At 42.1% G+C, this 288,358-nt stretch overlaps 5 protein-coding genes and 1 pseudogene across 11 annotated transcripts in view; 4 read left to right on the plus strand and 2 right to left on the minus strand.

Moving 5' to 3' along the window:
• Positions 1–485: 485 nt before the first annotated feature.
• Positions 486–11,136, plus strand: Il12b (interleukin 12B). The gene is made up of 6 exons (XM_027424844.2): positions 486–573; positions 4,774–5,049; positions 6,145–6,262; positions 8,012–8,229; positions 9,396–9,544; positions 11,002–11,136. Exons 1-6 carry the CDS (start codon positions 486–488, stop codon positions 11,134–11,136), a joined length of 984 nt encoding a protein of 327 aa, XP_027280645.1.
• Positions 11,137–44,704: 33,568 nt separating this feature from the next.
• Positions 44,705–61,953, minus strand: Ublcp1 (ubiquitin like domain containing CTD phosphatase 1). 4 transcript variants are annotated; one of them, XM_027425261.2, is made up of 11 exons: positions 61,808–61,953; positions 58,875–59,072; positions 58,088–58,179; positions 57,663–57,748; positions 57,469–57,584; positions 55,895–55,993; positions 53,860–53,897; positions 53,276–53,374; positions 50,239–50,355; positions 47,647–47,774; positions 44,705–45,781 (listed from the first exon to the last, which is right to left on the minus strand). In XM_027425261.2, the coding sequence occupies exons 2-11, from the start codon at positions 59,026–59,028 to the stop codon at positions 45,754–45,756; spliced, it is 957 nt and encodes a 318-aa protein (XP_027281062.1). In that variant the 5' UTR covers positions 59,029–59,072; positions 61,808–61,953; the 3' UTR covers positions 44,705–45,753. The 4 variants fall into 4 exon arrangements, with proteins under 4 accessions (XP_027281062.1, XP_027281063.1, XP_027281064.1 ...); XM_027425262.2 differs by having other exon boundaries at positions 58,875–59,055; positions 61,808–61,947; XM_027425263.2 differs by lacking the exon at positions 58,088–58,179.
• An 8,425-nt stretch (positions 61,954–70,378) lies between these two features.
• On the plus strand, positions 70,379–71,880 carry LOC100764258 (annotated as a pseudogene).
• A 23,968-nt stretch (positions 71,881–95,848) lies between these two features.
• On the minus strand, positions 95,849–107,181 carry LOC113836632. The gene is made up of 3 exons (XM_035448099.1): positions 107,121–107,181; positions 104,262–106,959; positions 95,849–95,998 (listed from the first exon to the last, which is right to left on the minus strand). Exons 1-2 carry the CDS (start codon positions 107,179–107,181, stop codon positions 106,316–106,318), a joined length of 705 nt encoding a protein of 234 aa, XP_035303990.1. The 3' UTR covers positions 95,849–95,998; positions 104,262–106,315.
• Positions 106,814–155,667, plus strand: Rnf145 (ring finger protein 145). The gene is made up of 11 exons (XM_027425265.2): positions 106,814–106,945; positions 112,933–113,148; positions 119,528–119,636; positions 131,105–131,196; positions 138,203–138,438; positions 141,729–141,904; positions 144,028–144,168; positions 147,161–147,343; positions 150,111–150,258; positions 151,662–152,018; positions 154,061–155,667. Exons 2-11 carry the CDS (start codon positions 112,965–112,967, stop codon positions 154,424–154,426), a joined length of 1,992 nt encoding a protein of 663 aa, XP_027281066.1. The 5' UTR covers positions 106,814–106,945; positions 112,933–112,964; the 3' UTR covers positions 154,427–155,667.
• A 52,708-nt stretch (positions 155,668–208,375) lies between these two features.
• The window catches only part of Ebf1 (EBF transcription factor 1), a 385,024-nt gene continuing 305,041 nt past the window's right edge, over positions 208,376–288,358 (plus strand). For 2 of the 4 annotated variants that reach the window (XM_027425267.2, XM_027425269.2), the window contains exons 1-6: positions 209,201–209,334; positions 211,406–211,562; positions 212,149–212,212; positions 212,865–212,920; positions 224,206–224,279; positions 233,866–233,934. In XM_027425267.2, coding sequence (XP_027281068.1) covers positions 209,201–209,334; positions 211,406–211,562; positions 212,149–212,212; positions 212,865–212,920; positions 224,206–224,279; positions 233,866–233,934 — 554 coding nt within the window. Of the gene's footprint in view, positions 209,335–210,066; positions 210,266–211,405; positions 211,563–212,148; positions 212,213–212,864; positions 212,921–224,205; positions 224,280–233,865; positions 233,935–288,358 lie in introns of those variants that run through there. The other 2 variants (XM_027425266.2, XM_027425270.2) reach the window with 2 other exon arrangements.

A 288,358-nucleotide genomic window follows, 5' to 3' on the forward strand; every position in this document is an offset into this window, starting at 1 on the left:
AGGGCTAAGATTCTGTCTCAAAAAAGAAGGAAGGGAGAAGGGGATTATCAGTAAGACAAACTCGGGAAGTAAAATGTCTTGGTGCACAAGCATGATGATCTACCTGAGTTGGAGCCCTGAACCCATAGTGCAAGGAAAGAATCAACTCCTAAAAGTTGCCCTCTGACCTCCACACATGCTAATGTGCACATGCACACATACAATAGACATACATGTTTTTAAAAACAAAATAGTATCAGATGGCTGAGCCCTGGGATTCTTTCACTTCCAGGTAGCCTCCTATGGAGGTGTTTTCTCCCAAAGATAGAATGGACCTCTTATAATCCTACTAGCCTGTCAGTGTGGAAAAGAAAGGGGAAAGGCAATATTTAGAAGGCAGCGGAAGCGTGGGTTTGGTTAATTGGACAATGGTTGACATTCTCTGTCTTGTTTTCCCGCCTCTTCCTTCCCTTTCCTCCCTCTCTTCCTCCTGCTTCTCCATACAGATGTGTCACCAGAAGCTGACCATCTCCTGGTTCGCTGTGGTTCTGTTGGCGTCTCCACTCATGGCCATATGGGAGTTGGAGAAAGACGGTAAGCAATCTTGCCTTGTTTTCTAAGGAGCTCCACATTCTAAGCCTAAGCTCAAGGCAGCTGCTAGGAAAGGAAGCTGAAGGGGACAGCCAGGCACGGGGTCTCCTTGGCAAAGTCTTTCCTCAGGGAAGATACAGGGCTCCATTTCTGGGGTCGGTCTCTGCCTTGTTTGGTTTTTGTGTTGGACGACAGGAAAAGAGCTTCGGGTGAACTGTAATGGCATAGGTGATATAACCTTTGCCTATAATACTAGGAAGCGACTCAGTCAAACAACTGAAAATCCCAAGCAGAGAATTTTAAAAGTAGCAAGATTGTCTTCTGCCCTCCCCTGCTCCTCCATACTACATCGTCCTCTCCATGGGCTCTGTGATAGTTTTCCTCTCACTACTTTGGGATTGAAATTCATATTGACTTGGGTTCAAAACATGGTTCTGCCAGGTATTCATTCTGAAACGTTGAGCTGGATAACCTCATGGCCTCTGTTTTTTTAGTTGGGTGTCAATACTGGCATTGACCACATAGGCTATTGAATATATTAATGAATACAGAAGACAACATATGGTAAAATGAATGTAAATATTAGCAAGCCCTATTGTTTAAAACAAAGTCTCTGAACTTTTCATTATCCTAATACCAATAAGATTATGATCAGACTAATAGTGTTGGGATTGCAAGGAGTGCTCTCTGTCCTTGTGCTGTCTCACACTTAGCAAATGTCCATCAACTCAGTCCTATGAAGGTACCTAAAAGAATCTCAAATTTTTCATAAATCCAATGTAATAATGTTGGCAATTTCTGCTTTTATAGCTATACTGTCTTAGTTAGTTTCTATTGATGGGAAGAGACACTATGACCACAGCAACTCTGATAAAGGAAAACATTCAGTTGGGATGGCTTATTTACAGTTCAGAGATTGAGTCCGTTATCATCATGGTAGAACATGGCAGTATGCAGGCAGACATGGTGCTGGAGACGTAGCTGAGAGTCCTACATCTTGGTCCACAGGCAACAGGAAGTAAACTGTCTACCACACTGAGCGTGGCTTAAGTAAAGGAGACCCCAAAGTCCACCCCCACAGCAACACACTTTCTCCAACAAGGCCATGCCTACTCCAACAAAGCCACACCTCCTAATAGTACCACTCCCTTTGGGGGTCATTTTCTTTCAAACCACCTCATGCACTGTAGTAGTATTTAATATTTATTGAACATAGAACTTCATTTAACTTCACAACAACCATATAAAGTAGGAGCTATCAGTATTCCATTTTACAGATTTTGAAAACTGAGGCTCGAGAGATTAACTTGCCCACAAACAGGACTTGAACCCAATTTAGTTTCACTTCAGAGCCTGTGTGTTTAAGTGCTAGAAGATTTTACATGGAGGGTAAGAAGCAACCCTTTCCTGTGCCCGTAAAGAGGAAATGGGCATAAATTAAAAATGAAAAGATTTCTTGACTGATGATTAGAAGTAATATTTTGAGAACCCAGACAGTACAATACCAAAATTGGCACCTAAAAAAAAATTAAGGTTAGTATTTTCATTCTGAAGAGTCGCAGGAGCTAGAAAATGACTTAGCAGGTAAGGGTGCTTGCTGCCAAGTCTGATAACCTGGACTTGATCACTGGGATCTACAAGATAGAAGGAGAGGACCAATTTCTCCAGCTATGGCCCACGCAAGCGCGCATGCGTGCGCACACACACATACACATACACACACACACACACACACACACACACACACACACACACACACACACACGGAATAATTAAATGCTATTTTAAAAATAATAATTTCAAGGAGTCTGGCCACCCACCCCAGTAGAATTTTGAACCCTTTCCTAAGTAAAGCCATTGCCACAGCCAGATCTACAACCTGGGGATTGTTAGAGTGCTTAGGAAGGCACAGAGGCACTGGCAGAGTTAACTCCTTCATATCATCACTTCTGACTGGTAAACCACGGAAGTTTCAGAAAATTAATGTGAGAAACACAGAGAAGGCTTCTGATGGAGTCACTGTGTCAGCCTGCAGCCCAGCAGACGCCTAATCTCTGCTTCCAACATCCCCAGAAAGTTCTTTTCCTGCCCTTAAGCCATGGTCTTCCGAGGTTTCTCCATCCAGGTTCTAGCAGGAAAGTAAGCTGCAGTGCCGCTCAGTTGCCTGGAGAAACTGGAGGGTGCCAAGGTTCCTGTGGTTTGGTGTCAGCTCAGGCTAATGATTTCCAAAGCGTTTGGCCTCAAGTGATTTTTACCTCTTATCTTTGCTTCCCACTCAGGGCCTACAAATCCCACTGATGTGAAGTGAGAGTTTTGCATTTCACAATGCTTAGTGTGTGAATGGCCATCACAAAGCCACCATTCATAGGGCACTTGAGGAACTGTCCTAAGCTTGCATACCAATTAGTTTATACGCCACCTTCTAAAGAAAGCACTAATATTTTTACTTTCATTTAAAAAATAATGACATCAGAGCCAGGTATGGCGGTTCAAGCCTGTAATCCCTGAATTTGGTAGGTCAAGGCAAGAAGGCTGCCCTGAGTTTGAGGCCAGCCTGGGCTACAAAATGAAATACTCTAAAGTAAGATGATGACACTAAGACTAAGCTTAAAGTCCCTTCCCACACCCAAGGCTTTCTTGAGGCCTTTGGCTGATTCTGACAGCTGCACCATTCCAAAGCCCCAGCTCCTCACTATTGTGGCTTCCATATTTAATCAGACATCAAGATAATCTAGGCTTACTAATTGGGCCACTAGGGCTATCCCAACACTTCTGACTCAGCAACCAAGAACTCGCATTATGGATGAGTTTCCTGGTGATGCTGATGATGGAAGTTGGGAGCCCACTAAGCTTTGAGAACTGCTGCATTAAGCTATTCTTTCAATTAGTAATAGATATGTGGGTAACCAGATGAATGAAGATTTGATCTGGCACTCTCCAGAATAACTCATGGAGCTATTCTTGAGGACTCATTTAGAAACTGGCATTAGAAATCCATTGAGTAGCACAGGAAACAAAAAAAAAAAAATCTGAAATATAGCTTTTGTTACACTTCGCACCTGGATGGGACCTTGCTTAGCTTTTTGGCATCAGTATCTTCCTTCAAAAAATGAGGAAACTACCATCTACTTATCCAAACTGCTGTAAATTAGCTCTTAATAAATGGCAATTAATGCCCGGGAGGTAGTAATGCTTGCCTTTAATCCCAGCACTAGGGAGGCAGAGGCAGGTTTGTCTCTGTGAGTTCAAGGCCAGCCTGGTCTACAGAGCGAGTTCCAGGACAGACTCCAAAGCTACACAGAGAAACCCTGTTTCAAAAAAAAAAAAAAAAGGAAGGAAGGAAGGAGGGAGGGTAGAAAGGAAGAAAGGAGAAAGAAAGAAAGAAAGAAAGAAAGAAAGAAAGAAAGAAAGAAAGAAAGAAAGAAAGAAGGCAATTAATGACAATCTCCACTGATGAGGTTCATGCAGAAGGGAATAAAACCTTAATTCTTCCTGGATAACTTTTAAGAGTTTTTCAGTGCATTTGCCTGACTGTTTGGTCAGTGGATGATAATGGTGGTTATGATGATGATGGTGGTGGTGGTGAAGCTAGCACAGAGTGTGTTGTAGTTATTGGGCTGAGGTGCATGCTTTTTTCCATCTATCTTCACAGCCAAATCTACATGCATGCACACTATTTTTCCCATCATCTTGCAAGGATTCCAAGGCTCCTGGTGGTTCAGGATCTTACCCAAAATCCAATTAGAGGAGACAGGCTTCCTAGTGTGTCTTCCTTCCATACCTACGCTTTAAGCCACTGTGTTTCTCTGCTCAGCACTATACCTAGCCATATTCCCTGTGAACTGCAACTGGAAGTTTATTCCCTACCCCACTGCACCTCCACTCCCCAACCTCTAACAACAAATCTTGTGCTGTTTGCAACTTTATGTTACAAGGTTTTCCCTATGTGCCGGCTAACCAGAGATTAATTGTAATAGGCCATCTGCCAGTTAATGACTTGGTGGCAGCTATAAAATTGTTTCTCTGTTCTGTGACCTTGAGTCTAGACAGGGTTCCATGCCCTAAGACCATCTCAGCAAGCATTTGCAAAACTCTTGTGATCAGTGATGTGCCCAGGCAGTGGGGATACCAAGACAGTGAATGGAGCCTAGTTCCAGAGTTCATGAGCTGACCATTCAGGTCTTCACTGCTGGTCCTCTCCAGTTTATGTTGTAGAGGTGGACTGGTCCCCTGGTGCCCCCGGAGAAAGAGTGGTCCTCACCTGTGACACTCCTGAAGAAGATGACATCTTCTGGACCTCAGACAAGAGCAGTGAAGTTGTAGGCTCTGGGAAAACCCTGACCATCCAAGTCAAAGAGTTTTCAGATGCTGGCCAATATACCTGCCACAAAGGAGGCGAGACTCTGAGCCACTCACGACTGCTGCTTCACAAGAAGGAAGGTGGAATTTGGTCCACTGATATTTTAAAGGACCAGAAAGGTAATTCCATTCCCTGGGACAGTATCTTTTCTGCTACCTCTCCTCATTTAAAAAAAAAAATAGTGTGTGTATGTGTGTACAGGTACATATGTGTGTACAGGCCAAAGGACAATATTAGGTATTATTCTCAGAAATGCTTCCCATCTCCTTTAAGACAATAACACTCATTGGCCCATAGCTCACCAATAAGCTGGACTGGCTGGCCAGTGGCACCCAGAGATCTTCCTGTCTCTGCCTCCCCAGCTCTGAAAATACCAATACATGACATCACACCTGGCATTCTTCCCTAACTAGGGACTGAACTTGGGTCCTTGTGCTTACAGAGTGACTTTATCAACTTCACTATCTTCAGAGGCCATTTGTCCCTCCCAAGAAATAGAAACATTAAAAGTTGAAAAGGTAGGACATAGTGCAGTTAACAATTAACCATAAGCCCTATCTCCATTTCCCTTGGCTTTCCTGGAATTCTTGGACTCTTGGCCATTAATATCTTTTACTGAGAGAGTTTAGTTGTCTTTCTGAATGCATGTTCTCAAGTTTTCTTTGAATAACAGTGATATTATTGGATATCCGTTAAAAGTTAGCAGTTGATAACCTAGTACTGAGGTGACAACTTGGAAAAAATGAGTATTTCTGTCAAATGGATGTAAAGTTGTGTGCAGTATATCACATTCTCTGGAAGGGGCACCCTATCCAGATATCACCAGTCTGTGCTGAAATATGAGCCAACAGAGCAGCTTTTTCCAATGAAGTTTATGGAAGAATACCAGGTATGGCACGCAGTGTAGTGGCAGAGTGCTTGCCCAGAGTGTGCAAGGACCTATGTTCAATTCTCAGCACCACAGAAAGAAAAAAAGACTACATGTAGCTGGGCAAGGTGGTTTATACCTATTGTCTGCACTTCAGAGGAGGATATGGAGTTCCAGATCCTTCTATACTGTCAGTCCAAGCTAAATGAGACCTTGTCCTAAAAAACCCCACCCTTGTACCATTTAGTGGCCTGTGATTCATCCACAATAAAAATAAATTAAACCCTGATCTTTCTTTAGTAAAAGAAACCGCCTAAATATTGGGTTTTTTTCTTTTCTAATACAGATCCTAAAAATAAGACCTTCCTGAAATGCGAGGCAGCAAATTACTCTGGACGGTTCACCTGCTGGTGGCTGACAGCAGTCAGCACTGACTTAAAGTTCAACATCAAGAGCAGCAGTAGGTAAGGGAGCTGCTCAGGTTTCTCACACTTTGCTAGACCTACTTCACAAAGAAAATGAGTATAGACTGTCCATGGGTTATCGGTGAATGATACTGGACAGCAAAGTCTATTCTATATTTTTTTCACTTTCCCTCGTTTTGCCTAAGGAAGTAACGTGGAGCTTTAAGCTGGCCCTCTGAGAATAGCTGTAGGGTGAGTTTGAATTCACTCATCCAAATTGCCTGGCAGCGTTTCATTAAGGCTCATGGCACCATGGGGAGAAATTAAAAAGAACTCATAGCTACAAATAACTTGCTAAAATTCTACCTTGTGCCAAAAAAACAGAAACAAGTGCTCTAGGGCCTGGCTCTGAGAAGTCCTGAAGCAGATTCCAGAAACCTCTGATACCTTCTGAGATTTTCCTAGAATCTTTTTAACTTCTCTCTGCCTCTCCAACACCACCACTCTGAAGTTCAGTTTGTCCAGCACTCTTGGGCTTTCTCTAAGAAACCATTCCCCAGGGCTGCAGAGCTGTGTCAGGCTGCTCTGCCACTGACTTCAGTTATCAGCTAACTCCCTGAGCCAAGTGAAGAACAGTGGAATAAACACCCTGGCTCTACTACTATTTAAATAAGTAAATTGGGGACTCACTTCCCCATCTTTAATGAATTTGATATGACTTAAACATAACTAGGGAAAATAATGGTTCAGGGTAACATCGGAGTCCTTGCTGCTCATATGAGAATTTTCTGAGCCAGTAAAGGTGGCCCCTAAGTAGACCCACATACATTGCAGGATGCCTAGCGTATAGTAACATGCCAGATCTCTATGTGTTTAAAAACAAAATAAATAAACAAATACATTTTCTTTCTAGAAAAATTCTTGCACAGGTTCATGAAGACACTGACTGGTATATAGATAAGGGACACTGGGATATTTTGCATAATTAGCAAAAGAATGCTCAAATGAAGCATTAATGTGCATTTATTGAAAAGAATAACCCAACTTACATGTTCTGCCTAGAGAACTCCCCACAATACTTTCAGAGAGGAAAAAGATGGTTACAAAATTATATATATATAATTTTCCTGTTTTTTTTAAAGTCATGCTGAAATATAGATAAAAATACCTCTATGTGCAGATATATGTGTATATGGTTACCATGAATACTCACTGAAAAACTCTAGAAAGATGCAAATAATATCTATATATGGGACTCAGATTTGAGTTAAAATGGGGATGGCAGAAGCCTGTATATTTTCTTTATAAACAATTTTGTCATTTTGTTTTGTTGTTGTTTTGTTTGTTTTTTGAGACAGGATTTCTCTGTGTGGCTTTGGAGCCTGTCCTGGAACTTGTTCTATAGACCAGGCTAGCCTTGAACTCACAGAGATCCACCTGCCTCTGCTTCCCATGTGCTGGGATTAAAGGCATGCGCCCATCTTTGTCATTTTAATTCTTTATAATTAGTGCCTATTGGCCTTATGAATGATATAGAGAAAATTTAAATTTTCAGTAAGGGGGCTTAAGTAGGTTCTCTTGCATTGCAACATTTCCATGTCCATTTAGGCCAGAGATACAAGTTTTAGTCTCTTACAGCTAAACTTCCTCTGCTGGAAAGGGCTAGTTTGGGGCAGGGGTGTTTTGTTTTGTTTTTTACCCCAGAGGATAAATCTAACCAGCTACACAGTCTGTTCTCAGACAGACTATAGTCACCAGGCACTTGCTTTCTGATCTGTAACACAGAACAATTTCTCTCTTGGCCATCAGCTCCTCTGATTCCCGAGCAGTGACATGTGGAGCAGCATCTCTGTCTGCAGAGAAGGTCACGGTGGACAACAGGAACTATAAGAGGTACTCGGTGGCCTGCCAGGAGGACATCACCTGCCCGGCTGCCGAGGAGACTATGCCCATTGAGCTGGTGATGGAGGCACAGCACAAGTATAAATATGAGAACTACAGCACCGGCTTCTTCATCCGGGACATCAGTGAGTTATGTGGGGAGCACGTGCCTGGGAAGCAAAGATGCTGTTTGCCACATAGGGTATAGGATTGACCTGCAGTTTGTTTTGTTTTTTTTTATTCTGCACCTCCTGAAAGACATGATATAATCACTATTGTCTGCATTTTGCAGAGGAGGAAACTGAAAGATTAAGCCTCCTTTCCCTAGATCTCCAGTCTCACTGCTGGCAGCCCAGACCCTGATCTCCCTCATGTAGCAGGCATTTTGTGACATATCTAATCTGCTACCCAGATAGATGAATGGTGGATCCGAGAGTCAGTGGGTTATCTACACTGTGACCAGAACTTCCCTACCAATTGCAGTTTTCAGAACTCATTTTTCTCCAGCACCAACATATAAGTGTATAGCTATAAATTCTAAATGGACAGACATAGAGAGTTTGTCATTTCTCATTTCCTTTACCTCATATTCATGGAATGGTCATCCTGATAGGATGTGATGAGATCAGAGAACTTGATGCAGAATTTACAGAAAGTCTGTAGTTGGTAGGAGTGGGTCTTGTTCACGGGGGATGGCCAGGGAAGTACCCTCTGAGGACATGACATTTGGCAAAGGCCTAAAGCAAAGATGTTGGTTGTATTATTTTTACATTATTATTGTTCATAGTACTAACAAAACTATGAAGAGTATTTGTGAAGCATCTACAAGGAAAATGTAGTCATTGTGTGAAATGGAGCGAGGCTTCCTAAACTGGAGCAGACTCTAAAGATGTCTCTCCATCTAGAAGAAAGTGCCACTTGAAGACCATGATACTCACAGTATCCTCAGACAGACTCCAGTAGTGGCACCTGATAGACTGTTAAGTCTTGAGCCAGCCTCATGCTTAGTGCAAAAGGTATCTCTGCAGAGCCCAGAATGACTTTATTAAGCAGAACGACTCAACTATCAGGGCCTGCCAGTCTGTGCAGTGAAGAAAATGTTCAAAAATGTAGGATGTGGCCAATAACGTGACATCCTCACATTTGGAAGAAGCATCCTCAGCAGAGGTACCTCACAGGTGCTTCCCAGGTGGGCAGAGAAGTGGAGGAGCTATAGAGACTGGAAGGTGGAAGGACCAGTCATCCAAGATCAGAAGGCTAAACCCAGGTTCCAAAGCCCGGCAGGATAATAAAGGATGTTTGTCTTCTGCAGTCAAACCAGACCCGCCCAAGAATCTGCAGCTGAAACCTTTGAAGGGCTCTCAGATGGAATTATCCTGGGAGTATCCTGACTCCTGGAGCACTCCCCATTCCTACTTCTCTCTCAAGTTCCATGTTCAGGTCCGTCGCAAGAAAGAAAAGGTAAGGAGGGAGCACAGGTGCAGTCTACTCAGGCCGGATTTATGCAGCCCATGTTGGGGACAACATGATGATCCTAACAACCAGGCACATGTTACAGGACTAGAACTGTGCTAAGAGGTCTCTGTGTGTATCACACACAACCCACATGAAGATCCAAAGGCAGCAAGTATTACTGTCACCTCTTCTCAGAGGACAGTGAAGCTCAGAGAGGCTATGACTTGTCCAAGTTCAACCAGTTAGAGCAGTGACAGAACCAGGACCCAGCATCAGTCTGCTGGACACAAAGATTGTGACCCCAACCACCCCACTTCCTCCAGGGTAGTTGAGGGTCAATCCTCAACTAAAATTGTCAATAATATAGAGATCTGGGTTCCAGGAGCCTAAAATGATTGTGTCAACTGAGTGACTATAATAAATGCTAGAACACTGGTGGTGTGTCTCACACAGTATGGATACTCCCTATTTGTTTAAAATACAGTGCAATTATTTCACCAAGCAAGGTGCCTGCACTTATACAGGTTAACATGGCTTTCCAGCCCTCTGGCCCTTAACACAGTGATCTCTTACAAGGTTTTTTGGACAGTTTTACAGAGCTGTTTAACAAATCAAAGACTTTTTCCTACATAGCATTTAGAATGTGGTGACAATTCAGCTCAGAGATTCAATCACTCTCTAAAAGCAGGAGAAGAAAATGAGGTGATTTAGAAACAGATTTTAACTGTTTAATGTTGAATGCTTTCTACTTGTTAGAAGCTTTCTAGGCATTTTTACACAAATACCATATTAACCTGCTACAATTCTTAGAGGCAGGCATTATCATGGGCCCCATTCATAAATAAGGAGAGATACAGAGAGCCAAAGACATGTTCCTGAAGCCCCACAGCTGTTTAGTAGGCACTGCCAGGATTTAAAGTCACATTTGTAAGCTGACAGGCACAGGGAACGGTATTTCAAGTCACATTTGTAAGCTGACAGGCACAGGGGACAGTATTTCTGGACAGCCGGAAGACAGCTAAGAAAGGTTGGCCCCACCATTATTAGCCTCATACTAGAGTCATTGTCCGTGGAGCCTTTGGACAAGGATGCTATTTGGAGAGACAGAAGGAGGAGCCAGTCATTTCTGTTGGAGTATACTAAATAGAAAAGTAAGGCCCAGGAAGATGGATGAGTCAGTGAAGTGCTTTCCTAGATTCTAACTCCCAGAAACTATGTAAAAGCTGGTGTAATGCTTACAACCCTGTCATTGGAGCACAGTGGGAGTCACACACACACACACACACACACACACACACACACACACACACACACACACACACCTGTGTTTACAGCTTCTGCCAGCAGGGGGTGCAAGGGTAGCATCCTAAGACAACACTATGTTTAAGGAGGTCATGTTCTGCAGGAACATGCCATCCTGCCTTGTATTGCCTAAAGCCCTTACGTTTTCCACTCCTTTGCAGAAAGATGAGTCCCAGTTTGTAGACAAGACCTCTGCTGAAATCCGATGCAACAAAGGTGCAGAGGTCCGTGTGCGAGCTCAGGATCACTACTACAATTCATTCTGGAGCAAATGGGTATCTGTGCCCTGCAGTTAGGTGAGCAGGTCCATGAATCCCAGCCACACCTGCACATTCAGTGGTCCTGATGGAGGACAACAATGGGGTGGGGGAGCTTTTGAGGGAAGGGGATGGAGTTCCTAGCATAGGGATACCAGAGTCAGAAACACATGTGTTCAATACCAGATATTAACTTAATGTCTATGTTAGTTCTTCAGGCACTGTCCTGGGCCCACGGATATTGCAATAAAGAAAACAGGCATGGGTCCTATCCTTGTATGGGGAAAGACAAGGGAGACCAGATTGGGAGGAAACCAAGAGTCAGGAGTCAAAGTCAGGAGGACTTGGGATTGGACAGAAGGTAGAACCTTCTCCTAGGGGTTCTGGAGACCACTTCAGTGGTTTTACTAAGGAATTGGCCCAATCATATGCCCTTTTAAGAAAAACCTCTCAAGAGAGTCCCTGGCAAGCATGAGACTAGCTGAATTCTTAACCCTGTAAGGAAGGGCTGGGCCTTTGCACATGGAAACCCCAAGACCCAATGACTGAGGAGAATGTGTGCTGAGAAACAAAAGTCTACACTTCTGACTCATGTAGACTTACCCACATTCCTTTGCAGGGTCCAATCCCAGGATGCAACTGTGAAAGAAGAAAAAAATGGAAGACTTTAAGAAAGAAAGTTTAAACTCATGATGGAAGAGGCCCCCAAAGCCATTTTCTACTTGATTAGCTTTTTCCAGTTTTTTAGATTCATAATGATACCTTTGCTATATTTCTACATTTAAATGTTAAATGCCCACTGAGACAATGAGCTAATTTATGTATAGATATTTTAACACTCTACTTGGCCTTATGCTATTTAAATATTTAAGTAATTTATGTATTTATTAATTTATTTCTGTATTTAACATTTGTATACCAAGATGTATTGAATATTTCATGTTCTCATGGGCTGATCCACAGGAACCAGGCCCTATTATGCAAAGTGTGAACTTATCTTTTTCAACAATTTTTCAACCAAGGCTGCACAGGTACATTGACTTTTGTGATAACTAATAAGACCATAATATTCTGACACAAGTAGTGTTGTATATTTGTGACCAGTGAAGACACAGAGGTTATCCATAAAAAGTTATGAAGGGACTCTGAAGAAGTCAATGATGACTACCTAGCAGTGGTACTGATAAGAAACAAAGACCACCTGTGCTTCTATTAGGCTTCTGGTACCTAAATTTAAAAGAATTTTTAAATCCAGGTTTGAAGATATCTCTCAGATGGTGGATTGCTTGCCTAGCATTCATGAAGCCCTGGGTTTGGTCCCCAGCGCTGTATAAACTAAGCATGTGGTGCACACCTTAATCCTAGCACTAGGTAGATAGAGGTAGAAAATTCAGAACTTCAACATCATCCTCATCTGCATATCAAGTCCAAGGCCAGCCTGGACTACCAGATATACTACCTCAATAAGAAGGGAAGGAGAGAGGGGATGGAGAGAGTTAGCTAGTTACCTCTTTGGTAACCACCTCCAGCACACCTAAAAAGAAGAGAAGGAGCTCTGGGAATTTTAGAAGAAGCATATGTGTAGTTGTGTCTAAAGGACATAAAATCCAGAGCCATACAAATGGATGCAAAGAAAGCCATGCAGAATCACTGTCTGATCAGCCTGTTGATGAACCTGAGTGAACCTAAGGTGCAGCTATGACCAGACAGGATCCATCATGCCAGGAATGTACTATCACTATATAATAATGACTATGCTTCTTGTAATGGTTGTCTTTGTTTATTTATTATTTATTTATTTATTTATGCCTTCTGAGACCAAACGAATAAAAACTCTTCTTTGCAGTCATGGTTTTATACTTTCTCAACTGAGTTAGGCATTCCAGTTCCAAGCCTATTTGGGTGCATCCTGCCCCTCACCCCACCCCAGCCCCATCATCTAAGAACTGCTTCTTCTTGAAGTGATTTCATCTCCAATTGTGCTGAGTCGCTCTTTCCGTTTATAGTATTTTGAGCATCGGTGCCTTGCTGAGCTCAGGGAAGATCCCAGCAGGCTTCACAGCAGGGACTCCACTGGGGCACAAGATTGCACTGTGCCCTCTTTAGGGATTTGCCGCTCTGCTCTGTCATCAATCCTGAGATGAGACTCTGATTCCTCCCTTGTCTTAGTTTGCTTAGTGCTGTGACAAACCACCACAACCAAAAGCAATTTGGGGAGGAAAGGGTTTATGGGAGCTTATAGCTCCATTGTGAAGGGGAGTCAAGATAGGAACTGAAGCAGAGGCCATGCAGGAGCACTGATTACTGGCTTACTCTTCCTGGCTTGTTCAGTTTGCTTTCTTATACAAGTCAGGACTATTTGCCCAGGGATAGCATTGTCCATAGTAATTTGTGCTCTTCCACATCAGAAATCAATGAAGAAAATGCCCACAGGCTTGCCCCTAGGCCAAAGTGCCCTAGATATTTTCAGGGGTTTTTTTTTCCTTATTTGTTTGTTTGTTTGCTTGTTTGTTTAATATCCCAGGCATAGTTTCCTTTCCCTTCTTTCCTCCTAGTCTCTATCTCACCCCTCTATTCCCAACCTTTAACCCACTCCTCCATTTCTGCTTAGGAAAAGGCAGGTCTCCTATGAGTATCAACAAAACAGGGCATATCTAGTTGCAGTAAGACTAAGCACCTCACCATCTATTAAAGCTGGTCAAGGTGACCCAGTATGAGGAGTAGGGTCCCAAAAGCCAGTAAGCAGTTGCAGAGAGCCCCTGTTCCCAACTGTTAGGAGCCCCAAAAGAAGACCAAACTACACAACTATAACATATGATCAGGGTGCCTAGGTCAGTCCCATGAAGGCTCCCTGGTTGTTGGTTCAGTCTCTGTGAGCCCCTGTGAGCCCAGGTTAGTTGTTTCTGCAGGTTTTCTTGTGGTGTCCTTGACCCCTCTAGCTCCTACAATCCGTTCCCCGTGTCTTCTGCAAAATTGCCCAAATTCTGCCTAATGTTTGGCTGTGGGTCTGCATCTGTTTCTATCAGTTGCTGGATGAAACCTCTCTGATGACAATTGGGCTAGACACCAATTTGGTCATTAGAGTTGGCCAGTTCAGGCTGTTTATCCATTATTACTAGGAGTCTTAGCTGGGACTAAGATTCCTTGTGCCAGGTTTTTACCTGATCCCCAAATGCCTTTCCACTAGTCTCTTTCAGTACTCTCTTCCCTGCTACCCTTCAACCTAATCACTCATGTTCCCATCCCCACTCACCCTCAGTCCACTCAAGAAATCTTTTCTATTTCCTCTTCCCAGGGAAATGCAGGAGTCCCTCCCACCCCCATGAACCTTCCTTATTATCTAGTCTCTCTGAGTCTATGGATTGTAGCATGTTTATCCTTTATTTTACAGTTACTATCTACCAATAAGTGAATTCATACCACGTTTTTCCTTCTCAGTCTGGTACCTCACTCAGAATGATGTTTTCTAGTTCCATCCACTTGCCTTCAAGTTTCCTGGTGTCCTGAATTTTAACAGCTAGTATTATTCCATTGTATAAATGTATCATGTTTTTTATCTACTCCTCAGTTGAGGGGCTTCTAGGTTGTTTAATGGTTATGGATATTACAATAAAGCTATGAACATAGTTGAGAAAGTATCCTTTTGGTATGATTGTATAGTGGGAAATTACCAATACAGAGCCAAGTAGAAATATAAGGGTATTTAATAGGGAAAAGCCTTACTTACAGAGCGACCTAGCCAGCTGGCATGGCATCAGTCTGTACGCCAAGCCAAAAAGGGGGGTCCAAACTGAAAGCGAAATTCAGCCAACTCAAACTCTTACACTACGTCACCCTGACCACGCCCTCACAGGTGTGGCTACAGGTTCCCCTACAAGATTGAGCATCCTTTGGGTATATGCCCAAGAGTGGTATAGGTGAGTCTTGAGGTAGGTTGATTCCCAGTTTTCTGATGAACCACCACACCAGCTTCCAAAGTGGCTGTACAAGTTTGTACCAGCAATGGCGGAGTGTTCCCCTCACCCACATCCTCTCCAGCATGATCTGTCACTTGTGTTTTTGACCTTGGCCATTCTGACAGATGTAAGATGGAATCTCAGAATCATTTTGATTTGCACTTCCCTGATGGCTAAGGATATTGAAATTTTCCTAAAGTGTTTCTCAGCCAGGGATGTTTTCTTAGCTGAGGTTCCCTCTTCTCAGATGACTCTAGCAAGCTGACAAAAAACTAGCCAACACATCCCCACACCATGAAAGAGAACTCTATCTCTAAATGAGATGGATGAGCCTTGTTCAACTCATTTCGCCATTTCATCCATTTAGCTCCAATATTTACTGAGGATCTGTATCATGTCTGGATGTCCGTTAGCCCTTAGTGTTTGGGGTTTCCAATGAACCTCACGTCATTTTCCCTTCGGAGTGCCCATTTCTGACATTAATTATAAAATAAGACCAAACATGTTTAATCCCACTGAGAGCTGAGATGCTCACTGTATATGCTGTCCCACTGTATATGATCTTGACAAACAGGACAGAAAAGAGAAATCAGCTTTCTTTACAAAATGGGCAGGGCCTATCTAGTTCTCCTAGTGACTCCTATGGAAAGAGTAAGTGGCAAACTCAGAAAGAATGGAGATCAACTGCTATTCTGAAAACCCAGCTGTGCACATCTGGGATTCTTTGCAATGGCAGGTGGATTTGGAGTAGAGTTATTTGCCTAGAGTCCAGGTTATGCTTTCCAGAAGAGTGGGAGGGAGTTTCTGCCTTTCTATTCAAGCCACTGAAGTACAACATCCTGTTATGAGCCCACACTTGACAGCAGGGGACAGCTTCTAACACCTGTTGATCTTCCTACAAAGTCTTTCATCCATTGATACCAAAACATTAAGTAGGAACTAGATGAACAATGATAGGAAAATAATAGTTACATTTTATAAGCACAGAGACCTGAGGATGTTTCACCAAACTTCCAGCAGACTTAGGGAAGGCTTGACTGTTCTGGCCCTCCCCACACAGTTGCTTTTCTGACATGGCCTCTTGTCATTCGATTGATTTCAGTGCATGCAATGAAGAGTTTCTCTATTTTAAATCTATTTTCCAGGAAAAACTTAAAAATTCTGGTCACTGGATGTAGTGATGGCACTGTGTGGCCTGGCAGCCCAGGTGCCAACCACCAGGCCCTGGTGCTGTTTCTACCTACTCAAAGCCCTTAGACCTGCTATGATCATTCTGCTGAGGTCAAGGTGTGGCAAGTGAAGATGCTTCCAGTAGTGGACTCTGAAGGGTTCTTTGTGCTGACAGGGCATTAGCACACCATCACCACCTGACTGTGAGCACTCTGATGTCAGAGTTCATTCTTGAGGTACAGAAAATGCAGAAACCCAGGGCTGTGGTCCTGGTGGAATTCAAGACACAGGAGGACACCCCTGACTACCAGGAGCTGAAGATCAGATATTGGATGGAGAACCAGCAGTTACAGGAGCTCCAAGTAGGTGGGTTACAGCAGGAAGCAAGAGATAAGAGCAATGGCAGGCCCACCTGACCAGGAAGAGCAGACAAATTGGCACAACTGAAGGAAAAAGCACTGTGCCTACAAGAGAGGGTGAAATCCTTCATCCCCAGAGACAACATTGAGTCCCGTATAGAAGCATCAGGCTCCTGGAAGAACCACAATTGGACCATCACTAGAGAGGGGCAGGTGGTCAGGTGTCAATGTAGAAGCTCTTGGGGACCCAGAGTCTTGTGCAGGTAATGATAACTGCACAGAGGTCAAATATGCAGTGACTGTGTCACTTCTGGAATGGAACATCTCACAGCACTCCTCCCCACAGCTCTTATATAATTTCCATTCTTTTTCAGGATGTTTGCTGAGCCTTGGGGAGCTTGATACAGACCTCCCATTTAGAGATAAGCACTCAACAATCATTTATTCTCAGCACTTGGACCAGTTGTGAATCTCTGCATTAACTGCTTCCTACTGCAGAAGCTTCTCTGGCTGGAGATTGAGAACACTTTATCAAAGAGTATCACCATAAATATTTATTTAAAAGGCAGTTTGAAGCATGTCCATTTAGCAAAACAATGGTGGTAGGTAGGTCCATGACTTCCCAAATCATTGCCTTTTGACCAGGTTTATAGTACCAGGCATGAATTCCTCTTATGGAGCAGGCCTCAAATTCAATCAGAAAGTGACTTTTGGTTGCCACCATAATGTTCATGCCACTCTCGAACCAGTGAACACAACTTACAAGGCAAGATGAGGATGGTATTACAGCATTCAGGGTTCTCCACTGGGTAATACCATTGATGAATTTTCTCTCTCAGAGGACTGCATGGTACCTTCCAGAACTGTAAAACCTAGCCAGCAGGAAGTTTTCAGGTCAGTGCCAGCTTCCTTTCTCTATGTCCTGCAATCAGAGTGGTCTGCTTTTATGCATAAAGTTTTATTGGAGCCCTTCCACTACCCAAATCAAGCTACTAAAAAAAAAATCTATTAAAGATCTTAGCAAAAAAAAATCTCAAAACTTAGAATTAGAAGGCCAGGCCCTAAGGCAGGCCTGTTTTGTGACCATGTGACCTTGAGCAGGTCATCAGTCATGACCTGTTGGCTGTCCATCCAATACTCATTCCCAGATTCCTTCTCCTCTGAGAAGGTTCTAAAGATTAGAAAGCTAAGAAAACCCTTTTCTATGCACTGTTCCTGCTCAGCAAAACCAAGGAGGTCAGTTCTGGCTAGCCAGAAGTAAGAAAATTCCTCTGGAGAAATGCTGAGACACCTTGGTTTTCCTGATGAGAGACACAGTCACAAGTATCATTGTTTCTCCCCTTCCTGTCTTGAGAAAATAAAAATTGAGACACTTCTGAGGACATCTAATCCTTGGGATGAAAGTCATCATGTAAGAATTCATTCAGTTGGATTTCAGACCCTAGTGGCAACATCAGGCAGTTAAACGAACTTCTAGTAAAGATATACCCAAGAATCCTTTTTAGCCATGTCTTAATCTGTTTTCTGTTGTTATAACAAAATGCCTCAGACCATATATTTTATGAAAACTATAGATCTATTCAAGCTCATGGATTTGAAAGTCCAAGGGCATGATGCCAGTATCCATTGGAGGCTGTGCTACATAATTTTATGTTGGAGGTCATTAGATGGTAAGATGATGCAAGCTCAGGTCTTTATCGTCTCATAAAACTACTAATGCTACCATGGAGCCCAGCCCTCATAGCTTCATCTAATCCTAATTAGCTCCCAGATGGGAAAGCCTCACCTTCAAATACCATTAACATATGAACTTGGGTATTAAGCTTTTAAGACATAAACTTTATGGGTTTTTTTTTAGTGGGTGGGAGCAGGGTCTCAAGTAACTCAGGATATTCTCAGATTTACTTCCTATGTAGCCAAAGATGTCCTTGGGACTTTTGATCCTTCTGCTTCCACCTTCTAAAGGCTGAAATTGCAGACCTGCCCGGACCATACATTCAGTTTTTTTTATTTATTTATTTACTTCATATCCCAGCTGCAGTTTCCCCTCCCTCCTCTCCTCCCAGTCCTTCCCCCCACCCCCTCTGTCCCCACCCCCAATCCACTCCTCCTCCCTTTCTGTTCAGGAAAAGGCAGGTCCCCCATGAGTATCAACAAAATACAGCATATCAAGTTGCAGTAAGACTAAGCACCGCCGGGTGGCGCACGCCTTTAATCCCAGCACTCAGGAGGCAGAGGCAGGCGGATCTCTGTGAGTTCGAGGCCAGCCTGGTCTCCAGAGCGAGTGCCAGGATATGCTCCAAAGCTACACAGAGAAACCCTGCCTTGAGAAACCAAAAAAAAAAAAAAAAAAAAAAAAAAAAAAAAAAAAAAAGACTAAGCACCTCCCTGTGTATTAAGGCTGGACAAGACAACCCAGTATGAGGAGTAGTGTCCCAAAAGCCAGCAAAAGAGTCAGAGACAACCCTTGTTCCCAACTGTTAGGAGTTCCACAGCAGACCAAGTTATACAACTGTAACATATATGCAGAATGCCTATGTCAGTCCCATGCAGGCTCCCTGGTTGTTGGTTCAGTATCTGTTAGCCCCTATCAGATCAGGTTAGCAATAAGAGATATGTAGCATGAACTGACCATCTCCTGTGATAAGACAAGACTTCAAGTGGAGGGATTGGGACACCAACTAAGCCACATAACCTTCTACATACAGTCTACCTAAGGGATGTGTTAAGATGGCTTAGAGACTGAGGGATTGGCCAACCAATGACAGAGAAAGCCCACTCCTGACACTGCCTGGGGCGCCAGGACCCACAGGCTGGATGAACCCACAGACCTAGGATAGAATCAAGCACAACTGGAGAAAAAAATGTCAATGTAATGATGCATAATGGTATTCTGCTGTACTCATAGATTGATGCCTAGCCCAAATGTCATCAAAAAGGCTTCATCCAGCAATTGATGGAAACAGATGAAGAGACCCACAGCCAAACATTCAGGGGAAATCAGGGAATCCTGAAGAAGGGGAAAAAGGATTGTAGCACCCAGAGGGGTCAAGGACAACACAAGAAAACCCATACATGCAGTTTTATGTGATATTGATCTAACTGAGGGCTCTGTACAGACTGGACAAGCACACTACCAACTGAGCTACACCCCAACCCAACACATGAAATTCAGGGGGAACACATTCAAACCATAGCACATGAGAAATCAAGGTTCATACTTGTTTCTTTTCTATTGTGCTGAAATATAGAAAACTTATCTTTTACCACATTATCCCATTTTAGACATTCAGTTAACTGCCATTAGTACATTTGCAGTGCATACAACTGTGACCACTGTCTGTCTCCAAAGCTGCTTCTCTTCCTACAGTGAAAGTCTGTTCCATTAAAGCAGAAATCCTCTATACTTACCTTTAAAACAGAAAATGAATAAACAAAAAAAATGAAATAATAATGATATCCTCCCATCCAGACATGGTGGTGCATTCCTGCTAGGAAAGTAGGATCAAGAAGATTAGTTCAAGGATAGCCTTGACTAAAAGTAAGTTTGAGGGCAGCTGAAGCTACATGAGGCACTGCCTCAAAAAAATAATACCCTAAATACCTAGAAGCCCATTTATGGGAGGTTACCAACCAAGTCAGATGATGGGTTTAGAACAATTTAGAAAGGAATCTAGAGCTTGCCATCAGGAAGCCTGGCAAAGAACTGGAGCAGTCCATTTCCAACAATGCCTTGTGGGACTCTGTTGGAGACTCCTTGAAAGCTATACTTTTCAGGGTTCTCTAGAGAAAAAGAACAAACAGAGTGACCATATATGACAAAGGGAATGTATTGGTTTTATACACTATGGACTGGACAGGCCACTGTTGGGTATTGTCACACAGAAGAAGCTGAAAACGCAGCATCCGTTCAGATCATGAGGCTGGATGTCTCAGCAATTCCAGCCTGGTGCTGAAGGACTCCTGGTGAGCCATGGGTCTTCAGTCCATGTTGGAAATTGGAAGAAGTTGAATCCCGGTATCAGCAAAGAATAGCAGCAGCAGCAGCAGCAGCAGCAGAGGTGGCAAAAGAATAGATGTACTCAACCATGGAGCAGGGACCAGAGTCAGGCAAGCAAAGGCAACCCTGCTTTCTCCTACAGCCTCATTATAGATGAACCAATGCCAAAACGTGCCACCCACTCTGGGGGAGGGTTCTCCCTCTTCACTTAGTCCTTCCAGGAAATACACCAAGAGGCATGTCCCTTAAGGTTGACACTAGCTCCAGTCAAGCTGACAACAGAGATGAATTATCACAAACATCATCACACAGGCCATCATCTGAGATCCACAAGAACCAAACCATTAGGAGTCTGTTCCTCCCTGCCCACATTTAACAGAAAATGAGGAGCTAAGGGCCCGTTGCATCTCACAGAAGCTGTCTCCTTAGATCCCCCTGATCACCATAAGGAGGAGAATGCCACTCTCCCATTAACTCAAATGAGTAAGAGCCAGGGCCCCTCCCTTTTCCATGGGAGGCTGTCAGCACCGAATGGTGAGGGGTGGAGCAAGAGGGCCCTGGGAAACAACCTCTGCTGCAACTTCACCACAGACTTCCTGAATTACTGCTCTGTCCCTGGAGCCAGGTCAACTTTATAGCTACAGGATGAGCACGCCATACATAACCTCCCGTCGCTCCCAGCCTTCTGAATACCAAAGCTGACACGCTAACATCATAAGTTACTATGAAGTGAGGCCATCAGTTTAACATGATGGGCACAGTGTAAATAGTAGCTATGCACACTGACAGCTTGACCTTGAATACATCGCTTAACATCTCCAAGACCCAGCTCTCTCCTCCTTTAATGGGATCATTGTAATATCTGCTGTCTTGTAGGGCAGTTGTAAGGATTAAAGGGCTAGAGGAGCAGAAAAGTGGATAGAGACCTCCTGTGCCTACATCAGGAGTCATGCCAACTTCTCCACAGCAGAGACAAGTCAACATGAGAAAAATAACAACAACTTTGTTAGAAGTGAACACAGGCTTAAGGCTCCAGAGAAAAACATTTAATGCTTTGGTTTAATGAAAGGAGTGACAGCAGATAGACATATATATGATCAGGTGGGTGTGATCTAATGGTAAGAGACTGGGGACAGGATCCCAGCAAAGCCTGCATGTTCTTTTTCATCTTGGTCACTTTGTGTAGTGTTCCTTGCTCTCAGGGATGGAGCAGGACATCTCTGGTATGAAGGTTTGAAAAAGGGAAGGAAGAAGGGGGGAGACGGTGAGCTAACTCATCAGGCTTTGTAGCTTTTGGCGGGCTGAGAGGCTCTGTAATCTGTCTTGAGAAAAAGCAATTCCGCTTGATGTGAGTTCCTTTGAGGGTAGCAGGACAGGAGATGGGAGGAGAAGAGGTCAGGGGGAGATTTTCCTTTGGAGATCTTTCCAGTGTCCTTTGGATTAAACTACTCTGTGTGCCAAAGCATCACTCTGGACTTCCCTATTCTAAGCCCCAATAGTGCTTAGAAAACTGACTTCCCTGAACATATGTGTAAGCTACTTTTGCATTGATGTAATAAAATATCCAACAGAAACAACATATGGGGAGAAGGATGGATTGACTTCAAATCAAGTTTAAGAAGGATATTGTGAAAGAGAAGGCACCGGGAATGTCTTTATGGCCACAGGAAAATATTGGAATATTTTCACATGACCATGGTTTGGGAAGAAGAAGAATGAAGCCAGAAGCCAGCAGTATGAGTTTCCATCCCTCCCTACTGACCTATTTCCACCAGTCAGCCTCCACCTTCTAAAGGCTCTACAGCCTTCAAAATAGTACTACAAGCCAGGAGGCAAGTGTTCAAAACATAAGCCCATGGGTGTGCTTCAGATTCAAACCACAATAAACTTACAGTGCTTATCACTGGAAATAATCCTGACTCTGGAATCTGTGCTTCAGATGAGATGAGAGTAGAAAAGGCTAGCTGCTATGTCTCTGAGAAATAGATTGGTATTGATCACTCATCAATGTGTGTGTGTGGGGGGGTAAACTGGCATAGAATTTTTTTCTTTTCTTTTTTTTTTTTTTTTTGGTTTCTCTGTATTGCTTTGGAGGCTGTCCTGGCACTCGCTCTGTAGACCAGTCTGGTCTTGAACTTCCAGAGATCTGCCTGCCTCTGCCTCCCAAGTGCTGGGATTAAAGGTGTGCGCCACCACCGCCAGGCTAGAATCTTTTTCTTACAAATAAATTTGCAAACCCTCCTCCCTGTGGAGAAATCAACACACAGTGACCCAGACCCTGACTTCAGGGATCATACAATCTGTTAAGAGAGTATTTAAAACACCACCAAGGTGAGTGTACTAAAATACAACAGATAAAGGTATTTGTACCACAAATGTTTCCTTTACAGAGGTTTCCAACTCCTGGGAGGAGCCCTTTCTTTGTCATCTTCCCGGGATGTAGTAATTTAGCATAAACCTACTGATTGACCTTGCCTATAAATCAGACTCTAACCATGTCCTTCTATTTCAGTACAGCCTTTCTTCAGGGCAGCATTTGTGAGGAAAATGTCTTTGGACAAGACTTTCTCCAGAGGGTCGTATTATACCAAGGAAATTAATTCCCTCTCTCAGACTCATAAAATGCAAAAATAAAATCAGCATTCCTCCTGAAGGCTGAGGGAACCAGGTGTGCATACTGAAAGCGGTTCTTCTAGGGGAAGCATGCTGGAGGGGCTCATTTGCATTTACCTTCTCGCTGGCCTGGGTTCTGCAGAGCCTAGCTCTCTGGTTGCCTGCCTGCCTGCGGCTGCATGGTACAGGGGGTGGAGAGGTGCGGGAGGGGGAGGGGTGCGGGTAGACAGGTGGGAAAGTGGGGAAGGGTGGGGGGATTCCAGGAAATGATGGGCTGCAGAGCTCCACAGCTGCTCGCTAAGCTCCCATATTGCCTCACAAAGAGCACAGACCACCTCCATCTTCACTTTGCCCAGCCCACCTGGCACCTTCCCCGGTTGAAGGCGCTAACCGGAGAATGAGAGAGGAGTGGGTACCAGGAAAGCAAGCGGGATCCAGTGGATTTGAGGGAGCAGAGAGCTCAGACGATGGCCGCTCTGGTTGCTGATCTTCTAAGGTCAGACACAATACAGGCAATCCTAAATCATCTCTTCTTCCATCCTCATGTACACGAGAGTTTGTTTGGACCATGAACTGACCCAAAGCTACGTTCCGTCACCTACCAAGCACATGGCAGTGACCGGCTCCCAAATCACAGCACCCAGAGCAATGACCTGTTTCAAAAACTTATGTATAAGTGTTCTGCAGAACCTTCTAAAACATTCTTCCTTCCTTGGCCATGGCCTATCCCTTTCAACTGAAATCCACCCACGCACCCAGTCAGACCCCACCCACCACCACCCCCTACCCACAAATACACAACATTGCCTATGAGGTTAACAACCAAAAGTTGCCTGGCTGGTTTGAGCTGGGGTCTCTTTGTTCAACTGGCCATCTTAAATGAAGTGCCACCGCACAAAGTGATTTGGCAGGTGTACAAAGGGACATATGCTGCACCTGCAATGCTCTGGTTCTTTACATGAACAATAAATTAATTTGTGTATTTCCTGTGTAATTAAACATCAAACTTTCAGAGTTCTCATACAAGAAGCAGACAAAAACAGAATTGTCCCATTCCTGTTCCCCGACCCTATCACCACAGAGAGCCCAGAAGGACCTCTCAATACTCCCACAGCTTTGAAGGACACGGTTGAAAATTGTCTGCCTTTATAAAAAGAGGAAAACGAAGGCAGTCTGGTACCTTGCCCAAGGACTAGAGCCTGATTAATGTCCATGCTCAAGCTTGAACTTGGATCTCCTGACTCCTATTTTGTCTGTTCCTTGTAATGAGTCATAATCCCCAGAAGATGGGCATTAAAATGACCAGTCTGTCACCAGAGTGAGACAGCACGTTAAAATTTACTATCTCCCCCAAAGTACTCTAGCACGAATTAGCTTCTCAAAATACTTGTCCGTCTCCTTGGATCGTGGTGTTCAGAACTGGGAATGCATCTTCTGTTCCACACCATGAGAGGGTGGAAAAACACCAGCAGCTGTGTGGCTTTGTGTGATGGCTTTTCCTGCTTGTCTTCTTGGAATCGTGTTGGAAACAAACCCCAGAGCAAGCTTCTGGATTGGGCTTACCTAGGTGGGAAGACCCACCCCATGTGGATGACACCGTCTCATGAACTGGATTCCAGACCAAGTAAAAGGATGAAAGGAAGTTGAGTACTAGTGCTTGTCTTTCTCTGCTTCCTGACTGAAGATGCCACATGACCAGCCATCTCAGCCTCCTGACATCATGATTCTCCTTTCATGATGGACTGCACTCTCCAACTGTGAACCAAAATAAACTTTTCTTTGTCCTTCAGTTGCTTTTGTCAGATATTTTGTTGCTGCAACAAGGTGAGTAGCCATTGCAGCTTATCGGCATAGAAAGGCCACGGTATGGGCGTTTCCTGCACTACCTGCTGCAAGTCTTCAGTAACTCTATGCTAATTAGGTCAAAGTCGTGTTTGCTGCAGGCACACAGTCTCATGTCAATTCATGTGGTTGGGTAGTAGAGAGCAGGAGTTAGTGCTGAGAGAAAGTGTAGGAGAAGAAGGAGTTTCATTCATTATTTATTCATTCTTTCATTTAGCGAACAGTTACTCTGTCTGCCACTATACTAGGTGCATACCTGAACAATGTCTACCACCCTTCAAGATCTCCCAGCCTAGACAGGACAGAAGACAAGGTTACCTGTAATCTAAGGACAGTGTTATAAGTGCTTGCATAGGTGAGGAAGGGAGTTATAAACCGGATACTTTGAGTTGCAAGTGAAAGGATCCCTATTAAAACGGTCTTGAGCAATAAGGGTCATGAAGGATGAAAATGCTGGGAATTCTGGCAGATAGCTCTGGCACAATAAATTAATCCAGAAATTCAATGAAGTCATCTCCAACCTCGGGTCTTTTCTACCAGCCTTAATCCTTTGTCCTTCACCCCACAAGGTTGCTGCTAAATCACCAAACATCATGCCTTTCTTTATTTATCATGCACCAAGACTGGAAGAGAACAGTTCTCTTCTAAGAGTTTTTTTTCTTCAACTAGGAAAGACAATTTTTCTCAGAGTCCCCTGGGAAAATATGTCCATATTTTAACTGGAATGGGAGCTTAGAAAATAAGAATCTGGTCTTTTCACCCACTGAAAGCAGGAAGGAGCAGAGAGTGGGAAACTGCAGTATATAACGGTGCCTGTCACCAGTGCACAGAGGAGGAACATGAACCCCAGATTTGAAGGTGGGAACAAGTGGCAGAGAAACATTGGCCCCCCTATAATGCCACCCTACCTCCATTTCTGTTGCCATGATAAAATATTCGGACAAAAAAAAATACCCTCCAACAACTTGGAAGAGAAATGGTTTATTTTAACTTACAAGTCCAAGTTACAGTCTGTTGTGGAGACATTAAGACCTCGAGAACTTTGAACAATTGGATACACGACATCTTCAGACAAGAAGAGTGGGAAGTCAATGCATGCAAGCCTACATGCTCAACACAGGCATGGACTGACAGGATTTGTTAAGGCAACATGAAGGGTGAAGGGGAGTCCTGCTGAGGAGTGGGAGGAGGGATTGTAGGAGCCAGGTGGGTCAGGGACATTGCAGGAAAACCCACAGAAACAGCTAGCCTGACTCATGGGAACTGAACCAACTACCTGAGCCCGCCTGGGACCGGCCTAGGCCCTCTTTATATATGTAACAGTTGTGTAGTTTGATCTATTTGTTGGATTCCTGGCAATGGGAAGAGGGGTTGTCTCTGGCCCTACTCCTCATGTTGGTGACCTACTCCTCATGCTGGATTGCCTTGCTCAGCCTGAATACAGGGGGAGGTTCTAGGTCTTAAGGAAGCTTGATATGCCATGCTTTGCTGATGTCCATGGGAGGCCTGCCCCTTTCTGAGTGAATATGGAGGAGGGGTGGATTGGGGGGAAGGAATGGTGTGGAGGTGCGAGGAGGGAGTGGGTGGAGAGAAGGAAAGGGAGGCTGTGGTTGAGATGTAAAATAAATGAATAAATTAATTAATTAGATTAAAAATAAATGAGTGCTGCTTTGTATTGGATATATTCATGGCTCAATTAGTGGCTGGATCTTTAAGACTGGAATAACGAATCCAGGACTCTATGTGAGATTTGGCCTCAGTATAGGGACTGTGGATCACCATAATATACAAGACAATGACCTTGGCTCCCTCAGGTAGGAATATAGTTCAGTGATCAAGTGCATGCTTAAGCTACAGAAGGCCCCATCCTGACGGAGAGAGCCGCTGGGAACTGGGACAGCCTTCTCCAAGTCATGCTGGCTGAATTGGTGCCAGGAAGGACCAGGAGTGCCCAGTAAAGATAATTAAACGAGGGAATGACTGAAAAAGGCAAATGAATGAAACCCAGTGGACGCGTCTCTTAGACTGTTTGTTACAAAAGAGAGGAAAGCCTTGCTCTCTGTTTTGTTGAAGGCATTCCAAGGCCCCCTCCCTTGTGGTTTAGATGCTGAACTCAGGCTCTAGTTTCCATTTAGATTAGCTGGTGCTTTCAAAGCGGATCCTCTCCTGAATGACTAATGCATTCTCTTGGGAGGACTCACAAGTTTGACTTTCAATGTTTCCCAAAAAAGCAGATATTTCATTTTACAAGGCCGAGGTGGTTGAAGCCGGATGGGCAGTAATGAAACTGGATTTGGTAACCACGCGTGCAGTTCACTGTTTTCCATCCTTGGAAATTATATGTGGTCTGTACTAAGAAATTCTTAGGCAACTGTGGCGATTTGAATAAGAGATATCCCGTAGGTCCATGGTGTAATGGTTAGCACTCTGGATTTTGAATAAAAGATATCTCATATTCACCATAGTCTTGGGAATTTAAATATTTGGTTTACTGGCACTTTTGTGGAGGCTTAGCTCATACAGCCTTACTGGAGGAAATATGTCACTAGGGACTGGGTTTGAGAGCAAAAAGTTTTGCCTACTCATGTTTGCTCTCTCTATTTCATGTTTCTGTTCAACATGTGAGCTCTCAGCTTCTGGCTCCAGCTGCTTTCTGCTGCTGTCTATACTACCATAAATCTAACACTCTGGAACCATAAGCCAAAATAACCTTTTTCTTCTCTATGTTATCTTGCTCATGGTATTTTAGCCCATAACAGAAAAGTAACTAATATGGCAACCATCTCAAATACAGTAAGACGTCTTTGGAGTTAGGACCCAGGAGAAATAATACATTGCACAGTGGTTAGAAACACACTGATGTCAAGTGCAGAAGTTAAAAACCTGCCCTTTCACTTACCAGCTGGGCAACCGCAGGACAGTTAGCTTACCTACTCTATGCATCAATTCTCTCAACTGTAGGGAGCAGTAACAATGCCTACTGTGCGAGCCTGAAGCAAAGAGCTCAGTGTGGAGACTTAATATTAAGTTCTCAATACATGTTACCCAGTGTATTAGTTTCCCAAGGTGCCTGTTACAAGTACCAGGTGGCTTAACAATAGTTTGGCAACTTGTAAGGACTGTGAGAAGTGAATCCGCGCTGTGCCTCTCCCTAGTTTTTGCTGTTTTATTGACAATCTTACTGTCCTTCAACTTTCTTGTGTTTCTATGTCTTCCTCCATCTTCTCAAGGCATCTCCTTGCATCCCTGTCTATGTCCAAATTTTTACTTCTAATGAGGACACCAGGAATACTAGATTAGGAACACACCCTACTGCCATAGGACCTCATCTTAGTAATTACATCTGCAGAAGCCTTTTTCTAGCACATGTGAAAACACCATGCTGCAGCTTCCTACATATGAATTTTATAGAAACATGTTCCTACCTAATAGTTAGGTATTATGGCTTTTAATTTTATTCTCATACTCATGCCAGGTTGTCAAGTTAAGATATATATCTTTCTTTTTAACCTTTCAGTTTTATTTTATTTGGGGATTTAAAATATTTGTTGGCATTATTGCTACCAAATTTTCCCTAATGTTAACATAATTGCACTATAATTATCTAAATATGAATTAATATTTTCACAATATTATTAAATTTACCTTACATCTTAATTCAGATCTGCCCCACTAATGTCCATATGGTGGTGTAGGATTGATTACAGAATCAAACGAATTTAATTTCCTATCATCATCTCAATCTAGGAAAGTTCCTTGGTCTTCCCTACTCATACTTGCCCTGACATGTTTGAAGAGCAGTGGCTAGTTTCCATTAATTATCTCTCAAATTTGTCTGTTGTTTCCTCATGGATAAATCCAGTTCTCTCTCTCTCTCTCTCTCTCTCTCTCTCTCTCTCTCTCTCTCTCTCTGTGTGTGTGTGTGTGTGTGTGTGTGTGTGTGTGTGTGTGTGTGCCCGTGTGTGTGTGTGCCCGTGTGTGTGTGCCCGTGTGTGTGTGTGTGTGTGTGTGTGTGTGTGTGTGTGTGTGTGTTTTGTCTGTCCCTCTCACTCCGATAATCCCACACTGGTAATCTTATTTGTTTATCTATTCGCTTCTATTTTCTGTATTGTGGGGGAGGGAGCTCAGGATGACCCAACAAGATGGAGAGGTCAGAGAACGATTTCCGCAGAGGTCAGTTTGGTTCTTCCTCGGGAGTCCTGGGGATTTAACTCAGGTTGTCAGGCTTAGCTGTAAGCACTTTTACCCCACAGGATCATCTCTCAGGCCTTCACACCAGCCATCTTGTGCCCTTCTCAGCAAATTCTGTCTGGGGGCTGACATTGTCAGGGTTGGTGATGTTAACTTAGGCCAATTGGTTTGGGCATTTCCTTCAGGGATTCTCCACTGTGTAGTCACTCTTTTTCCCTGTGGGATGAATATATCTTCGAGAGATGCACTGTGAGACTGTGTGAGACCCAGCTTACATGATCACACTTACACACAATAGTTTTGTCACATGTGGCTAATACTTGCTTGCAAGAATCATTGTCTAATGATATTTTCTATGTCCAGGTGTTATCAACCTGTATTCCATTGTAATTTATATTTAATATGTAGGAAGAACATATATACTCCTCCCATTATTATTATTTTTGTTTTAACGAAAACCTCTCTGTAACTATATACGCTATCACCCTCTCTCTGGGCTCTCTAGGACTCGATTCTTAAGTCTGCCCACTTCTGAAGTATCCTCCACACACTACACAAAGGGGAATAAAAATCCTTCTTTATTTTGCATTTAAACCTCATGACTTCCCATTAATAGAATCTTTGAAGGCCCAGTGTGCCAAATGCTTCTCGAGGCGAAGAGGCTGTTTAAATTATTCAAGAGAACTGTTTTTATACAACTGGATGTACACATAAAAATTAATGCTAATTACATACAATTTCCAGCTATTCATTAAAACAAACCCCAAGGCATTCCAAAAGTCCTTAGTTAGCCTGATGTTATTCTAGGTGCTTGGAAACAAATCGACCTTTCTTTAAAAATGAAAATCCTGAGCTGTGCTTTACAAAAAAACACATATTGTGCAGGTTCCATAGTGTAGCGGTTATTATGTCTGCTTTATAAAAAGCACATATCTGTACTAGCCGTGAGCACATCCTACTCCCGTTACCTAGATCCCCTTATTTCTTTCTCCTGGGCATCCATTCCATAGCCATGTATTGAAAACCTACTGTGTGCCAGCCAGTTCTCTAAATGCTAGGTTAAAAGCAGTAAGCAAAATAAAGTCCCAAACCTATGACTGCAGCTTCCAATTTTATGGAAAGTGATGCCATCTGTAGTGGCTGCTGGGGGAAAACACATTAAGCACAGAGGCACAGCATGGTGGCACGGGAGAGGGAAGACTGTCATTTGGATAACCTGGAGAAGGAAGACAGCTCAGATGAGGTAGAGAGGTGGGGTGGAACAGAGGCCTGAGAGAAGGGACAGGAAGTGCTGTGGCTTTTCAGAGAGGACAATCAGGAAAAGGGAGAGCCAGTTCAGCCCCCCCCCCCCAAAGAGCAATAATGAGCAGTACTGCATGAAAGGCAGGGTGGGGGCCGGATTGCCTTCTTTTGGCTAAGTTTTTTTTTCTTTTTTTTAATTTATTTTTTACATCCCATTTCCTCTTCCATCCTTTCCTCCCACTCCCTCTACTTCTCCACTCCCTGCCTCCTCTCATCTGCTCCTCAGAGAGGGCAAGGCCTCCCCTAGGAAGTCTACTAAGTCTGTCCCATCATCTCGTTGAGGCAGGACCGAGGCAACTCTCCACCCTCACAACCCTGTGTCTAGGCTGAGCAAGGTTTCTCTCTATATAGAATGGGCTCCATTAAGTCAGTTTGTGCATTAGTGTTAGATCTTGGACCCACTTCCAGTGGCTTCATATATTGTTCCAGTCACATCGTTGTCACCCACATTAAGGGAGTCTAGTTTGGTCTTATTCGGGTTCTCCATTTGTCAGACCTAAATCAATGATCTCTCACTCGCTCAGGTTCTTTTGGCTAAGTTTTAAGCTTTCTTCCTCCACTTGATTTTTCTTAATAGTTTGGAATATATTTCCTTGTCTAGAAAGTCAGTATGATTATAGCTAGAGATAAGTGGATAGTGGTTAATATAATTTATCTATATTTCTTTCATATTATTGTTTAAATAATTATGTTACATTTATTTGTGCATGAACAGAGGTCAAGGGACAACTTTCAAGAGTCAGTTCTCTTTTTCTACCACATGGGGTCCAGGGACCAAATACAGGTCGTTAGGTTTAGCACTAAATTCCCTTCCCTGCTGAGCCATCTCACTGGCCTCTCTCTTATTGTGGTTGCCTGCAGTTCCCACCACCTTCTTACCATTCTGCTTCCACATTCAGAGATGGACAAGCCGATAATAAAGTCAAGAATGCTTTCCTGTAAATGACCTAATCCTAGGGAAAATAACCACACCCACCTATGCTGACCTGCCCAGACAGGCACCAGTGCTTGAACTTGGGTAAGATGGGCTGTACTAGTAAAATACACTTGGTTAGTGTAAAAGAATGTAAAATGCTTCCTTTAATAATATGATTATAATAGAATACATATAATATGTATTAAAGTAGAATTATTATATTAAAATATGTAATATGTAAATATTATAAAATATAATATTTTAAAATCAAGTTAAAGTATTAGTAACCTTTTATTTCACCTTCCTGTTAAATTTAGGTACAAAATAATTTCAAGTTATGTATAATTCATATTTGTTACATATGATTCATATTTGTTGTTCACTTTTTTTTTTTCCAGGACAGAGTTTCTTTATGTAACAGCCCTGGCTGTCCTGGAACTCACTCTGTAGAATAGGCTGGCCTCGAACTCACAGAGATCCACCATTTTTTTAAAAATGTGTAGCCCAGGCTGGCCTCGAACTCAATATACTCCTGCCTCTGCCTCCTTCAGCAAACCCTACTGGCATGCACCACCTTAACTGGCTACTTTTTACTTCTTTAGACAGCTTTGATCTATGCCAAAGTATTGATGGCATTATGTCAGTTGTTTATAATGTCTTCACTGGGCATCTGTAGAGTCTTCAAATATTATCTAAAATTATAAAGATAGGACTGGGGAAATGATTCACTGGTTAAGAGCATTGCTGCTCTTGAGAGGACCTGGGCATACACATGGTGCATGGAGGCAAGCAGTAACCATACATGAATATAAATGAAAAAATACATAATTTTCAAATTATGAAGACACTTCCTGGAGGTGTTCAGATGAGAAGAAACTGTCACCTGTCAAAAAGCTCACAAATTGAAAACATTTTCCAATTAGCTGTGATTCTAAAACTGATGACCACCTCCAAATGACTGCTTAGTTAAATTAAATTTGACTGAGACAATCCTTACATACTGAACTACGACCTATTTTACGAATATTTTAGTTTTTTCAAACAAATAGCTGAGTCTCAGTCAATAGCAGCACCCATGCTTCCAACCATCACACACTCTCAGGCCATCAGACTACACCCAAATAAGGCAAAAGTCCAGCTGTGGGGATCCTAGGGCCTCTGTCCCCACCCCCACCCACTCTGTCTTTAAAGTTTCCCTGTCCTACCTGAAGAATAGTCAGTGAAAGTCTCTAGTACTGAGGGCTTCTGGGCTGGTGAAGTGTTCTTCAGGAGCAACTAATATCTATCAAATGTAATTTGTCTAAAGTTTCAACAGCACCCATATATCCCAAGAGACAGACAGCCTGGGAAAAATAGCACCAGTGGTGACAGAATTTATAAATGCATCAGTAAGCCCTGGCCCCATAGATCTCAGGGCAGATGTCATAAGAGACCCAATGTATGATGGGAAACTCAGTGTGTGATGGGCTTAGACTTTCTTAGGTAACACTGGAGTATACACTGTGGTCTTCTTCAAAGAGGCCTTATGTTTTCTAGACCCTTGTCCATAAAGCAGGGGGACAAGGCCTGTTAGGACAGGCATGTACCAGCCTGCTTTGCAGTGTGATGTTTTGAAACAAATCGGACAGATTCAACCATGCAGAAATGTTACTGTATTGCAGAGGTTAGAATTCAGAACATGCTTGGCTGATTCAGCAATCCTGCTTAATTGCTACTGATTCTGATGAGCAGAAAAGAAGCTACCTCTGATATTTAGGCAGTCAGCAATTTCTGCCAAAAGAATTGATGGTCCGAGAAGGCATAGTATGAGGAGGGAGAAGATCAAGTGGACTTAACTGGGTTATTATGTAAATTCTACCAAGGGGGCTGGAGAAGTAGGGGCTCAGTGGGTCAGGTGCTTGCTGCTCAAGCTTGAGGACCTAAGTTCAGATCCCAGCTGATCTGGCACACACAGTGGAAAGTTTGACCCCACCTCAAACAAGATAGTAGGCAAGGGCTGACTCTCAAGTTGTCTTCCGACTTCCACATGCTCTCTATGATGTGTGCCTGCCAATAAACACACACACAGACACACACCACCACTACTACTACCACCACCACCACCAACAACAACAACAACAACAACAACAACAAAAGTCTTAGCACTTATCAGGAGAAAATGCAATGCTTTAAAATTATTTTTTCCTTTATGCAATTATATCCTGAAATTTAAACCAGAATAATTCTAATTTCACTTGGTAAGAAAATTAACTCCTAACTCCCCATAAACAAATATACACAAAAATCAAATCTGTGACTTTGTATTTAGTCCAAGATTCACAAGAAGAAAACATTTACTTCTAAATAATAGAAAAATTACTCAAAACAAAAAATCCCTACATTTTATTTTACACTTCCAATTAAAAATTGAAACTATCATTAAGTGCTATAATTCAAATTCAAAGCTATACTTTTAAGAATAATTTTGGGGTGTGTGTGAATATACATCATATGGGTGCAATGCTCACACAGGCCAAAAGAGGGCATAAGATCACCTGGAACTGGAGTTCCAGGCAGTCCTTAGCTACCTGAAGTGGGTGAGAAGAATTGAACTCTGGTCCCTTGAGGAACAGTATGTGCTATTAACTGCTGAGCCATCTGTCCAGCACTTAGTAAATATCTTTATAAAAAACATCCAACACATATTAATTAATGTACATACTTGGGAGGTATATGTAGAAAATGAGCAATTCTCAAGAAGAAATCCCTTAGATGTATGTCTTAATCTCTTCCAGGTTGGTGTCATAGAATGCCACAGAGTAGGTAGGTCATAACAAACAGAAATTTGTCTCATCATTGTGAGGATTGCAAAGTCCAAGATCGAAGGCTCCATCCAACAAGGGCTTTCTTGCTGTGTCATAACTCAGAGGAAGGCATCACCTGGATACAAGCAAGAAGGGTCCAAACTGACTTCTATAATAAACCCATTCTCAATAAGAGTACTAGTCAACCCTTGAAGGCAGAGACTGAGAACAACTCCCCTCTCACAGGTTCCAGCTCTCAGCCCTGTAGCATTTGGCCATTAGTTCTTCAAGATGAGTACTTTTTGACAGACATGTTCGAACCGTAGCAACATGGCTTAAGTTTTGTCAGTTGCATGTATCAGGATGTGGGGAAGATTTGATTTTTGACATGATGTCCAGGAAAAGTACCTGAAGCAAGGGTCAAGTTTGTCACAGAAGTCAAGCTGGTGCTTTCTCCATTGATAAACATTTCATGTGATTTATTTTATTTGATTCATTTGGTGGTACAGAAGTTAGAACTAAAGGTCTCTCATACATGAGACAAGTGCTGATTTTATCATTGAGCTACACCAGCTCTTTTAGTCACCCTGCTTTCTGGTACAGAGAGGAAGCCACCTTAAATATTTGTTCCTTATCCACACAGGTAGCTCCTGCTGTGTTTTCAGAATTTCTATATCTGTTGTTAGTCTAGTCAGTTCACACCCAGATGTGGTGACACTTATCTGTAATCACAACATTCTGTAGGTCAAGGCAGAAAGATCAGACGTTCAAGGTTATCCTCATCCACATAGCAAGTTTGAGACCAGTCTGGGCTACCTGAGACCATTTTCCAAAGAAGAAAATGGAAGAAAGCTAAAAGTAGTCTTTATGCCAAAGAGGCATCATTATTAATGGATGGGAAGTAGTGTTTGTGGTGGACAAATAATTTTTGAAATGTCAAACAATTTTTCTCGTGTGTGTGTGTGTGTGTGTGTGTGTGTGTGTGTGTGTGTGTGTGTGTGTGTGTGTTTGCCTTTGCATGTCATGGTCCCCTACATTCTCACCCCTATTCAGTCATTCATTGCCTAAAGGAATGGATTACTCAGAGTAAAGCAGATAACAGAGTAACTGATTTTTGGCTTTTGAGTATCAGAAGGAAGACAGTGGTTTGAGTACACGTTATGATTCAAGCAGAGCTTCCTGTCCATCTTCCACCAATGAAATTACCTAAAGACAGGGACTACTGGAGGAAAAGTAAGCCTGGCAGGGGAACCTGAAAGGATGCTGTTGTCAGTGTTGTGACTTGACTGTAACATGCCCCCCACAGGCTCATGTGTTCCAATACTTGATCTCTAACTGATACTGTTTGGGAAGATTGTGGAACCTTTAGGAGGTGGAGCCTTGTTGGAGAAAGAGGGTCATGGGGGGGTGGGCCTTAAAGCTTTATATCCATGTCCCACTTCCTGTTTAATCTCTGCTTCCTGAGTGTAGATGCAATGTGACCAACCAGCCTCCTGATGCTGCCTCCATCTTTCCATGCCTGCTGCCATGTTTCCCCTGCCATGATGGACTCTGTCCATTTGTAACTGTAAGCCAAATAAAGCCTTTCTTTGTGATGTTTTTATCACATCAACATGTAAGTCTCTAAGATAGTCAGCTTTCTGCTACTGTGACAAATGCCAGAGATAATTACAAGGAGAAAGGTTTATTTCGGCTCCCTAGTTTTTGGAGATTTCTGTCTGTGATTGGTTGGCCTAGTTGCTTTGGATCTGTGGTAAGGCATCTTGGCATGATGGTATTACATTGCAAACTAGACATTTTATGTCCAAGTGTATTTCTCATTATCTCCCTTGGGGGGGTACACTCTAAAAGACCTAAAGTCTCTCACTAGGCCCCAGCCATTACACTTAAAATCTTTGTGTGGTGCTACTTTGGGAGCAATCTTTAGCACTTGGTTTTTTAGGGGATAGCCTGGTTCCAAACCTCAGCAAATCTCTATCATAATATGACAAATGGAGCTGTGAGGTTGCTCACTGGGTAAAGAGCCTGTTGTGTGCAAATATAAAGACCTGAGTTCTCATCTTTGGAAACCATTCAAAAGCCAGGCATAATGTCACATAACCCCAGTGCTGAACAGAGAAAGGCAGTTGCTGAAAGTCATTGGCTAACCTAACCAAATCAATAAGCTGCATATTTGGTGAGAGCTCCTGCCTCAAAATACAATGTGAAGCAGTTGCTGAAGCCAGAGTAGGGATGAGAGCTGCTCTCAGCATCCGTTAGATAAACTTCTTTTTATAGAGAATAATGGTTAATGCAGAGATGTATGGCTACTCAAGGTGCTGAAACTAAATGCACAGCCCTAAACAGGACAACTATAAGCATTCCCTCAAAGAGTCAGCCTGGACTTCAACTAAGTCAGGCTTGGACTTCTAACCTTGAAAACTATGAGGTAATAAACATGGGGTGTTTAAATCATAAGTGCATGGCAGGTTGTTATGTGGTGTGCCAGCTAGTTTTATATCTACTTGACACAAGCCAGAGTCCATCTGAGAGGAGGGAACCTCAATTGAGAAAAGGCCTCCATAAGATCTGACTGTAGGTAGGCAAGCCAGTACAGCATTTTCTTTAGTAGTGATTTTTGAGGGAGGGTCCAGCCCATTTTGGGTGGTGCCATTCCTGGGCTGGTGGTCCTTGGTTCTATGAGAAAGCAGGCTGAGCAAGCCATGAGGAGCAGGCCAGTAAGCAGCACTCTTCTATGGCTTCTGCATCAGCTCCTGCCTCCAGGTTTTTGATCTGTTTGAGTTCCTGTCTTGGTTTCCCTCATTGGACTATGACTTGGGATACGTAAGCCAAATAAACCCTTTCCTCCCTAAGTTGCTTTTGGTCATGGCGTTTTATCACAGCAACAGTAATCCTGACTAAGACATATGGGAATAAAAATGTGTAAGGGTGTTAAGTTATTGACAACTATGTATGGAAATAGCCAGCCCAGTGTCTTCACTCCAAAGCCCACATTTACCAGAGTTATGCCCTACCCTCCTGTTCCCAGATAGTACTTTTGTTTTAGGTCTCAGCTGTACTCTAATACCCAACTCAGCTGACTTCCCCAGATGAGTCATACAGAAGGACCTTCTCTGAGTTGGATCACATAGAAGACCACAGTATCTTTTCACATGTACAGATCTGTCTGGGAAAACAGTAGCCATGTGGGTTCGTCTTAGACACATGTAAAACATGAAATGCCTAAGGGACATGTGATTCATCCTACACTTGCTGCACACAAGTGACCTGGGTGGCAGCAGGACAACTGTGCTTTATTTTCCACTTGCTGTTAGGTGGCATAGTTGTAACACCTCTCATTGTCCTAGGCACCAGAAGGAATAGCCACGTAGTCTCGAGCTCCCAGAACTCTCTGGGAGCATCATTGTAAGAGAAATATTGGGGCATTTAGAATGTGCCTGCCTACTCTTCTTTTATGAAGGCATTTGTAAATTATGTGATTCAATTTACTATAATACTAAAAGCAGGCAGTATTTAGGAACTGGATGAAAATATCTATCATGCATTACAGAGATCTAAAACTGCAATAATACACCCATCCAACACCTTCACTTCAAGACCCAGAATTTGCAAATTTCTTCCTTTATGATAAGCTGTCATGAAAATATTTGTATTTCAGTATCTCTCCCTGGGAAGGTAAATTGAAAAATCAGGGTGCAGGAATGCAACAGGATGGAAATAATACATCTGTTGAATCTGTCGTTGCTCACTTCACAGTTGGAAGCATTTATAGAAGTTAAGTGGTAAAAACAAATTGACATTAAACTAGCATGGCTTGTTTGTCACATAGTCATATGTTGGGTGGGGGTAAATAGCTCAATACTAAAGGCACTTGCTGTGCAAGCCTGGTAAATTCAGTGTGATCCCCAGAACCTACAGAAAAGTGGAAGGCATAAACCAACTTCACAAAATTTTCCTCTGACCTCCACAATTGCATGTGTGTCCAAATACATAAATCATACACACACACTAATAATAATATTAATAACTACTTTTTTAAAAAAAGGCACATGTTAACTCAACTCACATTTGCCAGCACCTACCATGTTCGGAACCTTTCTGTATACTTGGGAAGAATACAAAGAAATAGGTGTATGGTGTCTGGCTTTGGGAAATTAGTCAAGCACGGAGAGTGTGATGGCGAATGCTGTCAACTTGACAGGATCACCAAACTCCTGGGAATGTTTGTGATGGATTATCTGGTTTAGGTTAACTGACACACCCTAAATATGGGCAGCACCATTCCCTTGGCTGGGGTCCTGCACTAAATATGAACAAATCAAACAAGAATATGCCTTGCTTTCTGCTCGATAAGTGTGGGCACAGAGTGACCAGCTGCCTCAAGCTCCTGATGCATACTTTCCCCACCATGATGGAGTATGTCTTCTGGAGCTGTGAGCCAAAATAAATCCCCCTCTCCTGAAGTCAATTTTGTCACAGCAATGAGACAAGCAAGCAATCAGAACTGCTAAGACCCATCTAATCATTCTCTTACTTGCAACTGGAAATTTTATTTAAAAGAAAATAACAGATGAAAAGCCTGCCTCAGTGTTTTGAAGTTAAGTGTTTGTATCTGCGAAAAGAATGGCTACTTTAAATCTCTAAGAAGTTCATTGATCTGACACCAAATCTCATACTTTCTCATTCATTAATTGTGACATATGCGTGTACATAACATAAACATTTGTAATGTCTTAGACCAAACGTACTGTTGCTGATTCCTAAATATTTGTGAGGATTCTGTGTGTTGTATATGTGTTTGTCAATGCTGGCATGTGTGTGCATGTACGTGTGTGTGGTGTATGTTTGTTAATCTGTGTTTGTGTGTGTGTGTATGTGTTTGTTTCTCTCTCTCTCTCTCTCTCTCTCTCTCTCTCTCTCTCTCTCTCTCTCTCTCTCTGCATGTGTGTGTGTGTGTGTGTGTGTGTGTGTGTGTGTGTGTGTACACGAGAGAATGTTAAGACCCAACATTGACATTGGGTGTTTTCACTCAATCACCCTCCACCTTTATTTTTTGAGACAGCATCTATCACTGAATCTATGCACATATATTTGCCTAGGTAGGATGGCCATTGAGTTCCAAGAATCCAACTGTTTCCACTCCATCCCACTCCCAGCCCTGGGATTACAGGTGTTGCTCATTGTCACTTGGGGCCTTTATGTAAAGTCTGGGGATCACAACTCAGATCCTCATGCTATGCAGAAGACATTTTACTGACCAAGCCACCTCCCTTCCTCTAGTAGAACATTGTTTTACCTATGTAGATACCTGCCATTTCATCCCAATACATATAAATCACATGATAGCAAATTAAATAATTGTGATGGTTACACAATTAAGAATCACTGAATCACACTTCAAATAGGGTTTCCTAGTACAAAAATTTATCCCGATAAGACTGTCAACACAAAACAAAAACATTGTCATTCCCACACTTAAACCTTACAATGGACCCCCTTAGTGTTCTCCAGACTACTTACTGTGACCTGCAGGATTGAACCTTTTCTGTGGACTTGCCTACCTCTGCCACACTTCCATCCTCCTATACCCCGAATCTGTTGTTTTTATCCTGCCTGCAGGTTTGTCAGGTCTTTCTACTGTAATCTTCTCCATAAATCTTGAGTAACAGCTCTTGCTCAGCTCTCTGTACAAATGCCATTTCTGTGACTTGAATATGGCTTCATGGATCTCTGGAAGAGGCATGTGGTCGATGCTTGGACCTCAGAATGTTAATGTGGACAAGTTTATAACAGTTAGGACTCAGAGGAAGGGCTCAGGTCAGTTGCTGGTGTGCTCATGGAAGACACTGTAGGAAGCCACTCTCTCTGGCTCTTGCTTTGATAGTGTGGACTCTTCTCACATAGTCTTATCACTGCTGCCCACCATAGTGTGATAGAACCAGGAAGACTTCTCCATGGGCTGCACCATGCTGTTTGGACTTTCAGAAAAGTAAGCTAAGTAAATTCTTAACAAGTAGGCTGTCTCAGGAAGCCTAGTTTTCAACTCTGTTGCTGTGATTAAACATCCTAACAAAAGCAATTTTAAGGAAGAGAGGGTTTATTTGGTCACAATTCCAGGTTACAGCTGATGATTGTGGGGAAATTGGTCTTATCCATAGCCAAGAGCAGAGAGCCAATGAATACACCTATGCCTGCTCATGCTCATCTCTCTCCAACCCACTCACACTTAGCTAGTCCAGGATCAAACTCCAGAGAATGGTGCCACCCATAATGGGTCTTCCCATATCAATCAACAGTAAGCAAGACAACCCACCTCAGGCAAGCCCACGGGCCACCCTGATCAGGACAATCCCTCAATGAGACTTCCCAGGTGACTCTAGAGAGTATCAAGTTGACAAGTAACATTACAGTGATGGAGAGATAGTTCAGAGGCTGAGTCCATACTGCAAGTGCAGAGGACTCAAATTTGATGCCCAGCACCCATGTCAGGGACATCACAAGCACCCATAAATCCAATGCCAAGGTATCCGTTGTCCTCTTGTGGCTTCCTCAGACACCTGCAGTCTGGTGCACACACTTTCACACACACACACACACATACACACGTGCACGTGCTATGTGGGAGAGCATGCAAACAAGAATGCACACTGCAAGCACATACAGAAAAAATTGCATAGGTCATTCTTATAGTCTACATACTTCTGAAAAGTCATCAATTTAATCTTTAGTATCCAAGTTACACACACTGGTTTGGCGGGTGCTTGTGGTAAACATGTAAACACAGGAATCTCTCTGATGCTTAATTACTTTTGGTTTGGACATTTGTAAAGTTTGTAGTTTTATTGTTTATTAAACATGTTAAAAAATTAGATTCCAGCTAACATAGTGGTACATGCCACTATAAAATGAGGATGACTTGCTTCAAGGTCTGGCTGAGCAGTAGGATCTTATTGGAGATCTAAGGAAAGAAAGAGTACAGCCAGAGGCTTCTGGAAGAGTCCAGAGTCAGGAGAGAAAGTAATAAACTGAACATGGCCAGGACACTGTGCTGTGCATGAGAGGGAGAGAGGGAGAAAAGGAAGACAAAATAGTGTATGGCAGAAATGGCAGGGTTGGTTATATGGGAATGAGAATCTCGGGTAAGGGAGCACATGAGCTAGAGAAGTTCACAGTAGGGGGCGGGGTGAGAAGAGCCAGTAGTCACAGATACTGAGTAAGGCTGAAGATCAGCATACATTTTGGTATGCTAACAGGAACCACAGATAAATAGCCATTGTCCCTTCTGACAGTGATGAAGAATGGTTCCCTTGGTAGAGGGAAGCAGGCCCCAGAATTAAGGAGAGGAGAATTTCCTTTGGACCTGACAGTTTCCAGCACTCAAGAGGATGAGGTGGGAAGATCTCAACTTTGGGGCCAGCTACCTAATAGCAGCATTGAGTCTCAAAACAGAAGAGCCTAATTTTAATTCCTTTAAGATGAAAAATGTATCTTTATTGCATTTTTATTTATTTAGAGTGTACACATGCCATGGCATGCATGTAGAAGTCAAAGGATAGCCTCTTGTGAAAGTCAGTTCTCTCCTTCCACCATGTGGGGCCCAGGGACCAAACTCAGGTTGTTAGACTTGGTGGCAAGAGCCTTAACTTGTTTAGTCATTTCACCAGTCCCCAAATCACTATTTTAAATACATTGACAATTTATATCAGGAAACCTCTTTAAACTTAGCATTTAAGAAGTTCTTACTTACTTCCAGAGTCAACAATGACAAGACTCCGAGGGTAAAGCACTGGTCCCAGTAGGTGAGGACCAGAATTTGCATCACCAACCTCCAGGGAATGCCAGGCAGACATGGCGGCCCACTTACAATCCCAATGCTTAAGAAACAGAAAGGAGACCCCAGAACAGGCATACTAACACCACCCTGTCATGCCAAAAAGGACGGGAAGGAGGAGAAGGAAGTGAATGATGAAGAGAAGATACAGGGAGTGAAAAGGGAGGAGGAAGAGGAACCACTACCAGTAGTGAAAGGCTTTTAACTTTTGTGGGTCTTGTTCTTGTTTTGTTGAAGGAGTCTTGCTATTACCATGTTCTACATAGATACTCACTGGCATTTCAAGTGATACACGTCTACTTTCCAGACCTGTCCTTTCTCCTCTAATCTGTCATAAATATTAGATCAACCTGAGATTCCCCAAAGAGATCTCTTTGAAGTTCAAAACACTCAGCACCCATACTAAGACCTACAAAATGCTTCCCCAAAGCTCTTCTAAAAATTAGATTTTTACATAAATAAGCACTTAATCTTCATAGGCACATCTTAAGTTTTGATGTACAAATACTTCAGTAGATACCTATATTTTTTTTGTTGGGGGGAGGGTTGTAGCAGGGTTTCTCTGTGGCTTTGGAGGCTGCCTGGAACCAGCTCTTGCAGACCAGGCTGGTCTCAAACTCAGAGATCTGCCTGCCTCTGCCTCCCAAGTGCTTGGATTAAAGGCGTGCACCACCACCACCCAGCCAGTAGATACTTATATTATAATGATCTGTACCATCAGAGTCCTGTTGATGACTGATGACTTGGTAGGGAAAAATCCCCAATACACTTACTGTTCATGGTTCTGTAAGCCAGTGTTCTATCGCTGTGATAAAATACCCAAGATAAAACAACTTACAAGAAGGAAAAGTTTAATTTAACTGGAGGTTTCAGTTAATGGCTAGTTGGTTGTATTGCTTTTAGAAATTGACAAGAGATGTGGTGAAGCAAGCTGCTTACTGGTTAGGCAGGAGGCAGAGAGCGCTCAATTCTACAGCAAAACCCAGCTTCCTGGGTTTAGCAACCTATAGATCATCTATTTATGAGGTCAGAACCCTTGTGGCCTAATTGCCTTCCCAAGGCCCTACCTGTGAGCACCTGAGTCCAAGTCTTCAACACTTGAATTTTAGGGGAAAGTTTGAGAACCACAATAATATTTTATTAGCATTGACAACTAAATGACACTATCTAAGCACTATTTTTTGCATAGCCCTTTTTAGTCTCTTACCTCTACACAGATCTACCCCACAGAAGACTGGTTTATTTTCCATAATTGAACATGCTTCAGTTGCTTGCTATTCACCTGCTGATACCGAATGCTACTATAGACACAGTAATTCAATATCCCAGTGCTCTGATAATGAAAACCCAAAGGACTCCCGGGTCTCAAACCACTCTTTGAATGTGAGATTCCAAGATGCTATGTAGTTGTAAAACTAAATATGCATCACTAGATATCGATTATTTTAAGGTTGGAATTATGCCTGTGAGAGTGGCAATTTTACCATATACACCACTGTCAGTTGTGTGTCACAGAGATATCTCTGCCATAAATCTCAAGAGTTAAAAAGTATAAAGGTTCACATACCCTGTGAAAGTATTAATCACACAAAGCACAGGATCCCAAACAGCCTTATGGGTTGGTAACAGAGGCTAGTAAACTTTGGTTTGGGTGCCACCTACTGGCAGGAAATGTATGTTAAAAGCCCACCTGGCTAAATGGTATGGTTAAGACTGTTATTTTTTCTCTCCCTGACCTGTGAAAATAACTTATCTTTCATATTCAGCTCACATAAAAAGGTGAATCCATTCCTATTTGGAATAATAAACTCATTGCACAAGGAAAATGAAACAAACCAATGAAAAAATGTTCTAGTCCAGGACTGGTGAGATGGTTCAATGTGCACAGAAATATGAGGACCTGTGTTCATATGCCAGCACCCATGAAAGATCCAGGCAGGGAACTGGAGAGATGGCTCAATGGACAAAGTGCTTGCCATCTGAGTATGAGGACCAGAATTCAGATCTCTGGTACCTACACACAAGACATGGCAAAGACTGTAATCCCAGCACTCAGGAGATAGATAGGGAATCCCCCAGGCAGACTAGCTAGTAGTTTAGGTTTGTTGTGCCTGGTTCAGCAAGAGTACCTGTCTCCAGTAAATAAAGCAGAGAACTTTCAATGGGAATGTCCAATGTCAACCTCTACTAGCCTTCATGCACCCGTGTACCCATGCATAACACATGCACTTCCCCATCAGAAAAAAAGCCAAGCAACACAAGCAAGACAGGTAGATCTAATTAGCGAGATCGTTTTAACAAATAAGGTGGAAAGCAACTGAAGTCATAGGCAAATGAAAACATGAATAAAAACTTTAAAAAATGCCATTGGCCTTAATTTTTTAAAAATTACCAGACATTTGAGAGACATTTTAATAAATTGTTTTCATTAAGCATTCTCATCTAAGTAGCTGCTAAAACCATGTTGAATGGCTAGTGATATACACATACTGACTCCGAAGCTGGCCTCCAACTGATTCTTCCTGCCTCTCTGCCTCTGAATACCAGGCTCACATTTAGTTTTCAGAGGTCCTTGTCTGAACATGGCTAGTGATTTGACAAAACGGGAAAAAAACATCTGAGATATCACTGAACAGACAACCAGTATTTTAAGAAAAGATATTTATTATTTACACCACTGAAATAGTCCTGTAAGAACAATGTACACCATGTTCATTTAAGAGGAGCAATTCCCTTCAAATACAAGAACTGTATAAAGCAATACTGTCAACACAAAACAGTGGTCACATTACATATCTGCAGGCTTAAGCATTGCAAGTAACAGGTATTTTAAATCTTATGGCTAGCTATGTTTGCTGCAATGGTGTTAGTAGTTAGCAATGACACACAGCTGGAGTAGGCAGAAATGCTATCCATGCTTTGGAGAGTAGAGTTGGTGAATGAGCCTTTTCACTACTGCATAAGCTGTGCTTCATTACTATGGTTTTAGGCAGAAGTGCTTCTACTTAGCCACCAAAAAGAAGCATACTCTTGTCCTGTAGTGTTATTCCAGTCTGCTTGCTGCCATGCCACCTAGGGCATAGCCTTCTCATGCAGATGTCCTCCATTCTTAAAGAACACTGACAACTCCGGCTTCGAGATCTTCCTGGTAGATTGCAGAAAAGAACTCTGTGACAAGAAGAAAACTCTAGGGAGTTTTCAGCACAATGAACTTGTTATTATTTCAAAGCTTATTTGGGCTTTTTGGTTTTGCTTTTGGTTTTAAGAGGGAAAGCACGAGCTACTTTCAAGATAGGTTTGGTCTCAGACTTAGGCAGCTGATTATACAAGGAGACAAAAGCATAAGACAAAACTTGTTTCAAAGTCACAGGATGACACTGGTGAATATATTTTTCTCCACCTTTGATTTTGTTTTGTTTTCCATTTTTCAGAGGGTTTGGAAAAACACCTCAATAATCAATGCCAGAGAACATTTTCTTCAAGAGTAAATTAACATGGAGGGAAGAGAACTTTTTGTTTAGCACTTTGTTATTATCTTCAAAAAAATACAAAATTAAATTTACAAAGCATTGGAAGACCACAGCTAGGCAGCCTGGCATCTGCTCCAGTGTCCAGCACAATCATGGTAATGCCTAGCAAAGAAACCAAGGTCCACAGATCTCAAGGATCTTCAACTGTGAGTGTAACTGGTAACTACTGTCCTTGCTTCTTTGATAGATACCTGCAAGAAATGGGATAAACACATCAAAGCTAGATCAGGCAAAGTCATGAAAACAATCTACCTCTCCAGCCAGAGGACTTATTTCAATAATGGGCCTTTAAAGATCAGTACGGTTAGTAGCTACTAAAAATTGCTGAGTGCTCTGTGCCAACTGTTGTTATAATCACATGTGTTGACATGTGCTTACATGTCATAGCAGCTGCAGATGTGGTTTCTGCTACAACTTCTTCCTATTTCTCAGGTTCAAAGGTGAAGCAATTTGCCAAGCCAGGCTGCTCAGATTCACAATTAGCCTCCAGAAGTTGCAAACATTAGTTACCACGTCATACTGCCTTTTCCAATGTTAAATAATATTGTGATTTCTAATTAGACTTCATCTAAAGATCTTATTTTTTCCTGCATAAAAATAGTGGAATAAAAGATACTAAAGGGAGCAGGATGTACATACAGATACACACACATAATATGTTTGTAAAATAGGACTGTACTCAAGAGTGTCAAGGAGAAAGCTCGAGATGTAGCTCAGAGATACAGTGGCTGCATAGCATCTGGCCCCTAGATTCAATGCCCAGCACTACAAAAAGAAAAGACTATAAAGTTGTTTTACCAAGTCATCAACCATTTGCTAGTATTATTTAATAGGATCCACTGCTAAATTAAAATTTCCAATCCTTTCTCACACTTAGAAACTACCATCATTAGCTATATGCCAAAGTAATATAAAAAGCCAAAAGTGGGATTTGAAAAAGGAAAGCACCCATCAGGGATTTTTGATGTTTACACCAGGACCAGATCTTTATAGGTCTGATTTCAAGGCAGCCTTACTTGTAGGACACATACCCCTCCCATCTCTCCAGGTTTCCTGGCTGTTCATCTTGATGTTGAATGCAATTGTATTGGACTTTTCCATGGCTGTGCTTAGAAAAAGAGACTAAAAGACTACAGCAATGCAGTAGTCTTTAGAAAAAAGTCATGTGAAACCATTTTGTTTTCTCTTTCTGCTACTATACACTGAAGTTCCTAGCAATGTTAAACAATGTCATGCTGACATAACTTACAGCATGGTTAATAGTGGTCAACTCCTTGTTAGTCCCATGTGGTTTGTATGCCCAGCTGCTGGAAAGCTGAGGCAGGAGGACCAAGCATTTGAAGTCAGCACAGGCTACACAGAGATTTTGCCTTAAAGAACCATGGTGGGAGGAGCAGGGAATTCAGAGGGTGGCCTGCTTACTATTACAAAGCCACTCAACAGCCTCTCAAGTTCCCACTACTGCAATATTAAAGACCTGAAGGAATGTGGGTTTATGAGTAAGTTAGGGGTTAGAAGAAATACTTTTGAGGAGAAGCCGGTAGGAAAAAAATATTTTTAGAAGTTTCCCACTTTATATAAAACGTTAAGGGGAGCCAGGCATTGATGGCACATGCCTTTAATCCCAGCACTTGGGAGGCAGAGGCAGGTGGATCTCTGTGAGTTCGAGACTAGCCTGGTCTACAAGAGCTAGTTCCAGGACAGCCTCCAAAAGCCACAAAGAAATCCTGTCTCGAAAAACCAGAAAAAAAAAAAAAAAAAAAAACCCAAAAAACAAACAAACAAACAAACAAACAAACAAAAAAAAACGTTAAGGAGCATGGCTGGGCAGTGGTGGTAAAGACTTTAATCTTAGCACTAAGCAGCAGAGGCAGGATCTCTGTGAGTTCGAGACCACCCTGGTCTACAAAGCAAGTTTCAGGACAGCCAGGGAAAAAGAGAAACCCTGTCGTGAATACAAAAATGAAACAAACAAAAAAATTAAGGGCACAGTGTGGCATTTTGCCAACATGTTTTCACTACTGGTGTAAAGAGACAAATGATGGTTAGCACTTACCTTTCCCAGTACTTATGATTCAGCTCCAGGAAGTCATCAAGCTTGGCTATCTCCTTGAGATACTGAGTGAGTTTCACGAGCTCTTTGTCTTTATCTCGATTCAGATGTGCTTTCATGAAAGGCCTTATCTGTCAAAAAACAAACAAACCTCACCTTGTGGCAGCAAAGTTAACAAAAACCTTGGACTCCTCTTATCATTTCAGTCAGGTACTGAGGCTAAAATACCAACACAAATGACTTTCATAACACCTAAGTTTAAGCTCTTCCACCTATTCTTCCTTTAGCCTACACCAGACACCACAGCCTCCTCCAGCACTGGAATCTGCATGGTCACTCCTATTTTGCAGTGTGCTCACATTTTATTTCCTCCTGGCATCTTAATGATTTCCATTAACTGATTTCATTTACACTGTCTACTCTACATGGAGTCAGCCCAAATATGAGCTTGACCTGAGCACAGTGGGGTTATCTCTACTTCAGCACTCCTCTATGAGCTGTTCACACTTGTTGCTTTGTTTGCTGTTTGCCTGTGTGTGCCATGTGCACATGCAGAAGGCAGGAAACACTTTCAGGAGCCAGTTCTTTCCCTCCACATGTGCACTGACATGGTGCAATCCCCATTATGTACTCCAGACAGTTGAGATTATCACACATTAATGCCAGTTTTCTGCCACATTTTGCCATAAACATTTCACTTTGTCATTTATGTATAAAGATCAGTTTCCATAAAAAGTCAGTGAAGTTCTCCCACATGGTAAGGTTGATATATTTTTTAATATTAATACTTCACTTAAAAAGCATTACTTCAAACTATAAAAGTCAGGACAACAGAAGTGAGACTGAATCTTGACTTACGCACTGAGAGAATGAATTATGAGTTATTTTTACAGTATGTTCAACCAATAATTTCTTTACACCTCTGAATTACTTCCCTAACAGCTTTGTCTTTTCTTAAGATCAACTCAGGTATGTTTATACAGCTCAAGATAGCCTTTAACATTTTAAAACTAATTAAAATTGTAAATGAAATACATGTTTAGGATTTGTTTCAGAATATTAAAAGACAGAAGTTGGGTGACAGAGTGAACACACTCACTTCTCTTCCAAGGCAACAGGCTAAATCTGTGCTAAAATCTGGCCTTGTATCACCATTCTGACATTTGCGCTACATTCACTACACACTAAAACCAACTCAACTCAAAACTTTATAAAGCTCCAAGGGCCTACTTTCTACAAGTTCCCATTCCTTGTCTTTATCAAGACCTAGCTGGCTGAGAAGTTCAAGACAGAGAAATAAACCTCTTAGCAACAGGATTTCCACTTCACCTGGAGAATCCTCACTTCTGTCACAGAACACCTCTGTGTTCATACTGCATAGATGTGCTAGCAGCCACAGGGACCAAAAGCATTCAAGCTTCACTGTTCTCTGCTGCCAGGATGAAATGCCTCTGTAGCTGCTACACAGATTTCACATGACTCATGCTAAGATTATCACTGACTCAGTAACTAAGTCACACAGACTCTGTCCAAATTCTGTCAAACACCCATTACATACACAATTTTGAGCAAGTCTTGACTTTTCATCCCAGGATTAAGAAAGCATAGATGACATATGTGGCTCCTTCTATCACATGTGCCTGATAACTCTAAGATCTGCACTTGAATTATAAGAATTGCAAAGCCCTTATTAGCTTCAGTTTAAAAGAAAAAACAAAAAAGAAATAAAGAAAAAGTACTACTACAGCCAGCTGGCCAGAACATCAGCAACTCTTAACAAAACACCAGATTTCTGTTACAATGCAGTGTTAGCAAGTTCAGGTTGCTACCAGAGCCAGCTAAAACTAAATAATCAAGTGGGCTGGCTAACTAAGGTGACAATGCAAAAAGCAACATTCATTTTCACTTGAACTTCCCCAAATACTTGAAACTCCTCTTGCTTGTGACCATAAAAATATAAGCACAGGGGGCTAGACAGATGGCTCAGTAAAGACCACTAGTCATTCTTGCAGAGAACCCATGTTTGGTTTCCAACACCCAAAAGGTTGCTCACAACCATCTGTAACTCCAGTTCAGTGATCTGACACTCTCTTCTGGAATCTGTGGGTACCAGATACACAAGTGACAAACATACATACATCTGGCAAACAGTCATACACACAAAATAAAAACAATTGATAAACTGAGTGTGGGGTGGCGTGTGTGTATGTATACATGTGTATTCAGTCATGCATCACTTAACATTTCCTTTCCTGATATACATGAAATGGATTTCACCATTGTTTGGATATTACAGAATATACTCTTTAACTTACTGTACACCTAAGCCCAACGGTAAAGTCTAGTGTTCCCAGGCCACAAAACCACAGCATGTTACTATACTAAATACCATAGACAATTATAATACTTGATTAAGTATCTATACAAAGACAGGGCACAATAAACATACTAGGCAATAGGAGATTTTCTGTACTGTTAACAGGGCCCATACTAACACTCACTGTTTATCCATCTTTAACTGAAAGATCATCTAAAACTTCATGACACTACACACTAGGTTACATAAGCCTAAGTAAGTAAAATTGTCTGTCTTACCTTCAGTCCATTCTGGGGATTCATTAGAAAATTTCTTCCTATGTCATCAAACATAATGGTGTTTTTTTTGCTGTAGAATTCAGAAAACTTTCCCCAAATGACACCAAGAGGCTTCACCTTAAAATAGAGGTTTATATTTAACTCAGTATGTATTAACAGCTCACCCCATCCTAAAAGCAGAGCAAGCTCCTTCCTGCCTGTAGGGCTGCACTACATGAGACTACAACATTCAATGGCTTGTGCACATCTAACTCACCTAACCCTATTGTAAAACTTTACACAATTTTCACAGGAAGATTCTAGGGCAAAAAAACATAGGTATTTCCTGGGCTAATAGAAAACCCAACTCTTTCAAAACCTTTCAAACTAAGGACATCTTAGTGAGGAAAACTACACTGGGCTCTTTCAATCAATAATTTAGTTAGCTTGTTGGAATGTATACATGGTTTTTTTGGTGTTCCTTTGTTTTTGCTATTTCAGAGCCCCACTTGGCAGCCCAGGCTGTCCTTGAACTCTTTCTTCCAGCCTCAGACTCTTGAGTATTGGAACAGAGGTAGATGTCACTGTGCCCTGCTGATTTTGTCTTTAAATCACTGCACTGGTGATACACAAAGTTCAAAGGCACCAGAATTAATTACTGGTTTTGTTTTGGAATTCCTAATCCAGGACTACAAAGGGACAGAATCCTCCATAGACCTATCTGCTGACACTCACATAGTCTATAAAAGCCTCACAAACCGCAGACTGACAACATTTTCCTGCTGAAGAGTCACGAGTAACCAGCTCTGCATGAGGCGGAGGAATGTCTTCCTAGAGCCTCAGTTCTCATCCTTCCTAATGCTGTGCCCTTTAATACAATATCTCATGCTGTGATGATATCCAACCATAAAATTATTTTCACTGCTACTTCACTACTGTAACTTTGCTACTGTTATGAATCATATAAATGTCTGTGTTCTCTGATGATCTTAGACAACCCCTGTGAAAGTGTCATTTAACCCCCCAAAAGGTTAAGACCCACAGGTTGAGAACCACTGTCCTATGAGGACGTGTTCACCAAGTACGAACATTTTATTTTGGAGAATAAAAATGAACAAATAAAACATTCAGAAAATGCCTTAAGTATGTCAATTTTTAAAAAAGTAGATTCTTCTTAGTGGCAGGATTTCCACTCAGAGATGTGAGAGAAATAGGCAGCAAGGAGAGAAACACTTAAGGAGTGCTTGGGTCCTCCTCAGCTTAACACGAAGACGTTTTCTTCCCAGGAATACTACTTTAACATTTTTTTCACTTAAATTATTTCTACCATTTGTTTATTCCTGAAACAAAACTGCCTAATTCTTTAACCAAGAATATAGGAACTAAGGGAGTAAGCCAGACTCTTGGGGTTTGCAGGGAACATCTCTCAGGAAGTTTGATAGGGATATTGTTCAGATACCAGGACATCTACATCCTATATCTTAAGTCTAGCACAACTTGCTCCCCCAAACACAGACTACTTCTTTAAAATTAGTATACTAATATTTCTGACCACAGAATAATCTGAAACACAGAAAAATCACAAAGGAACCTTTCAAATCATGTGTTAATATGGTAGGGAAAAATTAGACCAACTGATTTATTCACCTCCAGGCTTGGCTTTTGTTTTTGCTTTTAAAATAAAAAGCTGGGCTGGAGAGATGGCTCAGAGGTTAAGAGCGCTGACTGCTCTTCCAGAGGTCCTGAGTTCAATTCCCAGCAACCACATGGTGGCTCACAACCATCTGTTATGAGATCTGGTCCCTTCTTCTGGTGTGCAGATATACATGGAAGCAGAATGTTATATACATAATAAAATCTTTAAAAAAAAACAAAAGAAAGAAACCCTGTCTCAAATAAATTATTTAAAATGTGTGTGTGTGTGTGTGTGTGTGTGTGTATACACATATATATATATATATATCACTCTCAGAAAGTTCACTGCTAAGCTAAGGGGAATCCTAGAGTACACAAAAGCTAAGAACCATTCCCACCGGCCTATAATAGTCATTAAGACTGTCTTTACTTGAAAACCTTAACCATTCTGCTACATCAGAGGAGGAAGTAGATTACGTCACACGCACCAATCCCAGCTCTCCATCACTAACCACCAGCAGTTAGCTGTCCTTTGCTGTCTCACTGTTGCAGGCCTGCTGTGCTTAGCATTTCCTGAACTCCACAATACTTAGACTGTAGAAGGCAAGCTGTAGGTCATAATTATGCTTCTCTCCTGGTGTGTGCAGTAGTTCTTGCACTGAGCAAGTCCTCATATGCTTAGGCCACTGTTTGCACTTCACCACCAGCTCTATTCATTCTATTACATGTTTTCAAAAGGCACAGATGACATTTCCCTAAGATTCCCTTAGTAATCTTTATTATTAACTGTGCCTGCTGTAGGGCCTTATAGAAGCAGTTAATTGGGCAAACCATGTCAAAATTCCTCAGTTTTAAAGCCCGATCCTCTTCCCTCATGTCCTGTTACTATTTTCTAGGATATAACCTGGTCCATAATAACTGATGTATTATATAATACATCAGCTTCTTCTAGAGAAGGGTAAGTATACTTTGGTTTGCTTCCAGCATACTTCTTGGTAGTATTCAGTTTTTCTCTTCTACCTTGTCCAGCAGTACTTCAACACCATCATCACAGCTAGCCCTAACACAGTTCCTTGCTAGATAGCCTTTCAATAGCCTTGCTTACAGTATTATAATTCATTTAAAAAATTTTAAATTAATTCATTTAATTTTTTTGAGACAGGGTTCCATTACATAGCCCTCACTCCTCACTGACCTGAAACTATGTAGACCATGCTTGGACTTAAACTCAGGAAGATCAGCCTGCCCACCCCCCACCCCCCCCCCCCGAGTGTTGCAAATCTTTAAAATACAATGTCTTTGTCAAACTTCAACTGTCACTTTACTATCTGTTCAGATGAAATTCTAAATTCTTTTTTTCTTTTCTGTTAGCTTAAATATAAAATCTACACTCATCTTTAACAAAAGTAATTGGAGTTCTTACATCAATGAGCCCTCTCCTTGGAGTGTGCACGGTTATCATAGCAGCACTGTCCAGCATGAAGGTAATCTTATAATTGGCATTTGTGCTCACCCCCAGTTCCTGTAATACAAATGTTCATAAGGTTAAAATACAAGTGTGGAAAATCCCAGGCTTTCTGAACATTCTACCTGCAATTTCTCAAAATGCCAATGCAATTTCTGCAAATGCCATTTTTCTACAGCAACGGCAGCCACATTTTGTAACAACTGGAAAGCATTTGTTTTGCTGAACTGTGTCAGTGAGTAAATCCGAAGTGGCCATTTTAGAATGAATCACCGCATCAGTATAACACATTAGAGCAAAGGACAAAGCAGACAATATTGGAGTATAAGGAAGGTCAAAAGGGGCTGAGCTTTTCCTTGGAACCAGCTTAGGCACTCAGATCAACCCATCACTAAGCAGGCTTACACACACCTCTACTCCCACTACTGGCATTCTGTAGCTATTAAGACAGCCAGTAAAAATGAAATTGACTAGGTTCTAGAATCTTTGATCTGTCAATTGTGATTTCAAAACATTGTGAAATGCTTGTTTCTAACACTTACTTTCATTTTAGCTTCAATCCACTTCATATTTGTTGCAGCTAAAACATGAGGAATAATACAATACACATGAAAAGTTTGAGTTTCATTAAAAAAAAAAAAAACTTCTTCTGAATAAATAAGCTTTTTAAACAAGACTACAACTTTAAAAACATCATAAATAATGGTCCCTAATAAACTTACTTTAGTGTGTCCTCTAGAAAGAATAATACTTAAGCAACTTTTATGTGTATGACAGAGGTAACCATGATAAACTAAAGCCCAAACTACTTTTAAAACAGTCCTGTCACTGTTCTTTGTTCATTCTAAAGTTTGAGATGTGTGGATCTTCTCTGGCAGGGGATCCAGGCAATGCGCAAGCACATAAGGTGTCAGTATAAACATACTAATGGTTTGTGTCAAAAGTCTGTGTGGAAGATTAGCCAGGCTTTGTTAGGCTTAGCAAATGAAGCTCATTAAACCCAGCATCTTAAAAACAAACCTGAAACAAATGTATGAAGCCCCCTATGCTACATTACATGTCTGCAGCAACAGACATTAGCCGACACAACTACGGACACAAAAGTCATCCTCATCTTCACATGCTCTCCTGGTCTTGACTTACACTTCACGTGCAGAATTGGTCCGTAAAACTAGTTTAGAGTGTTGTATTTGCAATGAAAACAATCGTAAGAAAAAAGTTAACTTAGTACCTGCTCTGAACATGTAATTTCCAGATGAAAAACAAGGAGACACACAGAGTAAGACAATCATTCACTGTTAAGGCATCATTGTACGTTAGTGACAGTGTTAGTTACTATCCTGGTACATCTATTCTTACCTCAACCTAAATACAGGTCAAGTTACTACTTCTAGGAGAAGAAAGGAAGGTTCACAGAGATTAAATGCCCTGCCTGATTTCACAAAGGACACAATATCCTACTGTATTTAGCTCTAAAGGAAGTATCCCTTTTCAACCCACAACCATAAAATAATTTACCAACAATATTTTAAATATGTGACTATAAAGGTTTTCTAAATATTAAGTTCTAACTTAATAACATTCATAGGATTTCTTTTTTTCTCTGATGTCAGAGGTGCTCAACAACAACAACAACAACAAAAAATTGCTTCACTGAGCTCTCTTCTCCCAAGCTGAACAATGAAATTACCACATTTTCACCTTGTTTGTAATCTTAACAGTTGTGAACTCAGTATCAGTAAACAAGGGATATACTCTACAAAGTATACAAAGGAAAGCGTACAGACTGCACCCAACTATCTGGCTTCTCATCAAATACCTAACAATTTCATGGGGAACTTTTATACTTGATGGGATCTTATTCCACTCATGGGAACTCTGATTATGAAATTGCCAAGAAGTAATTAAAAATGTCTACAAGGGGATGTCAATCAATGCACTGCTTCATTTATCAAGAAATGGGAAGATAAATGTCAACTGAACTCAAAGTGTGACCTTAGTAATACATCAAGTTTCTATTCTGCAGCAAACTCATGATCCAACATGGGTCTACATATCCTTGAATGTCCACAGACCTCAACATCAGGAGCACTGCTTCTGTCATGTATTAATTTTTCCTTATGCAATTCACACTGTTCTTTATTTCTGTCCAGTTATATCACTAAGATTTTTTTTTTTTTTTGAAATGCCTATTTCCAAATATTTTGAAACTAGATTAAGGAAAAAAGGGAGAGGTATTAAGGATTAAGGGCTGGGAAAATAGCTCAGTGGCAGAGTGTGTCTCTAGACTACAAAAGATCCCTAGTTCAATTCCCAGCACTGCAAAAACAAATAAATAAGCACTTTTATTTTAACACCATGGCCTATTCTTGTCCTATATTCAACTATCTTCTTACTATTAAGAAAATATACATGTACTTCTTATAATGACATAAGAAAGTCAAGCATCATTTTAGAAATTTACTTAAAAAAAAAATTCACATTTAAACAAGTCTTTTTAAAGTATGCTTTGTAACGTAGAACAGTATAAGAAACATCCTTATTTCCATAGAAATCTAATAAAAAAATTAAGCTTACACCAAATAACAATGTCATAATCTTCATATGCAGATGTTAGAAATTCATGAAGATATGGTCTCATTAACTCTACCCCAGTCTCTGCACAAGACCTATGATCTAAAAGAAAATGGATCATAAAAATAATTATTAGTTTATTATCAGGGACAAGTGCTGGGTAAAATGAAGCTATTATAAAAAAGTAATCTATCATGGGATAGAATATACACAACTGTAAATAGCCTGAGACTAAGGACACTGAGGATGAGCCTATGTTTTACAAGCGCAGAACTTAATGTCCTTGAACGGCAGTTTCAGTGGATCAATTCTGTGAATCACACAAAGAGCATCACTGAAAATTCAGGCTTACAAGGACCACTGTACATTTTTTTTCTCATCTAGTTTGAATATGATTCACAACAACAAACAGTAAGTGAGGCCCCCATACTCACATATACCCATCATCTTAAGAAAATCAATTTCACTATTCAAGTACAATCAGTTGACTAATTCTTGAGCAAAGTGCACATTAAGTTAAAACACATCTAACATTTAGGGTTATAAGCAAGAAAACTTTACCAATCACAAAGTATTTATTGCCAATACTAGAAGATGTCTTTCTTTTTCAATTGACATGACTAATTTTAAATTTAAGAAAGGTACCTGAATATATTTAGATAGAAAACAAGGGTAAAATATAAAACACTATTTTTAAAATAGTCCTCATAAAAGTGTCAATCAGGGTTAAGTTGGTTAAATTATGGCACATCATCATCCTATGTCCCCACAAATAACCTATGTATATATATAAATATTTTTAGGTATATGGCTTAGTCAGGGTTTTGATTGTTGTGATAAACCACTATGACCAAAAAGCTCTTAAACAGCTCTCAGGAGAGAAATCAGAGCAGGAACTCAAGGTAGGAACTGAAGCAGAGCCATGGAAGAATACCACTTACTGTCTTGCTCCCCTGGCTTATTCAGCCTGCACCCAGGACCACCAGTTCAGGGAAGGCACCCATAGTAAACTGGGCCCTTCCACATGGATCATCCATCAGATAATGCACCACAGGGCTGCCTACAGGCCAACTGTATGGAGGCATTTTGTTTTAATTAATTAAGATTCCGTCTCCCTGGCTTAAATCAAGTTGACATTAAAAACTAGCCAGCACAATACATATTTAATTCAAAGCAAACAGCAACCAAAAAAAAAAAAAAAAAAAAAAAGGAGATACACATAAACAAACAAACAAAAATCAAAACATTAAAAGTGATCATCTTTGGTTCTTTTTTTTTTTTTTATTGGTTTTTCGAGGCAGGGTTTCTCTGTGGCTTTGGAGGCTGTCCTGGAACTAGCTCTTGTAGACCAGGCTGGTCTCGAACTCACAGAGATCTGCCTGCCTCTGCCTCCCGAGTGCTGGGACTAAAGGTGTGTGTCACCACTGACCGGCTCATATTTGGTTCTTAAAAGAATAGGTAATGCCTTCATTTGGTTATCTGTATTTCCCAGATTAATGATTTATTTTTTAACAATAAGGGAAGCTTTCAAATACTTCATGTGAACACGGAGTTGCTGGGGGGAAAAACTGACTCACCAAATAATGTATAATCAACATCCAGCACCAGAAGCTTTTTCCCTTCCCTGGGAGGGTTCAGCACTTCCACTTTGTACTCCTTGACTCTGCGAGAGATCTTCAGTAAGTTTTCTTCCCTAACAGGAAAGGTAAGATCAGATGAAAATCCTCTCTCTTCTCACATGACAATATCTTTGAAGGCCAAGAGCACTTACCTATTTTCTACTTCAACTATTTCATCTTCAATGTCAAAATCGTTGATGACATCATCATTGTCAGGGGGAGGACACAAGACATCTTCCTATTAAGAAAGGAAAGTGTGTTTCACTGTAACACATGTTGGCAATCTGAGCTTAAGCACACACCGTGGGAAAATTTCCACTGTTAATTACTTGCTCTGTATGTCCCCTGGGCAGATCTGACATGTTAAATTTTACCACATATGCTACATTATACTTACTATATACTAAAAAAGTCCCCACTACTTAGCTCTGCTGAGTTAATACCATATTCATCGTGCAGTTATTTTTCACTGATCATAAGATGGAAACTTTTACCACAATTAAAACTATGCTATAACAGTACAGTGTATATCATAACACCTTCAAAGGGACATATGGTAACAAAAGTAAACATTTACCAAGCTCTCCTCACGAGTTCCCATCATCATGATTTTAGTATTTGGTTTCAGTTTGAGAGCTCCAAGCTTAACATCATTTTCTGCAGGTTTGCCTACAATACAAGCAAATGACTGTTTTCTCACTAAAGTTCAAACGCTAGTTCCACTATTCCATTACATAAAAGCCAAACATGAACAAGTCCAGTAGATTTGGGTTTCTTTTGTTCCTTTCTTACAGGAAAAAAAAAAATGCTACTACTGAATATGTATCTAGCATAGTAAGTCACAAGTAATACAAGGGTTGTCAACCTGTGTCCCATCTGGCCTGGTAGTGGACTACCTAAGCAAAACCAACTCCTGTTTTATTGCTCAAGAAAAAGATGGCACTGCTCTATAAGTCTTGAAGCCCAAGACTACATTATAGATTCTCTATTACTCCAAATTCACCTGTCAATGACATAAAAGATACTAGGACAGTGTCAATAAACTAAGTATAATATCCACTTCTGACACAAGAGACAATTTGGGAAGAATACAAGGCCCAAGTAATAATGAAAGGTAAATCACAGATGCCAGAAATAAATGACTCTCACCTGGGATTTCTGTGTCAAAGCCTTACCAAGCAAATACTATCAGGGGACCCAAAGTCATTCAAACAGTAGTGTAACTGCTCATTATTCTTATATTTATCACTGAAACAAGTTTAAGAAACTCAAAAAAGTTTCTTTCATATTAAAAAAAAAAAACATAACAGCAAATATGAAAACCCATAACCACCAGTGTAGAAACCTCAAAGTGAGGAGATTACCTTTAACTTTGAGACCCAGTAATTTCTGGCGCTCTGGGAGCACTCCTGTAAGGGTCTTGAGGAACTGCTTGAGATCCAGCACAGTATCATCTTCTGAAAGCGTGGTCACTGAGTACTCCTGCCCACCCCATTTCACAATGATGGGGAGCGCCATTCTCCAAGCATATGAAGTCGTAGCTTTCTGTCAGAACAAAACACCTAAGAGACAGGCACATGCAAATGGAAGACATTAAAACTGATAGATCAAACACAATAAACTCTACTGTACAGGCTGATGATAGAGATGGGTGTGTCTCCTCAGAAAAGTACAATTTTCTTACTCGTTTTTGACTTAGAGTTAGTATTTCCTAACACTCTTTCAGATTCCTCCTGTTCAACTAGAGAACAATAAGCTGCCGACCCATCCTGCTTTCTTTGGTTGGGTTTATGCATGCTGGAGAGGCAAGCCCACACAACAGACATCCATGTTCACTAAATGTTAGAGAGGCATTCATTAGAAACACTGAACCCAGAGCAAACTACCTGGGCTCAGACCCTAGATTTCCCACTTACTAGTTGACTCCTGAAGTTATCTTTCTTAGCATACACCTTTCCTCATCTGTAGAACAGGGAAATACTATTTACATTTGCACACTAGGGTTCTTTTGACAATTAAATCAACTAACATTTCTAACTCACAGAGTACCTGGGAAGCACTATATAAGTCTTAATTAAATAAATTTAAATCCAAAAGTTTATTATGTTTCAGGCCATCCTAGACAATATACATTTATGTATTTTATATTTTACAAATTGACCAGATGTACAAAGATCACCTCATCTGATAAAGCTGTCTGATAAGAATATCCCCCCTTTCCCATTATGGAAATAGTTATACTCTACCCATGAGCACCTAACTGGTGTAGGTTTTCTGACTAAATCTCAACACATTGTTTAGCAAAACTGTTTAACTCAAAGTGGATCTACAAGAGTTAAAGAATAAATTTCAGTTTAAAAAAACAAGCAAACCTGTTCATATAGATCCAACCACAAAAATGTTACATGGCAGCTGTTATTCTCCTTAACAACTAAATGCAGCTTGCTTGTCCCATAAAGCTTTCAACATTTATAAACTCATTTCCTTGATAGGTCAAAGAACTGAGTTTCCTAATCTCAGACTATTGGCATTTTGCAAAGCTTTCATGCACACGATGAAGCATTTGATGGCACTACTCATGCAATCACTACAACCAACTGCTAGAGAAGGCAAATTTTAAGTGACAAATGGCAAAAACCTAACTTGGAAAGTCTGTTATCGTGCTCATAATAAAAGATTAACAAATCCCTATTCACATTGGCTTATGCGTTTCCCTTTAGAGTCACATTTACATTTACTCATGTTAATAATGTTCTACAGAAAATTTGCAGCAAGCCTACTAACTAGGGAAATAAATGCCACTTATGGCAGAATCTGCCCCCAAAAGTGCTATGACCTTGAATAAAAAGGCATGGGGGCCAAAGTGCAATAATTCACACGTTATTTTTCTGTAAGGCACAGAGTTAGGAAGACATCCAGCACTAATTTGTGCTGTGATGGGCAGAGTAGAGCTTGGAGACCCAAGAGAGTGTTCTCAACTAGTGGTTCCCAACCAAGAGCACTGACCTAACTGGAAAGGACTTCTTGGAAGCACATCAGAAGTTAAAGGAAAGGGACCAAATATTGTGCATTTTAACCAGTCTTATTCTACCACCTCTGAAGCATGCTGAAGTCTGAGCATGCCATTCCTCTAGGCTCTTCCATGTTACCAGCTTTAGAAAACACTGCCAATGGCACTCTATGTGATTAACAAAACAGCACTATTTCATAACGAACTTCTGCCACAAATGGTAACTACAAGTTGGTGAATGCCCTAAAAATCCGGGCATAGAAAACACAAAGATTATACAAACTTTTACCACTTAAGTTCCTACAACTTTTTTAAAAAAAATTCTGAATCTTATTTCATCACTACTGAGAATCATGCAGGGCGTAAACACATGAGCATTTTTATATTTTTTTCTTATACAATTCTAATAGTTTATTACATAAATCCCCGAAGGAGGATGGCAATCAAACTCAGAAGTACATTTTTGCGGGATATGTAAAGAATATACATTTAAATCGGAGTTCTGCCTAACATCCTGCATTGGCTTTGCCTAGTCAATTCTTATCTCTGGCCTTCAGCCTGCCAAACCCTAGGATGAGTCAATTCGAATTTACGTGTTTTAATAAACGATGACACCTGAAGACACTCTGTAAGCTGCAAGATGGATGAACCGTGAGAGAAGAGCATGCTAACCATCGTAACTATCTCAACTGATCTTCACAATCCTGAACTAACAACTGCCCTCACTATACAGACTAGAAACCTGCAAAATAAATCACAGCGACGCGCCCAACACCGCATAACTAAAAGCAGCTTAAAGGCGGCAATTTCAAAAGTAGCAGTGTGAACTTGTCATTAAGCCTGGCAAAAGTGAGCGTGTGGTGGTGGTCTCCGGGCCCGGGTACAGGCCAGCAGCAGCCGCGCGGAATGCAACTGGGACGGGCCCGGGAGAGCATCTGAAGGTAGGCAGAGACCCAGAAACAAGCTGCCCGGGATGCCTTCAACAACCACCTTGAGGAAAGGGCGAGGCAGACGCAGCAAGAGGGAGGAATGAGGCCTGAGGGACTCAGAACATTCTAGGGTGTGGGAAGCCTTGGGATCAGGTGAGAAGGCCGGATGCGAAGGCGGCGGCCACGACCCGCAGCGCGCCGGGACAGGGGCCTCTGGGCGCCGGGCGGGACAGTCGCGGTCCCAGCCCGCCCGGCCCGCAGCGAAACAAACCACAAAGCGCATGCAGTTCAGTGGCATCCCCCAGCCGCAGCGTCGCCTTCACAGGCAGGCGTGCCAGCGAATCCCGCGTCCTCTCACCTGGAGCGCGGCGGAACCAGCCACAGCAGACGCAAAAGCCGGCCGCAGCGGAACCTACGGAGACCGGAAGTAAGGGGAGGGGCCGGAACCGGCGAGCGGAAATGTGTGGTTGAAACCGGAAATGTGCTGTAGGGGGACAAAGCAGCATTTTGTTTGGTTTCTCTTCAAATGCTAAGCCCGGGGATCCCCGGCCAAGAATCTCCAAGGAGTGGCAAGAAAGCCGAAGTCTTTTCCAGACTGTGACCTCTGTAAAAGGGACCCCCGGTTCCTGGGTGGCCGCCGGTCATTCTGCGCATGCTCCGAGCCCGGGTGGGCGCTTCGGCCTTGTGACGTGTGTTTTCGCCAAAACCGATCTGTGTGCGTCGTGCGGCAATGTCATGTATCGAATGAAGACGAGCAGGTGACTTTTGAGAACTTAAAACAAGACCTTTCCATAGACCCAAGGAGCCAGTAATAATGTAATTTCGGGGCCTTCGGATTGTACCCATTCGAGAGGAAAACTGTGTCCGGAAAGAGAAAGGGCAGGCCAAAGTGACCCAGACACTCAAGGAACAAAAGTCTGTGTGACGCCTGAGATCCAGAATGGTGTATCGGTTCAGAACCCCACCCACTCATACTGCTAATTTTCTTTACAAGATAGAAATACATGTTACAGAGTTCCAAAACACCGAGAGACCAGATTCGACTTAAATCATAATTAGCCAAATTTTTATCTTTAAGCTGCCGCTGTCCTTAGTTTCCGTGAGCTAAAAGGAGAAGAGGGCTTTTAAAGCAGGTTACAATTACTTCATCCCTGTGTAATTTGCAGCTCTATGAGGAATTGCCTCACTGTCTGTGCATAACGATAAACAGTTTACAGAAACCAGAGCAAGCAGTTAATCATGTCATAGCAGTTTTACACTTCTGGGGAGGGGGCAAAGAGTCACAGTTGCAGGAGCTTGCCTTTTAGGAATTTAAAACGGGTACCTCCTTAAAATAACGTTTTCCTTAGCCTTCACATACAAAGTAGTCTATCTGAGCCCCTTCGGTTGTCTCATGCCTGTAATCCCAGCATTTGGGAGGCTTGGGCAGTAGGATAGTCTGTAAATGTGAAGCCATCCTGGACATAGAGAATTCTAGTTCCAGTCCTGGGGTACAAAATGAAAATGCCTCAGACAGAAAGAAGCCTCAACAGGGCAGAACCCTTCTGGTCCATGCAAGAAATTCCCAGTATCACTTGTTTACAAACAAGAACAACAAAAAGCCTTAAAAAACAAATTGAAGAATGTTAAATCATTAATCCTTAGATAGGTATATATGATACTTTATAAAACTGTGATTTTGAATTCAATCCCAGAGACCCACAAGGTAGAGCCAACTCTTGAAAGTTGTCCTTTGACTTCACGTGCTGTGACACACACAAAGACACAAGCACAAAAATTAATGTACTTTTAAAATTATAAAAACACAAAACTAAAATGTTTTTTAAACTGGTTTCTTTAAAAAAGGGAAGGGGAATGAAAAAAAATAATGTCCATATGTGTGTCTTTTTAATCAACAGATATATATATATATATATATATATATATATCTTGGGCTTGTTAGAAATAAAACAACTAAATTTTGTGTCTTAGCCATTCTTTAAAAGATTTTGTTTATGTGTATGAGTGTTTTGCCTTTGTGTATATATGTTCACCACATCCGTGCCTAGTAAGGAGAGGGTTTCACATCCCCTGGAACTGGAGTTAAGGATAGTTGTGACTCCCCACATGAATGCTGGGAACCAAAGCTGTGTTCTTTGCAAGAATTATGGCTCCAGTCCCATCTCAAGGGCTTTAACCCAACATCTCTTCCTTGCTGTGTGTGTGTGTACCTGCCTCCTTGCCTTTTATTTATTATTATTTTGCCTGCAATTGCCATGCTAAAAAATGACTAGGATCTTCCCTTCAGGACAGATTCCACAGGCTCTCAACTAAGCCTGGCAAATTACATCTTTTCTCTGTTCTGCTTGCTTTCCCAAAAACAACCACTTAAAACTTCCACTCCCCTCAGACTTCAAACCTTCAATTACTCCCTTGTTCTAGGTAGGTGGCATTGTTCCAGAAGTTTGGAGTTCCCCTTCAAGCCTTTTCAAATCTATAATCTAAGCCCTGTGCGCCCCCATCTTCACTTTTTTTATTTCTGAATGAATTGAGACAGTTCCCTTCTACCCGAAGCAGTTAACTTCAGTGGTTATGCCTGAAAATATCTTACATGCTTCATATAATATGTGTATGTATATACAGTTTGTATGTGATTTTTAAAAAAAACAAAAAACAAAGGTTTGTTTTGTTTTAGACAAGATCTCACTATGCATATCAGGCTAGCCTGGAACTTATGAACTCCTTACCCTCACCTCCTAAGTGCTGCAATTACAGGCATGTGCCATCATATTTGTGTACATTTTAAAAACAAACATAATAATAGATTCTCAAGAGTTGCAAAAAAAGGTCAAGTGCATTCCTTACTCTTTTGTCTTAGTAATTACATCTTCTCTCTCTACGTGTAGTTCATTGGTTGTGCATATAGTTTTCTATCCCTTTATCCTATGTAGGTATATAGTCACAACTTGAGTCAAGACCCAGAACTGTCCCATCATCATACATGTCACCTGTGCTAATCTGTTACTCTTGAAACCACCCCTATTCCTCTGAATCCCCAGCCAGATGTTCAGACAATGAAAGCATACAATATAAGCCCTCTAAAATTGTAGCAGGGTCCCAGACCTTAACACAATTGACACCATGATGGAAGTACTATTCAGGCCATAAGTCTAAGCATGTATAGACAGTACCACCTACCGAAACAAAAACAGAGACCTAATCTATCAGAGTCCATTGTTCTGGCAAAGTCTCTAAATGTACTAACTTTGCTTTTTGTCTTTCACAGTTCTGCTTCTGGATAACAGTTCTTGCTAACTAAAGTGTGTCAACACAGGATGTGGTTTTTTTATATATATACTTAAGTGCTCACCCTGAGAAAGGACTATAAACTTCAGTAGGTTCAGACTACTGGCTTCAAACCATGTTCCGGTAGTCTTCTCTGGTGGATAATACACACAAAATGGCCTTTTTATTCCATGTAAGGCCTTGGAACCAGTACTTTCTTTTATGACTGAGTGTAAATCCCTGGTATAGATTTATCACAATGTAACCATTCTTCATTGGAAATTTTGGTTATTTCCAGTTGTGTGGCTTTTCGAAATGAAGTAGAACAATTGGATGTGATTATTGTGTGTTAAAGCTCAATTGCTCACATTCTTTTTTGGCCTCTGTTGTTCCTGTTTTTTCTCTTATCTTTCTGTTGTTTATTTAAATATTGTTTGGAATTTCATTGTGATTTGTGCATGTAGCATTTGAGTCTTGGCATACATTTTCTAGTGTATGTTTTTTTTTGTTTGTTTGTTTTGGGTTTTTTGTTTTTGTTTGGTTGGCTGGTTTTTTGTTTTGTTTTCCAAGACAGGGTTTCTTTGCTGAGCCTTGGCTATCCTAGAATTAGCTCTGTAGACTAGGCTGGCTTTGAACTCACTGAGATCTGCCTGCCTCTGACTCCAAAGTTCTAGGATTAAAGGTGTGTGTCACCACCGCCAAGCTTGTGTACATTTTTGCAGCTGCTACTGTAATGTTTCCTGTACATGACACATCATAGTGACAAGATTACACTGATTCAAATGAAACCTGAGAACCTGAGTTCGCTTTAAGTTTTTTTTACTCTCCCCAGTTTATTTATTTATTATGTATATAGTGTTCTGCCTTCTTGTATGTCTGCAGGCCAGAAGAGGGCACCAGATCTCATTATACATGGTTTGTGAGTCACCATGTGGTTGCTAGGAATTGAACTCAGGACCTCTGGAAGAGCTGCCAGTGCTCTTAACCTCTGAGCCACCTCTCCAGCCCACTCCCCAGTTTATAGCCATTGTAACTGTCTCTTTTATGTGCATCAGTAACCATATGGAACAATGTTGTGATTTTTGCTTCTATCACCAAACAAAATTTAGAAATTTCCGCAGAAGTCATATTGTTTTTACTCGTGTTTTGCTCTTTTCATTGTTTTTCTTCCCTTCCAATGTTCAGGTTTCTCTTTGTCGCCTCTCTTTTTTTTTTTTTTAATCAACATGATTCTTTTATTGTATTATTATTTTATTCTTTGGGGATTTCACATCATGTACCCTAGTCCCACTCATTTCCCAGTCCTTCCATGTCTGCCCTCCACCTGTTGTTGTTCTGTAAAAGTTTAAAAAGTAGAAAAGAAACCGCGAGATGGAACCCGGCGCGATGGAACACGAACCGTGGAGTACATTAACCATAGAGTTTTATTGCCGGGCAGGAGAGTGAGAGCATAAGAGGGAGAGACGGATGGAGGGTAAGAGACAGGAATGTAAGAGAGAGAGAGGCTGTAAGAGAGCACGAGAGTGGGAGAAGAGAATTAGTGGTCGACCACCGGAAACAGAGAGAGAGAGAGAGAGAGAGAGAGAGAGAGAGAGAGAGAGAGAGAGAGGAGAGAGGAGAGATGAAGGGAGAGAGCTAGCAAAGAGAGAGAATGTGGAGGTACACACTTAAAAGGGTAAACTTGCACATGCATACTGAGTCCTTATGCAGCCCAGTAACATGTGACATAGCCATGACGTGGCCACGCAACACAGGGCCCTTTTGAGCTGCCTAAGTATCTGCCTGTATGCCTTATGTGTGTCCCACTCATTGTCAGGGGGCGGGGTCAGCATACCAGGTTCCAACAACACCCTTGTAGCCTCCCCAAAAAAAGAAAATTAAAAAATAATAATAATTTTAAAGAACATACTTCAGGCCCATCTTTTCTGCCTCTCTGTCACATATTCATTTGTTGTAGTGGCAAGCTGCAGTATGTCACACAGTATACCCTCTTGACCAAACAGCTGTACTCACAAATGTTCATTGCAATGAATGGTTGGTTTGATTCAAGGCCTCTGGCTTCTGGTATACCATCAATACTGGGCCCTCACCAAAACATCAAAATCCTTCTGTTGCCTGGGTCCTGGCAGCTATGGTTCCACAGGACCAGTCCCTTCACATGTGCCAGCAGGTCATAGATGGGATAGATGTTGGGGTGGGCTAACTCAAAACCTTGGGTATGGGCTTGGGTCTCTACCAGGACCACCCCCTCAAGTAAGGATCAGGGTCATCTTTCCTGTTGAGGTGAGTGGGGGACAGTTCTTCCAGTGCCATCAACAGTTGGGGCCAGCTCTCCTACACCCATGCCACTGGGGCCAGTTCTCCCAGGAGAGGGGTGGGCTGTTCTCCTGCTAAGGCAGCTGACAAGGGACAGGCCCAGGTCTCCAGTGTCCAGGAAACTGGGGCTAGCTCTTCAATGCCTCCCCCAGTGGTAAAAAGGGCCACAGACATTAATACAGACCCCAGTTGTGGTAGGACCACAGACCCAGTCATGGGCCTTGGCTGCAAATCAGGCCTGGACATCACCATGGCCCTGGGTAGCAGTACAGACCACTCAATCAGTATTGTCCCCATGGCAGCATGGCCCTTGGATGGTCCACCAACATGGCCTCAGGTGGCAGCCCAGATCCCAGGCATCCCCATGACTTTTGGTAGTAACACTGGTCATGGATACCATCACAGACTTTGGCTGCAGTGCCGTCCTGGACCCAGACATGGCAATTGGCTTCAGCTTGGGCCTGGATGTCACCATGACCTGGGATGTCAGCGCAGGCCACTCAAATTAGTATGACCCTGGAGGTAGCAAGGCCTCAGGTGGTGGCCCAGACCCCCATGCATCTGTATAGCCTTCTGTGGTAACACGGTCTCTGACATCAACACAGACCCCTGCTGCAGGAGGGCCAAAGACCCAGACATGGCCCTCAGTGGCAAAACAGGCTTGGACATCACATGGCCGCAGGTGCAGAGTAGGCCACCCATATTGGACTGTTCCTCACCAACATCATGGTTAGTTCCACTTCTCTCCACATTGCATGAACCACTCCAATTCTCTCCCATTTCTCCACCACATATATGTTCACTGTAGCGGTACCCATCTGCCAAAGCCTGTGGCTGTCTTCCACCTGCCTTCTGCCAGCCTGGGCCATGGGGGCACCAGACCTATCCTCTTTCTTGTTAGAGTACTTTGGAAGCCATTTGGTAATTCATCATGGCAGGGTAGGCATTACAATAGAAAATCGTGACAGGAGAAGCAAGGAGTAGGCTGATCACATTTTTCATTCAGACACAGGAAGCAGACAGAGAAAGGATAGAAAGTGGTTCAAAGCTAAAAACCCTCCAAGCCCTCCCCAAATGATGTACTTTCTCCATGAAGGATGCACTTCCTATACAGCCCAGCCCAGTGGGATCAAGTGTCCAAATATCCTATATCAAGTATCCTATATATAGGCTAGCCTTCCTCTGTTAATACATACATACACAGGAACAGGACTTCTATGATGACTGGAGTAGGACTGTGTGCCACAGTTCCAAGAACACTTTCATGTTGAATTGTTCCCTCAGAACTCTCTTAGACTCAGCATACATTCATGTATAATATTTATTCCAGTAAAAAGTTACAAATAGAATCAGTGAAAGTAAAATATTCATGAAATACAAGGTGACCAAGCCCAAGACTCTAAGTTAGTTGTTTTCCTCATCACTGTGACAAAGTACCAGACATAAACAAGCTAAGGGAGGAAGGATTTCTGTGGACCTACAGTTTCATAGGTTTCCACCTGTAGTCTTTAGCCCTGTTGACCTGGGGCCAATGGCAGGGCAAAGCACTGTGGCAGAGAGCATGTAGCAGAAGCTCCTCAGTGAAGAAGCAGATAGACCCGTACAAGTTAGCAGGTATAACCTCAAAAGGCATACATCTCCAGTGCTTTGCTCCAGCCAGGTTTCCTTCCACTTTTAAAAGTTTCCAGAACCCCCCAAAATAAAACTGCCACCTAGGGACTAGACACTTAGCAGAGAGTCTGTGGGGAGCATCTCCTGTTTAGGCCAAGACAATGCCAGTGGAGCCATCCAGGAAGTTCTTGTCTCCTAATTGCAACAGGTACAGGGTGTGTCTACGGGGAAGTTTGTTAGAGACTCCTGCCCAGAGGGCTTGGGGAAGAGTAGGTAATCCTGTGAAGTTTTTTTGTTTGTTTGTTTTTGCCAACTTGATGCAAGTTTGAGTTTTCTAAGAATAGGAACCTCAAATGAGAAAATGCCTCCTCCATCACACTGGCCTGTAAACAAGTTTGTAGGGCATTTTCTTGGTTGATAATTGATATGAGAGGGCCCAGTCCACTGTGTGCAGTGCCACCCCTGAACAGGTGGTTCTGGGGTATATAAAAAAGCAAACTGACCAGGTATTGGTGGCCCCTGCCTTTAATCCCAGTACTCAGGAGGCAGAGGCAGAGGCAGAGGCAGAGGATTTCTGTGAGTTCAAGACCAGCCTGGTCTATAAGAGCTAGTTCCAGGACAGCCTCCAAAGCCACAGAGAAACCCTGTCTCAAAAAACAAAAAAAAAAAAAAAAAAAGGAAGGAAGGAAGGAAGGAAGGAAGGAAGGAAGGAAGGAAGAAAGAAAGAAAGAAAGAAAGAAGAGAAAGAAAGAAAGAAAGAAAGAAAGAAAGAAAGAAAGAAAGAAAGAAAGAAAAGAAAACTGAACAAGCCACGGAGAGCAAGAGCAAGTTAGTAAGCATCATTCCTCGATGCTCTCTGCTTTGGTTCTTGCCTCAAGGGTCTTGCTTGAGTTTCCAGTCCTGTTTTCCCTGAATGATGCACTTCACATGGAAGTATAAAACAAACGACCCCTTCCTACCCAAGTTGCTTTTGGTTATGATGTTTATTGCAACTGAGACATAGGTGATACAAGTCCCACTGACTACCACATGTCCCTAGTCCAAAACTCTCAAAAGGAACATAGGTATGCAGTGTAAGTAGCATTGTTTGCCAAAACTGGCATGGTAAGAACGTCTTACCATTAAGGGAAAGTTCCATATCCACAAAGGAAATTTTCTGGTATCAAGAAAGGATCAACTTTGCAAACAAGATTTCAAAAATGAAAATGAAACATATCTAATTCTAGTATATAAACACATATGCAAATATAGGGTCAAAAGATACCAACAAGAGAGGAAAAACATTTTATTGTACATATTCTAAAGAAATGCATTTTTTCTAGATAACAAGAAAAATACTTAGTCATTATAAAAAGTAGATTCACGTTTCTGGCTGAACATTTCAAGGTGTATGTGTGTATATATAAATGAAATGAAAATTTCAATGTTAAAATGATTGCAGAGTAGAAGATCTAGACTCACTCAATACCACTGTTGTATTTTGTATCAAGAAAAGAAGCAAGCCCGGTGGTAGTGGCGCACACCTTTGATTCCAGCACTCAGGAGGCAGAGGCAAGTGGATCTCAGTGAGTTCGAGGCCAGCCTGAACTACAGAGCGAGTTCCAGGACAGGCTCCAAAGCTACACAAAGAAACCCTGTCTTCAAAAACCAAAAAAAGAAAAGAAAGAAGGAAGGAAGGAAGGAAGGAAGGAAGGAAGGAAGGAAGGAAGAAGGAAGGGAAGAAAGAAAAGAAGCAAAGATGGTAGCAACTGAAAAGGAGCCAAAGCCCAAAGTGTTGAAAGTGGAGTGAAAATATCCTCTTTGGGATAGGGAGCTCTTTTCTTGATGTCTCAGCCATAGTGGGCAAAGATTTCCTTGACACATATTCTCTAAAACCAAATGACAAAATCTTGGCTGAATGTGAGCACAAGGAACTTTTTTTGATGAACTTGTAAAAATAAAATTTAAAGTTGAATATCATGCTGGTGGCTTGAAAGTGGATGTGGTGGGTGACTCACCAGACACACAGCACCGACGTTCATTGACTGCACTGGAAGGATGGATTAGTGGGAATCCTCAAGAGGAAAGCCACCAGGACCCCTGTGGATGCTCTATACTGTGAGAAGGAGCAGCCATCAGGAAGTTGGGCTGGACAAGTCACTGGTGGCAACAGGTCCCTTATAGCTAATCTTACTACTCCAAATTGTTATCAAAATGAAAAGCATGTGGATTTGGGGAAAATCTGGGTTTTGGTAGAACAAGCAAGAGTTTATTAGACAGCAGGCTCTTTTTTTTTTTCTTGTAATCTTCCCAAAGACGGTGTTGAAGGTGGCTTATTACGTTTGCAAGAGCAACAGGCTCTCCACTCTAACCACACCAGGTAGAGGCCTGCATGGAATTCTTGATAGAAGTTTGACCTCATGTGCTTAACCCTTATGGAAATGAAATGGTGTGGTGCTATATTATTTATGATTTATTAAAGCTTTCCTGGGGATTCAGAAAGCAAAGTTAGTCTCAAGCTATAGAGATCAGACAGTGGTGGTACACACCTTTAATCTGGACTCAGGAGACAAAAACAGATGGATCTCTCTGAGTTCAAGGCCACTCAGGCATATATGAGATTGGATAAATCTAAAAGAGTAACAGAGCTCACACCTTTAATCCCAGCCATAGAGAGGTATAAAAGATAGGAGCAGGGTCTTCAGTAGTCAGCCTTGGGAGTCTCTAGCCACATTGAGAACAGCACAGCAGTTTAAGTGAATCTGAGGAGCAGTGAAGTAGAGAGCAGTTTGGTCTGAGCTGAGAGAAAGGTAAGAGCTAGTGGCTGGCTGCTTTGCTTTCTGGTCTTCAGCTTGAAGTTTGAACCCCAATATCAGTCTCTGGGTCTTTTATTTTTCATGCTACAAAATGGAAGGTTCCAGTTTTTCTAGACAGCCATGGTTTGAGAGTGCAGTCTTTAAAGAGATAGAGACACAAGCTCTTCCAAAGGTGAACTCAGAGTCATCGAATTGTGACCTTCACCCATGGCAGATACAGCACTAGAATGGTTACACAAACTCACTGCTTTTGCTGTCTTGACTTAAAACCAGAAAGAAAGTGTTGACATGGATAGAGCTGGAGGTGTATTTGTTGGGGGTTTTCTCTCTCAGCTGTTCTCTGACAAGCCCCTGACAGAACAATGCATCTGTGCTGGGCGCTATGCAGCAAGCATCACAGATGACTGGCTGTATGCTTTCTGAGAAGCCAGGCCTCTGCTGGTGAAAGAACAGAACACCCGGGCTGGGGAACAGAGACCTTGCAGTGGGGTGCTTGCTTCCTGACACTTCCCACATTCGGAGAGAAGAAAATGATCTGCCATCTTTCCTCACTTAGTTTAGAGGGCACAGAACTGCTCCCAGAATTTTTGGTCTCCCCAAAGTCTATAAAAATATGTTTATTTCTAGTTTGTTAGTGTCTCTTAAATGTCAACCAGGAATATAACATTTCAATAGAAATTTTTATTTAATTTCTGACTCCTCTGTGAATTCATCTGTATTTAGTAAACTGGTCAATTTTTTTATATTTCTGCTGTAAGTGCAGGGGCAGTTTAAGATAAGACTTTTTAAAGGGATTAAGCATAATGCATCAATCTTTAGCCTTTTATATAAATATATTTAATCTACAGGTGTGTACACACACATTGTTAAATAAGTGTAAGTTAGATAAGTTAGATATATATAAGTTAGATAATGATAAGTTACAAAATACATAATTTTCATCATATATTACTTGACCTGATGATTGGTCAAGTGAGATACAGAAGTGTTTGTCGTGCCAAATGATTTCAAATATACTTCACAATGTGCATTCAGAAATGGAGAACTTTGGATAATCAAGCAATTTTCCATTATATTACAATATCAGAATCATAATCTGGCACTTGCTTGTGGAACTCTGTAATTTGACACAAATAAAAACTTGTCATAAAGCAGTGGGTAAGAAGAGTAGAAATTCCCCTGTGGTTGGAGTCTAGATGCTGCCTGGTACCCTCTGATGGGTTGCCAGGCTATTTCCCATGTACAGTATGAGTATGAACAGTAAAATATGTGATCTTGTTTACATCTAAAACCATGTGCCCTGGAGATCTTGTCTTCCTAGTCATGGGAGTAATCATTTCAGATATCCCTACCCATAAATTCTAGACTAATGAAGCCAAGATGAATTTTAGCATAATAAATCAGTGCCTAATCAACAACCAATTGGAGATCGTGAACATCAAATTGTTATGATGTGGCAGTATTTCCCATTATGAGAGCAATTTAATTTATTTGTTTTTCCTATCTGCAGTGACTCATAAGTGGATAAATTAATGTCTCCCATGCTTCAGTAAATATTGATGAAATGTCTAGACACTTCTAGTCTAAGCATTCACAACATGACAAGCAAGTTTGATCACCAGTCAGCCTGTGTAATGGATAAGCTATCAATTGCTCTATTCATATCATCTACAAGAGATGTTTAACAATGTGTTTATTTTCAAAGAACATGAAATGTCTAGAAGCAGTTTTGTCTAAAATTATCCTCCTGACCTTGAAAAAAATCAATTTCCCCTGATGTCATCTACCCTGCTTGTTAAAGTGAACTTACTACATAACAAAAAGATTTTTTTTTTTTAAAAAAAAAGCCGTGTCTTTTAGAGCCATGGTGGTTTAATTAGTTCTCAGATAACAATCTATGATCATGGGCTAGCTTCTGATAACACTTCCAGCAAACTTTCACTTGCTAAGTAGAGAAAACATGCAAGAATCATGTAGTATAGAAGTAAACTTCCTATTAAAATAAACTACATACTGACAAACACCTCAGAGAATTTACACTTAGCACTTAGCATTTTAATGATAATATCAATGTGGTAACATTTATCTTGCTATTTTGTAAATAGTATACTAGGGTTTGTGTATGTGTGTAAAGTAAGGTTTTTTTTTTTAACTTTTTGGTTTTTGAGCCCAACCTTTAACAGCTGAGCCATCACTCCAGCCCAAGTGAATTTTTATTTTAAATAAAAACAAGCTCTGAGGCCAGTGTAGTGACATGTGCCTATACTCCCAGCCCTTGGGCAGTAAGACAGGAAGACCAAGGATTCAATGTCGGCTTCAGCTGCGTAGTAAACTTAAGACCATCTGGGTTATGTGAGACCCTATATCAAACAGAACAAAACAACCTCCCTCACCAAGGCATTGGGGAGCCCAAGCTCTGGTGACTTTTCCAAAAAATAAAACCAAACAACAACATCTTTTGCCTTATTCACTTTTTACCATTCCTGGCATATTTCCAATGATACCAGAATATCCTGGTGTTTTGCAAACTTTCCCAATTCAATATTAGTGGCACTGTTTGGTGGACATACTTTGATTAACATGGCATTATACAATATTTCTCATTTCCTTAGTCATGCTGTTGTCAAGAAGCATGGTTAATTGGACCTCCTTAATCTGTTTGGTCCTCTTTAGAGAATGCACTGACACTGTGTGCACTTCCCATGGTTTTTGTTGTAGAAACAAGGTTCTGCTTCCAGCTGGAGATATGCCTGGCTCAGCCCCTTCTGTGCTAGAATTATAGGAGTATGCCAGCACGCCCTGCCTTTTTCTCCCTACTTTACATAACCAGTTGGAGCCTAGAGCTGACTGAATCCAATGACCATTTTGATCTTTTTTGTTGCTACCTTTCTGTCTTGGTGTCTTAATTAGGGTTTCTATTGCTGCAACAAGACACCATGACCAAAAAGCAAAAGTTGGGGAGAAAAGGGTTCATTTGGCTTACACGTCACCATTACTATTCATCACTGAAGGAAGTCAGGACAGGATCCCGAAGGCAGGAGCTGATGCAGAGGCCATGGAGGGGGAGCTGCTTACTGGCTTGTGTCCCCTGTCTTGATCAAGCCACCTTCTTATAGAACCCAGGACCAGCAGCCCAGGGATGGGACCACCTACCATGGGCTGGGCCCTGTAGATGTAAGTTTCTGTCCCATCTGGTCCCACAGCAATTTAGTAACAAATAAATACACAGAGGCTTTATATTAATTAGAAACTGTTTGGCCAATGACTTGGGCTTCTTTTTTGACTATCTCTTTCTTAATTACTAACCCATTTCTATTAATCTGTTATTGCCACAGTTTTGGCTTACCTAGTGATATCCCGACCTCTTGCTTGGCAGCTACATGGTGTTTCTCTGGCAACTCATTCTCTGAGTTCCTCTTCCCAGCTTCCTCCTAGTCTGGTAGCCCCACTTATACTTCCTGCCTCTCCATTGGCAGAAACATCTTTATTCATCAACCAGTAAGAGACACATTTATTTACAGCATTCAGAAGGCCATTCTCCATCAGAGATCTTCCCCATTGATCACTAAATGAGAAAATACCTTGCAGCTGGATCTCAAGGAGGCATTTCTTCAGCTGAGGCTTCTTCCTCTGATGACTCTAGCTTGTGTCAAGTTGACATATAGAACCAGCCAGTACACTTAGGTACAAGAGAAGATGGGGCTCAACCAGTAGCTACTACCATGCTGATTCAGGACAAAAAAAGAAGGACTTCCCACAATGCTGAGCTCTTTGAACTAGAATCAGGAGTTCTAAATGTTACTTTTGGTTTTAAAATCAGAAACTAAATCAGGCTAGCTTGAGCCCAATAGGCGTGTGTGAAGGGTATAGAGAGATATTAGCCTGGCATAGTACTTACCACAGGGCATTAGCTGAATATTGTTGAAGAACCAAGGCAAGTTCAAGGTCCTCAACAATAAACCCACAGGTCTCATCACTAGGATCCTGCTGTCAGTATGACTCAGTCTCCACGTCTCTGTAGAGCTTAGCTCCAAAGCCTTAGATCTCATTGTCCTAACTCATCACATGTCTATTTCTAAAACAATCAATGGTCTGAGGGAACCAAGATCTGTCAGGGATGGGGTTTTTTTGAAGGCAGAATAGCCACTCTGACTACACAGTTAGGTACAATTACAGTGTAAGCTCTTTCCTAATAGGTTCCAGTATTGCTTTATTTTCTTTCCTTTGCCTTCTAATTAATTCACTACTCATTCACCCATTCTATAATGACTGTCACATTTTATCCATAAGTAAATAACTAATTTTCTTTCTCCATATCTCAGGTCTTAGGATTTGCATAAATTTTAAGTTCTGACTCTTGAAAATGTATTTTCAGGCATCACCATTTCATGGATACATAAGAAATAAAAAAGAGTTCCAAATTATTCATGGTTCTCAAATCCTGAAGTGTTTCACATTTTAAATTAGCACAGCTACCCACATTAATTTCTTCTTAGAATTGCTTCCTCCAAATTTGATTACATTTTAATGATTCCAATTTTGACATGGCTCACAGTGACTCTCTTTTTGACATGGCGAATCAAATCTATAACTCTTCTCTTTGTTACTCCCTCATAATATTACACATTAATATTCATACACACTAATACCAGGGGTACAATATTTCATTCGATTATTTAAAAATATTAATGTATATGTGTGCCTGGCTATCTATATGTGCACCACATGTGTGCAGGCACCTATGGAGGCCAAAAGAGTGCATCAGATTCCCTGGAAGCATGTGGGTGCTGGGGAACCCATGTCCTCTGAAAGAGCAGCAAGTGCTCTTAACCTCTGAGCCACCTCTCCAGCCCCTTCCCTCAATTCTTCCCACAAATTTATGGGTAGCAAAGTATTTCCAATTGTCCCAAAAGAAAAGTGATGGGAAAACTATATGTTCAGGATTTTGGTTGGTGTTTGAGATCACCCCAAAACTAACAGCAGTCTCTTTAAAATAGGAATGCGTTACCTCAAGGTTTTTTGTTTCTGCATCCTCAATAATGCTGAGAAAGAAGGACTGAGGACAGCTAATAGTCGCCACCCTTCCTTTGTAAATGTTATGTTAGTTCTCATGACTACAACACAATACCCAAGACATGGAAAATTAGGAAGAAAGGGGATTTATGACAGTGGTTCTCAACCTTCCTAATGCTACAACCCTTTAATACAGTTCATCATGTTGTGGTAAGCCCAACCATAAAATTTTTTTTTTGCTACATCATAACTGTAATTTTGCTACTGGTACAAATTGTAATGTAAATATCTGATCTGCAGATGGTCTTAGGTGATGCCTGTGAAAGCGTTGCTTGACCCCAAAGGGGTTGTAAGCCACAGGTTGAGAAGGGTTGGTTTACGAGATTGAACAGCCTGGTCCCTTCAGTGGCTCAGTACTGATAAGAGGTCTCTAATCTGCAGCATGACATGGCAATGGTGAGAGAATGTTCAGGAGTGTTCACAGCAGCATTAGACTAACAGAAAGTAGGGGAGAGACCTCATTCCCAAGTCCTTTTTAAGAGTATACCCACTGGAATATACTTCCTGGGGATGCACACCTCAACAACCCTGCATTGCATAAATCAACCCCAAATCATAGATGTGTCTATTTTTGTTGCCAAGCAAAGTTTACCATATGTGATATCTGCTACAATACCCTCTTTATTTTCTCTGTACTGATAGGCATGGCCAAGAGGAAGAAACATCCAAACATTAACCAGCATCCTACTTTATCTTCACTGCAGAGGGTGGAGAAGGGACAGAAAGAGAGAAGGGGGCAATAAACGGCTCTAGCAGTCCTTCCATTTTTTCAGTTACATTCTGTTCTAGTTTGCTTCCTATTGCTAAGATAAAACAGTATGTCCAAAGCAATTACAGGAAGAAAAGGTTTATTTTGGCTTACTCTTCTAGATCAAAATCCATTACTGGGGAAAGTCAAGGCAGGAACTATGAAGGAATGTGTTTACTGGCTTACCCTCTGGCTCACTGGTTCATTCACAGCTACCTTTCTTATATATCTGGCATAGGGACGGTACCACCCATAGTGGGCAGGTCCCTCATATCCATTGATTAGTAATCGAGAAAACACCTCATGGACATATCCGCAGGCCAATCTAATGTAGACAGTTCCTCAATGGAGAGTCCCTTTTCCCAGGAGGCTCTAGTCTGTATCAAGGTGACGATAAAAATTAAGCAGTATGTATCCCACTTCCAAATCTGTGGTCTCTAAGAATGAGCTTACTCTGTGATCATCCGACTGGTTATCTCACTATTAAGTTAGTGGTCACCTAGCACTTGCCAAGATCAATATATACATAAAAATGCTTTTCATTCAGGTTGAATATTAGCATCACACCCTCTGAGCAGATAAGAAAACCAAGATATCATATGGTTAACTGCTTTAGGTTACACCTCAAGTCAGTGGAAGATTATGTTTAAGCTCCAGTAGTTTAATTTTAAAACAGAATTCTTCCAACAGAAGAATAAATGTGTAACTTCAAGTTTTCCAGGAGCCAACCCTGAGTAAACAGTAACAGAAGAGATTAATATCTTTTTTTTTTTTTTTTTTTTTTTTGGTTTTTCGAGACAGGGTTTCTCTGTGTAGCTTTGGAGCCTATCCTGGCACTCGCTCTGGAGACCAGGCTGGCCTCGAACTCACAGAGATCTGCCTGCCTCTGCCTCCCGAGTGCTGGAATTAAAGGTGTGCACCACCAATGCCCGGTGAGATTAATATCTTATTCAACCCAATGCACCTAAAATATTTCAGAATCTGATTAATATAGAAATGAATGTGATTCATATGAAGCTAAATGTATTCTTGCTATATGATGCAACAATCTCATTGGTATTTATCCTGTGAAGTAAAAAAGTTATGTCTACACAAGAATCTGCACCATGGATATTTATAGGAGCTTTGGGACACACAGGCCCCTCCCATGATGCATCCAACCTGTCCAGCTAGCCAGATCCTTGCACATCCTTCTCCAGAGTCTAGCTGAATGAGTCTGCCTGCCCCGATTCCACAAGCCCTTCCCAACACCCATATCTGCCCCAGACTCCATGCTTGGACCAGGAAGCACATCCCAGTCCTCAGTGTCCACCTAACTACATTTCACCTAAGCCACATCCAGCCCCTAGGCCCAACCTGACCTGGACATTCTCTGTTCTGCCCCAATCTGACCTGTCCATATCAAACACCAAAAAAGTCCACATGCCTAGATATCATCACAAAAGTATCATCACAATTTGAAAGGAACCAAATCCTTCAGTTGGCAATAGGCAAATAACATTGGCGCCTCTAGACAGTGGTTGACTAACACCACGAGGTGGGTGATGTGTCTTCTAATACCTCTCTGAACACTCCAGCCACACTTTTGAACTCAAGCTAGCCTGGGTACATTTCTGTTATTTAAAAACCAGGAATAAGGGACTGGAGAGCGGCCTCTGTGGTTTAAACACTGGCTGCTCTTCCATAGGACCAGGGTTTGATTTCCAGTGCCCACATGGATCACAACTGTTTGTAACTCCAGTTCCAGTAGCTCCAATACCCTCTTGTGTCCTCTCTGGGTACCAGGCATGTGGTGCACATATATACATGCATGGAGAGAAAATACTCATGCACTTAAAATAATAAAATTAAAATAAATGAGTAAAACCAATAATGTTATCTCAAACACGGGGGTCCAGGCATCCTAGCTCTGCTATGAAAAGCTCACTATTGTGTGAAGTCCTTCTTTTCTTGATTCTGGGCCATTGTGGCAATCACACACACACACACACACACACACACACACACACACACACACACACACACACACACGTACACATAGAGGTAGACATGCATGTGCAGCTATATTTAAACATCCATGTCTGTGCATGTCATAGGCCAGAAGTTAAACCTTGGGTGTCATCCTTCCTCAGGTTCTGTCCACATCACCTTTTTTTTTTTCTTTCTGGAGACAAAGTCTCTCACTGGCCTGGAGCATGCTATTTAGTTTTAGACTAGACTAGTTGACCAGTGAGCCCCAGAAATGTACCTTCCCAGCAGTGCCAGCACAAACAGCTTTTTTTTTTTAACATGGATTCTGGGAGTATATATTGGGTCCCCATGCTTGGAATGTAAGCAGTTTGCCACAGAGCACACCCTCATAAAGATTCTTTTTCCATGGCAGTACATGGACACAGCATGATGGGGACACCACCCTCGCAATCACATGAGACTTGTTTCTGTTTTGTAGTCTGAGTACTCTATAGCTCCTGCAGCTGTGATCCTTTTCAGAGATCAACAAACTGAACCTTGATGCTTTCTCCCAGTACTTGAATAGACTGAATTTCTCGGCGGCAGGCAGGTAGCCTACAAGATGAATGGCCAACTTGTTCTGAGTTTCTACATGGCAGACATAACATAAAATCAAGACATTTGCATATCTGAAACTATCTTTCAAAGATTGAAAAAGAGAAATCATTTGTGTACCATGCAATTGCTTCCCTACTTCTTTTTTTTGGGGGGGGGTTGAGACAGGGTTTCTCTGTGTCTTTGGAGGCTGTCCTGGAACTAGCTCTTGTAGACCAGGTTGGTCTCGAACTCACAGAGATCCGCCTGCCTCTGCCTCCCGAGTGCTGGGACTAAAGGCGTACTCCACCATCGCCTGGCTACTTCGCTACTTCTTAAAGGACCAATTACTTCAGCCCTTTTTGCTTTAGTTCTCAAATAAGTAAAATGGACATAATTGTTTGGCATGTGGTGATGGCTTGCTAAACACTGTCTTTTCGATGTGTCCATTTTACAATGATTTATAAAGCAGCCCTCTGCACCTGCCATTAATTGAACAAAAGCTATAGATTATCTTTCAGATAGGAACATGAAAGGGGAGTTAAGCATGCTTAAATGTAATGACATCCTTTTTTGAGAAAAAACAACTTCCTTCAAATGGAATAATTTCCAGTGATTATGTGACATTACACGAGTCCAGGAAGACTTCAGTCACAGGACAGTTGTAGAATGGGGAGTCACTTAAAGTGCAGGCTGCCCTGGCACCTGCTCTTTATTCCTTCTTGAAGACAAAATATTTGTACTATCATCCATTACCTTCTTAGATCTTTCTGAATGACCTCTCTGGCTATGTTCACACTCATTCAGGTCTTGCCAAGAGTCTGCTCCCAAGGTGCCCAAAGCACTAGAGGCACTCCTACATCTGGGAATGCAGGAGTAGAGATGACCTCTAATGAAGGAGAGACAACTTCTAACAAGAGGAGAGAGGGTCCAGATACCTTTTTCTAAGTTATGCTGACTCTATTGTGCACATCACACTCAAAGTCTTTTTAGTTCATATTGGCCCCATTTTAAATTCTTAGCACATGTGGCTGGTGGCTACTGTTCCGAACCGTATAACTCTACAACACTCTTTAAACACTTAATCTTCCTCCTGTCACTTTTTCTAGGTTATGTATTCCTCTATTATGATTATTTTACATGTCCCTAAATTCTACAAATTATATATGTAACAAAGTAAGTCATTAGGAGCTAGAGAGATGGCCCAGCAATTAAGATGGCATAGTGTTCTTGCAGAGCACCCAAGCCTTGGTCCCCAGCACCCATGTCTGGTGACTCACAATTGCCTGTAACTTCACCTCCAGGAGGTTTAGACACCTCTAGCCTCCAAGGGTAGCTGCACGTGTGTTTATGCGTGTGCACGTGCATGCACATGCGCACACCCATACAAACATTTAAAACTAATAAAACTAAATCTTTAAAGAAATAATTCACACCATGACCCTGGAGAAGATTTAAATTATGCTACACAAAAGGATAGATTCAAGTACTCCAAACTCTCAGAAAACTAACATCAAAATCATACCTCATTTGCGAAGAAATTGGTATGATGTTGTCATTAAGATGTTTTTTGTCTTAAAAAAAATTCTTCAATGAGGATTTCAGTTGCTGTTTAATGCTCATTATCAGACATACTGAATTTGGAATCTCCTAGGAGACACATCCCAGAATGTCTGAGTGAGCCTTTCCCCCTAGGTTTAACCTGAACAGGTAGTATCTATCGTTCCATCTGCTCCAGCTGAATGGAGTGGAATGAGAGGCGGCTGGCCACATTGCAGCTGTAGTCAGGAAGCAGGAAGAGAAGCACTCAGTTCACTTCTTTCTTTTCCCAATTTTATTCATCTAGGACTCCAGCCCACAGAATGGTGCCCTCACATTAAGGTTTGGTCTTCCCTCCTCAGCAAAGCATCTTGTTCCTGGATGCAGATACAATGTGACTGGCTGCCTCACACTCCAGCCCCTAATGTCTTCCCTACAATAATGAGCTGTTTTCTCTAATATGAGATGGAATAAATCCTTGCTTCCTTAAGTTCCTTTTGTCATGCATTTTGGCATGGCAACAAAAAGGTAACCAACACAATGTCTGTGTGTTTTCAAAACACACAGCTGTTTGCTGAGCGTCAGTTGGTGTGCTAAGTGGCACAAATTGTACTACTAGGTGTCAGAAGCTAGATAATGATCTCTTAAAGAGGAAGAAGGATTTGCAAATTAATGATAGTTTGATTTATAGTTTTCTAATTTTTTTGAAGATTTTATTTATTTATTTATTATGTATACAGTCTTCTGCCTACAGAGGGCACCAGATCTCATTCAAGGTGGTTGTGAGCCACCATGTGGTTGCTGGGAATTGAACTTAGGACCTCTGGAAGAATAGTAGTCAGTGCTCTTAACCGCTGAGCCATCTCTCCAGCCCCTAGTTTTCTAATTTTAACAGAAAAATTTAAATGTGCCATTACTGTGTGTGGAGGAGTGGGCCTATGTGTGTACCTGTGAGTGTGGGTGCCTGCCCCCCCCCCCCCGGCAAATCTGGAGGAGTGGTCTGTGGAGTCAGTTCTCTTCTCTCACCTTCACATGGCTTCCAGGGATTAAACTCAGGTTGCCAGGCTTGCATAGTAAAGTGCTTTTACCCACTGAAGCCATTTCCCTGGCTTCTAACTTTGTAACTTTGAATTTTTATTTTTTCCCCAGGTCTAGTGAAAGGAGGTCTTGTGATACTGGCCAGCAGAGCCAAGCAAAGCTGCTGGTCAGCCATGCTGTCAGGAGGGGGAACATACCCTCTGCAGCTGACTGTTGGCTAAGTTGCAATGCCCAGTGGGTAGTAAATGTACTACCTTTGGTTTACAGGAGGTTTATTGATAAAGAAAACCATTGTGAGCCAAGAACCACCTGTGCATCTGTGAGAGGGTATGAATTTTGTTGAAGCTTTTCCCAGTTGCCTTCTAGAGTGATGCCCCAATCTTACCTGTCAGCATCATGTACCACCCCAAGAAGACACCAAGAGATTACACACTTTCTTTCTCCTCATCTTCAAGGTATATTTTGCCTTTAACAAATGTAAGATTGTGATGTCTAAAAGAAAACTCATGTTCCTAAGGGTCTATGCAGCATGTTAGGCAGAAGAAAAAAATTTTTTTTTTGTTTTTGTTTTTCAAGACAGGGTTTCTTTGTGTAGCTTTGGAGCCTATCCTGGCACTCGCTCTGGAGACCAAGCTGGCCTCGAACTCACAGAGATCCGGAAAATTTAAAATTTAGGTTTCCCTGGATTGCCTCTTTTAAATCAGGCAGAATAAAAAATTGCCTTAAGACAAATTTTGAAATGAAAATCTGTATACATATATATGTGTGTGTGTGTGTGTGTGTGTGTGTGTATAATATATATGTATGTATATGTATATACATGTTTCATTTTTATACATGTGCATATGTCTGTGTAAGTGTATGCAATGTGTATGCAGTTGTCCTTAGCGGCCAGCTGGAGTCACAAGCAGTTATGAGCTGTCTGCATAGGTGCTGGAAGCCTAATTTGGGTCCTCTGCAAGAAGAACACATACTCTTAACCACTGAGCTGGCCCTCCAGCCCCAATGTTCTTTAATGTAAGCAATTTCAGTCCCCAGTATGCAGAAATGAACTTTTAACTTTAAATCCCTGCACATGTTACAACTGCTTGTATAAAATTCAGAATTCAGCCACTGTTCTTGGGGCTGTGACTTGTTAAATGCCGACAATTGAGGCCCCATCCTGATGTGATCTAGAGATCAAAGAAAATTAACTTTTCTTTTAGGTTCATCTCTGAACACACTCCTAAAACTTTTAGTTCTATTGATCTCCCATTAGAGCAATTGTGTAATCAAATAGCCATCCAGGGAAGCTGAAGATGAAAAATTGCAAAACATTCTAGGAGGTAAAATTTATTGCCATTTTCTGAATCAATACAATAGAAGAGTCTTGTTAAGCAGCATCATCAAAATACTACATTTTGTGTAGAAACTAAATAAAAAGGAATCAATTTACTGATAAAAACCTCACTTATAAAATGTGTATTTATGAAACTCTACCCTGAGATCTATAATTACAATTCACTCTGCTGTGTTTGCATGATTACTTAGATAGAAGCAGTGGGGCCAGGAGAAAGAAATATTGACATTTATTTTGGAAGGCAAAAGATTCTTGCTTCTAGATTGTTTTATGAACACGTCAAGTTGTTTTGTTGTTTTCAATACCAATAATAAAAGCATTGTAATTATCCTACCTCAAAGTGGAATGAAATGGTAACAATTTACTCTGGAAATTTTACATTTAAGTAAGTAATCGACCGTTACAAAATAGTATCTTAAGAATTTCTATTCCATCTACATTTCATTTCAAGCATGGAGTGATCACTTAATGACAACAAAACTAAGATAGGATGTCAGAATTATGTTAGAAGGAAAGAAACATGTTCTGATCTTCAGAAATGGACCCACCAAAGGTTGGATCGGCTTGGAAGGTACACAGCTACTCTTTTCATATTGTGTGAACCAGGAACGAAATCCAGTACCTGCAAAAATGTGTGCTGTGGAAAGAACTTTGGGGATGGTCTATATCAGCTTGTCAGGACCTGACAGGAGGGCCTCTGTCCAGAATTGTCTCCTGGATAGATCAATAAAGAATAAGAAAGCTGGGGAAGCTGCTTCCTTTTCCCGTCACAGGATCAAATATGTTACGCTCCATGCCATGGATCCCTTGTGCTGCTGCTGCTGACCTCCATTCTGAAGAAGTGTGCCTTTTAGTTTTCTACTGGCAGTTGCAGGAGCCCCCAGGAGGAACCCTGTCTTGCCACCATGCAGGCCCTGATGGGTAAGGATGGAGGGGTCTTGACACAAGCATCTGGTCTACCCCAAATGCAGTGTGGGATCCTTAAGCCACCCCCACTGCAGGTTCCTCATGCTTGGGATTCCAGTACCTCTGGAAACATTGCCAAATGTCCTTTTGGAATATGACCAGCAGAAAGACGGTATTTCTAAGGAGTTGGAATTTAAGTTCTCCTTAATCATTTTTCTCAAGTAGTATGGATCTTAGCACCTTGAGTGGTCAAAGTTTTTCTCAGCCAGTGGAACTCTCAACCAGGTGTGTGTGTGTGTGTGTGTGTGTGTGTGTGTGTGTGTGTGTGTGTGTGTGTGTGTGTGTGTGTGTTTAAACGAATCTGAACCAAAATGATTTTTTTCTGATTTTTCTAAAGATGCCAACTCTTCAAATGCATACACAAATCTTTTATCTATTTAGGAATCATCTTCTTTTTCCATTGCAAATCATTTTAAACAGAGTACAGTGTGATCAATTTTTTTTTCTGTTTTTCGAGCAGGGTTACTCTCGAGTTGCTTTGGAGGCTGTCCTGGAACTCATTCAGTAGACCAGGCTAGCCTCGAACTCACAGAGATCTACTTGCCTCTGCCTCCCGAGTGCTGAGATTAAAGGCATGAGCCACCACTGCCTGGTCATCACTTTGTTTTATTGATGTAGTTTAGTAATAACTTTGAGTTTCTGGTAATGCTCTGGGATCTCACTTTCAAAGTGGGTTTTCCTGACAGCAACAAAGCTGGTGCATTTTTGAGACTCCTAATGTTATCCATAAGTTCACTTGTTATTTTGAATCTTTAATAATTTAGTGTTTATTTTTTGTTTTAAAGATGCAGTTACCTCAGCCACTAATTTCACTGATGCTCAACTTCAGAAGGCTGGAGAGATGGCTCAGCAGTTAAGAGCACTGGCTGCTCTTCCAGAGAAGCTGGGTTCAATTCCCAGCACTGATATGACAGTTCACAACCTTCTAACTCTAGTCCCAGGAGATACGATACCCTCTTCCAGCCTCGATGAGCCACATGCATGCAGGCAAAACACTACTGATACATATAATATAAATAATTTAAAAACAAAGTAACTCAGTTTTAATAACTTAGATACAAATTTTCATGACCATGGTTTTGGAATTGCTTTCTTAAATATGACATGTGGGGGACAGAAGCAACAAAAGAAAAATAGTAAATAGGTCTTCATCAAAAGCAAAAAAGTATGTGCATTGAAGGATGCTTCTAATACAATGGGGGTAATGATGACAAATCAGTATATATCTAATTATGGTCTAATGCCAGAGGAGTTAAAGCCCCATTTCAAATGAATAGCACAAAGATGACCCTCTGAGGTAAGTAAGGGTGATGATTAAACATGTCTCCAAAGAAAGCATATAAATGGCCAGTAAATACATAAAAAGATTCTCATATCAGATGTTATTGGGGAAATGCAAATCTAAACCTCAATAAGACTGCCTTATGCCCACTGTGATGGCTTAACGGGCATTACTTTAGATAGTGAAAGACAGCAAATATTAGCAAAGGTATGAACAAATAGAGTCCACTGGTGGGAATGTTAAATAATGCGGTCACTGCTGAAAATAGTTGTGTCCTCAGTGTTTTGTGTCCTGAAAATGTTGAGGACAGAGCTGCCATGGGTCTAAATAACTCTACTTCTAAGGATTAAGGATCCAAGAGGACTGAAAGTATCTTCAAGCAAAATTATACATGATGGTTCAACAAAGTGTTACTTTAAAAGGCAAAAAGTTGAAACAAGCCAAATGTACAGGCATGAGGACTATGGGAGAAAAATATGTGGTTGATGTGTACAATGCAATGTTACTAGGCCATGGATGGAAAGGAATATAGGATTTACATACAACACCATGAACCTTACAACAGAAGCTACACAATGAGAATTCTTCAGCACAACAGGGCCTTTCATCACCCTGTGGTGCATGGCCCATGGACTTAAGACACCAAGATTGAACACCTATGGTCATGGCAGATTGACAGGGGACAGTGACTTGAAGTTTCTTGTCTCACACCAAAGGTTAATGATGTCGATTTTCATGGGAGTCTGCAAGCAGAACCAGGTGCTCTTAATTATTACAGAATGTGAGAAATTGAAGGAAAGTGAGAAAATTCCCAGGAGAGGGAGAGATTCCCAGAGGAGAAAGAGGCTATAGGGCTCTCTTTGTCTGAGGGCTTTACAGTTTATCGGCAGAAATGGGACAAAGGCTGACATAACCTTTTATGTCAGCTAATTCCTTGGGCTATTAGACTGGCTAATTCCTTGGGCTGTGGTGGTTGGAGCCGATGAAAAGTCCACATGCTTTGTATCTGTCCCCTGGACCCAATCAGAGAAATGGCCATGCACTGTTCATGTGCTGCCTGCCAAGTTAGGAGGGGTGGAATCCTCCCTTCTCCCATTTCTAACTCTGGCTTTGTTAGCCTTGACCTGGACTGTTAGCTGCCATTAGGTAGCGTGCATATCAAGTGCTATTAAATATACTAAGTTCTGTGTGTTCTCACATCACCAACCAACTTGTAGCTTTACCATGACAGAGGAATCTGTCATGGCCACCAAGAAATAGCTGTTGATTTTGTTGGTTACCCCATATTTAATTTCTTGCTTAAAGGTGGTCTGAGGTGGGCTCCTAAGTGGAAGCTTGGAAGCTTGGTTTTAGGAGCCTTCCTTCCTTCCAATTAAGTCTGTCTACAATTAGCTACCTTAGAATCAAGGATATGTGGAAGGTCAGTAGTGCCTTGCATATGTTCCTCTAAAACCTAGTGTATGGGACTTCCAGGAGTGGGAGGCGCCAGCCTGTTATCATTGACCCTGAGCACTGTTCCTCCTCCTATCTGACTGGTGTGGCCACTTCATGCCAGAAACATCCATTTTCTTTAGTGCTCCTGACTCTGCCATTTAAATCCACAATCTTCCTTTTATCCTCAACTTGTGTTTAACCTTGACATATGTGAGTAAGTGAGCAGTTCTCACCGTGAGCCCTTTTCTATTAATGCCCACAGCGTGTGGGTTCCTGCCTCACTCTTGTGTGTGAGTCCATTTACATGCCATGTTTAAGGTAGACCTGTGCCTAGAGACAACTGCTCATCATTATGTGAGGCAGGAATGGGAAGCAACTATTTACAGCATGTGGAAGTTTTTTTTTTTTCCTCCCCAGGGGCCAATGTTAAAAGACTTTCAAGTCTGCTTAAGAATTTGGCAAAACTAAAGTTTCCAAAAAGGTAGTATGTGGTGATATCTTGCTTGCACCTGCAGATGTCTATGAGCTAGTGGCAAGTTCCATTCTCTGATCTTCAGACAGGCTTTATTTTGTACATGCAAGATATCACCACAGTAATGCAGGAAGTTCAACCAACACCCCTGAAGACCTAAAGAATAGAATGTTTACAGTTCAAAAAAAACACAAACACTTGTACATATTGATTTACAAGTTAGAAAAAGTACCTTTATTCCCATGTCCCACAGCTGTGTGTAGAGCTGCAACTAAACTCCATTCACTGGAGACAGAATTCAAGTGATGGAAGATGAGGGGGCAGATGGGAGGGCAGGCAAGAAAAACAGGCCAAAGCCAGGGCACATAGCTTTCTGCTTTTCACTTCTTGTTAAATTCCTTTGCCAACATTACACATGTACCTTTCTCAATTAATATACCATGTAGTATGAAGAAGGCAGCTACATTTTCTCAAGGAAGGCAACTCTACGTTTTCTGAAAGTGGTGATTTGGTAGTACTGGGTAGTGGTAGTGCTGGTAGTGGTGGTGGTGGGTGCTGGGGAGGGGAGCTGCTGGTGGTGGGGCTGCTGGTGTTAGTGGTGGTGGGGGGGTGGATTCTCAGGAAAACCATCCCCAGGTATTGAGTTGGGAGGCTGCTCCTTCCCCAAGGCCTGTCCTGGGCCTCTTCTTGGGACCTTGCCCAAAGGCTTGGTCCCCGGAGCCATACTCCTGATCCCCAAACTCCAGGCCTTTCCCCAAGACCAGATTGGCAGCTGGGCTCTCAGTGGCCTCTTGAGGGTACACCCTTTGCAGGTCTCAACTGCCAGCTCCTTCTAGAAGTCATCATTATTCATGAAAAAGCCAGAACCAGCCTGTCTCTCAATGTCATAGCCCACACCAAGAAGTCCCAGCAGGGGTCAGTAGTCTGAGAGCTACCTGTGCCCACCAAGCCCCTTGAGGTCTCTGTTCAGTAATGTCTTATCACTCACAGGCATGCCTTTCAAAAGCCCTCCAATGCTTGAGAAATAAAGAGGAAGGCCCTGGGAAGAGGGATCCCCAGAGACCAGAACTGGGGGAACAGAAACCAGGCTGTCTTTTCCTGGCTTAGGAAGCCCTGTGCCTTTATCACTGTGAAGGAGTTTGGAGGGAGAAGTTACAGGCTTGCTTAGTGCCCTGAACAGAATGTCAGTAACCTGGGCTCTCTGAGAATACTTTTCTTCTGAGTTGACAAAAATTGTCTGAAATCAGAGTAGCAGTGGTTGTGTGACACTGTGATCATACTTAAAGGCACCAGTTTAAATACTTTAGAAAATGACCAATTTGTGTTTCGTGAATTTCATCTTAATAAAACCTCCATTTTATTAGTCTTCTGAGCAATCGTCCCTGTCTGCTAAGTGAGAATCTGTTTACAGATCTGTTAGCTAAGAACAGCAGTCTACTCTCAAACTTCTGCAAGTTCTTTTCCTTTCCTGCACCTTTTTTTTTGTTGTTGTTGTTTTGTTTTTTCGAGACAGTTTCTCTGTATTGCTTTGGAGTCTGTCCTGGATCTCGTTCTGTAGACCAGGTTGGCTTTGAATTCACAGAGATCTGCCTGCCTCTGCCTCCTGAGTGCTGGGATTAAAAGCATGCACCGCCAATGCCTGGCTCCTGCACCTTCTTGTGAATGCAGTTAAGCCTTCCTGAAGACAGGCTTTCACACAAGCCGCCTTTTACAACCACCATGCAATTGCCTCATTTGTTGATTTTAGGGCTATTTTAGTTGCAACTTCTTGCATTAGTGTTTCCCCTGCATTTTCCAATGACCAAATCTCTCCTTTCCTGTTGCTCACAGCTCAATTAGTTCTGAATGCTCAGATTTGTCCTAAAAGTCTGTCTTGGAAACTACAGGAGAGCAATGGGCTTCTGAGGACAGAAAGGTTAGTCTTCTCCAGGGACAAGCTTTCTAATAAATTATCCAATCCCAAGTGCTCAGCCTGTAACACATACAAGCAACACTAAATAGACTCGGTGGGTTATATGTATGTTTATGTATGTGCACAGTGTGGTAATAATTAAAGAAGAGGACATTAATTTGAGAGGGAGTGAAGGGGCTATGGAAGGAGTTGGAGGGGCAAGAGAGAGTGGTGGAAAAGATATAAATAAGTATCCATGTATGAAATTCTCAAAAATATGTCATTTAACCCCATGGTATAGAATAGGATATTTTCAGATTGTTGTTAATAACTACCTATTTCTATTTTTAAGATCATTTGATCTCAGGCTGCCTTTCTAGAAGAAGACTGAAATTGGGGGAGAGGAGATGACTCAGTGGTTAAAAGTGTTTGCATGAGGACCTGAGTTCAGATCCCCAACACCCAAGTAAAAGCGGTGTGTGGACTCTCATGTCTGGAACAGCACTGGTAACCAGTGCTAACTGATTAAGCCTAACTGAAAAATGGCTAGCCATAGGTTCAATGAGAAACCCTGTCTCAAGAGAATGAAGCAGGGGGATGATAGATCAATGGCCTGAATGGGTAGACACCTATGTGCACACATGCTCACATACGTTTACACACACACACACACACACACACACACACACACAGAGAGAGAGAGAGAGAGAGAGAGAGAGAGAGAGAGAGAGAGAGAGAGAGATCTTCTGTTTATATCTGGATGAAGTTTGTAAAAACAACATTTTACTTCTTTCCTTCCAGGAAGGCAGGAACTTCAACATCCCATCTTGTATTTAGGATATGACCAAATACCTCAGGATGACGGAGCATCCCATGTGTCCAAAAGCACTTAGTGGTATGTGAAGTTCAGGAAACATGGTCCTAGTCCATTCTCTCATGCTTCACACATCAGAGTGCCTTCTACCTTGGCTACCTCAAGGTGAGCCCTTAATTATGACCTCCAGGGAAGCCCAGCTCTTTCCTTCAAAGGCTTGTTATGGTTTGTAATCATATGCCTGTCTTTCCCCAGAGGTAGCCATTATCCCTAACTTGGTGTTAAGTCAGCCCTTGTTTTCTCTGGCTCCCACCACATGTGTCACAGTTCCAAACTGTATGTAATTTGGTTTTGCCTTTAAAAAAAGAAACAACTTCACTTACATCATGTCAGGTGTGGCTTTCCTTCATTGTCTGGGACCCATCCACTTATCTGTGAAACTGTGCTCTTTTTCACCAAGTTATAAAGTTCCATGCTACAGAGAGGATTTTAGAATCTACTTTCGGGATAACAGAAATTTCACTTGTGTCTCTTTCTGGTCCTCTTTTGAACTGTTGTGGGCTACGACATAATGGGTTTCTTAAAAGTATCTGAGGCTGAACATGAGCGAAAATCAAGCTTTTTAGGAATGACATTGTTTGGTGCAGGCTGTGTGCTTCCTTGACCTTACTTAACCAAACATATATACATTAAAACAAAGATTTTTGAACACTACGAATAGAAATTCAGTATTCCATCTTTGGTTCATTGTCTACTTTCCCAAGTTATCTCTTCTGCTTCCAAGGAATGAACCCCCTTTCCTATGCTAATGAATCTATAATTCCAATAAAAAAAAGCAGTGCCAGGTTGCCCTACCTTGCCTCCAATTCTATAAGCCTTGAAATCTATTCTTTCTCCTGTATTATTTCTGTCACCTGAAGCTGCTCAGATGAGTGAGAAAAATGCTCAGTGCCTACTATGTTGAGTGGATGTGCTCTCCACCTATCCAGAACAAGGGTTGGGACACAAGGAAGAGTTTTCTTGTTTAAATATTGCCACAGTCGATGTCTATATTAGTTACTTTTCTGTTACTGTAACAAAACATTCTGACCAAAATTAACTTGAGAATGAACTTATTTTAGCTTACAGTTTGTTCTAGTTAGGATACTATTGCTATGATGAAACACCATGACCAAAACAACTTGGGGAGGAATGGCTTTGTTTGCTTTACATATTCAGAGTCACAGTCCATTGAGGAAAGACAACTGGGTAGGAACTGGTAGGCAGGAAGTTGATACAGGGTCCATGGAGTAGTGCTGTTTATCTACTTGCTCTTGTAGCTTGTTTAGCCTGCTTTTTTAAAGCACTCAGGACCACCAGCCCAGGGGCAGCCCACGCACAATGATCTGGACCCTGCTCAATGGCTTACAAAGAAATTGCCTTACAGGCCTGCCTACACCCTGATTTTATGGAGGCATTTTCTCAATTGAGGTTCCTTCCTCTGAGATTACTTCTGTGTCAAGTTGGCATAAGAGCAACCAGCCCATTGTTCCAGAGTGAATTGAGTCCATTGTGGTGGGGATGGCATGGCATGGGAGCAGGAACCTTAGAGATCATATTTTCATTTTCAATCAGGAAGCAAAGATATAAACCCTCAAACTGTCCCCAATGATGTACTTCCTCCAGCAAGTCTGCACCCACGAAATGTCTCATAATCTCCCAAACAGAGCCACCAACTAAAGATCAAAAGTGTTCAAATGCATGAGCCTATTCAGGACCTGTGCTGGCTAGTTTTATTTCAACTTGACACAGCCTAGAGTCATTTGACAAGTGGGAACCTCAACTGAGAAAATGCCTCTATAAGATGGGGCTGCAGACAAGCATGTAGGGCATTTTTAAATTAGTGATTGATGTGGAGTGTCCACCCCTGGGCCAGTGGTCCTGGGATCTGTAAGAAAGCAGTTGAGTAATCTATGAAGAGCAAGCCTGTAAGCAACACTCTTTAGCTCCTGCCTTCAGGTTCCTGCCCTGTTCGAGTTCATGTCCTGACTTCCTTCAATAATGAACAATGATAAGAAAGTGTAAGCCAAGTAAACTCTTTCCTCCCCAAGTTGCTTTGGTCATGGTATTTCATCACAGCAATAGTAACCCTAAAACAGGGCCTATAAGTCTTATCATCTCCATTACTTTCTCATCCATAACCTTCGAGAAGGGCATACGGTGGAATATCTGTCCATCTGTAGACTTGCTTGCAAGCTAACAATTTTTTATTGTTTCTATATACTCTATAGATAATTCATCCTTCATTTGCTTGTAACAAGGCAGTCCTCTTCTACTGCGTACTTCTTTCATATATCTCTGAAAAAAAATATGCATACTTCCAAACTCATCCCTTAAACTATTTAGGCAAGAGTCTAAAGCCAAATGGCTGTGGTTTCTGACTATTATGTCTTTTCTAGTCTGTCTGTCCCTTGTACCTCAAGTTCTTCCTGCCCATTCACCCAGTTTATTTGGTTTATTTCAAGATTCAGCTGAAATACAACCTCTCCATAGGAAACTGTCTCTCCTTAACCAAAGTTGAATCTAGAAGTCCTGCATTGGCCACACTGCACTCTATATATTCTGTGTTTGACTTTCACTCTCAACTTTACTGTGTTCAAAGTGGTCTTTCTCTCATTCATACCCCATGATATCAGGAAACACAATCAGTCCCACACTTATGGTAGAATTACATCCTGTAAACCATATTAAAGCTAAAACCAGTAGCTCTAAAATGTGTTTAACACATTTAACCTATTGGACATCCTGTGTTAGCCATAGAATTTCATAGAATGTCAGCTCTGGTTTTAAATTGCAGCTCACTGCCCAACATCACAAATGAGGAACTCAACATATATTACTAGCCCAGAAAAGAACAGAAGTTCAAAAACTAAAATGTTATTTCTGTTGAATGTGTGTCATGTTGCACCATTATGAAAACTAGCTCTAAGTCAGAGAACATCTGTATTTGTTCCGACAGTATGAGCTGATTGCAGAGTTGTGTTGTGTGGGGCATAAACTTTAAATATCACAAAACACGTAGTTGCATGAGGAAGTATTTGGAGCATGTTCATAGTTTCTCTTTCCATGTCTTCTCTGGTGCCTTCCTGTAAACTTTCTGTATGTCTTTTAATCCTACATTGGTTTCCAAATTGAGACCAACATCCTGCCACAACTGCTTTCTTACAGATCCCAGGACCACTGGCCCAGGGGTGGACACTCCACATCAATCACTAATTTAAAAATGCCCTACATGCTTGTCTGCAGCCCCATCTTATAGAGGCATTTTCCCACTTGTCAAATGACTCTAGGCTGTGTCAAGTTGAAATAAAACTAGCCAGCACAGGTCCTGAATAGGCTCATGCATTTGAACACTTTTGATCTTTAGTTGGTGGCTCTGTTTGGGAGGTTATGAGACATTTCGTGGGTGCAGACTTGCTGGAGGAAGTACATCATTGGGGACAGGATGGAAGACATTTCTTTTCCTTTTCTTTCTTTCTTTTTTTTTCTTTTTTTGGTTTTTTGAGACAGGGTTTCTCTGTGTATCTTTGGAGCCTATCCTGGCACTCACTCTGGAGACCAGGCTGGCCTCGAACTCACAGAGATCCGCCTGCCTCTGCCTCCTGAGTGCTGGGATTAAAGGCGTGCACCACCAACACCCGGCAATACGGAAGACATTTCTGAGGTCTAAATAATGCCTTTCTACAAATCTTCCCCAAGCCCTTGTTTCATCAAGATAGTGACAAGAGTCAATGATTCAATTATTATTCCATTCATGTAGCTTTACCAGTAAATAGTGACAGAATTTAGAAATCTGAGCTACAGTAATAGGAAAAAAATTCTGAAGGCACTTGAAGTCCTTGACAGCTGAAGCTGGGACATCTGAAATACATGTGACAGGGAATCAAATTGAAATTTCTGTGATCATTAGAGGTGTGCTGAAAATTGACTTCTGTTTCCAGGGAGAAAATCCAGTCTGCTCCTCTGTGCCTACTGCCACCATTTCTAAAGCACCGCCAGGCCTTACAGATACTGTCCCCCTCTGCTCATGTTAATTTTAACAGTCTTGAGTGTCCCACCCCGTCATACCAAGCTCTGTGTGGTGTCTCTTTAAATAGTATTCACATGCTGAAATTTCAAAAAGAGCTGGAAGTACTGATGTACTAGTAAATGTTCCAAAACCTCCTGTCTGAGGAAAGATTTATTTATCTATTTTTAGTTTAGACTGTGTCTTTTCATATGTGTATATACTGAGTCTGGGAAATGTGCAACCCCTGTCCCACTGAAACCCCCTTTCTTCCCAACAATTCTCCTCTTACCTTGATATCTTTTTGTTTTATCCATAAACCCTAAGTGAGAGGCAGAGTCTCATGAGCCCCACCCCCTCCCCCATGTATGCTGGACTGGTGATGGGACCAATCATGTGAAGAGGTGTTATGTTTTGCTTTACAGGTAATGATAGCTGCCATGAATGCATGAGTGCAGAAGGCAGAAGACACTGTGTCACAGAACGCCTCTCCAAGCTCTGGCTCTTACATTCTTTCCACTGCCTCTTCCGCTGTGCTCCCTGAGGTGGCTCAGAGGTGAGATGATAAAATGTCTACTTTAGGGCCCGATCTGTCCACAGTCACTTATTCTCTGCACTTTGACCAGTTGCTACTCCTTATATTCACAGCTATCTACAGAAAAAAAAAAAAAGAAGTCTGATGAAGACTAAGAACAGCACTAGCCTGTAGGTCTAAAGAAGGCAGTTGGCATGGTGGCTAAGGTAGGCAACTGGTAAGCAGCATTAGACAACAAAGTGTCATGTGAGCACTCAGCAAAAACGTAAGACCTCATCAGAACACACTGCAGACCGTATGACCCACCAAGAGGGTGTCAAAGACCTTCCACTGCTCTGCAACTGCATTTCTGTATTTCTAGCATTATAACTCTGTTCCCATCATGCATGTGGTGCTGTAACACACCGGAAATCCCATATGATAGAAAGTGGCAGTAATCTCTGTGTTCTGGAAATTTTTCTATCCATTCTGGGAATTCCCCCATCGATCCCCTGACTTAGTGCACAGATTATTCTCCCCATCTAGTAGATGTCCCCATGAGCATAGTCTAACCCCTGTATACAGGACTCACCAGAGGACACCCACTTATAATCCTTAGTGCCTACTTTGGTTTTGTAAGAAAAGTTTTCTCCCAATTCCGTTCTTATCTTGTTTCCAAATTCTTTCTCTGGTGCTGATACAAAGCTGGGAACATTCAATGTGAAGTATCTTTATCTCTAAGTCCTCTGCAGCTCCTCATTGGTTGGCAGCATCACTGGCAACCTAGCCAGGAAGTTACAAGGAATTGGTCAGTTGTCACATGGCTGCGCGTCTGTTCTTTCTTGGAACCAATGTGTTGCAGTTCTGTGGACAGGAGGTGGAGCAGTGGAATGAGATTATGGTGCTCGATCGCCCCTTAAGATTTCCACAAAAGAGCAATTGATTCACAGAGTAGGGAAGAATGACATTAGGTCCTTCTGCTGACTACAAGAAAAATTCCATCCAGCAATATAGGTGCAGAGAAAACCCACCATACACCTTCCCTGTGGCTTCTCCCATTGTGCTTATGGTTCTAGTATCAAGTTTCCCTTTTACTCATTAGCTGATTTTAAAGAACATCAGACTTCTACTTTGTTTTCCTTTCCAATGTAGAGCCATTCTCTAACTCTATTCTCTACCACTGACCCCACCCTGCCTGTCCAGTGGGCCCTGCAAATGTGTAGGCTGTACTCTCAGACAGCATCACACATAATGTTCACAAAGAGCAATAGCCTGGATGGCCCAGTGACTCTCTAATGAGCCCCCCACCCACCACTTTTCCCATGTCTGGTACTTGGTTGAACCCCTCCATGACCCCGGGAAGAAAGATGTTGACTTTGTCCAGCTGGCTATGTCCATATCATCTCAGATACCTCTTATGGACCATAGCAGCTGATAAGACAGTAAAAGTGGAAGGAAGACCACTGACCCATCAGGGACAGAGTACTCTTTGGCCAAAGCTCAGAAACAGGCTCCTAAGAATGCTAAGCATGGCAGCAGTTCCCAAGCTGTGGCTATAGACCCTCACAAGCAGGGGGGATCTTGGAATGCTTAGACTCATTCCCAGCCACTGAAAATGGAAGGCAAGACCTCATGTACCCCAACTCTTCTTTCACCTTTATAGATACTGCCCAAACCCTCACTCATTAGCAACCTGCTTGTGGTGTCTACTACAACTTCCTTCTTGCAGCAGCTTCCCAATCATTTCAGTGTTCAGAGAAGTGGTTCATGAAACTATTTAAAAAATATTTATTTCATGTGTTTATGCCTGAGTGGATATCTGCACACATATGCATGTGCCTGTGTGCATGTGGAGCCCAAAGATGGCAATGGATCTCTTTGAGCTTTTGCAGGCAGCCATGAGACACCTGGCTTGTATATGGTGCTGGGATCTGAACTTTAGTCCTCAAGAATGTGCAGCAAGTGCTCTTAACTATTGAGTCATCTATCCACCTTGACATCCTATACTCTGACATCTTCTTCAATGGATTCAACTGTTCATTCTATCTGTCTCTGAGCAAAAACTCTTCAAGTTCCTCCTTGCTCAGTCTCTCTTCTTTCTTCAGTCTATGTCAAGAGGCAAAACAGGAGCCATTTTGCTTCTACTTTTTTCCTGATGCCTTCTCTAGAGGTCTCCACTACCCTACTACAAAGTACTTCATAGTTGGTCATTGCCCAAAGCTCACTGCTCATTCCCCCAAAAGAAAAGTGCCTTCCTGTCCTGAAGGCCTCATCTGGCATATTGTCACTGTTCTTAGGCATAAGGGACACCCAGTTGCAGAAACATCTGACCCACTGGATGGAGCCTCTGGTCCCTGGAAAATGATCATAAGATGGGTCTCTTCCTTAGAAATAAGTTCTTTATTTATTTCCCTTCTCTTTTTCAGTCTCTGAAATGTGGGTAAATGTATCATCGTGGACAACTGTTGAGGGGAGGAAGAGGCTGGTGATGTGGAAGAAGCTCAGGGAACTTATAAGGGTCAGGAAGGCCAGACAGTTGCAAGAGTCACAAGCTCTACCCATAGGGTTATGACAGCAGCAGCCAGCTGCTCCTTGGGGAAAAGACTCCACTGGTGGAGCTGGTAGCAAACTGGAGCTCCAGAAACACAACTCTCAAGAGCTGTCACCCAGGCTGGTGCGAGCTTTATGTCAGGCTCTGCTCTTCCTTTGAATAAACTCAGGAGGGTGTCAGATGATTCTAATCACTTACTATACCCAAGAAGAAAAGCACCGTTATCAGGACTGAGGCAGGAGCCTTTGCCAACAGTTAGGCAGCTTGGCAGCCTAATCAATATCCCCAGCTGCCAGGCCCCACCCAGCAGCCTGTCATTATCAGAGAAGTGGACCTGGGAGACCAAATGATATGCTGCTTCTTAGAAGGCAAGAAAGGGTGTGTTGGACTGCATGTAAGCTCTGACACCATCTAGAAGGTTACAGCAGGGTCTGAGGAAAGTCTAGAATCATTTCTGAGACAGTATGATAGGTCATTTAAGAGATGCCTAGGAGCCATTTAATATTTATTAAAATATTAGTAAACCTCCAGGTGTGTCTGTGAAGGCACCTTATATTTAAGTCATGAGGGCACTTCTGCAATGAGCTGGTTAATCCTTTGATGGAGTCATCATTATTGCTAGCATTATTTCATGGTGTAAGGCAGGAGGTAGGCATTAGGATGGAATGTGTCTTTGGCCACTTTCCTTGGCTTCTTGTTGTATGCCTTTTTTTTTTCTTTCTATGTTTCCTGATTCACAGTGAGTGACTATACCTCTCCACCCATAATGCATTGGCATCTTTGAGATGATGAGTCAAAATAAGGAATGCCTCCCTTTAATCCACCCTCAGGTATTTTGATCACACTGACACAAAAGTAACATAGATGCAGAAGAGGTGATTCTAGCATCAACCCTGGTTCTCCTGGAGGATGGATTGTCCTGGGAAGTTATTTTGTTACTCAGCAGTCAACCTCTGATAGCAGATGAATGTGGCAAAACTTAGATACAGGATCCTAGACTCCCATGACTCCCTGTCCCAATAATTATTGGGACAGGGCAAAGGAAATGGAAAGGGTCCAATCTAGCCATCATAGATTGACTTCAAGATATAAAACCTAATTTTGATTTGGAGATTAAAATAAACTACATAGTCAAATGTTAATTAAGTGCCTCAATCTCTATCCCCAAAGCAGGAGCTTCCAGGCCAACCAGGGCTAAACAGTAAGACCCTGTCTCTAAAGGGGGGGGGGAGACCATGTTATTTCTATCTGTGAAGACCTCTGGCTGGCTTCTGCCCTCTCTCTATTTGGGTGTCTTCCTTATGCACATCAGTTTATGTATCAGACTCCATGAGTAGTGGAAGTTAGCGGACTCAGTGGCGTTCAAGTTCTCCAGGTTCATCAGGTAGCTAACCTTGACTCTTTCTTTCTTGGGTAACATCACTATTTTTTTTTTAATAGCAATTGATTGAAAAGGAAGTGTAGATACACAGCTTCAAGTCACCACATTGGTAAAAGAGAGCCCATCAGGTCACAGAATCTCTCACTGTTTCATGAAGCAGTTTCCATGCATTGGTTGAGAGGGGCCAGCCCCTCAGCTTGCCTGTGCACTATAGAATGTATAATACACATTCAATATTTCATAGAATTGGAACTGTTCCTGACAGCTTAATGTTTTTTTTTTTAAATAACTAATGAACCATGACAAGACGTGGGTGGCTCTCTGTGGATTGTCTGATGATTCTTCACGATAGTAGCTGTGATGTGGGAGGATTCATCTGTCCCAAATCGCCACATGTCACCCAGATTTTTACCCCCAGTTTCTTACTGCTGGGTCCCTCTGCCAGCCTATTTACCTCTACTGTGCAGGCTGCCAGACACCTGAAGCGATGACTACTGTGTGGTGCTTCTCCTTTGTCTTAACACATATCATATTCAAGAGTGAGTGTTTAATTGAAAGGTCAAATGGCTCGGAACTCAGCTGCATATAACAGAGAGTATCACCTAGATTGCTATATGCAAATAAGGTACCTTGTTGGCAAATTCAGCAGGAGAGTCAGGTACAGGCATGTTGTTAGACAGGCTTAGGTAGGTGCTGTATCTTGAGACTTGGTCTTGGTTATTTTTAAGTCTCAGGATTAGAGACAATCTTGGAGTTACAATGGTTTCATGTATGTGGTTGTTTTGTTGCTGTGTGTATGTATACCTGTGTGTGCATGCATGTGCATCCGTGTGGGTATGTGCACATGTGTGCAGGTAATCTCAGAGGTCGAAGGTGTTGAATCTCCATGAAGCTGCAGTTGTAGGTGGTTGTGAGCTGTCTAAAGTGGGTTCTAGGAACGGAAAGGGAGTCATCTACAAAAGCCATATGAACCATCTCTCCAGCTCCCTGATGGGGTACTTTTATTTGAGGCAGGGTTGCATTTGATTCAGCCTGAATTAGAATTTGCTTTATAGCTGAGTACAATTTTGAACTCCTCATCCTCCTGTCTCTACCTTCTAGGTACTGGGCTTGCAAGTATGCATCACCATGGCTAGCTTTTTAAAATTGTACTTTACAAGAGTGCAGAAGCAATTATGAATAGAAACCACGCCTCTAGTTTTTAACTTTGAGACATGGTCTCTATGTAGCTCTGGCTATCCTGGAACTTGCTATGTAGATCAGACTGGCCTCAAACTCACAGAGATCCTCCTGCCTCTGCCTCTCTAGTGCTAGGATTAAAGTTGTGCACCACTATGCCCAGCTAGTTATTAACTTTTATTTTTTCTTTAGCTAGTAGTATGTTACACGATGCTTTCATGTAGCTGGGTAGCCACTCAGCCCCACCCTCTCCAGAGTGAACAACCAACACTGCAGTGCACTGTGTTGTTAAGCTAGGGTGATTGGCAGGTCAAGTGTGTTAAATGAACTTTCAACTGCAACATGTTCAATTCAGAGTTTACCGGTATACAACCCCATTATAAGATGAGGAACATTTGTCCAAGCTTCCTTTCTCAAGTTCAATAGGAAGTTTTCCCTCCCAACAGTTCAATCAGAAGCACTAGTGTTTATTACCTTCATTCTGATTACCCTGATGGGTCATGGATCCTTCCTTGAATTATTCATTAAAAACAAAGATGAATATTCCCTCAATTCTTCCGTGCATGGCAAATGGCCAGCATGAACTACACATGGCTAGTCTAGTTCAAGGTGGTATTGGAATAAGAGAAAAAGGAGACTAGTGGGGAAACTAACACACATGACCAGGACCATCAGTATCCATCCAATACTGCTAATCTTATCATGCTTGGAAAATGGCACACAAGTTCATACCATCCCCTACTGCAGATGGAATCAGGATAGAGAAAATAGCTGGGTAGACAGGGGTACACAAGCTAAGCTTAGGTTTGAAAGCAACAATAAAAATATTTTTCTGTTGCCATTAGAAACTTACAGTTACAAATGCTCAGGTTGATTAAAAGCCAGGCTGGGAATAGAGGAGTAGGGATTCGGCGCTGTGGTAGACTACTTGCTTAGCATGTACCAGGCTATGGTTTTGATCTCCAGCACAGTAAGTAAGTAAGCCAAAAACTTTGTTAAAAAAGGAAAAAGTAAATATGGCTTGTCTTTTGTAAGAATCAAAGTAATGAGTACAACTTAATTGTACCCTCACTGGAAAAAAAATTTGATGATAATTGGGACAATCTATTGGCTGCACAGTAGAAGAATTAGATGTACCTTTCCTTTTCTTCACTGAGGCAACAGCAATCAGTAATTTTGAAGAAAGTAGCAGAGGCAGGTGTAGAATACTTATCGGTGTGTGTTAGTGTCTGAAGCCTATGCTCAAATGGAATAGTGGCACACACAAAGAGATAAGGCACATACATATGACATTGACAATTGTTGAATCTAGACAATGTGTATACAGGTGGTCATCAGAATATTCTCTCAATTCTTCCATAAATGAAATGTTAGAGGAAATTTTTCAAGAAAATCTATAAAATCCAAAATAAACAAAAAAATCAAATCACACACACAAACCCCAACAGCAACCACCAAACTTGGCTGATTTTTCTGCTGTTCCCTTCTGGAGTCTCAGATTAGTTCCATAAAAGATGGAGAGACATAAGCTTGTTCTGGTATTAAAATAATGTACGAATTATTGCTTTTTCAACTAATAATGAAAAGCACTTATGTAGTACCAGCTATGAGTCTACATCTCTGTTAATAGGGTAGTATAATTTGATTGTGTGTGTGTGCCCACCCCAGTGTGCACCTATAGATTTTCTTGTGTGTTCAGGTATACAAGGGCACACATGTGTAGGCCACAGAACAATACCAGGTGCTATTTCTCATGTGTAATCCTTATTTATCTGGTATAGAATTTACCAAGTAGGCAAGGCTCACCAACCACTGGGTCCCTGGGATTTGTTTGTCTCTGCCTCCGCAGTGCTTTCATTATAAGCACAAACCACCATACCCAGCTGCTCTTTGTTGTTGTTTATTCATCATTTAAAAATTAAAACATAATTATATTGTTTGCCCCCTTCCCTTTCTTCCTTCAAACCCCCCTTATGTTCTCCCTCCCTCAAATTCATGGCCTCTTTTTCTTTAATCATTATTGTTACATAGATATAAGTGCATAATGATATAAATACAACCAGCTGATTCCATTTAGTGTTGCTTATATGTATATGTCTTCAGGGCTGAATTGGGTAATTAACTAAGGGGCTCATACGTGGAAAAGACAAATTCCTTCCCCTCCTTTGGAAATACGATGTTAAATTAATTAGGCCAGATCTGTGTCCAACCAAATACTTCTCCCATTATGTAGCATATGATACCACTGCTGTGCAGTGCAGAGAACAGGTAAGACAGGACTCGAGATTGCTCAGAGCTAAGGAGAAGGCCTTAGAGTCACTGTTAATGATGCGCCCCCCATGATTAAATGGATTAAATGTTCTAAAACTGATCGTGGTGATTGCTGTATAATTAAGGATAATTTTTTTTTAAGCACTGGATGGGAGCATTTAGGTGGATTCAATGTATGAATCCAACTGTGACATGTATAAGAAAAAAGAAAATACTCTCCCTATCTTAGTCTTCTATTGCTGTGGAAGAGACACCACAACCAAGGCAACTCTTAAAAAATAAACATTTAACTGAGGGCTTGCTTACAGTTTTAGAGGTTTGGCCCATTTCATGATGGCAGGGAGCATAGTGGCAGAGGCAGATGCTAGAGCAGTAGCTGAGAGTTCTAAATCTTGATCCTTAGGTAGAGAAAAGACTCTGGGCCTACCATGGGCTTTTAAAACCTCAAAGCCCAACCCACTGACACATTTCCTGCAACAAGGCCAAACCTCCTAACCCTTTCAAACAGTGCCACACCCTGGTGACCAAGCATTGAAATCTAGAAGCTTATTGGGGGAGGGTGTTCTCATTCAAACTACCACACTCCCCTTACTGGACTATGTTGCATAATGGCCTATCATTTTCTTTATAGAATTTATTTTCAGAATGAAACCGTTAAGATATTTAGGTGGAATGGTATTCCTATAGACATTTCCATTTAGTCAGTTGACTATTGAGGGTGTGTGTGTGTGTGTATATGTGTGCTGCATACATGTGAGTGAGTGCACTTGTCTGAGCACATAGGAGTGGGCATGCAGGCATCAAAGCAGGTTGTCAGGAGTCCTCCTTTATCTCTCTGCTTTATTGTTGAGACAGGGTCTCTCATTTAATCAGAAGCTAACCATTTGTCTAGGTGGGGTGAGCAGTAAGTTCCTGGGATTCCCCTCTCTACCCCTCAATGCTAGGATGCAGGCAAGCATGTTCTGCCAGGCCTGGCTTTTTATGTGGGTGCTGAAGAATTCAAATTCAGATCCTTATGCTTGCAGAACAAGACTCTTACTCACTGAGCTATCTACCCAGCCCCCTCAAATTCTCATTGTTGACTGTCCAATATTTTTAACTAGATAGAAAAATATTTCTAACTATTCAGAAAAATAGCATAAGAATAAATGAACACATGAAAATTTCCCTCCCTTTTAACTTCTCAATGCTGGCTACTCAAGGTCTTTGGAGGTTGGTTTAATCATGCAAAATCTCTATGCTATAATGTCTCATTGACATGACAGTGTCTACCAAATTGGCCATCAGTTACATGCATATTTACCACAGGAGCCTATTTCTGTTTGGTTATTAGCAACAACTGTCTTTATAAGGAATTTGGGAGCTAGTCTTTTAGAATTACTACAACTGCAACAAATATACCAAGTTCTGGAACATTGCACCATCGGATGCATTTACGAAGAAAGGACTTTAGAAGCCTGCATGCTCTGCCAGTCCCCAGTCATAATCCATAACCCTTTCCCTTTTAGCTCCCAGGCTGGTTCCTTATATGACCAAGCTGTAGCATTCCGACATTTCCTTAAGTGTGTTCCAATAATTGGAGTTCCTGGTTTTTCCTGCTTTGGGTGGCTGAGTGTCTTTCCAGGAAGTACTTACATTGTCACCCTTCTCTTTTATTCGAGTGACCTTCTCTCCAATCCCAGTTGGATCATTTTATCCCTTGGGTTTTTTTTTTGTTTTTTTTTTTTCCAGTTTGGTTTACTTACCTGCTTCAAGAGCCTTCTCTAAACTGGATTTGCAGCAAGGTTCCTGAAGTAACCCTTTCATTACCAGAGTAATTTTCTTCACATGTTTTGAGCTTCAGTATTTACAGGCCACTCCTGTAAAGCTCAAAGGTAAAAGGACATGTGACTTGCCCTTGCTTTTACATGCCTGATGTACTCATGGTGAGGTTCTTAAGCTTTGAAGCCATTCTCTTTCTCCTCTAAAAAGACAAAGAAAGGCAAGGGCTGAGGCAGGCTTCCCTTCCACTTAAGCAAAGCGCCTATCTAATGAAACAGTAAAGGATTGTCAGGACTCTGCAATTTATCCGAGAAGAATCAAAGCGAATGATTCAAGTCAATGTTACATGCATTTTGACTTCTTTGTTATGTTTTTGGCCTCATGTTTTCTTGACTCAGCCAGTAGCGAAACTTTGAGAGCATAAGTCAAGAGAATGTCTTGCTAGCACAGGTAGCTTCCTATTGCAACCATTAGCCAATGCAGTTTCTTACTGACTAGGCTATATGCAGAGATTCACGAGCCCACTGCTCTGTGATGTGACAGGTTTAGTGTTTATTCGAGTGGCCTAAGGAACCTGGACAAAAGTGAGTATAAGGAGTTGTAGACAGAATTCTCAGAAATGTTTAAACCGTGCCGTGAAGTCAGTATATGTGACAGTTACTGTTAATTGTTGATTTGACAAAATTAGTTACATGGGAACATGTCTATGGAGGGCGTTATCTTGATTATTGTGATGCTGTTCCTTGGGTAGGGCATCCTGGACTGCATAAGAGTGAGGAAAGCTAGGCACTGAGCACTGGCCTGCTCTCTCATTCTGCTCTGCTTCCTGACTAGGGATGCAATGTGACCAGCAGTTCCAAGTTTCTGCTGCTTTAACTTCCCCCATAATGGACGGAACATTAAACAGCAAGCTGAAATAAATCCATTCTCCCATAAATTCTGTCTGGGTTTTATCACAGTCACAGGAAAATAAGCTAAGACACGATAGGAGGAGAAGATGTGTTACTGTGAATTCTACTGATGTCTCCAAGATGGCATTGTTTACATATTGTTCATTTTACATGTATGGATATTTGTCTGCATGTGTGTCTCTGCAACATGTGTTTGTAGTGCTCATAGAGACCAGAAGAGGGCGTCAGGTCCCCTGGGACTGGAGTTATAGCCAGGCTGCCAGAGTCCTGGGAATTTGAAGTGGTGGGGGTTGTCTCTGGAGAACAGAAAGTGCTCTTAACAGCTGAACCCAGCTTTGACGGCATTGCTTAAATATAGAGGTTGTGTTTACACTTACACTAAGGGAAACCCAGAGGTTCTGAATCGTGTGTGTGTGTGTGTGTGTGTGTGTGTGTGTGTGTGTGTGTATGCCTGTATGTCTCAAGCAGTGGACAGAGACACAAATATCAAGAAAACTTATTTTGTCTTGTATAGGCATAAGGTGGAGGCTCTTGGTAAGTTCAGAATGAGCCAGCAAGGTTGCAACACCTTACAAATTACTTGGTATTCATCTTCTGTTACCTAGGCACTAGCTAATGAAAGGCCACACTAGTTTCTAGTGGCAACTGGTTCTCCAGGGACTAAATCAAAAGCAAAAACCAGCAGAGTAAATTGCAGATGGTAATGGCGAGGCAAGGTAATATAGATCCCTGCAAAGTCCTGGAATGAGTAATACCCACAAGAAGCCTGGGGCCTTATACTATAGGAAGAGTCCCTGACATTTAAAATAAGGTAGGAATATGCCATAGTATTAGGAGACTAGAGCAGAACAAAAGGGCTTCCAAGACATAGGGAGAGGGTGTGTGCACAGTAATGTGCTATGAACCTTGAACCAAAAAGAATGGCAAACCCATTAACAGCATTTATTTTCATACGGTAGTTAATTATTTGCACCAAACCAAGGATAGTCCTTGGGAGCAATTCCAAACTATTCACTCATCCAGCATCCAACCTTTTACCGTATGTAGACTCTGATGCCCTGTCTTAGTCCAGTCAAGGAGAGAGTTAAAAATTGCTCTAGCATTTGCACGAGGCAGGGACCAGCCTTTCACATTGTCCCACGTGGTCCCAGCAGGTGAGTGTGGGTGTGGGCGCGTGAGGCTCGTGGTGTCGGCGGAGTGAGCGCGAACGTGTCAGAATGGCTGGGGTCACAGTGCTTGTCCGGGTGTCGCCTCACCCTGCCTCGGCATAGCCTCCCGGGACAGCACCAGGGAGAAGCCAGCAGCATCTCAGGCCCACTCACCGGAGGCGGCGCGCGAAGATCCCGCCGTGAGCGATTGTGAGTGAGCGTGGGCGCAAGGGGCCGGGCGATGGCAAGCTCGCGCGCAGGCGCAGAGCGCGCGAGCCGGCGGTCGCCGCAGAGCGCGGGGGGCGGAGCCGGAGCGCGGGGACCAGGCCATGGCGGCCGCCGGGCGCTGGTGCTGGCGCTCGGCCCGGGAGCGCCTTTGTCGCCGCGGACGATGGTGACCTCGCGGCTCGGGCCGCTGCCGCTGCCTCCGCCTCCCGAGACGCCGCAGCCGAGGCCGGACGCGGGAGAGCCGCCGCTGTGAGCCGCGCATACCGGGCCCCCCGCCGTCGCAGCCGAAGATCTCACCGGAGGGGCCGGCGACGGATCCCGGCAGCAGCGGACACCGCCATCCCCAGTGCCGTCCCGCAGGCAGGGAGGCTGCGGCTCCAGGTGACTGCGGTCAGCTCAGAGCATCCCGCAGGCCTGCTGCCCACTGCGCCTCCCCTCCCCCATCCTCGCTCCTCCCCGCCGCGCCCCCCTCCTCCTCCGATCTTGGCCGGGGCCTGGTCCCCCTCTGCATCGCGCCCTCCCGCCCACTCCGGAGCAGTGAACGGTCTCCTGTTACCTCCTAACAGAGCCCCCGTACTAGCTCCCGGGGCTTCGGCTGCTTCCTCCCCACCCACCATCCCTCCTCTCCCGCGCCGGGCGAGGGAGAGAACCCTCACATTCCTGAGATGCCCTCCCTCGGGCTCACCCCTCTCTTCTTTCCAGTACCCCGGTTGCAAGGCTTTTCCCTGTCTCTCTCGCAGGGGTGCCCAGTCCGGGCCCCTTTGCTCACGTTTGCATTTTCAACTTTCCCTCTTTTGCCTTTTAGTCCACTTTGCTTCCAAGCTTCCCTCCCTCTTTCCTGGCGTCCCCTCCCCGCAGCCCCTAAACTCAGCTAACCATGTGCTGGCGGTGCGAGGCTGCGGGGTTCAGAAAGAACTGCCAAGCTCATTGAGTAGGGGGGCCCCTGGCCAGCGAGCAATGTGTCAGACTCTTCACAGTCACGAGCTGCTCATCTGTCTCTTACTGCGTCCTGGTTCCTTTTCCCGCTTGCCATTCCTGGATTCACCCTCTCCAGGTCTGCTTTTCCACCCTACGACTCATGCTCTCCCTTGTGGAATGGGCTCCCCATTCTATCTCGGGGTTAGGAACTTGGCTCCACTCTTCTAAGCACGCCTTTCGGTGTGTGGCATGGCAGAGCCAGCACCCTTGGCCAGACAGGGGAGCACCCGGGCCTCTTCTGGCAGAGTTTCTGCTCCACGTAATCCCCTAGCCTTGGGGCTGCTGCGTCCCCGCCGCGCTGCCGCTGCTGTGCTGTGCTGCCTGCTTGCCGCGAGCTGGCTTGGGGTTACTACAGTTCAAATGTATCTGAGAAAAGCAGGCGGGGTGGTGGGGAGTGGTGGAGGGGGGGTGGGGCGGGGGATGGGGCCTTTACAGTGGGAAGGCATCAAAGATTAATGGATGGCTTTGCATCGCTGTCTGCAGTAAACAGGAAACTAGTCTGAAAGGAAAGGAGGGGACTGTGTGTGTCTTTATTTTATAAAATACCGAGTGTGCAGTTCTGTGAATCTTGAACCAGGCCCAAAAGGATGAGCTGTTGGTGCTGCAGTCGTGACCCAGGCTGAGCGTCCAATGGCAGAGGTTTTCCTTTCCTCTGTCAGTCCCTTATGTTGGACGATGGCCCTTATCGATGTGGTTTCGGAGATGATGTGGAATCACAGGATTGCTAGTAGTTTCTGTGGAAACCAAGTACATACAAAGTTAGCTAGCAACACAGTGGGAGTGGGGAGGACTAGCTATATTTAAAACGTGTGCCAACACTTATGTAAGGAAGTTCTTTCTCTTTCCTGGTTTCTCCTTTCTGGGCGGAGTTACGTCGGATTTTAGGGTCTAGCCTCGCCCTCTCACTTTTTTACTTTTTTAAGTCTTAGCATCCCAACAGATGGACAGCCTCCCTCCCCCGATCTGCTTGCCATCAGTTTTAGTTGATTTAGAATTTTTCTTTAATTGCCGAGGGTAAGAAAAGAAGGTTAAAAGATGATTTTGTTTACCGTCTTTCAGGTGAACAAAGAGGTGTAACTTTCAGCCCTAGATTATCTATATTATCAATTTAAATCATCAGTAATTAAATTGAGTCATGTATTATTCTAATTTTTGCTTTGTCTTTTTTTAAAAGGGAGTTAAGGAGTTGTAGGAGTCCTTTATTTTACTTGTTTGTAATAGCACACTTATTTTTTTCAGTTTAAGATAGTTTTTCAGCAGAGCTGAGCCATTACATTTTTTTTTATTATTAAGGATGCTTTATTTGATTTCTTCCAATTCAAAACTAAATATGGTAGATTTAGGAAAATGTAGAATGAGGACCCTGTGTTTCCAGACCCACAAATTCAATGATAAACTATGCACATTATTCAAGATTGCTGTTGCTGTTTCCAAGCCTTGGAAAGGCATGTCCTAAAACTGCTAGGGTTTGGCTTCTGGTGAGCATTTATTGAACCATCCTTTCTGTTTCTGGGAAGAAGATTTTTCATTTTTTAGCTGCTGTGCTGTATGAAGTAGGTTTGAGGCATCTTTAGTTTTTTATGTTTAAAGAAACATGATGGAAAATTCATTTCCAGTTCTTTGCATATCTCAAGGAAGTTTTTCAATCTTGTAGGAAAGATCAGAAGATAGTGTAGAAAGTTTATATATTTGGATTTGGGTTTGTCAAACCTTCTGGTTTTGGTGTTCCTGTTTTAAGAGAATCATGAGCTCCAATTTTATAAATGCTCATTAGTCCTGTTTGACACTAGACCTGGGAAAATATATTCGGTTTGAACAAATCATTAAGGATATATAATTTCTATTATTTAATGTCTCTGTGTGAGCAAGTGTGCATACCTCTTCGGTATGGAGGTCAGAGAACTACTTAAGAGTTCTTGCCTTCAGCCATGTGGGTCCTAGGGACTGAACTGAGGTCCTCAGGCTTGTTTGAAAATGACTGAAGTACTGAGTCATCTTGCTGGCCCAGAAGGCTGCGGTTTTGCTTCATGTTCTTATAATGTAGCAGTTTGGAAGGTATAAGTAATCTCAAGCTTCTACAAACATAGCAGATACCTCTGAATTGTGTCTAGATGTTGGGTTAGTGCTGTGTTTCTCAACCTGTGAGGTGCGGTCCTTTTGGCAACCCTCTATCTCCAAAAATACTTCCATTATGATTCATAACAGTAACAAAATTACAGTTAGGAAGTAGCAACAAAAATAATTTTATGGTTGGGGTCACCACAGCATGAGGAGCTGTTTTAAAGGATCACAGCATTAGGAAGGTTGAAAACTGGTTTAGTGCAGGGGGCTAGACTATAGAGTGTTGATTTTTATTTGTGATGGTTCCTACCTGTTCTTATGTATGTCTACTTCAGAAAGGTTCAGAGTTACGAACTTCTGAGAGATGGGGTTGCTATTAACGTGTTTCTCCCATGTATTACTTTTTTTTTTTTTTGACAGGGTTTCTCTGTGTGGCCTTGGCTGTCCTGGAACTTGCTTTGTAGATCAGGCTGGCCTACAACTCACAGAGATCCCCCTGCGTCTGCCTCCTGAGTGCTCCCATGTACTTCTATGGGCAGCTTACTAATAACTTACAACGGGTCCAGGAATGAAGGAAACATTAAATAAGTAATGCGTTTGTTCTTATATGGGCTAACTTTATCTACTCCAGTTTTTTTAGAAGGATGTTTAGCTCTTGAGATAATCGTGCTGGTCTTTGTTTCTAGGATGTTCTTCTAAACTGATAGCTTTAGAGACCCAAGGTTTGTTTTTGTTTGTTTGCTTTGGTTTTGTTTGTTTGTTTTGGGTTTTGTTTGTGTTATGTTTGTGAGATAACTCTTGAGATAATTGTGCTGATCTTTGTTTCTTGGATATTCTTCTAAACTGATAGCTTTAGAGACCCAAGGTTTGTTTTTGTTTGTTTCCTTTTGCTTTGGTTTTGTTTGTTTTGGGTTTTGTTTGTGTGTTATATTTGTGAGATAGGAGATATAGGAGGGAATTTCCAGGGAACAAGGACCTTTCTGTTAATGGATTTCTTTTGTTAGGTGATCCCTATAAGGATTAAGCGGCACTTTTTTTTTCTTTCTGTCCACATTCAGATCTAGATTTCCACAACAGGAGTATGTGCGTAATTTTTCTCTTTTATAGTTATAATAAATGGGAAATATGATCAATTTAAAAGTAACAAACACAGAGGAAGGCACCAAATTAGATGAATACTGACCATAAATATCAACTCAGTAATGCCCACTTCTGTTTGTTACACAAATGGCAGTAGTGATTTACATTGGATTCTAGAATACGCAGAAACAGTCTTTTTCCAGTATATTGTTAAGGCTGCGGTTATATAGTGCTTCTTCCCTTTCTCTCTAGGGTATAGGACATCCCTTAGATACCCAAACCTGCATGAGCTCAGGTCCCTTACTTAAACAGCATATAGCTTGAGAACATCCTCCTGTATGCTTTTATTAAATTATATTCATTTTTATCCGGGGAGTGGTCTTGGAGTGGGTCCTAGGACGACTTGTTTCATCATGTAGTTTCCAGGGATCAAGCTCAGGCTGTAAGACTTTGCAGCAAGCACTCCGTACTTGCTGAGTAGACTCAATTGCACCCACGCCATGCTCAAACCATCCCTAGAGTACTTAATACAATGTATGAGCTAAGTAGGTAGTTTTTATATTCCTTAGGGAACAGTGATGAGAAAACCATATTCAGAACAACCATTTCAATGTTTTCGAGCTGAGATTATTGACTGCACAGATGCAGAACCTCTGGATACGCAGGGTTGACTGTAGTAGCGGTCAGTGCTTCTCAACCTGTGGGTCTCGGCCCCTTTGGATATGACATCCTGCTTATCAGGTGTTCATATTATGATTCATAGCAAAATTACAGTTACGAAGTAGCAATGAAATAATTTTATGGTTGGGGGTTCACCACAAGGTGAGGAACTGTATTAAAGGGTTGCAGCATTAGGAAGATTGAGAACTACTGCCTTTATTGAATTTCTCAACAGTGTGGTTTGCAGTTATGGCTGGCTAAAGAGTTTTTATTTTTCATGATAGTTTTCTTCCTAGGCCAGAGTTACTTTGTTGAGCCTCACAGTGTATTTTTTTCGTATAGGAAAACAATTAAAAGCTCTTACTTATTTAAAGTCATTAGAATTACAGTTTATCAATTAAGCAATGGTAATATTATTGGCAGCATGGCTGCATATGTGACAACATTTCCATTATGGGAATGATTGACATAGGGTCAGTAGAAACCTGTGAATGATGTGCTAAGCCTAGTTCTTTGGAGTTCACAGTGTCAGAGCTAAGGAATTCGCAGCCATTTCCGAGGACGATGGGAACACTGACAAATTCTTGACTGTAGCACAGCAATCTGTCACGATAATCTCCTTCAAAAATAAATGTCTTCTTTTCTCCTGTAATGTCTGAAATTACTGCCAAAGCTAGGAATGCATTTAGCTTTCTCAGCAAAATTCTTAAAAGGATATCGTCAGAGCCAAGAGTCCAGAATTCTCCTTACTCTCAAAGCTGTCCTTCACCTACTTGCGTTTGCCTTGTGCACATTCCTTGGATTAACTTGTAGCTGTTTCATCAAATTGTCTTTCTGAGATCCTGATAACTGCTTTTTGGTTCCTTTCCCCCCTTTTCTTTCCATTCTGTCTGTGCTTGTCACTGTATAAGCAAAGACCATAAGACCTAGTGCCTGGCATCTCCCAAGGCCATGCAGTCTGCTGCCACTCACGCAGTGAGCCTCATTTTCCATCTCTGAAGAGCGACTAGGAGCAAGTTGTGCCTCTTTGTGTCTTCCCGGAAAATTCTCTGCCTTGTGTGTTCCGTATTCAGCTGGGACTGTTCCGTGGTATACAGACTTGCTTCACAGGTGCAAGGCCATGGGTTTGGTCTCTAGCACTGTAAAAAGGAACAAAAGCAATACTTAGTTCTTCTGTTTTGATTATGAACCGTTAGGGATAAGGACGAATGTAAGATGAAGAGAACTAAACCCGCCATGCTTTCATTAGTACTTTAGTCTTCTACTCATTTAGGGAATATTTTTAACATTTCCCCTCCTCTTGGAGAGGTAAGTCTGTCTCAGACAGCTACATAGGGACGGTATTTTCTTCAAATTGGAGCATTGTCACGGTGGTATTTTGTTGCTAAGTTAGGAGATATGAAGTAGTGGCTTCTTTAAGTTTTGAAGTATGAACCTTTAGTCTGAATCATGTTGGGGCATATCTGAAAGTGAGAGTATTTTGATGTAATGTAAATACGGGAACGGTAGAGATGTTTGCAGGACAACCCTTTAGGTTTTTGGGAGGCTCTCCAAAGATGGTCTGTGTTGACTTTTCTTCTCACCTTTAGGTCTCCTCCAGAAAACAATCAAAAAAAAAACCATGGCTGCAAAGGAGAAACTGGAGGCAGTGTTGAACGTGGCCTTGAGGGTGCCGAGCATCATGCTGCTGGATGTCCTCTACAGATGGGACGTCAGCTCCTTTTTCCAGCAGATCCAAAGAAGTAGCCTCAGTAACAACCCTCTTTTCCAGTATAAGTATTTGGCTCTTAATATGCATTATGTAGGTAAGTGTCTGCATGCATTTTCTGCCTGTATGATGAGTTTGTTTCCATTTATATTTTAAAAATCATTTCTTCTGATTATACTATATGATTTCCCCCTTTTCTCCTTCCTCCCTCCAAATCCTCCCTGTACTCCTCCTTGTTCTCTTTCATATTCATAGCATTTTTTTCATTAAATCCATTTTTTAATTTGGATAAAATGAGCCTCCAGTACAGGGAGTTGACTGTATTAATGGATGTGTCTGCCAGTTTTGTTGATAGTTTTGTTATACAATGATATAGGAATTACTAGAACCCGAGAGAGTAGGATTTATTTTCCTGGAATAAAATTGAAAGGCACGGGTAAATATTTTTTGCTTTTAATATGATGAAGTGTAAATAATGAGAGATATTTTGCCTGAAATTTAGCCTCTTCTAGCTTGGAGTTAAGTAGCAATTGCCAAAGTGAACTTTATAAAATGCAGTATTTCTTCTTATTAAAAATTTTGTTCTTTTATATGTATATGAGTGTTTGCCTGCATGTAAATGTAACACATTCATGCAGTTCCTACAAAGACCAGAAGAGGGCGTGAGTCCCTTGGAACTGGAATAGCAGATGATTATAAGCCGCCAGATAGGTGCTGGGAGCCAAACCACTGTCTTTAGAAAAGGAGACAGTTCTCTTAACTGCTGAGCCATCTCCAGCTTTCTTAATATTCTTGAGTCAAAGTAAACCATTAATACCATTTGCAAATGTAACACTCCTTTCAACTAAATGAAATTTTATAGTGTAATATTTTCTTTGAAAAAGACAATCCTAGAATTAGACTTAGTATGCTTTGAGGTTAAGAAAGTCAAGATACTGAGGTGTGGAGCCAGGTGTTGGTGGCACATGCCTTTAATCCCAGCACTCGTGAGGCAGAGGTAGGTGGATCTCTGTGAATTTGAGGCCAGCCTGGTCTACAGAGTGAGTGCCAGGACAGGCTCCAAAGCAATACAGAGAAACCCTGTCTTGAAAAACAAAAAACAAAAAAAAAAAAAAAAAAAAAAAAAAACCCCAAAACATACTGATGCATGAAACAAAATTTACTCAAATTAACTTTTAGGTTAGCAAATGACATGCTTTTGTTGTCTGGCTCCAAGCACTTACTATACTTAAAAACAATTTTGTCATTATATTTGTAAAGCTAAAAAGTATATCTTTGATAAAATTGTGAACAGTTGTCCTGTCTTTATGACATTTTATCTGTAGAAGGGTTTTCTGAGCTCTAACACTTAGCGCTCTTAGAAGCCTATAAGAGGGTACCAGGTCTGTCATTGTGGGAGGGATGGAGGCAGGGTAGAAAGTTACACTACACAGCATGCGATTTGGTGAGCTCATCTCTCCTGTGTGACACTATCCTGGGAAAATGTGTGACACCAGGTGCTTCCTTTATGTTGCATACACTGGAATGCTCAGCCTTAGCCTCTCTGTGTTAACTGGTTTATGGAAAGTGGTTGCAGTCAGCTGCTGAACACAGACTAGGCTTAGATTTTTTTTTTTAGCTTAATCTGATAAGTATTTCACACTGTGGGTTTTAAAGTGTACTTTTATCATATTATTTCTAAAAAGTTTGGAAGTTATCATAAAACAGTTGAGTTGCCTAATGAATAGAAGCATTAATTTTAGAAACTGAATAGGTTTTGATACAATTCAATTGAAATCAACTCTACCTTATAACTTTAGCAACTCAGTTGAACTTTTTTTCTTTCTTTTTTTTGATTTGTCAAGACAGAGTTACTCTGTCCTGGAACTTGTCTTGTAGATCAGGCTGGCCTTGAACTAACAAAAATCTGCTTGCCTTTGCCTCCTGAGTACTGAGATTACAGGTGTACACCCCTGCCGCCTGACTTAGTTGAGCTTCTTAAATATAGTGATTAGGTAGGTCTACTGTAGGGTGAGCACAATGATAGTGTGAACTGGTATTTTGTTGTTTGGTTGTGTGTGTGTGAGGGGGGTCTGTCAGATTATTATGTAATCTAATGCTTTGGTTTACAGAATTTACTCCTCGATTCATTGTAAAAATTCTCGTGTCAAAGTATTGCATTTATGTTCAGAAGTCAGAACATTAAAAGTGTATGCCAAAGTGTTTCACTGCATCTGTTCTTCATTACAGCCCTCTGAGATCCTTAGAGTAGCTATTATTCCCTGCTGTAGAAATCTAGGTATTGTCTGTGGGTGAATATGAATTCCTTTTTCTCTGTTTAGATGTAGCATAGTGGACCTGGCTCTGAAGCCTTGGCCTTTACTTGTTTATGTGGAAGCACCACAGCTGTGCTCAGGAGCTCACTTTTAGTTTTTGGTTGAGATGTGGTTATACTATGTAGTCTAGGCTATCCCCAGCTGCACTGGCAAAGCTGCCAGATCCCAAATGATCTCTTTACAGCTGTCTATCATATCTAGGAATATAAAGTTTTATGATTTTTGTTTTTTAAATGTTGGCACATTCTCTAGACTGCCAGATTGTAAGACTCTATAAGCGTTAGGATTTTTACTTATTTATTTATTTATTTTGTTATTTCACTCTTAAGAGTTTGGAGCCAGGTATGATGGTACATGCCCGGAATCCATATACTATACTTGGTGAGCTAATGAGGGAGGAGCCCACGTTTGATGCCAGCCCCTCTCCCCATCTCAGAAAAAACTGAGAGAGAGGGGAAATAAAAAGAGTTGTGTTGAGTTTTGTTTTATTAATTTTGTGGAGTCATTATTACGTTGAACTCTTTGCTCTATTTGGAATTTATCTGCATATGCAGGTCACAGTGGGTTGTTGAATAATTTCTCCTAGACAGCTTTGATGCCAATGTTATTAATTTAGCTCGTCTTTTCCTCGATGAATTTTTGTGTATACTCGGTCCATTCCAGCATCACCCTGTTCTTTTAGTCTTGTGTGCTTGTTTCCTGTTAGCACACTGTCTTTTATTTATTGAGGGCTTAGATCATATATTATTGCCAAAGGTGGTTAATTCCTTCCTTCTTAGTGCTTTTATTATTAGTTTCCTCCCCCTCCCTCCCTCTGAATCAGGCAGGGTCTTGATGTATAGAGGTAGCTACTTGGTACGTAGCCCAGGTTGGCCTTGACCTCAGCTTTATAGGCTTGCACCACCATGCTCAGACTTCAGCCTCCTTCATGTTGATGTTGCTCAGAATCTGTGTCCATTTTCATCTTTGGTTGTTTGGGTGATCTCTCATGGTTTTGACTGCCAGCCTGTATCAATTGTCCACGGCCTTTGTCTCCTTTGTGTGGATTTAGTGTTCTTCCTCTGTGAGCCCTGCCTTGTGAAGGTCAGATCTCTAGTCCTGAGTGCCTTTCTGGTCACACGGAGCATCTGTTGTCTCTGTATTCTAGCTGGTACTTAATTTTCAGGGAAAGCATCCCTAACCGCCTGACAGATGTCTTCACTTGAACAGCCTGGACAGTACTTTGCCACCAGTCACTGCACTCAGCACCTTGACCTCATGGCAGACTTCTGCTTCCTCTTGTGTTTACTGTTTCATTAGCAGAACCATCTCCTTGATTACCCAAGCTAGAGAGTTCACATCCACTTCCACTTCCTTGTTTTCAACCACTCATGTGGAGAGCAATGCTTAGATCTGTTTAAATATGTATCTCACGCTTTACTGCCAACTCAATACTCCAAGCTGCTGCCTTGATCAGGCCCCCAGTTCTTCCCCAGCCCTACCATCTCTAATAACAGGAATCAATAGGCTCATCAGTAACTTGTTTTTTAACGTTATGTGTTTAAACCTATTTTATGTATATGAGTATTTTGTCTGCAAGTATATGTGTGTGCCCCAAGCATGCCTATGGAGGCCAGAAGAGGGCATCTAATCTCCTGGCATTGAAATTACAGACAGTTGTGTGCTGAGCCACCTCTCCAACCCCAATCAGAAATCGTTTTAAAATGCTGCCAGTTTACAAATTATTGTTGCCTTAGCTTTGTCATTAACGACCTTAGTTGATTGGTTAATTTCACAAAGCGAATTACACGTTCGCTCAAAACCAAGTTGTAAGTTGAGTGGCTGGAGTTCCCAGATTGGAAGAGTTTGCAGTTTGTAACTGTTGGTTATGTGAGCACATAAATGGGCTCTATTTCAAGCTTCCTGTGATTGAATGTCCTTTTGGAATAAAAATTGGATTTGTTGTTGCTTTTGTGGTTTTGTTTGTTTCCATACACTGGAGGACTTTGGCAATTATTTGTGGGTATTGTATCTGGAAAGGGATATCAGTGTTCAAAGCAAGAGTGGCTGCTTTGGGCCAGATTATTTCCAGCTCCACAGGGAGAAGAACAGTTGTTTAGGGACTACCATCCCAGCATTCACTGGGGAGAGGTCAAGAGATCCATGTCTCAGATTAAAAGTATGACAGCATAGCAAGGGTTCGGTATCGGTGCTGGCATCAGCAAATCATAGCTGGCTTCTGAGTTATAAAGTAGAAAGCTAGAAATGGTTTTATAGCAGAAAAAGGGTTAAATAGATGATTAAAAAAAAAAGCATTGGTTACAGATAGAATGAAAAGTTAATCAACAAGGGAAAATTTGAGGCAGACTCTTTCGAACCGCCAGCCCCCAAATCATGACACAGAGATTTATTAATTATGAAAGCTTGGCCTTAGCTTAGGCTTGCTTCTAACTACCTCTTATAACTTAATTTAACCCATTTCTATTAACCTACATGCTATCACGTGGTTCATGGCTTTTACCTCTCTTGTATGTCCTGCTTCTTCTGCATCCGGCTGGCAATTCAGCCTTTCTTCTTCCCCAGACCTCTTTGCTCCCAGAAGTCCCACCTACCCTCTTCCTGCCTAGCTATTAGCCATGCAGCTCTTTTTTTTTTTTTTTTTTTAAACTTATTAAATAATTTTATTATTTCCTCCTTCATACTGCTAATAGTAGCCCAGGTTTAAGCATGCTAGAAAATTTGAAGAAATAAAACAACTTTTGGTTTACATAAAGCATATATAAAAATATCTATTCAGAAAACAAATATCTGATAATTTCACTGATCACCCATCTTTGAGAGTGCCAAAAAACAAAAGCTCATCATGCTATAATAAAATACCTTCCAATTGAATGAGGAGGCAAGACAGTTTTGTTAAAGTTTTGTTCATTTGGCATTTTAGGGAACTGATCTGTGCTGATGAAATTTAAGTCAAAGTTATGGTCAGATAATATGAATGAAAATGTGCAGCTTCTTAAAGGCATTCTTCAAACAAAACCTGCTTTGTGCTTTTAAAACCAATCATAGTGACACATCTTCATACAGTGTAAAGGAATATTCTGTAACAGAAATTGCTGTGAAGAGAAACATTAAGGGTTTTCCCCTCAGGATGGGGAGGAGCCTTTGAATGTGCTTTGAGGACCTTTGTTAGATAGGTGGACTGTTGGAGGGGAGGATGAGGACCTTTGTTAGATAGGTGGACTGTTGGAGGGGAGGATGAGGACCTTTGTTAGATAGGTGGAAAGTTGGATGGGGGGATGAGGACCTTTGTTAGGTGGAATGTTGGATAGAGAGATGAGGACCTTTGTTAGATAGGTGGACTGTTAGATGGGAGGATGAGGACCTTTGTTAGGTGGATTGCTGGATGGGAAGATGAGGACCTTTGTTAGGTGGAATGTTGGATGGGGGGATGTGGACCTTTGTAAGGTAAAATGTTGGATGGGAAGATGAGGACCTTTGTTAGATGGATTGTAGGATGGGAGGATGTGGACCTTTGTTAGATAGGTGGAATGTTGGATGGGAGGATGAGGACCTTTGTTAGATAGGTGGAATGTTGGATGGGAGGATGAGGACCTTTGTTAGATAGGTGGAAAGTTGGATGGGGGGATGAGGACCTTTGTTAGATAGGTGGAATGTTGGATGGGGGGATGAGGACCTTTGTTAGATAGGTGGAATGTTGGATGGGGGGATGAGGACCTTTGTTAGATGGATTGTAGGATGGGAGGATGTGGACCTTTGTTAGATAGGTGGAATGTTGGATGGGCAGATGTTTGAGAGATGGGGACTTCTGAGGATAGAGAAGTCTGAAGGGGCAGCTCCTAGGTGTTCAGAAAATTAATGAGAGAATTGATGTAAAACAGGGAAGGAGGCATTGAGAAAGGGGGTGACAAGAAGACTCAGGGTTCCTTTGTGTGTGCTGCATCTAATCATAACAGAAAGATAAAACAAAAAGTGACAAATGCTATTTCCAGTTTTGAAAATCCATAGTGACATTTTTGAACTGAATGAACCTTGCTAGTGAAATTAAAAAGAAAACCTCCATTTGTTGGTAGCTACTTGGGAAATAATTTATTTCAGCTTGTCTCTAGTATAACTAACTGGGAGACGAAAGTGCAATCATTTGTATTCATGTCTTTGCTACAGGTTACATCTTAAGTGTCGTGCTACTCACTTTGCCCAGGCAGCATCTGGTTCAGCTTTATTTATATTTTTTGACTGCCCTGCTCCTCTATGCTGGACATCAGATATCCAGGTAAGGCTGTGACCCCAGTTTTGGAATGTGGGATTGAGTTGAAAGTTGTTTTTTCTGTTTTTAAATGTCAACACAGTGTTTTTCATGAGTACTGATACAAAGCTATGGCTTAAGTAGGTTACTAGTCAAGACCTGCTAAAGGAACAGAGCTGATAGAATGAAGTTTTGTACTAAAGGTGATTTATTAGATTGGCTTACACAGGATACAGCAGAGGTAGTCCAGCAATGGCTGCTGGTTTTCAGTCTACATGCAAAGCCCAAAGAAGTTGGCTCTAATATCTGTGGAGGATGCTGCAGCAGCAGGATAGATGGATTTATGAGCATGAGGGGAGTGGGTAAAAAGCAACATTTCTTCTTCCGGATCCTTGTGTCTGTGCTTGCAGAAGGTATTGCCCACTTTTAGGGTGGCTCTTTCCACTCAAATACTCTGATCAAGAAAGCAGTGGACAGCCAAGATAGCCATCAGAGTGGGTTTCAAAACAGGATTTTTTTGTTAGTTGTTTTTTATATTGATAATATCATTCAAGATTAATAACTGAATTTATGTTGAGAGTCTGGTTTTGAAAAAGAAAAAGCTAATAGCAACAGGAAACAGGCATTACAGTTACATTTAAAGTTGAGCTTCTCTGTATTACCCAAGAAGAGAATTTATGCAGACACACAAAGAAACAGCTCAACTCTCCCAGTCTTAGCCAGACCTGTCTTCATTTTGCAGACACCAACTTAAAATAAGAATCAACATTTAGTTGCAGAAGTGTAGATGGTGAGCCCATCAGTTACTTGGTGGGACTGATTGTCTTTGAGACTAAAAGGTTAAAGCTGAAATCCACTATAATATATGAGCTTCCTGCCTTTGGGATAAAATTGTTAAAATGTAGTTAAACCTGAAGTATATTTTGAGGTATAATTTCTTTTGAAACTTACGTTTCACAATTTCTGGTTTGACATGTACTTACTGCAATGAAATACACTCTGAATTCTAAGATTTGGCAGTGGCCTTGCGTGTAGTAGAGGTCCTACACATTTTAATGTAGGCTTGACATTAAATCTAGATGTCTCATGCTACATTGCTAAAACTGAATTGATTTTTTTTAATAAATAATAAAATTTATAATTTTTATGGTTATAAAATTGCAGCATTCACGGTAGATATTTTATGGAAATGCAGAAACTTTAAGGCAGTGACAATTAGAAATTACGTAGCCCTGGTAATGCCTCTGATCCCTCGTGTTGGATGCAACATCTTCACCCTCCTCAATAGTAGATCTACTGCTCAGATCCCCCAGGTTATTCCTTCAACGCCCCTTTTCAAGTTGTCTTCCCTGTCCCTCTTTAGTTGACAGGGTGGTATCTGGAGGGTTTGCACACAGTCTGTCACTCTTACTGCCCTGTGATGTCAAATCATACAATGTGGAACTTAAACTCACTCTGGTCCCAACTTTCTTAGAATCCTCAGTGTTCAAATCAAGCTTGGTTCCTCAAGTGGAGACAGTCACCTTGGTCACTTTGTGTCCTGTATCATGTCCCAGTCATTCTGTGGAAACAGCTTCCAGTAATTTTGTGTTGCAGAGAGAGCAACATGATGACCTCACACAGCACTGTCAGCCTCAAGCTATACCCTGTCCCGTGGCATACATTGGTTCATGCTCAGGGTGGAGATACTTCATTACTCATTCTAAACAATAAAATACTAAGCAAAGCATTTTAATAAACAAAAGCACCATCCATGGAATATGCTATCTATTTAGAACCAGTGCTCTGGAGCCACCATTTCAGTATACAGATGAGTGCCTTGACACCTGGGAGCATCTAAGTTCATTCTTAGATGGATGGTTGGGTGGGTAGATGGGTAGATACATTTAAATTGCAGGTTACTTAATTGCAGCTGGTGTGCCACCAAAAAGATAAGCCTTAGTTTCCACACCTAAAGAAATGGTGATGACAATCTTAAGGAACTTGATAAGAGTCAAATGAGGCATCTGAATTTCTTAGCACAGTTCTGGCAGACAGTAAAGGCTCACTAATGTTCAAGATGTGTCATGGTTGTGTGTGTGTGTGTGTTACTTTTAAATGGTAGAGCATTCTATGATACATTCTGGCCTTTTAGGGAGGGCAGTCAAGAAGATTGCAAAATTAAAGATAGAGCTATCAAAACTGTTGTTTTTATTACAGTCATAATCCTGGGTGAAAATCATGACCATTTGCACATGATTTAATGGTGTAGTAATGGCCCAAGACATGTAATTTTATTTTTATCTTCAGTATTACCAGTTCACCCATTTCTAAATGGGGCTAAATCCTGTTATGTAAGGAAAATGGGGAGGGGGGTGGGCAGAACAGATTTAAGGGTACAAAGAAAAAAGCCCTTTTGATAGTTTTAAGGATTTTTTAAAAAAATGTTTAATGTTTGTTTTAATCATTACAAAGTTAAAACATACCAAATACTAAAATGAATTTTGAACATTTTATAATTGGCAAGAACAGTTTATCTTCCCGAGTCTCTTGGGGACCTGCAGATGGAATCTTGGGCAGGCGGACCTCAGGGCGTGGTAGTCCAGACTTGACTTGGAAAGAGAGCTGTAGTAGGGTCAAGTTTGTCATCTCAGAGAGTAAGCTGCTGTGGCAAGCTAATGCTTTGAAGAAACAGACAATACCTGTCTTAGAGGTTTTTTTGTTGTTTTGTTTTTAGATGTTGAATGACTTTGAAGATAGGACATTCTAGTGTTTTCCATCAGTGTAATTCACTGTTTCTTTCTCATAAAAGGTTAGCAAAGATGTGCTGCCCTTGAATTATCTGTGACATGCCTCATTTAACAAATACTGATGTTTGACCATAACTGTATTTTAAGATACACGTCTCTACTTTAAAAATAGAGGCACATTAAAATTACAGGTCACTTAATCCATTACTTTCCAATATTATAATGTTAGCTTAATAGCCAAATTTAAAAAATAGTTTTACATTTGGTTCACCTGTGGCTTCACACAGGCTCACACATCCCTTTAGAGTCTGCAGCTCAGTTCAGTGGTTCTTGATGCTTTGGCAGAATTGTGCAAACTATGGCCACAATGGATGTTAGACTTTTCCTGTCCCACTAAGAGATCTTGGTATACATCATTTCCCACAAGCCGTCCCCCCACCCCCGCACCTTCATCCCTAGGTTGCCATCAGCTTTATTATATGTACACACTCTTTCTCATGTGTGTGTATGTGTACATGTGTAAGCAGAGGCCAAGGCACTAGGTATCCCAGTCTCAGCTAGGTTGGCTGACTGGTGAGCTGGGAACAGCTCATCTCTACTGTTCAATGCTAGGATTACAGGACATTCATGGCCATGACTTCATTTTTATGTGGGTGCTAGAGATTCCATTTCTGATCCCCAGGCTTTCACTGCAAGTGATCTTATCTCCCTAGCCCTTACTTTGTCTCTTTTGATTCACTTATCCTGAACTGTGTAAGTTTGGTCTTTGGAGCCAAGTGTTCTTTGATTTAGCAAGTTGATTCATATTGCAGTGTTTTGGCACCTTCCTTTCCTCCTCCTTGCCTCCCTCCCTCCCTCCCCTCCCTCCCTCCCTCCCTCCCTCCCTCCCTCCCTCCCTCTCTTCTTTCCTCCCTCCTTTTTCTTTTTTTAAATGGGAGAGGCAATGGTGTGCATCTAACCCAAGACTTTGGATGTAGCCTTTACCAATGAGCTGTACCCCAGTTCTGTCCTGTAATATTCCACTGTGTAGCTTTAGTGCAGTTTATTACCTGTCACCCACCCACCCATGACCATTAGGTCATTTCTCCTTTGGGGCTATTATACTATGAACATCTGTGTGTTGGTTCTTATGTGGACATACATGTTTATTTCTCTTGGGCACATACCTTGGAGTAGGATTGCTACAGTGTACAGTCTCCCAGTTGAGCCTTTTGGAGAACCGAGGGGCTTGTTTTATCAAGCGACTGCATTATCTTGCATTTCTGACAGCAGCACTTGAGTCTGTTTCTTCACACCCTTGCCAACAAGCACTTTATTATGGAGCCTCCACCATTCGTGTGAGGTGATAGTTCTTTGGATTTTCATTTCTCTCCTGGCTAATGATATTGAGCATCTTTTCATTTGCCACTTATAAATCTTATCTGGAAAATTGTTTACTCAGATACTTTTGCCAGTTTGATTGGCTTGTCCTTATTGTTACTGAGTTGAGGGAAGTCAGTATATATTCTGTGTTTCCAGCATCTGTACTGGCCTGTCCTTGGGATTCTGATAGGATATGCCCTCAGCTGCAGCCACTAAGAGCATCACCTGTGCATATTCACTATGTTCCCTTTTAAAAAGGGCCCTGCCCACCTTCCATCTTTTCTCTCTTTCTTTTTCAACCTCTTTGTCTGTTCCCTTCTTTCTCTCTCCCCCTCTTTCCTTTCTCCTCTCTCCTGTTGCTCCTGTCTCCAGAGGCCACTCTCTCCCCTGCCTTTCTCCTTTTTTTATGATCCCTTTCCCTAATAAAAAAAAAAAAAAAAAAAAAAAAAAAAACCCTCTGCTTGAACCTTGTCTCATGGCACCTTTCTCTCATGTGCTGCTTTTCTTAAATTTCAACATTCTGGGTACAGGTTCCTTACCAGACAATATAAGACACAGTGTCTGGACTGGAGAGATGGCTCAGCCATTCAAGGCTGAGGCTCCCAACCAGAGGACATGACACAGTGTAGTTTGCTTCTGGGGAGAGTCACTATTTGGGCAATCTCAATGATTAAATTGCTACTTCAGAAACCGGCTGTAGAAGATATTTATCAATATTAATTTTCTAAATTGAAAGTTTTATAAACACTTGAAATCCTGGGTTTCTGTTTTTTTTTAATTATTTATATCATGCTGATGAGTATCTATCTGTGAGTAAAACCTTGTTTGAAATTTGACTGTAGACACAGTTTGTATTACAGAAGAATTAAATATTCAAAACTCCATGACATCACTCAGTGCATTACAAATAATTAAAAATCTTCCTCTGTGTGTGTGTGTGTGTGTGTGTGTGTGTGTGTGTGTGTGTGTGTGTGTGTGTTTGTGTGATGCACCATGGTGTACGTGTACAGGTCAGAGGACAGGTTTGGGAGTTGGTTCTCTCATTCTACCATCTGAATTTGAACTCAAGATTGTCTAGCTTGGTGTCAAGTACCTTTACCCACTAAACTATCTCAGGAATCCTGAGTATCATAAAAAATATTTATTAGTACTATTGTAATTGAACTTGATTTAAAAATTTTAAATATCTTGATTTTAAAAATTGCTGAACTCTGCTTTTCACATGCAATGATGTAGTTAATATATATAGTTATTATATATCCCAGAATGAGTACTACTTTAAAATGGAGACTATCTAGAACTTAAACCATGCATGGTCTTGTTAGCTTGTGTACCTTGTTCACATCTATAATTGTTTTTCTAAAAAAAAAAGTTAGTGTTCTTAGTTCCAGGTTTATTATTAGGTTTGTGAATTAACACATGATTTCACATGTGACCAAGTCCCCACTAGAAAGGGTTTTCAAAAGAGAGAAAGTATATGATTTCCATCCCAGCTGGATAGGTTTAGACGTTTTCTTTCAAATATAAAACATTCCCAAGAATGTATATGATAGATACAAACAAATATATGTAAAATGCAAACATTCTACAAAAAACTCTCCAGTTCCAGTGGTAGATTGGAGTGTGTCTGTCCTGGGAATAGTAACATTTTAGACACGTTCAATCTCTGTTGTGGAGACTGTCCTGGGTCTCTACCCATGAGATGTAAGCAGCACCTCTTCCCAAGCACTCTCAACAGCCAAAATGTGTCCCTAGACATCACCTTGAGGCCCTGAAACCTGAACTGCCCTTAGCCGAGAGCTGCTCTGTCTGTGAAAGGGTTATTAAGTGGAACTTTGTCATATATACACTAAAGAAGTTTTGACAGGAATAAACGTGACCAGTTTTTGTATTTTACCCCCCTCATTACTAAACCCAAACACTAAATATCTATCTAGGAGGCCAGAAAGGAGCAGAGAGAAAAGTAGGAATCAAAACAATTAAAATTCACCTGGGAACATGAACAGCTCAGTCACTAGCCCAATGCTGAGGCTGAAGTTGGCGCGCACGCTTGTGTGTGTGTGTGTGTGTGTGTGTGTGTGTGTGTGTGTGTGTACGTGTGTGTATGTGCATATGCATGTGTGCCTGCGTGTGAGCTTGCACTTTAGGTGCTTAAGCAGGTACTTAAAAGCCTGAGTGGGGACTCTTGTTTGGGAACTTTTTATTTGTTCATATTTCAAGGACTTGGAGCTCCCTTCCTTGTTCTGTATGAAAGTAGATTAGGTTTCTATGAAATTAGCATCTCTTGAAAGCTTCCTGTAAGTGGCCAGAATGTACAGATTGTTCTCAAACTGTCCAGGGACCACGTCAGACTGCTTAAGAGACTGTTGCATAAAGAATTCAGTCATTAGCCAGAGTGGTAAATTCCTTGGGTTTGTTATTTTTGGTTGTTGCCGTTCATTTATTTTTAATGGCTTACATACTACTTTATAGCAAGATTTTTTTTTTTCTAATTACAAGGTGTCCTTATGGCTTTCTTACTGAATTCCTTACCCTCTCCCAACCTCCACCCCCAAATGTTCCAGTTGAAAGTGAAGAGGCTCCCACAGAGGACTAGAGAACATTGTCCCAGTGTTTGGTTTTGTAGTGCTTAGGTTCTCTGTCAGCATTCCGAGTGTTACAGAAATGTAAGAGGTCTCGGGGTGTTCGTGGCACATGCCTTTAATCCCAGCACTCGGGAGGCAGAAGCAGGCAGATCTCTGTGAGTTCCAGGCCAGCCTGGTCTCCAGAGCAAGTGCCAGGATAGGCTCCAAAGCTACACAGAGAAACCCTGTCTCGAAAAACAAAACAAAACAAAAAAAGAAATGTAAGAGGTCCATGGAGGAAAAGACTCTTCGGTTCTGGGAAGGACAGTGGGCGTGCTTACATCTAGCTGGCTTAGTGATGGCTTGTCCTCTTAGACCTTCCATATTGAAAAGTGGTAATGCCCCTCCTTCCTGACCAGCTCATCTGGTTATCTTCAGATGGTCACAGAGCATAAGTTAGAACTCTTTGACTTGAATCATGAATTTGCTTTTGTCTTAAAGTGGCTCATGGTTTGTGTACATGTATGGTGTGCATGTTGCCTGTTCACAAGGTGTGGTTGGATGCACATGCAGGCAAGTGTGTTGACACCAGGTGTCTTCTCTATTGCTCTTTGCCTTTATTCACCAGGTCAAGGTCAACTCTTCATTTATGGCTGTTCTAGTTAGCCAGTTTGTTCCCTCCCCCTTTGCCTGGGATTATAGTTGGTCCCCTAACTGTCTGTCTTATCTTGCATGGCAGTGCTTTGTGTTCCAAGCCATCTCTGCATTCTCTTTCCCAGTGTCCCTTTCTCCATCCCCTTTCCTCCTTTCCCATTCCCCCTTCTTCATTCCCTCCATCTCTGTCTTTGTGTTATAAATTAGAGCTAACTGGAAGCAGGAGTGTTATTGTCAGTCTAGGGTGCACTGAAGGTGCATGTAAGTTGGACTTGGAGATATTTTTTAGCCCGAATCTTCATTTCAGTTCTACACTTTGGGTGCAGTGCTGATCTAGCCAGAAGAGCATCTGCATAGTGGTTTCCCTGTGAGTTGAGCCCTCTCACCACAATCAGTTTCACTTCTGACAAGCTCAGCTTAGCTCAGCTGGTTCCACAGAGGAGTCTACTACCTACTTCTGGGCCTGGCTGTCTCACCAAGGTGGACTTGCTGGCCAGCCAGGTGCATTCTGCAGGTCTGTCCTGAGAAAGACAGACGGATGAAGGTGAAGGAAGGTAAAGAGCCTAGGGAAGATGCTGTGTTCTGGAGTAGGATGGTTGACAGGCAGGGGTTAGGTTGGCCTGGAGCAGGGATGATGGCAGTATTTGTGGAGAGCCACTACCTAGAGTTCTAGAAGGTGGCAGTACAGGCAGCAGCAGGAGGGACTTGGTCAGAGTGTTGTCACGACCCTAAGACTGATTATCTGCTGGGATATAGACCTCCTTTAGTGGACTTAGCTGTGTGGAGTAATGCATATACAGAGCATGGAAAAGAAGGAAAGCAATGAAAAGGACTAGTAGAAAAGGGTTTAAGATCAAAGGGGTGTAGTATATATAGACTTGGCTTTTATAGTAACGTGTGAAGAGAGGAGTAAAACAAGTGTTACTTATGCTAACGTAAAAGGGGGACAGAACCCAGCCAGATGAAAAGCAACCTGGTGGTGTGGAAGATGGAAAAGATGGATGCATGTATAGAGCTATGCATCAGCTTAAGAATTCAGTTCTGATAAGTATTGGATCCCCAGTTACTGAGTTCCTCCACTGAAGTAATAAGCCAAATCAAATCAAATTAATAAATCCAGATTTAATAAACAGAGCAAAGCATAGTACTCGCCATGACTCCTGGGGAAGGCAGGAGGGAGCTAGGCCTTAAATAGCCTATGGGAATGATCTTATGCATCTCGGGGAAGGAGCAGCTGATATTGGGCTTTCTTAGGGGCAGGGTCTCAAATAGGAGGAGTGGCACTGGGTGGAGCTTCCCAAGATTCTGTAGAGTTGTAACTAACTAATTGTGAGAGTAGTGTTGCTTATAGCCCAGCAGGGTGTTGGCAGCATACATATACAATAGTTTCTGTTTGGGTTACAGTTTTTTTTTCCTGGCTAGACAAACATTCTACTACTGAGTTATGTCCCTAGCATCTCCTTAGACATTTAGTTATGCGATATTAGAATTTAAGATGAGGAAAGTCGAAGGGAAGCCTTTAAGAAGGTGAACTAAAAGAAAGCATTCAAATAGTGCTGAGCCCCTGACATTCCAGAACAGCAGAGTCAGATGTTCTAAAGATGTTCTAGAAGATACTGTTGAGTCTGCAGTTGTGCCATAAAATGTGGGTAACAGTGACACATCCAACAGGGCTCTCTCCTCTCCACCATCTCCATAGGCTCCTGGATTTGAGCTCATGGGACCCATGAGGAGCCTCGTGTGCTGATTTTGCTTTTCTGTTGATGTGGCATTCACGTGGCAGAATGCTTCGTGTACTCATTGCTTTACCCAATCCCCAAACATTTTCATTACATCAGAATAAAACCCAAGGCTCCTCAAGCAGCACCCTACTTCCACTTTTCTTGCTGTGTTACAGTATCCTGGTAAAAAGCAACCTGGGAGGGAAGGGGTTGTTTTTCTGGCCTACAGTCCTGTCATGGGAAAGTCCGAGCAGTAGTGCAGAACACCGAGTCTGCACTCAAGAGCAGGGAGTACAAACGTATGGACCCTTGCTGGCTTCCTTAGTCCCAGCCAGCTTTCTCTGAAGTTCCGGCCCCGCCCCTGGAATAGGAGTTGTCTCATTCTGGGTGGGTCTTCCCAGTCATCAGTCAGGCAGTCTCCACTGTACATGTCTCTGTACATTGTATCAGTTCTTCCAAAGCTGCATTTCTTGCCAAAATTCTCTTCCCTCAGGCCAGTCTGTTCTAGACAAGCCCTTAATTGAGACTGCCTTTTTAGGTGATTCTAGGTTGTGGTACATTTGACATTTAAAACCACAGGCGGTTAAGTTCATATCCCCACACTCATATCCCCTTCCCACACACACTAACCCAAACCCTGGCAACCTGTAGTCTGCTTTCTGTCCGTGGGTTTTCCCTGTCCCCTGTGCCCTATGTACAGACTGTGCTGTGGCTACAAGGAAAAAGTTGGACTTCAGTGGACCTGGCAATGCCAAGATTCAGTCATTTCTTTTAGATAGACTTTGTTGCTTTAGTATCATTTCGTAGGCGCTGTATTAATGGTGTCTATATGCCTGTTATTTCTCTTCTACCCTAGGACTATATAAAGTTGTTATGTGATGATTAGCCATAACAATCAGAACTTTGTGTTATTTGCAGAGAACACATTTGTGCCTCTATATCAGACCCTGGTTCACACTGTAGAATGTTACTTAGCCTTTACCAGGTGCCAGTCATGCTCTCTCCTCCCCAGGTGAGAAAGCCAGCATGACAAAAGTGTCCCCTTAGCCAATTGATCCTGATTAACAAATGCTGACTAAAACCTTCCCTCTTGAGCAGGTTTTTTCTTTGAGTGTAAATGTGAGTAATCAGTCATGTGTTAGAGACAGTCATCAGAAGGTGCCAAGAGACAATTGCTTCATGACTGCAGCCTTAGGTGCTGTCGTTTTAAACATTCCCTGAACGGTTTCTATTCTTTAAAAGAAAAAAAAAGTTAAATTTTGAATTTTTGGCAGCCCTCTACTGCTTAGTTATGTAAAGCTCATTCCAAACTGACAGTGCTATGCTGAAGGCATTCAGCCTGATTAGCCCAACAGGAAGTAATGCCTTGGAAAAAGTAAATATAGAATTCTAGTTTGCTCAGAAATACTAGAAACATTGAAAGTATTTTAAAGTACAGAGCATAAAGCATTCAACAGTTGAGGCAAACAGGGAAGAATCATTTTTCCATAAACTTCCTTTCTTCAATATAAAAATTCCAAGCGACTCTCTTGTTGCAGTCCCAGTGGACTTACCAGATAGGCAATATTCTCCCCTTTTGTGCTTCTGGCCTCTGTTTTCCAAATGTAAACAGTTCATTTCTGCCCCATACTGAAGGAATTAGCTGTGGGCAGGGCTATTTGATGTGATATGGTACCTCTTTAGAAGTGGAGGTGCTGGTGCTGGAGAGAGCTCAGACGCTAAGATGGCTACTCTTGCTGAGGACTGACATTGGGTTCCTTGCACTCCCACCTTTAACTCCAGCTCCAGGGGATCTGATGCCATCTCCTGGCCTCCACAGGCCGTGCACTGGTGTACATATACCCACACATGGATGTATACATAGACTGAAAACAAAAAACAAAGCCCGTTAGAATGTAGATACTACATTTTTCTCTTCTTAGATATTTTCCTTGGATATTAAAATTTTTATCATAGGTTCTTTATAGTTTTGAAAGAATGGCTGTGAAGGGTTTTCCTGTTGTGAAGCAGCTTTCTAGCTAGTTTGTTGTTTTCTGTATAGCTAATGGAATAGGTGGGGATAGACCTTGGAGGAAATAAGACAGAGGTGCTGATGGAAGCAAACCAGATGAGGAATTTACTGTACTGTCTATCATTAGACATTTTCTGTTCCTTAGTTTTGAGAGAGGATGTCTCCACTGGTTTTTTTTACTGGGTGTCAAATATTGAGTAAGGTGATGGGAAAAAGAAAACTCCCACAAACTACATCTTCAGGAACAATTTCTGCAGAGTCAAATGCAGTGCTGGTAAACTGTCTCTTCCCATTGCATGGAAGATGAGATGAAGCCTATCCCTGTATGCAATTCTTTGTATCTAAAGTCTTTTTCGCATGTTGAAAGAGAAGTGGTAAGATGAGTTTTTATGAGAGTAGGTGACTGAGCTACCTCTCCCTCATGCAGTACATTCTTCTTACTGTTTTTATTCAGGGACTATGTTAGGAGTGAACTGGAGTCTGCCTATGAAGGACCAATGTATTTAGAACCTCTCTCCCTGAATCGCTTTACCACAGCCTTAATAGGTAAGTATTGTTAAGATTTAAAGGTATTGGTTTTACCATCTAATGAGAAAACATTGATTCATAGTCATTTAAAACATAATTTAAAAATTCAGATTTGTTTATTACTCTCCCTATAAAGTCACTGTTTTGTTTGGGGGCTTTTGTTTGTATTTAGGGGATTTTGCTCCTTTTGTTTTGGTTTGGTTGTTCAGACTGGGTCCTGCTGTGTAATGGGGATGGGGGGTGGGGTGGGGGTGGGTCCAGACTTCTCCCTCCACTTCCCTCAGACTCCTGATCGTCCTCCCTCTGCTTCCCTGATCCTGTTTTCATAGGCAAGTGATGCCACATCCCCCTTTGACTCTGACTTTGTACTTTTACTTTCTTTCTCCCTTCCCTCCTTTCCCTACTCCTTTGCCCGCCCCCCACCTGCCCTTTATTTCTGGCAGTGCCTCATGTGGCCCAGACTGGCTTTGAACTCATCATGTAGCCAAGGATGAACTTGAACTGCTGCTTCCCCTCCTGAGGGCTGGGGTTTTATCACTGCTGGGGCTTGAACCCAGGGATTTATATGTGTTTATGTTAGAAACAAAGAATAATTGTCTTGTACAAAGGAACATATGAACAAAAATAAAAGATGCTGGACAAGCAATTATTTGCAGAAAGTGTGGGACAGAAACCAGATCTGGCTAGCAAGCATGAGGTATGCTGGGGCAGGAAGTTCACTTGGATTTTATTTTAACTCAGGTGGCGACTGTCTTTTCCCCATTGGCTGGAGTCTGACTCAGTCTTTCGAAATTGGCTAGTTTTAAAAGGGTAAGGGGTCAGGAATCCGTGCTTCAGGTTACTGGAATGCAGCTTTTTTAGTAAACAAAAATTTTGTCATGTGGAGAGAAAAAAAGGTTTGCATGATTGGTGGGAAATTCATGGAATTAGGGCCTCAGTGGGTAAACAACTACCTTATAGAAAGCAAAAAACCCACCCCTCACCTCTCACACTAGTGGGCACTCTACCAATCAAGCTACAATCCAGCCCACCTGTTCTTCCTCGGCCTACACATGTTCCCTTCCTTCCCTTTTCCTACTTACTTTGAAGGAACCAGCCCCCCATTTCGGCAGCCATGACAGTGACACATGCTCGCTATGATCTTGCCTTGGTCACTAAGAGGTTAGGTGCCTGCCTCATGGCAAGGAACCAATCAGAAGTTATCTGGTGGCGCTATGTTTTATGGCTCTGGGTGTGCTTTATGGAAAAGTGCACAGCAATGACACGCAGAGCATAGCAACCACCCTGGGAGGGCCTATGGGCCATAACAACCAATTGGCCAATCAACACAGGACAAGCCCTCCAAGCCTGGAGGCACACCAATCCTGAGCCTGTGCGTACCCCGAGACACTTCCCTTACGATGCCCTACAAAATCTCTCTGCAGCCGGCTCGAGCTGTCTTTGCTAGCCATCCGCCATGGCGAGTGGGTGAAAGACCCGATAGCTCGTTAAAAAACAGTAAAGCCTCATGCAGTTTGCACCAATCTCTGGAATCTGCCTGGTAATAGGGGTGACCGAGGTCGTGGGCTGGGACCCCAGATACCTGAGTTTTTCCGGGGGTCTAACAACTTCCTTCCATCTCCCTACCTCCCTTCCTCTTCCTCCCTACTTCCTTCCTTCTTCCCCCTTCCTTTCACTTCCTCTCTTCTTCCTTCCTCAAACCCTCCCTCCTTTCATCCCCTTTCCTTCACTCAACCTTCCTTCCTTCCTTCTTACATTTAGTGTGTGTGTGTGTGTGTGTGTGTGTGTGTGTGTGTGTGTGTGTGTTGCAGGAGTTCATTTCTCCTTCCATCCTGTGGGTCCTGGGAATTCAACACAGGTCATCAAGTTTTTCACATAGATGTTTCTAATTTTTCATATTTATAATCATATAAAAATAGTTCATAGAGATTTATGATTCTTAAAGGGTTTTTAAGTATCTGGGAAGATTAATTTTTAAACATCTAGTCATTACTTTGAAAGGCTAAAATGAGTTAGATAATATCTCAGATTTACTTATGGCTGTTGAAAGTGAGCATCCTATTGTCAGAGATAGGTCCTTGTACTTGATTAAAGCAGAATGTTAAAAATAGAAAGTGCTGGTTTCAAAGCAAATAGATACAGTCCAAAGTGAGCCACCCACCTCTCCTGCACTGGAGATCCCAGACAGGAAGTGAGGGAACTGACTGAAGCCCAGTGTTAGAAGGAAAATGTTCTAGGAGCAGCTGTCTTCTGAGATCATCACCCAGCCCTTTATACAGAGAAGATGACTCAGGGGTGGACCACAGGAGTTGTGTGTCTGGGGACTGATCTAGGCTGTACAGATGAAAGAAAGCTGTGTTGTCCAGAACTCAGCCACACATGGCTGGCAAGCACTTGAAATGCCACTCTTCCATATTCTAATGCATAGTGTGTGTAGAGCACTCAAGTAAGTTTTACTTTGTATAAAAGGGTATAAAATGTCCTTGGAGTCTCCAATAACATACGAATAGGACTTGGGGTATATTTGGTTGTATAAAGAGTACTAGTTCTTGATTTTACCTCCTTTCCTTTGCCTTTTGAAATGAAACTCTGAGGAAAAAAGACTCCTTTAAAAAAAAAAAAAAAAAAAAAAACTACAGAGAGGAGCTCTAGGTGTATGTATGTAGCTCCTCCCCTCCTTCTGTTGTGACTTCTGGGGACAGCCATGGGCCTGTTAAACTTTTGAGTGTGGAATGAGATTTCCTTGCAGGGTTTCCCCTGCATCTTTTGAATTGTGAAGGCAAAGGATGAGTTTACTGAAGCCTGGGGAAGGGTGTCAAAACTTGTCCAGGATTTTCTCTTGAACTTGAGATTCTCAGTGTCAAAAGTGGCCAGTGGCTCATCCTTATCAGCAGCAGGGGTGCTTGAGGGGCTCCCAGTGATGGGGGAGATCTTGGAAGTACACATATTTGGCCCCCGAGAGGAAGACCAGTTTGGCTTGTTCAGTCCAAAGGGCACCAATACAACATCATGAGCTCAGCCAAACAGGAATTGACCCACTTCCCTCATCATACTGCTGAGTCAAGGAGAGAGAGGCCACCACAGTTCCTGCTCTGCCAGTTGTAGGTTATCTGTCTTAGCAAAGGAGGGGAGGCGCAACTGTGCTGCCCACCCCCTTACTACCCTCCTTACTCCCTCCTCCCTTATTCCCTCTTATACTACTTTCTCTTGTTCTTACTCTTTCTCTTCCTCCCTCCTCCTCTTCCTCTTCTTCTGTTTCATTTGTGTGGTTTTTTGAATCAGACTCTACACTGGTCCAGGCTGGCCTGGTTATATTCTTAGTATTGGTAGCTTAACTAAGATCTTGTTGATAAGGTAATAAAATGATATATCCATGGTATATTAAAGAGTATTTTTCTTCTCATGTTGATTTTAAAGTAAATTCCACTCCGGTTTCAGTAGTAATAAGCTCTTGAGTTGGAGATTAGCTGTGTGGTGGAACTCCATTCCCAGCACTACAAAAGGAGAATTAGCAAACATACACAAAAATCCATTTAAATGTGACATGATTTTGCAGAGGTTTCAGCCTTCCTGGAGTTGTTTCTAATTGAGGAGCCCTAGATCTGGAGAGTTCATCGTACAAGGTGATTTTGCTTTACTCAGCCTTACCAGTTTGAGTAGGCATCTCACAGGGTAAACCACTCACCCCTGGAGCTGCAGGGTGTTCCCACTGTGACATCCTCACAGAAGCAGGATAACAGATCTCAAAGAGAAAATGCCTTCTGAGTCAGGGTCTCTCAAAGAAGATAGGAAAGTGTCTACTGTGCTCTGCCTGTGTTGGCATGGACTTAGGGGAATTTCAGAGCTGGGGGTGGGAAGAGTTTACATCATGCTGACCAGGGAACTGTAAGCATCACAATGCTGAGTACACTGAAAGACAATGGTGAAAGGTGAAAATGTGCAGTTATTGCACCAGAGCACTTCCTCCCAGTCTTTGTTTTTTTGCTTTCACTTTGTGATCCTGAGTTTTCCCATCATCAGACAGGCTAATTTTATGATGAGGATGAACTTCCTCCTGCATCCTCTCCCGGATGCCCAGTTATCCCCAGGCCTTTCTCAGTTCCTGATGACCACTTCCTTTCCTGCTGTGTGCTCTGCCTTCTGGACAGCCAGCTTCACTGCTGTGGTGTTCTCCTCCTTTTCAGCTCTCTCCCTCTCTGTGTATCTTCTCATTCTTGTCTTTGAAGAGAACTGTGCTTTTGTTTCTGTTTCTGATTCATCAGCTCTATCTCCAACCTGTTTTGTGTTTTAATTTTTGTTCTGTTTTCTTTCTAATGTTAGACCCCTGGAAAACTCAGGCCTCCGGGGTCCCAGCCTAAGACTGGGGTCACCCCAATCACCAGGTGGATTCGAAAACTTGCTACAAACTGTATGAGGCTTTATTGTTGTTTAACGAGCTAACCCCATGTGAGCTCCTTCGCCCACCCGCCATGGTGGATGGCTAGCAAAGACAGCTCTAACCGGCTGCCAGCAATCTTGTAGGGCATCGTAAGGGGAGTGTCTAAAGGTACACACAGGCTCAGGATTGGGTGCCTACAGGCTTGGAGGGCTTGCCCTGTGTTGATTGGCCAATTGGTTGTTATGGCCCATAGGCCCTCCCAGGGTGGTTGCTATGCTCTGCGTGTCATTGTTGTGCACTTTTCCATAAAGCACACCCAGAGCCATAAGGCATAGCGCCACCAGATAACTTCTGATTGGTTCCTTGTCACGAGGCAGGCATTTGACTTCTAGTGACTAGGACAAGGTCATAGCGAGCACGTGTTACTGTCGTGGCTGCTGAAATGGGGAGCTGGTCCCTTCACTATCTGAGACTTGATTTCATTGACTGTTTTCCCTTATTATCTCTTCTGTTTGTTTCTCTTATGCATCATCTTTTTTCGAAGGAAGGCTTGGTTCTAAAGGTGTATCTGAAGGTGTCAGAGTCCCTAATGTTTTTTCTACCAGGCGTCTAGCATATACCCGTAGTCCTAGAGCAGCTGCGGAAATGGAGGCAGGAGGATCCCGAATTTGAAGGGAGCCTGGGTGACAGTGAGATTGTCTGATCCACTTGGAGGATGTGGGCTAAGCAGATACTAGGAAACATGCCCAGTTTAAGCTTGCTCAAGTATATCATGGAAGTGCAAGGTTGCCACAAATGTATACACTTATTCCTGCTAGTACTTTACAATTATGTGACACTAAGAAAAAGCTAAATTTAGCTAATGTTTTGCCAAATACATTCAACATAATGTACCTCACAAATAATAGCAATAACTGCAATAGTGTAGAACAGTGCTAACTGTGTACAAAGTGGAGAAAGCTGATTGCAAAACAATTTGTATACTCTGATCATTATGTAAAATACTGTATGATCAGGAGAGATGATGGATCAGTGGTTAAGAGCACTTGCTATTCTTGCAGAGGACCCAGGTTCGATTCCCAGCACCCTCATCTTGATGCTTACTACTGTCTTTTAAGTGCAGCTCCAGTTGTAGGGGTTTGACACCCATTTCTGGCCCTCTCAGACAAACACATGTATGTTCACATACAGAACACATGTATTACACACATGAATAATAAAGTATAATAAAAATATTCTAAAAATAAAAACCCAAAATATTAGTATCTACTTCTATACAGAAAAAAATCTGAATGGGTAATGAGTAACGCAAACAGTTGTCACACAATGGATTTCACATTCAACTTGTGTGTGTAGCTCTGAAGCTACTCATGGATGCAGGAGCAGAAGAAACTGAAAGCTCTCATCCCATTTCTCTGCACTTCTTTCTGGAGTGATGGTGGTGATCTTCAGCCCTCTCTAAGAGCAAAGGGTGCAAACTTTTCATCCTTCACTTTCAGGATTCAGTCACTTGGGAAGTTTACATGATTCAGTTAGAGATGAAGAGCCTCAGAATAGATGGGGTCCTGTTGAGGTCTTGTGATGGGTAGGCAGCCTTTATCTTGGGCTTTATGTATAGTGCAGAATACCCAGTGTTGAATACCTTTTAAAAAGACGAAATGTAAAAAGCAGCGGCTGAGCCGGGCGGTGGTGGCGCGAGCACACCTTTAATTCCAGCACTGGGGAGGCAGAGGAAGGCGGATCTATGTAAGTTCGAGACCAGCCTGGTCTACCAGAGCTAGTTCCAGGACAGCCTCCAAAGCCACAGAGAAACCTTGTCTGGAAAAACAAAACAAAAACAAAAACAAAACAAAAAAAAGCAGCGGCTGAATAATTCTAACTCTGAAGTAGACATTTAAAAATCCTTTCTGGGTAGTGGTGGAGTACACCTTTAATCCCAGCACTCAGGAGGAAGAGGCAGGAGGATCTCTGAGTTCAAGCCAGCCTGGTCTACAGAGTGAGTTCCAGGACAGCCAAGGCTGCACAGACGAACCCAAAAGAAAAAAATGTCTTTTTCTCTGTTTCTCAAGCCAGCACAAATGTGACCAAGAACTGTAGTTATTTTTTCCCAATTAGCTGTAGGGAATAAGTATTCCAAGTTCACAGGATGTTCAGATGTGTGATTATATCCAGATGAAATTAGGATCTTATTTAAAATACTGTTCAAGAGCTGGGTGGTGGTGGTGAATGTTTTAATCCCAGCACTCGGGAGGTAGAGGCAGGTGGAATTTCAAGTTCAAGGGTAGAGTTCCAGGACAGCCAAGGCTACACAGAGAAACCCTGTCTTGAAAAACAAAAACAACAACAAAAATATTGTTAAAGAATCTTTAGACTTCTTTAAAAACTATGCTTAATTTTTTTTTTTCTGTGTGTGTGTGTGGGGAGGAGGCACATTGATGTCAAAGGACAGTTTGCTTTGGGAGTTCTCTCATTCTACCCTTATGGTTCATCTGATTTAGGTTATCAAGCTTGACAGCAAGGCTGGCCCTATAGTATCTTCCTCCTCCTCCACCTCCTCCTCCTCCTCATCATCATCATGATTATCATTGTCTGATTCTCTTTGTGGACCCAAATGCTCAGTTAAATGCTGTCTGTCCCTCATTTCAGGTCAGCTTGTGGTGTGTACCTTATGCTCCTGTGTCATGAAAACAAAGCAGATCTGGCTCTTCTCGGCACACATGCTTCCTCTGCTGGCACGCCTCTGCCTCGTCCCTCTGGAGACCATCGTCATCATCAACAAATTTGCTATGATTTTTACAGGATTGGAAGTCCTGTATTTTCTAGGGTCGAATCTTTTAGTACCATATAACCTCGCCAAGTCTGCATACAGAGAGTTAGTTCAGGTAAGAATGCTGGGCACAAGCAGGTTGATAGGTTTCTGTGTGAAGACTGGTTCATTTTCCTTCCAGCTGTGGCCGATGTGAAATTTCCTCACAGCTTAGAAGAAGGCCCTCTTCTTGGCCCTGTAAGGAGCATCCAGTTTGCCCTAGGAAGTTCTGCTGTGGAGTGGGTCAGAAAAGGAGTGACTCTCTGGGTTCAGTGTTTGGATTCTCAACTCCGAGGCTGCTCTTGAACACATGCATGACCTTAGCAGGTTCACCTATCTCCACTTTGTGTAAAATGGAGCTGATAACATGATAACACTGTACTCACCTTGTAGGGTAGCCAGTGGTAAGATTCATTTGAGCTCTGAACCTTTTGGGTGATATACAGTAAGTCTTAGCTATTATACCAAAGATGAAAATAACAAAAAAAAAAAAAAAAAAAAAATCAAGTTCCTGACAGGCAACCTTGATTTTCTTTCTGACTCTACTCCTACTGTGTTTCTTCCCTTTGTTTACCTGACCTGTTTAAACTGGGAGCTCACCGGGTTGGTTGCAGTGTGATGAGTCTCATTTAGAAGTAGTGCCGGAGGCTGGCACTCAGGTCATGCTGTTGTAGTTGTCTTTCTCCTTTTCTTAGCCTTTCCCCTAGGACTGATGAATCCCAGATTAGACTTTGGGAAGAGAGGGCTTCTCTTTGATCCAATTGATTAGCTTTATTGTAAATAAACAGTGTTGGTTTGTTTTCTCTTTCACCTCTTGACTGTGGGTGGGACTTTAAAGTACAGGAAACCCTCAGATGGGCCAGATTAATGCCCTGGGGAGGTGCTGTCTTGTGGCTCTGCCAGCAGATCTTGCCAGCAGATCCCTAAACCCTGAGCCTGTGCTCTGCCAGCAGATCTTTGAGTACTATGTTCTAAGCCCTGGGCCTTAACTTGATTCTACCTGCTTTCCTGAAACATAGTGATTAACCTGGGTGGTGTCCCAGAACTAGAACTTTCAAAGAGAGATTTGCATACACTCAGTGTAGAGCTGCCTCCTTGGGGAAGCTGTATTTCTGTTTATAATGAGAAAGGCAAGTTCAACTCAAGACCTGCATTTTGTCTTTGGACCATTGTGATGTGGAGCAATTCTAATTTATAATAGACGGTGGCCATTTTGTAAACATTTATGTACATTAAATATTTAATGGCCATAGGACAGTGTCTTTTTCTCAAAGTCATGATCACCCTCTTAGTTGCTTTGTGGTTTACAAGTCACTAGGGTGAGATGGATGAGCATAAATTACAGGTTATAAAATTTATGACTTGAGAGTTGCTTAAGCAAGAAATAGAAAATGTCCAAGTGATCTGTTCTTGAGTGGAAAAGGGGCAGCCTACTGTCTGCTTTTTTGAAATAACTAGTTTGCCTCTAATAGTAATTGTTACAGCTTGTTAAACAGGTTACTTAACCCTTCCTTCCTTCCTTCCTTCCTTTCTTTTTTTTGGGTTTTTGAGACAGGGTTTCTCTGTGTCACCCTGGCTGACTTGGAACTCACGTAGTCTGAAGACCATGCTGGCCTTGAACTCACAGAGATGTACTTACCTCTGCCTCCTGAGTTTAAAGGATTAAAGGCGTGAATTGCCATCTTCCAGCTTACTTAAATATTTTCTAAATGGGAAAAATAGAAATTAATGTTGACTAGATTAACATTTGCTTTTACTGATGAGAAATTCAAATTTAGAAAAATCACAAATGTGAGGCTGGAGCTCTGGTTAACAGAGCTTACTGCTCTTGGAAGAGACCTGCATTGGGATCCAGCACCCACATGGTGGCTCCAGGGAATCTGATGCCCTCTTGTAGCCTTTGTGGGCCCCTGCATGTACATGGTACACATATGCTCATGCAAGCTCACACATATCCACATAAATTTTTGGAAAAAAAAGAATAAACACGGGCTGGGGAGATGGCTCAGTGGTTAAGAGCACTGACTGTTCTTCCAGAGGTCCTGAGTTCAATTCTCAGCAACCACATTGTGGCTCACAATCACCTTGGATGAGATCTGGTGCCCTCTGCTGGCATTCAGGCAGAAGACTGTATACATAAAAAAAAAAAAAAAAAAAAAGAATAAACACAAGTGAGTGTATTTTAACATCATACCTCAAGCTCTGTATTTTATTGAAACACCCCATCTTCACATGGAGAGATTCCTTTGGCTGCTGGGTTAAGGATTTGTAGGCCACTTATCAGAATGCTGCTGGCTCATCTGGGTCTGGTGCCTGACTTAGGAGCTCTAGACGTTGGGTGACGTGTCATCTCAGATTTAATAATCAATGATTTATTCAGTAATTTATAATTCATGTTAGTTAATGAGGTTTATGAGAGATGTTTAGAAACCGAAAAACTGTTGAGTTCTGAGGTTAGTAGCTTTTAAAGGTATATCCTTTTCCTGGCACTAATTTGGCACACTAAATAATAGGAGAATGGTACTTAATGAACACATAGGAGCAAAAGGAGTTGGTTTATCTGTGGGAAAGACATGCTAATAAGTTCTCTTTGCTCCTCAGTGATGGGGACAATGGGAATGGAGTACTCTTGTCACCAGAGTGACAATCATGAGTAAACCCTGAGCAATTCCTTTTTTAAAATTTGTATTTCTAGATGGTGGTGGCACATGACTTTAAACCCAGCCCTCGGAAGTCAGGGGCAGGTGGATCTCTGTGAGTTTGAGGCCGGTATGACCTACAGATCGAGTTTCAGGACAACCACGCCACACACAGAAATCCTGTCTTAAAAAAACAATATATTATTTTATGAGTATGAGTGTTTGCCTATATGTCTATTGTGCGCCACCTGTCCATGCAGTGCCCTTGAGACGGAAGAGGTCATCAGATGAACTGGAGTTACAGAGAGTTGTGGGCTACCATGTGGTTCTGGGACTTGAACCTAGGTCTTCTGGAGGAGCAGCCAGAGCTTTTAGACTCGGAGTCATCTCTCCAGTGCCCCCTCCCACCCCCCCAATTCCTTAATCAGTATGGTTTTCATGTTCCTTCTGATGATCTTGATTAGACATGAATGTCAAACAGGTGTCCTCAAAACGACTATTAAAGTGCTTTGAATCTGACCTTCTCTCTGAAGTACTGGGGCAGTGTGTCATTGCCAACCCCGGCACACATGTGATGTGTGAATAGGAATGTGAAGTTCAGTGCCCGAGGAGCCGTACTGCTTACTATGTATCTCTATTCGCCTGTTTCAGTGAGAACAACCCTGTGGGAGAAAGTTAATTTCTAAGTACTTGAGGTCTAAAGCAGCTTTGTCTCTCCCCTCTTCAGGTAGTGGAGGTGTACGGCCTCCTGGCCTTGGGAATGTCACTGTGGAACCAGCTGGTCGTTCCCGTGCTTTTCATGGTCTTCTGGCTTGTTTTATTTGCTCTTCAGATCTACTCCTACTTCAGCACCCGCGATCAGCCCGCCTCCCGAGAGAGGCTTCTCTTCCTTTTCCTGACAAGGTAATTAATTCTCTCTCTCTCTCTCTCTCTCTCTCTCTCTCTCTCTCTCTCTCTTACACACACACACACACACACACACCCACACACACACACACCCACCCACACACACACACACACACACACACACACCACCACCACCCCCACCCCCCAAAGAGAACTTGGATCTGGAAGTCAGGTGTTCCCGGTTACTCTTAGCTGTATCATAGGACTGTCTTTAATAGGCTTTCAGCTGTAGAGGCCCCAGTCCAGCAGTGAAGGGAACTGAAGGAGCAGTGAATGTGAACTGAAGCATGATATGATGGTGTGTTTGGCCACCATGGGGACTGGCATACAGCAAATGATTTGTGGATATGTTACTAAAATGATGGTCATGTTGAGTCTTTAATACCAGCCACACGCTAAACACCTTCCCTCCCATTCAGTCTTCCCAGCAACCTTGAGAGACAGGGACCTTTATCACAATTTCCTGTTTATAGTGGGCAGACTCCAGGGAGAGCATCTCCCTGGTGACATTGTGGCAAGAGGCACAGCTGCCACTCAAGCCAGGTCTCAGTTCAGCACCTGAGGCTGTTCTGTGTACCATATCTTCATATTCTTCATGTTTTGCTTCAGTGCTGAAAGAAATAATTGGTAAAATGCATATATCTTAGCACTTGTCTGTCTGTGTAGGTGTGGATGTGTGTGCACATGTGTGTTGGTGTATGTGCAGGTGCAGAGGAGGGTGCTGGGTGTCTGGCCTCATTATTCTCTGTCTTACTACCTTGAGACAGGGTCTCTTGCAGAACCTAGAGCTAGGCTAGTAGCTAGCACAGCTAGTGGTCATCCTCCTGTCTACGCCTGCCCACTCTCCTCAGTGCTGGAGTTCCAGGTGCACACGGCTTTGTAGGTGGGTGCTGGGATCCGAACTAGGGTCCTCATGTGTGTGCAGCAAACCCTCTTATTACCCCCTGAGCTGTCTCTCTGGCCCTATGTTAGGGTTTCTGTTTTGTTTTAGTTCCTGTGTGTCATTTGAGTTCTTTTCTACTGTAGCTTCTATTGTGAGCTTATGTTGGGTCCACATTTGTCACATCCACTGAGATTGTATTTGAAATGTTCAGTTCTCTCTATACATACAGGTTGCAGGTTCACTCTCTTATTTATTTGTTTATTTGCTTGTGTGTGTGTGTGTGTGTGTGTGTGTGTGTGTGTGTGTGTGTGTGGTGTGGTGTGTTCACATGTATGCTTGGATGTACATTGTAAAAAAACGAGGTATTTTAATTATAGGTAGCTTCTGTAAACATGTACTGTTATCAACAAAACCAGATACTTTTTAATGACCTGTTCAATATTAAATTTGCTTAATGTTTTATGCTAACCAAATTTTTAATTTTTAAAATTGTGGCAATCTTTAAATGAACTTGAACTCTATTCCTGGGTATGGTTGTGAAGTAGTTGCTTAAAGTTAAATTATTTTGTAGACCCAAATAAAATTAAAATTTGAGGCAGTACTGGTATGGTTAATACTGCTCTACTTGAGGGATTCCTGGGTAATGAGGAGGTCCTTGGTAATGCAGGGAGTTCTGACAAGTACCTATGTGAGTGGTACAGTCTGAGCTATTGAATAGACAATAGTTGCTATAACAACATGAATGTAGCACAGGTTACTTTTGAATATTTCTGTCAAGTGAATTACATGTTCTAGGGGTGTGAGGAGGGTTTAAACTCTGATATTTTCTGCATTTGACAGTGATAGATAAGAAAACGTAAAAGACCTTGTTGATATGTATTACAGTGTGCTGGATATTTGCTGCAGAGGTAGAAGATGGCTTAAATTACTATAGTAGCCAAGTGTGGTGTCACATGCCTTTCATCTCAGCACACATAGGCAGAGGCAGGTGGATCTCTGTGAGTTTGAGGCCAGCTTAGTCTTGAGGTAGCCACGGCTGCATAGTGCGATCCTGTCCCAGTAAATAAATAAAAGTAAAATGAAAACTAACTTCTTTATGGGATGATGAGTGGGTGACACCACCTCAGATTCCGGTCCTGGCTGATTGCTGATGATCTGAACAAACTCTGGCAACTCAAAGGCTTAAGATGAACTTACACAAATAGAGAACTCAGCCTGCCCACCTTTTGTTTTCCAGCATCGCCGAGTGCTGCAGCACTCCCTACTCCCTTCTGGGCTTGGTCTTCACTGTGTCCTTTGTCGCCTTGGGTGTTCTGACACTCTGCAAGTTCTACCTGCAGGGATATCGAGCCTTCATGAACGATCCTGCCATGAATAGGTAAACTATTTACATGTGATCTGAATTGAAGGTGTGGTAATAGTCGTGAATGTTTTTGATGAGGTTTAGAGAAAATGGAGTTTTTAGGATTGAAGCACTATAAAAAAACAGTAACAAAATTCCAGTGTAAAATGCATTTAATTATATATATATATTGGATACTTCACTTTTCTAGAGTTTGAGAATTCAGAAAGCTTATTTTTTTCCCATTTGATTGAAGCATGTGTCCTGTTAAAATCTGACTCCCATGGTACTTTATTCCAAAGTTTTTCTGTTTTTGTTTTGGGGTGTGTGTGCATGCATGTTTTAGCAAAACTCCCCTGACTGTCAAAGGATGACTTGATGAGAATGCAGAGTAATTAACTTTCTGCCTAGCTAAAAATCCCTAATACAATTATCATAATTTTGCTCCTAAAAGTTTTAGTCTGTAATTAAAAGTGTGTGTATGTGTCTGTTGCCTGCATACATGTCTGTACCATGTACGTGTCTGATGTCTAAAAAGGGCAGAAGAGGGCATCTGATTCCCTAGGGCTGGAATAATAGACAGATGTGAGCTGCCTTGCTGGGAGTTGAACCCAGGTCCTCTGGAAGAGCAAGCAACCAGTGTTCCTAACCATTGAGCCATCTCTCCAGCCCATCTTTAAATGTCTTCACAAAGGTATAGCTAAGGTCAAATCACCATTCCTAGTACAAGAGCCTTTGATATCATATCCAGTTATTCAAATTTTTCTACTGGATTTTTTTTTTAAGATTTTATTTATTTGTTTGTTTATTATGTATGCAGTATTCTGCCTGCACACCAGAAGAGGGCATCACAGCCACCATGTAGTTGCTGGGGAATTGAACTCAGGACCTCTGCAAGAGCAGTTAGTGCTCTTAACCTCTGAGCCTCTCTCCAGCCCCCTGGATTTTTTTTAATACTTTGCTCACTTAAGATCCTAATAAGACCCATGTTGTACCTGACTGATCCATTTTTTGAGCCTCCTTAGTCCTGGGGTCCAGCCTGTATTAGTCCCATGCTACAGAGGCCATCTATTCCAGACTGATATCTTTGGGGCTGTGATCGGAACCAGCCAAACAGCCCCGGATCCGTCCCTGAGTGGGGGAGTGTAGATCTGGAGAAGCCTAGCTACCCAACGGCATTAAGGATGAGACAAAGACATCTTGTCATCTCAGGAGGGCTCTCAATCCATACTGGAGACCAGTGTGGTTTATTCAAGCGTGCTCTTAAATAGCTTTCTAAAAGTGGATGTACTGGCTGAAGACATCTATTATCATGTATAAAGCTGATATCAAGTATTTCCTTTAATCTAGAGATAGTCCCAGAATGCACATACACAAACCCTCAGACATTCTATAACGGCCTCACTAGTCCCCATACACATCCCACCAGCCCTCATGATGGGTGTGGGTATACCCTGGGGCCTAGGTCTATTTTTACACAAACTCGAAGCCATTCTCAACTGTGGCCAAGCCATCCAGTGGTATCTAAAACACAATGGGAAATTCAAGCTCCTAGAATCAAGCTGAGGCCTGTGTCTGAAATATCATATTCAATATTTGGGCCCCGACACCTTAGTATTTAGATTCCTTTGTTCTTATTTTCCTGCTGTGTTTTATTGGTTGAATATACCAGGACATTGACCCCACAGATCTTGAGGGTCCTGGTTTTACTGGGTGCTTCTGTGGTGTTGGAGAGCATATTCCATTATTGACTGTTTTCTTTCTTTATCAGAGGTTTTCATTTTTGTGTAGACCATCTGTAAAATCAGTTATTACCATTAGGATTGTTGAGTTGGCAGATCTGTAAATTTTTTTGTTGTTGTTGTATTTACATTGATGTTTTGCCTGCATGTATGTTAGGGTGTCAGATCCTCAAGAACAGGGGTTATAGACAGCTGTGAGCTGCCATGTGGGTCATGGGAATTGAACCTGGATCCTCTGGAAGAGAAGCCAGTGCTCTTAGCCACTGGGCCATTTCTCCAGCCCCCAGATTTGTAAATTATATTTCAATATTCATTGATTTATTAGCAGATTTTCTCCATTAAGATTTTACCATATAATGTCAAAATTGGTGTGCTTGCCTTTCCACACATTCCACTGTACTGTGCAGTGGGATCTCACTTTAAAGTATTTTCTGACATAGTTTTTGTTTGTTTGTTTTTGTTTTTGTTTTTCGAGACAGGGTTTCTCTGTAGCTTTGGAGGCTGTTCTGGAACTAGCTCTTGTAGACCAGGCTGGTCTCGAACTCACAGAGATCCGCCTGCCTCTGCCTCCCGAGTGCTGGGATTAAAGGCGTGCGCCACCACCGCCCGGCCTGACATAGTTTTTAAAATGATGTCTATCATTTCTCGTAAGAGTTGTTTTGTTTTCATGAACCATAATAATAGAATATTATGAGACTTTGGATATATATATATATATATATATATATATATATATATATATTTCCATATGAAAATTAATTGCAAAAAGATTTGTCTCTGTGTTGCCTACTGCTTCCTGTCTTTATTTAAAGATATATTTTCTTCAAGAAGCAAATGTTATTTTTTTAAATAAATACTTTTACATTTAGCACACACACCTATGTGTGTGTGTGTGTGTGTGTGTGTATCTGTGTGTGTGTGTGTATCAATATATAACCGATGTGTAAATCTGCATACTCCATTGGCTGTTTGGGTAATAGAAGCTCTCTCTCTCTCAGTGGCAGTCTGCTTAGGAATTGTTTATTTACTTTAGAAGTCTCTTCTTTCATTGGATGGTAAGCTTACAGCATGCTTTTGAACATGTAGGGATGTATGTACATCAGTGTGCCCTGCCACATTGAAGCAATGGGACATGCAGTCACTTTGCATATGGATAGGATTTTAACCTGAAACATCAGAACAGATTTAAAAGTATGGAATCATCAGCCAAAGCCTTTGGAGTGTCTTCTTGGAATTAGATGGTGGTTGGAATATTAATTGACTTTCTGCACATGTCTGCCTACCAGGGGGATGACAGAAGGAGTCACTCTGCTGATCCTGGCAGTGCAAACCGGCCTCATAGAGCTTCAGGTGGTTCACCGAGCATTTCTGCTCAGCATCATCCTCTTCATCGTTGTGGCCTCTATCCTGCAGTCCATGTTAGAGATTGCGGATCCCATTGTTTTGGCACTGGGAGCATCCAGAGACAAGTAAGGAACACCCTCATCCTCTTTGATTCTGTCTTCCCACATGCTGCCTGTAGATTGATGGAGTGAGTGTTTAGAGGGGGGAAATGGATAGAAACTTGCTGTTCACTTGAGGACTTACTTCCTGATAGGAAGGTTTGACTCTGTGTCTTTGTATGTTGTTCATGTGTTGTATTTGCCTGTGTGTGCACACCTGTACATGTTGAGGCAGAGATGGATGCTGGGTGTCTTCCTAGGTCCTTATCCACCTAACTGACAGAATGACAGTTTGGTGGGTTGTAGTAGCCATCTGCAGTAGCCCCACTTTGTGGTGCCATCTGTAGGAACCCGACTTCATGCCTGAGTGGGGGAGTGTGGATTGAGAAGCAGCAGGTAAAGGTGCTAAGGAAAAGACAGAGGCACAGACTAGAGTCAGGAAGGCAATCCAGTGAATACTGAAATACCTCAACCAAAAAGGGGAACATGGCAAAGGACTTCTTTATCAAGATACAAGGAAGAAACAGACTTTCTTCCTTAATTCTCCAAACATTTGATAACCACACCTTAGACTAATTTTCTCATTATCTGGTCTTGAGGGTTAAGAGGAATAACCACATCTAAGAGCAAGTCTCTTGTTATTTAGATAAGACATCCACAACCAAGACCAAACATCCTACAGTAGATACACCTTAGACCTTAGACCTTATGACTTTAACCTTGGAAGAGTAAGGATAGTTTTGAACTCTCTGACTGACCTTAAGCCAAGATGAAGCAAAGCCATCTTTCTGGGCCCCAACCATGGGTGAAGTTAGTTTAGTCAGCCAGCTTGCCTTGAGGAACCTGGTCTCTATCTCCTGAGCACTGTGAGTATAGGCAGCGGCCTCTCTGAGGAATCATTACTTTATTCCTCTAACTTGCACAGCCAATATTTATCCACCACTCCATCTCCTCAGCCTGTGTGTAAGAGTGCCCAGTAAACATGAGATAATGTGTGATTTTATCCTATGTAATGCTAGTTAGAGGAGACAAATTATTAGGGGAAAATGCAAGTGAAGAAGAAAGGATAAGGTTTATAAGCACAGGTACCTACAGAATTGCAGTTTTCTTTGATGGTCTTTTAAGAAGTTGCAACATATGGAGAGGTGGTCTAATGGAGATTTTTTGATGTCATATGGGACCAAATAAGATGAGTAGCTGTATCTCTACATTTGGTCTTAAGAAAAATTTGAAATTATATTTGTTTTTATTATTTTTTAAAAAATATTGTTTATTCTTGTATAGAGTATTGCAGTTATGCATTCACTTGTGTAGAGGCCAGAGGTTGATGTCAGATGAGAGTCTGTTCTCCCATGCATACATGCCTGTGTGTGTCTGTCTCTGTAGGCACATGTGTACTTGTGCATGTGTCTGTGTGTCCATGTGTGCTTGTGTGTCAGTGTGTATGTTTGTCTGAGTGAGTGAGGCAGGGGGCAGAGGTTGATGTTGGATCTGGCTCTTACTGAACCTGGAACTCACTGATGAGCTAGACTGCCTGTATGTCCAGCACTTAGGACCCTCTTGTCTCCACTTCTGCTGCTGAAATTATAGACATGTGGCCCCAGCACACTTTTCCATAGGTGTTACCCAAGTACTCTTAACAACTGAACTGATGAAGCTGTGGCTGCAGCCATAGAAAAATTTTAAAGACTTAAACCCCAAACTATTCTTTCTTCAAAAATACTATTTTGCATACTGGGAGTATTGGCCTAGTGGTAGAGGACTTGCTTAGAATGTTTGGAACCTTTATTCGATATCTGACACCACAAAACAAGCACACAAAACTAATTATACTAATTATACTATTATGGTTTGTAGTTCATGCAAAGTTCATAAAAAGCTGGTTAAGATTCAGTGTCACTATTTTTTCCACTCATATTCCATCTACATTATGATGATTGGTTCTAATGATTGGTTCAAATGATGGAACTCCATTTGAATCTATTGCTTGGAAGAAGCAGTCTCTTGGGAGGTAGCATTGTGAGATCAGATTTATAAAATAATTCAAAGTAGCATTTTAATTACAGTTTGTCAGCTTTACTCAAGTGTCCCCATCATCTGCGTGGGCCAATAATTGGTAAAATTCTCTTAAAAGGAGTTGTAGCTGAGAAAGTCAGCTTGCGGGTACTCCCGTTCTTAGCTGTGTCTCAGTTAATCTTAGTGATTGTCATTAATTACAGCTACTGGAGATTTGATCTTGAAATTCAAGGTGTCTCCATAAAGCATGTCAGGTATTTAAGGGTGGGCTCAGTTAAAATAAAATTTTTTTGCATAGAGCTAAAAATTGGGCTGCTTTGATCTAGCTACAGTCAATATTTTGTTGTTTCTGACTGTCTTTTTAAGATTACATTCATTTTTCATATTAATGGAAATGCTAGAATATTATGGAAAGCTTGTAAAAGACAAAAAAAAAATCCCCTAATTGCACTACAACAAGAACTGACTAGTGGGTGTGGTTCTGCATCCCTTCAAGATGCTAAACCAGCCTTGGCCTTGTTTCTTCCTGTACCAGAACTAAATGCAAAGGAAACTTAGGGAAGAAGACTTGCCTGATGGTCTGGGCCTCCCCCTAACCCAGTGGTCCACTCCCAGTGGTCCACAGTAGTAAGAGGACTCCAGCAGTTACAGTGAATGGGAAAAGTCCTGAAAAAATTGTAACTGCAGAACTAAGGAGCGGCCATCGTACTCTCACCACTATGGTGAGGAAGCAGTTGATGGATGCATTGACTATAAGAGAATCTTGTGTCTTGTCCAGGAGTTTGTGGAAACACTTCCGTGCTGTGAGCCTCTGCTTGTTCCTCCTTGTGTTCCCCGCATATATGGCCTACATGATTTGCCAGTTCTTCCACATGGACTTTTGGCTTCTCATCATCATCTCCAGTAGCATCCTGACCTCTCTCCAGGTGAGCCTCAGACGGGTGCACCACCTGGTCTTATAGTTCTTCCTAGCCAAGGATGAATGAGGGGGTTCAGGTAGCCGTCACTTTACACCTTTGTGAGCCCATCTGCTTGTTGAAATGCTAGATAGACACACCTGAATACTGCTGGGGGGTTTTGAGAGGGAGGCAAAAATTTCTTTATGATGACAAGCATGAAGTTTCCATGTCATGAAGACACTTGTTTTAGTACATGTTACCTAAACCGTGAGGTTTCCTATTTGTGGTAATGATACAAACATTTTGCGTTGCTCTTTTTCATGGTGAAGATAAAATTATCTTTGGAATTAGCCATCATCTGAATCATCATAATCGTGAGCCAGCCGAGCCCTGGCCTTCTCTGTCAAGGCTGGGCAGGGTGTTGACTTTGGCCACATTGGTGTCATGGAGCTTTTACATAGCTAGTTTGCTCTGGTGCTTGCTGACCTTGACAGCCACAGTGAACACAAGTGCATCATGCCTTGCCTTCCATCTTCATGGCTGACTCAGTGGTCAGGGGGCCTCGATGGTGGCATAGTCTTCAAGCTTATTTCTCCTGGGCAAGCTTTTTTGTGAAGGTATCAGGGCTGCCTTCCACCACTGTCTACTTTGTTGGCTTTCAGGGTCTTCCTTTTGGCTTTGGGGGAGGCTGGAGGCCTCCTTCTTTATTTTGGTGCCATCTTGACAAAAGTGCATTTTTAAAAATCAGTGTAATTAAGCCTTTCAATTTATCTTTTCAAAATGGTGTGACATGGAGTTGTCTTACAAATCTTATATTGATTAAGAAACCGTAACACTAAAATATGCTGGAGCTTGTTTAGGATGGGATTTTCAAAGTAAATGTCTACTCAAAAGTACTCTTATAATATATATCTATACAACTCGAGTATTCACACATGTGATACATATTATAAATATTCATAGCTATGTGCCACAGAGAGATGTGTATTTCATCATGTGAACAGCATTGTCCAGACATGGCAAGCTCATTGTGACATATGGAGGACTCTGCCTAGTCAGTAAGAAGGAAAGGGAAACCAGGTCCGAGAAAGGACGTTTTCAGTGCTGTTCCTTGTAGAAGGGTTTTGAGAGATGAGGAGCTTAGGGATGAGGAAGGTCAGGGGAGAATTGATGGGATTGGATGAGCCCGAGGAGACTGGCTACGCCTTGAATGATTTTTAAGAACGCCACTTGACTGTGTAGCGTCTGCCACCTCAGTACCTGGTTACTATTACCCACATGCACCACCTTTGTCTCTTTGGACTGTGTTTTTATATTTTAGTCTTCCCTGGGTACACCAAAAGAACCAAGAGTGTGTTATTACTTTAGACTTAGGGAGATTGTTTTCTTATGATCACATTCTAACAATATACATACATTTTTTTCTCCAGGTTCTGGGAACACTTTTTATTTATGTCTTATTTATGGTTGAGGAATTCCGAAAAGAGCCCGTGGAAAACATGGACGATGTCATCTACTATGTGAATGGCACTTACCGCCTGCTGGAGTTTCTTGTGGCCCTTTGTGTGGTGGCCTACGGCGTCTCAGAGACCATCTTCGGAGAGTGGACCGTGATGGGCTCCATGATCATTTTCATCCATTCCTATTACAACGTGTGGCTCCGTGCCCAGCTGGGCTGGAAGAGCTTCCTACTCCGCAGGGATGCTGTGAATAAGATTAAGTCTCTCCCCGTCGCCACGAAAGAGCAGCTGGAGAAGCACAATGATATCTGTGCCATCTGTTACCAGGTGACCTGCTCAGTGGCAGTCTGCGTGGGTGGGTCAGGTGGGGTAGCCCCTGAGGACTACAGCATGAACTAGTTTCGACGTAAATGTCCAGGCACAATTAACTTCTGGATTTGGAAAAAAAAATAAGGGGGCTCATAGATGAGATTATTAAAGATCTGATAAAAATATATCCATTTTACTTCTAAGATCAGTTTTAATGTAGTCTCTCGAGTTCTAATTATTGTTGTTTTCAACATTATTGCTCACCCATAAATAAAGGAAAAACAGGTTAAGTGCATTTTATATTTCCTACTGAATACACACAGAGACACAGTGTTCACACATGTGTATGACTAAATATATCCTAGCAACCAGGAGTCAGCAACTTCTGAAAAGTGGTGTGCCAAGATTCTGACTTTTCCTAGTATCTTCTGGGTGGGGAGGAAATGTCTGGGCTTAAAGCTGGTGAAGAGTAAATGCTGTTCTCTTTGAGAGAATTCCAGTCCTGTGGGGCTTGGGACATTGGTAGAGGTAGAGTCTACCTGCTGTCCATAGCACCTGCCTCACGTCGAGATAATGGTTGCCCTCTAGTACAAATGAAAGATAATTTTAAGTCATCTTAGATATTTACAAAGACTAGAGAGTTTGGGCCCCAGTCACCTGTGGGAAGACTGAGTAGCAGCATTTAGTATTAAACTGCAACACTGGAGGTGTGGACAAAATTACCTGGCAACAGTTGCAACCAGGCTCCATGTAAAATCACTGGGAGTGTAGATTGGTGGCAGACAGTTATAGATAGTGGCAGTGTGTGTACAGGGCTGCCTTGTAGTTCAGATGCTGTGGGTAGGTGTTTGTGTGTGTGTGTGCATAAAACCACCAATGATATGAGTTCTTCTCATAGTAACATAAAAGCTTCCATTTTTTCAAAGTGTGCTGAGAACATCTTTCTGTATACTAGCCAACATTTGAGTGCTCTGAGAAGGAGCATGGTCCTGAGCCTAGTCATGGTCTACAATTCTTTGTTTTCTGAAGTGGACTCCAAGTCTAAAGCACAGGAAAACCAAGTTTGGCACAGTCAGCCTCTGCAGCCAGTGTCTAAATCTCTTGTGTTGGGGTCCAAGGGTCCTCTTTTTGTATCACCTGTTGTCACATCACTTTTTTTGAGGTGCTGGAACTACCTGCTGCTCACACATGGAACATGAGAGTGGAGTTGCTTAGCTTCCCGGCTGGCTGCTTTTGTGTGGATGGATGGCTCCCTGCTTCAAAGTTGACTCCCGGGTGTTACCAGTTCTTGGCAAGGAATTTGGGGGATGGTCACACTTCTTTCTTTGTGGATATTAAACAGTAGTTGAAAAAAAAAATCCTCAGATTTTAAATTCCTATCTTAGGCCCTCTCTCCCCAAGGAATATTAATACCAAAAGAGGGTGTCATCATTTATTCCTATGATTGTCAAACTTGAGCACCTAAAAGTCACATGAGGGACTTGTTCTAAGTATAGATTTATGAGGTCCTGGTTCAGATTTTCTACTGGTACAGCCCAGGAATAGGGTGAAACTCTTGGAGTGCTGGTTTACACAGAGCAATTTTAACATGTCTGCACATCGGCCTGATACAATTGCCACTTCCTTGCCAACACTCTGGTGTTCCATGGCTGAATTTTGTCTCCTTGCCTATAGTTTCATCATGGAATAGTCTCTAGCTGCATTGACGCATAATTGTGGAAAAAGTCTGTCTGTGTTAGATTTTTCTGAGATTATAGTTAGTCTTGTCTTATACCAATGGTTCACATCTTTGTACTGTATAGTGCAACCTTTGTGTTTCTTGTTTAGAAGACAGCCTCTTCCTCACTTTGGATTTTACTCCCTGTTCTTTTAGTATCCAGAGTGGCTCTTACATGACTGTATAAGGGCAACAGCTTTATTAGATGACTCTAAGATCTGGACTGCAGGTTTTCTGTTTTCACTACGAAGAGATGTTGGAGTCAGAAATCTTAGGGGGTGGCATCCAAAAAGTTAAATGGTTGCTGTTTCTGAGATACCTCTTTCAACCTCTCTTTTTTTAGGACATGAAATCTGCTGTGATCACGCCTTGCAGTCATTTCTTCCATGCAGGATGTCTTAAGAAATGGCTGTATGTCCAGGATACCTGCCCTCTGTGTCACTGCCACCTCAAAAACTCCTCCCAGCTTCCGGGACTGGGAACGGAACCGGCTCCACAGCCTCCTGCTGGGGCTGAGCAGAACATTGTACTTCAGGAAGGTCCCGAACCCCCTGACCATGAGCATCCGCCAGGGACCGGAACACAGGAGGGTTCTCGGGACAGTAGTGAACACATCCGCAGAAGCTCGGCTAGCCAGGAAGGGGCTGCTGACCCCAGAGAGGATCTTCAGAGTGCAAAAGGTGAAACCTGTCCTGTTGAGTCTGCCTAGAGGAGAAGCAGGCTTGCAGCCCTGCTGCGGAGAAGGCCGCCCAAGGTCGAGATCACGCTCAAATCTGAGGAGTGAATGTAGGAGAGGATTAGGCAGGTCCCTGACATTCCAAGGATCTATTCCAGGGGTACTCAGTGGACACCACCTGCTTTCCACCCCACTTCGTGTTGTAGGAGAAATTTTGCAATGTACACTAATCAACATGTATTTATATGCTGATGTTTTGTAGAGGTTTGCCAAGAAAATTCAACCTCAGCAACTTCAGAAGTAGCCCCTGATTTGTGAGGGGTAATGAAATCAGGTTTGAGTGTTTGAAAGGGGTCCAGAGAGAGGACAAAGATCTGGAAGTCATCATGAAGGTGCAGGCAGAGGTGGAACTGGCTTTTCCTTTCCCATGGGACAGGATTACTCTGATTATAAAGTATGGGTAATGACCAGCCCTTTCCTCCGCTCCCCTTTCCCTCAGTCGATTGGAACCACCAAGTGATTCTGGCATTTTCTACACCACCACAATGAAATCAAAGATGTAGACACATTGACTGTATTCTAAGATGCAGGCACACGTCCGTCACCATGTGCTTCAGAGAAGGGATGGGCGGGCACTGGGCCTATGGGGGCATTCACGTCACCTGAGACTCTTGATCTTGATGCTGGAGTCTTCGTATTTTGATGTATATGAAACTTTTGTTAATATATCGTATACTTTGTTGGCTGTGTGAAGTAAACTAAAACTCTCATGAACACTTTGGAGTCCACTTTTAAAAAGGAGGCCAAAGTGGGAGGGGCTTTAGAGTACTGATGAAGGCCCTGGGTGTACTCCTGAATCCTGTGTAATGTTTAATTCTCAAAGCTGAATCAAAAGCAGTGTTAAATCCTGGCAACATTTGCACTTTGGGAATGAGTACTTAATGTATGACCCCACCCTGCAATTGCCACTTTTAAAGCTGTTAATAGACTTTGCACCCTTTCTTTGACAAGGATGTGTCATATTTAAATTTTTACATTCATCATGGCTACAGGTAGAACTGGGGAGGGAGGGATGTAATTTTTTTATGGGATTTTGATATGAAAAGAAACTAGTCATTTATTTATACAATAAGCTTGGCTCAAAAAGGTGTATTTCAGACTTGGTATTCTAACGTGGGATGTGGTTTTCTTTTGTTTTTTTCTTTTTTTTTAGTAGCAGATTTGGATGTAGACTGACAGACATAACTGAATGTCTTAATAAATTTAAATTTGAAGATAACTGTTGTGTTCTTGTGACATGTTTGCGTTAGCAAGCGGCTTTCTGTTGAGATTCCCTTCCATGGAGTTTCTCTCCTGAACCCACTGGATTCATGTGCTTCCTCACCACAAATGCTCTGCAGATGGCAAAATTCTTTGAGAAGGCCCAGTTGGTTGGTTGGTTGATTTCAGACAGCTTTTTGCTGTGTATGCTCGGCTGGCGTGGAACTCAGAAAGATCCACTTGCCTCTGCCTCCCGAGTGCTGGGGTTAAAGGTGTGAGCCATGACCAGATGTGATATACTTAATATCACATCTTTAATTATTCTTTGAATTCCATACATTCACACAGTATCACCTCAACTCCCACCTACCCCCACCCCCGGGACCCCCAGCATGCTCCACTTCATGTCTTCTTTTTCCCTATAGCCCACTGAGTCTAATTTGCACTGCCTGTTATAGTGCTGGCTGATTTTGCTGGCTTCATCTTGTGCAGGTAACCAGAACCATAGTAAGTCCATGAGTACAGCGACTGCATGGTGTCCGGGAGACTGATTTCACAACACTCCTTTCCTCCTCATCCTCCGGTGTGCACATGTTTTTGCCCCCCCTCTTCCAGTGATGTGACTCCTGAACCCTGGAGTAGGCATCCTCAGACCTGTATCAGAACTGCCTGGGAGCTTTTGAAAAAAACAAGAAAACAACCTGACAACCCACTCCTCCCCCCCCCAAAAAAAAAACCAAAAACAAAACCCAAAAACCCATTTCCAGTCATCGCTTCAAAACTACCAAATCAACTGTGGAGGCATGTAAAATGCATTTGAGATTTCCCAGGTCATTCTACTCTATCCAGCTACATTTAATTTCTCCCATCTTTTTAGAGAGCCTGTTAGAAGGTACAGCACATGCCTCCCCCTAGTGGTGGTGAAGTTACTGTTAGACACGTAGGTAGGCTGGTCTGGAATTTAATGATGTTCAGTGTGGCTAGGGAAGGTACATGTTCAGATATATATACTGGTGCCCCGAGTTGGAGTCATGTGTAGCATGCCTACCTCACTTATCTGTTCCCACAAGTATCTTTATGACAACTTGCTGAAACCTGTTAACTAGAGGAGCTCACACAGTCATAAGGAAGGCTGAGTGTCAGGCTCGAATAATGTAACACACTACACCAAGTCCGTTGAAACCTTTCAGCACCTAATTAAAACTGCATCCTTTGCTTGATATTGTAGAGAGACAAACCTGAGCGTTACAGTGGTTTTAAAACGCGGCTTATCCCTTCTGCATCTGTGTGGCTGGTAGAACTCATGAATGCTGACTGGAATGGACACTCCTGAACCTTCCTGGTGGTCACACCAAGAGGGAGGACTGAAAGGTTTAACAGTCTTCTTCCAGGCAGGGTCACTCTGGTGGTTCGAATAGGAATGATCCCCATAGGATCATGTATTTGAATGCTTGATCATTGGGGAGTGGTGCTACTTGACGAGATTAGGGGGGTATGGCCTTGTTGGAAGAAGTGTGTCACTGTGGGTGGGCTTTGGGGTTTCAAATGCTCAAGTCAAGTTCAGTGGCTTGCTCTCTTCCTGCTGCCTACCTGACCAGATCTAGAACTCTGGGGCTCCTTCTCTAGCATCGTGTCTGTCTTCACACCACCATCCCATGGCAATAATCGACTAAACCTCTAAACTTGTAAGCCAGCTTCAATTAAATGTTTCCTTTATAAGAGTTGCCATGGTCATGTCTCTTCAGAGCAGTAGGATACTGACTAGGACAGATGCCATCACCACTCAGCATCTCCTGGCTGCAGTGGCTGTCACATCCTAAAGCTGGCTTCCAAGGCCTGGACAGGTGAGGCAACAACTAATTTTATTAGTACTTGTTTTCCAAAATTTTGGTGTTTACTTCTGACTCCCTCAAATTATTGGGAACCTCTGACTTAATGTTTCTTGTTCTTATACACTGGGATAGTATGTGGGACAATTCAATGTTATCAGTTCTCTCCACCTCATAGGTTAAGGGATTGAACTCAGGTTGTTAGGCATGGCTGCAAATGATGTCACTCTGTGTGTGTGTGTGTGTGTGTGTTCAGCACAAATGTGGGGATTCAGAGGACAACCTATGGGAGTCAGTCCTCTTCCAGGTGGGTCTCAAAAATTCCCACATTTGTGAACACAAATTGAACTCAAGTTGTCAGACTCTGTGGCAAGTGTCTCCCCACTTCCACCCCAGCAACTATCTTGCCAGCCCTCTAGTTGTTTTTGCTAATACTTCAAACATCACAGCACTCTTGATTCTGGAAAAAGACCTACTAAAGTTTAACTATCTAGTTAAAGAACAAAATAAATAAAATTCACTTTCAATTATACTTAAGAGCAGTTAATTCTATTTTTCCATGCAGTATTCTGTTTTATAGATAGAGCTTAAAGTCCCTTGTGATCAATAGGCTGGTGAAACCCACAGAAACAGCTGACCTGAACAAGGGGGAGCTCTTGGTTCCCAGACTGATAGCTGGGAAACCAGCATGGGACTGATCCAGACCCCATCCATGAACGTAGGTGCCAGTGAGGAGGCCTTGGAAATCTATGGGACCTCTTATAGTAGATCAGTACTTATCCCTAGCATAGGAATGGACTTTGGGAGCCCATTCCACATGGTGGGATACTCCCTAGGCCTAGACACATGGGGGAGTACCTAGGCCCTATCCCAAAGGATATGACAGACTCTGAAGACCCCCTATGGAAAGCTCCACCTTCCCTGGGGAGCAGAAAGGGTATGGGATAGGTAGGGTGTTAGTTGGGGGGAGCAGGGGAGGGAGAGGGAGAGGGATTGACATGTAAAACAATCTTGTTTCTAATTTAAATTTTAAAAAATTAAAAAAACTTACATTTTTGCGGCGTGTTGGTGGCGCACGCCTTTAATCCTAGCACTTGGGAGGCAGAGGCAGGTAGATCTCTGTGAGTTCAAGACCAGCCTGCCTACAAGAGCTAGTAACAGGACAGCCTCCAAAGCCACAGAGAAATGATGGAGAATGTACTGTGTATGTTTATCTTATTGATTGTTAAATAAAGTTCTGTTTGGACAATGGCAGCAAGTTAGGCAGGACTAGGAGTCAAAGAGGATTCTGGGAAATGTAGTAGAGAAGTGGTGTTCCAGGCAGGAAGTGACATAGCAAGGAGACTCGTATTTAAGCAAAGGAAACAAGAAGTGTTCCCTTTTTCCACTCTGCTCGTCCTCCAGCAGCACAATGTGATCCACTGGCAAGGAGGGACGCCAATAAGGAGTCCGATAAGTCTTATAAAATATATAGATTTATGATAATTAAGACTGAGCTAGCAGATGAGAAATCCTAGTTATTGGCCAATCAGCATTTGAACCTAATACAAGTTTCTGTGTATTAATTGGGGCCCTAACTCAGGCGGGCAGCTGGCGTAAAGCGCACACACGTAAAGTGGTGGTGGGGCTCCCGCAGCTTTTGGCAGAAAGATTTATCGTAACAGAGAAACCCTGTCTCAAAAAACAAAACAAACAAACAAAAAACCTTTTTTAAAAAATCAAATTATGAACTTGGATCTTAAATTCATTGCTCACTGTTATACATTCTTATGCTAGTTAATAGCATGGATTTCTACTTTATGGTGTTTTTCATTTTCTAAAACTTGTTTTAAAGTCACAAAGTCAGTACAGGAACTCCAGGGTCTGCTGTCTAAGCACTGGACTGAGTATGGAACTCCTCAAGCCCATGGTTTGAGTTTGGATTTCACCACGTGTGTGTGTGTGTGTGTGTGTGTGTGTGTGTGTGTGTGTGTGTGTGTGTGTGTGTGTGCTCTTTGAGAGTCTCATACAATGTGTTTTGATCATATGCCCCCTTTCCCAGCTCTTCAAAATTCCTTCAAAATCAATTTGTGCCACCAATATATTCTTGCATGTGTGGTCTTCCACTGGAGAGTGGCATATTTTTAAAGTTATGTGTTACATGTTGTTTGTTGCAGCTGCAGGCAATGAAACATGAACCACAAAACTCAACAAAACCCACGTGGAGTCTATTGGGGAAAGAGAGCAAAGGGAAGGGTAGGTGTTGGCCAACCAGAAACAGAGATGAAAGGGGAAGGAGAAAAGGGGGGACAGGTGGGAGGCACTCGATTAAAAGGGAAAGCTTGCATATGCATACAGAGTCCTTATGCAACCAAGTACCGCACGCAACACAGGGCCCTTTGAACTGTCTAAGTATCTGCCTGAATGCAGGTGTGGGTACCCTGCCAGTTGCCAGGGGATGGATCAACATAATGCCAGGATATCAACATTACACATATAAACATTTTCTGCTCTTACTTACTGGTTGTTTGGGAAGTAGTAAACTCACACATAATCTCATTTAGGAATTCTCCAGGCTTGTTTCATGTTTGGTGATAAAAGAATTCACCCTTACCAACAAGCATGCCTCCCCACCCAAGGGTGATCTTCAGTTTTAGGAAGTCTACTGCCTGCTATGGGTTTCTGGTATGGAAATACATGTCAAACAGTTTTGTAATGCATCAGTTAAGGCTCACCTGACCGCCCCCCCCCACACACACACCGATTTCTTTAGAGATGGAGAATGGTACCACTTGCAAAAGAATTATGTTAGAATTGGTTAGAAAATAGCCATAAATACTTAAAGCAAGCAAATGATGGAATTTTTAGTCCTTTGGCCACCCAGATCACCGATGTATTTCTCCCCTACATGCATTCTGCACTTGACTGCCCAATGTGTCCAGGGTATGGCTTTAGAAAGTTAGGCTTCCAGCTGGGCATTGGTGGCGCATGCCATTAATCCCAGTGAAGGGACCAGCTCCCCATTTCGGCAACCATAACAGCCGAACACATGCTTGTCTGACCTTGTCTTAGTCATTAGGAGGTCAGATGCCTACCTTGTGGCAAGGAACCAATCAGAAGTTAGCTGGTGGTGCTATGCTTTATGGCTCTGGGTGTGCTTTACGGACAAGTGCACAGCAATGATGCACGGAGCATAACAACCACCCTGGGAGGGCCTATGGGCCATAACAACTAGTTGACCAATCAGCACAGGGCAAACCCTCCAAGCCTGGAACCACACCAATTCTGAGCCTGTGCGTACCCCTAGACACTCCCCTTACGCTGCCTTATAAGATCTCTATGCAGACGTTTCAAGCAGTCTTTCCCAGCCTCTGCCATGGTGGGTGGATGAAGGGCCCAAGCTAACATGGAGTTAGCTCGTTAAACAACTATAATAAAGCCTTATGCAGTTTGCATCAAGCTTTTGATTCCGCCTGGTGATTGGGGTGACCGAGGTCCTGGGCTGAGATCCTGGAGGCCTGAGCTCCCAGGGGTCTTACACCAGCACTTGGGAGGCAGAGGCAGGAGGATCTCTGTGAGTTCGAGGCCAGCCTGGTCTCCAGAGCTAGTGCCAGGATAGGCTGCAAAGCTACACAGAGAAACTCTATCTCGGAAAAAAACAAAAAAACAAAACAACAACAAAAGCAAACAAACAAAAAACAAAAAAGAAAAAAAAAAAAGAAAGTTAGGCTTCCAGTGAGGATAGTAAACCTTGGCAGCCATGGTGTATCAGAGTCCTGTTAATTTCTCTCCTGGGATGTGGGTGCAAAACACAGCTCTTATGCTAAGGGGGTTTATTCTGAATGGGAGTGAGACAGTTCTTTCTGGTCATGACATACACAAGATCAAGCCAAATGCCATTCTAGTCTAGAGGGGGAAGAAGTTCCCAAACCCTGACCCATAATTGATTTGTTATAGGAAGGTAGAAGTTTCTGAGGGGCAGTGGGGAAGTCAGTTTGCTTTAGGAATGTGGCCCTGGTAGGTCACCATGCTCCAGCACATGACCCCACAGACCCCACACCCTGGAGTATGTAGTCAGCATAAATTGGATCTAATGGGCTATTATTATTTAAAAGACATGAAGTTGGGGGGACAGTAGGGGGTGGGGTGGATTTGGGCAGGGGGATATGTATATGAGCAAATACATCAAAACTTTGAAAGAAAGCATTAGTGAAAAAATTTAAAAATCAGAGCTTATGCAGAGCCAAACAGAAGGGAGGGTAGCCTGGGTTCAGATCACATGTCCACCATGGAAGTGACATGTTCCACCATGGAAGTGGCCATATGAGCTCTTTATATTTCCAGAACAAAGGAAGAGCATAACCAAGCCATTTCTCAACTATAGTGGTAGGAACATCAGGTGGGTGGTTTGCAGCGAAGCTGGGCCATCCCTGTTACAGGTTTCAAACACTGAGTATGACATCCTTAACTTTTAGGTTGGTGAAAGATGGTGGTCTGCCAAGATTGCCTTCTAGAAATTTCACCTGATAGAAGGATGTGAGGTCAGACACAAGTGGGCAATGAGAACTACTGAGGGGACCAGAGATAGCCTGAGATAACTTTGCCTGTGGATCTGCAACATCCTGGCTCTCTACCATCATGGCATTTTAATTAGTCAGACTTGTAGACTCAACCACATAGGTATGACTCCCAGTCACCCTAAATTCAGGTCACAGGTGTTCTAAACTAGTTCTGGTGAACCTTGGCTAGCCTATTGTTAATGAATGTAAGCAATGCCTGCCTCCCTTTTCTCCTGTTTTGTATATTCTCAGATAAAAAGGGGGGGGAGGCTTCCAATTTAGCTGGAAATAATCTCCACTGAACCTGTTAGGGTTGGAGATCCTGTTACTTTCCAGATGAAAACTTGCCAAGCCAAAGTCGGCTCTACGGGCTCTTGAGTGGCAGTGAGCCCCAGTGGTTCCCTTGGATGGTCATTACTGCTTCTAGACTGTGGGAGACCACCTGAGCAAGTTGAGGCACCTGGGGAGAGGCAGGAGCCCACCTTCCCTCTCCTCTGTGTGGTCCTTGGCATTTGTTTTTCTGGGCTTCAGCTTGCTAGGAAGAAAAGTCACTGAGGCAGCATTTGGCTTTTATCCATTTGCATTTTAAATCTTCATCAATGACTAAAATCAATGAGCTTCGTGTATTTTTAATGTGCTGTGTCAAATATTAGCTAAGAGTCTAAGCTCTGCACAATCAACCGATCAAGCAAATGAACTTAGCATGTGGTGCAAAACTCTTATTCTAGAAGCCGAGTATATAATTGCATGCCAACTAGATGAACCTGTTTCTGTGGGTGGTTTTTGATTGTCTTAACTAATTTCAGCTTCTAAACTCATGTCAGACTTGAGGTCAGCATCAGCTGGTGAATTCTGGCTCTGCTTTGTTGTTTGGTTTCAATAGGAGATTTTCAGTTATTTTTTTAAGATGTATTTTTCTTTTGAATTGTGTGTTTGTCTCTGCCGCACGTGTGTGTGTATGTGTATGTGTGGCAGCCTACGCTCGCTATTAGGCTATCAGTTCTGTTCCTCTAGAGAACCCTGACTAATACAGAGCTGCAGGCATAGGTTGCTTATTCCTGCTGCCAGCAATTAGAAGACACTGAAGTGGGTGGGATTTCCAAACCTGTTTACATGGGAGAGGACATTGGGGGACACTGGGTGTCTTAGTTAGAGTTTCAATCTTGTGAAGAGACACCATGACCACAGCAACTCTTATAAAGGAAAACATTGAATTGGGGCTGGCTTACAGTGTCAGAAGTTTAGCCGTTATCATCACAGAGGGATGTGGAGGCATGTAGGCAGACATAGTGCTGGAGAAGGAGCTGAAAGTTCTACGTCTTGATCTGCAGGCAGCAGAAGCAACTGTGTCTACACAGGGTGTAGCTTGAGCAAAGGAGACTTCAAAGCCCACCCTCACAGTGACATGCTTTTTCCAACAAGTCCACACCCACTAGAACAAAGCCACACCTTTTAATAATGTCACTCCCTATGGGGCCATTTTCTTTCAAAGCACCACACTGGACAAGGTTAGTATCTCAATCATAGATTTTGCAACAAAGGGACTGGGAGGTGGTTCATTAGGCAATGTGCTTGTTCTGTAAATTGGTGTACCTAAGTTAAGGTCTCTAGCACCCATGTTAAAATTTACCAACACGGGCATTGGTGGCACATGAGTGCCAGGATAGGCTCCAAAGCTACACAGAGAAACCCTGTCTCGAAAAACAAAACAAAACAAAAGAAAAATTTACCAACACAACCAAATTTTGAAAAAAATAAATAGGTATGCTGCAAATATCTGTGAGTGGGGTGTTCGTGTGTCTGTACACTCATGTGGATACCAAAGGTTAACCTTAGGTGTTTTTCCTCTTGGGTTACCCATTGCTCTTACATTTCTAAAAGAATTACATTAACTATTTGTGTGTATGCAGACATAACATGCCACAACATGAGGGGTGGTGTGGAGGCCATAGGACAACCTGTAGGAGTTTCTTTCTGAACTTCTGTAATGAAAGAAAGATAAATGTATACAGATTTCACACTTTTGCTTCTCTCCACTACATAAAACTTAGGGATTAAACTCAGGCTTGGAGACAATCTCACTGGAGCCATCCCTCCCGGCCCATTATGTTTGCTTGTTTTGGTGGAGTCACTTGTTGTTGGCCATGAACTTGATGATGGTGCTACGAAGGCTGGCCAGCAAGCCCCAGGGATCTGACTGGTTCCACTTTCCCAGCCTGGGATTCCAGTACACCACAGCACCTGGCAATTCTACCTGGTTATTCAACTCAGGATCTCAAGCTTGCATGGCAAGCATTTCAGCTACTGAACTATCTCCCCAGACCTGAGAGATTCTTATTCATCAAAATATGGATAAGATTTAAAAATCTAGAAGCAATGTGGAGAAATTTGATGTTTACTTACAAAAGTGTGAAATCTGCATAGTTTCTCTTTTTCATTTTGTTTATTTAGTTTTGTTTTTTGAGGCAGGGTTTCTCTGTGTAACAGTCCTGGCTGTCCTGGAACTCACTTTGTAGACCAGGTTGGCCTCAAACTCATGGAGATCCACCTGTCTTTGCCTCCCAAGTGCTGGGATTAAAGACATGTGCCACCACTGTCCAACTAAATCTGGGTATTTTCATTTTTCTTCGATTATGGTAGTTGAGAAAACAAAACAAAACCACCAACCAGTGTCCAGGTATATCAATTGAAAATACAGTCCTCCCTGGGTATCTGAGAGCTTAGTTCCAAGACATGCTTGAACACTAAAATCTTTACAAGTTCTAGTCCCTCATAGGAAGTGATCTGGAACCTGTGTATGCATAGCCTCCAGGAAGTTGGGTATATCCGTCATTAAATTACTCTTACATGCCTGATGCTGTACACATCCTATGGGGAGAGTTGTTATACTTGTTGGTTAGGGAGGAATGATAAGAAGAGGAAGTCTGTCTCTGTTCGGTGTAGACAAAATTTTCTTTTCTGTTTTGATTCTCAATTAAATCCACAGATGTCAAGTCAAAGAATATGGAGACTGTTAGGAGTCATCACATAGGGCCAAATGTCCAATTTTTCACTTTGTGTATAAGTTATTTTTCTTGCCAAGAATCAACGTAAAGAAGGACATCATGGTGGCAGGAGTGTCAAGGAGCTGGTTTCTGCACAGCAGTCAGGAGGCAGAGGGGTGTGGATGTGGTGTTCCACTTGCCTTTTTCTTTCTATTCAGCCTTCAGAACGGTTCCACCCACCCTGTGTTCTCTCCACACCAAAACCTCACTAGAAACATCTCACAGACACACCCAGAAGTTTATTGACAACCAAGATTAGCGGTAACACTATGTTATCATCAAGTTACTCCATGGCTCTAGACCAGTGTTTCTCAGTGGTAGTGAGTGTTAGAAGTAAGCTGACAATCTCATGAAGCCTTCAGATGCCTGGGTCTAGCCCCCATAGTTCTGACTTGGTAGGTTTGGGATGTAACCATGTCCTAACCCTCTGGAAATGTGAGAACGTTGGTTTATAGCAATGCTCAGATTTCCTAATGAACCTCACCTGTTCTTTGTGCATTTCCAGGAGTTAAGTTTAGGTTGGGGTTGTTTCACCACTGGTAGATACTAAGGAGATGCTCTCTCCATATCTCTGCTGCTTTTAGGAAATATGTTTCTTAGAGAAGAAACCCACCTGAGGACATTTGTTTCTGAGGAGCATTTGTGGCTAAGGATTTTGGTGCATGTTACAGTGGACAGGGTTCACTGAGGAAGGAAACCCTGATCCACATGGACACAAGAGCACAGTGAGGTCCAGATCATTCTACCAACCATTCAGGTTGCTTGAAAACCAAGAAAAGTCTGAAACTCTATTTGAAGACAAATTTCTGTCAGCCCCTGTGCTGGCTAATCTTATGCCAACTTGACACACAAACTAGAGTTATCTGAAAGGAGGGAACCATGGATTGCAAAAATGCCTTCATAAGATCTGACTTGCCTAGGGCTCACAAAGCTCTGGCATGACACCAAATGGTCGATGAAGGCCTGTAATTACAGTACTTGGGAAGTAGAGGTAGGAGGATCAGGAGTTTAAGGTCATCCTCAGCTACATAGCAAGTTCAAGGCCAGCCTGGGCCACATGAGACCTGTTTCAAAAAGAAAAAAAAAAAACTAATTAAATCTATGGTGTGATATGTGAGCTTTAGTAAAAAGATCAAGCAGAATTTCTGGGATATCATCATATTCAGAATTGTCAATTTGAGAGCAGATTTTTGGTGAATCGTGTAACAAGGGAAAAGAAACAGGAAGTAAAGAAAAGTTTGGGTATAAAATCAGCCTTAGTACACAGCAAGCCGCAGCCTAGCAAGATAGGAAGTTAGGAGCTGTAGGCAGTTTCCTGTGTATCTGTGGGAGCCACAGGGCAGTGGAGACCAGGAGATCACACTGTGTGATGAATAGGAACAGGTGGGAAGTGTTTGAGACCAGGAGGCCAGGCTGTGTCTAGGGATCTTAAAAATAGAAGACTGCTTCCTTCTCAGTGAATCAATCTAAGATGCACATGTCATAAAGCTTCATACAAACGTTTAAAGTTCCTCTTTCCTCTCCCATTGTTAAACAACATGTTTCTGAGGCTGTAAGTCTTCCCTAAGTCCTCTCAAACAGCAGCAACAAAGAAAACACAGCTGAACTGTAGGGGATATTTGCATTTTTTTGGTTTGTTACGATGATCCATATTGTGCAGTTAAACGGCAGTGAAGTTGCCGTTGGTGCTGTCGCAGGTGGGGGACTGACATCTAAAAGGCCACATGTGCTAAGAAGTGTGTTGACAAAGGAAGCTGGCCACACTGCTGCTTGGTTATTTAAAGCTCAATGTGTATTTTATGAGCTTGCCTTCTAGGCCCCTGCTTGGGCTTTTGTGTTTTGGTTCTTGTTGTTTTGGTTTCGTTTGTTTGTTTGTAGTCTTGTTTACATGTGTGAAGAAAACAAGTAAATATGAAGTTGGAAGAAATTATACCAAATGTTGATGTACACTGATGAAACGTACATTTGGTTCTGTGGGTAGAAGAGAAAATGTTGAACAAAAACAATAAAACCTTTATTTAAAAAAGAATGGGAAGCAGTCTTAACTGGTTAGAATAAAGACTTGACTATTTTTAATGGCACAGATGTGTCTTTTTTTTTTCTTCTTGAGACAGGGTTTCTTTTTGTAGCCCTGGCTGTCTGGCTGTCCAGGAACTCCCTGTGTGGACCAGGCTGGCGTTGAACTCAGATCACCGGCCTCTTCCTCTCAAGTTCTGGGATTAAAGATGCGCTCCACCACTGATTGGCATAGACTTGCCCTTCTTAACATAACCTGAATATCCTCTCTTATCACAGGTGTGCATAGAAAGCCTGCTTTAAGGAGAGAGGTTTATTGGGTTGAGTAAACCCGAGTGTCACTCAGCATTCACATGTGAAAGTAAGACACTAGTCTAGGACATGGACTTTATGGGTCCTCAGCTGCCCTACATGGCATATGGGATCTGTGGCTGTTTGAATGAGAAATGTCCCCCATAGGCTCATGTGTTTAAACACTTGGTCCCCAGTTGGTGGAGCTGTCTGTGGAGATTATGGAACTTAATGTCGGAAGTCTTGTAGGAGGAAGTAAGTTACTGGAGGTGGGCTTTGAGAGTCTGTAATTTTACCCCACTTCCAGTTAGAACCCTCCACTTCCTGAGTGCAGTTGAGATGTGACCAGCTAGTTTCTGGCTCAGGACTCCCTACTGCCATGCCTTCCTGGTCACTATGGACTCTTCCTCCTCTGGAACTCTAAGTCACCACAAAACCTTCCTTCTTTATGTTGATTTTCATCATGGTATTTATCACATCGGATTAAAAGTAATTAATTCAGGGGCCTCCCGTTGTTCTCACAGTATCACCTTGTCCTGCTAGCTATTACTATTGTGTGTTTAAAGAGAGTTAAGTAGTCTGGTTTTTCCCTCCCCCTCCTCTGCAGGCTTTCCCTATTAACACACCTTCTGATCAACCAAGTTAAAGGTCTGTGGTTTCCCAGCCATTGGCACACATGTCTGAATTGTGCATTGTAGTGGGAAATTACCAATACGGAGTCAGGTAGAAATATAAGGGTATTTAATAGGGAAAAGCCTTACTTACAGAGTGACCTAGCCAGCCGGTGGCAGCAGCCTGTACAGCAAGAAGCAAAGAGAAAACTGAAACCGAAAACGCAGTCACACTACGTCACTCTGACCATGCCCTCACAAGCCTGGTCAGGCACACCTGTAGCCAGCCCCTAAGAAGGCGTGACTACAGCTTCCCCTACAATTCCCCTTTTAGTCTAAAAGAGGATTAAAACTTAACAGTATAAAGTATCCAAAATTAACAATCATAAAGGTAAAATATAAGAAGATACAACAATCTGCTTATGTCACATCCTAACTATCTATTTTAACTAAACCCTAAAGTCATCTGAAAGAGGTGTCCAAGCCTGAACACCTCCTTCCAATCCCAACCAAAAACAATAGGAAGCTATCCCTAACTAGGTATATACACTATCCTAAATGACAACAATGGGGAAAGGGGGCGTAGCATCCTCCGAGTTACTTCCTGCTGAAATGGGACAATGATAGTCATGTGGGGTCCTGTAGGAAGAAAATGTTAGTATAGTGAAAGTCTTGAATGAATTGTATCCAGTCCATGTTAGATGGGATTCACGTGATTGAAGATCTCCCTTGAAATCCTCAACTTGATTGAAGTCAGTACCCGAACCTCTGGCCGGAGTGTCAGTTGAAATGGAGCAAGTTGGATCCAGTGCAGTCGAGGAAGTGTGGCCCATTTTCTTTCCAGGGTGTTCAGGGATTGCTGTCAGGCAGGTCTTCATTGGCTGTGTGGGACTCAAACATAAACAGTTAGCAGAGAAATGTTTGCTTGTGTATGGACACATGCTGGGGAATGCAACCATGAGAGCATAACAATTATGAGAGGTTGTACACCTTGAGAGAAAGATCCAAGAAAAGACAAAGACAGTCCCCAAATTCTTCTTTTATTCTGTATTACATCAGTGCATCCTTTTTTTTCTGATATTCCCTAAGAGAGCAAGAGTTAAAACTAGTTTCTTTGTGCCTTACTCATAAACTCCCCCAAATCCCCCACAGAGGTAGGCATTGCCATTGCCTTTATCCAGCTGGGGAAACTGAGGCATGGAAGAATGCAATGACTTGTTCAAAATATGAAGTAGTCAGTATTTGGATGTAAATAGTCTGGATTCAGAGACCTCTTAACCATTGTGCTTTCATGCTTTTTCTTAGACATATTTTTCATTCTTAGAGCTAGTAGAGACAATAGGCAAAGGATACGAGAAGCACACCCTTGGTGCCGAGTACCTTGTGTGCATCATTCATCAGTAAGTCCCAGCAGAGTGGCCTTTGACACATTCCATCCTGTCCCTTGGGATGGGCATCTGTATTTACACCACTGTAAAGTTCTGGAGAAATATAGCTTCTAGTGGTCCTCCATTCCACTCCACCTCATCTCTAGCCTGTAGTTGTTGTTTTGATTCATTTTATTGTTTGGCTCTTTGCTCTTTTGGGGTGCCACCACCCAGCTCCCAAGTAAATACACAAGGAGGCTTATTATTACTTACAAATGCCCAGCCTTAGCTTGGCTTGTTGATAGCTAGCTTTTCTTAACTTAAATTATCCCATCTACCTTTTGCCTCTGGGCTTTTGTCTTTCTCTATTTCTGTATACCGTTCTTTACTCCTTACTCCGTGCCTTGCTGTGTAGCTGGGTGACTGGCCCCTGATGTCCTCCTCTTTTTCTTGCTCCTTGGTCTCTTCTTCCCAGATTTCTCCTTCTGTTCATTCTCTCTACCTGCCAGCCCCTCCTATCCTTTCTTCTGCCTTGCTATTAGCCATTCAGCTCTTTATTGGACCCATCCAAGTGTTTTAGACAGGCAAAGGAACACAGCTTTACAGAGCTAAACAAATGCAACATAAAAGAATGCAGTGCATCTTTGCATCATTAAAACAAATGTTCCACAGCATAGACAAATGTAACGCATCTTCAAATAATATTCCACAACACTAGCCAGCTTGCTCGCTTTCTGTCTCTATGACATTTACTCAGTATGTATTAGAACTAGATAGGATAGAGGGTCAATGCCAAGCTCCTCCCTGCCCTTACAGAGTGTTCACAGTCCAGACAAGGACTCACTGTTAAATGAGAACAAGAAAGAAAGGTCCTAAATTACTCAGTCAGAAACTTATCTCCCCCTCCCCCACCCACTGCTATTTCTGAAGCCTACTGTCCTTAAGTTTTCATTTAGTGGCAATAGCTGTATGTCGCTACTGGTTACCACATCAAAATGGTTGTCTTGATAATTAAAAGGAATGAACAAAGTCAGTGTGGTTTGATGTTCTTGATTTTTTAAAAGGAATTAGAAATACTTGCATTTAGCAAAATAACTTTTGTCCATTTAAAATGTTGACTATTTCTAAAATACTGTAAAGGTCAAACAAAAGTGTTGGTGGAATAAATTGTGACTTGCAACCTTATCTGTGGTTGCCTTCCACTGTGGAATCAAGGGCAGCTGAAGGCTGGCCTGGCCTAATTCATCTATCTCTTGGAAACACAGTTGCTGGTGAGAACCAGAGGGTACACTGTTCTGTTGCCTTGAAGTGTATATAACTTTATTTGCACCAATGAGAGATAATTGGTTGAACGTTTCTCATGGCAGAGCTCATGTCCATTCCATCCCATGCTGTCCTGTTCAGTCTTACCATCCTATGGAAGTGTACAGCAAATGGCATTTAGTTTGAACCTTACGGAAAGAAGAAAAAGTACACACATACACAAGAACAGCTTGAGGCCTGAGGGAGGGCATGACAGAACCTGAAGAGGCCCTGTGTGTTTGCTCATTCATGGTAACAGCCAATAAGTTGTATGACTACTTAAAGACAAAGATGAAAACTTTATTTTATTATCTAGCTTAGCCCTGTTTCAAAGTACCCAGTAGTGACTATGTTGGACTTTACAGATAAAGGCACAGCTGATGATACAGAAACACCTCCTAGACAAGACGAGGGCTTTCAGGCTAAAAAAGACAAAAGGAAGGAAGCAGGTGGGAGGGAGCATCTCAGCAGAGGATAGAGACAACTGGGGATAGCCTGAGGTCATGGGGGAGCTGGGGTGTTATGATAGGAAGTCTGGGTGTGATGTAGATTTTGTTCTTAGGAAGCTCATGCTGTTTGGTGGAGAAGGTGAGCCCTGGAGACCTTCCAATAGATTGGAAGCTAGAGAATGCTGATGAGCTCTGGCAGTCTAAACAAGAGATGCTGGTGCCCTGGGGTTCAGGAACCTACAATACTTGTTCCAGGGACAGGAAGACCATCGGGTGTAATAGCGCCACCTACAGATCAGCTTCTTGGAATAGACCTATTTTTGCAGTCAGAGAAACTGAGTTTCACAGTGGTTAAATAAATAAATCAACCCCATACACCACAAATTTAAGGTTGGAAATTTGAAAATATCTTTGTATGTGTGTGTGTGTGTGTGTGTGTGTGTGTGTGTGTGTGTGTGTGTGTGTGTCTTTGAGGGCATCCGTGTGCATGTGTGAGTGCATGCATATATGTGTACAGACGTGTGTGTGTGTGTGTGTGTGTGTGTGTGTGTGTGTGTGTCTTTGAGGGCATCCGTGTGCATGTGTGAGTGCATGCATATATGTGTACAGACACGTGTGTGTGTGTGTGTGTGTGTGTGTGTGTGTGTGTGTGTCTTTGAGGGCATCCGTGTGCATGTGTGAGTGCATGCATATATGTGTACAGACACGTGTGTGTGTGTGTGTGTGTGTGTGTGTGTGTGTGTGTGTCTTTGAGGGCATCCGTGTGCATGTGTGAGTGCATGCATATATGTGTACAGACACGTGTGTGTGTGTGTGTGTGTGTGTGTGTGTGTGTGTGTGTGTGCGCGCGCTGTAGTGTACTTGGGTGCAGGTGTGCCATGGCACGCATGTAGACATCAGTTCCCGCCTCCCACCTTGTTTGAAACAGGGTCTCTTGCTGCATATGCTGGGCTAGCTGGCTTGCAAGCTTGTAGGGATTTTCTTGCCCCTATCTCCTATCTAGCTGTAAATGAACTGTGGTTCGACTAGTACTCCCATCTCTACAGTGCTGGGGAATCTGAACTGAGGTCCTCACTGGCATGGCAGTGGTTTGCCCATTAAGCCATTTCTTCGGGCCCCAGATGGCAAGTTTAACTTCTGACTATTTAATTTCAAGTCCCAGAACAGCTTTTAATTTTTTTCCCTCTTAAACAATACTCCTTGGAAGCAAGAACAAGAACAAAGAAATGGGAGGTGTGGGTGTGGAGGAATGGTCGGTCACTATGTAGACGTGTGGGGCAGTGTGCTTTGAGCCAATCATGTACTGGCTCCAAGCCACCCTAAATGCATGTCTGGCCTGGTGACAGGTAAGCCAGCACACCTGCTCCTGGGTTTGTTTGGTTTTTTTATTTTAAATTCCTGTTGATTCGTTGGACTTATTGGAGTGTGTATATCCAGTTAAGAGAATGTAACTTAAGTCACTTATCAGAGTTCCCTTTGGGGTCACCATTCTATAATGCCATATCCAATAAATCATGTTCCCATTTTCTTTTAAGGTGGATCATATTTCAGAGCTTATTTTTGGTTCACACCCAGCCCCCCTTTCGTCAAAACGAAAGGTGGTTGGTTGGTTGGGTTCAAGGCTAGGACTCCACCTGGATATCATCTCACGATATTATCTGTGTGAGTTTTCCTACATGTGTGCATGTGCCTTTGAGGGATTTTCATCCAGCTGGGGAATTTAAACTAATAATGTATAATAGATTTCCTTGACTAGCAGGCTAATTCCCTAATGAAAAGAGACGCACTTTATCTCAAGTACTCAGAGCCATGAAAAGAAATTGAAGATCTGGGGCTTTGAAATTCTCAAGCCTCTAGTGTAGTTTTTGCCCTTTTATTTTGGCTTTTTTTTTTCTAACAAGGAAAGTATTTTAAAATTCCTTAAAATTTTTCCCTCTGGCTAACTTTTATTTTATATCATTTGAAACTTACAGAAAAGTTGCTTAAGCCCTTACCCACCCTTCATCCATGATTGACGGTTAGGCATATCTGCTTTCTTTCTTAAAAAGAATTTTTTTTTGTTTATGTGTATTAGTGTTTTTGCCTCCATGCCTGTGCCTCTGTGTGTGTGTGTGTGTGTGTGTGTGTGTGTGTGTGTGTGTGTCTGTGTGTGTGTGTGTGTGTATGAGAGAGAGACAGAGATAGAGACTGGGGCCAACAGATAGCAGAAGGGGGTGCCAGATTCCCTGGAACTGATGTCACAGATGCTTGTGAACTCTTATGTGGGTGCTGGGAATCAACCTAGGTTCTCTGGAAGAGCAGCCAGTGCTCTCAACAACTGAGACATCTCTTCAGCCCCTACATTTGCTTTCTTAGAACACCCAGAACCATGAGATGAGTGCAGATGTAATGCCCCTTTGCCCCTAAGATGTCAGTGAGCACTGCCAAAGACACTGTGTGTCCCTTAGGATCCCCCATTATATTACAAAATTGTCATAGTCCTGTGATCTTCTTTGCTGAGAATATTTTCTCATGCTTTTCTGACTTTCATAATGTTTATGTCTTTGAAGAAAAAAAAACCAGTAGTAATGGACCACTTTCTAACCAAAACTGCATTTTCTTTCTTTATAGGACAGGCGAGGTTCTATTTCAGAGCACTTTTCTGCTTCAACTTGGCTTCCTTTATTCAAAATTAAGGGAGATTGGTGCTGGATTTAGGTTGGGGAAAGGTGTAGAGGGCTGGAGCAGTAGCTCAGTGGCAAACAATAACTTCATATGCATAACAGCCGAGGTCCATCCCCACTGCAGCCAGACAGAAAGACTTAAATATACTCTGTGATTAGCATAGAACTATAACTTATATCGGACACATCACACACAGATAATGTAGTCTATACCTCAGTCATCTTATGAATTCTAGACTCAGGCCATAGATGATGCAAGAATTCATTAGTCTGCACTAATTAAAAAGTGGGAGCATAGGAAGGTTCCCCTTTAAAATCCTAACAAGTGAAAATAGAGAATAATGACAGAATTCTGCAACTATTACTTCACTGAGGTTTCAAGCAAGGACATCAGCTTTGCACCCTCTCACAATGTTACCTTACCAAATCATTTATTAACCAGTGCCGTGGCAAGCTTTTGTCATGTGCCCTTTGCTGTGATGCCCTAAGGTGTTCAATATATCTTGCTGTTCAAATATATCTCATTACCATAAAGAGATAAACTCAAACTGGGGAACAGTGCACAAAAGAATATTTCTGTTTTCATGGCAAGCCTGATTAAATCAAAGGTCGTCCAAATAGTTGCATTACCAAAGATGACCACTAGATGTCATCATGATCCTGCAGATTGTCCAGGTTTCCCACTGCTTTTGTGGCAGCATCCTTTCTTGGGCTTTTAAAGCAGATACACTCAGGCAATTCCAACACACACACACACACACACACACACACACACACACACACACACACACACACACACACACACACACACACACACACACACACACACACACACACACACACACACACACACTCCCTCTCTCTCCCTCTCTCTCTCTCTGGACTGGGCAAATTCTACTTTCTTATGTGTTTTTCTTACATGTAAGACCCTGGTTTTCTTATGCGTAAGATGAGGAGTTAGGATTGCCTTTCAGCTGATGTTTCCTGGCTGACATCATTTCAGTGTTCTTATGATAAACCCACTACTGTTTATCCTATTTTTGTTTTTTTGTTTGTTTTTGTTTTCCCCACCCAGCCCTCTTATTTGTCTCAAGTTTGTGTTTAAGTTAGCTCTGTTTGTATAAATGGAAGAAAAGATGTTATTTATGTTACAATCACAAATGTAAACCAGTTCCCTTACATAAACAGAAGCTACCCAGAGAAAATATAGTAAAAGCAACTTAGGGAGTCTGGGTATAGTCTAGTGGATAAAGCAGTTGATGTGCAAGCATGAGAACCAGAATTCTGATCCCCAGAACCTGCTCATCAGCATCAGCATGGCAAGTGCCCTGGCTGCCAGTAGTCTCAGAACTCAGGAGGTAGAGGCCAAAGATCCCCAGGGCAAGTTAGCTAACAAGAATAGCCAGAGTTGATCTTCAGGTTTAACGAGAGACCCACCTTTGGATTGAGAAAGACACCTGCCTTCAACTATGCGCTACCACATTCTATATGTACACACATGCATACATGTATCCCCACACATATACAGCCATAAGTTTGTTACCATGACACAACACACATGCACCACACATCCACACCCAAACCCAACCCAAAAGGAACCACACCCAAAAGGAAAAGAAAGAAAAGATATATTTTAAAATAGGGTACTCAACTTAGGCTAGATACTATGGGCTGAAAGCCAGGGCCTGGCACCTGCTGTGTGTTTCTCCTATGTTTTGAGTTCTGGAGTATTGAAGAATACTTACAGACAGACTCATTCTGAGACTTTCCTTAGACAGTAGGCAAGAAGGTACAGACTGCAAAGAACTGTTGCTCAGGATCACTGAATTTGGTAGCCACAAAATAGATCACGGTGTTTCTTTAAAAAACAAAACAAAACAGTTTTTTGTTTTGTTTTGTTTTGTTTTGTTTTTGAGACAGGGTTTCTCTGTGCAGCTTTGGAGCCTATCCTGGCACTCACTCTGTAGACCAGGCCGACTTCGAACTCACAGAGATCTGCCTGCCTCTGCCTCCTGAGTGCTGGGATTAAAGGCTCGGCTAAAACATTTTCTTTTCTTTCTTTTTTTTTTTTTTGCAGATTTTTTTATTTGAATTAGAAACAATATTGTTTTATGTGACAATCCCAGTTCTCTTCTTCCTCTGTCCTCCCCTTCCACCACCCCCCAACTAAAACCCTACCTATCCCATACCCTTTCTGCTCCCCATGGATGGTGAGGCCTTCCATAGGGTGCCATCAGAGTCGATTGTATTCTTTGGGATAGGGCCTAGGCCCACCCCGTATGTCTTGGCTCAGGGAGTATTCTTCTATGTGGAATGGGCTCCCAAAGTCCACACCTGTGCTAGGGATAAGTACTAAACTACTACACACCAGCCTGGTCTGGACCCCTTTGGCTCTTCACTCATCCTTCTCTGCATCTGGATTCCAGTTCAGTTCAGTGATTAGTTGTGGGTATCTGCTTCTACTTCCACCAGCTGCTGGATGAGGGCTCTAGGATGACATATAAGTCAGTCATCAATCTTATTATCAGGGGAGAGAATTTAAGGTAGCCTCTCCTCTATTGCTTAGATTGTTAGCTGGTGTCATCTTTGTAAATCTCCAGACATTTCCCTAGTGCCTGATTTCTCTGTAAACCTAAAATGTTTCCCTCTATTATGGTATCCCCATTCTGATCACGGTGTTTCATATACTGATTGCAGTGTTGTTTCATCCACGAATCACAGTGCTTCATCCACCAATCACAGTGCTTCATACAGTGATCACAGTGCTTCATGCACTGATTGCAGTGTTTCATCCAGCAATTGCAGTGCTTCATACACTGATTACAGTGTTTCATCCGCCAATCACAGTGATCATCATAGCACTTTCTACACCAATCACAGCACTTCATACGCTGATCACAGAGTGTCATACAGAGATCACAGTATTTCATATGCTGGTCACAGTGTGTCATATACGGATCATGGCATTTCATATGCTTATCATAGTGCTTTATACGCCACCTCAGACCATACCAATGCTTTGCTGAGTTATCGTCCCCAGTATTCCCTCCCTCCCTCCCTCCCTCCCTCCCTCCCTCCCTCCCTCCCTCCCTCCCCTCCCTCCCTCCCTCCCTCCTCCTTCGTTCCTCCCTTCCTTCCTCCCTCTTTCCCTCCCCATCTCTCCCTCTTTCCTCATCTCATTCCTTCTTCCCTCCCCTGCAGTCCTTCTCTCCTCGTCATTCTTCAGCTTTTCTGGTAGCTATGAGAGGATGTGATTTAGAAGCCATCCATTATTAATCATGCTCCTCCATCTATACTTAATCTATATTTTGCTTTAGTTTGGTATCCGTCTTGGTTTCGTGTTGGTTTGATTTCCCTTTCATGTTTATGGAGAACTGCTTTAGTCGTCCATCTTCCACTGTTTGAAGCGCCCACTCCCCCTTTATAGAGGAGAAGATATATAGCCCTCGCTGTCAGTGTCAAGCAATTATACGCCACCAAATGGCTTGTGATTTGGCATTTCCTCCTGATAAAGGCTTATGACAGATATAATGTGGCAGAGGTCAGGAATTCCGCTGAGTACAACCTGAGGGGATTCTTCAAATTGCTTGAGTTTCATCCGAATCCCCTAGGACACCATCAGAAAAGCGGTCCCCTTCGATTTCAGTTGCAAAGCTTTTCTTCTTCAGTCTTCAGAGAGCTCCTGAGTGAAGATTCGGGAGGCTGAGCCACCTAATTGCACTCTGCGCTCCCTCACATTCGCTCAACCCTTCCCCGCCTTGTGTAATCTGTTATAATTACTCATTTGCTGGCCACAATTAGCATAGGACATTTTATTGGAGCAGAGACAATTTCTTAGCTACCCCAGGTTACTAAATAATTTAAAGAGGGGAAGACAATGAATTTCCATCAAATATGCTTTGCTTTTTAATGTCGGTGTTGCCACTAAGAAATATGATTGTAAGGTAAGAAATCGGGACATTTGAAAGAATAATACACTAGTGATTTTCCATATTATAAAAGTGATTTTTTTCATAGTTTTCTTTTCCCAGCTAGGTGGGTTTAAAGAGGTTGAGAAGAGGGTTGCCCCATTCCACAAAGCAATATGCTTGCCTTCTAGCACAAAGGTTCTCACCCTATAGGTCTCAACCTGTTTGGGGTTGCATATCAGACATTTACAAAGTGACAGTTATAAAGTTATAAAGCAATGAAATAATTTTGTGTTTGGAGTGGAGTCACCACAACACGAGGAACTGTGTTAGAACTGGGAAGGTTGAGAAGAACCACTTCCCTAGCAGGAGGCACTGCCTCTGCAGAAATGGGGGCATCTTGGCAGAAAAATTTCTTCAAAGAGGTGGGTTGTGACTCAGTAAGACAATTTTTTCTACAGTGAATTTCATACAATACTGAACCTACTCTCCTTCATACCCCCAAATCAGCTTAAGGACCCCTAGTTTGTTCTTTTCTCAGTTTTGTCACCAAATCTACATGTGTATAAGCAGATATGAGGGTTCATGAGAGACATTTAAACTGATTTGGGTTTACATTTTCATTTCTACTGCCCAGCTCTAGGGAGGGTGAATCGGGAGGATTTCTGTGAGTTCAAAGCCATCCTGGGCTACATACTGAGTCATAGATCAGTCTGGAAGCACACTGTGAAACCTCATCTTCCAAAACAACGAAACCAGGCCTGGAGAGATGGCTCATCAATTAAGAGTGTCTGCTGCCCTTGCAGCAATCAGTTCTGTTCCCAGAACTGGGACAGTGGCTCCCAATTGCCTGTCATTATCCTTCCAGGTCTAGTGGATCTGATGCCCTCTACCAGACTCTGTAGGCACTTGGACACACAGATGCATACATATATACAGACATCTAAGTGAATAATAAGATCTTTAAATAACCATCCCCCCACCAGCAAAAGAGTGCTTTCTAATGGGAAACTTGTGTAAGATTTTCTGAGGAATTCTTCAGGCTTCCTTGAGCCTAGTTTATTCCTAGGGGTGGGGGATGCTTAAGACTTCACGACACTCCCGATATCACTGATTCCTTTCCCTCCCCAACACATTGACTCCAGCACTTCAGTATGGATTGACTGCATCTTATTAGGTGACAACCTTCCTGGCAGCAGGCCCCTCCTGAGGTCTTCTAGACATCAGTGTAAGCTCCTGTGAGTTTGCCTTTAGAGCCCTGTCTTTGGGCTGCAGTTCATACTTCATTTCATTGTTTTCAAGTGTCTAGAAGCCAGTACATCTGCCTAAGCTGTGGAGCCCAGTGGTATCTCTGCAGAGCACCTGTATCTACAGATTCTGATAAGGAAGAGGGATTAGATTTGTACTCATCCAAGAACCACTGCACCGATGGAGGACCTCTCATTGTGGGCTCAGTTCCAGCCATATCAGCCTGCTGTGGTGCAAGGAACAGAACCAGCCTTGGGCCCAGTGAGATCAGAGGGTATTATTCTTATGGAAAAGATAGTTTCAGGAATAAAACAGCTACAAATGAGGCTGAGGAGGCTTGGGAATCAGAGAGATCTGGATATGTCAGCCATGTTGGCCCTCCAAGAGGACATTTAATGAACTTTAAACTCACAACTCCAGACCCTAAGAGAGACCTACATGGTCCCCTGGAGAAGGGGAAAGGGTCAAGATCCCCTGAGCAAATTGAGAGCATGGGAAGAGGGGGGAGGGAGCTATGAGAATGAGAAGGGAAGAAGAGGAAGGATGCAGAGGTCATGAGGGAGCAGAAAGTTTGAGTCAGGGGAAGATTAGAAGAAAGGATATGTGATAGGTAGTTTTAGTTGAGGGGGTGGTAGGGGAAGATGGGAGGGAGAAGGGAACTGGGATTGTCATGTAAAACAATCTTGTTTCTAATTCAAATAAAAAAATCTGAAAAAAAAGAATAGAGAAACCTTGAAAAAAAAAGAAAAAAATAAACTCACCACTCCAATTCTGTGTGCAAGAGTCAACATTTCTTACCCCAGGCAAAATACCATGCTAGGTGGCTTGAAGTGGTTCCTGTCAGCCAGATTACCCCCTCTATCCTCTCCTTTGTAGAAATAATAAGGTTGCCATAGAAATACCCAGTGTATTTCTATGCACAGTCTCAGCTTTGCAAGTCTCCCCAACCACACCCAGCTGCAGAGAGGAGTGTCTAAGGATTGAGGAGCATCCACATGGCTAGTCTTAGGTTACACTGTCTTCAGGCAGAGGTATTACCTAAGCTAAGGCTGTCCTAGCAAGCTATAGTGTACATCCGAATGTTATCCAAAGGTCCATGTGCTTAAAGGCTTAGTCCCCATCCTGGTACAATTGGAAGAGCTGGTGGGGGGGGGTCTTCAGGTCATCCAGAACATACTCTCAAAGGAATGAACACATTTCTTTAGTTCTCTTGTGGTATCTTGTGACCCCCAAATGATGGGCTGTCCACTACAGCCAAGCATTGGGAGCAAGCATAGGCAGAAGCCCCCAAAACAATGAGTCAAAATATACCTTTTCTCTTTGTAAGGTGATGATGACCTTAGACATTTGTTACAGTGCCAGACAACTGACTAGCATAAGACATAATTTCCCACATGGGAAACTAGGCTCTGTTCCTCAAAGAACCTTGGGTCCCTGCATCACAAAATACATTAGTTCCTTTTCTCACTGCTGCGATATATGTGACAATAGTAACTTACAACACAAAGGGTTTATTTTGGCTCAGAGTTCAAGCCGACAGTTCAGCATAGGGACCATGGCGGCAGGGACTCAAGGTAGCTGGTCACCTTTTGTCCCGTCAGGGATCAGAGAGCAATAGTGAATGCTGGTGCTTAGCTTACTTTCTTCCCCCCACCCTCTTTTCATTCACCCCAGTCCATGGGACAGTGCTGCCTATGTTCAAGGTAGGGTTAGGCATGCTGGGAACACACACATAGATACATCCAGAAGCATGTCTCTTGGATGAGTCCAAGACCAGTCAAACTCACAGTCACTGAAGGCAGTGACAACTCCAGTGACATGGACTGCGCTCACTCTTCAGGTTCTCTTGACAAGTTCTGATGGTTGCAAAGTCATCTTCTGTCTCTGGCCTCTAGACCCACAGATGGCCGCACACACATCTGAAAAAATTAAAATAAAATTTTTTATTGTAGGGTGCTTACTTTTTGGGTATCCCTCCCCTAAGCTCGAAATGAGAATGGAAAGCTCTGACTTCATTTCTTTTGAGAACTGTCTGAATTGTGCACTTTGCTCAAGGGCCATTCAGTAAATATGTACTAAGAAAACAACCGAGTACTATGCTTCACACAACGTTTTATTGCAATCTGCAGTATACATGCAGGGACATAAGTGTGTGCAATTGTTTGGGGAGTTGAGACAGGCTACAGGAGTTGGACTATCACTCTGTAGCCCAGATTTGCCTGGAATTCACCATGTAGGAAAGGCTGACCTTTAGTTTGTGGGAGATTCTTTTCCCTTGGCGTTCACATCTTGGGGTGATAGGAACCACCAGGTCAGACCCTGTGTGTGTTGTTTTTCTTCTTAAATAGCCCTGAGGTGAACATTTGTTAATGGCCACCCAAGGCAAGAAACAGGATAGTGATGGAATCCCAGACCCTGACCTTGCCTTTTAAGCATTGGTTTCCAGACATGATCTCTTCTGCAGCTGTAATTGCTGTCTTCCGTTGTGGAATATTTACTAGCTTGTTTTGCTCATATTACCATGGATTTACTCACCCTCAAACCACAGGGCTTAGTCTTTCCTGTCCTTAGAACCAGACACAAATGAGATTATACAATATGTATTTTTCTACACCTTAATTATTTCACTAGAGATTGATTTTTGATTGTAGGTTTTTTTTTCTGCTAGCATGCTGCCATAAGAAGGTTGATAAATAATTTCCTCCAGAAGGAACAGATCAGTAAGCCAGGTATGATGGTGCAGACTACAGTCCCAGTGCTTGGGAGGTTGATGCAAGAGGATCATGAGTTCAATGGTAGCATGGGCTCAACAACAAACAACTACCAAGAAACAAAACAGTAGAGTTTCTATTAAGCTAATCAGAACTTGAAAGTTGAAGCAATCTGAACTTCAAGTAAGAGCAATATGTGTCTATGGCTCTGCTCCCTGCTCTCTGCTCCTCCCTCCCCTTCCTGACCACTGGGTCTGGGGGAACAGTTAATGAGACGAGCAAGTCATGAAAGCCAACCCTTGTTGCTGCCGCCCAGATGAGGTCCTTGACTCAGAATGTCATTGAGTAAGTGAAAACCTTGGTGACAAATGAACAGTGACAGCTAATGATCCACTAGCATGAACTTATGGTTTTGCTTAGTGGAAGCGAGTGGATGTTGAGATGTGAGACAGCACACTGCTTTGACTACTTCTTCACACAGCTTGTGTTGACTGAAGGCTGCGTTCAAGTGCAGCACAGGTGAGACTGATCCTAAACTCCTCACACGTCTCCAGCTAAATGATCCCCATAGAAGAAGCCCAAGAAATCCAGCAGGGATAGAAGTAGAGGCCAATTATCCTGAGCTTTGAATGCGGACCTCTGCCTGCTAAAGGGATAGAAATAATAAACCAAATGGAAATTCTAAAGTTGAAAGATAAACCAGGAAGACTCCACAACAGTTTCAAGGTGACAGAAGAAAGAACTGGAGCATCACGAGAAAAAATCACCCAGATTTGAAGGATGAGAAGAAGAAAGACTAAAGAGAAATGGACCATCCTTAGCAATCCATGGTGTGAAAGGAGAAGGACAGGCAGACATGTGGTCGGGAGTCTTGGGTGGAGCTGGACAGGAGAAAGAGAGATGGGAACTTTTGCAGAAGTAATGGCTCCATCTTCCTCAAGTTTCTCAAGCAATCATAAAGATGTATTATCCATCCAGAGAGTGCCAAGGATTGAAATCACATAGGTAAATGTAACAAAGATCCTCTTATGGGGGTGATGGTGGTAGAGAGAGTCCTCAATGGTTAAGGGCACTTGCTACTTTTGCAGAGGACCTGTATTCTATCCCCAGCACTCAATCAGGCAGCTCATAGCCACCTGTAACTTCAGCTCCAGGGTCTCTGACAACCTCTTCCAGCTTCTGTGGGTACTGCACTCAAGTGGTGCACATACAACATACACACATGTACAAAATCCATATTTAAAGATATATATATATATATATATATATATATATATATATATGAACCAATCTGTTGAAAATACAGTTAGGAAAAATAAAAACTCTCAAAAGCATCAAGAGCAACACAAAGGAACAAAAAATACTGAGGAGAAAAAACAACCCTGTAAACATAGAATACTTTAGAAAGTAGAATTGGACTTCCCACAGATTAGCAAAGATGGACAACAGTCACTGCTACTCATCCGGCATGGGCATACAAGAGGAGAGCTATCCACTTGAGAGAAGGTGACCCCGGATGTTAACTCCAGTTCAGGCTGAATGGTGAGCATCAGAGATGTGAACACATGACAAAATACAGGTCTTTGGAAATAGATATTTCTCACCTTGCCTTTAGTTTCTTTAAAAGACCATAGATTGTATGAGGCAACACATGTAACACTGTATTACAGAATTTATAATGAACATGTCATACTAAATACATACAATGATAGCAGCAAAGAAAGAGGAGATTGAGGGGACTCAGTGGATCAATGTTTGCATATTTTATCAGATTCAGTTATTATTATTCTGAAGTAGAGTGTGATGAGTTGAAGATGATGAAATTGCTAACCCAGTCACTAGGGAAAGCTAAACAAAATACAGGAAAAAAGAAAAGAAACGGGTGCCAGTGAGGTGGCTCAGCAGGTCAAGGTTCTTGCTGCCAAGCTTGAAGACCTAAATTTAATCCTTTAAACACAGGCAAGAGTGGAAAGAGAACAAACTTCACAAAGTTGCCTCCTGTCCTCCACATATACACTGAGACAGGTGCCCCCATGTTCATGTTAAACAAAAACATTTTCAAAGAAATAGTCATTATAGTAACTAAGAATATTTTAGCACCAAAGGAGGCATTAAACAAGGAACAGAAAGACATGTGGGACAAATAGAAATCACATTGAAAATGGCAGGTATGAATTCTAACATCATCAGCAATTACATTGAATGTGATTGGACTAAACACCCCTCTTGAAAAGAAGAGACAGTAGGGCTGAATTAAAAAGCAAAACACAATAATATGTGGTCTATAAGAGACCTCTCTAAGATTCAAAGGCACCAACAGTTTTGAAGAAGAGGCTGGAAAAAGATATATTTTGTAACCAGTATCTCCAAAAGGAATGAAATGAATGCTACTTAACATTCAAACAATAGTATATAAGGAATTTTACCAGAGACGAAAGATACTTTGAGAAATAATAATAGAGCTATATATAAGAAAGATAGAACAATTATGTATTTCTATGCTCCCAAAATGGAGCCTTAAAATACACAAAAGAATCTGAAAGCATTAAGAGAAATAGGTGAACAGCAAGAATACGTTGAGATCTCAATGCACCACACCTAAGGGATAGGACAAGTCAGCAGAAAATGAAGCAGAACATGAAAGAGCTAAACAACAAAATTAATCACCATGACTTAACTAATGTTGTAGGACCTTTAAAAAAAAGATGTTTCAAATTTCCTGTTCACATGGGACAATGTCCAAGATAGATTATCCAAAATCCAGCTCTTCATACATTTAAGAAGATTGCAGTCACAGTAAATTTGCTCTTTCACCACAACAAAATTAAATTAAGTGTCCACAACAGTAAGGATTCTGGGAAAACCTCAAATATTTGGAAATTAAATACCACCCCCGAATAACTCATGAGTCAAAGAAGAAATCTCAGGGGAAATTCAAAACTATATTTTGAATTTAATGAGAACAACAACAACAACAAAAAGAATACACCAGAGCTCACAGGAAACAATGCATAAGCACAAACAAGGGTTCCTTTTTGTTTTATCAGAGAATGTCTGAAATCAATAGCCCTTTCCTTAGGATATGATCATCATGAGGCAAATAAAAGCATTATTAGAGCAGAATTCAATGGACTACTAGCCTTGCCATATCACAGAGAAAGCCCATAAAACCCAAGGTTGTTCCTTTGACAATATCAACAAACTGGATAAATCCTTGCTCAGCCTGATGAAGACATAAGACATAGGCTAATGATCAAAAATCAGGACTGAGGGTCACCAAGTTAGCATCTCTAAAGAATTTACCACTAGTTAAAGCTACAAGATCTAAGCCTGACAGCCTGAGTTCTCTCCCTGGGACATACCTGGTGGAAGGAAAGTAAGTTGTTCTCTTTATTATTCTTACCACAGGGCCCTCCTCACCATAAATAAATAACTATATGTAATTAAAATCAAACCAAACCAAATGAAAGCAGCAACATCACTACCAACCCCATGGAAACTAAAGATCACAAATGACTTTGTTGTTGTTGTTGTTGTTTTGAGACAGGGTCTCACTAAGTAGACCAGGCTGTCCTCAAACTCATAGAGATCCACCTGCCTCTGCCTTGCGAGTACTGGGATTAAAGGCGTGTGCCACTACACATGGCAATAACTTGATGCCAATTTGTTAGGAAACCTACATCAAAAAATATGCTTTGAGAAAGCCACAAATTACTAAAGTTGACTGAAGAAGAAAAAGAAAAAAATGAGTAACAAATCTCTAAGAAGGAAAGACAACAGACACCTGTCCTCACAGCAGCGTTATTTAAAATTGCTGTAATGTTGGACAATCATGCCATCACTGAGGAGTGGATGAACAAACTGGAATAAATAGCAAAGGAACATTATTTAGCCTTTAAAGGAAAAAAAAACACTTTGCAATATCTGCTTGACATGGGTGATCCTTAGGCACTTGAAACCTACGAAAAGGCAAATGCTGCATGATTCCACTGGTATCAGTGCCTAGAGCAGCCTACCGATAGCCATCGGAAGTAGAATGTTGATTGTGGAAGCTAACATGGGGAGAAATGTGGGGGTGGTGTGATTTAGGGACAGAAACTTTTGGTTTTGCTGGATGAAGAAAATTCTGGAGATTGGTTGCAAGATGGTGTGAATGTACTAAATGCTCCTGGGTTGCACACTCAACATGGCATTTTTTTGTTTGTTTTTCGAGACAGGGTTTCTCTGTGGCTTTGGAGGCTGTCCTGGAACTACTTCTTGTAGACCAGGCTGGTCTCGAACTCATAGAGATCTGCCTGCCTCTGCCTCTTGAGTGCTGGGATTAAAGGCGTGTGCCACCACTGCCTGGTGTGATACCACATTTTATGTTATGCAATTTTACTATTTTTTTAAGAGAAAGATAGCCTGCTTAGAGAGCATAAAACTTTAACACCAATATACCCCTCAAAAGAAGAGACCCACGACACAGTCAGGGATCAGATACTTGCTGCCACAAGCCAAGGAACAGTGAAAGGTTGCCATAGACTAGAGGAGGCAGGAAGATCTCCCCGAGAACCCACAAAGAGAACCTGTCCCTCCTGATGCCTTGAACTTGGATTTCTAGACTCTGGGATGCTGCTATACTAACTTTTGTTTCCTAAACCTCTGGGTTGTGTTACACTATTACCACAGCCCGGGAACACTGATGTGTCCTAGAAATTCCAACCTCTATAACTAACCTACCCGAGACTCTAAGTGTTCAGAACTTTTATTGTCTTATGGATTTAAAAAGGGACACAAGTGACCCCAAGCCAGAACCTTGGAGCTCTTCTCTAGTTCCCATTTTGCATCTGCTACTCTGATGAGTTTCCTTGTCCCATCAGGTCCTGCCGGCTTTCTCCGTTACTTCTTCACACATGGAGGCCACACTGTATTTTGAGCAGCACTTTCCGGTCTGGAAATCATTACTATTGTTTGTGGTTAGGTTTATTTCATGCTCATACTCTCTGCTTTCTTCATCCACAAACCTTGTGTCTGGGATCTCTTTGGTTTCCATCTCTTTCTCCCTGAAGCACACTGATGGATTCCCGCAGTGAGAGTCTGCAGAGGTGACCAACTACACACATGCATATGTACACACACACACACACACACACACACACACACACACACACACACACACACACAGAGAGAGAGAGAGAGAGAGAGAGAGAGAGAGAGAGAGAGAGAGAGACACTTTTTTTTGTAAAGTTCTGTTTGTTTCTTTTCAAATCGGTTAAAGTAAGTTTGACAGGGTTTCCCCACCTGCCTGGCAGATATTAATGAATTTATCACTTATTTCTTTAGATATGTCAACCAGGTAGATAAGATACTCAAAGTGTCTCAGTCTGCTTCTGTGTTCCCCTCTGTTGACTCACTGGTTCTCATTGCATGCTTTTCTGGTGGTGTTGCTAGCCGCAGACTGCTTGTTAGCTCTCTTTATCCTTGGATGATTTTTTTAGGGAGGATTAAGGTCTAGCATAGACACTCCCTCTCCCTAGGAAACTTCAGGGTGGCTTCTGCTGGGCATGTGGAGTGGGTACCACCTTAAGCCCTTTTTAGGGACTGAAACTCACTAGTTAACTCAGGCTGTGAGGACCTGGCTGTGAATCCGCCACAGGGCCAAGGAGAACCCAGATTTCACAGAGCTGGGGAAGAAAGGATACAATTAGGCAAATTTTGTTCTGACATTTAAAATGTGCATCTCTGAAACACCAGCTCAATGAGAGAAGGTCACCTACAAGCTTTCCTCCTAAAATGCCTTAGATCCCCAACTTTTCCTTTACCACACAGCCCTCCAGTAGGAGCCTGGGTGAACCCCCTATTCCAGTTATTTCCATGGTAATATATCTTTACCCCAATTTGGCCTGGGCACTGCTCACAGATCTGAATGTGTGCAGTACCCATCAGGACTGGAAACCGGAAGCCTTGTTGGACTCATTTTCATCTCCTTCATATCTGAATATCCGCACCCAACTGGCACGGCATCACCAGAATGTAGTGAAATTGGGGTGCTTACATGTCTCCAAAGCACTGTACATGTGACTGTGAACTCACACCAAGGAGACAAAGAGAAAAATATATTTGGGTTTCTTGCTGAATTCTGGTTAAGAACACAGTTCAAATCCTTCCTTTGGCAAGCAACATTTGCTTCCATGTTAAAAGTTCTCTGGGTCCAACAAGTCTTAAGATAAAAAAAGCTGGTGTTGGGTCTAGGGGTATAGGTTGGTGAAGAACACATACCTTGCCATAAGGTGCCTTCAAAATAGGAAAATAGGTCATGCAATTCAATCACCACATTCTCTCTCTCTCTCTCTCTCTCTCTCTCTCTCTCTCTCTCTCTCCCTCTCTCCCTCCCCCTCTCTATCACACATTCTTTTTTGTGATTAATTTTATTATTTATTTATTTATTTTATTTATTTTTATTTTATTAGTTCAAATTAGGAACAAGCTTTCTTCAGATGTCAATCCCTTCTCCCTCTCCCTCCCCTCCTCCCCAATATCCCACCTGCCCCTAGCCATCCCCCCTCCACTCCCCAGGCAGGGTAAGGCCCTCAAAAGGGGCTCCCCAAAGTCTACCACATCATCCTGGGCCAGGCCTAGGCCCTTTCCCATGTGTCCAGGTCAAAAGAGCATCCCTTAACAAGGCATGGGCTCTCAAAATCCCTTCTTTTTTCCTTACACATTTAATACAGTGTGTTACCCTTGTACAAATGGAAAAAAATTAAGTTCAACATTTCTAGACAAATATGGCTGTTAATTTTTGTACAATGCCAACTCAACACGATAAACTGGGATACTTTTTTCCAAAGTTGATAGCACAGCTAAAGTTTCCAAAAATTCAAATTATATATATATAAAGACCAATAATGGCAGTATGTTATGCATCAATAGCAGCAACAGCTTTTCCAGGTTCTGCAGTCATTTGAACAAAATTGTAGAGACATCCAGCACTCTCCATTTTAAAAAAAAAAAGTAAAAAACAAAATCCCAGAAAAACAGCACAGTTCTGTTACTCTTGTGGTACCTGGCACCATTTTTTTTAATTAGCTTCTCAATCATCATCTGGAAGGAAACCATTCTGAGTAACATCATTAAAAACAACTCTGATAAAAGCAGGTCATTACTATGTATCATAAAGCAGGTCCACATATGAGTGAGTACATATCATGTTTGTCTTTCTGTGACTGGGTTACCTCGCTCAGAATGGTTTCTTCAAGTTCCATCCATTTTCCTGCAAATTTCAAGATTCCATTGTTTTTTTCTGCTGAGTAGTACTCCATTGTGTAAATGTACCACCATCCATTTTCTGTATCCATTCTTCAGCTGAGGGGCATCTAGGCTGCTTCCAATTTCTGGCTATTACAAATAATGCTGCTATGAACATGGTTGAACAGATGTCCTTGTTATATGAATGTGCTTCTTTTGGATATATGCCTAGGAGTGGAATTGCTGGATCTTGTGGTCGACTCATTCCCATTTTCTTGAAGAGTTGCCATACTGATTTCCAAAGTGGTTGTACAAGTTGGCACTCCCACCAGCAGTGGAGGAGTGTTCCTCTTTCTCTGAGACCTCTCCAGCATAAACTGTCATTGGTATTTTTGATTTTAGCCATTCTGACAGGAGTAATATGGTATCTCAGAGTTGTTTTGATTTACATTTCCCTGATGGCTAAGGATGTTGAACACTTTCTTATGTGTCTTTCAGCCATTTTAGATTCCTCTATTGAGAATTGTCTATTTAGTTCTGTACCCCATTTTTTAATTGGATTATTAGGTGTTTTCGAGACTAGCTTCTTGAGTTCTTTGTATATTTTGGAGATCAGCCCTCTGTCAGATGTGGGGTTGGTGAAAATCTTTTCCCAGTCTGTGGGCTGTCGTTTTGTCTTGCTGGCTATATCCTTTGCCTTACAGAAGCTTCTCAGTTTCAGGAGGTCCCATTTATCAATTGTTGATCTCAGTGTCTGTGCTACTGGTGTTATGTTCAGGAAGCGGTCTCCTGTACCGATTAATTCAAGGGTATTTCCCACTTTATCTTCTAGTAGGTTCAGTGTGGCTGGGTTTATGTTGAGGTCTTTGATCCATTTTGACTTAAGTTTTGTGCAGAGCGAAAGGCTTGGGTCTATCTGTAGTCTTCTACATGTTTGCATCCAGTTATGCCAGCACCATTTCTGGAAGATGTTCTCTTTGTTCCAGCGTATATATTTGAATTGTTTGTCAAAAATCAGGTGTTTATAGGTGTGTGGGTTAATTTCAGGGTTTTCAACTCTATTCCATTGGTCTATCTGTCTATTTTTGTGCCAATACCAAGTTGTTTTCAGGACTATAGCTCTGTAATAGAGCTTAAAGTTAGGGATGGTGATGCCTCCAGAAGTTCCTCTATTGTACAGGGTTGTTTTGGCTATCCTGGGCCTTTGTTTTTTCATATAAAGTTGAGAATTGTTCTTTCAAGGTCAGTGAAGAAATGTGTTGGGATTTTGATGGGGATTGCATTGAATCTGTAGATTGCTTTTGGCAAGATTGTCATTTTTACTATGTTGATCCTGCCTATCTAAGAGCATGGGAGAGCTTTCCATTTTCTGGTATCTTCTTTAATTTCTTTCTTAGAGACTCAAAATTCTTACGGTACAGGTCTTTCACTTTTTTGGTTAGTATTACTCCAAGGTATTTTATGTTGTTTGTGGCAATTGTAAAGGGTGATTCTTCTCTGATTTCTTTCTCCACCAATGTGTCATCCGTATATAGTAGGTCTACAGATTTTTTTGAGTTAATCTTGTATCCTGCCTCTTTGCTGAAGGTGTTTATCAGCTGTAGGAGTTCCCTGGTTGAATTTTTCGGGTCACTTATGTAGACTATCATATCATCTGCAAATAGTGAGAGTTTGACTTCTTCTTTTCTGATTTGTATTCCCTTGATCTCCTTTTGTTGTTTTATTGCTCTAGCTAGAACTTCAAGGACAATATTGAAGAGGTATGGAGAGAGTGGACAGCCTTGTCTTGTACCTGATTTTAGAGGAATTGCATTGAGTTTCTCTCCATTTAATTTGATGTTGGCTGTTGGCTTGCTGTATATTGCTTTTATTATGTTGAGGTATGTTCCTGTTATCCCTGATTTCTCCAGAACCTTTATCATGAAGGGATGTTGGATTTTGTCAAAGGCTTTTTTGGCATCTAGTGAGATGATCATGTGATTTTTTTTCCTCAGTCTGTTTATATGGTGGATTACATTGATGGATTTTCATATGTTGAACCATCCTTGCATCCCTGGGATGAAGCCTACTTGATCGGGATGGATGATTTCTCTGATGTGTTCTTGGATTCGATTTGCCAATATTTTATTGAGAATTTTTGCATCAATGTTCATGAGGGATATTGGTCTGTAGTTCTCTTTCTTAGTTGTGTCTTTGTGTCTGCCACACACTCACACCAAATACTACAAACCATATACATAAACACATACACAAATATACTCAAACACACATCCACATATCTATGCACACAGACACAGTCATGCCACATACCACATACAATGCACATAAGCACACATTCATACCAAATACCATACACACACACACACACACACACACACACACACACACACACACACACAGCTTATGCATACTTTCATTTTAAAGTTTTTTCTTTACTTTTAAAATAACATTTTAAAAAATTTTATATGTATGGTTCTTTTGCTTGCATATGTGTCTGGACATCACATGTATGCATATTATGCAGAGGTCAGAAGAGGGTGTTGTATTCCCTGGGTGAGTGGGATAGAACCAAGGTCTTCTGGAGAGGAACCAATGTTCTTAACCACTAAGCCATCTATCTAGCTCCATGAAGTTTTAAAAATATGTTAATATGTCTACTAGAAATAAATTGTTACAAGCAAGTGTTCAGCTTAGGCAATAGAAGCTTTCAAAGATCGGCAAAGAATCAATGATTTCTCTGGTTTATTAGGGAGAGAGGCAATATTTTTTGATCTATAAATATATTACTAACTTTTTGATTGACACATAGTATATGTACATATTCGCAAGGATGCCATATTTTATATTTAAAGAGACAATGTTTCTCACACATGCAAAGTTAACAGAAACAGAATATTTCTATCACAATATTTAAAAATGATTGTGCTATTTAGAATCAAGAGAACCTTGAAGCATAAAATATTGCTAACTTAAGCTATAAAACCCTTTGGCTTAAATATATAAAATACCCCACACTTTACAGATTATAAGTTTAAAGAAATTGTGAACAATTCAAAGAATCTATTTCCTAAGGATGCAGCCCATACGTTTCAGGTTTTCATTCAGTTTAATGCCAGGTGTTTTTGTACAATCAGTCCAACACATGAGAAGATATTTTGTTCCTACTTGTATAACACATGTGTCATGTCATCCAATTTTAGAATTGTCCCTTCTTTTCCACAGTTTCCCTTTCTATGGTTTCAGTTACTTGTGGTCAGCTGAAAATAATAAATGGAAAATTCTAGAACTAAACAAATCCTGAGTGTTCAATTACACACTGTTGTGGTAAGAGCAGCCTTCATGCCACCCTGTTCACTCTTGAGCTGGGCATGACTCATGCCTTTATCCACATATCCACACTCTATGTGCCATCCATCTTTTGGTCACACAGCAACCATCTATCTCAGTTATCCAGCTGACTGTCACAGCATCACCATGCTGATGTTCATCTAGCTCTTGTTTTACATAATCATGGCCCCAGAGTACCAGAGTAGTGATGCTGGTAATTTAATTACACTATAGTGTAACAATTGTTCTACTATCATTAGTTATTGTTAATATCTTATTGTATCTATTAATGAATTTAACTTTGTTGTGAGCATGCATGTATAGGAAAGAAACCTGGGAAACAGAGTTGAGTGTTGTTCTTGGTTTCAGGCCTTCAAAGGGCTTCTTGAAACTCACCCTTCACAGATCAGGTTAGCTGAAGGTAGGAACGCCAGGCCACAGGACTTTATTTTGAAAAAGCTGAGTAAGTAGTAATGACCACAAAGTATAGAGCCATGGAAGGTTGTTTCTTCTCCCCATTTCACAGTAGTGTTGAAGTCAGCAGAGGTGACTGAGTGCACACCCCCAGGGCAGTGCCACACTCAGCAGCAAGGCCTACTTTCCTTGGATGTGTTCCAGCAGCACACTGTCCCTGTAGTCACCACACCACCACCCCTCTCAATCTCCAGAAGTTTGAGATCCTTGACTGACTCTGAAGCAGCTACCCCTAGTCCTTTTGAATGGTTCCCCCATGTGGCAGTTGCACACATACCCAGCAGTGGATACTATAAGGATTCAGGCATTATGCTGGCCTGCCCCTGTCACCTGGCAGAATGCACTCAGGCAGTAGTACCCTGGTAAGCCCAGTTCCATGACTGCTAGTCTGGACAACAGGTGCAAAGGATGCTTTTAAAAAGAAAGACCCCTGCCCAATTATCCCCCCCCACCACCATTCCGGATGTTCCCCTGGGGCAGACAGGAGTTTTCCTGTCTCCCTCTTCTCCTGTCTTCTGTCTCTGTGTCTCTTTTTACCTCTTTTCTCTTTCCTTCCCCCCTTTCCCTTTCTAATAAAGTTTCTCACTTAAGCTCTGTCTGCCTAGCATGTTTGTCCCCTGCCTCGGTCACCCTTGCCTGCCATGGAATCCGCCAAAGTTCCCCACTCTCTTTATCATAAAAGATGCCACCGAGAAGCCAAGTCTCTGTCTAGTGACAGCTTGGTGAAGAGTGGAGTCTTTGTTTCAGTTTCCCCATCAATTAGAGGGCAATAACAACTATGTCCATGTCGCATACCTGCTATGAGAAGTAAATGGGGCCAGTACTGAAAACTTTAGGACAGTCAATGACACACACAAGGTGCTCAGCAAATGTCTAATGTTATCATTCAGTCTTTAGAAATAGGAGGCACAGGCTCTGCTAGCTCACCTAGGGAGAGGGGTATTCTTGAGAAAGAGAGAGTCTTGAATGTAGTTCAGAAATAATTAAATGCCTTCCTCGATTGAAATAGAAAGGCAATTAACACAGGGAAGTATTTTTCTCTGTGGTATCTAGGACATATTTTTCTCATTTTCCTTTTGTAATGGGAAAATGTGAAACTCACTCTGGTGGGGTCAATTGTTCTCCAACAAACAGGTTTCAAATAGGGAAAGTGGGTAGGACCCTAGAGATCTTATCATCTGCGGCTGGGTAGTAATGATGCCTAGGGCTCAGGCAAGCTCTCAAACCCCTCTGGGTTTCAGACTCCCTAAGCATAAATTTGGGATAAACTATACCAGGCTTCAGTGGTGGTGGTGTCAGGTTGGTGGGTAGCAGCTGAGCCAGTTCCAGAGCTGACCTTACAGTGGGCTTTCTATTTCCAGGGAGCAGCTTGCCCATCTAACATGGAGCCTAAAAAACAATGTGGACCATCTGACTAAGCCCACACTAAGAGGAGTGAACAGACTGCAGATTGTGGGGGAGGATTTATGGACTGCATCTGGGAGTGGCTTTCACCAAGGGATGCTGGGAAATTCTGGCTAGCTGTGGTTCAGAAGGAAAATGCTTAGCAGTTCCATGTAGAAGAGTACAGCAGTGACCACTCATTCATTCCCTCAGTACCAACTGCCAAGTTCAGAGAAATCACATCAAGGTCATCCCATTTCAAACTGTAGGTATCAATCATCTCAGGATACTTTTGTAATTCTGAATTTTTTACTTAGGGGTGAGAGTTATAAGGGCTTGAACCTAGGGCCTAGCTTATGCTACCATTGAACTGTAGCCCCCTTTAACTTATTTTTTAAAGACTAGGTTTTACTAGGCTGCCTAGGCTGCTTTGGAATATACTCCATAGCCTGGGCAGGCCTTGAACTTTCAACCCTCCTCCTGTTCCTCGTTCCTCCCCCTTCTGTTCCTCTTCTTCCTCCTCCTCCTGTTTCTCTTTCTCCTCTTATTCCTCCTCTTCCTTTAGCTCCTGAAGGAGCTAGAATTACAAGACTGTCTGGGAGTGGGTGAAGGGATGTATGTGTGATAAATATATATATATATATATATATATTATATATATATATATATGTGTGTGTGTGTGTGTGTGTGTGTGTGTGCTATATAAATATATAAAAATAATACATATAAATCACACATGCATATATGTGATTTTCATATTTTAATTATGGTGTGAGGTGTGTATATCTGAATATAGGTGCCTGAATCCAGAAATGTTAGATTTCCCTGGAGCTGCAGTTACAGGCGACTGTAAGCTGCCCTGAGTGAGTGCTAGGAGCCAAACTAGGGTCTTTTGTAAGAGCAGTATGTGTTCTTAACTGCTAAGCCATCTTTCCAGTCTCCTGAAAAATATTTCTAATAATGATAAAATATAGGTAACATTTACTGGTTTTTAATGTTTATAACTGTATACTTTGGCGGTATCTGAAACATGTTTTGAGAGAGGGATGCCCCTAGGTGGTGGCTATTTTCTTGTCTGTTTGTGCAGCTGGGGATCCAATGTAGGGCCTCGGAGTATGCAAGGCAAGAACTCTACAGCCTTGGCGCTATATCCTCAGCTCCTGGTTGAAAAATAATTTTAAAACAGTATTTTCATTAATCATAGCTAGATTTGTCTGCTCATTAGTGCTGATGGTGATCCGTAATCATTATATTTTTATGCTGAAATGATCCCTTTAAACTTTCCTATGCAACATAAACTAAGAAAAACTTTTTGGCAGTTCAGAAAAATGAGAAAAGCATTAGAAAAAATGGGTCATTACAGAAGAAATTATATAAATATGCCACACCCCGAGGAACCTATTTAATTGAAATGGGAACTATGTTGACATTTTGGTGGTGACAATTTCACTTCCACAAAATAACATGATATCCAACACATTTTTGTTGTTTATTTTTAAATCATGAATTTTGTGTGTATGGGAGTGCCTTTTAAATTTATTTTAGAATTTGGTTTCCATGGTTGTTTGTATTTATTTATTTAATATTTGAGACAGGGCATCATTTGTCAGCCCAGGAGGCCTGCAATTTACTATGTAGACCAAGCTTGCCTTGAAGCTATAGAGATCTGCCTGCCTCTGCCTCCTGAGTGCTACTACATCCAGCCCCCACAGTTGCTATTAGGTTCTGTAGGAATTTATTCATTTACACATGGTGTTAAGTTTTAACAGGCTGAAACTAATATAAATTGGAATCTGTGTGCTCTATGAATACGTTAGAGGTGTGTGTGTGTGTGTGTGTGTGTGTGTGTGTGTGTGTGTGTGTGTTTGGGGGGGCTGTGGATGTAGCTCAGTTGGTAGAGTGCTTGCCTAGTATGGATGAAGCCCTGGGTTTTCTACCTAGTACTGCATGAATCAGGCATGGTGGTGCACACCTGTAAACTCAGCACTCTGGAGGTGCAGGCAACAGGAACACAAGTCTAAGGTCATTGCCAGCTTTAGAACATAGTAAGTTTTAGGACAATCTGGGCTTTATGAGACCCGTCTCAAGAAGTGAAACCCATTAAAGAAAATATATCAAAATAAAGGAAGGACAAAGTAGAACTGGTAGGCCTGGTGCTTACCAGGAAAACTTGTAGAACTTGTCTAAAAAAAAAATTACCAAAATCAAGCCAAACAAAAACAAAACCACAGAATAAAACTGGGCAGTTGAGATGGTTCAGTGGGTAAAGGTGCTTGCTCCCAAGCCTGACTACCTGAGTTCAATCCCTGGGACCCACATGGTGAAAAGAGAGAACCAACTCCTGCAAGCTATCCTCTGACTCAGTGTGTGTGTGTGTGTGTGTGTGTGTGTGTGTGTGTGTGTGTGTACATGAACGCACATGCACACTCGCACCCACACCCCTGCTATGGTGTATGTATGTGTTCAAGTGCATGTCTGCACTCACACACAGTAAATAAATAAAAATATAATTAAACAACAATAGGGCATGGAGAGATGACTCGGCTATGAAGCATGCTTCTTCCTGTTCTTTAAGAGGACCAGAGAGTTTGGTTCCCAGCACCTACATGGGGTGGCTCACAACTGCCTGTAGCTCCAGAGGCTCCAATACCATCTTTTGGCCTCCCACAGTGCCCCTACACACAGGATATACACACAAACATGTGCACATAAACAAAAAGAAATCTTTAAAACAGGAGCAGCAGCAGCAGCAGCAACGACATCAAAATGCTGGATATAGTAGCATAGTCAGGTTGTATTTCCAGCATTCCACAGGCAGAGATGAAATTCCTGGCCAGCCTGACTACACATAAGGACCTCACCTGTCAAAAAATAAAATTAAAAAAAGAACGAAAGTTGATTAACAGAGTTTTTACAAAAAGGCATCTGTCTATGACTAAGCTTAAATGTCCACCCAACAATGGTAGTTTTCTTCTACAAGAGACTTGCGTTTGAATTAGGAAGCTTTAGCAGCTTGCGGTCAACATAGGTTGATGTGAGCTGCATCAACAAGCAGGTCCAGGTTCTCAGTGGCTTCAGCACCTGCTGACCTTCAACCCATTGCATACTGTTAGGACAGGTGCTCATGACAGCAGAAATCAAAATGATGCGTCCGGCTCTGCTTGGGGAAGGGGGCACTGGGGGTCCTCTCACCTTTCATTGAATATTGTGTATCAAGTAAATAGGATGGCTGCATCAAATTTCAAGGACAACAGTGTCATCTTTTTGAATACTCAGGAGAGTGATACCAGGTATCTATTTAACAACAGAAACATTACACATCTATCTATACAGGAGTGCTCTATGGAGTTGGCTCCTTTCTTCCTCCCTCCCTCCCTCCCCCTCCCCCTCTCCTCCCTCCCACCCTCTTTCCCTCCCACCCTCTTTCCCTCCCTTTCTTCCTCCCTCCCATCCACTCTTTTTTATTTGATATAGGGTCTCTTTATGTAGCCTTGTCAGGCCTGGAACTTGCTATGTAGATTGGTCTGGCCTCAAATTCAGAAATCCTCCTGCCTCTGCCTTTCTGGTACTGAGACTAAGGGCATGCACCACTAAAGTTGCAGACAGCTTTCTTAATTTCATGGACAGCTGTGGCCAAACCAGCTCATCAGCCACATGGTGCAGGTGACTGAACTTGCTTCTCCTCCTGTTGATAGGAGTGAAGGCAATAATAATTCGCTGCCAATTTTCAATTATTATCTAAATGAAAGGAGCCATATTGTTGGCCATCAGCCATGCTACTGCAAAGATGAAGAAAAAAGCTCAATGGCCTTATCCAGGGCATTTCACACAGCCACTATTTCTCACAAAAGTTTCCTGGCAATTTCTTTAGGTGACTAGTTCGTAAAAAGCTGAGGAGTCTTTAATCATATTTGGTATAGAAACTAGAAACTGACAGAGCCTTTTACATGCTTCCTTCCCATCCATCCTGCCTGTTTTTCTAACAGCTCCACCTTTGACTAATCTGAGATTGGAGAAGGGAGGCATTCGCTTATCCAGGAAGCAGTTAATACAGAGCCAGTGTGAGAAAATACAAAGAACACTTTACAAAGCAGTGTTGGCTTTGGAAACACAGGGAGGTTTCCTGTAGGTCCAGCTCCTGATCCAGCTCCTGTAGGTTCACCTCCAATGGCAGCTTGCTAGAGAGGGATGCTAGCCTGCAGATCATCTGGTCTTTTTGTTTTTAGCTTTTCTAGATGTTATCTTCATAGGCTACTATAACAGAATGACACAGGACCAGTGCTTTAACCAGCAGACATTTAGTCCTCACAGGTTGGAGGTTTAGGAGTTTGAGATCAGTGCTAGATTGGCTAGGCTCTGCTGTGGTTCTGGGGTTACAGCTGAACTTGTTGCTAGGCTCTGCTGTGGTTCTGGGGTTACAGCTGAACTTGTTCCTTAGTCATGGCTGGTGAATCTCAAACTTGGTCCCTTCACTGAGAAACAACTCTCCCCTGGCCTGCAGATGGCTGCCTCTTTGCTATGTTTGCTGTGTTTGGGAGGTAGTACCAGCATATGAGGGGTGAGTGCCAAGGTTTCAACATATGGTTTGGTGAGTAGAACACAAACATTTAATCCATAGCATGAGATGAACTAAATTCTGGAAAGGTTAACTTGCTCAAGATGATGTTTCTTATCTCTTTTTCTGTTTCTTTTTTAAAAGATTTATTTATTATGTATACAGTGTTGTGTCTGCACATTTGCCTGCATGCCAAAAGAGGGCATCAGATCTCATTATAGACAGTTGTGAGCCACCGTATGGTTTCTGGGAATTGAACTCAGGACCTCTGGAAGAGCAGTCAATGCTCTTAACCCCTGAGCCAACTCTCCAGCCCAAGATGATATTTCTTAAAGACTTGATTGGCCAAGTATTTTTTACTTTTGTCAACTTGAAATTACAGAAGTGAATGTAATGAGGAAAGAAATGTTTCCCTTTTTTAAAGATTTGTTGTTTTTTTTCATTTTTTATTTGAATTACAAACAAGATTGAATTACATGACAATCCCAGTTCCCTTCTCCCTCCCCTACCACCCTCCCCAACTAAAACCCTACCTATCACATATCCTTTCTTCTAAGGTTTGTTATTTTCATTTATGTATATGTATGTGTGTCTATGTGAGCATCTGCTGCAGGTACTCATGGATGCCAGAAGAGGGCATCAGAGTCCCTGGAGCTGGAGTTACAGGTGGTTGTGAGCAGCCCAGTGTGGGTGCTGAGAATCCCAACTCTGGTCCTCTGCAAGAGCATTGAGCAATCTTGATAGCTGAGCCATCTTTTCAGTCCAGAGAAATGTTTATTACCCTGCAGAATTGCTAAGAAATCCTTTTACAGTCAAACTTTAAGGGACTTACATGGCGTGTCTGCAAATGGCCAAAATGCTCTTGGAAAGTAAGTCCTAGCAAGAATTTTGAGGTTCCTTTTAGTTATTTCTACAATTCATTTCCTTTTCTCTTTTGAAAGTTTTCCAAATGATGTTGTGAATCCCAGGAATAACTTGACTAAAATGATGACATTCAGTTTTCTGATTATTCTTTTCATAAGATATAGAAATCCACTTTTTTTTTCACTTAAGGGAAGAATTTTCTTAGTGTCTCCCAGAAGAAAAGATGTCACTTTCCTAAGTGCATTAATGAAGAAGGCCAGGCTACACTGCAGTCAAAGAATTCCCTGTGCTTTATAGAAGCAGGACAATTTCCCACTCATTTGAAATGTCCCTATGAGTACAGGAAACTCCATTACAAATTGTCTTTACAAAGAGTAGCAGGTTAGTGTAAACTCCATTTGGGGGTCCACCAGATCCTGTAGCTAGGGAGGGGAACTTGGTGAACTGCACACTGATTTATTTATTATGTATATATGTATTTATTTATTCTGCCTGCAGGCCAGAAGAGGGCACCAGATCTCATTATGGATGGCTGTGAGCCCCCATGTGGTTTCTGCGAATTGAACTCAGGACCCCTGGAAAAGCAGACAGTGCTCTTAACAGTTGAGCCATCTCTCCAGTCCCTTCACTTACTCTTCTTGCTTCTTCCCATGAGTGACATGTCATGCCTGCTAATTCCTGATTTGCCAAGGCAAATCACAGGGCTTCTGTACATGAAAAGTACTCAGAACACCCCAACCTGGAAATACTGGAAGAAGCATTCTGCAAAAAAAAGGAAAAAGACTCAGAATTTTCATGGATATCCCTAATGACTACCATGGAGAGAAGGTGGAGGAAGAAGAGGAAGAGGAGGCAGATAAGGAGGTGATGAGGCTGGGGAGGAGGAGGATGAGAAGGTGGTGGTGGAGCTGTTGCTGTTGCTGTTGCTGCTGTTGCTGGCAGTAGTGGTGGTGGTGAAGGGAGAGAAAGAAATAGAATAGATCCTTATTTGTCAAAAAGCCAGTGTGCCACAGTATCAGTATGAGCCAAATTCTCAACCAAGGATAATGAAATCTCATCAGCCATACAACTAAACCAGTGAGCACACTACTTTGATACAGGTAAAGCTCCACAAATCTCTTCATCGCCATACAAGAGCATCTCATGCAACAAGAAACAGTTACAGATGGATCCTGCAATGGGGTCTCTGGAAATGGATTGTTGGTGGGGGGCACATTTCTGTCTTCTGTAGATTTTTCTGTCTTGATTCTCTGAGAAGTTATACATGAGCACTACCCATTTACCTTTCTAGAGTGTGAAAGTTCTAACCTGAGTAAGCCGAAAGTTGATTTTCACCAAAATTACAGGAGTAACTCTTTAATGAGTCATTCCAGAAAGAGACACTGAACTTTTAAAATATAGCTGGACTCTGTTCCAACAACCCTAATTTGTTTCTCTTATTTGGGTGCAGCCATTTGCATACACACATTTGCTTAGCTTAATTTCAAAGCTTTTAATATGTTAGTTGAAACAATGTTTTTTTTTTGAGTGGGGAAACATTCAGACTAGCTCAGAATCTCCCCTAATTAAAAATTTAGAGTTTTGTACTTTCCAGAGTAAGAAACATGTTAACAGTCTCCCTTTAAATCTTATTTGGCAAAAATCTACAGAAAGGGCGGGAAACAAAGCCTGCTGATTTACTGTTTAGTTATATCTTCCACCTTCCACCCCTTAAATGTTTTTTTTTAACATAACAGGGTTAACATAAACACTCAAGTCACTACAAAGTAAACATGTCCCATCACATAATACATGTCCAAAATGAAAATGAAGATACAACCACAAGGTAATTTCTCAGCACCCACATGGCAGCTCACAACTATCTGTAACTCTAGTTCTAGGGTATCTGACTTGGTTTTCTGATCTTCAGTGGCAGGAGATATAGACTTGGTGTACATACATACCTGCAGGGAAACACTCATACACATAAAATCAAAATAAATAGTAAGATATCTTTAACAAAGGATTAAGGAGATTGTGGGATGAGTGCCTTGGCCCAGGTCCCTTAGGTAAACAGTGATGAATATGCTTTGTGATCAACCCTTGTGTTGTCTGTCAATCAAGGTGCTTGATGCCAGCAGTTCTCTTCCTGGCTCAGTTCTTTGGGGAATGGATTAACCTGAACATGAGTGCCACTCTGAGCCTCGTCTGGTCACATAGCCTGAGGCTATAGGGCTGATGGAGTTTGCAAGATAGTCTAAAAGTGTGTTTTGGCATCACCCTGGCCTCAACTTTGCAAGGTGACCTTGGCTAGGCACTTTTCCCCCCTTCACTTGGTTTCTTCACTTGCAAACTACATAACATAGGGGCTGGCTATGTGGCTTTGCTGGAAAGATTAAATATGACTGTCATATACTTAGCATAGTACATTGTGTCAGAGACCCCATGACACACATACCAAATAAGCTGTAGACTGTTGGAAAAACAGTCCTCGACATTATTGAGTAGTTCCTTGATTAGGGAGGGCAGAGTATTCCTGGCAGTGTGAGATGAGTCTTAGGGGAAACCATGGAAAGATACCCGTGGGCTGCCTTGGAGGGAAAGGTTCTTTTAGGTAACTTTGGAAATTTAATCGTGGCGGATGGATAGTCTAGAGATGCTCAAAGTGTTCCTGGGAAGGCGAGGAACGTATTGACCGAATAAAGAAATGGTGAACTTGAACCAGCGCTGGGAAATCTCAATCTCGAGCGGCAGCGCCGTGAAGGAGCTCAAAGATCGCGAGGTGGCGCTGTGACTCCACCTTAGAAGACGATTCTGGCTCGCAAGTAGCCTGAAAGCCGGGATCCGCTTAGAGGGCAGGGTCCTGTTGGTAGCTTTGGCTGGGTCTTTGTGGCAGCCAAGCGAATCAACAGCGATAAAGGGAATGAACACACAAGCAAATCTCCCGGAAGCGGTCTCCTTTTGGACACCGCATCAATAATCAGAAACTGTCCGAGAGGAACCATTAAGAGCGCGGAACTGTCCAGCAGGGACCGTTGCGCTCTCAGTTCGTGTAATTTGTGGGTGGAAATTACACCTGGTCTGCAGGGAGCTGAGTTGGGCGCTCATCCCTGGCTTGTGGCCATGCCCTGCACTCATCCAGCAAGTTCCCTCCCACCCGTAAGGCCAAGGGACCTGAAGTCTCACCGCTGCCCTTGGCACCTCGGTTTCCACACAGTCCGCTGCTTTCCTGTAGCCGGACTTAGATTTTTAGGATGTCTTTACTGCATTCAACACAAACAAGTGCGCACATGAAACGTGTGAATTCGGGCTCATACTCACGTGTATGGTCGTGCTGTGCACACGCATACTCACACACCATACTCACATACGTCTACACATGACACTCATACACACTCTCGATAGAGGGGCATCTGTACTCATTCCCGTGGCACTGCAGTCGAGCAGAAGTGCTCACAGCGAGCCAACAGTGCCCTGTCACCTCTCAGCACCTACATGCACTGAATAGGCCCACAAATATGCAGCGGCCTGTCGCTGATGGAAACCTGTTTGCACATTCACACCACGGGCATCTTAAGCAATGGTAGCAGGAGGACCAGGAAGCGCGCAAATACCCAGAATGTCATCAAAGAAATGATCGAGCGCACGCACAAACTTTGATTTCACTTGGCTATTTTGAGCCCATTTGCCAAACGCGCTTTTCCTTTCTCAACTTTCCTTTAGAGAAACAGGCCCATTTCTCTCTTAAATCTTTACAGGCCCTTAAAAAAATTCCACCTCAGTTTGTTTTTTAAAAGTTAAGCAATGCTAATTTACAAACTGCTGGAGAGCTCCCTTCTAACACCCTTGGACCCCCGTGTGTAGAGGGAGCCAGGTCCAGTCTCTCTGGCTGAAAGGGGGAAATTCACAAGGTTTCCTTGGTAGCAGTAGACGAGAGGTCTTTTTCTGGAACTTCATCGTTCTTTTTCTCAATTCAGAATGACCTGGGGTTTTAGGTATCTGTGTGCTCAGGCCAAGACAGAATCATCTTTTCCCCCAATGAAAGCTCAGGCTTCTGTCCTGTAATGGACATGGTGGACATCGGACATTGCAGTGAAGTTCTGTACTTAAGCTGTTTTCATTAGGCGAGCTTGCCTGAGCTTCTACCTCAGCCGGGACAGGGTGGGACCATGTGTTTCACATGGTCTCCCTGGGGAGCTCTGTCTGGATTGGGAGAGAAGCACCCGCACGTGTTATAGCCCAAACGTGTTTTCAAATATTCATATTCGTTAGGGTTTCCCGAAAACTCTCTCTTCTCGCTCTGTGCCTGTGCGGTTTGCCCTCACGATGATACATGTCCTCCCTCCCTCCCTCCCTCCCTCCCTCCCTCCCTCCCTCCCTCCCTCCCTCCCTCTCTTCCTCCCTCCCTCCCTCTCTTCCTCCCTCCTTCCTCCAGCTTTCTCTCCCTCTATCTCCCTCCCTTCCCCCCTCTCTCAACCCCACTATATGCAACCGGGACCTAATGCACTACCACTAGCGAGTTTGGGTGGTGGTGGGTAGATGGTCTATGCCTCTGCCGGGTGGAGGTTTGGCTCCAAGGTTAGTATTAGGAGCACCAGGCCAGAAGACAAAGACATAGTGACTTTATTAGCGGTGTGACCCGGAACGGGGGAAGGGGGGGTGACACAAAGTTTTTTCCTTCTGTTTCCCTCGCAAACTCTCAGTTTCCTCACCTGTAAAATGGGAGTGGCCTGTGGTGGAAATTGAGTTATCTCATGCCGGGTAAACCCAGCAACAAACGGGATCTATTTATTGTTTGGGACGATCCCGGGGGATACCCGAGAGGGGCAGATTCTGGTCAGGGAGGGGACAGTTTCGAGGAACCCTGACACTCCTGGTCCTATTAGAGCCTAGAAGGTTGTTTGTTCGTCTTCAACCTCCTGTGAGTGGCTATCATTCTCTCCTTCAGTTTCCTAGTTGGTACCAAGAGGAAAGGGGGTAATCCCAGGGACAGGGACTGGATGAACAAGTGGGGACTTTTCCGGAGCGCTGCGAGGTCGCAAGCCTGGATCAGAGTCCGGATTTCCGGTGGCGCTCTGGCCGGCGGCTCTCACGCTCCCCACTCCCCATAGCGGTGGATAAATACCACCCGGGGACACGCCAGGGTTTAGTAGATGCGTGAGTTCCAAATGCTTGGCCTCCTCCACCCGCATGCGCCTCTCCCTCGCCATCGCCTGGATGCGACCCGTAGGTCCTTTCTTTCTCAGGGCTCAAGGTTTTTACCAACTCTGCCGGGTGACCTCCCCCAAACCCGACCCCCGACCCCCATAAGGAGCGCTCAGATTTCTGCCTGTCCCTATTACACGTCTCAGACGCCTAGTGGTCCTGCAGCTCCCCAGGAACATGCAGCAGACAGAGGGCCTTTGAGCCTCGCTGCTTAGTCGCTGTTTCTCCTCTTCCCGTTCCTCTCAGCACTGAAAGAAGCACCTGTCCTCCTACTGGAAGTCCAAACAGCCTCTGGCAAGGAAGCTAAGAAAGGTGAGGGGGTATTTCTCCTGGACTGTTGGCCCTGGGGGCGGGGGCCCTTAAGAAGAGGACAGTAGAACTCCTTGCCTTCGGGACTAGTCCCAAGCCTGGCCTCCTGGGGGCAGACGAGCAAAAGCCATCCCCTCGTTCCCTGGGACATTCCCTGTGGCCCCAGTTCCATTGAATTCAAGGGGTCTTTCTTTTTACTGAAGAGCAAGCAGGGGAGCCTATTTCTACCCAAGCCCCTATAAGTTATTGCGTGATTTGATATGCCCCAAGAGAGAGAATCTGAGTTTATAGAAGTTTGGGACTGACAGGGTGTGAGACGTCTTGCTTGAAGGGTGCAGGGGCAGGGAGGGACTTCTTGTGACCTGGCCTCAACTTCCTCCATCACTGGAGGAGGACCCAAAAAGCTGGGCAGCTCTACTTGGCAGTGTAGACCCTCTGAGAGCCTGTCCATTACCCTGACCATTCTGAAGAAGACTGAAAAAAGTGCCAGAAGTTCAAGGGGAACGTTGTTCCAGAAGAAACACTCCTCTGAAGTGACTCCTGATAAACCCGCTGTGTTCTTTCCTCATTCACAGTTACCTCTTTCCCCTGTCACCACTTCCCCCCCTCCTTTGGTTTTCTCTCAGAGATGAGAGAAAGCAGTGAAGAATTGCTAACTTTCTTTAAATATAGATTCCTAGGCACCAATGTCAGAGTCTCTGAATCTGCAGCTATGACTGAGACTTATGAATCTGAATGTTCAAGTATGCATCTCCTTCATGACACACACACACACACACACACACACACACACACACACACACCACCCTCTATGGTCCTGATCCTGGTCCTGGGTGTCGTTCTCAGTTTTCTGTCACCCTCTCTTTTCCACTTTGTCTCCAGCCTCCTACTTCTTAAACATTACTGGATGCAAAAGCCATGTTAAAAGTGCAAACACCCAGATAAACACCTACAAATGCACTCTGCTTAATGAAAACAAAGTATGCCCATCATCCCAGGTGTGGTGCTTGCTGCCTGTCCCAGCTAAAGGGAATTAGTATTACCCAAAGATTCTTGCCTCCCCCTCTTTGCATGCTTCTTCTCTGACTTGGTGGATGGATGTAGTTGGTTCCTGGATAACTGGACTGCTAAAGATGCCATTTTCTGTGCCAGTTTTGCTTTGGGGATAGTGAGTTTCATGTGCTTACTAACACCAGGGTCCTTTGTAGATGACCTCCAGAAGTCTATGTTCTCTGTGAATCCTGCTAATCACAGACCTCAGCATGACTGCATTTCTCCTTTTTCAGGCAATGATGTTTTCCTGACTGTGTGTTCCCCATCACTAGGACATATATTCTGCTACATTAACATAAAACTTTCAATGCTTTGGTCTGATTACCAAAGAGAAAAGTGGAGATTTGAGCAGTTAAAGAGAGGAAGGCCAGAGTCTTAAGCTAGGGCTTCCTGGGACCCATTGTTGGAGGATGGCCCCTGCTTTCTGATGCCCCTTACCTTGAAGTAACACCCCCTCCTCCCAACTTAGGGAAGGGAGTGATTCTGTAGACTCTGTAAGCTAACAACATCCTTTGCTTGCAGCTTTGGAAAAAGTTTAATAGGCCTAGTTTCAATTGTGCATTTAAGTTCTATAGAGGTGGAGAAGGACTGGGTGTCCACAACCATGTAACTCTTCCCATCTTTTTACACACATACACACACACACACACACACACACCACCACCACCACCACCACCACCACCACCACCAATTGTGTTCCAGAAGCTCTGGCAGATGCCATGGGGACCCTGAGGGGTCAGATGATCTCTGCAGGAATTGCTTGGAGGAGATACATTAATTTTAGTAGCAGGAAGAAACATCCTAGCACCTGTGTGGTCCTGATAAATACTCTGAGAGCTAGATGGGAGATCAAGTTGGGTCTGAGGACAGTGACCATGAGTGCACCTGTAGGCTTGCAATAAACTCACTCTTTCATCATGAAAGGGCTCCACTTTCCTCCTCTGCCAGACCCACAAAGCATAACCCTTGCCTGTCTTAATTCTTTCATTCAACAGAGATATGTGTACTTTTCCATCACTGACCCCAGTACATATTCTAAATCAAATGCCCAAGGAAGGCCAGCAGAAAGGGAACCTGGATTTCAGGCGAAGAATTTCCCCAAGGAGTCCTTAGCAGATTTGGCTGCATCCAGGGATGTCCTCTGAGGATAATATAACACTTTACCATGAGCTTATTCGACGTTGCAACCTTAAGAAAAAAAATATTGGGGCAGGCACATTACCCATAACTGTCTAGCTATTTCCTCCTCAGCCACAACACAAAGGCCAAAAAGCCTGAGGTGGAAGGCAAGTTAACCTTCCTTCCTCCTCCTCTTCCTTCTTTCTTTCCTTCCTTGTATTCTTCCACTGACACCGTTTCCTCCTTCTCCTCCGCTACCCACCTCTCTTCTCTATTTCCCAGTCCCTCTCCTTGTCCTTGTGACTGAAGTTGGCTCAAGCTGCCTTCCTTTTTGACAGAAAAACCCTGTGTGCCCAATTACCAACTAATCAGAGAAGGAAACATCCTTGCTGCTTTGATAAAGAAAAATAAAATGCTACGCGGAGCAGGAGAGGGAGTTGGGGATTAAATCTGAGGATATTTAGAGTCACACCTTGGCACAGCCGCAGCCACCCATTCATTCTACCATTCGCACATCTGGGGGCTGGGGCGGGGGCTGCTGGAGAACCGAGCTAGTAAGAACAGTGCCCAGCAGCAACCGCATCTGGGTTAGCACCAGAACCAGAGTCATTTCAGAGGCAGGCTGAGGACAGAGTTTGGATCCCCCACTCCTTGGAGATCTACTAAAGCCTCTCTTGTTGGGGCTTTGGTCTCCTCTACCGCTCCTGACACAGAGATAGTGTCCTTCCGCAGGCCCTCAAGTCTCATTCTCGCGCACACAAATTCCATCCCACCATTGCTTCAGAGTGAAGAGCTGGGCACCTGGGATGCTCATCCTGTCTTTTCTGCCTTGTCAGTCCTTTTTCCTCCACCTTTGTCCCCGAAGTCCCAGGACAGCGGAGCAAGAACCAGGTATCTGCCCAGGAAGGCGCAGACTGCCATGGTGCAGACCCTCTCAGCCCAGATCCCTGAGAAGGATATCTCCATCTCCTTCCCTCAGCCCCCTTTCTCGCTCCTCACGGCCCCGCTCCTTCCCAGACTAGAAGCCGGTGTTCAGAGCTCTCTTGCTCGCCACTTTGCCGGGAACTTTGGCGACTCCCCTGCCACTGGGAGAAGGATGTTAATGAGGGAGTGTGGCCTGGCTCTGTGAACAAGCCAGCTTGGGAGCTGCGATTGGCTGAGGTAAGGCGGAAGGATGACGTTATGCAAAGAAGGGGCGTGGCTAGACTGCGAGGGCCCCGCCTCTTTCCCTCTGGGGTTAGTGTGTCTGTGTTTAGCTCTGGGGAGAGTCAAACTGGATTCCACAGGGAGAGCCTGCAAATCACTTCTATTTTAGCAAGGAGAAAACAGAATCTCCATCCAACAGGGTCCACCCCTCTCTTTCTCCCTCTCCTCTCTCTTTCTATCTCTTTCCCTTCCCCCCCTTCCTCTTTCCCTCTCTCTCCCCTTCCCCCCACCCTCTCCGGTGTATCTGTCTACAGCAACCAGCGTCCTCATCTACACGCACGGAAAGGAAAGAAACATCTTTGGTTGAGAGAGGAGGAAAAAAAAGAGAGAGAGAGAGAGGAAAAAAAAACTTGCCTGATTGTGGAAAATGACACTTCAAGGAGCCAAGCCGGCTTCGAGAGTCGTATCTATTGTTTCTTAAATTGTCATCAGGGTGGTTTTTTTCTTCCTGCTTCTTCAAGTGAAGGTACCTCTACAAAAGGAAACTCCAGCCCCTCCAACGGCCTGTGATTACTACAAAAAAAAAAAAAAAAGCAAAAAAAAAAAAGGAAAAAAAAGCACCCAAACTCAAAATCAACCAACCAAACAACCCCCAACAGCAAAGCATACATCTCTATTTTTTCTTAATTTTGGTCTTTTCGTTGGATTTTCCCTTTCTTTTTTTCCTCACCCCTCCCCCTTGTTACCGCTCAGTTTTGAGCGAAGGTTTACATTTTTAAAAATTTTGCTTTTCAGCCCGCCGCCTTGATGTAGCGCTAGTTTCATCGACTCAAAAAAAAAAAATCTGTGGTTGGCGTTTTTCTTCCTTTTTTTTTTTTTTTCAATATTTTCAAAGGGGAGGAGATTTTCCACAAGAAAAGGTTGTTTTCATGTTTGGGATCCAGGAAAGCATCCAACGGAGTGGAAGCAGTATGAAGGAAGAGCCGCTGGGCAGCGGCATGAACGCGGTGCGGACGTGGATGCAGGGCGCCGGGGTGCTGGACGCCAACACAGCGGCGCAGAGGTGGGTACCGCTCGGGGACCGAGGCGGAGAGGCCGCAGGCTAGCGGGAGAGCCCGGAGGCGGCGGCGCGGCTACCCGGGGCCCGGCCACGCGAGTGCGTCTGCCGCTGTGCTGCTCTCGCTGCCCGGGCTCGGCGCTCCCCGGCGGCGCAGCACTTGGCGCCGGCGGCCAGAGAACTGAGAGCTGCGGAGCTGCTGGAGGGAGCCGAGCCCAAGCTTTGCCGGCACTTTCCGCAGCCTCATCTGCGACTGTTTTCATTTTGTTTTAACCCAGAAGAGGCGTCTCACCAGCACGGTGTTGGATAGCTGCGCTTTTCTGACCGCTTGTTTTCTTTTCTGGGTGGTTATTTTTTTTTTCCTTTTCCTTCCTTCCCTTCGCTTCCTTTCCCCCTTATTTCTCTTTCTTTTCTCTCTTTTTATCTTCCTTCTTTCTTACTTAATTTTCTCTTCTCTCCCTCTGCCTTCCTCTCCCTTACATTTCATGTTTCTTTCCTTTCCCTTTTCCACCTTATTTCATTTCTTTTTTCTTGTACTTGTCCTTCCTTCTTTCACCCTTGCGTTTCCCACTCTTTTTTCTTTCCTTCTTTCTTAGCTTCACTCTTCTTTCTTTCCTCACCTCCGGGTCTCTCCTGTTCTCTCTCCCCATTCCTCTCCCTGGACTCTTCTCTTACTTCTATCTGGTTCTCTACCCCCCCCCCCAAGCCTTCAGTTTTTCTTACTCCTCCTGCAGAACAGCAGTTCCCAAGTTTAATTCTCACATTTCCCAAAAGCCTTCTCCGGCCCCTGTCACCTTGGCCTCCTCCAGTCGCTCTCTCACTCTCCAGAGTCTACACCGAGTGGCTTGGAGGCCATGTCCTTGGAGGCCAACTTGAGGCACTTCCCTGAGCACAGCCAGAACCCTGTCCAGAGGCTCTTGGTCCCAAGTGAGAAATGGTACCCTATCCTTTTCATTTCTGGCCACCAACTGGGCTTATGGCAATGGAAAACTTGGTGGCCTTAGGCCCCATTAGACTTATAGGGTGTAGAAGGAGAAGGAAGAGTAATTGCATTATTCCAGTTTTGGGGACGACTAGAGGCAACTGTCCCTGTACTATTTCCATGCCCGCTGAGCACAGGGTTGGGAGTGGTTGAAGTGAGAGTGAATTGGGTAACTAAGCTGGAAGCGAAAGTGCGTGTGTGTGTGTGTGTGTGTGTGTGTGTGTGTGTGTGTGTGTGTGTGTGTGTTGTCCAGTTTTGTCGGGCAGTTTGGGCTGTCAGTGTGGTGCCCCCGGGCGCCTCAGTCTCTAGTCCCTGGCGGAACTGCTCAGCCAGCAGCCTTTGGGTTTCTGGAATGAGTGCGGACGATTTCTCAGGATGCCAAAACTTTGTCAAGACAGGTCTTTTATTAAAAAACAAACCCAAACAACATCAACAACCACACACAACAATAAAACAAAACATCCCAGTTCCCTTTCCCATGGCGATCGATCACTTCTAATAGCCGCGAGTCCCAATCTGGGACCCTTTTCCACTTGCTTGTGTTTGCGTAGAAAATTAGCGTGCTGAGGCCAGGCACCGGCAGCTGCCCGAGGTTGGGGAAGTTTCCTGGAGGGTGGCTACTGCAGCGAGCATCCCAGCATGCCTGCATTCGTTTCCACCTGCCCACTTACTTGAGAGATTTGGAGGCGCAGTTGGAGCCCATTCCCACGCCCTACCCTTCGAAGTTGTAAACTGCGCACTTTCTCTCTAACCTCCTTTCACCTCACCCACGGTCACGTTTCCTCTGCACGCAGCGCGCTTCAAGTGGAGTAAAGATTGTAGCGTTTCATCTCGCGTCCAAAACCCAAACAAAACTTTCACACCTCTGAGTTCTGAGGACCCGCTGTCTCTGAACCGGGAGCACGGGAACATGAGTGACATGTGTGCGGTTCTTCAGCCGCGTTTGTGCTCCTGATGGGTCATGGAAGGCACCCAGGGGATGTTTTGGGAGCAGAGGAGGTGGGTGTTTGGGGGGTTCGCGCGCGCGTCCTGGGTGACAATGGGAGTGCGGGACATGGTTTGGCTTAGGATCTAACTCTGCGTCTTTGGTCGCAGCGGGGTGGGTCTGGCCCGGGCTCACTTTGAGAAGCAGCCGCCTTCTAATCTGCGGAAATCCAACTTCTTCCACTTCGTCCTGGCCCTCTACGACAGACAGGGCCAGCCCGTGGAGATTGAGAGGACTGCCTTTGTGGGGTTCGTGGAGAAGGAAAAAGTAAGTGGGCGCAGCACGGTCCCCAGTAGCCCCAGGCTCAGGGAGCAGGCCCAGGCGCCTTAGAAGCCGCCTCTGTGCATGCAAAGCCATCCTCACACTCCTGTGAGCACCCCCCCCCCACCTCCTGCCCCGTCATTTCCCGTCCTGGACGAATCCAGGCTCCTGGGACACAAGGTCCTGCTCCAGAAAGTTAGTATGGAGCCCCCCAGAACTGGAGAGAATCCACGCAAAACGAACACGACTTCAGTCTAGGCTTGGGAGACTGGGATGTGCTAACTCTGAACTCTCAGACCATGCGTTGCTTGCCTCAGATGGCCCGGGTTGCAGTCCCCAGGTTCTAAGCAGAGTCTCACCCATGTGGACCTCACAGAAATTTCTGGAATGGGAGAGAGAGAGAGAGAGTGCAGTTTGTGATGAGGGTGGAGAAGAGATTAACTGTTTGCCACAATTTCTGTTGCTACCGGGCTGACTAGCTTCACAGGTTGGGGGGGGTCCCATTTGGGAAAAGTTGCCTTGAAGTTGGTGCACTCGCTCACAGAGACCTCTGTCCTCGTCTCTTGTGTCTTTGGGCCCTGCTGCAAACCAGGAAGCCAACAGCGAAAAGACCAATAATGGGATCCACTACCGGCTCCAACTCCTCTACAGCAATGGTGAGGCTCCTGTCGGGTCGGTGCCAGCACCCTGGGGCTCCGGGTCAGGGCAGGGGGCTCACGGAGCTCCAGGTGGACGAAAGCCCCCCAGCGAAGCTCAGTCGTCAGCCACCCTCCAGGTGAACAGGCCTCTCCGAAATTTCATCCTAGGAAGTTTCTCACCTGAGGAGGCGGAGGGCGGCTTAGTCAGCCCAGGGCTGACTGGAGGCCACTTGGTCCTAACTAGACCCCTCGGTTGGCTTCTTCCTTCCCTTCGTGAAGCCTGTTTTGCTCGGCCCAAATTCCAAAGGTCTCAGGGCTCCTCGGTTCTGGGGAGCTAGGAAGGGTGGTGGTCCTGATGGATCCAGGCGACTGCAGAAGGGGTTCTAGCCTGGAGAGGGGGAGTGGCCAGGTTGGGGGGTTCCCACCTCATTTCTAGCTCCAATGCTTGGAAGGGTCTGGCTTCCGGGGGAGGGGGCATTTGAACTAGGCCCGAAGATCCTTTCTGGATTCTGGGGAGGATCCCCTTTTCAGGACAGCAGGAGTTCCCCTTGGCCTTGGCCCCCTTTGTGTGCAGTTTTTGTTTGTTGCTCTTGTTATTTGTATTGTGGGGTTCTTTTTTCCTTCAGGGTTTATCCCCTCTCTTAATTTTCCTTCCTCCCTCCACCCACAGGGATAAGGACTGAACAGGATTTCTATGTGCGCCTCATCGACTCCATGACAAAACAAGTAAGTTTCTTAGAATTCCACACTGTGGCAACGACTCTTGGGTCACAAAATTTGCTGCGGTTCAAAAGCTGCTTGTGCCACCACTGAGAGATGAATGGGACCCAAACTCTTCAAAGTCAGGTAGCCCTGGCAAAGTGGTAGCAGCTCAGGCTTGCCGGACCATTTCTGTTGTAACACCTCTGTCTGGGGATCGCTCGAGGCTCACTTCCCTCCCTGGGAAATCCAGGCCCGGTGATTAAGACCTGGGATGCTGAATGAAGGAGTAAGGACTGGACTTCCTCTGACTTGGCTGAGGAGCCCCAGGGGATGCAAAAGGAGCCTAGGAACCCCCACCTGCGGGAGGCAGTATGGACTGAACTACTGAGACCCAAACTAGCCAGGTTTTATCCATGCCCAGGCCAGAGGAACTTGGAGGGGCGGGGTTGGGGGGGGGCAAAGCTGGCTTTTCCAGACCGGCAGAGCTGGATGAAGTTTGCAAATGACTTCTCCACAGATTTTTAATTTTTAAAAGGCGGTGGTATTGGAAAGTAGTGTTGAAAGTGGGAGCATACAATTGTTGGAGGGTGTTTTACAAAAACCCTCCTGCTTTGGCCTCCAAGTTTGGCTGGGAGCCAGGCAACAAAAGCAAGCTAGCTTTCTGTCTTAAAGGTAAACGGACAGCATTTTCTTAAGCTTGCCAACACTTGGTGTCAGGCAGTATACATTAAGGTTGAGTTATGTTTTAAAAGATACAATTATGAGCCAAGGTAGAAGCGAGGCTTGACATTTTAATGAGGCCCAGGAGGTTCCCCCCCTTCTTAATTTTAAGAAAAAGTATAGTTTCAGAATGAAGTAGCAGAAAAAAGAAGACATCTTTATTTAGAGGATGAAAGAATTCAGAACAAAAAGAAAAGTTATCTATTGTACAGCAAATAGCAGTTTAGTACTAGGGTTAAAATGTGTTTACCTTATTGTCATTTAAAAATATTCCCTTTAAAACAAGGAGGGGTCCACTTTCTTCAATAGTTTCAAAAGTTTGGAATTAGGGTGTGCATGCATAATTAAAAGTAGCTTTAGATTTGCCTAGCTATAATGTGCAAAATACACATTAATAAGCTTTTGGGAGTTTGCAATCTTAGCAGAAAGCATTTAATAACAGTTCATGTTGGTTATTATGAACATATTTATTGTGACTCAAGTAAAATACATGGAATTATGGGCATGAAGTATATTTTTTAAAGTAATAAGCATCTGAAAAAATTGATGTCATGCTATTTTCCTTAAGTATTTTCCTCTCTGCAAGATTGTGTTCATTTCTTAGTTGACAGCTCAGAGTAAATTTCCATTTATTGTTTTAATCATAGCTATTTTCTTGAATGCATCTAAAGGCTATATAGGATAATTGTCTTTCTCTTGGACTCTGAATTCTTAATTTTTTCTCTGCTGAGCAGAAACACAAAATACTTGTTTTAATAACTTTTAATTTGGTGTCAAAACAAAAATATACTAGGTGGAATTTTGCTTTTCAAAAGTTGTTTCTGATATCCTGTCTTGCCCTTCTCATCAGAGAGGAGTGGAGACAGGGGCGCCTGAGGGAAAAGAATGAACTATACCCTATACTTCATTTGTATTTATTAGGGCTTGCTTTTTAAGATAAAGGCATCCACACAAACAACTGTAGAAGGCCGATGTGTTCCTGGAACATTGACCACTGAAACAGTAGGCCACACTATGACAAGCACTGTTCCAAGGACCATAGAATTAATAAATGTTAGAAGAGATTGTTTCTATCTGATTTAAACCTCCCCAAAACTTCAATTGTGATCTCCCTAAACAGACAGTGCTACCAAGAATTCATTTTATCATTATACTCTCTCATATGGCAACAGTGGGAGGATCTTTAAAAATAGAAAGCAATACATCAAATATTTTAGTAACATGGCCATAGAGCTTTTAAAAATCTCCAGGTGAAGGTGTCTTTGACCACTTGATAGCATTTTAAAAAATAATGGGTCTAAAAAAAGTCATTTGCCATATATTACTAAAAGTTTAAATTATAAATACATGTAGTTATGTATTCTAATCAAGATTAACCTGGAAAAAAAGGTTTAATAGTTACCTAAGTTGGTACAAAAGTATCAAGACAAAAGACATTTTAAGATGAGCCCATTTGCTTTCATCATGATTGAGTAGCCACCCTTTCTATAACTTTCACTTTGAAAGGCAATCCGTGTTCATTATCCAGTTGCTTGTTCTTTGATTACATGCTGCAGGAGTTTTAGAAGTAGGTTACCTTCTTATGTATTCACCATTCGCCCCCCCCCCCCAAAGCAGATAGAAATACCAGAAGCCTTACTTTCTGAGCTGCAGATCACATTCATATTCAGCTTCAGGAGTAAAACAGTGGACCTTCCTGTAGTTCAAAAATATGCTATGCTAATTAAATGCTTAGGCTGATAGAAACATTCTAAAAGCGTTGATGCTAGGGAAATATACCTCGGCCTCTTTAACTAAAAGTACGGATTGGCAGAGGCTGAGTGATTAAGTGGTAACATTGCCCCTCTGTGAAATACTTTCTGATGCATTCCAGATTTTGATATTTAGAGTGTGAGACAGAATACAATTGGCAATGTGGTGAGTTCTAAGAACACTGGAGCTGGTGGAGGGAAAACCTGGCCACTGAGAAATCTCCTCTTCACTGATCGGTGACCCTACTACTATATAGTTGTGCCTTTGTGCATGTGATGTCATATCCTGATTTGCAAGCTGGGGGTAACATTCAGATGGAATCTTCAGCCAGTAACATACAGAGTTGCTGTGCATGCTTTAGTGGCACAGGTTGTTCCTCATTTTGAGTGGATACAGTAGCACTGAGATGAGGCAGAAAGGTACTCAACCGACCAAGATGTATGAATATGACACAGTGTTTCACACCTTTCTAAAGTGTCTCATTAGACTATTCGGAGGAATGATTCCTAATTTTGGACTCTACCAGCAATGATGGAGCCTCATTAGGAGTGAATGTGTAAGGCTCTGGGGTCCCATCTCCTTATGTCTCCATTGTAAAACATAGGGTATAAAATTTGAGAACAACAACAAAAACAAAACAAACCTTAAATGAACTACAACAACAACAAAAACCCAAACCTGTTCAATTAGAAAAGAAATGTCTTGCTTTTGGGAAGGGTTGTTCAAAACCAAGTTTAGCTGGCCTAAAAATAGATTGTTTTTGTGTCGTTGCTGTTTTTGGTATTCTATTAGTGAGCATGCAAAAGCCCTCAGGATCCAGGAGTTTATGGCTGATGCATCCAGAAACAGTGTCAATGTAGAAACTCTCATGTACCCAGTTGGGGAGGCCTGAGGTTTGACCTGCCTCACTTCGGATTTTCCTGTGTCATTTGAGATATGGTTGTGTTCCATGGTTACTCCAGTGAGGTATTTATCTTTAAGTAATTAATAAACACTAAACTAACTCATTTCTTCCACCATCTTACTCAAAGAGTGAGTTTTTCAAGAAATACTTAAAGGAGATTCAATCTCATGTTCCCTGAGCCCAAACAAAAGTTTTATTTTTTTATTTTACTTATTTACTTTTGAGGGAGGCCAACAGAAGTCACATAATCTTTGCATGTATGTATCTAAAGGTAGGCTATGTGGGGAGGCCACTACAAAAGGCGCTGATTCAGTGGAGTAAAGGCACAGTCCAGTAAATGCAAAGGTTGCCAGATTTGCTCCCTAGCTAGATTTCTTTATATATTTGTTTGGATGTTCCCAGCACTTAAAGTTGTTGATTCCAATTTATTTTCCTCCCATTGATTGTTTCATTATGTTCTACCAAGGCTACATAGATTTGATTAACAACTCTTTCAGTTCATTGGTAGATAAACACTTTTTTTGGGGGAGGGGCATATCTATAAGTTCCCAAGGAATTTACAAGGCCAGCAAAGAAGCTCTTTCATATATCCAGGGAAACAAACAAGAAAGGACAGAGTAGGTTTATGTCAGGGGCTATATTTCAACAGCTTTCAGTCTCCTTTGGTAACATGTCAAAAATGCAGGTGATTTAAATTTCCTTGCACATAGAGGAATGAAGAAGTTTGGAATTTTTATGCATGATCAGGACCTGTGTTTGGGAAAATGTAAACTCATCACAGTGGAAAATGTGTTGTTTGGAGTCTGGGGGTGAAAACAAAGCTGATGGTTTTGGAGAGATTGCCGGAGCCAGATGGCCTAGTACTTCCCCAGTCTGGCGGCCCAACTGCTCCCTCCTGGATAATATACAGCCATTTGTTCGGGGATATTTACGCTAGAGCTGTTTCCATGTGAATGTTTGAACAGCATTAAAAACGAACATATTAGTCGGGATGCATTTATCGAACTCATATGGTTGTACAGACAGCCTGTTATCTGTGTGTGTCTTGCTGGGGTGAAGACTGGGGATGTGGATGTTCGTAAATTGTTGACATAGGTTTTGGAGCAGGGAAGATTTGGTTTTAGAGAGGAATTAAAAACTATATGCTTTTAGAATCAAACTAGTGGAAAGAATGTTGCACCCAACTCAAAGTTCTGCTGTGAAAATGAAATGGATCCGTGTCTGCAAAGGCCTTAGTACAGTGATTGACATATATTAAGTATATAATAAATTAGCTGTTCTTAAGATTTTATTATTATTGCTTGACTGAGTTGACAAAGTCAATTGTATCTATTAATGTAGTAAATGCAGTAACTATCTGGGTAAAATATCATTTATTACTTCTAGGAAAAAACGTCATATGGGATTATTTGAAATATTTAGTTTTTTTCCCCCCAAGGCATTTGAATAAAATAAGGGCTTTTAGCTCTTTGAGACAGAAGGGATGCATCAGAAAGTCCCCTACACTGGGGACTTGCTTGCCTTTCAGCCGGGGCTGTGATGTAACTGAACAGCATAGTGAATATGATATCATGCCTAACTCACTTCTGAAAACGGGCCTGCTTAGCTGCTGAGCTGGAATTACATCTTTGCAGTTTGTTCGCCAGTAGCCAAGCCGCTACTTGAAGCAAAGCAAGTTTTTATTTTACTCTTCTATTAATGTTAGATTGCTGTTCGATACAATTGTTTATGAAATGTCAGATTTGTGGTGTTTTCTTTGGCATGGCTTAATTTTTAACTATGGGTCTTTTACCTACTGGAAATGGAATTATAGCTTGCACCTTTCTTTTTTTTGTAATGAAAGGGCAGTAGAATTTGGTTGGTAAATGTAATAATTGTTGTGCAGTGTGTTGGTACTGTAGATATCATTATTGCTTTTCGATTAGCTCAATTCTTAGTAATTGGCTGTTACTGATGGCTTATATTTAGAAGGTATGCCTCTTTGGGTTGAAGAAGGAAGTTTTCATATTTATGGCCTTTTTCTCTAAGGTGAAAAGTAGACTTGCTTTTAGTTTTATATTCAGAAATAGGAGTGTCATTTTCAATGTTATTGTTTTGATTTATGTGGGAAATTCAAGTTTTGTTACCTCTCCTCCCTCCCCCTCTTGCTCCTTCCTTATTGCAATCCAAGAAAAATTCCCAATGAGAAAAATACTATTTTCACTTCTCCCTTGATTCTGGTGTGGGACTCAAAGAGTTAAAACTATTAGAAAAGTAAACAAAGAAAACCAAGCTCAATTCTCTGAACTTCTCTAGGCAGCCTATTGAAGTATGATCCCGGTGTATGCTTACTGTCTCGTTTTCCTTTTGCTGTGTGCTCTTTATCCGTAGTGAGTTTCAGTGAACTTTTTAGCCTCAGCAATATTTTGGAAAAGCCAGGGATGAACTGTTCTCCCAAAATGCCTTTTGAGTGGCATTTTGAGACAAGCATGGTACACAGATTGACTGATTTTCAGAGATGTCACAATGGATTTATAATTAAGCATTTGAAATGAATGGCATTTTCTCTTTGGGCAGCAAAATTTCCACTAGTGCTGTTTTGGGAGGGTGTGAAAGTTTTAACAATGCCTATTTTTTTCATTTTTAGTTAATTTTAAAAAAAAATATGGTTCAAAAGACAATCTGAAAACGAGGAGAGGACTAGCAGGAACTTGTATTTGTTTCTGCCTGTTTGTTATTTTCTGTTTGAGGTTGACATTTAGAGAGGAGACACTACTGTTACATTAGAAAATCAGGTCTCCCAATATGACTGGTTTTGACAACTCATCTCTTAGTAGCACCAGGTTTGGGAAGTTGAGGTGAAGTTATTACTATTTACTGTTTTACATTTCTTCCTGTCCAAGCATCCCTACTGCCTTGAGGGATTTGTTTGCCCGTGGCAGGATTAATGTGAACATTATTTTTCACTTGACACTATATCTTTTGTTTCTATGGTTATAAACCTCAACTTGATTCACCCTCAATGATTTATTTAAATAATGCATTTTAATAATTTCTCTTGCTCTCCTTCCTACCTTAGTAGTGGCTCCCCCACCCTCACTTCTGATAAACACATCGATTTATTTAAGCCAGTGTTGTCTTTGTTGCTCTCTGAGCAGACCACCTTCCTCCTGATGAGCAGGCGTATGATTTACTGTGGAGTTTGACAATGAGACTTCTTCTCAGTGCTCCATTGTCTGGGTCCTAAACCAGCTGTCTGTTAAAATGGTTTCACTTAAAACAGTCAATGCTGTTTATATGCCCCTGGGATCTCCCAGCTGATCCAGCCTCAACCAGCTTGCCTAGAACTCTACAGAAGCATACATTTAAATAGCAAAGAGAAGCTGAGCCACACCAGCCCTGGCCCAGATTGGTGTTAGAGGATACCTACTCTTGTGTGTTTGTGTGTGTGTGTAGGGGGGTGAACGTCTAGGTTTGCTCAACTGTGAACCAGTCTTGCTGCGTGTGCTAAATGTACACAGTGAAGATGCTTTTAGTCGAGGAGCAAGCTGCAGGGAGAACTTAGAGGCAAAAAAAAAAAAAAAAAAAAAAAAAAAAAGAGGAAGGCTGAAGTCTGTCTTAATGTTATTGTGACATTGGAGCTATCCAAATAAATCTATCATGCCTTCCTATATGAGGTCCCATCCAATTGTTCATTTCAGAAACCCTTATTTACTGTGTGTTGTATGTATATGTGCATGTGTGTGTTCTGTAACAAGTCTTTTCAGTGATTTTAAAAAGAAGACTCTATGTTTAGGGTTTTTTTGTTTTTGTTTTTGTTTTTTTATCTACAGTGTTAGGGAGAGTTCTGCCTTTGAATTACACAGGAAAGCTTGCTCCCTTAATGTGTAGTTTACTCTAGAGACAGGAATGCTGTCCTTCCTAGCCCATGGTAGACTTCTACTCTCTTGTGTTGCAGAATTCTCCAGAAGCAGCAAAGCAGTAGTTCTTTTTTCTGCCCCTATGCACTGAGAACTCTTCTTATATTATTCAAGCTCAGGGAGAGGCAAGACAGAAACCTCAGATTCCAGATCTCCCTAGAGTTCTTAATTATTTCTGAGTAAATCCAAACTCTTGGCTTCATTTTTCTATGCTTGATTTGGAGAAAGATTCTCTCTTTGACTCCATAGCCAGAAGCGGAGTAGCAGCTTGGTATTTGGTAAAGAAATGAGTTACATGGGGCTGGAGAGATGGCTCAGAGGTTAAGAGCACCGACTGCTCTTCCAGAGGTCCTGAGTTCAATTCCCAGCAACCACATGGTGGCTCACAACCATCCGTTATGAGATCTGGTGCCCTCTTCTAGTGTGCAGATATACATGGAAACAGAATGTTGTATACATAATAAATAAATAAATAAATAAATAAAATCTTTAAAAAAAAGAAATGAGTTACAGAGGGAGTGGGCCTGTAACAAGTGATGTTCAGTTACTAAAGGGAAAACACAGGACTTCTGGGAGTCCCTGTCATCCATTGCCTAGGGGAGTCCTCAGTGGCTTTGCCTTCCAGCTTATTATTAACTGGATATGGTCATGGACCCACTCATTTCAACTAGGAGCCTTGGTAATAATAGTGTTTATTTCATCTAGAAAGATTCAAACTGAGCTCTTACATAACTCATATGCCTACCTCCTCCCCCAAATAACACAATTTCTCCCTCCTCAACCTCTCTCTCCCTAGTATGGAAAACTTTTCTAGTAGCTGTACACTGACCAAATTACTTCTTTCAGTTTAGGAAGGCAAACACTGAAGTTGAGGCAGAGGTTGTGTAGAGTCCCAGAAGAACATATAAACACTTTAGTGATAATAGGATTTAGCAGAAATTCATCATTAGAGTTGTTTAGCATCATACTTGAGATCTGATCAGTAATTTACAGTGTTTTCTTTCTCCCCTTTTTAATTTTTTTAAAACAGTGATTGCAGACACTAAAGCAGGCACATTTAAGTTTGTTTTTTTAAATTAAATGTATTTGTTATTTAGTTTGTGTGCTCAAGTGTGTACACACGTTCATGTATGTGTGGGGGCTCATGAGTACAACAGTGCATGTGTGGAGGTCCAGGGACAACTTGTCAGTTCTTTTCTTGTACTATGTGAATCACTAGGAGTTAACTCAGGCTGCCAGGCTTGTTGGCAAACACCTTTGTCTGGTGAGCGATTTCACTGGCCTCAATTTTGGTTTTCAGAATATTTTAATTAATGCATTTTTTCTTTTCCTTTCTCTCTTTCTTTCTTTCTTTCTTTCTTTCTTTCTTTTTTCTTTCTTCCTTCCTTCCTTCTTTTCTTCCTTTCTCCTTCCCTCCCTCCTTCCCTCTCTCCCTTTTTTCCTTCCTTTCTCTCCTTTCTTTTTTGAGACAGGATTTCTCTGTGTAGTCCTGGCTCTCACATAGTAGATTAGGCTTCAGAAATCTACCTGCCTCTGTCTCTCTAGACCTGGGATTAAAGGCATGAACCACCATGCCTGGGACCACTAGACCTGGGAATTTGAAAAGGTCATTTAGGAATATAGGAAAGAGGGGGCCAGTGAGAAGGCTCATCAGGTAAAGCTGCTTGCTGAGTGAGCCTGGAATCCTGAGTTCAATTCTTGATCCCCACATGATGGAAAGAGAGAATCAATTCCAACTCCTGCAATTCATCTCTCTCTCTCTCTCTCTCTCTCTCTCTCTCTCTCATGCACACACACACACACACACACACACACACACACGCACACGCACACGCACACGCACACACACACACACACACACACACGTGCACGTGCGCACAATGGCATATGCCCCCCACAATATAATAAATAAACATGTCAAGAATAAAGGAAGAACTAGTGACTAAAGATTTGATTCATAGTAGGACATTAGCATAATACAAGTTATTGCCCCAGAAAAGTTATGAATGACTAATATAGAGTAAAATGTAGGATTATAGCGCAAAAAGCTGACCTGTGGTCCCTGGTGGATGGTGGGCATCACCCTAACCAAATGGTCAGAGTTTATGCTGCTAGTAAACTTGTGGCTAGTAGAACCTAGTTCAGAGAGGATTCAGCATCACCCTGTGCTGTTTTCCTGCCTTGAAGTCTAAGACCCTAATATGATCTTAAGAAATCTAGACAAAACCCAAATAGAAGGATATTCTACAAAGTAACTGGTCCTCATTTTCAACTATGGCAAAGCCATGAACTACAATGACTGGAGATACTTAGAATGAAAGGAGACATGACAGCTGAGCACAGTGATTAGTACTGGGTTTTCTTTTGCTGTAAAGGACATTATTAGGTAATTGGTAAATCTCAATAAGGTCTGGCTATTAGATTATTCTATTGTATCAATGCTAATTTTCTGATTTAGATAATTGTGCTGTGATTATGCATGAAAATGCCTTGTTTTCAGGAAATGCATGCTGATATATTGAGGCCATATCTGCAATTTGCTAAAAAGTGATTTAGGGAAAAAGAGAAAAATAGGAAGCAAATTTAGTAAAATGCAAACATTTGAGGAATCTGGGTACTGACTATCCTACCCTGGATTTCTAAATATATATATTCTTTCAACCTTTCTAGAAGTCTACAGTTAAAGAAAAAGCCAGTTTATTTTTTAAATACAAGATTAAGATGGGCTAGCCATAAAAAATAGTTTTGATGGGCCAGTGGTAAAGAAATGTGATTTTTTTTCCACTAAGCCCTTTTCCTTAATTTTTAATCTGTTGCAAAGTGTGTTCAGATACTGTGACCAGGTCATGACCCATAGATCTGCCTGCACTGAGTCTTAAGTTATGGAGGTTCTGTCTTCAAGTTCAGAACCAAAGTGCATGAGAGAGAATGGCAAGTTAGGTACACAAGTACTTTTATGCGCCACATAAGAATAAGAATAACCTTTGGTTAATTTAAGTAGTTTTGTCACTGAGAAACTGTGAGGGTTCTGTGAATGTGTGAATGTAATTTTATTAACAATTTGAAGCTGTGTTATATTACTATTATGCAGTGATACAGTGTTAAGTGAGTTAAATGTATGCTGATGCAGAATACTCTTCTACCAATTGCACTGGGTTTTTCTTTGGCTGGAATAGTAACTATAGAACCCCATGTAAGTTTGAGGTTTTGGGGAGCTTGGTGGGTATCTTAAAGCAAAATGTGATTGTATTGTGTGTGTGTGTGTGTGTGTGTGTGTGTGTGTGAGAGAGAGAGAGAGAGAGAGAGAGAGAGAGAGAGAGAGAGCTGAAAGCATCGTGGCTGGTGGTTTAGGAGTCCAGATTTTGAGAATGAGACAGAATTCTTCATTTAGGGAGCTGACTGTGGTTTCATCCCCCACATAGCATATGCTGGCAAGTGTTCCTGTTTGGGTGGGTGTACACCCTACACCAGCACATGTTTTCAGCCTCTTGGTAGGAAAAGGGGTTTTCCCTGACTGTATCACTTCAGAAATGACATAGTCAGTGAACAGACTGCTTAGCTTTTCCCAAACTTGTTTTTTGCTGCTTGCCAATAGAACTCTAACTGTGGGATCTGGGAGTAGTGGAGAAGCAAATGTGTTCTACTGGGATCAAACCCACATATTTTTCTATATTTGAAATACAAAATATTGTAACCTCTTCAGGCTTCTAAAGCTTCCGTCTTTATTGATTAGCTTTATTTTTATTCTGTATTGAAAGAGAATTATGGTTGTCTTGACAACAGATGCCCATCACATGCACTGGTCCAAAGATGTGCATAATGAGGTGGTTGAGAGGGCAGAGAGGATCGCATCCTATTCCACTCAATTTGGGCTGATCCCAAGCAATGTGTCCTGAAATCAGCCCAGCGAGGCTTTTTGCTCCTATAAGTTAATTGGCCCCCGGCAGGGGCAAGGCTGTGAAGAACAAGATTGTTATAGATAATGCTCTGCTACTTGCTTCTATTTTTAGCTAAAAACATGCCTTTACTTTCAGGCCATAGTGTATGAAGGCCAAGACAAGAACCCTGAAATGTGCCGAGTGTTGCTCACACACGAGATCATGTGCAGGTAAGAAATCTCTCTCTCTCTCTCTCTCTCTCTCTCTCTCTCTCTCTCTCTCTCTGTCCGTCTCCCTCTCTGCAAAGCAAAGATGAATTTGGATCTCAAATTCAGGCAAAATCACTTTCATTGTTTGGGTATATGTTTGTTTTGTTCTTAGTAAATAATCTAGAAGAAAGAATTCTTAGATACATTTGGTAGTGTCAGAGATCATGGCCCTTTTTAATTATTTATTACATTTCATCTCGGAAGACATAGATTTGCATTTTGATACAGAGCAGTGGCCTTCCTCATCCTTCACAGTGGAGTCAAATACAATACAGCCTGCTTAGTGGTGACATTTGCACCCAACTTTAAGCTTAGTAAAATGAGAGTTCTCTTGAAGTCAACAGAGTCTTCTGTTTGGGTCAACTTGAAAGTTATAGTTCCTCCTTTTGAGTTCTTCTACTTTATATAACCCTCATAACCCAAGCCTCATTTCTCCTTAAACTCATCTCCTTTTTTTTTTCTTTTCTGCTTGCATTTGGTCTTTGAGTTTCCTGTTCATATCTGAACATGAAGCTAATATTTCTTGGGGGTAGTGAGCTTTGTGATTGGGGGAGGGTATCAAAAAGGAATCCCTAAAAGGTCTAATAATCTATGCTCCTCATATAGGAGTCGTTTCACTTTCTGCTGTAATCATGCTGAAGTGGCATCTGAGGCCACACTCACCTCCATGGCCTCAGCCAGGCCTGCATAGGAGAGGGACAAGAGCAGGGGGCAGCCTTTTAACTTGTGCTCTTATTTTTTGTAAAATAACCCAGTATTTTGTTCCCTGTGTCTTTCAAGTAATTGGATAAAGCAGGAAGATGCCACTCCGCATCGGATGAAGGCTCCTAATTGCTTTGTTAGCTGAGCAGGCTCTCCCTGGCACAATGTGTGCTTGGCTGCTGAATGTCATTGACCAATCTGAGTTGAATTCTCAGCTGCCTTCTCGGCATGGGTAGTCCTCGCCTGTCGCTCATGCACTGTCCCAAAAAAACAATCTCAACACTCTACAGGTGGAAATAGAATGGAAAGGGCTTCATGTGTTTCCTGAGTGAAATCACAAATATTAACATTTGGGTCTCTAAAAATTCCATTTTTCCTTTTTTTAAAATATACTTCTGATTTATAGTTAGAAGATATGGAAGAATTTCACACATTTTACTTCAGTGATTTGTAAAACTCATTAAGTATTCTAAAAACTAGGCTGTTTTTTTTTTCTCCACAGTTAAAACAGTAACAGAACACTCCCAAATGGTGTGGGATTCCTTACATTAGTGGGAATAGTTAGTTTTACCCTATGTCTGTGTACTGGATATAATCTAGCTGAATTAAATATTTCCAAATTAAAGGAGCAAAATCCATTTTGAAAAGCAGTAAAACATGACCTTGTCTGTATTCCTACTTCCCTAACCATTTCTCTACTATTTTAGCCTTCTACAATTAGCATACCATTAGAGGGAATCCTCTATGTAGCACTGGACTGTAGCAAAACAGGAAACAGGAAGATGGATTTCAACCAACAGGCCAAGCACTATCTGTACATCGTCTATTTGCATTTTGTATCTGCATATGTTTGGATTATGCTGGAGAGAATTCTATTCTTGAACTACTTAGAGATATATTATGCCTTTCACGCACAGGCCTCCCCTCTATTAATGCAGTTTATATTTTCCTTGTTTTTAAAATTCATTGGTCCAAAGTGCTTTATGATGCTGGTTGGTGTGCTTTACTGCTGACATTCCCTCTATTTTTCAGAAACATAAAAATAGCAAAAATAGAATCCTCAAACCACTGAAGGCAAATGATGCTGTTTGTACCGCGTGGCTAAGAGGGAAAAGCCATATTCCAAATGTCATCTTGCTAATGTTACAGATTACGGCTTTCCTGGCTGCCTATAGATGTGGAAGGGGTACTGTTTGTTTACCAGGCTGCCATGACCCCATTACACAAACCTGTCATCTATTGTGTGGCTAACAGTCTTTTAAATTGCAAATCTGATGCTCTTTAGGGGGCTTCAGGAAAAAAATTCTCACTTTCCATACCATCCTATTTCTCTTGATTTCTTGCCTGTTGTAAGTGGAAGTTGGGATGTGCTGAATTTGCACCAGGGGTGCAAATGCAGCCTCAATTATAAGCATAAAATTAGAATCTGTTCACCATTAATCAGCCTGGCTAATTGCTATGCACCACCATTAGCCATATGGTGTGAAAGACAGCTTGCTCTCCCCAAGATGAAATTTCTCCATTGCAGACATGAAATAGTGAAGGCCCTGGATTTTAAAATAGCTTGTTTTAGATATTTAATTTCTAAACAACTTTCTGCAGTGCTTTCTATCAAAGCTAACGGCACAATAAAACTTTGCGTTGATGTCACATAAGCTGTATGTTTATAATACACTGGCTATGATGAAGGAGACAGAGAATTTCATTTCACAAGAAAGGGTTTGGTGCATTCTGTTTGTTCATCACAGGCAAATGGAAGGGAAAAGGAAAATAGAAGCAAAAGACAGTTGCATCTCAGATGTTGTAAATTAAGGAAAAACAAAAACCCATTGTGTTTTGTGGAGAAGGTGACCCCATTGTGTGAGATGGCTAAAGGAACTTAAATCATTAGTTTTGACTGTTGGGGACAAACCCTCTTTGATTTGATGATGCAGGGCACTTCTGTGACATTAGGAGAGAGCCTCTGCCTTTTGATGAATTGGAATTTATCACACCAATGGTGGGGAAGTTTTTAAGATAACATGATTCTATGAATCCTTTTTTTTTTTCTTAAAGTAGGATTCGATAAGGGGTTTGCTTATATGAACACCCTGACTTCTGTGTTTAAATGGAACCCAGCTTGGTAGGGCATCTTGTCATCCTGCTCTCTAGGCTGGCTGAGTACAGCAGGTATGCATTTCCAGTGCTCAGGAAGAGGGTAGGTTATAGGCACCCACACTAGGGAAGAGTTCTTACTTATTTTATTTTATTTTGTAGAAGAAGCATGAATCCCAGGCTAGCCTGCATCCTCTTTTGCTTCCTTATTAGGCTGTTTCTTCCTTCCTTCCTTCCTTCCTTCCTTCCTTCCTTCCTTCCTTCCTTCCTTTCTTTCCTCTTTCTCTCCCTCCCTCCTTTCTTTCTTCCCCTCCCTCCTCCCTCCTTTCTTTCTTCCTTTCTCTTTTCCAGGTTTAGGCTGATTCCCTCCTTCAGACACCCATTTAAGTATGGCTTCTCCAGGGAAGCACCTCTGGCCCTTGGCCCAAGTCATATCCCCTCGTAAGCAGTCCAGTGTACCAGACGCTTTGAACTTCATAGTACTCAGTGCCTTGCAGTGACACCTTATTGTCATTACTTGGCTTTATATAGCCAAGCCCCATAAAGGCCGGAAAGTGACTTAGTTTTCCTCCATGCTTTAGCTGTCCCATTTGTGAAATGAGACGTTAATACTATCTCATAGAGTAGCTATAGTCCCTATAAATTCTTACCACGATGCCTGGCAGAATCAGAACTGAAAGCCTGTTATAATTAGAGACAATATTAATAGAAACAGTAGTAGAGACATTTGTGCCTGGCCAAGTATTTGGTACTTTGTTGCTCAAAGTAACTGATAGTAAGAAAATATTGAAAGGAGGTTTAGTGCCTATCAAAACCTGAATGTACCTGTTTCATTACAGTTGCGGTGGTTATGTGTCTTTATCATTTATATGCAAGGACTTGTTGAGTTTAGAGCAAGAAGGAGAGTTTGAAGTTGGAAGCTTGCAGCAGCCAATTCAACTTCACTGGGCAAATGGTCTAGTGTGATGGAACATTGAGGCAAAGGGCTGTGTCAATTGAGAAGAAGGGTGAGATATTTATGGGTGGGTCATAGCTCTGGGAATGGGGAGAGCTGAGATGGGAGAGGGATTTTAGAGGATGCATTAAGCAGAGTTTGTGGTTCAGGCATTCAGGCAGGATTGCTTTGTGGAGGTTTATAGCTGTGCAGTCCGGTGGCCTGGAGCTGGGAAGAGGGACTTGGTCAAAGATAACTAACTTCAGACTATGCTTTCCAAAGGTGAGAACTGAAACTGCATGGAAGGTGGGATTAGGAAGCATGGAAGAAGAGGAGAGAATGGTTCCATTCTTAAGAGGAATACTTACATTGAGTAAGAAGGTCCCACTCTAGAATTAGGAAGAATCTTGAGCAAACAGGAGTCAAGAATGAAAGAAGCGGGTGTCAGGGTAGGGAAATCAGCCACAGGAGATTTTAGTGCTGGTGAGATGCAGATGAGTACAAGGAGAGAAAAGCCCTGGGTCACTGGTGACTTGGAGTAGAATCATGTAGGTATCCTGAGGCTGCCATCACAATTTTTAATGGCCCCAACTGGCAAGAAGTGCTGGCCACTCTTAACAGGAAGAATGTTAGAGAAATAAAGAAAGACTAGAGAATGTTTGCAAACATGGAAGAAAATCAATCAGGAGAGAAGAGTTCCAGATACAAACCCAATTCATTCACAGGGTCAAGAGTACCCAGTAAGACAGACTGGGTAGAGACTGCAAGATTGGGTGTTTGAAGACTGAGTGTTCTGAAAACAGGTAACTTTTAGGTGTGGAAGGAGTGATGAAGGACAGAAGAGTCAATGGGTCAGATTCCTTCAGAGCTCATCCCCTTTATAAGTAATCAGGCTATCTGGCAATTCACATAGCCCATTCTCTAGCCACTTTGGCTGAGGAGGGTAGGAATCATAATTTTTATTGAGATGCACCGTTTGAAATTACTCCTTTAGCAAGGAGTGGTTGCACCTGTCTGTAATCCCTGCACTTGGGAGGAAGAGGTATAGGCAGAAGATTCCTGCAAATTCCAGGCTAGCCTGTGCTGGATGGTGAGTTCTGGCCCAATCGGAGGTGCATAACAACACTCAGATCTTAATTGTCCCAACCCGCTACCCAAATGGCACATGTCTCCAGTGGCAAGAGGATCTACTTCCAGAAAGAAGTTATGTGCTTGAGATGACGATCTGCAGGCACCAGGACTAGGGAGCATTCAGATGTTTCCTGCCCTGATTTATGAACCAGTGAGTCAGCTCACTAGAAATCTGCCACCTGGGTTAGGCTGCTAAAGAAGGGATGCCTAAGTCTGCTTTTTCTCTAAGTGTTCAGAACTAGTTGGGAAATACAGGGTCCTGCTGAGCAAGAGGTTGCTGTTCTGAGTATCCAGTCCATGTAGCCCACACCAGGTGTAGGGGACCTACTGCTGTGATTGGCTACAAGGCAGCACTGTCATTTGGGTTGTAAATTAAAAAGGGATGCAAAGAGTAGTGGCACCTGCCTGCTTTTGGGCGATCCTGATTTTGGGCAAATCAAATTAGGCAAGTCCAAGTCCCCTTGCTAGATGCCTGCTGCAGGGAGCATGTGCATAGCTCATACAGGCACAGATGGCAGGAGCCTGAGAGACGCTGTGTGAGTGGATGGGGACCCCAGGCATGCTCATTCTGTTTTCTTTGATCAACGTGCTTACTTTTTCCTGTAAGTGCTTCTTCAACTGTGTGTTTCAGTGTAAGCCCTCTTCTGCCTAGTGATTTTGTTCTTTCAGCTTGTCCCTCCTGTTAATGCCTACCTTGGATATAGTGGAGATCAGCACCCATCTTTCTTTGTTTGACTTTAGTGGAAAGAAACGGGTCAGTTCAGACTATCTTCAATGGTAGTGTGTCAAGTGTACCTTGTTTCTTTTCAGTGTATAGAATTCCATGAATATGGATGTGCATACACACACACACACACACACACACACACACACACACACACACACGCACTTTCAGATACATACACACATTTATTTCGTGTACATACATGCCTGTGCACATGTCTTTGTCAGTTTTCACTGATATGATAAAGTATCTGTTGGAAACTGATTAAGGGAGGAAGAATTTCTTTTGGTTCATTTTTCAAAGGGCTCAATCGATGGTTACTTTGTGTTTCTTGGCCCATAATGGAGCAGCACATGACTGCAGACGCACCTGGTGGAGAAAAGCTGATGGTCAAGAAGCAGAAATGGGGATATAGAAATGGCTCAGGGCAAGGTACAGCCCTCAAGGACATGTCCTCAGAGACATACTTCCTCCAGTCAGTTCCCCTCCAACCCCTGCACTGCAAAGTTTCCAGAACCTCCCAAAATAGTGAAGCTAGTTATGGTTTAGATTTCATAGGGGCCTGTGAGGGACATTGCATGATCCCATCTTAACTTTCTTTGTATCTTAGCAGAGAGATATTGAGGATAATTTTGTGGTTGCTGAGGTTGTTGTGGGTGATCTTGACTGTATGATATAGCAGTGTGACCCAAGAAACAGGAACCTGTTTCAGCTAGTTTTAATATTTTGTATAAGCTTTTCTTTCTAAGTGTGTAGTAACTTCCATTCCTTCCTTTTTCTGTCTTCTTGAGTCTCCTTATTTAATTCCTATTTTGTTCTTTCCATATTCCTATGTCTTTGGGTCCATTGGAGTCACAGCATAGAGATCTGGTATAATTCATCTTACTGTTATCTGGGTGTCTTTGTGTGGTGGAGATGAGGACTACACACTAGGTTAAAAAACAAACAAACAAAACAACAACAACAACAAAAACATCTTTGGGGCCAAGAGTGACATTTGTTTACACAAGGTGGTTTGGTGTATGGGATGGGATAAAATACACAATGTCTGCCTAGGTAGTCAGCTTTCCATTTTTATCTGCCATGTCCCCCCAGTACACTATACTCTTTCATAAAGTTGTTAATATTCATCCATGCATTCAATCATTTATTCATTGAGTCATTTAATAGCTGAGCTCTGATATTCTATCTTAAGCTTTATGCATTACCTTCATGACACATATGAATTAGCAGAAGGGGAAGATGGAATGGGAAAAATACCCAACAAAAGTGCCCCAATACACAAATAACCAGTTGAGCTTCACAGTAGTAACTGCCCAAGAGAAAAACAGCTTAATTTACATTAAGAGTGAACTGTCAGGTAAGCCAGGGTAATTATACTGACTTCTAAGGGACAAGGAAAAGTGATTGAGGGTGGAAGGACAGGAGGAGTTGCCCAGCAGAAGCTTGCCTGGCCTGGACCTGAGGTCTGATGGAGCATGTCATGTGGCAGGGATCACAACTGGCCCATGAGTCTGGAGCTTGGCAAGCTGAAAAGAAAGGGTGGCAGGTCAGTGGCCTGGCATTATACCACACCAAGGGTTTATTCAAAGTGCAATGGGAAGCTGTTCAAAGGTCTTAGACAACGAAATGGCATGGTCCTCTGGACATTTCAAAAAGATCTGCTGGATGGGACAGATGTATTTGATGGAGTCAAAGTGGAGACAGCAAAACCGAGAGGGAGGCTTTGCAGTACTCCCAGTAATAAATACAAGTGACTGGGCTGAGGACAGTAATCGTGGATAGGGAGTTAAGTTATGGGCGTAGGCAGGGGTGGGGTGGGGTGGGGTAGGGTGAGAGGATGGGGGCTCACCCATAGTTATAATCAAGCAAGCTGGAAGAGTTTCCTGAGGAGATTTCACCCAGGAAGGACTGTGGAGAGGGTACAGTCACCAAGGGTCTACTTGTTCTGAGAAGGAGAAGGATGGAGGAACAGGCTTTCTCACTCATCTGCTCTCTTCCTTGGATAAAGAGAACATGACATCATCAGTGGGCTGCTTTTGGTAATCACTCCCTCTGCATAGCTCAGGCTTCTCAGACTTGGAGTTGGGAGAGGTCTTCAGGCTTGGTGGCAAGCACCTTTATTGCTGAGCCATCTTGTTGGCCCCTGGTGTTGAGTTTTTAGCTATTTATTTTGCACACATGTCAACCCCTAACATTTCTTCTCCCTCATGTCTTTATTGATCTCTCAGATAGGATACCTAGGTGTCAATGCATAGTGTGACTTATTAGCATAACAGAATTTAGGCCCAGAGAAAAGAGTTTCCTGTGAATCAGAAAGTGCTTGGGTTGTGGGGGAGACAGTGTTTTTCAGCTGAGGCTCTGAGAATGGAGATGCAATTCTTTCTATTGTCTTTGAAATAAAGACTCAGAACAAGGCCCAAGCTGATTCATCTCGCAGGGATTCAGTGAAAGAGAGGAAGGTGTCTTAATTTTGCTGAAAGACTTCCTATGTTTGGAAAGTGAAAAGTGAAGTTTGGTAGTCTCCAGAAGATCTCTAAATTTAGACCGTGTGTGTGTGTGTGTGTGTGTGTGTGTGTGTGTGTGTGTTTGTGTGAGTATGTGTGTGTATATGTTTGTGTGTGAGTGTATTGTGTTTATGTATGTGAGAGTGAGTATGTGTGTGAGTGTGTATGTGTGAGTGTGTGTGAGTGAGTTCGTGTATATATTTACATATATTAGAATGTATAAGAGGAATGGAGAAAAGTACCTATTTTAGTTATGGTATGCAGTGGAGTCAAGCTCCTGGCAAACCTTCCACCCTTCTTTTCTGATGGAGCTTGTTCTTCCATAGTGTATTCTGAGTAGAGACCAGCCAGGGGGCAGCTTGTGACTTACAAACACATTTCAGATTGATAGTTTTCTGCTGAGCGAGGGTGGGTATTTTTCAGAAACATGATGTTTTTTCAGCTGAGGGTTGCGTATCTCAGGTGGTAGAGTGCATGCAGGAAGCCCCAGGTTCAATCTCCAACACCACACCATGAAGTGGGTATGCACCTATAATCCTAGCCAGCACTGAGGAGGTGATGGGAGGAGGACCAGAAGTTCAAGATTATCCTTAGCTACTTAGCAAGCTTGGAAGCCAGTCTTGGATGCCTGGGACCCTGTCTTGAAAGAGAAAACACTTATTTATTTATTTTTAACCTGGCAGTCTCAAGGACACAACAGCATGGGATCTGTGTAGCAGGGCTTTCTTTGCTCATGGCTGTTCTTGTGTTCTAGTGTTTACAATCAGGATTGTGCTAGCCACTGGATCCATTGTCCCCAATTCTCTCAGAAAACTAAAGTAGTGGCCAGTGCTGGCCATCAAAGCCGGAGGACTGAGGACAGACTGCACTTTCTTCTTATGTAGATCACTGTGTGTCTCTTTATTCTCAGGGAGGTGTTCAAGTGCAAACCATCATTGCTCTGGGATGTTTGAGAAGGTTGTGGTTGAAGGAAGTGCCACCCATCAAAGAGAGGAGGAAAAAGAATCCATTTAATACAGAATGACTACAGGGAGAGAAATCACTCATCCTCATTATTGACGCCTTCCACACAATTAATGTGTTCTTGAGGGAAGACTGTTTGATCCACCCACGACCCTGAATATTCTCATTGGGTAGATGTGAGAACACAGTACTTCACACTGAACTCTGCCAATACCCGTGTAGTGAAGGAGAGACCCCATCTTAGGGCAGCATTTCTGGCTCTGCCAGGGCCCTCTCCCTCTCCTGTACTCTGAGCAGCTAGAGGTTAAGCCTGGCCATTAACCCATAAGTGACCCAAATAGAATTTTCTCTTCCTGGGATCCGTTGATTGCCAGGTATAGCTTTGTGGTAATTCTAGCATTTGCAACCCAGCAATTTGAACCTTCTGTCTGCTTAAATGATGATTTTACATTGTAATGGTTGGTACTAAATCCTCTCGCTTTTGCTCCGCAGTCGCTGTTGTGACAAGAAAAGCTGTGGCAACCGAAATGAGACTCCCTCAGATCCAGTGATAATTGACAGGTAGGGACCACTCTTCTTTCACTGGATTCGTATTCCTCATTATAATGAAACACCTGCTTTGTGTCGCTCATGGGCGAGGGTTAGTGATGCATGTGGCTGAAGTTTGCTGGTTGGTCCTGACTTATATTGCGCCGAGTGATTGTGATTTCTAGGAAAGCCATATGGAATGTTCTTTGGAGTCCTGTTTCTTGGATGGCTCTGGTTTTGTGTCTGATTAATGCTCATATATAATATATATATATATATATATATATATATATATATATATGTTCATTCCTCACTCTCTGTGGTTCAGTCCCCATGGTGAATCAGGAAGCTTCAGAAATAAAATAATAATAGTTTTGTGATTTATGAAATGTGGTTGGGTGCTTATAAATATTTAACTTTTATTTGAAAAATGTTTGAATCATTATCACTTTTAGCTACAGTAGTTCTGTTGGACATAATCCATCTACATTTTAAGGTTTTATTTATGCATAAAAGCAGTTTAAAGAGATCTGTGAACCGAGATTTTTCTACCGTTATTTCCGGGCTTGATTGCAGCTACCACAGTATTGTAAGTTGATTAATTTATCCTGCTCGTCTTAATTATTGTGTTTTTAAACAGATCCATATTACTAATCTGACATGACCAAGTAAATCACTGCAGAATAATACATCTGTTTCAGTTCTCCAGTGCAGTTTTGAGTCAGTGTGCACACATTATGCAGAGTGGCATCCCAAATATTCATTTTATGTTTTAATTATTGAAATTCATTGTATGGAAACATGTATGATAAGCCATTTGTTATGTAGCATTACTCATTGAGAATTAAATGGCCTGGAAGCTTTATAGAGACTGTTAGTTGTCAGCTAGGTCTACTCACTGTGGGAAGAAAGTCTTCATTCAAAGGCAGATTCCTTCATTGAAGAAATCAGCAGCCACATGAACATCCCTTTCTGGACTTTAGCAGTACTCTCTTAGACAACCATAACACAAAGATGCAACAAAAACAATCTGTCAAATTCTTCTTTGGATTTATCATTTTTTCAGGAAAAGAAACCCAGGCATCTATTTTGTTCATCTGAGTTTCTGTGAAAAGATGGTTGCTTATGACCTGTGTGAGTCTTCAGGTTCTTAGCTCAGTATACAGCCCCAAGCAGCTTTGTGAAAGTTTCACTTCAATGGAGTATTCTAGTCAGAGATCTTATGCTTCTAGTCACAAAAATGTACATGGTGGATATGTGTAATAACATTTTAATTCCATGTTAAAAGAGGTGAAGTTTCAATGTACAGTGACGTTGTCCGGTGTCTGTTGAATGAAAATGGCATGCTTATCTGAAAGAGCAGAGATGTCGTTCATAAAATCGTATTTTCTGTCATGGAAGATAAAAATTGGCAAACGAGCAAGGTCAAAGGCCTACCTCCCCGTTGTTGGTGTCATTTGTGTACACCTTTCAGAACACTGCTTCCTTTTTTAAGTAAGTATTTCTTACTCTTGCTTTAAAAAGAAAGCATCTCACCAAAGGGCTAGCCTAAATCCTCCCCTAACTTTGAAACCATAAGGATTCTGTGGTGCCTCAAAGTCCTTCGAGATTTATGTGGTGACGTGCCACCCGCAACGAAAACACTTTTTTTTCTCTTTTGTTTGTGAATGGGTTAAGCTTTAAAGTTCTTCATTTGGTTTTAAGCTGTGACTCTGATGCAGAAGGCTGATATGACTGTGGTTTGAATAACATCTGATTTTGACCTGTTTCTGTGGGTTGCGATGGCAGGAGAAACTTGACTCAGCAGTGCTGTAATTAGCCCGCCCCATGTTTTTGAAACAGGATTGTGTTACCTGGATTGCATTAGTGTGGCTTCTATTGTCGCCGCCTTGCATCTGTCCCAGTAGGGTACTTAAAACCGTTTCTTGGCTGGGGGAGTTCAAACAATTTAGGCAAAATAAGTCTGCACTTTATGCTTTTGGTGGCTTTAGAGATACTATTCATGACATCTATCCTTTTCATTCCTTCCAACCCACACCTCCTTTTGGTTAGACAAAGTAGAAAGCCTTGTACAGCTAGTTTGATTTCTTTAAGGTGGGGGCATTTTAAAAAATGTCTGAGACATCCTGGATGTGTTCAAGCCCCAATGTACATTTATTAGCTGGTGTTTGCCACTGTCTGCCATGGAACTATCATTTCAGGCAATAAGACCAGTTGATAGGCGAAGCTTCCAGTTGTCTATTTTTATTTGCATGTGAGTTTTTAAAGTTATTTGCCCCTTCTGTTTGCCAAAGATTTAAAAATAAACAAACTTTCAGTTGCGCCTGTGCCAACATGTGAAAATTCTCTTTCTAATATCGAGGGCTGAAAAATCACAAGAACTTAGGAAAGGAAGGACAAAACAGAAAATATTTTTCAACTGCGTAAAATTGCTGCAAATGGGGAAAATATGATGGCAACGGTGTTTGGATTTCAGTTTCCAATTTCATTCCGTGTTACAGATTGCATAATATCTATTACGTGCTTAGGGTTTGATTTGCTTTCAGATTTATGGATATGAGTCTCCAAGCCTGCTCTACTCAGTAGCAACAGTCAGATCTTATAATATACATACTGTATGCAATATAAGGCCAAGGGAGTGGGCTGTTGTGGCCTTAGAAGTTACCATAGCTGTAACACACAGTCACCTCTTTTTGAAAGCTAATAATTTCTAGCTCCCTTTGCTTGACCTTCGAAATTTGGAAGAACACTGCTATTTTTATCAGTCAAAAGATTTTTAGCAGTGATTATTCAGGAAAACTATTTATAGTGTAGATGGAAGAACCTTTCTGGTCACACAGCACTGGTGCAGGGCCAGCCATTTCTGTGTTAAAACTTGGCCACATTATTTGTTGTCAGTGATGATTTGGAGACCAGTTTGGCATATATATATATATATATATATATATATATATATATATATATATATCTGAATTAACACATAGGTAATGGAATTAACAAAATCAGAGCAGTTGTACAGACACGTTTCTATTTCCTTCCAGAGGCATGCAGCAAAGTAAGAAAATATGACCCAAATTACTTTTTTTCAGTCATGACAATTTGTCAAAATGTTTATTGGAAAATTGCTATGTGGTGTAGGAAGGGTGCATCTGGAATCGACTGCTAGGTTACATTTCTGCTCAATGCCAAATAGCTTGATTAGGAATCATAAAACCCCAGCCTGTGCCCAATGATCCAGATATTTGGGATGTGTAGACATGGGAAAAGTCAAATATGTTATGTTTAATAGCTGATGAACAGGAACTAACAACAGCAAATTTCATTATCTTTGAGATAAAGGGCTATGTGTGGTAATTATTGTTAAAGTAAAAAGCAAAAAATGGCTTCCAGTTATTGAATTAAGGTGGGGATTGATTTAACATCCACACACTAACTCAGATTTGAATTTAAAAGGTTTGCAATAAAATTCCTGTTTAGAAATTGAGTACATTGTAGTTTTATTACTACACTAGATATCCTTGTGTCTTAACCTTTTCCCTTAGAGTTATTTTAGTTCAATAAATAAAACCTCATTAGACTATTCCCATTTCAACGAGTTTATTAAATTTTGCAGGAGTAATTAGCATAAGCTGTGCTAATTTTTCTGGAAGACTAATGACGGTGGTTCTTAATTAGCTTTACTTTGTAGGAATCAGAAAAGAGGATAATGACAAAAGTCACGTAGGTACTCTGAATTGGGAACCCACTTTTCCAGAATCCACAAAACTTCTATTTCTCTGTGGAAACTTTGTTATGCATGCTTTAACCATACAAATTAAAAGTGAAGACTTCTATTCTGTATTTAGTTGGCTACAATTGGGATCCTTGCTTGGTTGGAAAAAAAAATCTTTATTTTTCCTAGACTTGTCTTGGAGTGGCGAGATGGATGGGTGAATACAGATGGCCTTTAAAAAGTCCCTCTTTCTTCAAATTCTACCATACAGTTCCTTTCACAGGAAATACTGATGTTTCTGTCTAGAATGTGTGGGGCAGGGATAGTTTTATATTGTTCTTCAATTTAGAATCATGTGATGGATGAAATAGTTCATCAACTAAGCAAATGAAGGCCTAAGCTCTTAGGGCTGTAGGTCCTTAGCTGTCAACACCCAGAATTTGTTTTTAAGGGATAGAAATAATACAAGACAGACTCACAAAGTGTGTCAGTTAAAACCCAATCCTTTCAGGATTGTATATAATGTGGTTCAGGTAACCTGAAAATTTTGGGTCTCCCAAAGCCAGCATTTAAAACTTGGGTTTTTAAAGCCCACCAACTGGTCTAATGATTGGGGTTTGCTGATTGCCACAATCTTGCCTTTCTTTTCCATTGTAAGACTCTGCATCTATGCTTAGAGCTTGATACAGAGCACAAAGTATGACAATAAAGAAAATATATGACTTTTGTGACACAAATCCCCTAACCTATTTGGAGTTAGTTCAGTCAACACTTAACCAGAGCGCTCCTAAAAAAAAAAAAAAAAAAAAAAAACAACAACACACAAAATAACAAAAACAAACTAAACAAAAAGGGAACCCCCCCCACCAAAACCAAGGTTTGTTTTTTCCAGAATGGACATTTAAGTAATATCAACTGGCTGTGCAATGATTACAATGCAAAATGGACTTGTCATTTAGGAAATAACCGGAATGCTCATGTCACCAGCCACAAGTCATTTGAATAGAAAATCTTGGCCATGCTTGCATTGTTCAGATAGAAACTTTGATTGAAGGTCATGTGTGAACCTAAGGGGTCAGGTGGAGAGGTGAGACTTTGTAGAGAAGCAAAGTGTTACCTTATCATCACATTAACTTTCTTGATTAAGTTGTTGCTCATGTTTTTACATGGCTTTGTGAACATCAACCTGATGGGGAAACAACAGTGACATGTAAACTCAGGACACTCATTGGTAATTTTTAACCATTGGACATGAGTGAGAAAATGTATCACCATGAGTTTCTGAAAGCATATGAGTCTTTAGCAAGCAACTTCTGTCTTTTGTCATCAATGATAAATCCCAAAATTCACACAAAATGATTTTGACTTTGTGTCTCATAGGTTCTCAAACTGGGGGTCACAACTCCCCATAGGGGGTCACATATCATATATCCTTTATATTGTAATTCATAACAGTAGCAAAATTACAGTTCTGATGTAGCAATGAAATAATTTTGTGGGGAGGGGAGTTACCACAACATGAAGTATATTGACTATATTAAAGGGTCGCCTCCTTAGGAAGGTTGAGAATCTCTGCCTTAGATGAACATGAAGATATGCTTCCTAAACTTTGCAAATGAGACCCTTAGCCAGGTTTTTGACTTCAGTTTATTGCTCTTTCGGTTCTTATCTTTCTCTTCATCCTGTTGCCAACTGGCAAGCAGCGATCTGTTCATCGCAGCATGCAAGCTGCTGTGTGGGTCACCAAGAACCAGAGGTGCAAATGCATTTCTCAGTGCTCTGACACACCTTCTGTACCACCTCATTTCCTAACTCTGAACTGCTCAGTTAAAACCAAAGGAAGAGGAATCCACTCTCTCAAGCTGCCCCAGGCTGGATAATTGCTGTCCATCTGGTTGCTCTGAGAGGTTTGTATCTTTTTAACAGTGGAGAGTTGGCATCAACACAGAGCATGAATTTACAGTTGTTTCCTAGCCCTAGTGCCTTTAAACATTTGTTTTCTCAGTGGGAATTCACATGTGATTATTAGCAATGAGACTTATGTGAGCAAGTATCATTCTCAATTTTACACACATCACATGGTACTATTCTGAGGATGAGCCAGGCTCTTGAACAATTGGTTATGGCTTGCTACTGTGATAAAAAAATTACTAATACAATTAGCTAATAGCAGTCGAGATTCCATTTGCGATCAGCTATTCTCAAATACACAACCAGGATACATTAAAATGCTTTTCAAATATGCTGACAGTAGATCATAATGCAAAGTACTTTTTCAGGGTGTTACACTACAGCAGACACTGTATAATAAGCAACAGTGGTTTTCCTGTAAAGGAAATTATGGCACAACTTCCAAGAAATGTGTTTAACAGAGCTTCAGGGCATCAGCAAGTGTGTGTGTGGAACATGGCCGTGTGTGGGCTCACAGTGTGGCTTTGCATTTCACGTCACTGTAAGTTTGTTTCTGTAACAGTTTGGAAAAATGTAGGAAAGCATTGCAGGCTCCTATGTGTCAGTGACTTTGCACAGCTAGCTGGCGGTTCTAATTTATCAGTATAATAAACATGCTTTTACTTTCAAATAAGTTGTTTAGAGTTGAAAATAAGCCAGGCAACCCTCCTGCAAGTATGACACTCCATTGATAGACATTCTCCTTTCCCACTACCACCAGCTCCTGTCCAAACGCTCTAATTAAAAAAAAAAGTTGGCCAGATATAAAAAACCCCACTTAGAAGTTCTAGTCTAAAGAGATGGTATTTTGATCATTTTAATTTGCATGAGATGCTATCTAAAATAGACTACCAATTCTTTTTTCCCATTCCCCCTTCTCCCCTCTCCACCTCCCCTATCCATCTCTTTACAAGCCATGTAACCATACACTGTTCAGGACAGTATAAAAGTGACTCCTATTGCAACCAATGAAATATGGTGAACAGTACAGGTCTGTCTTTGGTTGCGCGCTGTCTTTAGGAGTGTGGGTAGATGAAGATAAATGTCCCTTGCAAACTATTTCTCCAGTTACAAGCCTTTGTCCAGGAGCAAATGAGGGTTTTAATGTTACAGTACTTGTTATAATAGAATTTTAATTGCCTTAATCCTGGTAAAGTACGGCACACACACACACACACACACACACACACACACACACACACACACAGAGAGAGAGAGAGAGAGAGAGAGAGAGAGAGAGAGAGAGAGAACATTCTTAATAGAGAGGTAAGCCAAGCTCCCAAATGAAACAACAGAAAACCCTACCACATTTTCCTTTCAGTGGGTCACTTATAAAAAAAATGATGTAGTTTATGAAATTGATTAGGTGGAAACAATCTATTGGCATTTCATCTTTCTCATCTTTCGCCTTCAATGGAAACACAGTGATGTTTAGTGTGCGTTGATGATTTTTAGTTTTAAAGGCAAAATACTTAGTTCCAGTTGTGAACATGCCTCTAAACTCACTTGTAACAACTTCACTAGATAAGCTGGCAAATCAGCTAGCTCGATCCCACACAATAACTTCCAAAATGGCCCTCGATGACTACAGCATCACACTTACTGTTTGAAGCATAATAGTTTCATAATATAATAAAAAGTAATGGTGTTAGGCAACACAGCTTTAATAAGATATTGTTTGTGCCTTTGCCATGTGCTATGGGAGCTGCCTCTCACTTGGTGGGCTTTTGATTCCTCTCAATAAGATTATTTCAAATACTCTAATCCTGAATCATTGACATGAATACAAAAGCCTGGTGACATCTAATAGATGCCTCTTAGCTTTGCGTTAGCTCTTGTTCCCTTCCTTTTTATTCTCTTTTTACCTGACAAAAAGCTTATGGACACTTGGGCTCTGTGTCTCAGGAACAGCATGGGGGGTTCCTCATGAAATATAAAGGAGGAAAAAGACTGACAGAGGCCGGATAAGCTACAGAGTGAAGGGCCATAGATTAAAAGTAAATGCCAGTAAATCCTCCTCTGTACAGCACTCCTTCTTCCATTGTTTTCTTTAACACTTTAAGTGCCAGGGAAGGGGAACAATGAAGAGAGTTAAATGAAGTGTGTGCTGGCCTTTTAATCTGGACATGGTCACTGTATATATTGTACACGGCTTGGGTAAGATTGTCACATTTTCAGTTAGACTTTGTAATGACAGTGGTTTTTTGGGGGGTGGGTGGGGAACGCTCTTATAATCACTATCAAGAATTTCTCAAGACCCCTTTTATGACTCTCTGTTCATCTGACCAAGCATTGATGCTATACGTGGGGATGGGTATTGTGTGAGCGAGCAGTCCTCGTAGGGTGTCCACGAGGACACGACTGTTTTCCATCTTTCCTGAGCAGTCATGATTGACCAAAGCTCTCTTTTACCCTGGGGGCTCGTGATGCTATGCTGTCAGGGTGGAATTCCTTGTAATCCATGGTTTGAAAGTGATCAGCATAGAACGTTAAAGCAACTTGTTCTAGGGCATGAGCTCCTGTGTTTCACATGGAATTGCCCCTGCTGGAGCTGTGAATACTTAGGTGGGCTGGAGGGCCCATACTGGGTTAGATACTGGAGACTCACAGAGGAGGAGTTATTCCTGGAGACACGACTGTTTTCCATCTTTCCTGAGCAGTCATGATTGACCAAAGCTCTCTTTTACTCCATTTGCAGATCAGAGCCTACAACTACTCTCTTGTCAATTTATTATTGTTTAATACATAACTATTGAGCTCTCCTGTTTATAAACTATATTTCCCATTTATTAATCTTTTGATCCGTTAGTAGTATCTCACAATTAAAAAAATAGTTTTGGGTGCACTCTTGACTGATGTCTTCCTTCCAAATGATGGAAATCAGTAACTTTGAAGGACTCTAGGAATGCCATTAGGTTTGATCTCTCTCTCTCTCTCTCTCTCTCTCTCTCTCTCTCTCACACACACACACACACACACACACACACTCACACGACAGAAAAGAAGACAGAAATCCAGCATTCTCTTTTAATTGTTAGGAAGTTCTTTGGAAAAGGAAGTTGGTGAGATGTTCACTCAGTGATCTTTGAAACCATTTCCAACAGTATCAGAAACCTCTGTTTTCCTAAATGGTCTTGATATTTTCTTAAATTCTAACTCTAATATCTATGGCATGCTATATACACCACAGAGTATCTTCAAACCGCTTGATAGCGTCTTCCTGCGATTACAGGCAGAGGTTGCCCTGTTTGAGACATCTGTATGTTCTTACAAAGACCAACCTTGGAAAATAATAAAACAAAGTGAACAAAATCCCTGATCACTGTAAGTTTAGTTGTTACATACATAGCCATGGCACACTGCTAGCAGATTTTGAACACTATAAGGTGTGATATTTCAGAGGCTTCCCTTCCCACCAGTGAACTCAAGCTTGTGGAGCATGTAGCCTAAGGGACTAGCCCCTGAGCAAATGATGAGAAACTCTGCACCTCCAGTTCTCAGCTTGATTTTTCTCCTCGCCATCCTTCATCACCTAGTGAAGCAGTTTCCAGTACCTCATGGTGTGCTTTTATTTCAGTTTTCTTGGTAGCCACATTTCATCTCCTCATGTGTTTCTCTAAATAAGTCCCTACCCAGTTTCTTACTACTTAGTTACACATTTAACTTGTGGGGTTGAAAATGAAAGTAACAATCCAGAGAGAAGTCTATTGAGGGTGGAGTACAGTGGCAAAGACAAAGACTTTGAAATTCCCTGCTGACAGGCCAAATTCTTCATGACTACTTAGTATCTGCCTTGACACCTCAGTGCTCCAATCTTCAAAATGGACACATTCATCTCTATCATGGATTACAGCTCCACGCCTCACTACTTTAGGGTTATAGTTCAGTGGATACAGTGTTTGTGTCTAATGTGTGCAAATGCTCTGAATTCAGTCCCCAATATCACACACACACACACACACACACACACACACACACACACACACACACACAGAGCATATATATACATACACACAATTATGTTTCATACACATAATTATGTTTTTTAATTATGTTTTTTTTTTTTTTACAAAAACTTAACAAGGTTTACAGCACCTAACAAACACTAGAGTTGAGATATTCTGAGGCCTTAAAGTCAGATTTTGAAAACTGAGCCTAATATATTTTATGTGGGTCGCTACCCTTAATTTGATAAACTTTTTTTTTAAGATGAGTTACCTTGCTGAGTTAATCCCGCTGGTTGTGCCTTCTTGGACAAGACATCACTCATTTCTTTTTCTTCCCACAACTACTTATTGTGTTTCTACTCTTTGTGTCACACTGTGTTCATGATTGCCCAGAAAAGCTACAAGGAGAGACATAGATTGAATGGAATGTTATGTGACCAAACATGACTTTTGGAATCCTGAAACTTTCTCAGTGTCTCATAAGATGTTTTTTAGGGGGGGGGCAGGAAGGGGATATGTTGAAATAGTAAGTAAATATTATTGATTTTTCCCTTTTTCTTTTGAGGCAGTGTCTTTCATATCTTAGGCTGGTCTTGAACTTGTGATTCTTCAGCTTTTTTTCAGAGTATTGAGATTACAGGAACATGCTGCCATACCCAACTGTATTTCCTTCAAAATAGAAGAACACAACACAAACTGAATCAAGATGCACAAGAAAGATCCTTTCACGCTGAAGGCAGCTCATACCTGGTGGCACTGAACTTGGGCAAACCCTGTGGTTTTATTAATGCCTCTGGCATGGTCCACTTGTTGGTTAAGACTGTGGGCAGTGGAGTCAGATCAAATCCCTCCTCAGCTAACACCATAGGGCCCTGGGGAGTTCAACTGCTCTTAGTACCTATTTCTTCATCTATAAGCTGTGTCAGCAGAGTGCCCAGCACACAGTACATACTGGGAATGATGTGGCTGTCATTTAAAAAATACAGGCGGGAATGAAGAGATTGCTACAACCTTTTGCTATGGAATTCAAACTTCAGTGTTTTGTGGCATTGCCAAACATGGTAGGGCAGGTGGGTTTCAGAGACTGATGACAACATGCTTGTGGGGTAGTTGACACAGCTGCTGGTTGCTGCCTATCCCCAGCCATAATACCTCACTCACTTGCAGTAGACGCTTGCAGTATGGTATTGTGAAAGGAAAGGGGTGAGAAGCACAGTTGTTGAATGTGGTGGTCTCATCTCTGCCTCAACACAGGCTTGTTACAGCCACACAATAAAGCATCGAAATGCAAGATAAAATATTAAATTTGTTTCCGTTAAAAATGTTAATCTTCACACGATTACCATGCAAATCTCCTCGCTGCCTAACTGTTTAATTGATGGAGTAAATCACAGGGCTGACACGTAAGTGAAAACCCCTGCTGTTGGTGCTCTCGCAAAGCACATTTTGAGGAATATATTCTGGTAAGCGGTTTGTCTCTTACATACGCTAACATGAATTAGGGAAGTAATACATGTTTGTCCCATCGTGAGGAAAGAAGCATGCTTCAGAATTTTCAGGAAAAGTTTCTTGTTTGTTTGTGTTTTTTGGAGGGCCCACTAACTCCCGGCACTATCAAATGTGAAATCAATGCTATGGTGGCCAGTGTTTAAGCATAGTAACATGGTACTTTTGTGATGGAAGGGTTAATAAATTTCCCCTTCTTCTTTCTTTCTCTACCCCCACCCTCAAGATCCTCCTGTCCCCATCTCAATCCTATCATGTGCCTGGTTGACGCTGAAAGAAGGCTTGAAGTTGCCCATGGGGCATCCCATTTCTAGCCTCCTCTGAGGTCTCCTGCACAGATGGGAGCTTGCCTTCTGTCCTTAGGACTCAAAATGTAGCCAGGCAGCAAGTCCAGCAGCCTAGCTTCTCTGACCTGTGAGCTGCTGAGGAGGAGAAACAGACATCTCTCACATCTAATAGGATGCATCTCTGTGTCTTTAGGAGACGCCCACTGAAGGAAGTTCTCCTTTATTTCCAAGATAAGGTGTCATTCATGAGAGCAATGTGCTGAACTAATCAGGTTAATTGAGAGGCCCGGAATCCTCATTGAGTCTATCTTTCCTTCCTGTTAAAGGCAGATAGCGCAGACAGAGGATGCTTACTTTCCCCATAGCTTATTCGATCTGTAGGCGTGCAGAGAACGGGGGGCTAAGAAGAATGCTGTTCGGGTTCTGCGTATGTGGATTCTTTTATTGGGAAGCATAACTTTAAAGAAATAACAACCCTCCAGAAGACTGAGAGATCGAGTGGCTTCAAGTGTCTGATACTGCTTTTGCTCGTTAACATTAATCTCCCCATTTCGGATCAGCCAAGAAAGACAGTTGGAGGGTCCAGCCAGGAGCCTCCATGGGTATTTTATTTAAGATCAAAACTTAAAACAAAACAAACACACAAGCGAACACTCCACAAAACACCTGACTGTGGCGTGTCATTAGTCCATGTAGCTTCTTTAGTTTCTTTGGTGTCTGAAGTGGATACTGGAGGCGGAGAACTGCACTGGATGGCTCCCCCGGCCTCCCCATGAAGTTGCAGAGCAGAGGGGAGAATTGAGCTGGTTCAGCAAGTTTCTTTTGGGGTGGATGTCCTCTCTTCTCTCTCACAATGGTTAGTCCTAGTTGAATTTTTAAACACTATCATTGACTATTCCCCCTCCACACACCTACCTCTTTTCACTCTTTTACTATTTTTTTTTCTTGGAAGTTCCAGGAATGACTTTAATTATCTCCACAATCAAATTCTCATTGCTGCCTCTGTGCAAGTGTGTAGTCATAGATGGCTGGGATTATTTTCTTTAGCACTTGGGGATAGAGAAGCGGGTTGTTTCAAAATGAGAACCAGCTGGCTCTACAGAGCCCTCATTTAGCAGGGAGTCACTCTGTATACAAAGCCTTCGCTCAGGTCAGTCGTTATGGGCAAACCCCAAATCAGCAGTGTTTGGTTTATCACTGTTTAGTAACTGTCCAGTAAGGTGTGATTAATAATAATGATGATGATGATGATGATGATGATGATAAATCAGCACAGCAGACATATTTAATTCTGTCTCAGCTAAGCACATGGATTTGGAAAAGACATTATTGTTCCTATAAGCAATTACAGTCATAAACCTAGTTTTCTAGTGTGTTTTGGTGAATAGTTAAGATGTATGTTTAGCTTTAACTCTAAGTCTAAAAAGTCTAAGTCAAATGAAGCTCATCTTTCAACATAATCTTTTATCCAACAAGCAGAGTGGACAGATGAAAGGCAGATAGCTACATTGCTGGCCCCATTAATAGAACCAATTGGAGGGCAGCAATAACTGCTATTATCTAACATCTCTTCTGCCAGCCCATGAAGTAAAGGCCCAGATGATAACCCACATACATTCTTCTGTCTTTCTAGTTTGTAGAAATTGCTTTGTTGCCATACCTGGTTCATCTCTAATGCACTAGATTTGATTTGAAATGAGGAAAGTCCTCTCACCAGTTTCCCAAGTACTTCTGAAATGTGTGGAGGAAAGGACTGCAGGAGACACTTGGTTATGAAAATAGCTTGTTTGGAGAACCCAGCTTGCATTTGTATAAGATAAACGGGTTTGGGGGTGGTGGTGCAACATCTATTAGGTCAGAATGAAGATTTTAAAAGAAGCATGTTCACACAGCTCAAATCCAGCTCAGTTAAATTTTAATCTCACAAATGTAAGAGATAACTTTGCATTACTAATAAGAATATGTGCCTTAAGAAATCATAACATGCTTCTTTTATACTGACATCAACACAACAAAATAATATGAAGAAAGGGCAAAGATCTAGAGATTTATGCCCATAGGGAGTTTGATCAATACACTGAGGATCTGGTCTATGCACTTCTAATTATTTTTATTCGTAGGATTTCCATATTGAAACATGATTTGGATAAAATCTTATCTAATGAGTTTTTGTGTGTGTGTGTTTAGCCAATGACTTTAGATCAAATTATAATTCTATTGTCTATTTCCTGTGTCTGTCTTTTAAAAAAATTTCTGTGGGTTTTTTAATATATAAAAAAACCAAATAACTGTTATATTTCCAGTCAGTCAAATTTGAACTGAATTTTACTTCCTGTTTCAAAGGTCAAGGCAGGCTGACCTCAACAGCAGTGTGGAGACTGCTGAATTATTCATGTCATTGACTTTGTGTCAGCTTCCACATTTGTGGAGAAGGATGTTTTATTCATTTATCTCATTTAGAGTTCTTCTCTGCACCTGTTTCTACCATTAAGTACCCTGTAATTTGCATTTGATGCTAATTTAGTTTCATATCAGCCTGGTCCCCCCTTGTTAATTTAATTTTCTAAGACCCTTTTCATTACAGTAGAACTGTTTTTCCTCTTTAAAGCAAACATCTATACAAGTAATTGTATAAACTGCCTTTTAAATAATATCTTTTAGAAGATTCCATCGTTTAGTTCCTTAATTTCTATAATTAGCCATGGTTTGATTAATGTTTCAAAGGGTTAAATTAAAATGCAGAACTACTCAAATACATACTTGAATAATTTCTTATGGACTGCAGGATTAGCATTGTGGAATTCTGGATCATTCCTAGAACTGAGTGACTTAGAAGCAGTGATTTTCTTTATGTAGAATGCTATTTAGTTTATGAAGGGCAGGGCCTTTAAAATCACTGCACTTTCAACATTAATTGTGAAATGTTAGCTTTTTTTTTCTTTCATCAGACTTCTGATAGATGGTGGCTCAAAGTGTTTCTGCAACATTAGTAATAACACCCTCCAAACAAAAAGGGCAGAATTGGGTCCAATTCCTTGAACTATTTCGGAAGCTCAAGCTAATGAATTTCTGTGTTCCATTACAGATTTCACTCTCATCTTAAATCCTCATTTCTGTCTGCTGCTCAGAGTTAGTTTGCTTGGGAATCTGTCAGTTTCTCAGAAGGGGTTTCAGCTAGCTTTCTGTCATTTATATCTCTATGGGCACCACTGGACTACAATTACCACCTAGAAATCATGGAAACTAGGAGTAGTTATCTGGAGGAGGCTTGACTGAAATGGCTGCAACCTTGACGAAGGGCCACATCCCCAGGATGTCTGTCAGGGGGTTGGTCATCGTAAGAACAAGTGATTCACATAAGCTAGGTATAGAGACCCTCAGACTGGGAAAGACCTCTCCCTCATTCTGTTCCTGGCAGCTGACACAGGCCTGTCAGTACTCCCTGAGTCCTCCTCAGGGTAGGGTGTTGAATAGAGTATGAATCAAGGTCTAAAGTGTGTGGAAATCACCCAGAAGGAAAATTCTAGCCATGGCCAAATGTTACTAAGAAATCAGCCTGAGATCTGTATGACCCCTTTCTCCACTTGGGCTGGAGTGGTCTGCTCTGTTTTTCATATTCTCTTGGGATACCAATGGTGTTAATGTAGTGGGCTTCTAGAAAGATCTTTCTCAAGCCTGTGGAAAGTAGACTATGAAGAGGCCTTCCCCTTTTCTCAGTTATAAAGACCACCCTAGGACTGCCACATCCACCACTGTCATTGTGGTAAAAGAGAAAACTTCTAGATTCTCTGGCAGGCTGCTTCATTATTGTTGTTTCCTAGCAGGATTGGAGGTAGATTGGAAAATTCTTGGAGGTTCTTTGAGCTTGGAGTTTTTCCTACACAGGGGAGATTCATGTTTTATAGCTTGTTTAGCTTTTTTTTTTTTTTTTTTTTTTTTTTTTTTTTTTTTGCTTCTGCAGATGGACTTAAATAACAAGGGAAATAAATAATAAATAAATAATAATATTAATAATTATAATATCAGTTCTTATTCATTTACAAAGCATTTGCTTATGGATAAACCCTCCATCCCTGATAAAGGCTTTTATTTTCTTAAGTTAGAGTAAAATCTCTCTAAGGTTGGATTAAACAACCATGTTAAAAAACAATAGCCAGTAAGAATGCAGACCAGGGTTTCCCATCTAATTCTGGCCGATACAGAGACAGCCAGACTCTCACGTCTTTAGCTAAGAACCTTTGATCTTCACATATACACAATGGGTGAGGAATGGACAACACCTTAGCTCCATCACTCACACAGCCTTCACAGGGAATGAAACAGAGAATGTACAGGGGCTTGCCTTTTTATTTATTTATTTATTTTTATTTTTAATGGGCAGAGATCCCTGAGTCACATCACTTTAGTTTCTACATCAGCTTTTTGTTGTTGAGTTTTGTTTTGTATACCCATATCTTGGATGGAGAATGACCAGTTTAGCTCAGGCAAGCTAATCCATCACATTGTTAAGTCTGAAATGCTTTCTGAAGGAAAGAGGATGAAAAGGTTTCCATTGGAGTGGAGTGGACTCTCAGAGATTATAGTCCAATCCCTTTGTTTTAAAGAGGGACACCTGAGGTCAAGAGAAACACAGCGATCTTGCCCTAAGTAACCCTAAAGCCAGGACCATAAGCCCAGTTGCAGGCTCAGCTTCCAGTGACTTTTCGGCTGTTCTTCTGGACCATCTGTGTCTTGCTCTGCTATCTATTTCACCTTCTGTGAAATCAGCCCCAGGGAAGGGTACAACTTATGTTTTCTGGGTTTGGGTCCAAGGAAAGCCCTGCATTCCATGTCTCTAACAAGACATCAAACACTAGTTTTTTGAAAGAAGTTAAGACAGACACGGGGTGGGGGGGTACAATATCCCCTCCTAAGACTGTACTTAACCCTTTAAAAGCTCACACACCTCACTTGTTTGTAGCCATACTGTTCATACTATGTCACAACACTATGGAGAAATGTCATTTCTGTTTTTATTGTTAGAGGTATTTCATCAATAGTTATTTCCCAGTAGGAATTTTAGGAAGAGTCTTTCAATTTCAGACATCTCCTCAGCAGCAATTGTCTCTGGCTGTTATCTTTCTCTGGAAGGTACTGACATATATAAATATTGAACTTGGCAATTTCCAGAGTACAGTCCTCATTTTAAAAATTATCTTATAGTGAAGCCTAAACAAACTTAATAAATGGCCCTTTCCAAAAATAACACTAAAGGAAATGAGGTATTGTTGCAGTATATAGTTCTGGAAAAAATATCCTACAGAAAAGAAAGAAATGGAGTGCTGTATTTCCACCTACTCAAAACCACTTTGGTATATGACTTTGTCCAAGCCTGCAGGCTTGTCACACTTTTAAATGACCAACAGGAGGACAGAAATCATGGGGAAGGTGCAGGGAGAAATTTCTAGTCCTTGGCATCATTTAAATTTGAACTACAGACAGATAGTTCCAAAAGGCAAAGGATGGTGATATCTACCTCTCAGAGAAAGGAAGAAAGAATGGTTATTTCAGCCAGTGAGTGATGAGCCTACGAGGCTTACCTAAAATGTCTAGCTTGACTTGGGAAACTCAGTTTTTCATTTTTGCTTCCAAGATGGGATTACATTGTGGTCGAAAGCCATATCTCTCTGTCTATCTTCATCCACTGTCTGGTCATTTTGGACCAATGACTTAATTTTAACAGGTGTGATTATACATTTATGGATCTTCTTTGTTTTTCCTTCTTCCAAATTATCACCAACTGTTCCACAACCTAAAAACGTTTGTGCTTCCAAATATTTTAATGTCCGAAAGTAAACAGAACAAATCTGTTAAACTTACCAAAAAATGATTTCATGATGAAATGTTCTCTGGGTTGAGAGCCATTGCTTTCATTCAGAGACAGCAAAGACACCAGTTGAGTCAGTGGGTCCCAGATAGGAGAAACAGACAGTGTAGCAGTGTGCATGTTTAGTCAATAAGTGTTCTTACAACAACCACTGTATAAAGGAAATTGGAACACCTGGGTTGGGGATTCCATCAGAGACACATTGTAGAATATGATACATGAGGGAAATTTTATTTGGGGTACGCTTGTCTCTTCCAAATCACCCTGGAATCCATCCATCTTGCTTCTACCAGTCACATGACCCTTGCTAGGCCACTGCCCTGGTGTAAGTGTTAGAATCAAAGTGACTCAGTAACTTAACTAGATTCACTGTAGGTTAATCTCCCATGATTCTCATCTTTAATCACTGTCAATTCATACTTCCAATTATGAGTCAAATTCAAGTATCATCTTTTCCTAAGTTGAAAGCACACTTTGGTTCTATCAAGATCCAACAAACTCAGCTGCTTGTTCTGAAGCTGACTTTTCCATTTACATTGAAGCCGAGAAGTGACTGGGGGTAGAATTCTGAGGGGAGCTGGTGTTCAGGATGGCCTCTGTGTTACTTAGGAATGTGATTAGCAAGGCTTTCTCCTTCTCTGGGCTTCAACTTTCTCATTTACAAAATAAGAGAACTAGAAACTTCAGATCTTTAAGTTTTCCCCTTTCTCTTAGGATTTTTCTCCTATGTGCTCCTGTACAGTCAAGCTTGTATCAGGTGTTGGAGGATAGCCTATGGTTACACTTGTGTGAGCATTGTGTGAGGAATAAAGAGTAACTTCACAGTCAAGACTGAACAACCAGCAGTATGCTCAACTAGATTTCTACTTCTTCATTATTGTGTCCAAGGTACCAGCTAGGTAATATGGATAAAGCAAGAAGCATAGCCCCCATCTGTCGCTAAGATCTACTTTAAGGCACAAGGTTACTGAGGGGGGTCATGAGATGAGCTTCCTTACAAGGCTAATTGAGTCGGCATATTTAATTTATTGGTAGCATGAGTTGGGGGAGGGGTCTAGTAAAATCAAAACTGTGGACTTGTAAAACTTCAGGAGTGTGGACCAACATGTTTATCTACCTGAAATAATAGCTCTAAGAAGCCATCAGTAGAGGGTACCAGTAAAGGCCACATCCCACAGTTGTCTTACTGAATTCCTCTGGCTTGGACTTATTTTCTGGGCAAAGTGACCTAAAAGATAATGTGCGAGGAGTGTATGCCAAATTACACACTGTATTTGCTCATTAAGTGGTTATTTACTCAGCATACCTATTTCCCACGTGTGCTTTTAGGGTGGAGAATTCCCTTTAAGGCCCCCAAAGTATGAGCATTTTAATGATGAAATGATGAAGGTACATGCTCTGATAGTTTCCTATGCTGGCATATAGTAATTGTGTGCACAGGCCTTGAGCTTAAAGAAATGAGAATTTCAGAAAATTTTAAAAACTGTTTCTTTTTGGCAATGTGCAGACATGAATTATACATACATATATGTGTGTGTGTGTGTGTGTGTGTGTGTGTGTATGTATATATGATAGACATGTTGGTCCACATGCCATATATATATATATATATATATATATATATATATATATATATACACACACATATAATGTTGTCTAAGATGAGAATAAGGTCTCTCTTTCCCTTTTCACTCTTTCTTTACCTCCTTCTCCCCTCCCTCCCTGCCTCTTTCCCCTCCATCTTTCTTCCTTTTCCTCTTGTCTTGGAGTCTCCACAAATAAACATTATAATGTTTTGACAGATTCCCCAAAGAAACAACATTTTAAGCCCCATAGATAATGATTCTGGAGACTTCTCAGTGCAGAAGAAACCCTCCCAGGATTTCCTGTTTCTCATTTCCTTTCCTTTGCTTCTCATTTTATGTCTGGTAAACCTTGAGTGCAAGCAGGATCTAGTACTAAGACAAAACAACTACAGAGCTAATAGGACATCAGTCCTATAGAAACGCAATATAAAACCCCAAAGAAATAAGACCCATTGTTACAAGGAATCTATATGCCTCTGGATTTTTGTTGTCAATGTATATTAACAATAATGACCTTGATGCAGTAACAATTAGCAACCAGCAAGGGGTCACCAGCCCCATGGTGCTTTTTCCAGTGGACATGAAATGGCCATTTATCCCAAGGAAGTGCCCCAAGGTTGGGTCCTCCCCTCTTGCCATTTGACTGTAATTTAACCTCAAGGAGCAAGGAGACAATGGATTGTGCTTTTGATATCTTAAGGAGTTTATTTTTGTCAAGCAATGCAGAATTGGGTATCATCAGATGGAATTGGCAAAGTTGATAATTACCTTATTTTCATTTGGGAACTCATTACTTATTTTGTGCTTATAGTCTTGCTGGTTTGTACTGGTTTAGTGTATATGCACCCAGGCCATAATGTTTGTAATTCTGCATTTCTGTTGTGTACATGCAGAGGCACACAAATACACGTATGTGTGCTGTTGAAGCAGGGAGTAAGGAATGGAGAGAGGGAAAAAAAAGAGAGAGAGAGAGAGAGAGAGAGAGAGAGAGAGAGAGAGAGAGAGAGAGAATGCAATTCTGTGGATGACCTGTGTCAGGTGGTGACTGGCATTCATAGTTACATGTCCCATGTGCTATTATGGTAATTATTGTTGTGGGATGATGGTGGTCATAGCCTGTATTTCTTAAGCTACATGTCTGCTACACATTTTCTCATTTAGACCTTGCAACCCTACTTAGTAAGTGTCTTCTTTCTCTGTTTTATAAGGAAGGCAACCCCAGCTCCATGGGTTAAATAACATGCTCAGGTTCAGTGCTGTTGTTAGATAGGGGAGCCAGAATGCCAACCCCACGCTGTCCAACCCCAAAGATCAGGATCTTGATCGTGACACTCTCCTGCCTCCCTATAAAAAAAAACTAACATTTCCATTTTCCGAGTGTGGCCTTGAATACATTCATTTAGGCAAATTTCCACCCTTTGCTGGCGTAATTGCTATTCCTTTTGTTGGTCATTGCTCCCCTGGGTTTCTCTCAAACATGGTCAGAGGTACCCCAGACTTTTTAAAGATTGAAGAAAGGCCACATGGCCCTGCATAATTTGACTGAGACAGCTGTGCAGTGGGTTGTCTCATTTAAATTACAACCACAGAAAGAGATGTACCAGGCTTCACGGACACAAAGCTAAGGGCAGGAACATGAAACCCAGTTCCCTAAACCTGCCCTGGGCTGATGTCAAAGGGGAACAGCCTTTTCAGCAGGGTCTCAGGGACCATGGAGGAGACAGCTAGCCACCACCTGCCTCCAACAGTCTCTCCTAAAGGCTTGTGCCTTTAAACTTCCAGGGGAAAGTATGTGTTAAGATAGTAATTCCAGCATGGCATAGTTGGAAGAAATCCACTGGACAGCTAGGGAGAAAGATAAAGGTGTTTAAAAGAGCATCTCACTGTGGCTGGGATTTAGGGAAGCTCAACACTGAACACAATACCCAGGAGCCCCAGCACAAGCCTCAGGGAGGCTCATGCTGTGGGACAAGCCTGCTTTTCATACAGGCTTTGTTTCCAAGTTTCATGTGTGCATTTCTACACTGGCTGTTCTCCTCTATCCTTCAGAATCGGAACTAAGAGCCCTACAGTCAGCTTCCTTTCCACACATGGTCTTTTATCCCCCCTCCACTTCCAGATCAGAAGAAACACTGAAGAAATGTCTGTATTGGCCTGCTGTCTCAGCTGTAGGGGGATGTTTTCTTAGATTATGTATTTTTCTCTGTTTAGTGATTTCTAAATATAATTTACATTGTTATTGGCTCCCTAGTGCATTTTCTCTAAACTTCCTTACTAGTAGATGATTCCCAAGTCAGTTTTTGTTTTGTTTTGTTTAATAATTGGGTCATTTTGAAACAAACTAGTTTGTTTCCCAGGAAAGTCCATGCCAGTGATTGATACATTTATGAGTAAGTAGAGCATTAGCCTGTGTGAGGAGGTACCATTCACATCTGTGGACATACATGATTGTAGCGTGACTTTCCTATTACAGCAATTAAGGCTAAAGATTGTATTTTAGGTTTTTTTTTTTTTGTTGTTGTTGTTGGGGGTCGGTGAGGTTATAGATGGTGGGTTACAGAACAAAAAGACCATGCAAGTTGGATGAGTGTTTAATGTAAAGAAGGGAATTTGTAGGAGCATAATTGAAGGCAGAAGGATGTCTGTGCCCAGAATGTGGTGATACATATATTAAAGTGTTTAATAAGAATAGATGAATGTAAAAACTAAGAACGTGTATTCCAAAATATGAAACCTATATCTATAAGAACATCCTGTCAATAAATTGGATGAAAACTTAAAAGCACTATTAATGGAAGATAGAGATGGCTTTTCTCCTTAGAGAAAAAAAAAAGAAGAAAAAAAAAGGTAAGATGAAACGAACATGGACAAACTGCCAAACTGCGTGTGTTGGACTGTGGATGTGACTACTGCACTTCTGCCGCTCAGATCTGCTGGGATGGAGGCCCCGGGAGCAGGAACACCCCGTTTCTCACCCCCCTGCTCCATGCCTCTCAGTAGTGGCTTTGTGGTACCTCATGAATTACTTCTTACAGTTAGGGCTCTTTGGTGCGGGGTGCGCTGTGGGCAGTGGAGCCCAGAGCCGGGCAGGCGGTGTTTGTGCTGTTGTTAGCGACACGTAGCGAGTTCCTCCTGAACGGAAAGGCCCCGGCTCCAGTTTGTCGCCAGTGAAAGCCGAGTCGCACAGCACATGTGGAGCTGAGCCGAGCCGCCTGGGGGTGGGGGACTAGCCTGCAAAGGAGGCGGTGTGGGGCGGGCAGCGCCACCGGGGATTTATTTGGAGGCAGGGATGGGCAGAGTAAAGGGGTTAGAGTATATGCAAAGAAAACAGCTGGAGGGGAGCTAGGAAACGCATGTTATGACTGACCCCCTAAATGTCACCCCCTACAAATTACATCTCACTATTGGCTGGAATATTTGAGAGAATTTTTTTTTTTTAAAGAGTACCCTTTGTAGTGTGGCTTATAAATGGTTTTCTTTCCCAGGATATCCTGAGCCTGTCTCTGGGTGGGTTTTTCCGTGGGTGAGTTGGTCAGAAGATACTTACTATCCCTTTAAGAGGTAAAAACATGTACAAATGTAAATGCAGTGACTTTAACACTTCCCCCTTCCTAACATTCATATAATTGCTGTTAAGCCACATTGAAAACCCTGGGGCCTGGTGTTCACCAGGGTAAAGTTACATTTCACAAGCAGAAAATTGACTCACCACTTAGGAAAATTGGCTACCAATTATGTGTCAAAGGCTCTAAAGTCAGACCTCAGGTTTTTCTTTTAGCTAGAATGTGGTATTAAAAAAGAGCACAGGCAACCCAGTTCCCTGGCCCCTATGCCCTCTTGGGACCCGCCTCTTGCTTGCTGACTTTCCTTCCAAGGTTTCTGGGCCCCAGCAAGGAAGAAGGGTTCCTGACCCCTAACCCAGGGCCAGACCTGATGGCCGGAAGATCTCACTAGTTAGAAGTGAGTTCACACACACACAAGCCTGTTAAAATTATGCCCAGGCTCCTCGGTTCCTTGTGAGGAGACTCTCTTACCCTGCCACTGTTGTCCAAAAGCTCAAGAAGCTGTAATTGACTCTCATTAGGCCAAGGGGAGAAGTGAGGGGTTTTCTGAAGGCACTCTGCAGAAGTCAGGGGACATCTGGTGTCTCTGGTGACAGGGTTTCATTACATCTACACCATATGCAGGGCTACTTCTGGAGTCATTGGTCCCTTTTGTTACAGGATGAACCACTTGAAAAGGAGGGACTAGTTCCCCACCTGGGAAGGAGGAACCCACCCAGATCCCAGGCAGCAGAATGAGGATGGGACATAGAGAGTGCCATGGAGGGTGGATGGTGGGCAGTGATGAGACACAGAGGAGGAAAGAGAGGCAAATGACACAGGCTAGAGTCAGAGTCGTATAGAGAGAAAGAGAGAAGGATAGGAGGGAGCTTGCAGACCCTGAAGGGTCAGAGAGCATTTTTATGTAACCCCACCACCACTCCTTAACTCCTGTATCCGCTTTCTTGCTTTCTTGACAAACTCCGGGTTTTCTTCCCAGGCCTGTTTTCTGTTTCTGTCATAGTGGCTTCACTCCGGCTTTATTTTTAATGCCTAGATATTAAGCCTTATTTATTGCTTCTTGTTCCGCCTCTAGAGGGAGAGAAAGAGAAAGCATCAGGACTTGCCAAACTAGGGAAATCTGCTGGGCTCTATGGGAGAAAGTTAGTTTTCAAGACAACTAGGATGTCAAGTCATATTGGCGATTACCCCAGATAAGCAACCCTTTTAACAACAGGATGCAATAGGCAGTGTTTTGAGTGAGAAAAACCAGCCTCATTTTGCCTTCTGGGAAATCTACTGCTAGCTATTTCTGTTCAATTCTGATGTTTGGACAATTTCCAGAGTTCCCAAGAACCAACTACCTTAAATCTTCTTCTTCTTCTTCTTCTTCTTCTTCTTCTTCTTCTTCTTCTTCTTCTTCTTCTTCTTCTTCTTTTGAGAAAGAGAAGACTGTTTTGTCTAAGGGACAGCACTTGGAGGCCTGAGTTTCTAATATCTGATTTCAACTTTGTTCTGGCTTTTTGGCTGGAACCAAGAAAAGAAAGCATTAATAATTTGCACAATGTCTCATTCACTTTGGAGTTTTTATTGGGTTAAACACTTGGTGCGTATGAGCTTTTCCTTATTTCTTAGTTCACAGGACATGAAAGTATGTGTTTTTTTTTTCTGATCACAGTGCTAGCATCTTGAGTGGGTTTTCCCCCCTCCGAGCTCTACCTTCCTATGCATCTGAAAGATCTTCCTTTCAGTTTTGAGGATCTCGAAGGCTCCCTCAAGTGCTGCTTAATTAGAGGTCTTCTATCCACTAAGTATTTTCTTAAATGTATAATTGATTGTGCAAGGAAGGAAGAGCTGCAGGAGTGGAAATCATACATCATTTCATTATTAATGGCAATGTCTAAATAAAATAGACTTTGTCATGCTAATGGATGACAGAGCATGTTTAATGTTAAGTCAGATTATTTCTTTTTCTTTTCTGTTCTGAGACCAGTTTTGGGAGTTTTTAGCAGCACTGAATATATAGATAAATGTGTTCTAACATAATGGGCTATGATTGGAAACAAGAGCCAAATTTAAGTGGAAAGAACTCAAGAGGAGGGTGTGGGAAGGAGGATAATTTGGAAAGCCATATACATCAGGACCTTTTTACTACCTGTAAAGAAATGGGATTTTTACCTGTGTTTCATTTAGAAGGTGTGTAGCAAGTGCTTACACCCTTCCTGCTACAGCACTCCCAAGATGTTTTTATAGAGCAGAACTGCAGTGCCTCTCACCCTGGAGAGCCTTCCAGCTGTTTTCAGTGAGAGTTCTTTAGAAGAATTCTTGGTGGATCCTGAAATGAGTGGTGCCCATGGGATGAGTCTATATTTGTTTGAAGTTCCTCCAAAGTAGCCCTTCTGTATGGACTGAGATGCAAGTGGTCTATGTGAGCATAGAAGCAGAAAGTGAGAGAGGGAGGAGAATGAGGAGAGACAAGAGGGAGAAGAGTGAGGAGAGGGAAAAGACAAAGAGGTAGGATGCTCTTGATGGTATTATTGAGGCAGCAGATACTGGATCCCATCAGGATTCCTCAAGAGTAGAGTGACACATGCCTCCTCAGATTATGTTCTTTTGTGTTTATGTGTATACGTGTACACATGTGTACATACATGTGCACTGTGTGGAGGTCACATGTGCACATGTGTACATACACGTGTGCACCAGAGTCTGATGTCAAGTATCTTTGTCTACCACTCTTTACTTTGCTTTTTGAGATAAGGTCTTTCATTGAACGTGGAGTTTACCAATTTGGCTAGACTGGTTGGCCAGCAAGCTTCAGGAATTTTGCCATCTCTGCCTCCTTAGCTAGAATTGTGGGCACTCATTGCCACACCTGACTTTTTTTTTTAAATGTGAGTGCTGAGGATTGAACTCAGATACTCATGCTTGCACAGTAAGAATTTTACTGACCAAACCATCTAGACATCCCTTAGAATTATGTTCTTGAAGGGCAGGAAGCTAGATATTTATTTCCTGGTTCCTGCCCTCTGTTGCTTGAGGGTTATCTCTAGGTACGCCGACCCAGTCCTGGCAAGTCCTTCAGAGCTGGCATGTTGTAGAAGGAAACCTTCCTGTGGTGAGATGTGACTAAAATTGGAGGAGGTGTGTCCTGGCTGTGAGGGGGTTCTAGAGACATCTCTTTCAGAAACTGAGTGTGAAGGTCCAAAGGAAGTAGAAGCAGCTGAAGCCCCGATAACCCATCCTTTGTTCTAAATTGAGTGCCTATTGTGCGCTTGGATGAGGTATTGCTTGGTTCTTTGTCAAGTTCGTCAGAGAATGTACACTACTATACAGTGAATGTTTGAGGTAGCCACTGAATGCCTAGACACTGCACTATCTTTTTCTAAGTGTGTTCATGTCGTCAGACGAAGTATTGTGACTTTGTTCTGTGAAATTCAGTACTGACACGTAGAAAACTTTGACAGGCCCAGGGGATACAAAGATGAACGAGACATGATCTGAGTCAGGTCTTCAGCATGGAATGCAGGCAGTTCTGGTGTGTGTGTGGGGGGGGGCAGCGGGGCTCTGTTAGCTGTGGGACATTTATCTCTCACCAAGAAGCAAGGATCAGAAATCAGGTTTTGCTGGGGGATTTGAGGGAAATATGCAGGTGAAGTCCTGTGAGTTTCCTGACAGTTTCGGGAAAGGCATCCTACAGTGGGAGGAAGTACATGAATATGGGCAGCTGGTGGGACAGACTTTAGGCCAGTGTGTGAGGGACCAGAAGGTTGTAGCAAGAGGTTCAGAGTTTTCTTTTGTAGCAAGCAATTATTTCTCATGAATGTGGGTCCATAAAAGATCCATATTAATGAACGCAGTGACTAAATTCGAGTTCTCATTTCTATTTCCCACAAGTGGGAATCTTCCTCATCTTCCTATAAGACATCGTTCTCTGTCTCTTTGGTTATAGAATCCTGGGGAAGATCATTCCCACTGCCCCTCATCCCTTATCTATAGCACCACTAGATGCCTTTCAACCTGCTTGCTATGTACCTGCCTCACTTCTACCACCAGGTTTCTGCCATCACTTCAGCCCAGGCACTCCACATCCGTTCTGCCTTCCTGGAGTCAGCATGAGCCACTCATCTGATCACATCGCTCTCGGGGCTCAAATTTGCCACCAGTTGTTAGTCCCTCCTTGCTGTGGCTGAATACTTAAGACAGACAGCCTGAGGGAGAAATGACTTATTTCAACTCAAGGTTTCAGAGATTTTAGCTTATAGTCAGTCACGTGGTTCTTATTTTCTGGGCCTGTGATGAGTCACTGTAACAGGACCTCATAACAATCAAGAAGGAGATGGGGGAAGCCAGAGGAAGGGAGCCAGGGAGAGGGAGAAAGACGTAGCCCCAACAGTCTGTTTCTCCAGTGCCCTACATTTTCCAGCTGGGGCAGCTAAAGTTTCTAGCCTTTAACAAAATACTCTATTTTGGTGACACTCACCAGCTGGGGACCAAGCTTTCAAAATGTGAGCCATTTTGGGAGGCACTTTATATCCAAACCACAACAAAAGGATTCTTATTATTCTTAGGATAAGAGCCAAGTTACTTATTCTCCAAAGTTCCCACTGCTTCTGTCAGGAACACTCATCTTGTCTTTTGTAAGTGCACTTTATCCATCCATCCATCCATCCATCCATCCATCATATTTTAGCTCCCTCACTCAATTCTCAGCCATTTCTTCATTGCTATCTCCATCTGGGTAAGTTTTCATCAGAGGATACTAGGAGCTCCTGTAGCAAGGGACCATGGCTATTAGTTCCCTGGCCAACACAATGACAGACACTAAAAAAATATCTATGAACTAAATGATAAGTGAAAGGGGATGCAGCTTGCAGTTGCAGAGGCTTTGTGTCCCGTCCTATGGTGTGTTGTACTAGAGTCAGCTCATGTAGATTCTTGAGAACCAACTGAGTCTCTTCCCAGCTATGGTCAAGTGACTTGACACTAGGAGAAGGTTGAACTAACCCATGTTGTGAATATTTACACCATGAAAATTGGCAAACACTATAAAGCAGAGCTCCCTCCTCACACTTTATCAAAAGAACCCAGATTAGTGGGTAGTGACCCCTATCAGATCTTCTGCTTCTCAGACTTTTCTGTCAGAGAAGTCTTTGTCACTGATCTTTTAAAGTCAGAGACTCCATCTTGTTTCTCTTTTCTGTGTAACAGCCCTGGCTGTCCTGGAACTTATGCTGCAGACAAGGTTCGCTTCAAACTCAGAGACCTGCCTTTATTTATTTATTTATTTATTTATTTATTTATTTGAGTACGATTGAGTGCAAGCACAGATGTCAACCTTGGGTTTGGTTCCTCAGGAGCCAATCACCTTGTTTTTTTGAGATTCAGTCTCTCTCTGGGACCCAGGGCTTGCTCATTCAGGTGGGTTGGCTGGTGAGTGAGCTCCAGGTATCTGTAACTGCCTGTCCCACCAGGATTACAAGCAGATACTGCTGTACCCTGCTTCTGACCTGGTGTTCTAACTTGAGTCTTCATAATTGCATGGCAAGCAGTTTATCAACTGAGATATCGCCCCACCCCACACTTCTACACATTTTACTGTTAGAGAACACATTTGTCATCATGAATAAGTTGATATTTAATTTAACAATGCAATTCCATAATATAACTAGTAAGTTTAATAGATCATTGAAAGCTTTTACGGGATTTATTGCTCATAATCCTGTGTGTCAGAGGCATTTCTTGTCCTGAAGAGCAGGTTCATACAGACCTATGCAAATAGGGATCTAAACAATAAGATGTATTAGATGGCAGGATGTAGTGTCATAGGTACCCCGGTCAGGAACTGCTTGATTGTATCTGGAGCTAAAGGGAAAGTATTATTCGAATTTGACTAGAAAGAATATAAGGGGACCTGTAGGGAACAGAACTCAAAGGCAAGAAGACTAAGTGCAGAAGTTACATGAGAGCAATGAACCAGAGATAATGGTGTCTTGGTCAGTAGTAATGACAGAGATGGAGGCAAGTGGCCAGGGCACAGCTGGATTGGTTGTAGACAGGGAAAGGAGATAGGAGTGAAGGTGAGCATCCTGGGTCATTTTCTCAGCTGTCTCATTTTGTGGTGAGCAGATGGAAGAAGTAGAATGATCTAAATATGCTCTGTAATGTTAATGTTATCTTGACTAATCTCAATAGGACTTTGTGACAAGTTGATCTCAAGATGCTGTGGTTCCAATAGAAACTGGATTGTAGGCTGCACTATTTGATTTCTCCAAACAGCTCTGGACTTGTTTCCCATTTCATTGTTCCTGAGTTTCATTACTGTCATTGTCTGCAACCTAATTCCATTTCTATTTCAGTCACTCATTAAGTACATTAAAATCACGAATGTAGGAAATTCACAGGGATAACATATGCAAATTGGAAGCACCCCTAACCCCACCCCTAAATAAACATCTTGGTTTGTTACATTGGGGAGTTACAGATTACTTCTTTTATTGTAGCTTCACACTTTGAATGCATCCAGGAATCGCTTTTCCCCTTTCTTTTAAATAGAAGAAGAAAGACAATAAAAATATTTTCATTTTGAGTCAGGAATAGTATGTGAAGGAGCAAGGCAAAGGGGTGGGAGTAACTGTATATAGAATTTTCTTTTTTTGGTCTTGGCAAAAACGGGTAGTTCCCATCAACTCAGTTTGCCTAAGAGAAGCTTCTAGATAAGAATTCTTGAGACTTAACTCTTCTACATTAAAAAAAACAAAGAAGCAACAAGAAATTACAAATGATCTAATCTTAAATACTGACAACTAACCTTTGATTTTGGCTTTTCAGAAGTTAAATAATAAACCATAGTTTCTTTCCCTCCTTTTTATTTTCTTTTATTTAGGAGGAGGACTACTTTATAAAGCATATCTTGTTCTATAATAAAAAGGAGGAAAAATAAATAATATTTATATAGTTATTCAAAGGATTAAGTGTATTTGGTAAGGTTCAAAGGTTATTTAGTATTTCCCCTTTCTTTTGAGTCTTTGTTTTTAGTTCTGGTACTTTTTCACTAGAAATATGCAAATACAAACAAATTAGAAAGGAGACATGTATGTGTGAAATATAGTAATGATTTGAGGGCTAGCAAGATGGGTTGGTGGGTAAAGGTGCCTGCCACCAAGCTTGTCATTCTGAGTTTAATCCCAAAGACCCACATGATGGAAGGAGAGAACCAGTTTGGGCTAGTTGCCATTTAACTGCCTCACTTTACTGTAGTACACACACTCATGCCTGTGCACATACATATACTAAATAAATAAATGTAAAACAAGTTCATAAATGTTTGGGGCTGGGAAAGATGGATAAGTGGGTACCTACAAGTATGAAGACTAAATAGAGTTGAGATCCCTAACATCTGCCTAAATTTTGGGTGGGCATGGTAGCTCATATATAATCGTACCACCTGGGTTGTAGAGACAGGGGACCCTGGAAGTAAGCTGCCTAACTAGACTAGCTGTATCAGTGAACTCGGGATTCAAGTGCGAGACATTACCTCAATGTATAATATGAAGAGCACTCACAGAAGACACATGATATCAGATCTGCTTCCATATGCACAGATGTGCATGTACACACAAATATATAGACATGTACACACACCACAATATGCAAAAATAGTTTTGTAATAACTATGTTATTTATATTACAGTATTAGTCAATATTGGATGCTACTGAATAACTGACAGAATATGAATAATAAAGCTACAGATTGGACCCAAAGGCAAAAATCTCAGATCCATACTCTAGAGCACTGTTTCTCAACCAGTGAGTTGTGGCCTCCACAGAGGTCATATACCAGATATCCTGCATATCAGCTATTTACATTATGGTTCATAGCAGTAGCAAAATTACAGTTATGAAGTAGCAACAAAAATAATTTCATGGTTGGGGGGGTCACCACAACATGAGGAACTGTATTAAAAGGTTGCAGCATTAGGAAGGTTGAGAACCACTGTTGTAGAGGAACATAATTTTTGCTTATTTAAAAAATTGTACTAGTACTCTGTGGCAATGAACATATTGCCAAGCATTTTCCTCCCATTCTCTTAAACTGGAAAAGGAGAGAAACAGTTTATGTGTTTAAAATGCAAGGATTCTTTTTTTATCACAAGTCTGGGTGACATAACTTCTGTTGACTTCCCTCCTGTATGACAACCAGGATTTCCCAGTGAAATAGATCAAACTTCTCCTAGTCTGGTTTGTTTGATTATATCAACATTTACTATCCATATAGTAATTTCTGGGAGATTAAAACAACAATAGTAGCAACTGTGACACTTCCAGTTAACTTAGGGCTCATTGTAAATTCTGTCATCTGGCGATATCCTTCCCAATATTGTAATTTCTTTGCTGATTACTAAATGGAAGATAGGCTCATGCATCCTCCAAACCAAGATTGTCATTAGTTCCCATTTAGGGTGTACTAAATAGCTCTTAACAAACATTAATGGGTGTGCAATGTAGTTAAACAATTTCTTTGTGTGGTACACATCACATATCATTTCAGACAAAATGCCATCCTTATGATCAATATAGTTTATTAAACAATTATGTGTTGTATCAAGCCCCCAGGGAATTGTATAACATGATCCTTTCTCTCAAGGAACTTCTCAACTAATGCCATTTTTCGGTGATTCAGAGGATACCTTGGTGACTTGCTGTGAATTAGGGTCATAATTATGACTATCATTTATCATTGTACTGTGACTGCACAAGTGCTGGCTAATAGAAGATTCAGGATGATAGAATGCTGGATAAATCACACCCTTCTTCCTGGAGTGGTCGCTTGGTGAGCCAAAGCAGAAGGGGCAATGGATCCTGGTATCGCTTCCATCTGCAAGGTCCCATGACATATGAAGTGCCCTGAGATGTTTATGGCTTTGTTGCTGCCATTAAGACCTTTGGCAGAGTCCTGAACCTCTCTCTTTCTCTCTTTCTTTCTCCATTTCTCTCTCCCTCTCTCTCCATTTCTCTCTCTCTATTTCTCTCTCTCTCTCTATTTCTCTCTCTCTCTATTTCTCTCTCTCTCTATTTCTCTCTCTCTCTCTCTCTCTCTCTCTCTCTCTGTGTGTGTGTGTGTGTGTGTGTTTGCTATTTTTTTTGTTTATCTTGCTTTGAGATGCTTAAATGAAAGACACAATGGGAATCTGAATAGTGGCTGTTATTAGATCTGGCTAACATAGGAAGATGATAGAGCAGTTTGGGATTGCCAAGCCTTGCATTTTGTGTAGTATTAGACCAAGGTTATCTTAGAAAGATAGCGACTCATTCATTCATTCGTTCATTGAGTACTTACTATGGATTGGGCAGAGACTGCCATGTACTTTGCACAGACTTAGACTCTAGTGGGGAAGACAGTCCTCAAAAGAATCAAGAATGCAATGGTGAAGTTACAGCTATGTTCCTTGTTGTGAGGAAGGCATAGGCAGATGATAGGGGTGAGTTTACCAGGGGGAGACCTGGTTCACCACCACTCAGCAAACACATTCCTAAGGGAATAGTGATCAAACTGAGAATAAGAGCTCTGTATCTATAGCCTCTGCTAAGAATTCAGCAACTCAGTAGGATGACCATAGTCCATGGGGTCAGACAGAAAAGAGTTTCACACTTCCAGTGTACTGCATAACCATGTGACTTTGTACATGTGTCTTCTGATTTTTGAAACTTGATGTTTTTCTTCTTAAATCTATCTGCAAATAGGGGAAAGAATATTCTCTAATCTGGATCTCTCCTTCGCTCTCTCTGTATGCACATGTATATGGAGGGTAGAGGTTGACATTGCATGACCCCTTCCATTGCTCTTAACCCTATTTTTTGAGACAGGGTCTCTCATTGAACTTGGAGTCCTTTAGGATGGACTGGCTGGCCTGAAAGTCCGGGGAATCCCCCAGTCTCTGCCTTTTCAGCTCTGGGCTTCCAAGAGTGTGCTGCTGCGACTAGTTTTCCTTTCCTAGATATCCTAGCTCTTGAGCCCTCATGCCCCATGCAACAGGCACACAACTTTACTGACTGAGAAGTCTCCAGGCCCTCCTGCTAGATTCTGTTGTGTTGTTGAAACATCACATTTGTCGAATACCTGTTCAATGAGATAGTAGTGCACACTGGTCATGATTACCCTTTCACTGGCATAGACCTCACCCTTTGCAGAGAAAGCCTAGGAGGCCTTTACAGACAGCACTCCCTGTAGCAGGTGCTTCACCCCTCTCTGTGTGACATCCACCTAACCTTTTGTTTTCTTACTTTGAGAATCTGATAGATAGTTACTGATCTATGGGTTTCAGTAGGAAGTCTTCAGAACCTGTTAGCGTTGTATTGACCTTGGACTTTTAACCATCAAAACTACCAGTAAATATGGTATCTGTGGCAAAATTCTGTCTAGAAGATAGATTTCTAAATCATAAGCCAAAACTTGTATTTTAAGCTTCAATCTATATAATTTTATGTTGCCAGGAAACTGAGAAAACAAACAGACAAAACACAAAGAAAGTAGTTTTTTATTTCTCCTTTGGGAAAACAGTGGTATGTCTAAACTTGCTTGGAGGAAGTTGACTGTTTCCCAGCCAGAATGACATTTGGGATAATATTTGAATTTGTTGATGATGGTTTTAGGTAAATAAACACTAGAATAGGGTCAACGTTTAGACACATGGAAGAAGAGAGGCTGTGGGTTTAGATACTACAGGCAGATTTGGTTTTTCCTTTGATAGGCTATGCACCCGAGATGCATTCATTTTGCACTTCTGGGGCTTCAGTGTGAATCCTAATCTCTAAATTGAGTGGATGGAATGATCTCCAGGGTTGCAGGGGCTGCAGCCTGGGCTCTGTGATCCATGGTCTTCCCAGATTTAGGCGAGGCCCAGACTCTCAGGGCAGGAGAGCGGCTGCCTGCAGGTGTTCATTCCTTCACATGGTGTACTGTCTCTGACATGCTGGCACTGACAGCAAACTTCTTTGCATGGGAAAAAAGTTCCCTTCCAATTACACAGCAGTTTTGTGGTGGCTGAGGGCTGTAATGGGGACACTCTGCAGCCAAAGAACTCTCATTCATAAATTCCACTGTGACACTCTTTTTTTCTCTTTTGGATAGATCAGTATCCTGTGGTTACCTCTGCCACAGCCATGCAAGTGAAAGTGAGAAGTTAAATATTGTCCTGGCCTTTAAGTCTCCGCAACAGTGTGACAGAACAGTGCCAACCACAAGTAACATTTGGTGTGGTGAATAAAAGTGAATGGACTCTTTGGATGTCTTGTAGAAAGCTGTCTTTAAAAATGGGGCACTGGAGAAGCTAAGGATGAGAGCTAGTTTGTTATGGATTTCTTTGGTAATAGGATTTTTCTCTTCTGGTAAAAACCCTCTGTTCATCTCACAGAGTTAGGTGTATAAGCAGAGTGTCGACCTCTTTATGCAGGTGTGAATATCTATTGTAAATTATGGAAATTTTAAGGTGCTTTTAAAAAAATATTCTCTCAATCTGTTTTGTAACTTGCATTATTCTTGGGTTCCCTTCATGAAAGTGACTAAAACTCAGAAAGGACATATTGTTCAAAGAAATGAGATACAAAAAAAAAAATAACCACACATAATCCATATGTGACACGGATGATCTTCATATTTATTATTATTTTTTAAAAAAACAGTGCTACATTCCCTTAAAGCAAGTATATCAATGTCTTTTTTTTAAAAGGAGGTAATCTCTCAGATTTATGCTTCATAAAAGTCTTACATATCTGGGAATCTACGCTTAGTACTGTGTGTGTATATTGCACAGCATTAAAAATTACCAACCACCTTCTTCCATACAGCAGCCACTATGTTTTTATGCGGAGACGAGAGATACTGCTGCCAGAGTCAGCAAAACCATAATTTCAGAAATACTATTAACTTATTAAAGCAGTGAGGATCAGTCAAACTCAGTTCCCATGACCACGGCTATGTGTAAGGTTAGGTACCACATTGTGTTGTCATCTGTGACTCAGAACTCTGCCAGGCCCTTGCCTCTGTATTTTCCTTTGAAGAAGATGACAGTTCCCTTGGAGATATGGAACACAGAATCTGTTTCTAAGCAGCTACCATAAAACCTGTTTATTGGTGTCTCTTGTCTACATGCAACCACCTGTCTAAAAGCATAAATTCACATGTTAAGAAGGGTCTCTACTCCCCTATACAAGTAGATGCCATCCATGTCAGTGAAAGCTGTGTGCTCTCCAGCAGGCAAATCGCTTCCTAGGCTGTGAAACGTACACATGATCTGATTTACAGTCCGTGTTGCATTTAATGGGCATACCTGCAGCCGGCACAGAGCCCCAAACTGAAAGGCGTTAAAATAAAACATTTTACAGCACGGTATATTGCCTGCTTGTTAGTTAAAAGCATTGCCAGGGACCCGTTTTAGTTAAATTTGGCTGTGTTAAAAATGCATGTGGAGTGTCTTTGCGGTCCTTTCTCCTTCGTGCTCGTGCCCCTGTATTTCCTGAGGATGCCTCACCTGTTTTCAGGAACTTGCTGCTTGATGACCCCTATGGCACTGAGGCTGGGCATCATTCTCTGTGGCTTGAAGTGAAACTCAAATGAAAGATTAAGGCAGTTCTGCAGGATTTCATGTTAGGATGCTGACAAGTCAGCCTGAGAAGAAAGGAAAAGGAGAGGCCCCCAGCTGCTTGAGCCTAGTGGTCTGGACAGAGTGGCCATTTTGGAGGTGGCCTGAGTGGATGGAAAGTAGATCTTGCTCACCAGCCCTGTGTGCCAGGTCTCAAAAGCCTGCGCAGAATTGTTTATTAAATATTCAAGTGTTTCCTCTTTCTGCCTCTCCCTTGGCTGCAGAGAGAGTCAGTTTGCATCTTAAGAGTCCAGTCCTCTGGGCTGGAGAGATGGCTCAGCCATTAAAGGCTAGGTTCACAACCAAAAATATAAGAGTCCAGTCCTAGAGCTCTCCAGTCTGGGTCCCTGTGTTGACAGGCAAGGGACACCTTAGTGTTGGTTGTTATCTTGTGGTAGCTGCCCCTCCTCCAGAGCCCAGAGCTCTGTGGTTTAGAACACGAATGCCCACGAGGATCCTGGATCCATGACCTTTGGGGAGGCTTTAACTGAGATGGCCATGTAAAGACAGCCATCACACTTTGGCAAATGGTTAACACTGCAGGTGTACAGAAAACAGTTTGGGGTATAAAATGAAGACTATGTCCAGCATTGCTTTTGTTTTGCTTTCCCCTTCTCCTTTAGTATTCCAGTAAGTATTTTAGGTTCAGCTGTATACATCAGGAATCTGTGTTCTCATTATTACAAGTGCAGGGTTGTGTTCATTCATGATTTTATGCTCTCTTTTCCTCTGTGTCTAGTTCTTGCTTTTGGCTGAGCACAAGTCACATCCAAGAGGTTCTTTTAAAGCTATTCCAAGACTTCATGGGATGACATAATAGTAGGAGTTGGTTTTTTAGTTTCATGGTAAAAATGACTTTTAATATTTAAATAATTTGTTTTTCTGAAATGAGGGAACTTCAAATAAGAGAATTACTTAGTCGCTAGTTTAGTTTAGCTACTGTTTTTCTGATTTCTTCCTTAATGTCTGAAGTGGCACAAAAATGAGGTATAACAAAATATTTAAAATAACTGTACCTGGGACCTGTGAAAATCCTCCTTCACCTCATTTGCAGGGAAATGTAATGCACACAGAAGTACACAGTAGTTTATACAGTAGTTTTATTTAACTAGTATAATCTAGCAACCTGACATGCTGCAAAAAATAAATAACTTTCTCAAAGTGCTTTTTCTGAGCATGAAAGTAATATTGAAAAACGACTGAGGTAATCACTTTTGTATAGATTCTGAAAGTGGAAGAAAGGGGAAGAATAATTTATGGTTTAATGCATAGAGTTATACAAAGGTGTGAGTGATTTCCTTTACTATGGGACCAGGTAGAAGGCTCTGTGCTATTCTGCAAAATGACTCAACAGGGCTGGCTTGGGAGTGAGTGCTTGCAAGCATCCTGGCCAGATCATTCCTACCAGGAACTTGCTTTGTTTTGGCAGTGGGGTTAGCTAACTGAGTAACTTGATTTCTGTTTTAGTCCTTCAGGGTGAGTTGGGGACTCTTTTAGCTATTAAAGCTCAGTTTTAGAAGGAAGCAAACATCCTGAGTGGGGCTTCTCACACATTCAGGTGAACATACCACTGTGACTCATACAGTGTTTATCTTGTAGGAAGTAGCCTCTCCAGTTTTATAAATGGGAGCCCAGAGAGGAGAGAACTTGTCCACAGTCCTACACCAGCACATATGAACCCAGTGGCATTACTTGCCTGGTGGCTCTCTTGTGTCTGACACATTCACAGGCAGGTGGGTCCCTGATCACTAGATCAAAGGAAATTTTAAAATTGTTGCCTTTTGTCCTTATGTTATCATATTAGGCAGCATTTCCCCCACACAGAAAAACTCCTTAAGTAGTATTCTCATCTTATTGGTACCATCAAGGCAAGGCAAAGCAAGATGAAAGCCTTTCTCCCTGTAGTTCCCATCAACTGTCTCCACTCTAGTTCTTCTCAATAGCTACCTTGACTAAATAAACACTGTTGGCTTGCTGGGCAAACAGTGGCTCTTAGGCAAATAGCTTGCTAACTCCCTTCATTCCATATCCTTCAAATACACCTAACTTAAATTCCTCTTAGAGGGAAGTGTCAGTATCACAACAACATTATGTGTTGTTTAAATTGTTGAACCTGTGTGTTGTTGATACCTCTCATCAGGTCCCATAGGGAGGACCTAATCTATTGACTAGGAGTTTCTATCTATGAGAAGGTATTTTCGTTGGCCATAGACATAAACTATCAGAGCTGTTACCTACATGCCAAGGAAAGAACATGTAGAGGATGGTGGATTCCCACATCATCATTTTCCTCTACTGCTCCCAGGCCTTTCATTTTTTTTGTAGGGAAGATGAGAGAGAGAGAGAGAGAGAGAGAGAGAGAGAGAGAGAGAGAGAGAGAGAGCGCCATTTCCTACATACAACCTTCTATGGTTGTGGTGAAAGTGGATCAAGTGGACCAGTGGAGAAAACACTACTGAGATAAACAGCGTAAAACTCATGAATGTCTGCAACAACAAAGAACAAAAAGGGCGAGAAACAAAATCAGGATGCTCTTCCCTCATAATGTCCCCAGGACCTTGGCGGCCAGCATTTCCTGTCACATGGCACTGGCCATAAGCCTGGGTGAGGACATTTGTGCAGAAACAGTTCTGGCTAATGGGCTTAGACCTTAGTCCTGTTTACCTAGAGTATGTATGGATGGCTGATGTGTCAGATGGGACAGAGGTCTTCCTTGCTGAAGAAGCTGGAGAGGTTCTAATGACCTTACCTTCCCACCAGAAATCCAGTATTTGCAGGTGCCTACTCACCCCCGATGAGCCACTGACCACAATTAATTCTGGAATGATTTGCTTCTGATCTCTAACTTCCTTCTTTCAGTTTTCTTTCCTATAACAAAAAAATCCATCTATCATCACCTTGTCCCCATGAAGTCAATAACTCCCCTAAGTCCCTGCTCTTTATGACAGGGGCAAAGAGTGAATAGACTGGAACAATGTCATGCCCTCCACCACTGGAGTGATGGAAGAGGGCTTCCATTTTTGGTCTAGAGGGAGATAGAGTCAAGGAGTGAATGTTCAATGCTAAGTTACAAAGTCCTCTAAGTCCACGAGTACATGAACCCAGAAATAGCAATAATTAGAAGGTAGCTTCTGATTCCCCAAATTTTTTAGTCCATCTGCTCATAAAACAGGCACAAGAAATGACGGCTTCTCTACCCATACAACACACTTTGGGACCTGATTAAATAGCGCTGGCAACCAACATTGCTGGTTACACACAAACAGCTGATGTCATCCTTATGCACAGAGAAAAGCAGAAGCTAAGGGATGCTGTAGTGACTTGGTCTGATGTCTGCACCTAGGGTGGATAGAAAGGCTGGGATTGGAGTCCAGTTAGTTGAATTCTATCACCTACATAACACACCGCTGTCCTATGCTTCCTCTCTTAGATATAGTCCAACAGCCTCCAGCTCTGTGAGTTGTAACTGTTTCTTTGGATATTTCCGTTGTTCAATCCCCAGAGCTGTCCGTTGTATTTTTTGACAGTTTCTCCTTACGGTTGCTGTGGCACTTTCTAACAGCTGTTCTGTTTAGCAGAAGTCAAAGTTAAGACCATCTTTTGGTGATTCTCCCCAGCTTGTGGTTGTTGGTGTAGTGAGTCTTTCCCTATGTTTATTGTTGACTCAGTCTCATCAGTCTGGTTCTCCATCTCTTATAGCTTCAAAGAGGCAATAATATAATTAGGTTGTAAGGACAGAGGCTACCGATGGCTTCTGATTTAGTTTTGATTTTCCAGTGCAAATGTTTTCAACTATTGCTGTTCCCTTAACATGTTCCCAGACAGATCCATGTCAAGTCAGCTGTTATTGAGTGGTCCTTGCCTTTATGGGGGCAGTAGGATAAGGTTAGCACACTCTCCTGAATGGACCAGGTAGGCAAAGAACCTGGGGCAGAAAAATTATAGACATTTTTGCTTTTAATTATTACCTGGAACTCCTTGAGTCTCAGGGTGGATTGGAATCTTACATTGAGTCCAAAAGTGAAAGGAAAACCAGAACAAAGAAATCTTCAGGGTAGGGGGCGGGGCTTGCTTAGCAGGGGAATGGAGAGATTGTGAGGTAGCTTGTAGCTTGCCAGCCTAATATGTGTAAAGCGTTGGTACAGGCAAGATGGAGTTAATTCAATAAAATAAATATAAAATACTCTCTCTTCTGTCAGGCCTGCTAGAAGGAGGTCAAGGGTCACTGAGCCGCTTCACTGGAGCACTAATCGATTTGCTGTCAAGGTGGCCTGCTGGGGTTTCAAGTGGGAGAGGAATTGAGAGGCGCTCCGGCCCAATTTCCATAATTGCTCACTGCCTTTAGAGTACAACCTTTTATGAAACACAAAAAATATATCATGGAATTGTATTGATTAGCCATTGGGCTGAATAATTCACTTAGTATTTATTACCTGACCCCAAGAGGTTAAATAAATCCACTATCTAACTTGGGTTTGTGAGAAATATTACTTATTCATTGAGATGTGGGCTGATTATTGCACAATAGGCCTGTATCTTTGTTTCTTGATTTCACAATCAAGATTAATTGGGAGTGGGGGACAAGTTTTTGTTGTTGTTGTTTTAAGGAGAAAATGTATATTTTGATTGCTTCCCCAAATAAGTCCAATACAAAAAAAATCACCATCAAATATCACTTAGAAGCAGTTTTTCTCAGTGATGAATTTTAGCCATCTGGGTCAAATTTCAAAAATATTCTCCTAAGACTTATGGTTACTGATGAAATAAAGATACAAGCCCAGCTTTCATTACAAACACTACATTTTATCAAAATGAACTCAATGGTGATGACACTGAACCCATATTTATCACACCCTTTTTTGGGGGGAAAGGCTTATCTTTCCTGTAAGGAACACTCATAAATTAACTGCCCCAATAAACAAGCAAGTGTCAGAATTTGAGGGGCAGAAAGATTTTTGTCTCAATGATAAATTCACTAGGAACATTGCAAAACCCCAAATGATAATTTCAAGAAACTTGAAAATACGATGAAATTGAATATGCAGGGCACTTGAAGTATTTGTAAACTTTGGGGTCGATCATTAATTATTTACCGGCCACTGGCATTTGCACATTGCTGATGCTCTGACTGGATGCTAAATCTGTTTTGATGTGTGATACACCCAGTCACAAGTACATGACATTCAAATCTAATTATGTTCTCAGTTGCCATGAGCTCTCACCATCAAGACACAACCCCGCCCCCCCTGAAAAAAACACGTTTTGTAACTTTTTTGTAACCCTTTCCTTTGACTTCCTGTCTTACCCTCCAGAATCTCAGAGCATTGTTTTTGAAGTTTAATGGAATTTGTTGTAGGATCAAGAAAGGAAGCCTTTTCTCCCTTCCCCTCTCTAATAAGGGAAACGTTAAAAAAAAAAAAAAAAGAAAAAAAAGAAAAGAAAGAAAAAAGAAAAGCCTTTGAGTGTCGTGCTAGCTTTATGTCTGTTGATCGTTTAGCATTTCTGTATCCAGGATCTAGCCTTCCTATGGCGGGTAGGAAAAACCAGTTCTGGCATTGAGTTCACAGTAACTTTTCCTGTGGTGCATGTTGGTGGAGATGGCTATAAAGCAGGGTAATTCGTGCAGAGCTTCCTAAGGCGTGTTCAGGTACACCCCACTTCCCATTTTCCATGCTTGTGTGGAGTTGGGCATTACATTTGAGTCTCGAGTGTCACATGACACTGATTTGTTGATCACCACTTTGGAAATTTTTCGGGTCTGTGTTTTGATGCATGGCCTCTATATTTAGTTTGGGAGTGGGGGCGGATGTGGGAGGGTGGAGAGGTAGAAGAGGGAGAGAGAGGCTGAGTTCTTTTTCTTTGTGTGTGATGTTTAGATCATGCCTTCTGTTTTCTTCTGCCTGTGTGGGGCTGGATTAAATGAAGAACATAGTTAACACAGCGACTTGAGAGCTCTTGATAGCCTCTTGAGATAATTTGACTGTAAGCACCCAGCAAAACACATTGTCTGGATATACTCATTTCAAGTGCTAATCGAGAATGCTACATTTTTACAGAGGCCTGTGTCATAATACTGTGTGTGGCAACTCCAAAATAAATATCAGTGAGATGCCTTACAGGGAGGGGGTAACCAGAAGAGGGAGGGAGAGAGGGAGGGAGGGAGGGGGAAGGGATGGAGGGATAGAGGGATGGAGGGATAGAGGGAGAGAGAGACTCTGGTTTCGGCTTCCATAGAGTTCATCTCTAGTTTAATCTGGGCTCTGACACAAAGCCAGGGAGTTGCTTCTGTTTAATGAGTATAATACTATATAGATAAGAGAAGATAAGAGACTAGAACGCCAGGCAGTGGCGGTGCATATCTTTAATTCAAGCACTCCGGAGGCAGAAGCAGGAAGATCTCAGTGAGTTCAAGGCCAGCCTGGTCTACAAAGTGAGTTCCAGGACAGTCAGGGCTGTTACACAGAGAAGCCCTGTCTTGAAATAACGAGAGAGAGAGAGAGAGAGAGAGAGAGAGAGAGAGAGAGAGAGAGAAAGACTAGAAAGACAGCCCTGGCTGGAGCCAGTGTTGGGTTAACAGTCCAGAAAAGCCAGTTAAGTGCTGACCAAGACATCAGTGGTATGTCTTGATTTCTAAATATAATTGTTTTGAGTAGATGTGGGAAATTCCTTCCTGCGAAGTGAATGTAAGAGAAGGATGCTGGACTTCGAAATTGGGAAGGGTTTGGACTTGAGTTCTGGCTACCATGTAGACCTGGGAAAACTAATGAACTTACCCTGTTCCTTAAATTGGTGCACAATGGAGAATAGTATGTACCATCGAAGGGCATAAATGGAAGATTATGGAAGGTAATTCTGACCCATAATTGCTATGTCAGTAAGTGGTGTTTAGGAGTCATCTGAAAGTGGCATTGACCACACACATTGGTTTTTGACTGGACACTTTTGAAGGCCTCTTGATGAACCAGAAAGCAACCTACAAACATCAGAGCATCTTAGAATGTGTTTGCCAGGTAACCTAAGAGGAAAATGTAGTTTGACATTTGAAAATGCCCGACCCTCAACTTTAACTGTTAGCATATCTTTCAAGAGTGGAGGACTGTGGCAGATTTTCAAATTTCACCCAGAAAAGATGGCCGTTTTGTTTTTCTTTTAACTAAAAGTGGCCAAGATTTCCCAACTGTTCTATTTTTACAAAATTTTAAAAGTTTCATTGCTGGGTCAGATTTAGGGCCTGTGTGGGAAACAGCGATTTCTGCCAGAGGCGCAGCGCCATTCCTGCTGTGTTGCGGTTTCCGTGTATTTTTACATTCCACGCATTGCTGAACTGAGCCCTAAATCACTGATGCTTCGTGCAAGTTTGCGACCTTTAGGCTTGGGCTTCAGAGTGAATGCATTATTAAAAAAAAAAAAAAAAAAAAAAAAACCAAAACGAGATGTTTTTCTTGCCATGGAGCTGCAGCTACTGTGTCTCCCTCCTCCCCTTCTCAGGGCTCCGCCCTTCACTTCCCCGCTTGAAGTCAAAGGTAAACTTTATATAGCACAGGAAACATTTGGGACTGCTAATAAACAAATGTTAGAGACGAGGAGGCCTTAATTGTTGGGTGCACATCCCTGCTTAGGACATTAAAGCTAGTCAACATGGGGTGCAAGGAAGAGGTCTCTTACCTCTCTTCCCAAATGTCCAGGTTATCCTAAGGACAGATGTATGTCCAAGCGGATTCTGTATTTGTCCCTGGAGAAGTCTGGGTTTGTGTAGTCCATTTATAGTGATGTTACCCTCCTATCCATTCTTACAGCTCCAGCCCTCCTTCCATTCTCCCACATTTTTGTCACTTCCCCCCATCTCCTGGGATCCGCTCATCACAGCTAACAGTTCCACACTCATGTTGTACACTGTAGACATGTTCTGAACAGGTCATTCCACTCCCCATAAACATGTACTAGGCCTTATTCATTCTCAAGAGAGTTGTCCTATGGACTCAGCATCTTGCTAGCTACACCTCCTGTGCTTCTCCAGACACACGTCTTTCCTCTCCCCAGGTAAACTCAGGACCTGCCCCTCCAATTCTGTCCCCCTGACCCTTTGTGGTTTTTCTATGTCACTCTTTGACATTTGAAACCCCAGCCCAAGGTCCACACAAATGCGTGCAACTGCCCGAGGCCTTGTCTGAACCTGCCTGCAATATGGCTTTCCATCCCCTCTCTCTTGAACTTCATTTATGTCCAGATTTTAATTAAAAATATATCTAACAGTTCAAAAAGTCTTAGTATCTCCTCTAGGCCAGCTTATTGGCTTGATGTTGAATATAAAGATAAATGGATACCCATGGGTCTCTGGCCATCATGGGCATTTTTAAGACTCAAGAAAAAAAAGTTTTTAATCATGTTACTGAAAAAAATGGAAATATAAAAACAACCTAACCATGTCTATTATGTTGTACTTTTAATTTATGTTCAACTTCAACAAGGTTATAAGGAGCTAGAGGTATGGCTCAGCAGTTAAAATTACATATTGCGTGTACACACACACACACACACACACACACACACACACAATTACACACACAGGTAATTAAGAATAAAATAAAAATACTTAAAATAGTATGATAGCATAATGATAATCTGTTTTGAATTTGTACATATTTGTATATAAGCATGTATGTATGTGTAGTATATGTGCATATATATATATTTATAGTTATTTTTTCAGTTTCTCTATGTAGCCTGTATTATTTTGGATAGTACATTATTTTGCTATTGTTTAAAATGCTGTTCTTTTCATTTTCAGTATTATGTGCAGATAGTGAGCATTTTATTATTCATACATAGTAAAATATGAAACTATTCATGCTTACAGTTATTTTTGTAATTTCAATCATTTCTTTATGAGAATATGTTTCTCAACAACAACAAGCATTATGACTCTGGTTCCAAGAGGGCTTGAGATAGAATATATAAAACACAACTGTGCTGCTACTTCTGAGGGTAGGAGACTGCAGTGCCTGAATAAGAATAGCCCCCATAGGTTCATATGTTTAAATATTTGATTGTCAGTTGGTGGATTGTTTGGGAAGGATTAGTGGGTGTGGCCTTCTTGGAGGAGGTGTATCACTGGAAGTGGGCTTTGAGATTTCAAAAGCTCATACCATTTCATCTCTCTCTCTCTCTCTCTCTCTCTCTCTCTCTCTCTCTCTCTCTTCCTCATTATGGTATTTGTGGGTCAAGTTAGGATGTAAGTTCTCAGCTATCGCTTCAGGGACATGCCTGCTTGCCTGCCACCATGCTCCCAACCATGATGCTTGTGAACTAAACTGTAAGCCCCAAATAAACTCTAGTGTCTATGTTGCCTCAGTTATGATGTCCTCTCAACTACAGAAAGTAACTAAGACAGGGATCCAAAGCCATACCCCTTTTCTTTCCATAATGTCTAGAGGTCTTGCAGAATCCTAGGGCTTTGCAACAAACAAACAAACAAACAAACAAAGCAAGCAAGCAAACAAGCAATCAAGCAAACACTTTGAGAGCATTGTGACAAATCTCCAGAGAGGATTACTTCTTCACACATTGTAAACGTGTTCCTGTCTCTCAATACCTAATGTTAAATTGCTTTCCAACAGTTGGAGCTCTATTGTTAGTTATGAGAGCACCAGCCACTTCCTAGCCTTGCCAGCATCATGTACCTATCACTGAATTTGCTTTCATCTAACTGATTAGCTTACAGTTGGACTTGACTTAAGCCCACGCTTCTCTTACTATGGTGCATTTGTTATATAATTGTACTTTTGGGACCTTCTTATTTCATTCCTAATGACCATCTCTCTACTGGGAGCTTAATAGTTTTATTACCAGATTGGTTTTTTTTTTTCTGTTGTTTGAGACAAAGTTTTGTGTAGTTTTGGATGGCCTCAAGTTTCAGACCCTGCCTCAGTTTCTCAGGTGCTAGTCTGCAGCTCTAGCCAAGCTTAAATCTTTAGACAGCAGCTGCCAAAGGTAATGTATCTCATGCATTATTCCATGATTCTGATTTGATTTTTCCTTTATTTATTTAATTTTTTCTTTTTGGCAAAACAGACTGCTAAGATTTTCTTTTCACAAAATACTGACTGAGTTCCATGGCTCAAAAGAGCCCCGTGTTCCTACTTTATGTGTCAGATATTCTGAGAGTACTTTATTTGAGTGGATAAAATAATTCTCATGGCTGCTTGCTATTTTCCATGCTCAGTCCTCCTTAAGTCCCAATATCTATGTTTCTGTCAGTTCATCTGTGTTCCTATTTCCAACACCACCCCTGACCCCTAACACAGCCTGAGCCCCAGTCTCACCTCCTTTTAATACTCTATCTATTCTTGGCTCAGGAACTTACAGTTCCTCTTCATAGAAATGTCTTCCCTGTGGGACATTCTTCACTGACTCATTCTGGTTCACCTTGTCCCCCACCCCCCATTCAGATGTCACCTTCTTAGAGAAGCCTTTAACCACGCTCCCATGTATATATGTGTGTCTTGGTATGTAAGTGGAGGCCAGAGGACAACCTTGTGGAGTTGATTTTTTCCTTCCATTTTTACATGTGTTCTGGGGTTTGAACTCAGGTCACCAGATTTGTTAGACAAGCACCTTTCCTTGCTGAGCCATCTCTCCAGTCAAGAGAATCCTTTCTTCTTAACTTCATCCACTTTATCTTCCATCCTTCCACCTAACCAGCCCTGTATGCCTCTTTTAACAGATGTCTATTTGGTCCACCCCAGGCACTGTACTTGATGCAGGGACATAGCAGTGAGCAAAGCAGACGGGGTCTCTGTTCTTATGTGAAATACTGAATTATTACTTGTTTATTTCCTGACTAACGGCATCCTCACTCCCACGTGCAGGATGGGAAGTTCACTTCTTGCTCCACCATTGCATCCCAACCTCACATTCACTACAAAAATATACACAGAATGAAAAGACATCCCTCCCTTCTGCTAGGCCAGAGTCCTTGCATTTGTTTGGAGTCTTGGTAGCCTGCATTCAGAACTGTCAGAATTGTTCCTTAGTCAAACAGTCTCTGTTATTTGGTTTTTTGTTTTTTTTTTTTCTCTTTTTGCCTTGTCACCAGGTTCCAGGAGAGAACGAAATTAAGGATAATCCTCTCTCCCTCATCCACAGCCCGGGTCTTCCTCTTCCTGTTGGACCACTCAGTAGGTTTGACCCAGAGGACTTCTATTCCTTTACAGCTCTAGCCCAGCTCCCATTAATGTTAACGAGGATGATGCTCCCTCAACTAGAGCCTGCTGGGAGTTTCAAACACCATCTCCACACTTCAAATAGAGACACTGTAGAAAGTAGGAAGCAGTTGCACAAAGCCCCAACTTCAACCTGCTTTTAATAATAGAAACTCTCATTTGCCAAGTCCATGTCATTTTTTTCCCCTTGTAAGCTCTATTTGGAAAGAGAATAAGCTAAAAGTTCATTCTTACAAAAGGGAGTCAATGAAAGATCCATATGAACTAGAGACAGGGTGGGAAGCTTGGACATGACAATCTTGAGTGTGCTGTGAACAGCTCAGAAGTTGTAGGGGGCTGCACAGTGTTCAGCTGAGGTATACACTGCTGTGCAATGGTTGTGTGGAAGCTGGAAGCTTGGGAACAGAAGGTCAGGAACCAGAATCAGAACCGATTCCTTTCAGCCCATTAAGTGTTTGTTGAGTGCCTGCCAGATGCTAGGCACAGTGCTGAGTTATAGGAACGTAACCATGACAAAGCGCTGACATTTTGGGACAGTGCAATCTGAGGATCACCTGGGTGTGAGTCATCTTGGTCAAGTGATGAATTTCAAGCCTCAGCAAGAAGCAGTTTCTGGGAACAGGTGAAGGGGGATTTGTATGTACAGCAAGATCTCTTTGGATTCTTTTTCATTTTAAGGTATGGAAAACATAGACATCGAAGTGTGGGAAAGAACGACAGGAAGTCAAGAGTGAGTGCTGAATATTAAATGAGGTGCTAGAAAAGTGTATGTCAGGGCAAGCCGAACCTGGTCTGCCAATGAGCTGTGTTCTGGAAGGCTCCCTGAATAAGTGGTACTGCAGTGATGACTTAGATGGAGGTGTGAATTTTACCTCAGAAACAATGGAGTCCAGGCCTGCTGTAGAATAAAGCAAAGATTAATGGGAGGGAAAATTGAACTCCTCTCTCAAAGTGTTTACGTCTTCAGCATAAACCAGCATATTGTCCATGTGTCCACCAACAATGAGCAATTAGAATAACAAGAAGAAATTTCTTACTAGTGAAAAAAATCAGGCTACATAGACAGTGACCCTTGCCCTTCGGAAATGCTGAACAAACCTTCTTCCTGTTTCCTAGTGGAGGGGCAGATGGATATGAGACAGCTGTGAGAATATGCGCTAATGGTCCACACAGATGCCTGCATCCAGGGAAGCCAATGGGGTAGGGTTAATACTTGATAGGCAACACCCAGACCATGTTTGATAGACCCTCTATCTTTTCCTTTGATTCAATTTTCAGTTTGTTGGATTACCTCAGTGGGACTTCGAGTGGGGCACAGAAATATATCCATTGTCCTCTCATAACACAGAGACATAGGGGGAAGGGCAAGAAGGGAGAAATATTGATAGTTAAAAAATAAAACAATAGAAAACCCTTTGGCGGTCTATGGTGCAAATTGATTTCAGTTTCTCAAAATCCATTGACTTATATAATGGCACAGAACCTAGGATCTAAGGTTGCATTTTGCTTAGGGAAAGAAAAGTTTGATCAGAGACCATGTGGGGCCTGGTGTTCTGACTTGTATGTGCAGTGGAAAACAGTGCATTTATCTTTGGGACTGATTATTTCTCTTGATGAGCGAAGTCTGGCAGTATTTTGGAATGAGAAGAGCAATGGGGGTCAGCTTAAGACTCTGTGGGCTATCAGAGCAGGGTTCCCTTCCTTATTGGTGGACAATTGTTATTTTCACCCAATTTGTAACTGTTGTTTGCTTGATTCGTTAGTACTGGTTAGCTTTCCTCTATGTAGCCTCTTTTGCGATGTCAAGTGTTCATGACTGACTCAGATCTTCAAAAGCATGCATTTCCTGATTTGGTTTTACTTCTATCCAATCTTATATTTTCCTTCCCTAAGCCTAATTTTTGAGAAAACTAGTCTTCATCAACACAGAAGACTGTTCAACCAAAGGACGTACTAAATCTGCCTGTAGGATTTGACTTTATGACCTTTTAGGGTGGCAAATGTCAGAGACTGAGCCCCTGAGCCGTGTGAAATAATAAACAACAGGCTGTGAGATCCAGCTTGACAGTTATCATCTGAAATCACCTCCCTGAATTTATTAGAGTTAATCAATCCAGGCTGAAAAGCAGAGCTGGGAAGCCTCTCTTACCATATACTCTGTTTCATTCACACTTCCAGCAGGCCATAGAAGTTGGGGGCATTTGTTTCCTTGCTGTATTTTGTGGAGACAATCAAAGGTGTTCCCAAATGGATGCTCCTGGAATGTAACTTGAAAGGTGATAAAACGCCCAAGAAGAAAATCACCAAGTTGTTTCGCTTGAATTGCTCTGGTCTGTTTCCCTCCTCTTTCTTTCTAATAGTAAAACTTATTCCTCTTATTCTTAGGGGTATGCTGGCATTGACCAAAGTTAGCAGGAATCACATCTCATTTCAAACATCTAGACAGACCTGTAGAGATACATTAAGGAGATGACCCATTGAAAGAGAACTACCTATGGAAAAATCTTACAGGGTTCAGGCTGGGGCAGCGGCTGGTGACCTCAGAGATTGGAAATAAAAAGGCTGCCATTAGTTCCACGTCGGTTCTCAGAGTGAATGTTGCAGAGTGATGGAGGGTGTTAAGCTGTCAAATACCAGCAAGGGTTAATAAGGTTAAAGAAGAAATAAAAGCTGGTCAACAATAAAACAGTGAGGATAAATCAGCTATAATAAATAAAGCATGTCACATCATGTATACACTGTGTGGGAAAAACAAAAATCATAATTCACATATACAGGCACAAGTTTAAAGTTTTTTTGTGTGTGGAATATATCCAGCTTAAATAGTTGGACATCTCTTCTACCTCCTCCATCCCACTTTTTTTTTAACCTCTCTGGGGATATTTAGTTGCCTTTCTTGTTGGAGAATTCTCTAACATCAGTGGGCAAATGTAACATACAAGAAGAGAAGAGCCAGAGCAGCATAGCACCTGATGTCAAAGAAAAGCTGCCATAAACCACAGCACAGAAGAGGTGATTCGCTTTCTGTCTCCTTTGACCTCTGCCCTGCAAAGGGAGGCCTTCTGTGTGGGCTGACTTTTCCTGACTGACCAAGGAAATGCAGAACTTTGGTGGCCAGAGGTTTCTGCACATTAGCCTGCCCATATATATGCTTCTTTCCAAGCTCATGATCTTGATGGCCTGCAGCATAAATAACTTCATGCCACTGGACATTAGTCACAGCGTAACCCTTGGACTGGCACTGTCAAAGCTAAGATGGCTCTTCTTCCTTGCCTCAGTATTGTGAGCATGATGTTCCAACTTAACTTCAGTGTTTGTGGCTGACCATTTCTGCTGACCTATAGACCTTACTTTTGTTGATTCATGACTGCTTCCAAATCCAGGAGCTATGGCAAAGGCTTCTGATTAGCGTCCACTCTCACTTACAAATGATTCTACATTTGTACCCAGTCAGATGTTTATTTTCTAAAAGAGAACTCCCTATTTACCCAGTCAATTTAGTATTACATGAGATGAGATGTAGCTCATTTGGTAGAATGCTATCCTGGCATGCACGAAGCTCTGGGTTGGAGCACCAGTGCTGTATAAATTGGATGTGGTGGAGCACAACTATACTCCCATGCTCAAGAGGATCAGAAGTTCAAAGTCATCCTGGCTACATAAAGAGTTTGAGGCCAGTCTGGGATACATGAAACCCTATTTCAAAATGACAAAAGAAACAAGCAAATGAAGAGTCACTCTATTGAACAGCATGGGCTTGTATCATGGCTCCAGACCCAATTTTGTCCCTTGGTCTGTGGCATACTTTTGACTAGTCTTCATCTTTGTTTTTGGAAATAGCTAAGTATTAGAAGCCAAGCAGAATGGCCAGGTTAGAGGACTTTTCTCTGTGACTTTAGATTATTGAGTTCTGATTATTTTTTGCTTTACTTTGTTTTGATTTTTGTAACACTTTTCAAATATGTATAAAACAAGAATCATAACATTAGAAAAATTGCATAGTCTCTCAAAAGGTTAGGTTCTGGTAGGTGTATTGGTTAAACCTCATCCTTATTTTGCAGGCCCAGCTTGACAATATTGTGATAGATAGCAGGTTTGTGAAGGTGAGGTTTATATTCTCAAAGAATTTCCCAGAAAGTAGTGAGAAGATTATCAACTTTATCTTGGTGATTCCTTTACTTGTATCTGTGAAGACTTGGAATTGCAGAAATAGCTTTGTAGCATGTGTAAGTGTTCTTGGATCATAGCATCAAACATGGCCTACCTTAGGTATGAACAACGTGCCCTGAATACTGTTACGTTCAAACTACTCCTCACCCACAGTTTGTATTTCCTAGATTGAGTGATGACAGGAGCAATCTAAAGAAAGAATTTTGATTCCAAAGAGACAAAACCATCAAGCTGTGAACTATTAAAAGACATCAAAGTGGAAAAGGGCTGCTTGGGAAGAAGATCGGTAGGGGTAGGAAGAGGACAGTAGTGGGAGGGGACAGGAGTGGGAGGGGACAGTAGTGGGAGGGGACAGGAGTGGGAAGGGACAGGAGTGGGAGGGGACAGGAGTGGAAGGGGACAGAAGTGGGAAGGGGCAGGAGTGGGAAGGGACAGGAGAGGGGTGGTGGGAAGGAAAATGATCAAAATAAACCATATGCTTGTATGGTTTACCCAATTAATTAATTAATTTATTAATTATAAAGTAATTAATAATCCAATAAATACCCAAATAAAAACCCATTATGTATAATTTATGGATATATATATATATATATATATATATATATATATATATATATAGAGAGAGAGAGAGAGAGAGAGAATGAATATGCATGGTTTCAGGTGAGCCTATGCCCTTCATTCTTTCCTCTAGCTCCACACATAACTTAAGATAGTTTTATTTATTAAAAATTAAAATGTAAATATAGTATTTCCTCACTTCCCTTTTCTCCCTTGAACCCCTCTCATATCCCTTCTTGCTACCTCTCAAATTCATGACTTCTTTTAAAAAATATTATTTTTGTTCGTATGTACACAAAATATATACATATAACCTGTTCAGTCTGTTGAGTGTTACTTGGATGTATATGTTTTCAGGGCTGACCACTTGGTATTGGATAACCAACTAGGGGGCTCAACCCTGGGGAGGATCAATACTTCATCATTCTTTAGTTGCCCATAGTTCTTTGCCTAAGAGTGTGGCCCCATGAGATTTTTCCCTTTCCATGTTAGCACATCTATTACTTCAACTTAAGACAGAATTTTAGGGGGCATGGAAAAAGGCTCAGTGGTTAGGACTTTCCATTATTCTAGCTGAGGACCTGAGTTGGGTTCCTTGCACCAGGGAATACAATGATACAATGCCATTTTCTGGCTTCCATGGGTGCTCTGTTCACATGTCCACCACTCCACATCATATACACCAAGTTAAAAGTAAAATTGTAACAAAAAGGTAGTTTTATTTAGATCCGAAGGACCAGGTGCTTTTTACATGAGTTCACCAGGCTTTCTCTCTCCTCTATGTCATATTTTTCATAATGAGCACCACATTAGTGACTATGCTTTCAGGATGTGTCTCTGACTTTATATATCTGAAGAGAGTAGGTAATATGGAATTTGGCAATTAGAAGTTTGTTTTTGTAAGTAAAAAGTAAAATTATATGAAAACAAAATCAGACTCTAGTATAAGACCAACAACCCGTCAAGGTATAGAGAATAAGAGACTGGAATTCTCAGCCCTTAGTGGAACATCCATATTATCTCCTCTCTTCTTAAGGCTCAGGGGAGGAAAGAGTGGAAGAGCCTGTGGTTGACTACAAGGGACTGTTTTTCTGGACACAGCAGGGAGATTGCACAAATGAATTCACAGTAATAGTAGCATGCACAAAACCCATGCAAGTGCAAGCCAGACAGAATCCTAGCATGGAGAGGGGTGGTGACCATAAAGCCATTAGTTGAGTAGCTATTGGCAACTGAGAGCAGGAGAGTCTGTTTTCTTTAAGGGTGAAGCCCCTGGTGTAGGCGGACCCTGCTCTAGTGGAAAGCTACACACATAAGAATATACGGGCAGTGCAAACTGGACTCAGTGGGCTTAAAAACAGTTAACAAAATTAGGTGGTAGACAAGAAGGGGTGATGGATCTAGAAGCCAGTGGGGAGGAGTAAATATGAATAAAATACATTGTGCAAAAATTTCAAAGAAATAAAAAAAATGTTGTTTATAAATTTGTAGCTTTCCTAATATAATAAGATGGAGGAAGGGCTTCTTAGTTCCAAAGGCCTAATTCTTTGGGAATATGGGACAAAGAAAACAGCAGGCTTCAAGGATGCTATTTGCAGATACAAGGACAAAGAAATAATAGAGCATTAGATGCAACTGGGCTTGGATTTCAGCATGCTCTCACAAGTGGGCAAGCTGTGCTTTGCACAGTCTGACTCTCACTTCCTTATCTGTAAAATGGGCACAATTCCCGTGTCAGGTCTCTATGTGACCATGATAATGCCTGCTAAAAAGAGACTACTCAATGAGCTCTTGATCTCCTCCCCCCTTTTTTTGTCTAAAGTCATTTGTGTAAATGATTTGCATAGACAGTATTTGCTTTAGCAAGAACATTTTGGTGCCTGATGTAGAAAATAAATTAATATTTGCTTAAGAATTCTCTTTGCTGCAAGTGAATCAGCTCTGATTATTGTGAGTGGTTCCAAGCGTCCCCAATTCCCAAAGCAGATAAATAAACCCAAGGGTTTTGCTGCATCGAAAAGAGAAATGAGAAGATGAAGACTGATCAGGGTCATGTGGAAATATCATTGTTTAGTTTTATTTCTTTCTTAGTCATTTTATTTGGTTACTAGAAATACTGTGTTGAAAATCATATATATATATATATATATGTATATGTATATGTATATGTATATATGTATGTGTGTGTGTGATACTTTTGAATATAAAAGTTATCCAATATTGTCTTCCCCTCATTGCCTCTTCTGCATCCTTCTGTCTTTGAATACTGCTGAAGTGAGGCGTCCTTTTGAGGAGCACATGCCTGGCATCCCATGTCTGCAGCAGTCTGCAGCCTCCTCTGGTGACCAGTGTTCAGCAAACAGAAGGCTCGGCTTTCAGCCACTTTCCTCCTTTGTTATAGACACACTAGAAGGCAGAAAGCCTTTCAGCCTGTCCCTTAATTCCTCAACCCATCCCTAATTAGTGTTTTTTACTGTTAATCCCAACCATATATCTTTGAGAGTTTCACATGAGCCGGCTCCCTACAAGTTTTATTGCATTCAAAGTAGTTGCAAGCTGGCAGCATGCGATGGTGGGAATCCAAGCGGTCACCAAGCGGGGGTTGGCTGTTACTTGTAATTGATTGCTCACTGAAGCCTGCCTGCGCACTTTAGCCTGGGGCCTGACTTGCCTCCATATGCCTAGTGTCAGGACTTGGAAGGCAGCTGGTCAGTCAAGGCACATCCTGTGGGAAGCGGCAGACACAGGCGGCAGGGTAGCCATCAGCCTCCCAGAGCATATTTCCTCTGTGTTTTGATAATAGTTCTGTAAGCTTTAATTATGCTGTGTGACAACACATTCATGAACTATCAAAATAAATCCTTTGAGGAGATGGCTGCTAACAGATTTTGAAGCAACAGTGCTTGTTGTAAAAGAAATAAGGAACAAGGCAATCAGAGTCTTGCAGGATCCCCTTCAATGTTGAAACCAGATGAGACGTTCTCTTGCCTTTTTTGTCCTGCTGACAAATGCTCCTTTTAAAGCTCTGCCCTTAAGAAGTTAACTGAAGACACTGATTGCAACACTCGAGTGTATCCAACATAAGCGTTTTACAATTAGCGGCAGTAATGTGAGCATAAAAGCTGTGCCCTAATATCAGTATATAATCTGAAGGAACACCACAGGGTCCATTAGGGCCATTTACAGTTGAGACTGAGACTAATGGTATTAAATTATTATAGCTATTGCTAAGGGGGCATTATAAGTGGATCCCTTCCAGCTGGGTTGTCTGTACATGCTCTTTGTCAACAGTACAGTTCCTCAAAGGTATTCATCCTTGTTGTTCCAGATCGTTTATAGACCAGAAGCTGTGCAACCTACTCGAAGTCTAAGACTAGGAATTAGTATTTGATTCAATGGGACTTTTTTAAGGTTAAGTGGTGTTGGGCAGTTCCTGGGTGCGCTCTCTCTCTCTCTCTCTCTCTCTC

The sequence above is a fragment of the Cricetulus griseus genome, chromosome 7 (genome assembly GCF_003668045.3).
Source record: "Cricetulus griseus strain 17A/GY chromosome 7, alternate assembly CriGri-PICRH-1.0, whole genome shotgun sequence".
Classification (NCBI taxonomy): Eukaryota; Metazoa; Chordata; class Mammalia; order Rodentia; family Cricetidae; genus Cricetulus; species Cricetulus griseus.

Excerpts from the sequence above, each read along its gene's own strand:
- LOC113836632 (XM_035448099.1), bottom strand. The coding sequence starts at position 107,181 with ATGGTGGGTGGGGAGGAAGCAGCCGAAGCCCCGGGAGCTAGTACGGGG. Across the intron at positions 106,960-107,120 it reads TACGGGGGCTCTGTTAGGAG|CTGACCGCAGTCACCTGGAG; the intron begins GTAACAGGAGAC and ends GGATGCTCTGAG.
- Rnf145 (XM_027425265.2), top strand. The coding sequence starts at position 112,965 with ATGGCTGCAAAGGAGAAACTGGAGGCAGTGTTGAACGTGGCCTTGAGG. Across the intron at positions 119,637-131,104 it reads GCTGGACATCAGATATCCAG|GGACTATGTTAGGAGTGAAC; the intron begins GTAAGGCTGTGA and ends GTTTTTATTCAG. Across the intron at positions 141,905-144,027 it reads CTCTTCCTTTTCCTGACAAG|CATCGCCGAGTGCTGCAGCA; the intron begins GTAATTAATTCT and ends TTTGTTTTCCAG.
- Ublcp1 (XM_027425261.2), bottom strand. The coding sequence starts at position 59,028 with ATGGCGCTCCCCATCATTGTGAAATGGGGTGGGCAGGAGTACTCAGTG. Across the intron at positions 53,898-55,894 it reads TTATGACATTGTTATTTGGT|CTGCAACAAATATGAAGTGG; the intron begins GTAAGCTTAATT and ends CTCATGTTTTAG. Across the intron at positions 45,782-47,646 it reads AATCATAAGTACTGGGAAAG|GTATCTATCAAAGAAGCAAG; the intron begins GTAAGTGCTAAC and ends CATTTCTTGCAG.
- Il12b (XM_027424844.2), top strand. The coding sequence starts at position 486 with ATGTGTCACCAGAAGCTGACCATCTCCTGGTTCGCTGTGGTTCTGTTG. Across the intron at positions 574-4,773 it reads ATGGGAGTTGGAGAAAGACG|TTTATGTTGTAGAGGTGGAC; the intron begins GTAAGCAATCTT and ends GGTCCTCTCCAG. Across the intron at positions 6,263-8,011 it reads AACATCAAGAGCAGCAGTAG|CTCCTCTGATTCCCGAGCAG; the intron begins GTAAGGGAGCTG and ends CTTGGCCATCAG.